Below are 288,358 nucleotides of genomic sequence, written 5' to 3'. Positions count from 1 at the left end.
GGCATGCACCCAGCCCTGTCTCCCGAGGCTCCAATGAATAGGCTGGCCCATCTCCTTAACATCCCTCTTGAATTCAAAACACACAAGACTCAGGGACTTCCCTGGTGGTCCAGCCATGAAGACTCTGTGCTTCCAAGGCAGGGGATACAAGTTCAATCCCTGGTTGGGGAACTAAGATCTCACAAGCTACTTGGTGTGAATGAATATATAGAAACACACACACATGACAGTCTAGGTGTCAGGAAGAGGCAGATATACTTTCACAACATGACTGGGGAGAGAAGTTAGAATAGCAGTATGCGACGGAAGAGCCTGGTTGGCTGCAGTCCATGGGGTCGCTAGGAGTCGGACACGACTGAGCAACTTCACTTTCACTTTTCACTTTCATGCATTGGAGAAGGAAATGGCAACCCACTCCAGTGTTCTCACCTGGAGAATCCCAGGGACGGGGGAGCCTGATGGGCTGCCGTCTCTTGGATTGCACAGAGTCAGACATAACTGAAGTGACTTAGCATCAGTAGCAGCAAAGTGCCAGATAAACTACATCATCATGGTTACCCAAGGACACAGGGCCAACTTGATCTGTTCTTCCCTAGGCTTCTCTGGTGACTAAATGGTAAAGAGTCTGTCCGCAATGTGGGAGACATAGGTTCGATCCCCGGGTCAGGAAGAACCCCTGGAGAAGGGAATGGTTACCCACTTCAGTATTCTTGCCTGGAAATTTTCATGAACAGAGGAGCCTGGTGGGCTACAGTCTATAGGGTGGCAAAGAGTCAGACAGCCCTGAATGACTAACACTTCACTTCAAGCAGAATGCGAGACAAGGAATTCAAGCGCAGGTACTTTATTCGGGGGTGGGGGACAAGGGAAGAGAAGGCAGGCTCTTAAGTTTGTGTGCTCAAGCAAGTTACCCCTACAAGCAATCAGAGTGTCACACCACCCAGGAGGAGAACTTACAAGCCTGTGAGGACAATCCTCAGAAGCATGCCTCCCAGGGGAGGGGGCCAAGGAATTTATACTGCCAGCAACCATTGGTTGAGAGAAGCAGGAGGGTATCAACAGGGCCTGATGGGCATGTGGGCTCCAGAAGCCAGAAAAGCCCACAGCAAGCATGATGTGTCCTGGCGTTGAACACAGCCAACCTACAAAGACATGGCAAGGCCTGAAAGGAGAGGGCTGGCTCCAGGAGTGTCTGGAAGGTGGGGAAAGGGTGGGTGAGGAAAAGCATTCCATGTGACCCAGGGATGCCCACGCTTGAGGCAAGTTCAGTTAACAGCCTTTCCTGGGGTGGCCGAGAGAGGCAAATGCAAACAGATACACGCTTTACAGAACAAAGCGTAATATGCATGCCAACTACAGTTATTAACTGCTGGCTTTCAGAACTGAAGTACTGGACCCAGTACTGGAAAAGTACAGAGTCCTTCCAATCACAGTCTTGGGTTCGAGTCCCAGCTCTACCACTTACTGACCAAAGGGCCTTGGTTCAGTAACTTAACCTCTGCTTCTCTATCAAATAGGACCAATGACTAATACCTGACCCATCATGCTGACGTGGCGATTAAAAGCATTTCTGCACATAAGCCATCAGAGACTATGCCTAGCAATTGGCTGGTCTTCCCTAGTGGCTCAGATGGTAAAGAATCTGCCTCCAATGTAGGAGACCAGGCTTCAATCCCTGGGTCAGTTAGACCCCCTGGAGGAGGGAACGGCTACCCACTCCAGTAATCTGACCTGGAGAATCCCATGGACAGAGGAGCCTGGCAGAGGCAGACATGACTGAGTCACTTTCACAGCAAATGGCTAGAATCCACATGTTAGCTACCATCAGCATCAGCATCTTTATTAGATAGAAATCTGTATTAACTTGGGCTGCCATAACTAAGGATCGTAAATTGGGCAACTTAATGACAGAAATATAAATGCTCACAGTGCTGTTATCATTTAGTCGCTGAGTCCTGTCTGACTCTTTTGTGCCCCCATGGACTGTAGCCCTCCAGGCTCTTCTGTCCATGGGATTTCCCCAGGCAAAAATATTGGAATAGGTTGCCATTTCCTTCTCCAGGGGATCTTCCCAACTCAGGGATTAAACCTGGGTCTCCTGCATTGGCAGGTGGAATCTTTACCACTGAAGCTGCCTGGGAAGCCCTCTCACAGTTCTAGAGGCTGGAAAATCCAAGACGGAGATGCCAGCCAATTCAGTTTCTGGTGAGAAATGTCTGCCTTTCTTGCCAATGGCTGCTTTCTCACTGTATTTTCACACGGCAAGGAAAGAAAGATTTCTCCTTTTGTTACAAGGCCACAGATCTATCCTGAGGCCCCACCAGCTTGAATGATTCCAACCCTAATTACCTCCTAAAGGCTTCCCACCTCCAAATACTATTACTTTGGTGATTAGGACCTCAATACGCAAATTTTGAAAGGACCCAAGCATTCAGTTCATAACAAAACGTTTGAACGGCAAATTAAAATGAGCAGTAACAAAGTAAATTCTATGAACATTTATCTCCACTGACCCACATTAAAAGGAAGTGTACCCAACAATAAAAGGATAGATGAATAGAGGATTGGAATGCTATGACTGGAGACTGTGGAGTGGTTAAATTTTTTATGTTTTTCTGTTTCTAGGTCATCCCAAAGCAAATGTACAACATTTTCTACTTGTTCGTGGCATTGTCTGGATTGCTTTCTGGTGGGACTCTAAATTACACTAGCAAACAAATGCAACCAGGAGAGTACACTGTCTGTGAAACTAAAACCAATTCTTATTACGGAAATCCTTTTTTTAATGTCTGCTTCTCCACTTTAGTAAATAGAACATAGAGAACATAATTGAATATTTGATGACTGAGAATCTTGCAGTGTCTGTGGGCTCTCATGCTGAACATCAGTTCTCATCACACAAGCCTGTGGGTATGCTTGTGGGACAGCAAACACATTAGACAGAATCTTTAATGGCCCTGAGAAACTCCCATAAGGTTGTTTGTCTATGTCCTTTAAAAATAAATAAATAAATATGTGATATTGGTTTGGTAAGGTTTATGTTTGTGAATTTTCTCCATGTGATTGAGTCTAAGGGAAATTCGTTTGCTGCCCTCTGAATGAGATGAGTATTCTCTCTCTCTTTACACAGAGGGGAGGAGGGTGAGAGGCTCACTCAGCGCCTCCGGGGCCACTTGGGAACTAGACACTTTCCTCTCTCTGATCTAAACCCAGAGAGAACATTAGTACACCCAGTCTCTTGCCCTCCAGCATTCATCAAGGGAACTCTTCTCCTACACGTTTTCTGAGTCTTTCAGTGAAGAGCTCACCATGAGGAGCCAGACCACCCCACCCCAGCATGGTCCGCTCTGGCCTCTCTCCCTTTTTCCTTGGTTCTGCCTTTATAAGGGCCTTTCTCAAGTGATGGAATCTTCAATGACACAGGTCCTCATAGTCCATCCTGCAAGATATCCTATCAGCTATATCGAATCCTGGAAGCTGTCTTCCTTGAATCAACCCCGTAATGAAAGTCAGAAGGGAAGAATCATGGTAGGGAGAAGATTCAAGGAACACAGAACAGATGTGGATGGTTCAGAAGATGATTCCTAGGCCAGTGATAGCCAATTCCCTGATGCATCAATTGTGGAGGACTTGAGTCTCAAAATTAAGGAAGAACATTTGTCTTCATCCAAGCCTTCCCCTCTCTCCACTGTTCTGGCTCCGAGGATGGAGTATGTGAAGTCATGCAATGTTCTTCAAAACCGAAACCCAACCATGTCGTAGCAAAAGTACTACCTTCTTGGCCTCAACTACGTTTGTTTTTCCCTAAGTTTACGCCTTTGGTACCAATTTTTTGGTGGTTATCTGTGGGTGTTTCAAGAGGAGATCTTATCAGGCATTGCTTATCAACTACCACAGAAACACAGAAATAGCAGAATAAGCATCCTGACATTCCAGTTATATGGAAAGTTGTAGATAGAAGTCGTCTATCCATCAACCCCAAATACTGTGAATACAGTGCCAGTTTCCACACATTAAAACTCATACACTTGGCTCATGAAAAGATCTGAAATCTACCAACTGTCTAATCCAACAGCCATTCTGCTCATTCTCCAAAAGCCCAAATTTTAGCTGGGTATATTACAATCAAAAACAAAGGATTTCTTTTTCAGCCTTCCCTGCTGCTAAAGGGCTTCCCTAGTGGCTCACATGGTAAAGAACCCACCTGCAATGCAGGACACCAAGGTTCAATCTCTGGGGTGGGAAGATCCCCTGGAGGAGGGCATGGCAACCCACTCCAGTACTCTCGCCTGGAGAATCCCACGGACAGAGGAGCCGGGCGGGCTACAGTCCATGGGGTGGCAAAGAGGTGGACGTGACTGAGCCACTGACATACTTTTTTTCTGCTGCTCAGAGTGACCATGTGACTAAATTTCTGGCCACAAATGGGATTATGTTGAATTCCAAGCAGTCACCCTGAAACGGTAACTTCTATGCCTCCATCCTGTTGCTGGGAATGCAGATGTGATGACTGGAATTCCAGCAGCATCTTGATGTATGAGGATGATGGTGCTGTGCTAGAGATGATGGAGCAGAGAGCTGGAAGGAGTCCATGCCATTAATGCCTGTCTTGATTCCCTCTTCCAATCTTATACTTCTGAGTAACAAACCAGCCAAAATTTAGTCACAGAAAACAGCAATTATATACTATCATTATGTCTTACGGTTCCAGGGGTTGACTCGGCTCAGCGAGGCAGCTCTTGCTCAGGGTTGCTCACGTGGGGCGGGAGTCATCCTGGTGGCTTCCTCACTCTCGTATGTGAAGTTCATGTTTACTCTTGGCCCAGTGTCCTACTCATGGCTTCCCAGTGTGGCCTGGGCGTCCTCACAGCATGGCAGCAGAAACGAGCAGTCACTGTAGAGCCTTTTGTGCCCAAGCCTCAAGAGATACATGGTGTCACACAGCTGCACTCACTCTACTGGCTGAGGTAATCCCAGACACAAGGAGAGGGGTCTCAGATTTACCTCTGAAGGAGAAGGACAGGGAATGGAAAGATCATAATTTAAGAAAAGCAGAAGGTATCGTTATGGCCATCTTCAGAAAATAAAATCTGCCATAGCACCATACTAGCCCTGAATTACCTACTTCCTGATTTATGTTATGTGAGAAACAAATATATCTTGTTTAATAATGTCATTATGGATTTTTCTATTATGTGCAGCCCAACCTGATCCTAACTGATCTGGCTCCCTAAGCCATCACTCCTATCTGATCTACATTTACTTTATACATACCTCCAACCAGCTTGCTTCATCTGGACTCTCCTTTCAAAGAAGATTAATGACCACAGCATAGAAAGGGGGAAATGCTGTTAGAATCAAACTAGGTATACCCACAGCAACAGAAACTGAGGTAAGAAACTGGAGAGCCATAAAAAGCCAACCCTATTACTTTCAAGAGGCATAGCTATCTATGGCCATTTACTAAAAAAGACAAGCAGCTTTATATGAATCAAAAACCCTAGAGATTTTTACCAAGTTCAAAAGAACAAGAATTAATGAGGGCCCTAAAATATTAAAAAGGATAGAGGCTTATTCATGACAGTCCCATTAAAGATAATTTTTTTGTACATAGAATTGCTGAAGATGATTTCTGAGAAAAGATTTTCTTGTAGGTTTTTGAGAAATGATTTTATATTCTTATACTTTTTCCTTAGGAGACTGCCAGAGAGCTCACTTAATTCCCAATTCTATTTTTGAATTAAGTTAAGTAACAAATAAAGAAAACACAAAAGCATTTTTAACTGTCAGGAATGTTCAAATTAAGCTCAATCTATACTTTAATTTGGTACCTGGAGGAGTTACTTCAAAGCTGCCTCATCACTTCTCAAGGAACACACCGACATCCCTTCTCAAGCCATGGAACTGGGGCTGTGACTACAGATATCAACAGTCTACAGCATCACCCCAGCCCCTACCTTCTCATTTACAAACTAGAGTTACTGTCATCTTCCAGAGTTAGTTATTTTGCTTTCTGTCCCAATATTTTTCTTATTTCTCCTAGTCCTAAAATGCCTTGGGATTAACCATCACTAAATTCAAGAATTAAAGCATACTTCAGCTAACATCCTCCTCCCATCAACCACATAGAAAAAGAAAAAAAAAAAGTAAGATATAAATCATTTCCCTCACTTGCAATGTTAAGAAAAACACACACAAAAAAGACCCCAAATCCTTAGGCACCTTTAAATCCTTCCCTTCCTGATTCTATTTAGCCTTCTGAAATGAAATCCCTATAAACACATCCATCTCTCATTTCCACTAGCCTTTGGAATTTTCTATGCTTTATTACATTCAGAAACAGAGTGACATGTGCCAAGAAAACTACTTCCTTGTCAGTATTACCCCCTAAACACACTGGTCCATACCCAAGCCACAAGGAACTGGTCCCACAGCCCACAATGCTCCATCCAACACTGACTCCTCTGTTCCCAACTGTCTATTTCCTGCCACCTTCACGTGTCTCCTCCATGAAGCCTGTCCTCCTCTTCTAAGTTAGAATTAAGCTCTTTCCACATTTAACAAATAAAGCTGGCACTGGGCACTGTTTTAGGGGCAAGATATTCAACAGGGGGGAAAATACAACATACTGCCCTCCTACTTGGAGAGAGAAACATTTCTCAAATCAACAGCGGATGAATTGGCTGCGACACACACCGTGAATGAGTGGCACAGGATGCTGGGACAGGCGGAGTCTGACCAGCGGTGTGCTAGATCGGAAACCATGAAGGGCCGCAAATTTTATCCAGCTTGCGAGCTAACAAGATAGTCTGCCGGGTTTGCATACTATAATGGCAGAAAATGCAAGCTAAGACTCCTGGATAAGAAACAGTGATCATCTGTTACTCATAACAAAACAGCATCCAGGGCAGTATTTTGTTTCGCTTCCCTATTCCCCAACTGCCACAGAGAAACAGGATTTGCTGGATGTTACCGACTTCTGCAGTAAGGTAGACCATAGGAGACAAGCCTCAGATTCTAGGAGACTGGCTCTTCGAAGGCTGTCGCCCACCTATCTATGCCTCAGGAAAGAAAGTGAAATTAATATAAATCTATCTCCTCCACAGGAGAAGGGGACAAATCATTACTACTCTGGAATGGAGAGGGAAGGGGAGAGATTTACTCTCAGGCGTCTCCGGCAGGTATGTTTCCAAACTCCATTGAGGCAAACACTAGCTCTAGCTTCCAAACTGTTAGTGTCAATCGCTCAGTCATGTCTGACTCTTTGCAACCCCATGGACTGTAGCCCACCAGGCTCCTCTGTCCATGGAACTCTCCAGGCAAGAATGCTGGAGTGGGTTGCCATTCCCTTCTCCAGGGGATCATCCTGATCCAGAGATTGAACCCAGGTCTCCTCTACAGCAGGCAGATTCTTAACCATCTGAGCCACCAGGGAAGTCCAATAATATTGGAATGGGTTGTCATTTCCTTCTCTAGGGGATCTTCCTAATCCAGGGATCGAACCCAGGCCTCCTACATCGGCAGGCAGTTTCTTTATCGCTGAGCCGCCTGGGAAGCCTCCAAGGCTGTTTGCTATTCCAGCACGACTTTTGCTCAGAAAACTGGGATCAATGAGGAAGGAAAGAAATTTATGGAGAACAGTCTCCGCCCATTGCAAAGATCTGAGTTCTTCCTAAAGATAAGAAGTTTGTGTTGAGATCTGAAAAATGGGTAAGAGGCAGTGGATTAGGGCAGGTAGAGAGAAGGGGTATCTAGGCGGATGAAGTTGCATGTGCAGGGCCCAGTGCCAGAAAAAGTACAGGGTTTGCAAGGAAGTGGCTGTATGGCTATAGCACCCAGAGCAGGATAAATCTGGACAGGCAGACAAGGACCCGGCCACGTAGGGCCTTGTCAGTTCATAGTAAAGATTTGGTCCCTTAGACCAAGAGCAGCAGAAAGCCAAAGATTTGTCTTAAGTCAAGGAATGCTATGATGAGATTTGCATTCCAACAAAGCCACTCTCATGTGAGAGAGGATAGACTAGAATGGGGTTAAGACCTTGTGTTCCAGCTTCCCATAGAAGCTGAAAGTATGGTAAACTCTTGAGCTTGTCTCTTCCACTTCTAACTCCTCTTGTAGCCGCCACATAAGGCAGCCCAGTCTCTTGAAATCTGTCATGTGTCATTTATTATCAATAATACGCAAAGCACGAATTTGAACCAAAAGTGATTCTCACTGTTCAGTCAATAATGAGGTGTCCTTACCTTCCTGTAGCTTCTATTTTAACATGCTGTAAATCTGTTCATTTCAATTAGCATCTTTGAAGTCTTCGACTTCTCTGCTTAGGCTACTTCAATGCGTCTACCCCAGGAAAGATCTAGATAAAGATGACTTAGATTTATGAAAAATTCAGTTGCTCTGGAAAATATCACCTGAGTTGAGTCAGAGTGGCTTTGAATGAGGGCTGTGAGCTGACTTTGGTGGCTCTGTATATAAGGAAAAAATACATATGATGCCCTGCTGAAACTGGAGCTGGGGTAAAAATAAAGATCTGAAATCTTGACTGCCTTGATGAGGGAAGGCCAAAAATTAAGACAGAGCTGGAAGCATGTGATGAGAGAAGAAGGGCAGAGGACATGATGGCTGCAAGCAACAGCTTCTTCAGAAGCAGCGGATGGGTTTTATACATGAGATACCATTAGAATGGTACCTTTTGCATTTTCCGCTTTACCACAAATTTAATAACTTTATTTCCACTGCAGCTCCATCAATTTTAGTTTGGTTGTGCTATGATTCACTTCCCCAGAATGTTTGCATAATATGTATCCCGCAGGTTTCATTTCTATAAATCACTGCTTTGTGGGGGAGAAGGGGGGGGCTAGATTTCAGGCATGCTCCAGCCTTTGAGTAAGTTTTGAGACCAAAAGGAGATTGCATTTTCTGATTGCTAAGTGATCTCCGTTGTTCACTGAGAAATTATTTTCCCTATAACATTTCCGTTTGTATATTCGATAAAGTTAATATCTGTGAAATCAGTTGATTCTCACTGCGCTAAATTATACCAAAATAGACAGAAGATTGACTTCCTGGTATTGACAAGAGAAAACTCTCAATGTCTTTTGACTTATTATCTCTGGCAGTTGGAAGGAATTACAATAAAATACAAAATTACTTTACAGGGTATGTTTAGAAAGCAAAGAAAATTAATGGAGGGATGGATTCTTAGGGTATTTTGCCTTTTGACAAAGATTTCTATTTCCTGTCAAACATTTCCTCTGAAATGAACCGCACAAACACAATGTAAATTGATTTATCTATGCCTTAAGAAATACCTGAGGTTTAATTGCCTATGCAAAATTTATGTTTACGTAAATAATTCAATGGCAAATTAATCCAGCTTTTATAATTACCTCCCACAGAGGCACATGGCTCAGTCCCAAGGACTTAATTGCAGCTTGATGAAGGTACTTTGGTCACTAGAACCAATAAACCATATAGAAAATTCTAAAGACATAAAGGAAAGAAAGCCATAGCTTTCAAACCTAAGCTCTCAGAAAGAAATATAGTATCTGCAGCTGATCTTAAACACTGTGGGCTTTGGGAAACAGCACTACTAATGACGAACTTTCTGAAAATACACTGTTTCAACCTCATCCAAGAGCTCATAGCACACCAGATTCTTGAACACAAGGTGAGTGACACCCTTCCTGAGATCTGTGTCCCTTCCCCCCACCATATAACCTGGCAGGAACTGCCATTTCTTCCATAGTGTTTCATTCACCGTCTCTGGCTATTCATTTTATGTTGAGCTATTCTCCTTTCACTCTGCTCACTCCCCTTTAATTCTGCCCAGAGCCAAGGCTGTCACCCCAGACCTAGATCTCAGGTAGAGGAAGGACAGGTAAGCTCAGTGCCAGCATCTTACTGGATCCTTCTCCAGCCAGAGGACAACTTTCTCTTCTTCCAAGAGTTCATATTTTAAAATCCAGGATTCAAAAAACAATACATCCTATCACGTGCTAGTTGGAATAGTAACTAAAATTGGCATTGAATTTTAGAGCTTATTAAGTGATTCCATTACATTATTCTACTCCAAACCAAACTCAAGGAATTAGTATAATTCAGGTTATAAACAAGGAGACTGAGACTCAAAGAGGTTGAGAAATTACCTCCATGCGAACAAGATAATTTGTAGAGTCTGGTTTAAACATAAGTCTTATCCTAGCTCATGAATCCTCTACAGAGTAGGGACTTGAGTTCACTACCTATGGGCCTAGACCCAGCACAGTGCCTGCACATAACAGGCTCTCACTAAATATGCGCATGAAGAAAGGATGTAGCTTCCTGCTCTCTGCTCTACACCACATTGCCTTCCTAGGAAACATATGACTCCTGCATCCTCCTTCCACATCCAGCCTGTCGAAATTTACATGATCATCACCTAGACTTCAATACCACACTCACGTCTCCCTGCATTGCAAAGCCTTCTCACATGATTCTGCTCACATTCTGTTATCACATAATCAAGCACTGGGCCATGCACTGTCTTATACTGGCTTCTCTTGTATGTTGGTCTTGTCTTCAGTTCCTTTCACTCTTCCTCGCGTCAACAAAGCCAAAAGTGTCTGCTAATCTGCAGGTGGGCTACAGCTGTACTGAAGATTAAACAGCTCAACAGCACCATTTTGGCAAGGCAACAAGCCGAATCCATTTAACACTTGCTACTACCAGTAGAAAAAGTAGATAGCAAAAGAGAGGAAGGAGACACAAAGCCACAGAAAAGGGTTCTTCTAAGTCAAGTCAATCCTTTCCTGCTAGAAGCCAGAAGCCTGTGAGATTAGCAACAGTAGGAGGGAGAATTCATTTTATTGCATTTTGCACAGTGAATTTATAGTAAGGAGAGCTGCACTTTCCAGAATTTGTGCAGAAATAAGTCATGCTGCCTGGCTGATGGCTTTGGCAATATCCTAAAGAGAAGGAATTCATGAGGAACACTAGCATCAGCCAGGAGAACTATACACATAAATTATTTTTAAATCCTGTATGTATGTATACAGGTATGGGTGTGATGTTTAACTGAACAACTTGGGCTTTTTTTGATCACATATATTCATTCACTTTGGGTTTTGACTTTCACTACAAAGTCAAGAGCTTTCGCAGGTATGTTTACTGAGAGAGAAGCCTATGATGGTTGCCATCACCATACAGATGCCTCGACTGAGCAGGCTGCTCACTTTTTGTATCCTGTTCTGGATAGAGGCTTTAGCTGGGCCCCTACCACTGCCTTGCCTCACTGTAGGCTAGATCCTAATATTAATACCTTCTGTAGATGACATCTTTGGGGTAACTCCTTGCCTAGATAGATTGACAGTGTCTTCCTGCTTCACAATACCCTGTCCGTACCTTCTGGGCGTTCTCTTGGTCTAGCGGAAACTCAGGAGCTATGTCCAATACTTCTCCTTTATCTCCCACAGACACAGGCAAAGAGCAAATGTTTATTAACATGTATATCAAATTAAAGCCCATGCAATGAAGTAGGACACTCGAAGCTGGTGCTCTGGAACAAACCAGAGGGATGGGGTGGGGAGGGAGGTGCGAGAGCGGTTTAGGACTGGACGCATATACACCTGTGGCTGATTCATGTCGATGTAAGGCAAAAACCATCACAATATTGTAAAGTAATTATTCTCCAATCAAAAGTAATTCATTTAAAAAAAAAGCTCACGCAAGTCTGAAAATTTAAGAAAGCAAATTCTTTCAGATATTGAAATATAACAATATGTGGTTTCTTAACCTGTAATTTGTAAATGGATTTCATTGGGCCTCCCTTCAAACTGTATGAAAATTTTCACAGTGGGTACAAATGTTCATTTTTGTGAAAGTGAAGAAAGTGAATGTCACTCAGTCGTGTCTGACTCTGCGACCCCATGGACTGCAGCCCTCCCAGGCTCCTCTGTCCATGGAATTCTCCAGGCAAGAATACCAGAATGGATTGTCATTGCCTTCTCCAAAGGATCTTACTGAGCCAGGGATCGAACTGGGTCTCCTGAATTGCAGGTGGATTCTTTGCCATCTTAGCCACCAGGGAACTGATGACAATTATACTCATTTTTCTGGGCTAAGCATAGTTATCATCAGTTTCTCAATGGGCTCTACTACTAAAAACATAGAGCTCTGCTACCGAAAACTCTACAGATTGCCCTCAAAAAGCAAAGAGATTTGATCTTTTTAAAAAATAGGTTATGTTTCCGCACAGTCACAATCCTTTTTGTCATGTAAGGTCCCTGTCTGGGAAAAGGTGAGGACAAAAAGGTATCACTGTAGACCTCAATTTCTTCAAAATCAGTATTTACAGAGCTTATGTTGGAGCGTCCGCTCCAAGTCACACTTTGATGGCCCCAGGCAGTGGAGAAACAGAGTCCATCTAGAAAAACTATCTAGCAAAATTAGTTCCTGTCTAAAAAGCAAGATTAAAGAGTCTATTTTATAGAAATATTTCAGGGCTTCAATTCTCCTAAGGGTTTCTCTGAGTCCTTTGATATTCAAATCATTCCCTTTCAAAGGGCCTCTCAGGCCACTATCAAGGTTTATTTTCCACTCTTCAATTGTTAACTGGTCTAACTCTGCCAGACCCTCATTTCTCAATATTAAGTCCCCCAACATCACTTACTTGAAACCCCCTATCCCCTGTAAAATTTGAAATTTCAATTTGCCTTGGTTTTGCACTGAAACATCAGGCGTGAGTAGTCTGGGTAGCTGGACACAAGGATTAAGCAGGAAATGTCTAAGAGCAGACATTTTCTAATTGGTCAGTTTATTAGTGAATATTTTTATGTAACTGTGTTTGAAAAATTTTATAACTGCTGAAACTCAGAAAATAAATATTCAGATAATCAGGATCCCCTAAACATCAAAATGTTTGCAGCAGCGATCCCTAAGTGGTGTGATTATGAGTAATAAAAATGATAACTGACAGCACTCACAGTGCTTGCAAAGCACTCTGCAGGCACAACTTCATCGAGTATTCACAGAAACCCCCTGAGAGAGAGACTATTACTTGCTTCTTTTCAAAAGAAGAACCTGAGGTTTAGAAAGGGTAAAATGCTTACCCAAGGTCACCCTGGTAAGTGGCAGGGCTGGGATTTAACTTGACTGACTGTCTTCAGAGCCCAGGCTCTTAACTTAGCATTTATTTGTATTTGCTTCGTTTCATACAAAGAAAATTTATTACAAGTGATATAAAGGAGAAAACAGGATTATTTTGAAAAACCAGTGAGTATGACTATCAGCTTGTACAGCTTTTCAAGGTCATATTCCCCAATAAGTTTAGGGTCCATTTGATAAATATCACCTATCAAAGCTTATTTCTCTGGGGTTTTATTAGAACTGACATTTAAATTTCTTTTAGAAAGTGAACATTTTGGTCAAAGATTTTTAACCACTGGCCAATCTCTGATTCTGGGGAAATTGAAGGCAAGAGGAGAAGGGAGCGACAGGGAAGGAGATGGTTGGATGGCATTACTGGACATGAGTTTGAGCAAACTCAGGGAGATAGTGATGGCAGAGAAGCCTGGCGTGCTGCAGTTCATGGGGTCACAGAGTCGGACACGACTTAGCGATTGAATAACAACAAATCTCTGGCTAGAAGCCTGTGGCATTTGTTTTCAAAGTTCCTTTTTTGACAAAAATACCAACTCACCTCTCTCCCCTAAGTGCCTCAACATTGGAGGGCCACAAAAAAAAAAAAAAATTGAGCTAAAAAGGAAAGGCAAGAAACTGCATTCTATCACACAGGGGACAGGAAAGATTCAGAATTTGTATTTAATCATTTGTTTTTAAGTATTGTCTGTATAGGTTTCTATTCACTTTATGTTATTAATACTTTATTCATAATATTTATGTAGTAATTAAAGTTCTCTATTAGAGTTCTCCAAAGAAATAGAACCAGTAGGATATATAGAGAGAGATATGTTTTTTGTTTGTTTGTTTGTTTTTTGAGAGATATGTTTAAGAGGAAATTCTTTATAAGAATTGGCTCATCCAGTTACAGAAGCCAAGAATCCCACAACCTGCGCAATCTGCAGAACTAAGAAAGTGTTAATTGTTCAGTCATGTCTGACTCATTACCTCAAGGACTGTAGCCCTCTGGGTTCCTCTGTCTGTGAAATTCTCCAGGCCAGAATACTGGAGTGGGTAGCCATTCCCTTTTCCAGAGGATCTTCCTAACCCGAGATCGAATCTGGTTCCTAACATTGTGGGCAGATTCTTTACCAACTGAGGTGCCAGGGAAGTCAGTCCAAGTCAATAGATCTGAGAAGCAAGGGGAGCCAATGGTGTAACTCCCAGTCTAGGGGAGGAGTGGGGGGTAAACCCCAGAGTCTGAAGGCCCAAGAGCCAGCAGCACCAATGTCCAAGGGCAGAAGATGGGTGACCCAGCTCACAGTGAAAGAGACGTCACCCTCCTCCACCCTTTTTGCTCTGACTGGGCCCTCAACAGGTTCCCATCACCCATGTGGCTGGGCATCAACCAGCTGTCTTTACTCAGTCTACAGAATCAAACCCATCTCTTCCAGAACCATCCTCCCAGACACACCCAGAAACAGTGTTGGTTCCAGCCATCTGGGCACCCTTTAGCCAAGGTGACATGTAAAATTAACCATCACAGTGACCTGGGGTAACTCTGATCAGCCCAGAGCTTGGGGAAACCACCTATGCCAGACTGTTCAGAAATGTCTGTAAGGAGCCTTGAGTAGCAAACTACAGCACCAGAAAGATGTCAAGAGAAGCAATGAAGGTGGAGCGTACTTCAGACAGACTTTGGGAATGATAAGACAATGGAAACAATATGGCCTTAGGAGGAAGATGGAAGAGGGCAGGGCTCCCAGATATCCCACACTACCCTACCCTGCGTGCCCCTCCCCATAACAGTGTTGGCAGCAGCTCTGCGGCAGCATAGGTCTTAGCCAGTATAAAGGGAGCTCATCTAAGCTCTAGAGCCATCAACCCTAGAATAGCTCAACATATCAGACACCATTATAAAGCCAACAGCAGGATTCCCAGAGCTTCACAAGACTCCCTACAGGAGCATCAGGCTTACTGGAGACTAGTTAGATTTTTCAGTTCTCTTTCAAAGAAGTCAACATACCGTAGACTAATATCTCAGGCTGAGTAAACCTATGGATGAAGGGACTCCATGGGATGAAAAAACAATTTCCTGATAGTGAGATATGGCCTCATTAGTACCTCAGGCTGATGAAGCAGTACTATGCTACACTTACAGAGCTTATATATGTTTTTATATGATTTTCCCTTTTATCTTAACTGATTTTTACTGAGCAGATATAAAGGATTTTATATTTATATAATTAAACTTATCAGCTTATTTATACTATTTTTATATTGCTCTTATATTAATATAATTCCCAGTCCTAGAACATGCCCTGAGTATGTGTGCTGAGTATTAGGCTGAAGATTTAAATTAGATGATCTTATTCAACTCAACAATAGCTCTTAATTTGTTGTCCTTTACAGCCAGAATAATAATCCTTTCTCATGTCTTATAATTTTGTATTCTTTCTGTAAGTTCACACTTTTCTGTTTACAGTATGTGTACTGAGGCATGGATCTAAGCATATTTATTTCAGTACTAATGGTTAGTATGCATAAGTCCCACCACCTACCTCTGTGGGCTCATTTGGGTTTTCCAGGTGGCTCAGTGGTAAAGAAATCCACCTGCCAACGCAGGAGCAATGGTTGCTAGGAGACACGGGTGAGATCCCTGGTTTGAGAAGATCCTCTGGAGGAGGAAATGGCAATTCACTCCAGTACTTTTGTCTGGGAAAATCCCACGGACAGAAAAGCTTGGTGGACTACAGTCCATGGAGTTGCAAAGAGTTGGACATGATTTAGGGACTAAACATCAGCAACAAAGCAGAGTTACACTCATCTGCTTACATATTGTCTGTGGCTACTTTCACACCACAAAGGCAGAGCTGAGAAGTTGCAAACTTGAAAATATTTACAATCTAGCACTTAACCTAAAAACCCTGGTCACACAGTCTCCCAAGCCAAATGAAATAAAAGTGAAAATAAATGGGACCTAATCAAACTTAAAAGCACAACAGAAAAGAAACTATTAACAAAAAGACAGCTTATAGACTGGAAGAAAATATTTGCAAATGATGTAACTGACAAAGGGTTGATATCCAAAATATACAAACAGCTCATACAATCAATATAAAAAAATAAACAAACAACCTTATCAAAAAAATGGGCAGAAGGCCTAAAAAGACATTTCTCCAAAGAAGATATACAGAAGGCCAACAGGCACATGAAAAAATGCTCAATATTGCTGATTATTAGGGAAATGTAAATCAAAGCCACAATGAGGCATCGCCTTACAGCAGTGAGAATGGCTATTATCAAAAAGTCTACAAATAATAAATGCTGGGTATGGAGAAAAGGGAACTCTCTTACACTTTTGAAAATATAAACTGGTGCAGCCCCTATGTAAAACAGTATGGAAGTTCCTTAAAAAACTAAAAACAGAACTATCGTATGATCCAGCAATTTCACTCCTCAATATGTATCTGGGAGAAAAGGAAAACTCAAACTTGAAAAGACACACCTTCAATGTTCATAATAGCACTATTTATAATAGCGGAAACAAGGAAACAATCCAACTGCCCATCCACAGATGACTGACTTAAGATATGATATATATATACAATGGAGTATCACTCAGTCACAAAAGAGAATGAAATAATGCCATTTACAGCAACACGGATGGACCTAAAGAATATTAGGCTTAGTGAAACATGTCACTAAGAGAGAGAAGACTATTTTATGATATCACTTATATGTGGAATCTAAAAAATGATACCAGTGCGTCTACATGCAAAACAGGAACAGACTCACAGACAGAAAACAAATTTACGTACCAGAGAGGGAAGGAGCTGGGGAGGGGCAAATTAGGAGTATGGGATTAACAGATACAGATACAAACTACTACGTATCTAACAGACAGGCAACAAGGTTTCACTGTGTAGCACATGGAATTATAACCACTACCTTTTAACAACACATGAGGGAAAATTATCTAGGAAAAAATTCTCCCAGTGCTGTATACCTGAAGCACAATATTCTAATTCAACCAGAGTTCAATTTTAAAAAATTAAGGGGGAAAATTATTAATTAAAAATTAATAATTATTCCTCTCTTGTTTTATCTTGTCTCATTTGTTATCACTATTTACTATTTGAGTCACCATATGAAAAGTACCAGACAATGTAAGAAGAAATATTTTAAAAATATTTTTAAAACTCAAGCCAAACTTTGCCTTTACTGCTGTTTAGTATTTTAGATTCTATTAATTGTCAAAAGTTGTTCAAGTGAATAGACATAGATGAATAAACTAGTTGTAGCTGTTTACTTTCATTAAAACAACAATCAGCAAGCAACAATACCTCTCTACTATACAATAATAGACATTTACTTAGATCATGCCTCTGCTCAAGGTAGAGGTGGTCTAAGCTGCCGGTTCAACTAGTACCATTTTTTCATGTAGCCACCAACCTCTTCCTGGGATCAACAAGCTACCCTAAGCAGATTTCTCATGATGGCAGAAACCCACAAGGTTTCTTATAACCTAGGCTCAGGACTGGCACAGTGACATCCTCACCTCATCCCACTGGCCAGAACAAGTCACGGGGTCACTCCAGAGTCAAGGGGCAGGAAATGAGACCGCAAAGTCACACAGCAAAAAGCAAGGCTGCAGGGACCGGTGAAGAGCTGTGATCCGTGAGACAATGTCACATGTGTGCACACATTTGAACTTCAAAGCACATTTGCACTTCTATAGGATATACATTTTAATACTTAATCGTGGCAAATGTCCTAGGAATTAGGTATCATCACTGTTGCCTTTTAAGAATGACAAAGCTGAGTCCGTACATCCTACTTGTTCAATGTCAGTTTGGAAGTGGCAGAAGAAGGACTTGAATCCAAGCCTGACTCCAGAGGCTTTTCCTCTGACCATGTCTGCATTATTAAACTTGCTTAGTGGTAATGGTTATGGCCCCATAAAATTCAGTCCATGGTATAGGACTGTAGCTATTCAGGTGCTGCAGCCCCAAAATCAGGCTAGTGTCCCCTCCCCCAGAATTCATATGTTGAAACCTACACCCTAATGTGATGGTATCTGGAGATGGGGCCTTTGGGAGGTGATTAGGTCATGGGGAAGTCTCATGAGCTGCATTAATGTCCTTATAAAAGCAACCCCAGAGAGCTCTCTCACTCCCTCCACCACATGAGGACGCAGTGAGAAGACAGCACCTCTGAATCCAGAAGCACGTCCTCACCAGACATGCAGCCTGTTGGCCCCTTCATCTTGAAGTTCTCAGACCCCAGAACCGTGCAAAACGAACATCTGTCATATAAACCACCCAGTCCCTGGTATTTTTGTTACAGCAGCCCAAATGGACTAGGACACCAGGCCCCATCACACAGAAGCTCAAAAGACATATTTCTACCAACAAAAGTGAGCAGAAGTGATGTGTGCCATGTCCAGGCCGAGACAGTTTTCTTTTTGTCTTTTTCTGGCTGTAGCTTGTGGAATCCTAGTTCCCTGACCAGGGCCTCCTGTATTGGAAACATGGAGTCTTAACCTGGATCACCAGGGGAGTCTCCCAGGCCAAGACTTTTTAAAAGAAAGCCTTCCTCCTGCACATTTGCTTATGCCTTTGGACAGGATGAAGACAAGGCTGTCCAATGAACTTTCTGAAATAATGGATGTATCTCACATCTGCATTGTTTCATAGGGTATCCACCAGCCCTAAATAAATATGCAATATATGTTTAGTACAACTGCAGGCTTAAATTTTTAACAGGGTCTAATGCCTCTAATAAAGCAATTCTAATTAAGTGTGTTGTGGAATTCAGCACACTGAGATTGAAAACAGATGGAAAGGAACTGAAAAACATAAATGTTCCCTAAATTGGTACAACTGTCTGGCAGAGGTCAAATACTGGCCAATATTTTGGTGAGCAAAATAAGGTATCTAAAAGAAACAAACTCCTGATAGAGTTACAGTTTGATATTTCCAGTTTCCTTCAGCCTGGGTAACAAATTAAAGTCTCTTTTACTACAGAATTAATTTGCCTCTCTCACTGGTAAATAATTTATCATTTTGAGGCAACCTGACATACAGTGTGCAGCCATTAAAGCCACCTTTTCTAAAATCCACTGGTTCCTTGAAGCCATTGTATTTTTTATTGATATTTATTGTAACAACCCAATACTCCTAATGGTTGTGAAACTCAGCTGGTCCGTGCACTTTCAAAACAAATAACGCCAGAGTAGCTCCCAAACACCACTACCATCCATCACTTGAAAGACAGTTACTGTGACCGGCGCCCCGCTTTATGGATGGCTGTATGCTACGGTTCTAGAAAACAAGCTTTTATCTTTCCAGTGGTGTGGCAGAAAAACTTGGAACAGACGCCCTCGGCTGGCTAACCTTTTAATTGTGAAAGCTGGAGAGGATTTTGATCCACTGCTTACTTTCTTACTAGCGCGTGTAGAAAGTGAAAGTCGCTCAGTTGTGTCCAGCTCTTTGTGACCCCATGAACTATACAGTCCATGGCATTCTCCAGGCCAGAATACTGGAGTGGGTAGCCTTTCCCTTCTCCAGGGGGGTCTTCCCAACCCAGGGATCGAACCCAGGTCCCCTGTGTTGCAGGCGGATTCTTTACCAGCTGAGCAACCAGGGAAGCCCAAGACTACTGGAGTGCATAGCCTATCCCTTCTCCGGGGGATCTTCCTGACCCAGCGAGCAAACCCTCATTTCTTGCATCTCCTACACTGGCAGGCAGACTCTTGACCACTAGTGCCACCTGGGAAGCTCCTGTGACTGGGAGGCAGAATCAACTCATATTGTGACTCCTCCTATTAGTTGAGTGGTCACAAGCAGTCACCTCCCTGAATCTCATTTTCCTTCTTCACATGAGGATTAAAGGGAATACTGCAGATAAAGTGTGTAGCTCATAGTAACTGCACACTGCATAGTATTCCATATATGTAGCTGTTGTTTCTAGAAACTTCTCCACCCTCCCCCACCATTCCCCCCAAACCACCTCTTATGCATACAGATTTCAGCACCACATGGCAACTTACTCATTTTTAAAACCTCAAAATTCATTCAACCAAAAACATCCTCATAACATAACAGACATTTCAGGAAGCAGATGAAAAGGAAGCGAGCCTATTAACGTACACAGGTGGCTCCGGTTATGATTCAGAGAAACGGGAGATAAGTAGGTCTTAGCCAGATAGCTCTGTCTGTTACCTGGGACAGAAACTGCTACTTTCCCTTCCTATGCTAATACTTTCAGTCATAAACCTCATACCCTTTTATCTTGTAGAACAAAATCATCATGACCTCAGAATAGATGATGGATGCTGGGCCCTCCACCTTTCTCCCATTTGCTACCTCAGATGCATGTGATCTGTACTTTTGTCTTATGCTTAAGACATAGGTGTTGGATATGACCAAGTCCGGCCTGACCTGAAGCTTTCTCCAGGTCCAAATCCAAGACCTTCCTTTGATCAGGACTCTCAAATATTGAATGCCTGTTGCTTACTGAGGATCTATCAGCACACTGGATGAGATCACAGAAAACGAATGTGCCATTCTGCAGCCTCACTTGGTGGTGATTTCAAATCAATTTGCAGTGATTTCCCTGCAAATCATTCTCCACCTCCTCCTTACTGAGTTCTGGTTCAGAGTTATGAGAAAGCTGTCAAACAGTGAGAGGAGTATTTAAGATGTTACCATGCAGACAGAGGCTCACAGCCTACAAGCATTTATAAAGTATTTCTTCTATGATCTGGGTCTCAGTGGGTTATGTTTTTCCATGACAAATCCTTCCATCACGTTTTCTAAGATTCTTCAATTGATCTGTCATCACTGCTTTCAGCCAGGGCTCCTGAGGACAGTTTCTGAGAGAGGGAAATACAAGAACACCAAGCCACGCATGGCAAACACAGCTGCACAGCAGGTATTTGTGCCCCTTTGTCTAAGCGTAGAATTATTAATAGAATCAGCTGCCTAGCCCAGAACTTTTCCTCTCCTGCTTGCCCCCTCCCCAAGAGGGAGGAGATGCAAAGATGTAGCATGTGACTTTTTCCTACTAAGGGTATGTGAACAGAAAAAAATGTGTCACTTTGTGGCTGAGATAGTTAAAAGACAGTGTGCCTTCTCCATACTCCTCTGGATGTCTAAACTCAGGCTCACATTGGAAGACACATGTCAAATATGGTGGAGCCACTAAATGCAATAATTCTGAATCCCTGAATCACTGCTCAGAGGAGAGGAGATTGCCTTGCCGGGTATTCTCCCACACTGAACTGTTTAGTGAGTGAGAAATAAACTGAAGCTACTGCAGAAGCCGGTGTTTGCATAACTAATAGCATGAGTTTTAAAAGGGAAGATAAACAGTACAATCCTATATCTGGCAGCTGGCCACTGTTGTAGTGTACATAGCTAGAAGAAACAATTTAATTGTATTAAGAGGTACCTAGCTCACATATGTCTGGTGAGAATGCAAATTAGTACAACTACTGTGAAAAACTGTTCGGCGAAATCTACTAAAGCTGAATCTTTGAATATCCTGTGACCACAGCTACATATAATTTCATCAAGTGGTGCAGGAAGGCTGGTTTCGTATTATTATTACATTTTAATTTTTTAATTTTTAATGATATTAGTCGATTGCTGAAATACATTTCTAAAATTTTCTGTCCTCTCAAAAAAAAAGAAAAAGAAACTGTAGACTCAGAGGAAAAAGAAGTCCAAAAGGGCATCCTTCTTGCCTGAAGTCAGGAGAACCTCTGAAGCAGCTGGGGGAAATGAATTTAGAATCTGTATGTGAATGATCAACACAAATCAAGAGAGCCTAGAATTCCTTATTATTCCATAAATGGCCCACTGTATGCAGATTACCTACTTTGTCAAATTATCATTCATCTAGGAGTACCAACAAGAAATATATTTAACAATAAAAATTCTATGGTAATTTCACACTCAGCAATGCCTTGTGTTCATAATTTCAATATTAGATATGATTGAATATGATTAAATATGGTCTGTGCTTTCCAAAACGAGTTGCATGATGGATCTAAATGAACTCATTAGTAGCTAATGCTGTAGAGATCTTTCTAAATGCTAATGTTTAGCTGCCTTTGGCTCATTAATTAATTTAAAGATTGTATAATTATCAAAGCTTTCCATTCAAGTATGTCTACCACTTTTTATTATTGGATGATGCTTATTTGCATGTGAGCATAAAAAATTAAATTATGTCACCCAAAGCCATGGAACACAATACCAAATCATACAGGCCATGCATTTATTCGCAAAGGAAAAAAAGCGAAGTCAAAGGGGGATGTTCACTTGAATACATTAGTTGAGACCTCTACAAATTCTCGCCTCCAGAACAGGAGTGATGAAAAAAAAGCAGGGGTGGACAAGCTGTCAAATGTTGCAAGAACACGAGTAAACCCAACGCATGGAAAAGAAAGGGAGTCTGGGCTAATTTGAAACTAGACAGCCTCATCCTAACAGCGTACTGTGGACAGGGGGTGGGGGGTGGAGTCCAAGGTGATAGGAACATTCTAAATTTCAATTCTTTCAGAATCTGATCACTGGAGTCTACTTGAGAAGGCTTTAAGATCACAAGAGGCTGTTATAAACTAGAACAACTGAAGAACAATGAGACACTTTCAGGCACTGATTTCCTTTCACACTCAGGGCAAGATTCAGTGCTAGTTGCCAACAAAAGGGCAACTGGGTCTAGCGTTCATTCTGTGTCACCATCACCACACATCTGAGGACAGTCGATGGAGACTAACTAAGGTCACCATCCCACACTTAGGAGTAAAGGCAAGAAAGTGTTAGAGGCACTGTTGGGGGGAAGAAGTGAACTTGGAGGGGTTCTGATAGATCCCACACAGGAAGCCCACCTATTCCCCAAGACTTCCATCATCAGGAAACCTCCTTGTAAAATAAGGGTAATACAGTGAGGACAGAATTATAAGTATTTTTAAAATATTTATTTTTATCTCTTTGGCTGCACTGGGTGTTAGTTGCACCATGTGTCATCGTTAGCTGTGGCAGGTGGACTCTTGTTTATGGCATGTGGGATCTAGTTATCTGTATTAGCCACTGGGTCACATAGGAGTCCCTAAATAAATATTTGTAGACTGTAATCTCAGTGAAGGCAATGGCACCCCACTCCAGTATTGTTGCCTAGAAAATCCCATGGATGGAGGAGCCTGGTAGGCCGCAGTCCATGGGTCGCTAAGAGCCGGACACGACTGAGTGACTTCACTTTCACTTTCACTTTCATGCGTTGGAAAAGGAAATAGCAACCCACTCCAGTGTTCTTCCCTGGAGACTCCCAGGGTCAGAGAAGCCTAGTGGGCTGCCTTCTATGGGGTCACACAGGGTCGGACACGACTGAAGCAACTTAGCAGCAGACTGTAATCTACCTCTGTCTCTGTCAGTAATTGGGTTCATGGATATCACCATACTACAACGTGTGCAGCTCCTGTGGGAAGACATTGGTGTGAGATTTCAACCAGAGGGAGCCAGTCTAAGCATGACTTTAAGAGATGTCTTCTTACTAACGTCTGGTACATTTTGGAGGGTTTGGGACCTACAGGGGATCTCACATTGATTTGTTCCATTATGCTTGGAAATTACTTAGATGTGCTAGAAGAAGTCCTGCAGACTAAATTAAGATCTCTGAAAGGAAACAGTCAAGACTGTGAATGCTGCAGGTGTGACAGTGCATGAGAACAGTGACCAGAGGAACTACAGACAGTTTTACCTACTCAGCATTCTATTTTAGCTTAACATTCCCCCCAGAGATGAGGTTTCGGGGCTTCCCAAGTGGCACTAGTGGTAAAGAACTTGTCTGCCAATGCAGGAGACATAAGAAACTCAGATTCAATCCCTGGGTTGGGAAGATCCCCTGGAGAAGGAAAAGGCAACCCACTCCGGTATTCTTGCCTGGAGAATCCCATGGACAGAGGAGTCTTGTGGGCTACAGTCCATGGGGTCGCACAGAGTCAGACATAACTTAAGTGACTTAGCTTGCACATGGCCTTTCAGAATCATATCTAAGACCTATTGCTGTGGGCTTAATACTTGTGTCCCCCTAAATTCATGTCAAAAACCCATCTTTCAAGGTGACGGCAATAGGAGGTGATGCCTCTGCCCTCATGAATGGGACTCAGGCAATCATAAAAAAGGAGCACGCAGCCCCCTGGGCCATTCTGCCATGTGAGGACACCATGCCATCTGCAAGCTGGCAGAGGGCTCTCACCTCCACTTGCTGGCTGGCAGCCTTCATCTTGGACTTTCAGCTTCCAGAACTATGAGGAATAAATATCTATTCATTCAGTTCAGTTCAGTCGCTCAGTCGTATCTGACTCTTTGCCACCCCATAGACTGCAAGGTTAGGCCTCCCTGTCCATCACCAACTCCCGGAGTTTACTCAAACTCATGTCCATTGAGTCAGTGATGCCATCCAGCCAACTCATCCTCTGTTGTCTCCTTCTCCTCCTGCCCTCAATCTTTCCCAGCATCAGGGTCTTTTCAAGTGAGTCAGCTCTTTGCATCAGGTGGCAAGATTATTGGAGTTTCAGCTTCAACAATAGTCCTTCCAATGAACATTCAGGATTGATTTCCTTTAGGATGGACAGGTTGGATCTCCTTGCAGTCCAAGGGACTCTCAAGAGTCTTCTCCAACACCACAGTTTAAAAGCATTAATTCAGTGCTCAGCTCTCTTTGTAGCCCACCTCTCACATCCATACACAACTACTGGAAAAACCGTAGCCTTGACTAGACAGACTTTTGTTGTCAAAGTAATGTCTCTGCTTTTGAATATGCTGTCTAGGTTGGTCATAGTTTTTCTTCCAAGGAGTAAGTGTCTTTTCATTTCATGGCTGTAATCACCATCTGCAGTGATTTTGGAGCCCAGAAAAATAGTGTGCCACTGTTTCCACTGTTTCTCCATCTGTTTCCCATGAAGTGATGGGACCAGATGCCATGATCTTTGTTTTCTGAATGTTGAGCTTTAGGCCAACTTTTTCACTCTCCTCTTTCACTTCATCAATAGGCTCTTTAGTTCCTCTTCACTTTCTGCCATAAGGGTGGTGTCCGCTGCATATCTTAGGTTATTGATATTTCTCTCAGCAATCTTGATTCCAGTTTGTGCTTCCTCCAGCCCAGCATTTCTCATGATGTACTCTGCATAGAAGTTAAATAAGCAGGGTGACAATATACAGCCTTGACATACTCCTTTTCCTATTTGGAACCAGTCTGTTGTTCCATGTCCAGTTCTAACTGTTGCTTCCTGACCTGCGTACAGGTTTCTCAAGAGGCAGGTCAGGTAGTCTGGTATTCCCATCTCTTTCAGAATTTTCCACAGTTTATTGTGATCGACACAGTCAAAGGATTTGGCATAATCAATGAAGCAGAAATGGATGTTTTTCTGGAACTGTCTTGCTTTTTCTACAATCCAGTGGATGTTGGCAATTTAATCTCTGGGTCCTCTGCCTTTTCTAAATCCATCTTGAACATCTGGAAGTTCATGGTTCACATATTGTTGAAGTCTGGCTTGGAAAATTTTGAGCATTACTTTGCTAGAGTGTGAGATGAGTACAATTGTGTGGTAGTTTGAACATTCTTTGGCATTGCCTTCTTAGGGATTGGAATGAAAACTGACCTTTTCCAGTCCTATGGCCACTGCTGAGTTTTCCAAATTTGCTAGCTTATTGAGTGCAGCACTTTCACAGCATTATCTTTTAGGATTTGAAATAGCTCAACTGGAATTTCATCACCTCCACTAGCTTTGTTCGTAGAGATGCTTCCTAAGGCCCACCTGACTTCACGTTCCAGCATGTCTGGCTTGATGTGAGTGATCACATCATGACTATCTGGGTCATGAAGATCTTTTTGTATAGTTCTTCTGTGTATTCTTGCCACCTCTTTTTAATATCTTCTGCCTCTGTTAGGTCCATACTCTTTCTGTCCTTTATTGAGCCCATCTTTGCATGAAATGTTCTCTTGGTATCTCTAATTTTCTTGAAGAGATCTCTAGTCTTTCCCATTCTATTGTTTTCCTCTATTTCTTTGCATTGATCGCTGAGGAAGGCTTTCATATCTCTCCTTGCTATTCTTTGGAACTCTGCATTCAAATGGGTATATCTTTCCTTTTCTCCTTTGCTTTTTGCTTCTTTTCTTTTCACAGCTATTTGTAAGGCCTCCTCAGACAACCATTTTGCCTTTTTGCATTTCTTTTTCTTGGAGATGGTCTTGATCTCTGTCTCCTGTACACTGTCACAAACCTCCATCCATAGTTCATCAGGCACTCTGTCTATCAGATCTAGCCCCTTAAATCTATTTCTCACTTCCATTGTATAATCTTTAGAGATTCGATTTAGGTCATATCTGAATAGTTTAGTGGTTTTCCCCACTTTCTTCAATTTAAGTCTGAATTTGGCAATAAGGAGTTCATGATCTGAGCCACAGTCAGCTCCCGGTCTTGTTTTTGCTGACTGTATAGAGCTTCTCCATCTTTGGCTGCAAAGAATATAATCAGTCTGATTTCAGTATTCACCATCTGGTGATGTCCATGCATAGAGTCTTCTCTTGGGTTGTTGGAAGAGGGTATTTGCTATGACTAATGCATTCTCTTGGCAAAACTCTATTAGCCTTTGCCCTGCTTCATTTTGTACTCCAAGGCCAAATTTGCCTGTTACTCCAGGTGTTTCTTGACTTCCTACTTTTGCATTCCAGTCCCCTATAATGAAAAGGACATCTTTTGGGGGGTGTTAATTCTAGAAAGTCTTATAGGTCTTCATAGAACTGTTCAACTTCAGCTTCTTCAGCATTCAGTTGGGGCATAGACTTGCATTACCATGATATTGAATGGTTTGCCTTGGTGATGAACAGAGATCATTCTGTCATTTTTGAGACTACCTCCAAGTACTGCATTTCGGACTCTCTTGTTGACCATGATGGCTACTCCATTTCTTCTAAGGAATTCCTGCCCACAGTAGTAGATATAATGGTCATCTGAGTTAAATTCACCCATTCCAGTCCATCTTAGTTCTCTGATTCTTAGAATGTTGATGTTCACTTTTGCCATCCCCTGTTTGACCACTTCCAATTTGCCTTGATTCATGGACCTAACATTCCAGGTTCCTATGCAACATTGCTCTTTTACAGCATCAAATCTTGCTTCTACCACCAGTCACATCCACAACTGGGTGTTGTTTTTGCTTTGGCTCCATCCTTTCATTTCTCCACTGATCTCCAGTAGCATATTGGGCACCTACTGACCTCGGGAGTTCCTCTTTCAGTGTCGTATCTTTTTGCCTTTTCACACTGTTCATGGGGTTCTTGAGGCAGGAATACCGAAATGGTTTGGCAGTCCCTTCTCCAGGGAGCTACTTATTCTGTGGTTATTCGGTTCCAGCAGCCTGAACAGACTGACACCTAGTTTCTCTCATCTGGGGCAACGGTCACTCAGGTAACACTATGAGAAAAGTTCCAGGTCTTAAGCAACATACACATCTCACTTTAGAAACCAGCCACGTGGACTTCCCCAGTGGATAAGACTCGATGTTCCCAAAGTATGGGACACAGGTTCAATCCCTGGTCTAGGAAGATCCCACATGCCATAGAGCAACTAAGCCTGCACTCCACAACTACTGATTCCGCGGCTGCAACTACGGAAGCCAACACCTAGAGCCTGCGCTCCACAACTAGCGACGCCACCACAGTGAGAAGCCTTTACGCCATGATGAGAGCAGTGTTAGAGGTCCCCACTCACCGCAGCTAGAGGAAGCGCTCACAGCAATGAAGACCCGGTGCAGGTGAAAAGTAATAATAATAAATAAACTAAATTTAAGGGAAAGAAACCAGTCACGCATAATCCAGAATAGTTTTCATGTGTTCATTCAATAGACATTTACCGATGAAACTCAGAGGAGCAAAATTTGCCACCCCAAAATATCTCTTTGGCATGGGGATTAATTTAGGCTAATTTTAAAAAATCATTCTTTATTGAAATATAGTTGACTTTCAATGTTGTATTAATTTCTCCCGTACAGCAAAGTGATTCAATTACACATATATATTTTATATTTTACTGTAAGCGCAGGGAATTATATTCAATATTCGTTGATAAGCCACAGTAGAAAAGAATAGGCTCATAATTTTTAACAAACTGAATACTCAGTTTTCCTTGTTACCCTTAACTGCCTTAAAGAAAATAGTAAAAGGCCTGTTTATAAGGGAGGCCTGTACCAAAGGGAAGTGTTTTGGATGTAGCAAACACAGTGGAGTATTTTCATGGTTAGACCTTGGTTTTGTTTTCTGGGAGGCATCCCCTTGCCCATTCTGCTCTGAACTGGTGTCTTTGCCTCAGTGTTTCTTCCTTGTCCCTTGCCCCTCACAGCCACAGTGAGGATTGGAGGCGTTTCTTTTGTGAGCCCTCCTCAGGAATGCTCACTTTCTTTTAGACTGCTTCCTATTGCAGTTTTAGGTGCCTGAGGATTACATTAGGATTGAACAATCACAAGTCCATGGTTTGTTTGGCAATAAAGTTTGCTTGAATAAAAGACAGAGTTCTGATCTTTTTATTCTGGTTTGATTAATGTATCCGTAACACCCAGAGTTCTGTACTGGCCATGAATTCTTAAGCCCACCATATTTCCTGGCTTCTGAGCTTAGCCATCACTCTTCCTCACTTGAAAGGCAACTCCTGGGACTTCCCCGGTGGTCCAGGGGCTGGGATTCCATGCTTTCAATGCAGGGGGCCCAGGCTGGATTCCTGTTCAGGGAACTAGCTCCCATCTGCTGCAACTAAGAGTCTGCCTGTTGCAACAAAAATCACAGATCCAACATTCCACAAATAAGACCTGGCACAACCAAATAAAGTAAAAATCAAAGAAAAAAAAAGGCCACTCCCTTGTGGCCATCTGACACACTAGACTTAATCTGATCTTTATTGCTAGGACTAATTTCCCTTGTTTGGTTGAGAATCTTTTAACAGGAGGACTTTGAAGAGCACACCCGGTAACCATTTTTTGCCTTTGTGGGATCAATAACAGTTGACTTTTCCAACACATGGGTTCCATTATCTTTCTGCTTTTAATTAGCCAATTCTTGCCTGGGCTAATTTCTAATAATCACCTGTGGCAAGCAGCAAAGAACAGCCAACATATAAATAACCTGGCTCCTTCCAACTGCTTTCTGTAGAGCTAATGATTATATAGACATGGGGTCTGTCTTCTAAATATTGAAGACAATCTTACCAAATGTTACCTTGACAGTACAAAGTTCATCAGCTTCCCAATATCTGAAATTTCTGTTTTTCCCACTGCCTACTCTCTAACATCCAATACTTTGGCCACCTCATGCCAAGACTTGACTCATTGGAAAATACTGTGATGCTGGGACGGATTGGGGGCAGGAGGAGAAGGGGGCGACAAAGGATGAGATGGCTGGATGGCATCACCGACTCGATGGACATGAGTTTGGGTGAACTCTGGGAGTTGGTGATGGACAGGGAGGCCTGGCGTGCTGCAATTCATGGAGTCGCAAAGAGTCGGACATGACTGAGCGACTAAACTGAACTGACTCTCTAATATCTAGGGCCATACCACATATTTAATGTTTTATAATGGTAAGTACTGATATCTGTATTAACTAGAATGACACTGCAAAAACAAGATGCCAAAAATAAGTAACTTCACCAAGACTGACTTCTATTTCTCTCTCATGAAACAGCTGGGGAGATCTAAGCGAGACTTCTCCAGGAGCTCAGGTTCTTTCTACTGTGTTGTTCAGCATCATTGGAGGGCATTACCCTCCCTGTTGAAGCTGGGTCAACATTACATCAATGAAACAGCTCATGGAGAGGAAAAAAAAACACCAAAGTCCAAGCTTAGTTGCTTCTTTTTTACAAACAGTACTTGGAAGATACACATATTAGTCCTACTTAGGGGTCCACTGGCTCAAATTTCACCATGTGACCAGGAAATAAATGTTGGGAGAGGAGGAGAAAATACCAGAGAGTATCATCTGGCAGTTTCTGGTACCATGGGAAGAAATTTGCAAATCTGATGAAACCCCCTTGGAAAGCTGAACAATCCGATCAATTTTATTTGTCCAAAGATCCACCTTTGCTAGCTTAGGATTAACAAATCTGTTCACAAAGTGTGCCAAATAGAAGACCTCATACACCCAGATTAGCAGAATGTTTCGTCATTCCCAAACTCCCTGCTCCCATGTTCAAATATCCCCAGGGCTGTTCATTTACATCCCAAGTTACTCTTACCGTCACCGATGAAGCCAAAAACTGCACATCTTCAGGCAACCGGAAGACTTCACCAGCATCTGCCAGGCCCTGGCTATGTTCGAAGAGATAACAAACCAGTTTTGGTGGCCAATGCGCAGCAATCCAAACCCTGAGATGCCGAAGTTCGCAGCCTAGCGTGGAGCTCTGCCTGCCGCATACACAGGGCTCCTGGAAGAAAGCCCAGGTGCCGCAAGCACCGGGAGAGGTAATTGGAGAGAGGGAAAAGGTGTGGTCATCCCATCTTGTGCAGATGCAACCAAGCTCCTGGCTCCTCCATGAGACATAAGCTCTAAAAAAATAGCAGTTAACTTGAGCAGAAGGTGGAGCTTCAGCCTCTAACGTCAAAAGATCACCCAGCAGTCATTGCCCATGCCTATTCAGAGGGACGGTGGTCTTAATCAGTCTTAATCGGCTGGAGATCCAACTGGACACAGCTGACGCCAAGCTCCTACAACACAGCTAGGGCAAATATCTTATTAACTAGGCTACTTGAGGCTTGTGGAAAACGCACATTTTTATAAAGGCAGTGAAAGGGAGCTTGATCAATGCGGGGCAGGTAGGTTTCAGGTATAAGTGGATCTGACTGATGACTAACCTTGCTCTCAGAAGCTAACAGGCATTTGTCAGGTCCATAATGTCAGTGCCGCCAGAAAGCAGAGACTGGCTCTGCCTATATTCCTCGGCTCACCTCCAGACGGCCAGCAGCAGCTCAGTCCCCCTCCTAAAACCATCTAGGCTTCTTCCGGCCTGGCAGGGTGGATCCAGTTTACTGCCAGTCCTGGTAGGTAAGAAGTCCTCCCCTCACTGGTGCCAATCTCTCACTGTCTCAGGATTTACCTCTTCCCACAATGACCAAGAGTGACAACATCCAGCCAGTTGTCACCAATGTGTACAGTCTTGACCCCAGAGCCATGACACGATAAAGGTGAAACCACAGCCTGACCCTTGGTACATTTCCAAACTCTGAGCTATTTTATTGTGTATTTGACCATTTTGTTAAGTCAGTCCAATGCCAGACTCAAGCAAGGAGAGGGGGAAATCGTTAAGAGGTTTCATTGACTAGGATGTGAATGCTGCATCCTATGAGATCAACTGCTCGATGTTTCACTCACGCTGGGATATTCCCTGGAGCTCCAGTGGTTAGGACTCCATGTCTTTTCTTCCGTGGGCACAGATTCAATCCCTGGTCGGAGAACAAGGATCCCACAAGCCCTGTGGCATGTTCCCACCCACACAACGATCCTACTGCACAGCATGCTTGCTTGGCCGTTGAGCTCTCAGTAAATGATTAGAGTTTATTCAGTCATCGCTGGGTGTTATTTGCTTATTGCATCGTATTTGTTGAATGCCTTTCTTAACAGAACACTTTCTGCTTCCATTTCAAGGCCAGATGAAAAGACACAGAATCCACACAGGAAAAGAGTCATGCCATTGACTGAAATAAAAATACAAGGGAAAGCTAAACACAATCAGATTTCTGATAAGTTATTCAACACAGCGGTGGGATGCTTGAGAGAAGTGACATTTGATCAGATTCTAGAAGGATAAGGGGTTTGGGGAAGCGGAGATGAGAGAAAACAGCTTCAAATGCAGAGAAAGTAACTTGTAAAGAGGATCAGGAGCAGCGGAACAAAACCAAACAAGACACCATGCCATGCCCCTGGGACAGGCATGATTTTGGTTCACAGTGAAGTTACGTGTCAGTGAGCAGGAGGAGATGAGGCTGGGAAAGCAGGCCCGGCCAGGCTCTGGAATGATCATAGCTCTGTCAAGTCTGAACTCTACCCCTGTAGAGACAGGACAGGACAGGCAGCATGAGACAGAGACCCCTCCACTTCCCGTTCCATAGTCACGCAGCTCTCCCCTCTTCCGTGTCGTCTGCCTCCCTCTTTTAAAGGTACATATGATGGCATTTTGCACCCACTTGGATGATCCAGGATCATCTTCCCACCTCAGTCTCCTTGGTTATATCTTCAAAGTTCTAGGTTCTTGTCATACAAGGTAATACTCACAGGTACCAAGGGTTAGGACATGGAAGTCTTTTGAGAAGTCATTATTTGGCCTACCACATAAGTCACTTTTCCGGTAGGGCTTCAGAGATAATTAGAAGTTAGCCTATGATAAAGATAATTAGAAGCTGGCCTATAATTAGAAGTTAGCCTCTCTCGCTCTCTCCCTCTCTCATTGTAGTCCTGGAGGCTTGGTTTTAGACACCTGCATTTGCAGAACATTTAACTGAGCTTAGGTACATCAGTTCAGAGAAGGCAATGGCAACCTACTCCAGTACACTTGCCTGGAAAATCCCATGGGCGGAGGAGACTGGTAGGCTGCAGTCCATGGGGTTGCTAGGAGTCGGACACGATTGAGCGACTTTGCTTTCACTTTTCACTTTCATGCATTGGAGAAGGAAATGGAAACCCACTCCAGTGTTCTTGCCTGGAGAATCTCAGGGACGAGGGAGCCTGGTGGGCTGCTGTCTATGGGGTCACACAGAGTCAGACACAACTGAAGCGACTTAGCAGCAGCAGCAGCAGTAGCAGGTGCATCAGTTCAGTTCAGTGGCTCAGTCATGTCTAACTCTTTGCAACCCCATGGATTGCAGCATGCCAGGCCTCCCTGTCCAACTCCCAGAGCCTACTCAAATTCATGTCCATTACCTCAGTGATGCCATCCAACCATCTCATCCTCTGTCATCCCCTTCTCCTCCCACCTTCAATCCTTCCCAGCATCAGGGTCTTTTCCAATGAGTCAGTTCTTTGCATGAGGTGGCCAAAGTACTGGAGCTTCAGCTTCAGCATCAGTCCTTCCAATGAATATTCAAAACAGATTTCCTTTAGGATTCATAGTATGTGAAAAATGAACTACTTTTTAAAAAACTGTAAATCCACTGCTTTAAACTGAATGTGTCTCCGTAAAAATGAATATGTTGAAACTTAATCCCCAAAGTGATGGTATATGAGAACTTTGGGAACTGATTAGATCATGAAAATAGAATCCTCATGAATGGGATTAGTACCCTTACAAAAGAAACCCCAGAGAGCTCCCTTGCAGCTTCCACCATAGGTGGACACAGCAAGAAGATGGCCATCTATGAGTCAGGAAACAGGCCCTCACAAGACACTGGGTCTGCCTATATCGTGACCTTGGATATCTCAGCCTCCAAAACTGTGAAAACTAAATGTTTACTGTTTAAGTCACCCTGTCTAGGGAGAGTTGTAGCTTTGTCACAGCGGCTGGAGCAGACTAAGACAGTCGCCTAGCCAGTATAAAAGGAAACCCATGGCCTTAAAGTATTGGTTCTGTTTAGGCAGGAGTGCAAAGCAAACAGAGCAAGGAATGACAATCATGATCACAGTGATTCCAGCCCATTAGCTGCTCCACCGCAGTCACTGGGCACCTACACTGACACCTCCCAGAGGACTCAACAATTTAATATTCACCTTCACACAAGCAGGCCCTGAAAATTCTACGCTCAAGCCAGGTTTCACAATAACAAGGCCTGATGCTGCCTCTTCCCTCAGATTTGAAGCTGTCCTCATTATTTTCCTCAGGCTTTGTAAATTTGCATCTTGCCTCTCTAATGAGTTTACATATTTGTTTTTACCGCACAATCTGAATTCAGATCCATCTTTCTGGCTTTGGATAGGAAACATGTTTGTCATCAATATATTTTGTTTCTACTAAATACAAGATTCACTGTGGCAATTATCCAAAGCCATAATCAGCTGAAGTGGCAGCAAAGCGTTTAAGTTAAAAGAGGAGAGTTGTAGAGTTTCATTAATATGCACATAAACACACTGCAAGCGCCTCCCAGGAAGCGCGGTGCCACCGACAGCTGCCAGAGAGACTGCATGTGTGAACAGACAAATGAGTGACATTAAGTGATCATTACACGTTCTAAAAAAAAAGAACTTTGTACGCTGTAATATTGAATTTGATTTTTAAAAACAACAAAACCCATAATTTAAGAAGAAATAAAAACTTTTAAATTCATGTATTTATTGCTGTTTATTTTCTCCTTTCTGGAAGATAGTAAAATAATGATACCAAAAAAAAAAAAAAAAAAGAATGTGTGGAAAAAATTTCCTTTTCCCCTAATACAAATTGAAATTATTCCATATCTTGATCTGCAATGGGGACTTTTTTTTCTTTTACAGAAAAGATAAGTCAATATATGCACAGTCTTTAGCAACAGAGTTTTGATTTGGTTTCCTTCTTTCCATTATTTGTGTTATTTTTAATTTGTTACCATACTACTCCTGTTGTTTATGTTCTGGATTTTTGGACATGAGGCAGGTGGGATCTTAGCTCCCCAGCTAGGGGTCGAACCCATGCCCCCTGCATTGGAAGGTGAACTATTAATCACTGGCCCACAAAGGAAGTCCCTCCATTATTTTTAATACTCAAAATTGGACATAATGTTTTGTTGAAACAGATTAGGCTGGTGCGGAGACATTTAAAGGATATTAGTGGAGGTAACAAGAGACATGAGCAGCCCCAAAATAAATGCTGGAGTAAATGTAGTGAAAGAATTCTGAGGGTGTGTGATAAATTCTAGAATCTGGGTGAGAACAGGTTATGTTTTCATTGTATACCGGCTTAGCCTATGCCTCTATGCTCAGCAGTGAATGGCAGACACCTGCGGCTGGGTAATGTTTTGGGATATTAGAGGGCTTTTTCTCCCCTCTGCTTCTCTCCTCTGCATTCAACCTTCAAATAGAAAGTCAGGTATGTACTCATGGCCTCAGAGGAGGATCCTTTGTTTTCCCAAAGACTTAAACCGGTTGGAGAATTCCCAGAATTTGCTAGGGAGTAAAAAGCAGAACAGAAAGTCCAAGCTTAAGTAGTTTGTGTTGGAAGAAAGAGAGAGGAGGGAGGGTCAGGACAGCTCCCTCCAGATAGGCTGGAGAGCACCTTGTGCTGGAGGTGAAGCCTCCAGGAATTAAGTTCCTTGGTGGTGGGAGCAGAAATCCTTGCCCTGTTCCTCAGTGATGTAAGCAGACTCGATGGTATGGAATTTCAAGGCCAGGAAGACCCCATCAGCCTGGCAAGGTTCCTATGTTCCTGGGGAGCATGTGAGGAGCAAGGAGAAGCTGGACTGGGAGAGACCAGAGAGGCAGGTGCAGTGAGCTCCTCACGGACAGCCTATAAGCACCAAGAATCAAGGACTGCAGGGTCCTCCTCTTGCTTGGGATCCTGGAACCATAGCTCAACCATGGGTAGGGGAGAGGACAAGGTCTGGAGGCAAGTTCTGAGGTTAAATGTTTTCTCTAGCTTGGTGGATATGGAGCTTGAAGCCAGAAATGAAGCTGAGTATTGGAAAATAAAGTCTTTGTGTATCTTAGTTGGGGTACAATATTCATACTCTTCACTCACACTTCATAATGTGACCTAAACAGTTATAAGATTAGTTATATAATTAAGAGATCAAACCAGTCAATCCTAAAGGAAATCAACCCTGAATATTTATTGGAAGGACTGATGCTAAAGCTCCAATACTTTGACCACCTGATGTGAAGAGTCAACTCTTTGGAGAAGACCCTGATGCTGAGAAAGATTGAGGGCAGGCAGAGAAGGGGATGATAGAGGAAGAGATGGTTGGATAGCATCACTGACTCAATGTACATGAGTTTGAGCAAGCTCCAAAAGACAGTGAAACACAAGGAAGCCTGGTGCACTGCAGTCCATGGGGTCACAAAGAGTTGAATGTGACCGAGTGACCAAATAACAACAATTTAATTAGGACAGTGAAAACACATAGGAGAGACATCCAGAGAGGAGTGTGGCTTCCCTAGAAATCAGTGTCAAGGGGTGTTCTGAAAGGCTGTTGAAGGCAGAAGGGCAGGGTGAAGACAGCATCCAAAGGGGACAAAACGAAGGACTGAAGAACAAGCCCTGAGATAAAAGGACGGAAATTCTTTCACTGTGCCTGAAGCATAGTCTATAAGGGGGTGACACAAGAGGTGAACTCTGGCCAGATCCCCGTAAGGCAATTAAAAGCCACTTGAAAGAATATAGATATTATTCTGAGACCAGCAGTGAGCTCTGCTCCTGTGCTAAACCTCTGTTAACCCAGGTTTCAGGGGCCTTTCAGAACATGGGCCCCATCCTCACCTGGGCTGGGACGAGGGGTAACCTATAGCTTGACTCTGACCTCATGGCTCCCAGCTTAGCCTGAGATCACAGCCCTGGCACTCCCTCCCCTCCCACTGCCCACCCCTGCCCCTCTCTCCCAACCCCATACCAGCTGAGGGCACCTTCTACTTGCTCTGCTCGCTAACCTCTCTACCCTTGGGTAGACACTGGCACCCCAAAAGAGGAAAGCCCAGGAACTGCACATACAACACTTGTGGCCCACGTGTTGTACACACCAAGGGGAACCACCTCACTTTAGGAAGGCTCCATCCTGCCCTTCTTTCCTAAAAAGAGCCAGTGGGATTTCAGCCAGTCTGCTGTGGAAGGGGCAGGCAGGAACTGTAATAGTGTCTCTGCAGTCTTGAAGAAACACGATTCATTTCTCCATCTTTTTCTAAAGTGGGCATCCCATTCATGGAAAGAAGGAGAAAACCATTTATTGAGCTGCTCCTATGGGCATTGCTGCTGCTAAGTCACTTCAGTCGTGTCCGACTCTGTGCGACCCCATAGAGGACAGCCCCCCAGGCTCCTCTGTCCACAGGATTCTCCAGGCAAGAATACTGGAGTGGGTTGCCATTTCCTTCCCCACCTATGAGCATTAGGCACTTCATATATATGCTATGCCGCTGAATCCTCACCACAGCCCTGAAAGGTCAATTATTACTACCCTCACACTATAAATGGGACCAAAGGGAGCACTGGATGAATGACTTGCTGAAGTCGGCCAGCAGATCTAACGTGAAAGCAAAATGCAGACATGCTCTTAAAGAGAAGTGTATTGTCGCCAGACAGCAGAACTGAGAAGGGCCCTGGGCTTTCGGTTCAGGACCGTGATGACGGCTCTTCTTCAGGAAAGGTGCAGCTGTCCCCTCACTGTGGGAGGGGCCGTTCCCCCCTCTGTAAGACTGTCCAGCACGTTACAGGATGTCAGTACCAAGTACCACACAAACAGCGTCACTCCGCCTCTGTGACAACACCCTACCTTTCCCCAATGCTCCAGAGGACAGTACAAGAGCTCCTCCTCTTGAAAACCACTCCAGGAAAAACGAAAAGGACACAGAGAAAGGGATTCTGAGTTGACTGCTGCTCAGGTATCCAAATCTGTGTTTTTAAGGAGATCTTCCTTACAATCGTTTGGCTGACACGGACGACCTCCATCTCCGTGGACACTGTCCCATCGTTATGCAGGCTTTTGGGGGTGAGTCCACTGAGGGAAAATGCTAATAGTGGGAGCTCCAACAATGGGAGCTATAGGGTATGAGGGGAAGGACCCCAGACAGCTGTCCCCTGCCACTGCCACAACCACACCACATTAGCTTAACAGAAGCCCAAATGTAAGATGCCTCCAAACGTGTGTCAGTTCATTAAGGTCGTGGTCCCCAGGCCCAACACCTGAGTACCCTTATAAGCAGGGTGTTGTCAGCAGAAAAATTACATTTGGACCTAACTCAATTCTTTTCCAAGTGATTCTGAACATACCTTGTGATAACCAGTTAGGTGATGCAGATTACTTCCACCACATAGATTAAAAGAAAAAAAAATTTTTAAAGACCATAAGAGTTTCCTGAGGTTATTCAAATGATTACTTTCAGAGCCAAATTTATATACCACCACCAGTCTCAGAGAATAATCAATTGGAGAAAATATTAACTAGGACCAAATATTACCTTGTGGCTTTTTTTCACTGACTCAACTTATGAAACAACAAAACATTTGTATATATACTACAGGTCTAACCTCTGCTTTCTAGAACTCATTTCCTGTCTTGTATCATTGCCTTGATGTTTACTAATTTAATACTCTCCCCTATTCAACTTTGGATAGGTCACTTGTGCTCTCCTGGCCTCATCTCCCCATCTGTTGAAACATGCACGCACACACACACCACAGCAGCCAAGTTCAAAGTTTATCTCTGAGACTCCTCTGGTGGTCCAGTGGTTAGGGCAGCAGGGGACACGGATTCAATTCCCAGCTGAGGAACTAAGATCCCACAGGACACAGAGGCACAGACCAAAAAAAAAAAGATTATATTCTGAATTCTAAAATTCCTGTCTCAAGATCAAATATAACCTGTCATCTTAATGTTCTCAACAAACACTTATCATTTTTTAACATTAACTCTTTCTAGGTCTTTAAACTCAATCTTGACATTCCATGTAGGTTCAAATATTTATGCAAAATGTAATGTTAATTTCATCCTTAATGTATTGTCATTATTTTGTAATTTACTGTTCTCATTGTCTTAGTAAATGCACAGAGAAGCTCCTCATGGAGACTGGTTTGAAGTCCCAGAAGTAATTAGGTTAACCTATCTTGATGATAATCATGATTCATTTTTCCCATTATCAGAGTTTTTAAGAAGTTGGCTAAATGACTTTGAATAAGTGATAGTTAAGGGTAATAAAGGAAGACTGACAATAGGAAAGTTTGATAGAATCACAAAATTCTACTGAACTGGCAAAGAGTAAAGAATCTGACTGCAATGAAGGAGACCTAGGTTCGATCCCTAGATCAGGAAGATCGCTTGGAGAAGGAAATGGCTACCCACTCCAGTATTCTTGCCCAGAGAATTCCATGGTCAGAAGAGACTGGTGGGCTACAGTCCATGAGGCCACAAAAGAGTCATAAACGAATGAGCAATTGCCACTTTCACGTTTCAACCCCTAGAAAATAAAACCTAGTATATGAAGTCAACTGATCTACATTAATTAAACATGTTTCACAAACAAAACCATTAGGTACCTGCCTCAGTTCAGTTCAGTCACTCAGTTGTGTCCAACTCTTTGTGACCCCCATGGACTGCAGCACGCCAGGCCTCCCTGTCCATCACCAACTCCCGGAGTTTTCTCAAACTCATGTCCATTGAGTCAGTGATGCCATCCAACCATTTCATCCTCTGTCATCCCCTTCTCCTCCTGCCTTCAATCTTTCCCAGCATCAGGGTCTTGTCCAGTGAGTCAGTTCTTTGCATCAGGTGGCCAAAGTACTGGAGTTTCAGCTTCAACATCAGCCCTTCCACATTTTTTTTTCTAAAAAGGTAAAGCACTGCCGTAACCCCAGGACCTTGGTCTTCCCCTGACAACTATTTAACATCTGGAGAGTGTGTCACAACTTTGTGTAACTATTTGATTAATCCTCAGAGCAACCCTGTTAAATCTGCACTGCGGCTTTCAAGTTGCAAATGAATGAGCAGTTTCTGAGAGGTGAAATGTAGAATGCTCCACTCACTCAAATCCAGACTCTTCTTTCTTTCTGTTCCATTCAAAGACCATGGCCCTGTAACTGGTCCAGCCTAGGCCCCCCATTAGTGCAGGTATGAACAACTGATTGACCAGACATTAAGTCTTGACCCATGTGAGAACAGCAAACATTAGATCTTACCAGTGACTAATCATGAGTTGCCATGTTTACTTCATTTGTTCTTTCTGGCATTCAACTAGAAAAAGTTTAGCATATCAGCCATGTGCCAGGTTCCTTCCTATATGTAAGTGATACAAGTTAGTTCAACTGATTTATTCATTCAGTCATTCACTCATTTAAAACAAGTGGTAGGCTCCGGAAATATAAAATGAAAAAAACAAAAATTGTCTTTGGTAGGAGTTTGCAGTTTTTATAACAGCTGCTTCCACAGTCATCAGTTTACTGTGTGTAATGAGTTGGCATTCAAATGTTTTATTGAGAAGTACGTGGCTCCAGGGAGCACTCCTTCACGAACTTACTTCCTAAGGAGTCATGATGATGCAAGGATGCTCAGATCATTCTGTTCAGACTTACTGAGATGTTTTCTATTTTCCCTCGGTTAAATCTGAGCATTCAAGAAGCAATCTTCACACTAAAGAACTCTAATTTCATTTGGGAACACAGTGTTGAAAGTGAAGCAACATCATTTCAGGCTACTTGTCTAAAGTGCTGTCATTAACTGTCAAGAAGCAATTTTAAAGAACTGTCCTAAAGGGAAAGAAAGGAATCTGTAAAAATGTTATCAAGTTTCAATAGACTTTAGAGCAGAAATTTTTAAGCTGGTTGAGATTAAAACCTCGCTGGATCTTTCTGACTACAACTATTTACCTAAAATGTGTCAAAACTGACTGATTGCCACAGTATAATTTACACTTGGACTTTTATTATATTCTGCAGTTGAAGATTTTAAAGTAAGTTTCATTTGTCATAGAACTGCTAAGTGAGATACACATAAAAAATTTTTTACCCTTTCTCAACACAGCTGAACACAGAGACAGTTTACTTTGTAAATTCAGGCACAAAAATGACTTTCAGGTAAATTAACCACAGGCAGGAATGCCATTTGACAAAGCAATAAAAAAAAAAAAAGTAGACTTTTTAAAAATAAAACTTAATTTCTGACTCTAAGCCACCCTCCAGTCTACCCCATTTCACAGAATCAAAGAAAAAGGTACCCTGGTATTAATACTTTCCCCTTCATGGATCATAGCCTTGTTGTGGAGAAGGGGCCTGCATAACTCAATGAAGCCATGAGCCCTGCTGTGCAGGGCCACTCAAGATGGACAGGTCATAGTGGAGAGTTCTGACAAAACGTGGTCCACTGGAGGAAGGAATGGCAAACTATTCCAGTATTCTTGTCATGAGAACCCCAAGAACAGTATGAAAAGGCAAAAAGATATGACACTGGAAGATGAGCCCCCCAGGTCAGAAGGTCTCCAATATGCTACTGGGGAAGTGTGGAGCACAATTACTCTTGAAAGAATGAAGAGGCTGGGCCAAAGTGGAAATGATGCTCAGCTGTGAACAGTATTGCATAGGATCCCAGCATGTTAGGTCCATGAATCAACCTAAGTTGGATGTGGTCAAACAAGCAATAGCAAGAATGAACATCAAAATCTTAGGAATCAATGAACTAAAATGGAAGGTAATGGGGGAATTTAACTCAGATGAACATTATATCTACTACTGGGGGCAACAATCCCTTAGAAGAAACAGAGTAGCCCTCATAGTCAACAAGAGTCTGAAATGCTGTACTTCGGTGCAATCTCAGAAATGACAGAATGATCTCAGTTCATTTCCAAGGCAAATCATTCAATATCACAGTAATCCAAGTCTATGCCCCAACCACTAATGCCAAAGAGGCTGCAGTTGACGGGTTCTATGAAGACCTACAGGAGTTTCTAGAACTATCACCAAAAAAAGACATCCTTTTCATCATAGGGGACTGGAATGAAAAGTAGGAAGTCAGGAGTTACCTGGAATAACAGGTGAGTTTGGCCTTGGAGTACAAAATAAAGCAGGGCAAAGGCTAACACAGTTTGTCAAGAGAACACATTGGTCATACCAAACACTCTTTTCCAACAACACAAAAGGAGATTCTACACTTGGATATCACTAAGTGGTAAATACCAAAGTCAGATTGATTATATTCTATGAAGTCAAAGATGGAGATGCTCTACACAATCAGGAAACACATGACCTACAGCTGACTGTAGCCCAGATCATCAGCTCCTTTTTGCAAAATTCAGGCTTAAATTGAAGAAAGTAGGGAAAACCATTAGGCCATTCAGTTCAGTTCAGTCGCTCAGTCATGTCTGACTCTTTGCGACCCCATGAATCGCAGCACGCCAGGCCTCCCTGTCCATCACCAACTCCCAGAGTTCACTCAGACTCATGTCCATTGAGTCGGTGATGCCATCCAGCATCTCATCCTCTGTCATCCCCTTCTCCTCTTGCCCCCAATCCCTCCCAACATTAGGGTCTTTTCCAATGAGTCAACACTTCACATGAGGTGGCCAAAGTATTGGAGTTTCAGCATCAACATCAGTCCTTCCAACGAACACCTAGGACTGATCTCCTTTAGGATGGACTGGTTGGATCTCCTTGCAGCCCCAGGGACTCTCAAGAGTCTTCTCCAACACCACAGTTCAAAAGCATCAATTCTTTGGTGCTCAGCCTTCTTCACAATCCAACTCTCACATCCATACATGACTACTGGAAAAACTATAGCCTTGACTAGACGGACCTTTGTTGGCAAAGTAACGTCTCTGCTTTTGAATGTGCTATCTAGGTCAGTCATAACTTTCCTTCCAAGGAGTAAGTGTCTTTTAATTTCATGGCTGCAATCACCATCTGCAGTGATTTTGGAGCCCCCAAAAATAAAGTCTGACACTGTTTCCCCATCTATTTCCCATGAAGTGATGGGACCTGATGCCATGATCTTTGTTTTCTGAATGTTGAGCTTTAAGCCAACTTTTTCACTCTCCTCTTTCACTTTCATCAAGAGGCTCTTTAGTTCCTCTTCACTTTCTGCCATAAGGGTGGTGTCATCTGCATATCTGAGGTTACTGATATTTCTCCCGGCAATCTCGATTCCAGCTTGTGCTTCTTCCAGTCCAGTGTTTCTCATGATGTACTCTGTGTATAAGTTAAATAAGCAGGGTGACAATATACAGCCTTGACATACTCCTTTTCCTATTTGGAACCAGTCTGCTGTTCCATGTCCAGTTCTAACAGTTGCTTCCTGACCTGCATACAGGTTTCTCAAGAGGCAGGTCAGGTGGTCTGGTATTCCCATCTCTTTCAGAATTTTCCACAGTTTATTGTGATCTACACAGTCAAAGGCTTTGGCATAGTCAATAAAGCAGAAATAGATGTTTTTCTGGAACTCTCTTGCTTTTTCCATGATCCAGCGAATTTTGGTGATTTGATCTCTGGTTCCTCTGTCTTTTCTAAACCCATCTTGAACATCTGGAAGTTCGTGGTTCACGTATTGCTGAAGCCTGCCTTGGAGAATTTTGAGCATTACTTTACTAGTGTATGAGTGCAATTGTGAGGTAGTTTGAGCATTCTTTGGCATTGCCTTTCTTTGGGATTGGGATGAAAACTGACCTTTTCCAGTCCTGTGGCCACTGCTGAGTTTTCCAAATTTGCTGGCATATCGAGTGCAGCACTTTCACAGCATCATCTTTCAGGATTTGAAATAGCTCAAGTGGAATTTCATCACCTGCACTAGCTTTGTTTGTAGTGATGCTTTCTAAGGCCCACTTGATATCACATTCCAGGATGTCTGGCTTGATATGAGTGATCAGACCATCGTGATTATCTGGGTAGTGAAGTGCTTTTTTGTATACTTCTTCCATGTATTCTTGCTACCTCTTCTTAATATCTTTGCTTGTTAGGTTCATACCATTTCTGTCCTTTATTGAGCCCATGTTTGCATGAAATGTTCCCTTGCTATCTCTAATTTTCTTGAAGAGATCTCTAGTCTTTCCCATTCTATTGTTTTCCTCTATTTCTTTGCATTGATCACTGAGGAAGGCTTTCTTATCTCTCCTTGCTATTCTTTGGAACTCTGCATTCAAATGGGTATATCTTTCCTTTTCTCCTTTGCTTTTCGCTTCTCTTCTTTTCACAGCTATTTGTAAGGCCTCTTCAGACAGCCATTTCACTTTTTTGCATTTCTTTTTCTTGGGGATGGTCTTGATACCTGCCTCCTGTACAATGTCATGAACAATGTCCATAGTTCATCAGGCATGCTGTCTATCAGATATAGCCCCTTAAACCTATTTCTCACTTCCACTGTATAATCATAAGGGATTTGATTTAGGTCATACCCGAATGGTCTAGTGGTTTTCCCTACTTTCTTTAACTTAAGTCTGAATTTGGCAATAAGGAGTTCATGATCTGAGCCACAGTCACCTCCCAGTCTTGATTTTGATGACTGTATAGAGCTTCTCTATCTTTGGCTGCAAAGAATATAATCAATCTGATTTTGGTGTTGACCATCTGGTGATGTCCATGTGTAGAGTCTTCTCTTGTGTTGTTGGAAGAGGGTGTTGCTATGACCAGTGCATTTTCTTGGCAAAACTCTATTAGCCTTTGCCCTGCTTCATTCTGTGCTCCAAGGCCAAATTTGCCTGTTACTCCAGGTGTTTCTTGACTTCCTACTTTTGCATTCCAGTCCCCTATAATGAAAAGGACATCTTTTTGGGGTGTTAGTTCTAAAAGGTCTTGTAGGTCTTCATAGAACCGTTCAACTTCAGCTTCTTAAGCGTTACTGGTTGGGGTATAGACTTGGATAACTGTGATATTGAATGGTTTGCCTTGGAAATGAACAGAGATCATTCTGTCATTTTTGAGATTGCATCCAAGTAGTGCATTTTGGACTCTTTTGTTGACCATGATGGCTATTCCATTTCTTCTAAGGGATTCCTGCCCGCAGTAGTGGATATAATGGTCATCTGAGTTAAATTCACCCATTCCAGTCCATCTTAGTTCTCTGATTCCTAGAATGTCAACATTCACTCTTGCCATCTTCTTTTGACCACTTCCAATTTGCCTTGATTCATGGACCTAACATTCCAGGTTCCTATGCAATATTGCTCTTTACAGCATTGGACCTTGCTTCTATCACCAGTCACATCCACAACTGGGTATTGTTTTTGTTTTCGCTCCATCCCTTCATTCTTTCTGGAGTTATTTCTCCACTGATCTCCAGTAGCATATTGGGCACTTATGGACCTGGGGAGTTGCTTTTTCTGTATCCTATCATTTTGCCTTTTCATACTGTTCATGAGGTTTTCAAGGCAAGAATACTGAAGTGGTTTGCCATTCCCTTCAGTGGACCAAATACTGTCAGACCTCTCCACCAGGACCCGTCTCTCTTGGGTGGCCCCACACGGCATGGCTTAGTTTCACTGAGTTAGACAAGGCTGTGGTCCATGTGATCAGATTGGCTAGTTTTCTGTGATTATGGTTTGAGTGTGTCTGTCCTCTGATGCCCTCTCGCAACAACTACCAGACCGCGCAGAAGCACGCCAGCTGCTACGGACTGCACAGAAGCGTGGCCATTCAGGTATGACTTAAATCAAATCCCTTAGGATTATACAGTGGAGGTGACAAATAGATTCAAGGGACTATTTCTGATAGACAGGGTGCCTGAAGAACGATGGACATAGATTCGTAACACTGTACACGACACAGTGATCCGAGCTGTCCCAAAGAAAAAGAAACACAAGGTGGCAAACTGGTTATCTGAGGAGGCTTTGAACTGTGGCGCTGGAGAAGGCTCTTCTTGACAGTCTCTTGGACAGCAAGGAGATCAAACCAGTCAATCCTAAAGGAAATCAACCCTGAATATTCACTGGAAGGACTGATGCTGAAGCTGAAGCTCCAATACTTTGGCCACCTGATGCGAAGAGCCAATTCATTGGAAAGGACCCTGATGCTGGGAAAGATCGAAGGCAAAAGGAGAAGTGGGTGACAGAGGATAAGATGGTTACATAGCATCACTGACTCAATGCACATAAATTTGAGCAGACTCAGATAGATAGTGAAGGACAGAAAAGCCCAGCATGCTGCAGTCCACAGGGTCACAAAGAATAGGACACAACTGAGCGACTGAACAACTATTTTATGAAGTTTCACCACCCTCCTCCCTTGGGTGGTATGATAGTTCTAGACCCCCTAGGACATGACAAAGCATGGGGAGAGAGGTGTTTTTTCAATTATCCTTTATTAGGGCAAAAGATGAGCACTTTTCCCTAAGCTTACAGTCTCTCTAGAACTGGAGATTCTCTGCTCCTCCTAAAGTTCTTCTTGGACAGAAGATGGAAGTCTGCTTGGTCACATAGGTCCCATCTGCCTGGACACAGCTTAGTGTCATTCCTCTGAGCATAATGTGGACCACAAAGTGGTCTTGTCTAGGAGCAGGGAATGGCCTTCTCTGCCCACGGACCTTTCATTCTTTCTCTCTCCACATCCTCCCCAAGGCCCAGCCATTAGCCATGAAGTCTGAAGAAAATCTTTCTTCATGTTTCCTCGTCATACTTTCTGTGCATAGTTGCTCAGTCTTGCGACCCCATAGACTGTAGCCCGACAGGCTCCCCTGTCCATGGAATTCTCCAGGCAAGAATATTGGAGTCGATTGCCATTTCCTCCTCCAGGGGATCTTCCTGACCCAAGGATGGAACCTGTGCCTCTTGCATATCCTGTATTAGCAGGCGGATTCTTTACCACTAATACCATCTGGGAAGCCCTGTAATATTCTTACTATGGCCCAAATCCAATCAGTTCTCTTAAGAACTTGAGCTTCTGAGTAAAATAACTCAGAAAGACTTGGAGACTATTTCTGTTTTCTACCCTGCTATATGCCTTCTATCTTTGAATAATTTTTGCCTGCAGTTGGTTGAATCCTTGAATGTGCAAACCTTGGATAAGGAAAATTGACTGTATAACTGATATGCTAATTAAAACCACAAAAGGCAAAATAGGAGTGGAAGACAAAAGTAGGAACATAGAACAGGGACAAACAATAAAAAGTGATAATGAATATGGTAGATAGCAGTCCAACTATCTCAGTAATCAGGTTTCCCAAGTGGTTCAGTGGTGAAGAAACCACCTGTCAAGCAGGAGACACGGGTTCGATTCCCTGCAAGGGGAAGACCCCCTGTAGATGGAAATGGCAACCTACTTCAAGTTTCTTACCTGGGAAATCCCATGGACAGAGGAGCCTGGATACTGTCCATGGGGTCTCAGAGTCAGGTGCAACTTAGTAAATGCAGCATATTGTACTGTGCTATGTGCTAAGTCGCTCAGTCGTGTCCAACTCTTTGTGACCCCATGGACTGTAGCCCGCCAGGCTCCTTCCTCTGTCCCTGGAACTCTCCAGGCAAGAATACTGGAATGGGTTGCCATTCCCTACTCCAGGGGATCTTCCTGACCCAGAGACTGAACCCAGGTCTCCTGCATTGCAGGCAGATTCTTCACTGACTGAGCCACCAGGGATGTCCTGATTAGCAGCATATTAGTAATCGCTTTGAATGCTAACTGTCTAAATGTATCAATGAAAAGATTTTACGTAAGCAACAAAAGTAAAAATAAACAAGTGGTGCTACATCAAACTAAAAATTTTTGCACAGTAAATGAAACAATCACAAAATGAAAAGGCAGTTTTGGAATGGGAGAACATATTTGCAAACCATATATTCAATAACGGATTAAATCCCAAATATATAAGGAATTCATACATCACTAGTAAAAAGGCAAATAATTTTAAAATGGGCAAAGGAGTTGAATAGACGTTTCACCAAAGAAGATGTACCAATGGCCAATGCTGTATGAAAAAATATTCAACATCACAAACTATCAAGGAATTGCATATCAAAATCATGAGGTAACATTTTACACCCGTTAGGATGGCTATTATCACAAAGCCAAAAAATTAAAAATTGGGCTACCATATGATCCAGCAATTCCACTTCTAGATATATATCCAAAGGAAACAAAATCACTACTCAAAGAGATATTTGCACTCCCATATTCATGGCTGCATTATTCAAAGTAGCTAAGATACAGAAAAAAGTGTGTTAATGGATGAACAAAAAATATGTGACATATATTTATGTGATCTCGTTTATACATGGAATTTACAAAATAATAAAGCTAAACTCATAGTAAGAGAGAGTAGAATGATATTTACCAGGGACTGGGGGATGGGGAAAAGGGGAAACGTTGGTCAAAGGGTACAAAACTCCAGTTATAAAATGAATACATTCTGGAGATTTAATGTGAAGTATGATGATTATAGTTAATAATAATGTATTATATTTGAAATTTGTTAAGAGAGTCAATTTTAAAGTATTTTCATTACACATTAAAAAAAGGTCACTGTCAGGTAATGGATATATTAATTTAGCTTGATTATGGTAAACATTTCACAAGGTATACACATATCAAAACATCTTGCATACCTTAAATATACATAATTTTTGTCAGTAACACCTCCATAAAACTGGAGGAGAAAAGATATTGTCAGAATAGACAAAGAAACAAGACCCAACTCTATGTATTCTACAAGAAATCCATTTTAATGATGAAGACATATAGATTAAAAGTAAATGGATTGAGAAAAATATACCATGGAGGTGGGGTGTGCATGGGCCAGTTATCAGCTCAACCTTCAAAGACATGACCCAGCCCCAGTAAAATCTGGACACTGAACCTGATTTGGGCCCTGTGGGTTTCCTGGGCATGAACACATTTCCGTCCTGTTTTCTTGTTTATAGGGAAAAGGCTTCAGCCTCCATGAGTTCCAAATGCAGGTTCAAGCAGTTGCTTATCAGGGAAGGAAGGGTACTCAGCGACTAGCGAAGAGCAATCAAGGAGTAACAGGGACAGGGTCCTTGGGACAGGATCCAGTTTCCGTCTCAAGGTAAACACGTACTAGGCTGGTGCAAAAGTAATTGCGGTTTTACACTGTTGAACTTTGCCATTTGACACTGGAATAGATTCCTCAACAGATGTGGTTATGTTACATATCACTTTAATGCCCATTTCTCACTTGTGTTTTTATGCTAATGACATTGCTTGCTGTGTATTTTATATTTAGATTATAGAAATGATGTTAAAAGCAAATTTGAATGATTTTAAAATTTGAGTTCAAAATGGGTCCAAAAGCAGCAGAGACAACTTGAAACATCAACAACGCATTTGGCCCAGGATCCGCTAACAGGATACAGTGCAGGGGTGGTTCAAGAAATTTTGCGAAGGAGGCGAGAGCCTTGAGAATGAGAAGTGTAGTGGCAGGCCATCGGAAGTTGACAACGACCGAGAGCCAGCATTGAAGCTGATCCTCTTCCAACTACACTAGACGTTGCCAAAGAACTCAACGCTGACCATTCTACGATCATTCAGAAACAAATGGGAAAGGTGAAAAAGCTTGATAAGTGGGTGCCTCATGAAAGTGAAAGTCACTCAGTTGTGTCTGACTCTTTACGACCCCACGGACTGTACAGTCCATGGAATTCTCCAGGCCAAAATACTGGAGTGGGTACCCTTTCCCTTCTCCAGGGGATCTTCCCAACCCAGCAATCAAAACGGGAAATTGAACCCAGGAATTGGGGAAATCGAACCCAGGAATCGGATCGTCTCCTGCATTGCAGGTGAATTCTTCACCAACTGAGCTATGGTGCCACATGAGCTGACTGCAAATCAAAAAAATCATCATTTTGAAGTTTCTTCTCTTATTCTACACAACAAGAAACCATTTCTCAATCAGATTGTGACGTGTGACAAAAAGTGGATTTTATACAACCACCAGCAACAACCAGCTCAGTGGCTGGACCAAGAAGCAACTCCAGAGCACTTCCCAAAACCAAACTTTCATCAAAAAAAAAAAAAAACGGTCATGGTCACTGTTTGGTGGTCTGCTGTCCGTTTGAACCACTACAGCTTTCTGAATCCTGGCGAAACCGTTACATCTGAGAAGCGTGCTTAGCAAATCCAAGATGCACCGAAACCTGCAGCACGTGTAACCAGCACCGGTCCAGAGGATGGGCCCAATTCCTGTCCACAACAACGCCCAGCACAACGCATGTACACGACAATGCCCAGCACACCGCATGTCACACAACGCTCAGCACACCGCGTCACACAACAATGCCCAGCACACCGCATGTCCACAACGCCCAGCACACCGCATGTCACACAACGCCCAGTACACGTGTCCACAACGCCCAGCACACCGCGTGTCACACAACACCCAGCACACCGCGTGTCCACAACACCCAGCACACCGCGTGTTCACAACGCCCAGCACACCGCGTGTCCACAACAACGCCCAGCACACCGCATGTCACACAACGCCCAGTACACCACGTGTCCACAACGCCCAGCACACCGCATGTCCATGACAACGCCCAGTACACCACGTGTCCACGACAATGCCCAGCACACGGCATGTCCACAGCAACACCCAACACAACACGTGTCACACAACGCCTAGCACACTGCTTGTCCACAACGCCCAGCACACCACGTGTCCACAACGCCCAGCACACCGCGTGTCCACAACAATGCCCAGCACACCGCATGTCCACGACAACGCCCAGTACACCACGTGTCCACAACAATGCCCAGCACACGGCATGTCCACAGCAACGCCCAGCACAACACGCGTCACACAACGCCTAGCACACTTCTTGTCCACAACGCCCAGCACACAGTGTGTCACACAACGCCCAGCACACCATGTGTCACACAATGCCCAGCACACCACGTGTCCACAACGCCCAGCACACCGCGTGTTCACAACAATGCCCAGCACACCGCGTGTCCACAACAATACCCAGCACACCGCATGTCACACAACGCCCAGCACACCGCGTGTCCACAACGCCCAGCACACCGCATGTCCACAACGCCAAGCACACCGCGTGTCACACAATGCCCGGCACACTGCGTGTCCACAACGCCCAACATACCGCGTGTCCACAACAACGCCCAGCACACCGCATGTCCACAACAATGCCCAGCACACCGCGTGTCACACAACGCCCAGCACACCACGTGTCCACAACGCTCAGCACACCGCGTGTCACACAACAACGCCCAGCATACCACGTGTCCACAACAATGCCCAGCACACCGCGTGTCACACAACGCCTAGCACACTGCGTGTCCACAACGCCCAGCACACCGTGTGTCCACAACGCCCAGCACAACGCGTGTCCACAACAACGCCCAGCACACCGCGTGTCCACAACAACGCCCAGAACACCGCGTGTCACACAACGCCCAGCACACCACGTGTCACACAACGCCCAGCACACCACGTGTCCACAACGCCCAGCACACCGCGTGTCCACAACAACGTCCAGCACACCGCGTGTCACACAACAACGCCCAGCACACCACGTGTCCACAACGCCCAGCACACCGCGTGTCCACAACGTCCAGCACACCACGCGTCACACAACGCCTAGCACACCGCATGTCCACAACAATGCCCAGCACACCGTGTGTCACACAACGCCTAGCACACTGCGTGTCACACAATGCCCAGCACACCGTATGTCCACACGCCCAGCACACCATGTGTCACACAACGCCCAGCACACCGCGTGTCACACAATGCCCAGCACACCATATGTCCACACGCCCAGCACACCGTGTGTCACACAACGCCCAGCACACCGCGCGTGTCCACAACAATGCCCAGCACATCGCGTGTCCACAACAATGCCCAGCATACTGCGTGTCACACAACAACGCCCAGCACATCGCGTGTCCACAATGCCCAGCACACCGCGTGTCACAGAACAACGCCCAGCACACCGCGTGTCATACAACGCCCAGCACACCGCATGTCACACAACAACGCGCAGCACACCGCGTGTCACACAACGCGCAGCACACCGCGTGTCCACAACAACGCGCAGCACACCGCGTGTCCACAACAATGCCCAGCACACCGCGTGTCCACAACGCCCAGCATACCGCGTGTCACACAACAATGCCCAGCAAACCACGTGTCCACAACGCCCAGCACACCGCGTGTCACAGAACAATGCCCAGCACACTGCGTGTCACACAACGCCCAGCACACCGCGTGTCCACAACGCCCAGCACACCGCGTGTCACAGAACAACGCCCAGCACACCGCGTGTCATACAACGCCCAGCACACCGCATGTCACACAACGCCCAGCACACCGCGTGTCACACAACGCCCAGCACACCGCGTGTCACACACCACCACCCAGCACACCGCGTGTCACACAACACCACCCAGCACACCACGTGTCACACAACAACGCCCAGCACACCACGTGTCACACAACAACGCCCAGCACACCGCATGTCCACAACACCGCCCAGCACACCATGTGTCACACAACGCCCAGCACACCGCGTGTCCACAACCAACACCGCAAAAGCTGAACGAATTGGGCTATTAAGTTTTACCTCATTCACCATATTCACCTGAATTCTTGCCAACAGACTAACACTTCTTCAAGCATGTCAACAACTCTTTGCAGGGAAAATGCTTCCACAGCCAGGAGGAGATAGAAAATGCTTTCCAGGAGTTCATCAAATCCAAAGCACAGATTTTTACACTAAAAAGGAGCATAATGGGAATAAACAAGCTTATTTTTCATTGGCAAAAATGTGTTGCTTCTAATGGTTCCTATTTTGACGAATAAAGATGTGTTTGAGCCTAGATATAATGATTTAAAATTCAATCTGAAACTGCAATTACTTTTGTACCAACCTATTATCTTTGAGCTCTTCTGTAGAAATAAAACGTCCCAAAATAGAAATGCTAGCATTCTTCATTCTAGAGAAGCTCATTAGGAGACTGCCTGCCCTGCACACACACCCTGACACATACCAGCACCTCTGGCCTTGAACCACTTGTATAAAACTCCCCACCAAATTCTCCTGGGTTGGGAACACACAGTTGAGGGCATGAGTCCCCTGTGTCCCCCTTTCCCTGGCAAAGCAATAAAGCAATTCTTTTCTCCTTCACCCCAAATTCTGTCTCTGAGATTCAATTCAGCACTGGTTCACAGAGGCTGAGTTTACAGCATCATCATCAAGGCTTGGACAAGCCTTCTTGGTTGGCAATACTCCACGCTTGTTGCCATACATCTTTGCTGAGAATGGTAGGGGCAGGACAAGGATGGCTAAAAGAGAAGGATTTTCAAGGGGCCAGAGCAAACTTTGAAGGGGATAGATAAGTTCATTTGGTAAGTGTGATTATTTCACAGGTTATTTACATAGGTAAAAACACATAAACTTGTACAATTTACATTATGTACTTTATGTCAATCAGAGCTCAATAAAGCTGTTTTGAAAAAGAGTGACATGGAAAGATGTCTTAATATACTAAATGAAATAAAATCAAGCCAGACAAACAAGTATACCATAATCCCCTTTATGTTAAAGCAAAACATTGATTTATGTTTACAAACACATAAAAGTGTCTAGAATATTAGGTAGCTAACAGAGACTATTATAGGAGAGAATGCCCAAGTGAGTCAGAGGTAGGGGTGAAGAGTGAGTATATTATCATAACAAGATCTCAGTGACCTGAAATAACCTTTTTTTTTTTTTTTTTACTCATGTTACACATCCCAAGGTGGTCACCAGGATGCTATTTTCATAGAAATGGCTGAAAAGCCTATATTTAGCAGTACCAAAGCATCCTGCTCAAAGCTAGATAAAACTTATTCCTGTGACTTTTTTACTAACACATACACCTCAACATTTTTTCTTAAAATTTTTCTAAAATGAGCATGTATTACTACCATAAGGAAAAAAAAATTATATAGAACAAAAGGTCTAAGCCTAAAAAACAAAGGTGACCCAACACACAAAAGCAGAGTGCGATTTTGACATCGATTAATGTTTCAAAATTGAAGTCTAAGTGAGATAAATGAAATTAAGACAAAAGAAAGTGAAATGTGAAATGCTACTCCTTTAGAAACTTGGTTCTTAATATTGATGCAGTTTCTGATGTTCTCCTATAAATAATAGATTACAAAATGGATGTCTGGCAGAGTTGCTTTTAAAAGTTCATTCTCCGATTCTTGACAATGCCAAAAAAAATTAGTGGAGACTAAGACAGAAAAAATTACAAAGAAAGAAACACAAAGGAAGTGATCACCCAGAGATACACCCATCACCACCATCCAAATAAGTTCCATACCACACACACACACAAAAAATCATATTTTAAGATGCTCCACCATAGCAAAATCCAACTATAAATAACAGCTTGTTCAATAAGTCCTGCCACATTCACACTTATAATAGCAGTGCTTTGTAAACTAATTACAACCGATCATTTTCAACAAATTATTCTGTCAAATGAAATGTTTTCTCTGGCATGTTCATAACAGGAAAAATAGCAACAGTAATAATCATGCCACATATGAAAGCCTAATTTACGCCAGCCAGTGTACTAAACAAGTTATTTGAACACTAATCCTTTAAACTACCTTGAAATCAAGATATCTTATATAGATATTTCTTAAATGCTAGAAATTGATGCTCAAATATAAAGCAATTTGTTCCAGCTCACATCCAGAAGAAAAACATGGTGCTTTTTTTCACAACAGTATGTGACCTTCTTATCTTCACTATTTACTCCCTATGCGTGCCTTCCATCCCTTATTAATCAGTTATTTCCTCCAGGCACTGTCCTAGGTTCTTAGAATCTAGAGAGAATAGTATATGATAGACTTTGCACTGCAGGAACTCAGGAACTTGAGCAGTAGCAGCCCAAGAAGCCAAGTTATCACCAGAGCTATTGACAGGGTGCTGAGAGCGGCCGAGGCACCCCCTCCAGAGAGGCAGAGGCTGGAGGCAGGCAGTGGGCAGTGAGTAGGGAGTGGCCAGTTTTCTGAGAAGCACTTTGCTTGGCTGAACCTGACAATATAAGAATTAGGCAAACAAAGGAAGGGAGAAGGCATTCTGGGTGCAATTACATGAATATGGGGAAGAAAGCTTACAGGAGGTGCATCTCTTTCAGTGTGGCTAGTTAAGAATGTGACTGAATATAAGAAAGATTCCTCAGCCACGTACATTCACATGACTAACCTGACCCTGCTCCCCTGCCTGCTCCCACTCTTAGCCTCTATTCCAGGGGCCCCTTCCCTTCCAGTTGTTGCCATATATTTTCATCAAAAACTTGAAGCAACCATAACCTCCTGAGCCATTTGACAGGTCCTCTCACTGTGGCAGAGCTTCCACCATCTTCCCGGGAAATTTGAAGACCAGGTATACTTAAGTCAGTTACTGCCGTGTCTTTAACCTGGGTCATGATGGTTTCTTCTAGATGCATGGAAACCTTTCCAGACTCCAGAGACCTGAACTTTCCCACAGAGGTTACCCACACGATCCCAGGTATATCCTGACTAGAGGGGCCCGTGTCCTGCAAGTACTTGGGAGTGCCAATCCTCTGGCAGTGTGGATGGTTCAGTGCTCCTGGACCTTGCCAGTCTCCATCACCACCTAAGACATTGCCCTCTCCACCCCAGGCCTGTTGAGCACGTGGGAGCACTACCGCTGGGCCTGAGCCAAGCTCAAGCTATCACGGAAAGGGAAAACATACTCAAAGTTTTAATAAGGTTTTTTTGAAAGAAGGCAACTGTGTGCTTACTGTATGATGTGCAGTGTTCAAAGACTGATTCAGAAGAGCATAACACCTAGCCATATCCTGAGAAATCAGAATTTCAGGGACAAGGAATCCTTAGGAGTCCAGGAGTAAAAAAAATCTGAGCACAGCAGCAGTGATGGCCAGAATACAATGGAGTAGTTCTCTAGGTTTCCTGCGCATTAGAAACTCTGGAAGCCTGGCATAAAATATGGGTTGAAGATCCTTGCTCCACATACATACAACATGATTTAGCAGGTCCTGGGTGGAATACCACCTGTTCCCATGTTGCTCTATTCCACTACCACTGTAGTGCAAAAGGCACTTCCCGGGACATTCTAGATTTTTAAAAAATAAGTATGTGCTGAAAAAGTAACAAAAGACGACCTCAGGGATCAAGAAAGTAAAATGTCCAAAACTGGAAAAAATTTTGAAGTCCTGGAAAAAAAGAACCACAGGATACCATTCTAGCACATGGACCAGGAATTTGGCTCCCATCATCAGTGTAAATATTCTGGTAGTTCCATATGTTTATAACTGCATTTAACCTAAATATCGTGCTCTGTGGCAGAAATATTCTTCCACGTTTAAAAAAATCTTCCTCATATCTTTAACATTTAAACACTAATAACATAAGCTCGACGTATTTGGGGTTTTCTGCCGACTCCTGCCACATTAGGGTCATTTATTGGTCTATTTTCTCTCTTGCTCCTCTATGTACATTAAAAAAATATTCAAGGCATTTTTTCCCCCAAGAAATCTCCCTTCCACAAATTACTAAGTGACTCCTTTTGAAATAACCGTTAGTGTCAGAAAATGGGTGGGTGGCAAATTTTATAGATTCTCTAAAAAATGCCTATTAACCAAAGGTGCACATCAGAATGAACTGTTGAGTCTGTCCTACTGATATACAAATATTTATTTCCTTGTTCCAGCACGACTGTTTATAATAGGAAACAGTGAAAGAGTAAATATACATTATAGGGGCCTAATTATAGTATATAATGCAACCATTAAAAGTCAAAATAACAATAATTTATAGTATGCTCTATACAAGCAGGCATGATTTTCCAAGGGCTTCATATATGTTAACAATTTTATATGTTTACATAACTAATGTATGAGGCAGGTACTATTGCTAGCTTCATTTTACACATGGGAAAGCCAGGACAGTAACTCCTTAGGTCAAACAGGAGTGGAACTGGGATTTAATCCAGACAGTCAGGCAGAATCCATGCTCTAATCTCTATGGTAGACTCCACATCTACAGTATAAAGTACCTACAGTGATGGCACAGAAGGTCCTGACAATATTAGTGAAAAAGCTAGTCTCTCAAATCAGTGAATATTACAATCCCTTTTTCCTTTAAAACAAGTATTCAAAATGTTTGGAAGGACACATACCAAAGCGTTAACTGTGTAACTCACCTAGAACCAGACATCCTGGAATGTTAAGTCAAGAGGGCCTTAGGAAGCATCACTACGAAAGCTAGTGGAGGTGATGGAATTCCAGTTGAACTATTTCAAATCCTAAAAGATGATGCTGTGAAAGTGCTGCACTCAATATGCCAGCAAATTTGGAAAACTCAGCAGTGGCCACAGGACTGGAAAAGGTCAGTTTTCATTCCGATCCCAAAGAAAGGCAATGCAAAAGAATGCTCAAACTACCGCACAATTGCACTCATCTCACACGCTAGCAAAATAATGCTCAAACTTCTCCAAGCCAGGCTTCAGCAGTACCTGAACCGTGAACTTCCAGATGTTCAAGATGGATTTAGAAAAGGCAGAGGAACCAGAGATCAAATTGCCAAAATCCACTGGATCATCAAAAAAACAAGAGAGTTCCAGAAAAACATCTACTTCTGCCTAATTTACTATGCCAAAGCCTTTGACTGTGTGATCACCACAAACTGTGGAAAATTCTGAAAGAGATGGGAATACCAGATCACCTGACCTGTCTCCTGAGAAACCTGTATGCAGGTCAGGAAGCAACAGTTAGAACTAGACATGGAACAAGAGACTGGTTCCAAATCGGGAAAGGAGTACATCAAGGCTGTATATCGTCACCGCGCTTAGTTAACATACACGCAGAGTACATCAAGAGAAATGCTGGGCTGGATGAAGCACAAGCTGGAATTAAGACTGATGGGAGAAATATCAATAACCTCAGATATACAGATGACACCATCCTTATGGCAGAAAGTGAAGAACTAACGAGCCTCTTGATGAAAGTGAAAGTGGAGAGTGAAAAAGTTGGCTTAAAACTCAACATTCAGAAAACTAAGATCATGGCATCTGACCCCATCACTTTATGGCAAATAGATGGGGAAACAATGGAAACAGTGACAGAATTTATTTTCTTGGGCTCCAAAATCACTGCAGATGGTGACTGTAGCCTTGAAATTAAAAGACACTTGCTCCTTGGAAGAAAAGTTATGACCAATCTAGACAGCATGTTAAAAAGCAGAGACATTTACTTTGCCAACAAAGATCTGTCTAGTCAAAGCTATGGCTTTTCCAGTAGTCATGTAAGGATGTGAGAGTTGGACTATAAAGAAAGCTGAGTGACAAAGAATTGATACTTTTAAACTGTGGTGCTGGAAAAGACTCAAGAGTCCCTTGAGAGACTCTTGAGCTGCAAGGAGATCCAACCAGTCCATCCTAAGGAAATCAGTCCTGAATATTCACTGGAAGGACTGATGCTGAAGCTGAAACTCCAATACTTTGATCACCTAATGTGAAGGACTGATTTATTTGAAAAGACCCTCATGCTGGGAAAGATTGAAGGTGGGAGAAGCGGACGACAGAGAATGAGATGGTTGGATGGCATCATCGACTCAATGGACATGAGTTTGAGCAAGCTTCGGGAATTCGTGGACAGGGAAGCCTGGCGTGCTGCAGTCCATGATGTTGCACAGTCGGACACAACTGACTGAACTGAACTGTGTAACCACAGAGGAACTGGTTGGGAATTTAGAAATGGGAATCTTTTAATATCTTTATAAGCATGTACTTACTAATATCATCTATAGCACACAAACTTTAAAAAAAGCACACGTATCTAGTGATATCATATTAGTGAAAGGTTATGGTAGGGCCAGGCATCTTACCTTAAAAAGAGTTTCAATGGAATTAAGTCAATCAACATTGTTTAAGAAGTGAAATGTACTTACCTCTAGTCTTGATTATGGTAAAGTCAAGTCACTCTAGTCTTCCTTGATTTCAACACACTGGTCCAACTTCAAACTGAAGTTTATCTCAACCACTTCACAGGGTATATTTAAAAACATACTGCATAGCTAGTCGTATTAAAAACAACCTCAGTTATCTGATGACTGTGGGCCTTCATTAAGATACCACCCACACCAGATGTGCAGCTTGCCATTCCTCTTAGGAATTTCACTATTCCTTGCCCTGAGGTATTCTGCTCAAGTGCCAGAGTAGGAAAACCAGATAATTACCTTGGTCAAGTAATGTACGTAAATTAAGTCAGTAAAAGCTTATGTGGAGGAGGAGGACCTGTCAACATGAAGACTTCTCAAAATCCCCTAAGAAATGTGTGAGATTCTGGGAGCCGATGTTTTCAGATAAATGATCTCAGACTGAGTTCAGTGTGACTGGATTTTCTTAAGAGTTGACTGCTTGAGGTATCCATTCACTGCTTAAATTCCTGCTCAGCAGTCCTACCAGGGAGCCCTGTGACCAATGATTTTGATATTTCTGGTGGTGCAGTATCTCTTAAAGCAGCCTGTTCTGACATTGGATTGTATCACTTTCTAAGATGGCTTGCTTTCTTAATAGAATCATGGTGTATTTTTCTGTGTAGATTACACTCCACTGGTTATCGTTCTTAAAATGTGAGTCGTTTGCACAATCGATCATACAAACCCAACAACCAAGAAACAGTGATAATTGTCTTTCTGTACTTTACTAAACACTTTGTGTTTAATATATTTTAAATTATAAAGAAATTACAAGGAACTCCTAAAAAAATTTAATACAAAAATATTACAAGTTAGGACAAGTAAGCATTGAGATATGACATTTGAAGAGAAGAAACATGCAGAAAAAGTAGCAGAGGGTTAACATTTCATTGTTGACAGAGAGCTCTGGTACAGCAGAGAAAAGCACCATAAAACTACTGTCCATAGTGTCTTTTCCTCCACTGCATTTTCAAATGAATATGCTAGGGAAACAGTCAACTTTTTTATCTGCTATGTATTATAATAGGTAAGAAATCTGATCTATAGTAAAGTGTAAGAACTAGGAAGTTTCAAATAACCCCTTCTGTAACTATTCAAATTGATTTGTTTTACCACAAGCTGATACAGATTATAATCCTTAGTTGTCCAACACTTTTGGAAAAAGTGTAAAATGCAGAACATTAACAATCTATGCCATGCAATAAAAGTTAACCCTTTGAAAATGAAAGGCTGTCAGAAAGTTCTAGTAACTGTAGTAGGTTATCGTTTAATAAAACATGACAAGGCTATGTCTGTAAGTACGCTTCAGGCACGCTTTATATGCCTGTAAGTGTATGCTTCAGGAAATCGAAGGGAAAGGTAGAATACGTGGAGGATACAAGGTTTAAAAAAAAAAAAAGACAAAAAATATGCTCAATGATTCTTTAAAAATCATCACCTTTCAGTAATTCTAAAGGAGTTGGGATTAATTAAAATTGGAAGATGCCTAGTATCTTTCCTCACAGATTATAAGATTTGTTAGCAACATATACCACTAGCTAAGGAAGAAAATTATTAAATTATAGTAGGTATCTATGAAGAAAAAAAGAGCATTAAGGAAGTTGAGCACCCTGTCCTAAAAATCTTCAACAACTTATACACATTGTTTTGTGCTCAAATAAATGCACACTAATCAAATGAATCTGTTTGATTATGTGAAACAATGTCTTTTAAAGTACAATATCTATTTTTTAAAATAATTCAAAATTGCTATTCCTTAGCTGATTAAATGCTCTATTATTCTTTAATAAAAATAGTAAATTACCCTTCATTTAAAAAATCTTATCTCCTACGAGAAGTAATAAAATAGTAAAATTTGCACTTTTATCTATGGGCTTACTTTATGTGTATCTTGTAAAACAGTAAATTTATGAAATACAGTGGTTTGGGTTCTGATGGCAGTTGTTATGATTGGTAACACCAGCATGGGAGAAGCAACATGATGTTCTATGTTATGAAGGCTAACTCAGAGCAAAAAAACTTTATTCTACAAAAGAACATCAGAGGAGTAATTGCAATAAAATGTAAACAAGAAATTGTAAACAAGAGCATCCCTTTCCCTTTACTTGACTAGGAAATAGTCCATACAAACTACATAGGTATCAAAGGTTTTATATATGTACACAGCCAACATAATATCAAAATATATTTTATTCTGGACCTCTTTCAGATCTGATTCAAATTACAGTTGTCAAAGCAATACAATGCAAAGGGAAACTGCAACAACAACAACAAAAAATGTGCCTAGAAAGGATAAAAGGGTCATTGGGGACAAATCATTGTGATGTGGAACCAAAATACATCGCAAGTGTAATTAACATGGTCCAGGACAGCATAGAGTATCTGTATCAGTCTTCCTTACACAACAGTCATGAAAACTGAACAACAAAGTTCTTCAACATGTACAAAAGACTGTCATGGGCTGGTTTACACTTTTACAACAGTTTTAAAGTTAACTGGATAACTAAAGAAATGATGCAGACATTTTAATCCAGTGCTATAAGTAGGCTCACAGAATTAGACCCAAAGGATTTGTAGAAATCAAAAATTAGAACATTATAGCTACAATGTCGAAGTCAGGAAAGAAGAAAATTACTTCTGTATTTAGGGATTACAGAGCTACGAAATGCAGTCTGCGTGTTTTTGTTTTTGATGAGATGGATAAGTACATTAGACTAGATACAACATGCAGAATGTTTTCTTGAACTTATCCATAAACTCCAAAGAAAACATCATGAAACAGATTACGAGAAAATTTAAAAAAAAAAAAAAAAAACAAAACCATATGCCCGAGTTATTCACCCTGCTTCAACACTGTCAACATAAAGGCAGAAATAAAGAATGCTATTAATACTTCAGAACTACTGATATAAGACATCAAATTCTAACTCAGTGTATTAAAAAAGTGAACACTTCCTCTTTTTTCGCTCTCTCTTCTACACTTAACTAGATTCATGTGTTTTTTTTTTTTTAATTGATATTGAATGTGACACGTCAGAGCTATTACCGGAAGGAGTAACTCATAACTTCCCTACTCCCCTTCCATCCCTGCTGATTCAGAAGAAAACAAAACAAAACAAAAAAAAACAACCAGGGTCTCTTGTAGATTTGCTGCTATTCCCCAAAATGCTGGCATTTGCTGCCATGCCACAATGTTGGTCCACTGAAACAGGATTTCTGTGGAAACTGTCAACAGTAATTCACCAAATGCAAGTACCGTTTTTAGCATGCGAGAAAAAAATGCAGGTTCTACAGAAATGTACAATGTGCTTAAGAAAATGAAAACTGTTTTGAAAAGAGTAAATAGCACTGCATTTGAGATTTATTTTTTCTGCTTATCTAGTAAAACTTAACATCTTTGCTGACATAAGAATAGTCATTTCTGATTCCTTTAAACAGCAAAAATGCATACTCCTCTTCAGGCCTCTATTCAGTAATAGTTTACATAACTCTTAACAAAATCATTCTACATAAACAGATAGCTCCTTAAAAATAGTACTCTCTCATTAAATCTAATTTGACAGAAGTAAGTTTAAGGAAAAAAGGAGTGCTTTATAAGTTAAGTGAAAAAGTACAAATCTTTGGCCTTTCTCTTGACATTTCTATATGTCAAAAAGCAAAAAACCTTCATGTAATTCAATCTAATGATTACTTTTTGCACCATAATTTGTTTTTTACACCACAAAAGGAGGCACTTTCAGTATCTGTAAAAGGTGTTTAATCCTAAAACATACTTACCTAGAGAATAATTAATTAAAACAGAATTCAGTACACCCTAAGACCTATCAGGAAATTAAAAGTTATCACTTCTAAAAGTCACGTCCAAGTTAATGATGGTACCCGATCAATGACAGTAAACCGGGAATGGAACAAAGATAAGAATTTACGGGATATCCTACATGAAGAAGAAAAAAGATATTCCTTTATGATGTTCAAGAATGACAGCTGCTCTTTCTTTACTCTATTTTAATCAGTAAGTATTCTATTCATTTAAGTTTTCCTTTCTATTTTTCCTTGTAAGTGTCTTACAGTAGCCTATACAACAATGACATATAATGAACACCACAGAAAATCTACTGGAATCAATAGATCTTCAGATAAGTTCTTAGAGGGGGCAAAAAGAAAAAAAAAAAAAAAAGGAAGGAAAAAATAAGCAAGAACCTCAAATATAGAACTTTACAGGCTGTGAAACTTGGTCTCTTATAATCATGTTACTGCTCAAATTAGAGGCAATCTTACTTTTGTCTACTGGAGCAGCATCGTGGCACATCAGCAGGCAATGATGATGTTGAGAACAGCAGCAAAAAAGAAATAACTGTATGCTCACAAAGAACCCAAGCCTACAAAATGGATACCTTTCTGACAGTTTATACTTAAAAGACCCAAGACTTCAGGATAATAAAGCTCTGTATTTATAATCTTTTATATGCCCTACTGTGGCTATTATGCTTAAGTAAAATACCTAAAGATCAAACAAACAAACAAACAAAAAACACAGAGACGATGACAACACCATAAACATGTAGCTGTCGATTTTGGCAGCTATACTGCAGAACTTCGTGACTATCTTTAATCAGCTGGGGAAAAAAGGTCAATAACTGTATGCAAATGAATAAATTGTCCATATCAAAATACAAAAAGTACTATCAATAACCACCTCTGACTTTCAGATTTAAATTCAGTGCAATTGACAAATGCATCACTAAAGGAAAATGCAGCTTAAACATACTCAAAACATTTGTGTCTATTCCTGGGAGCACATTTAAAAATTATTGCACAGATTTTTAAATTTTTATTTATTTTTTTTAAAACAACAGAGGTCAACCACAGATGTGGACCTCCAGCGATAAAAGCAGGATTTCAAGTGCCAGATACTCAGCATATTAGGTTTCCTACGTAAGTCACAGGGTAATAGTTCTAAATAACTATAATGTGATCCAAAACCCTAAAAACAGCTGGCACAAAACCATCATGAATGACTGCCTCTCTGGATGTAAATTTTAAAAAATATTATTACAGTATCTTAGACCCCACTAGCAATAACTGGGGTACATGTAACAATGTATTGTGAAATTAAGTGTATTTATTCTCTTTACCAATAGCAAATGCTATCCTACCTTAGTAAAACCAAGACTTGCTTCAATCAATGCTGTTTTGTAAAATAGCAAAACAACAAATGCTGAAAATCAAAGCTGCATTACTAGGGTTAAATCAGTTTCTACTTAAAACATAGGTTAAAATTTTAGCAGTAAAAGCTTCAAATAATTAGTGACAGAAATAGTGTTATAAATTTGCTAAGCTTGATAATAAATGATATTCCTTAATTAAAATTTTTGTGATATTAAATTTGACAACTATTCTCTTCAAAACTGACACTTCTGAATTATTACATTAATCATGACAAACCCTGTTAATCACACATATAAACATAGCCCCATGCTATCATTTGTAAATTCTGTATATTTTAGCTTTTAGTTGCATGAGCACAAGAGGAGGTTTGATCTGATACCTATACCTTTAAGAAAATACATGATATTATAAACAGAGTAAAAGACATGATATAGTAGTGATTACTAAAAAAAACAAAACATAGCAGCTTAAATCTATCTATATTTGAGAAAATGTAGTCACAAGTACCACAAACGCAGAATCAGAGCAGCCGGGAGGTTAGTGCAATTATACCTTTTTTTAAAAATTTTGAATCACTGCTATTTAAGAACACCTTGAAGCAAGTCTTTTGTTTTAAAGATTGTTTTTAAACTAAGGTAGCAAACATTTTGCCATGTAATGGCAGTGTTATATGCCGTTATCTTGCTTTGTATAAAGAAAAATAACATGAGAGATTTTTAATACTGGAGTTTGGTTACATTACATATTTAAGCTTCTACAACAGAATGATGGACACTTTGGAGAAGCTACTCCTTATCCAGAAACATTTTAATCTCTTAAAAAACAAAGTAAAAGAAACAAACAAACAACAAAAACACCCAAACCTACTTTGCTCCTTTTCACAATAGTGCACATTTTTAACCATAATTTAGTTATGGCTACAAAACATCAGAAGATATTTTTATGCATCTTCTCTATGGTATTAAAAAATTTTTGTGCCCTTCTAGTCTTTAATTGGCAGAAATATGTCCCAAAAAAAGAAACTATTGCATTTAAGCCACATCACCAAAAAAACAAACAAAACAGAAAAACCCCACAACAGAAAAACAAAGCAAAAGCAAAAACAAAAAACAGAGCATAATACCCTTTTACTGATGTGTCTTACAGATTGACATGACCAAAGTCATATAGTTCCATTTAATTTCCAATTTCCCCGTCTACAACATGCACCAATTGAATATATGCTCTGGGAGCCATAAATGTACCAAACATCTATCTCTTCAAAAGAATGCATTAAAATATTTTTAAGAATTTTTTTTGTTTAAAAGGTGAAAAAAAATATAAACAAGAAACTGATTCACTCCCTTACTTCATGCATCCATAAACTAAACCAAAAAAAGTTTAAAAGCAAGAACAAACTACTGCTGCAAGTTTTTGTAAGTCCGTTTTCTCTGTACATACAAACTGCTAAACTACTGAAGGGAAAAAAGAATATAATCCATGGTGTCTGCTGATTCAAAGGGGATAAACAAGGCTGTCATTAGTATCCAAAAACTGGTACATGTATGGGCTGCTTTTATAACGCATATTTTTTCTCTCTTCTGTTTTTCATATCCAAAACTTCTAAATGCTATTTTAGGGGCACAGCAGATTTGATTCCAGCACTTGGTGAACAGAATTCACAAGCTGTGACAAAATTCTGTCATCTTCAGGGTGCAATTTTGTTTATATACACTGTTTGTATATATTTCTCTTAGATTTGGCTGTAGTGGACTGGCCATGGTTCAAGTGGGACTATAGCAGTACTTGGGTCGGGGACAGTCATTTTGGCTATATACACATTCATAGTCGGTCCATGGCTTCCAACTAGTAGCGCTATTTCCGAAGGTCTAATACACAAACCTGTAAGAAATTAAAATAATCAACCAGTGTGTAAAGAATTTCATTGTACATTTTTAACTTTTTTATAGTACAGTTTGGAATCTATTTCTTAGTTCCAAGTTCATGAAACTGATAAAACAAAAGTAATCATAGCAATGGATATAAACAACCAGATAAACTACGTGAAAGAAGATGGAGGAAATAATCACGGGCTCGCACTACAGAAGAACCATGGCTAAAATTTTTAAGATTTGGTTTCTGTTAATTAAAAAGTAGAAATAAATGCATTCAAAATAGACTGTTTTTTATGATATGCCTTCAATTTTAATGAAAGACACTACAGATTATATTAAGGTATCGCTTCAGTAAACAGCTAATGGCTATACTCTTTCCACCTTCCCTTTGCTTTCAGAACTTTGGAAGCCACAACGAGCATTTCTGTAAAGACATTGCCAGCCTCGCCCTGAAAGCCTCTTGGTATCACGCATTCCTCAATGTAGACCCCTCAGTGCCTCTATTCCCCCCTTCCATGGGCTACCAGCAAGCTTCTACAAGAAAAGAAGCTTAAAAATAGGCATTAAAAATTCGAATCTCTCTCATAGAGATATTGTGCTATACTTAATTTCACTGATGAAGTTCTACAGTCCATTTCTTGATCTTGAAGGCACTCTGGCCAAGATACCCTAAATTATATTTACACTATTTGAATGAAACGAGTATGAAAAGCATAGAGTCTTCAGTAAAAAAGATCAATACCCATATCATAAAATTTATTTTATAAAGAACACTTTGGCAGTCACCACCAGCACAAGCCGCGTTTATCCACTGTGCCTTCTCTCACACACACACATCTACCCCTCTGGAAGGCTTCATTGTACTCCACTGTGCCCTCTCACACACACGCATCTACCCCTCTGGAAGGCTTCATTGTACTTACTGAACCATCTGATGCACTGGCTCCAACCTTGTCTCCTGCCGCATTCCAACAAACTTCAAAAATCCCACCTGTTCCCCTATAGCTGTGAACTAGAGCACCTGTCTAAAATAATGAGAAGCAGAATCGTAAAAATGATAAAGTATTATGTATGTTCAAATGCTGAGGTCAAAATATCATACGGCTTTATTTCCAGCAATCCAATGCAAGATTTAGCTTCAACTTCAAACACAAGTTCTGAAATACCAGAAATGTAATATGATAATCCTTTCACAAAATGGTAGCACTAGCCTGCTCTCAACAGATCATTCACTCACACACACACATACACACATGCCTGCTCTCAACAGATCATTTACACACACACACACACACACACACCTGCTCTCTGTTAACAGATCATTCACACACACACACAGTTTACGGCTCAATTACTTTATTCCTTTGGTAATGGTAATCAAAATCATTCAGCTGCCATTCAATAATTAAAACTCAGTACAAAAATATATTCTCTTAGGAAACAAGTCATTAAACAGGTCAAAGGTAAGAGGTTCTGTATGAGAAACTGGAAAACATGCTTTTGGTGTTCTGTCCTGACAAACAAGGAAAGTATGTCTCAGCTTCATGGTGACCTACAAAATTCAAACTACAAGTATCAGAACTACCTAAAAACAACATGGCAGCAAGACACATATCTTGTAAACACTGTCTGACAGAGCCAGCCCTAAGTTAATCACTAAGCTGGGAGACCATTTTTCCTTGTTTTCCTGTTCAAAGTCAGTCTGGAAATACTGCAGAAACCACAGATGCATGGATACAGTTGACCATATTGGGAGAGCTCTACTGTTTTTTCCCTCTTATCTAAAATTTCTCACAATTTAAGAGATTAATGAAAAAGTATGAGTACAGCAGGCCTTAAATATATCTACAATTAATTAGGAGGGAAAGGAGTGGCATCAACAAAATCTAAAATAAGCTCACGTACAGAGTAAATCTATAGAGAGTCAACTGTGGGCTTTAAAAAAGAACCAGCACTTTCCTTCAACAGTACTTACCAATTTCTAAGCTTAACTTAGGCTATAATTGAACCCAAACAGCATGGTCAATAAGCAAGAGCTATCTACATTAAAACTGCCAAAGAATTCTTAGCATTTACTCAAATCTGTGATCAGACCAGACTATAAGAATTTATCTGTCAAATGATTAGGTAACATATCAACCAAGTAATGGGAAGGAAAAAAAAAAAAAAACCCACAAACTACACACATACATATATATCACATATGTATAAGACAAAAAAATAACAACTTTTTCCTGCACTGAAATCTCACAAGATGCATTTTATTATTTTCAAACTTGAAAAAAAAATGACATTTTGATACACAATAGTGAAACAACAAAACAGTATGGATAGCTGTTCAAATGTCTTTAAAAGTCTAACAGCATCTTCCCTTAGAATTCTACTGTTCTCTACCCAAATTTTATTTTAAATTAATTTACTCAAAATGGAGTAAATGAGTGACAGAAAATAATACAATAGGCAGATTATTATTAAGTCGTCTCTGCTATTCAGTCAAAACAAAGACTGGGACTTTTCTGGTAGTTCAATGGTTAGGACTCAGTACTTCCTTCCATTTCAGGGGGCAACAGGTTTGATCCCTGGTCAGGGAACTAAGATCCCGCCAAGCTGGGAAATAATTAAAATTAGAGAGCTCAGCAGGGTTGATGAAGTCAACAAAGTCAACATCAACATGCCAAAATCTGTAATGCTCCAAACATGAGTAACCATCAGTAAGTAAAATGAACACATGTTTTAAAAGATGCTACGCTGCTGCTAAGTCTCTTTAGTTGCGTCCAACTCTGTGCGACCCCATACACGGCAGCCCACCAGGCTCCCCCGTCCCTGGGATTCTCCAGGCAAGAACACTGGAGTGGGCTGCCATTTCCTTCTCCAATGCATGAAGGTGAAAAGTAAAAGAGAAGTCGCTCAGTCATGTCTGACTCTCAGTGACCCCATGGACTGCAGCCTACCAGGCTCCTCCGTCCATGGGATTTTCCAGGCAAGAATACCAGAGTGGGGTGCCATTGCCTTCTCCAAAAAGATGCTATACATAGTAACAATAAAATATGTAAGGCACCTCAGAATAAATTTTTAATAAAAGAAGATCTTTATGAAGAAATTACAAAGCTCTACTAAGGGGAGAAAGAGAGCCTTAATAGGGAGACTTCCAAAGTAACACTCATTAAAATTAAACCGATACTGCAGGGACAGGTAGAGTCACGTAACTGTTACTGAAGAGAACAGTATATGGCACGTAAAAACTAAAACACTGAAAAGACGAAAAAGAATGAAAGCAACAGAACTGTTTTCTCCATTTTTAAGAAAAGATCTCTGTAGCATTGTCTCTAGAAATGTAGTATATAGTTTTAAGTTTCTCTCTGATAAATTTTGTATTGAATCATAAAATCCTGTCCTTTAGTACATTTTTTTAACTGCTCATATATACCCTCTTCAAAGATAATTCTTTTAGAAAATAAAGAAATTACATCATTTATCTAAATAAATGCATCTTAAATTCTCATACTTTATGTCTGTAAAACTGTTGAAAAAATAAAGAATTTAAATTTATTTCTAAATTTTGGTCAATATTATGAAAATCTCACTTCAGATGGTTTTGATCTTTACTAAGCTATAAAAAATGCCACCAAAAAATACTCACTTAAAAACTAAGAACTGAATGAATAACACAAAAGGAATGACAATCAAAATTGGGGAAAAAAAATTTGTTTAGGCAAGCACTTCTTACTCATATAAAGATATGTGACTCTTCAAATAGCCCAGACATACCTGTGTGTTCCAGATGTGCACACACTTGTCAAAAGAACCACTCGCCAGATACCTGCCATCAGGACTGAAAGCTACACTGTACACAGGCTCTTGGTGTTTTGTCAAAGTATGGATGCAAATTCCTCGGTCTACATCCCATAATCTAACAGTAGAATCAAAGGATGCACTGACAAAGGAGGAAAAAAAAAAAAGATTTTATAAGTAATGAAATTCCCAGCCCCACCCCCAAACTACAATGACCGTCTTTCCTTATAGCTAGCCACAAATTCCTTATGAGAAGTAGACTGTGCTGTTAGGAAGAAAGTGCTCTGGAAACAAAGCTAAAAGGAGAAGAGGCAGCTTCCATTAAGGGCATCTCCACATCTGTAAATTGGAAAACATAAATAAGCTAATTTACTGTATTTCTTTATTCTTTAAATAACTCCTTTATATTGATTCGCGAAACACTACTTTGAATATACACTTATTATTTATTTTGATGCTGAAAAAACTTTATTGCGTCATGCCTCAGTTACATAGGTTTTAATCAATATTTGATATTATCAGTAAATATTTGACATCTCCATAAACAAAATCCATTATGAGCTGAAATAATAAAATGTCTAAATGTTCCCATTTAAAAAATACTCCTTGCAGGACACATTCCCAATTTACTGAATTTTCCTAATTTTCTGCCATAATGTAAGAATTTTCTTTTTGTAAAAGACTCATAAAGGAAAAGCAAAACAGAAATGTTACCTTGCTAACATAAGGTTGGCATTTGGATTGCTTGTCCCTGGCCCTGTTGGACTCCATTTGATAGTATAAATTTCTTTATTATGTGCTTGCAAATCATGGACACAGTTGTCTTGTTTCATACTCCATATCTAAACAAAAAGGAAAAGTGTGTGTAAATTAGCTTTCCATACAAAGGATATGTTTATAATATGAGCTAGCCAGTCCAAAATATGTGGCATAACCATAACAATAATTACAGAGATCAAGAGAATATATGCAAAGAAATTAAAATGTAGTAGAATATATTTAATATTTGTTTTTTTAAAATGACAAATTAGCTTCAAGTCCATTCTAATAATCAGTATTGTGAGGCTTAATAAATTGTAGTTCTAAGATTATTTTTGAAAGCTTCAGATGGTACAAATATAAACATTCAGTAATTTCCTTGGTAATGATACTATAATATTTAAGGCATTCGTTTTTATGCTATCCTTTAAAAATAAAGATATACATTATAAGTTCCTCTTAGAATTCAGAATTAGGAACTATATGGCAATGGGGAAGGGAAAGTAGGTAAGGAATATACAGATAATACAGTATGATTCATGCTGACACCAAAGGATAGGCAATAAAAGCATGAAAAAAAAAGGCAAGAGGGACTACATACAATTAAAACGTTTCTGCACAGCAAAGAAAACAATCAATAAAGTAAGAAGGCAACAACCTATGGAATGAGAGAAAATACTGCAACCCATATATCCAATAACTTTCAAAATATGTAAGGAAATCCTACAACTCAAAAGCAAAATACTAATTTTAAAATGGACAAAGGACTTGACATTCCTTCCAAATCGACATACAAATGGCCAACAGGTTATATGAAGAGATGCTCAATGGCACGGATAATCAGGGAAAAGCAAATCAAAACTACAATGAGATATCACTTCACAACTGTTAGATGGCTACCATAAATTTAAAAAATTTTGTCAAGAATATAGAGAACTTGGAACCCTTATAAACTGCTGATAAATGAATACAAAATGGTGCAGCCATGATGAAAACCAGTATGGAGGTTCTCCCTCAAATTTTAGCAACTATCCCCATTTGAACCAGCAATTCCACATCTGGCTATATATATAAAACATATAAAATGAAACCAGGCTCTTGAGGTGGTATCTGTACTCCCATGTTCACTGCAGCATTCTTCAGAAAAGCCAAAATATGGAAACAGCCTAAGAGTCCAACAATGGGTGAATGGGAAAAGAAGAAGATGCGCGTGCACACAGTGGAGCACATTCAGACTGAACATATAAGGAAATCCTGCAGTATTCAACAAGACAACATGGATATATTTTAAAAACAAACATTGCATGATTCCATTTACATGAAGTATCTAAGAATCAAACTCATAAAAGCAAAAAAAAAAGAAAAAAGAATGGCGGGGATAAACAGTAAGGTCCTATAGTATATAGCACAGAAATCATACTCAATATCCTATAATAAACAATAATGGAAAAGAAGAAAAAAAGAATGGTGGTTGTAAGGAGTTGTGGTGGAGGTGGGCTGCTATTCAAAAAGTATAAAATTTCAACCCTAGAGGCGATCTGCCATACAACACTGTGTTTAGATAACAATACTGTATAGTACAATTTAAAATTTGTTAAAAAGTAGATCTCATCTGTTCTCACCATAATAAGATTTAGAAATTTTAAATGATCCATATAGAAAAAAACCATTAAAAAAGCAATAATTAAAGTTAAAATGGTAAGCAGAAAACACACTTTTCTCAAGTTGAAAACATGTTTATTATGCAATACAGATTAAAAACTCGTACTGTTTTTGAGCAAAAGTTAAGAGAAACCTGTATCAACAGTATTTCTGACAAAATCACTCAATAAAGACAAGACGGAAAATCTTGCCCAAAACAAACATACACCAAACACAAGTGCCAACAAAGAAACAAAAATCAGCTGGGATTTCACACTTCTGCAATGAAACTGAGATAACAAAACAGTATCATAATGTTTTGTATTCTGCTAAGTCGCTTCAGTTGTGTCTGACTCTGTGCAACCCCACAGATGGCAGCCCACCAGGTTCCCCCATCCCTGGGATTCTCCAGGCAAAACACTGGAGTGGGTTGCCATTTCCTTCTCCAATGCATGGAAGTGAAAGATGAAAGTGAAGTCGCTCAGTCGTGTCCGACTCTTAGCGACCCCATGGACTGAAGCCTACCAGGCTCCTCTGCCCATGGGATTTTCCAGGCAAGAGTACTGGAGTGGGGTGCCATTGCCTTCTCCGGTTTTGTATCCTAGGTATACATAACTCCATGTAAATACGTGCAAAAGATAAGTTTCCAAAACGTATTTCATGCCAGCTTTCAATAGCACTGATACTACTGACCATTCTCTTCAATACCTCCCTTGAAATATTCTTCTCTACACATACATACTATTTCCACTGAAGTCATTCCTGCTAGGTTTTCTCTTGGAACCTGATTCTTCTTAAAGCAGGTAAATGTTACAGAGTTTAAGACTTTTAAAGCTTTCTTCTTCTTTTACTTAATATCTTTTACCTACACAATTTTGTCCACGCCCATGGCTTTGAATGACCATCCATCTATTGAGGATTCCCGAATGATTACGTCAAACTTTGAGTTCTTCTCTGAGCCTCAGACCAGCCTGGCACTTCCACTTGCATGACTCAAAGGCACTATCCAAGCTAAGCATAATCTTCTCATTCATCTGCTATTCCTTCTTCTCAAAGTATGGCTTCACTAGACATTATCCATCCTTATAGCTTCTGCTTTAAAATTCTATGACCTTTTATTATTCTTAGAATAACAACAACAAAACTCTCTAACACTTTCTAATTCAAACATATCTCTTGAACTGCAAATCAGTAGCTGAGAGTAGCCACTGGCCTTCTTTCACTTCCTTGTATGTACCACACTCTGCTCCCAAAGAAGTTTTCTGCTCTTTATTCATTTTATAAGCATAATGTATGTGCATGCAAGGGTGCCAGGTGGCACAGTGGTAAATAATCTGCCTGCCCATGCAGGAGATGCAGAGATGCGGGTTCAATCCCTGGAGTAGGCAATGGTAACTCACTCCAGTATTCTTGCCTGGAAAATTCCACAGAGGAGGCTGGTGGGCTATGGTCCTCACACATGACTGAGTGAGCAGGTGTGTGCACATGCATGCACGCACACACTTACAAAGTAATCTCACAAATACAAGTGTGAAGAAAAGCATTTTTATCAGCAATGCTTACAAAGGAGTCCAGACTTGAGAAAACCTAACTAAAAACATAGCTGGTATTTAAGGAAAAAAACCCCACCAGGTTACCAAGGTTACATTTAATCTGTTCATGGGAACAGGTAAAGCAGTTTTCCTTCATGATTATCCTATCTATAAAGGTTATCACGTTTGTAGGCAGTGGCATTGTAAAGTCAAAGGTAAATTATTTTTAGTAGAGCTAATTTGATGAAGTATACAGCTCAAGCTTCATTAATTTTGAAGATTATTATATTTTTCTTTATCTCAAAAAGCTTTTCTCACCCCTTAATTCTGGTATGTGATATACACAGGGGCTAGGTGTTAGCTTTTGCTTTTAGTTATAAAACAAGAAAAATGTAAAGTCATATTGAGATGTGAATTCTGACATGTCAACTATGCTCATTCACCGATTAAGCTATATATCCACTACACATCAGTTTCCGAGCAAAGGTGATATATATCCACGCCACAGCAAAAATCCAATTAATACACTGCTCAGAATATCAGTCAAATCCATGAATCCTACAAAGATCTTCATTAATTACCTGTGAGTCAGATCTTTACATGAGCAAATAACCTTTCATTGTACCAATATATGACTCATTACTAGCAAAGGCAATTTATAATAGCACAAATCTTAGTATCATAATTCCCAACTACAAGAGACACATTCTGAGAATGGCCAGAGCAGCCACACTGTATAACTCCTCAGCCCCCTTCCTCCCTCCTATCTGAATTACCTTCAAGGTCATGTCATCAGAACAGGATGCCAGGAGATTGCCAGTTGGGTCCCATTTGATAGCATTTACTTCATTCTAAAAATAACAGTAAACATTCACATTTTCGTTTCATAGACTTGGTTGTTCTTTGGGTATTAAACACATACTTCAAAACCACTGAAACATTACTTAGTCATCATAATTGCTTTAAAGGAGGGAGAAAAAAGTTTCTCACCGTGTGTCCCTGGAATGTTTTAATAGGTCTGTCTTGTCCTAATTTACAGACATGAATGCACATATCTGTACTACAAGAAGCAAAAGTGTTGTTGCTCTGCCAGTCAACATCCAAAGCTGGTGCTGCAAAGGAAAAAAGGCCAGGTTTGTATTCATTCCACACGTACTGAAATCTAGGTGCTTTAGTTTTAAAACATTGCTGGACATTAAGAACTTAAACAATTTGCTTTATTCTTTTTATATTAATAGAATTTTCAAGATTATGGTACTTAAATATCGCAAATATTAATACATTTCAGTTTGGTTGTCTCTATGTGAGACACAGCCTAATAGAAAGTATACTGGCCTGGTAACCAGGAGATGAGGGTTCCTGAGAGTTTGCTCTGTAAATTACTAGCACTGGACTCTTGGTACCTCATTTCTAAAAGAATAAAATTAAATGTGATGCTACATTTCCTTTTGTTTCTAAAATTCTGTGAGTGTTCAATGGATAAGAAGCCTTGTTTTGCTATTCCCTAACTAATGGGCCCTTATAAGCAAGTCAGCTCTCACGCTATTTCTCTCTGCTAAAAAATGGGGATAAAAACCTTTACACTTAGTACTCAAGGATATTGTGAACATCAAGTTAGATAATGTGTATGAACGTACTTTGTAAATTACAAGTGAGACAAATGTTACACTAAGTAAGTACCATTTCCACTATCTACTTAACCGATAAATGGGAGTATTACATGATTGGCAAATACATTTTGCTTCTAACTGATTCTTGTCAAATATATCTTAAATTCTACATCACTGAATTTAAAACCTCAGAAGTTCAAAAGCTGGCTGGCATTTAATACTTTAGCTCGGATATGATTAAAGATTCTTTCCTTTCTCATTTTCCCCTGTTGCAAAGTGCAAAGCTTCTCTATAATTAGCAATGCAGATTAAGGTAATGATAGCAAGTAACTGGGTTAAGCAACAGAAGCATACCAAACACTGCATTTAGAGCAGGCAGTAGGTGGTTGGGGGAAAAGGTGAGAATCAAAAATGAAGCTTGCTTGGCAAGACAAGGAAAATCCCGATATATAACAAACACTTCAGAGCCCTGCATGAATTAGGTTGACCCTAGACCTTTGTCACCAGAACTGTTCCCTTCCTTGGCTCCTTTCCTCTTTCCCATCCTGCTTCTGGGAGAATCCAACTAAGTCAGTGAATAAAAACACTGGCCCACTTTGATCAGCACCATGTCTGGTATGCTGTTGTTCATGTGCACCACAACCTCTTAGAGCAATGTAGACAACCGTTCCTCTGTGAGCTTATCTTCAGCCCACTCCTCACCTCGCTCTGCCCTGCCCTTCTTTGCCACCAAGACATGACATATTGCAGGTCCCCATGCCTGCAGTACCCTAGATGGGCTCATTAAGTGAAAGAAACTGTCAGAAGTCCAAGGTCAGGAAAAAGAGGGCAGACAGGCAACTCTGTGGTCCTCTCTCTTTAAGACTGGGTCTTTGGCAGTGACTCTGATTGCTCCACGGTGCCTGCTCTCGCCAGGCAGCCTATTCTCTAAAGACACCATTTCCACTGGGTAGTTGGATCCTATCATTTTCTCTACAGTCTTAGGTTTACTGTAGTTGTTAAACTCTGAGTTACCTCCTACTTCTCTATTCTTCACTCTTGTAAGACTTCTGCTAGAGTTTCCTTATATTATGTTCCCTTTTTTGAATTACCTGCTTTAGATTTTGTCTTTGTGATTTGGAATTGGAATCAGTAACTACACCTTCATTTTGACATTAAATATTATTAAGATACAATTTTGAAAAATAATTTTAACAAAATGCTTATATGATAATTTATTATAGTGTTAAGAAGTGGGGGAAAGCACTTCCCTGGTGGCACAGTAGATAAGGGTTTGCCTGCCAATGCAGGGGACACGAGTTCGATCCCTGGTTTGGGCAAATTTCACAGGCTGCGGTGCAACCAGGCCCTTGTACCACAACTACTGAGCCTGTGCTCTGCAAAGAAGAGAAGCCACTGCAATGAGAAGTGCACACACCACAACGAGGAGTGGCTCCTATTCGCTGTGACCAGAGAACGCCTGTGTGTAGCAACGAAGACCCAGTGCAACCCCCCCACAAAAAATAATTGTGTGTGTGTGTGTGTGTATGGGGGTGTGTGTGTGCCAAAAATATAAATAATTTAAAGAACAATTAAAAGTTATATAATAAAACGCTATGAAGAAGGCCAAGTATCTGTTGTGCTCCACCAGGGTATCAATCTGATAGTGCATCATCTGAAAATGTTAGATAGGTGGCTGAGAAAATCAGAAACAGTAGTTAAACAAATACACTATTAGGTCCAAACCAAAACAAAAACTAAGTGTATAACCAGGTAAAGATAACTGAAGGAAGCTGGAGAATGCTAAGACATGAGTTGTATGATTAATGTTCTGTGATATGCTTGGCTCATAAGATACAATGATTATAGACTGGTGTGATCTAAGAACCCATACCTCCTTACTCTATATTTTATTCCTAAAATTTAAAAATAACTCTAGGTAATATAAGTCCTTCAGGATAGAGACACATCTTTAACATAAAATATATTTTTATGTAGGTAATATGTGAGAGGTATATTTACTATTATTGGTTTCATTTTTCATATGATGAAAAAGGCTAAGAAAAGTTATTGGCCGAGGGTACACAATCTTCTAAATTCCTGGAGCTGGAATTCCCTGGTGGTCCAGTGGTTAGCACTCTGCTCTTTCACTGCAGGGGGCATGAGTCTGATCCTTGGTTGAGGAACAAGGATCCTGCAAGTTGCAAGGTGCAGCAAAAAAAGAAAAAAGCCCTGGAACTAAGATTCAATCTCTGTGTCCTCCAATTCTGATTTATTTTTTGTTAACCCATGTATCTTTCATAATCCAGAAAGGTAATAAATAAACCTATGAGGGAAGGGGAAAAGGCATTTAATATTCATTTGCCTTTTTAAAAAAACAGCTTCACTGAGATATAATTCATGTATCATACATTTCATCCATTTAAAGTGTGCAATTCAATGGCTTTTAGCATATTACATTAGTTTTAAAATATTGTGGTCATACATAACAAGAAATTTGTCATTTAATTAAGTGTACAATTCAGCTGTATCAATTACATTCACAATATTGTACAATCATCACCACTATTTTCAAAAGTTCTGCATCACCCCAAACAGAAATTCTGTAACCATTAAGCAACAACTCTCCATTTCGCCCTCCTCCCAGCCTCTGTAATCTTGAATCTTTACTTTTAAAGTTATGTCTGATTTACTTCACTTAGCATAAGGTATTCAAGTTCTCTGGTGTTGCAGCATGTATCAGAAATCCATTTTTTTTAATGGCTGAATAGTAATCCATGTATATAGAGACCTCATTCTGTTCATCCACTCATCTGCTCATGGACAGTGTGTTGTTCTCACCCTTTGGCTACTGTGAACAATGCTATAAATACTGCTATGAATTCATTCAAGTTCCTGCCTTCAATTCAATTACCTAGGAGGAGAACTGCTGGGTCATATGGTAATTCTATGTTTAGCTTTTTGAGGAACTGTCATTTCTTTTCCACAAATGTACCATTTTACATACCTACTAACAAAGTATAAGGATTCTAATTTCTCCACATCATTATGAACACTGTTATTTTTTACAGCTATCCTAATGAATATGAAATGGTTAATTCATCTATAATCATGATTTATGCTTTATGTAAGAGTATATGGATGAAAATACAGTATAGGAATTAGAATATGGTAATTTTAAAAGCATGGTAGACTTCTATTTCTGGTCAAGATGGGGTAACAGGAAACAAATTAACCTCCTGCCCAAAATAGCCAAACACTTACAAAATGTATGAAGTAACAGTACAAGATTCTGGGTTAGTGCTAGCGTTAGGTGCTCAGTTGTGTCCGACTATTTGAGATTCCACAGACCACAGCCTGCCAGGCTCCTCTATCCATGGAATTCTCCAGACAAGAAGACTAGAGTGGGTGACCATTGCCTTTTCCAGAGCATCTTCCTAACCCAGGGATCAAACCTGGGTCTCCTGCATTGCAAAAGGATTTTTTTACCATCTGAGCCACCAGGGAAGACTCTGGGTACGAGACAACAAAGGACAGTGGTTCTTCAGAGAAGGAAATCAACCAACAATGTGACTTTAACTGCTCATATATGATTTGGAAAAATGTCCAGATCTTGGCCCATGGAAGAGGAATTTCCCTAAGGAAGAGTTAATGAAATTCCTGAGGGGAAGAGATAAAGCTCAGAATCTAGAGAGCCACAGGCAGCTAGAATTCATAGCACAAGAAAGGAGAGAGCTAGGCAGACAGAATTCTAAAGACCTGCAGTGGGCCCAACTCACAGTTAGCTATACTAATCAGCATAAGTACTAGCTGAGCCTTGGGAAAGAAGAACTGAAAAGGATTAGAAGAAAGAAGACTGGAAACATGCAGCAGGCTAGAAAACCTTTTGATTCAGGGAACATTGGTTTGAGTACATCTAGGTTCTTGCCTCAGTATCAGGAAATAATTAGCTCTACACTGAGCACTGTTTCCCAGACATTTAACAAGTTTCATAAGCGTGACTCAAAGGATCAGACCATTTCCAGGTAATTTAACAATGTGCCAGAACAAAGTTCACAAATAACTAGAAGAAAAGGAGTGTAAACCTGAAAAACAGCATAGAAATTACCCCACTTCTCAGGTGGCGCTAGTGGTAAAGAATCCACCTGCTACTGCAGGAGACATAAAAGAGATGTGGGTTCAAAACGGCAACCCATTCCAGTACCCTTGCCCTTTCGAAGCCTGGTGAGCTTTACAGTCCATGGGGTCAGAGAGTTGGACATGACTGAGCACACCCGAAAAAAATACTGGATAAAAAATGAAGAGTATTTAGGGAAATCAAGCAGACTAATAAACACACTCAAAACTTCAAGTTAAAAATAATGTGGGGAGGAAGTAGAATATTCTTTAAAAATAATGGTGAAAAATTTTTTTCACTTGAAGGAAACTATGTATGAAGACATCCAAGAAGCTTCAAGGTCAAGAAACAAGGAAAACTGAACTAAGGCACAACATATTCAAATTGTACAAAATCATTTATAAGCAGAAAAATCTTAAAAGCAGCCAGATAAAACAAGACAAATTACTACAGAGCAATACGGATGAAAACTGGAATAAGTTCAAGTGTAAATAAGACAACACAGCAATATTTTTTTGAAGTACTACAAGAGAAATATCCTGTCAACCCCAGAACTCTATACTCAACAACAACAAAATCTTTCAATGATGAAAGTGAAATACAGACTTGTTCATATATATAGAAAGAATTCATCAGCATTAGATTTGCACTATAAGGAATGTTAAAGCCATCTGGGCAGAAAATAAATGAAACTAGATGAATTAGATGTGTATGCATCTACACAAAGAAACGAACAGCTGGAAATGAACTATGAGTAAAAATTATTATTATTTAATCTCTTTAAAATATCACTTGAAAGTATATAGTGCTAAATTAAAGATGTGTACTATAAATCCTGATGCAACCACCATAATAAAAGATTTATAGTTAATAACCCACCAAAGGAAGAAAACTGTAATCATAAAAATATTCATATAATCCAAATGAAAGTGGAAAAACAGGAAAAGAAGAGATAAATAGACATTTGATTAATTTAAATGCAATCATATCAATAATCACATTAAATGTAAAGAGCCTAAAAATTACCATTAAAAGGCAGCGGTTGATATTCAGTAAACAAGCAATAAACAATGCCTATATAAATTACACTTCAAATGTAAAAGTATGGAGGTATATATACCATGCCAACACTAACCAAAAGAAACTTGAAGGGCTACATTAACATCAGATTATGTAGATTGCAGAACATGGAAAAAAAAAAAGAAAAAGAGGATCATTAACAAAATGATTAATGGATCAATTCAACATGAGGATGCAACATTCCTAAATGTTAATGTCCTTATTAGCACTGTTTCAAAATATATAAAGCAAAAATTGACGGAAGAAATTAGAAACTGTGTTTTCCAATTATTACTGATGATTTCAATACCCTTCTCTCAGTAACAGGTGGTATAAGTAGACAGAACAACTAGTTAGGGCTATAAAAGATTTGAACAGCCTTATGAAACAACTTGACCCTCATGACATTTGTAGGAACAATGGAATTATATTAGAAAGCGGGCTTCGCTGGCAGCCCAGTGGTTAAGAATCCACCTTACAATGTAGGGGTCACTGGGTTTGTTCGATTCCTGGCCCGTGAAGATCCCACATACTGCAGGGTAAAAAGCTCATGTGCCACAACTAGGAAAAGCCTGTGCTCTGGAGCCTGCAAGCCTCAAATACTGAAGCCTGTACGCCACAGAGCTCGCATTCTGCGACAAGAAGCCCAGACCCCGTAACTAGAATACCCCCCAATCTCCACAACTAGAAAAAGCCTGCACACAGCAACGAAGACCTAGTGCAGTCAAAAATAAAATGAGTATTTTTATTAAAAATTAGAAAGCAATGCTACAAAGACCTCAAAAAACTTTCCAATTATTCACAAATTAATATGCCGAATCAAAATTACTTCAGAAAGTATTCTGAACTGAATGAAATCACAATATCTGAAAAATTCTGAGATGTCACTAAGTAGTAGTTAGAGGTAAATTTATAGCACTGAATGTCAGATCCCCATTAGAAAAGTAGAAAGGTTTCAAATCAGTGACCTCAACTTCTATATCAAGCAAAAGAAAAAGATACGTCACCAAAGAAGACATACAGATGATAAATTAACACGTGACAAGATACTCAACATCATTAATCATTAGGAACTACAAATAAAACCACAGTGAGACACCACTACACACTCATTACAGGGGATACAATTAAAAAGACTGATCATATACCAAGTGCTGGCAAGGATATGGAGGGCCTGGACACACCACCCCCCTCAATAAAGCCATTTAAAAAATAAAAAAAAATGGCAGGAAAGAATATCACAGGTAAAATGGCTTTTTATCTGTAAAATGACTTCTACATCATCTATCCCTGGGTTGCAGCCAAGACTAAATGGGATTGTGTATAAAGAGCATTACCTCCAACACAAAGGTGGCACACATTATAAAGCAACTCATAACAATGCCACACCCACTTATTTCAATTTTCCATCACTCCTAGGATGTAGGAAAAATCTTTAGGCAGAATGGTCAGAGGACTAAGAGAATTCTATCTGGTTGAAGACTCGAAGCAAAGGCGGAAAGGGATTAAAACAGGTAAACAGATACTGATGTGTAAATAAATATTTATTAATGTGGTAGGCTTTAATCAGGTTGAATTGTTTAACACAAACTTGCAAAATTATACCACTCAGATACTACTGAAAAATCATTTTGTGCCTTATTTGACTTATTGAATCACACTAAAGAAATACAAAAAAGCAAAATGCCAAAAGCTTTGCATTTCAATTTTAAAGGTAACACTGTGCCACTGACTATAAAAAGGATACTACCAAAGCCTTGAAAACAACCAGAATTACTTAACTCAGCCTCCAATTTAAAACTCTTTCCAACCACAACACAATCTTGCATGATGCAATTAAATCAGGCAGTACTAAAACTACTGTTCTAAACATTATTAGGGATCTTGTTCCAGTTTAACATTAGTTTCTGTTCTCAGAATCCCCCCTGAAAGCAGAAACAAAGTTCTAGGATGCACAAGAGTGTTGGTACTAAAATCAAGGTGTCTCTACACATCAGGATATAAGCCCTGGTAGACAGCTATATATCATGGAGAAAGCAGCACACTATTTTGGAGATCAGATTTATCTGATTTAAGTATCAAATTATTTCCTAAAAGAAAATATATGAAGCGCCAAAGTTCCAGCAGTATCGGGAAAGCCTTATAATTTTTATTTTAGGTAAGCAAGAGGACTGTTTTAGATACATAAATTAAAATAAAACATGACAATACCTAAATCTGTAGGAGTTTATGCAGTATTTTAATATATATGTATTAGTCTTACGCACTTACTCAAACGGTATTATTTTTATCCCTCGTTTACAGATAGAGAAAATACGGCTCAGAAAGGTTCAATGACTCTCAGTCTTGAAGCTTGTTAAGTGGAGTGGGATTCACAAGCACACCTAGACATCCTGGATCAAAAAAATCTATGTTCTTCTCATTAAATATTACCAACTCTAATGGCACCAGGTTGAAAATGCTTTTTTATGGTACATTTCACAGAAAACATTTGATGATCCTCTGATGATTAATTATCTGAAAGCCACTGAACATCAACTCCTCAGAGGACTAGGAACAAAGCTTACATTTGATAGTTCAAGATTTTAGATGAATTATATGCTATTAAAATTTTAATTAGGAAAACAGAAGAAAGTTCTAACAGTTCTCATGTAAACTGTGAAGATTTACCTGAATGAAAAGGAAATTGTTGCTTGGCTTCACCAGTATGTGCATCCCAAATAATTGTAGTCTAAGATAGAAAAGAAAAATATATTGCTAAGAAAAGTTTATCATATATACATAAATTAAATGCCTCATCATATTAAAGCAATATGAAATGTCAGAGTGCATTTAACATTTTAGTACAATGAGGCTATATTCCACTGGGAGCAGGGAAAGGATGTTTAAATTAAACTGTTAAGCAGTTTAATTCTACCCTGGTGACTTTTCATCAGTCAGCTTACTTCAAATAACAATTACTGGTTGTCTACAAAGTACCAAACACTATATTAGATTAAGAAACTCCATTGTAGTAGTGTATTTAATGTCAGATTTTTATTGCTATGTAGTAGCTTGAGGAGGCAAACTTTTGGTTAATATCATAATCAGCTAATTCTCAATATTAAGATTTTTAAAGCTCACATTTATAAAGGCAGCTTTAATTCTGACAATAATTAAAACAATGTTTTTTATATTACATCAAAGTATAACATACACATCTGAATGGATATATTCACAATTTGACTAATACCCTCCCAACACTAATTTTATAACTTTGGAGTCATTAAGTATTGTAGATTGGCAGTAACTACTAAGAAGGCTTTCCCCTCCCATTCCTGGCCACCTTCACATTCTTCCTTTTTGCCTACTTCCCTTTTTGACAATACACTGGTAACTATGGGCATGTACTTTCCTGTATTAGAAAATAATCTTTTCTGTGATGTGTGGTAAAGGAACTAACTTTAAGAAAATGAAGGAGAAATAACAAACGATTTCAACCTACCCAAGTTTACCAGCCATGTTAGGTGAAAGCTGGAAAGACCCTGCATTTCTTGCATTTTCAATTAAACATTAGGAGTTCAGCTAACAGACTGACTCTAAGATTTCCCATGAAATCACTCCAGAGCCATACTCACTGATGCGATTAACTAAAAGCTACAGAAAAGAGATGCAGAGTATTGGATATATGACTTCACTACGGCTCAAATTCCAAAACAATGAAGAGCAGCCACACAGATAAGAATAAAGGGCACCTGCACAGATTTAAGAATGAGCTGACAGAAAATCTAAGAAAGCGTTTCTATTCTTAACATAAATTCACATGTGAATTTCCCAAATATGAATGTTTTATTATTTATGTGATTAGCAGAGGAGAATATTACTCTCAAGTATACTCTTTAACAAATTAACTTTTATAGAAGCTAATTACCTTGTCTACTCCAGCACTTAGGATGAAATTTCCTTTCTTATTCCATTTTAATGCAAATATGGGGCCTTTATGCTGCCCCAAAGTGCTAGCAAGGTTACCTAAAATTCAAAAGGAAAAACATTAAAATTACTTTAAGCTTTATAAATTGGATCAACAGTAAAAACAAGTGGGAAAAAAAATGCTTTATTTACCATCTTTAGTCCATATTCTGGCAAACCCATCATAAGAACCAGTTGCTAGAAGTGTACCTTCACTCTGTTGGAGAAACACATTTCTTTCAATTATATAACCCAAAAAGGGTATTTAAATTTTATTAGAATATATTATGTTTAATCCCAAGTACAGCAGGTCTGTGACATTCTCTGCTTCAAGACCTTCAGCTTTGCCTATTTGTAAGTGTGAGAAAAGGCCTCCAGAACACCCTTCATGCTGTGAAGCTAGTATTTCGGCAGCATTCAGTCAGGGTGCAGGCCTCACACCCCAGTCCTGGAAGGGCAGTAACTGCTTGGGAGCAAGATTATCACCGCTCTTACAGGGGCTGAGGTCTACTTACTGTACTCTCACAAAGGCCTAGGACTAAAGGCGGGGGTCAGGTGGGGGATTAGAAAGGACATCAAAATCTTAATCTTATGATTTAATAAAGGTATTCAATAAAAATCAAAATCTTCCAAAATGTTTCATTAAGGTTAGAAGTTCTCATATTGTCCTCCCTCTAAATCTTTTACTGTCTAAACTGTGTGTTCCAAATAATATTGTTTCAGATGATCAGATTCTTAAATATCACTACATTAAACATTTCTTTCGTTAATTTTTTCCTGTACCAATAAAAATAGCAACGCACACATAAAAACAAGAGTTAGAAAAGAGTGTAGGCTGACTTTATAGCTAACGAAGTGAGTACAACTGTCCAGAACTACTCTACTCTGAGGAGGAATCCTTAAGGTCCAACGGCAGGACTTGCTAAGATCCAACTTATTCTGTGGAAATCCAAGTTTCAGAGTACATTACACAGACTATTGCTGAGATGAGTAAACATTACAGGAAAGACAGAATGAAATCCTGCCTTGCTGATGCTTTTTTTGGCAAGAGAAATGAAAATAAGATCACCTTTTCAGACCTCTCCAGTCATCTAGCTGTACAGTTAAGTGACAAATGCTGGTTACAGGCGATGCAGATTCAGTTCTGCTAGGATTTGGAAATCCCCTATAGTTCTAAGGAAGAAGGAGCAATGTTGAAGCTAACAGCACAAGTTTATTTCCAAACTGCACAATGCAAAGTTTCCTTTAAACTAATGGTTTTAGACCATGGACCATTAGTAAAGTAGGAGAATAATAAGGAGCAGCTATCTCACAGGCTTCTGCTTTAGCCATGGAAATGAGCCATTAAACAACAATAACATTTTCTCTTTCTAGGGGAAGACTTAAGTTCATAGCAAATAATAAATCTTCCAAAAGTCTATACTTTTAAAAGCTTTAACTTGCAGTTCAGAAACACCGAATTCAACAAATCATTTGTTAACCATCCTTTTCAGTGTAAACGTTAATTAACATGGTCTCTGAGCCAAACAGCCTAAGAAGGGTATAAGGCCTTTGGCCTATCATATAGTAAGGTCCCATTTTAAGAACGGAATTCTTAGTTCTGACCCTACAATCAAATAACACTGTTGAGAATTCTCAACTTTATAGGTGGGAAAGGGTAAATACATTGTTGGAAATTTAGAAAAGAACACTAATAAGCCTTACTATGAGTTCTGGAAGAATTTCATGGAAACTAAGAACTTCAGATAGTGTAATCACTTTGAAAGACAGATCTTATTTCTTGGAAAGAGATTTAGAAGATACTTTGAAAAGCCCCACAAAATGTTGTTAAAACAGAGGCCAGAGAAGGAAAGGATGTCCACTTGCTAAGGAAAGGACAGCTGACCTCTAAAATTCTTTATAACACTGACACAGTCTAAGAAGTTACTAGAACCAGAGTTGGGGGAGTGGGAGGGTATTAAAAAAATGAACGTAAAGTTACAAGGAAGAAAAAAGACAACATGGAATAAAGGAAAAGATACAGAAACTTTTAAAATGCTAATTTTCTGCAAATTACTTGTGGGAATGGTAGCAAAGAAAGCTGTTAATTATATATTTGAAACTGAAAGGATGAAGCTTTATCAATAGTGAAATCAAATTTTCTAGTAAGTAAAAGTAATCAAAGATATTGAATCATATATAGAATAAGAGAATTCTCAAGAGTCCTACAGCTAGAGTAAAGCTTGTAATCTAGACTAATGGTTCCTAAAAAGAGCTGGCAATGAAGTTTTCATCAATTAACAGCAAAATGAGAGAAACAAGACTATGTTTCTATTACATAGATTTCTCTTGTACCCCTAACAAAGGACTTAGTAGTTAAGAACTTAATTAATACTGGAATTAGGTAGCCTTTCCCTTCTCCAGGGCATCTTCCTGACCCAGGAATCGAACTGGGGTCTCCTGCATTTCAGGCTTTACCAACTGAGCTATCAGGGAAGCCCACTGAGAACTTAGTACGTGTCTATTATTGGTTTTCATTTACTATTTGATTTATGTAAAACCATTAATACACTCCTACTTTATATGTGATGAGAATGAAGTACAGAGTGATGGACCACCAGTTATGCAAAGATTCTATATCTAGATAAACTGAGAGGCTGGAAGATGAACCTTGCCCTGACTGTCTTTGCTTTTAACACATTTTGGGTTAGGGACTCCTAGTCTGCTGTTCTTACTAGTGAAATTCAAAAATACCTGAACAAACAGACATGCCCTGCCACTAGTCTGAGGCTCAGGGAAGTTAAGCGTGTTACTAACTACATCCACCATGAACAGCACTGCGACACTCACATTCCAATCTAGTGATGTCACATCCTTGTTGCTTGGGACGTCTTGCCCTCCTTCTCGTATACAATGTCTAAGAACTAACTGCGTGGAGCCGCTCGTGCTGTTTTCACTAAGGTTCCATATTCTTGCTGTTGAGTCTCCAGACCTATAAGGTATACAACATATTTTAAATTTTCATGATATTCTCAAGCATTACAGAAATCAAGGCAACAGATTTACATCCTACTATTAATGAGGCAAACACAAATCAGACTATCAGGCATTTCCATTTCCAGTATTTTTCTCAGTCTCCATTTTGGGGATGCCGAAATCACTCCTGAGGGAGTAATTTAAAAACTCTAACATTACTTCATGAAGAAATAAAGATTTACAGGGCAAAATGACCACAAACAAGCAACAACAAAAACCGGAAGCAATGTATTTGTAGAACACCCAATATTTCAGTAAGATACTTTTAGAAAACCATTTTAATTTCACTTTGAGAAACATACCCTGATGCCAAGAGATCACTAACGGGGTTCCAGGCACAGATGAAAACTTCAGATTCGTGGCCCCGTAACACAACTGCTTTATTAGGAGGGATTTCAACATCCCCATCCACTTCCATCATATCAGTATGATTATCTGCATCATGAGAAATAGATGGAAAATTCCAGTTAGGTAATAATATCACAGCATATTGGAGGAAAAAAGGAATTCTTAACCAGCAGACAGAGTGTAACTTTCTTATTCCACTATGTCAGGTAATGTTGAAAATGACTATACAGAATTTATCACATGAAAAATAAATTCCAACCTTTAGTTAAACATGAATATAATTTTTTAAAAAGAGATGTGCACCTAAGTTTGTGTTCAGAGATGGGGGAGCAAGACTAGAGGAAAACTGTGAAAGGTTAGGCCCAAACACAGTTGAAAATGATAAAATAGTTTGAATTAAATATAATCCATGCCAACACTATTCTGAATTTCTGCCAGTAGGGGTTGCTGATATCATTCATATAACATCGAGTTGCCTTTATATCTCCATGCCAAAGCTTTATTGTATCTGTTAATGACTACTGTTATAAATTATATTTAGAAATCAAATGCAGATACAAAGTTCACCTAACAGCAAAAAAAAATGGTTTCTGAATATTTTTTTAAAAAGAATGAAAATAAGGTCCATGAAAGTAAATCTAGCTTTATGGAGCTTTAGGCATAAAAATCTGAATTGTGTGATACAAGTTAGGGGAACAAGTTGGCAAAAATTAAATAGACAGTGTTAGTTCAGCTAAAATGAGGCATCCCCATAAAGCAAGTTTCTTTTTTAATGGAACTTAAAAAAAATTCTTCTTTCAGCTCACTTGCTATAGTATGTGCTCCATTCTCCTCCCCATTTGCTGTGTTTTCTCCATTTTTTGCAGATCCTTGTTGGTTTGTCGCAGCTGCAGCAGCTGCAGCAGCTGCTGCTTGTTGCTGTGCAAGTTTATCTCTATAAGCTTGTTGTCTTGTTTGCACTACATCAGGCATTACGGCATCTATCAGTGACAGAGACTCTATTGGTCGACCATCAAACAAGGTACCATCCTGGATTTGAAAAATTGTGAGAAGAAAAATCAAAGGTAACACATTTGGAGTAATTTGTATTCAGACAAGTCAACAGCAGAAAATAATCATTCCAAGAAAAAACACTTTTCGGTAATTTCCTGAGTGCATGTAAGAAAGGAAGGAAGGAATCGGGAGGGAAGAAGGAAACTAAAGGGAGTACTGTAAACAGCTGTTCCAATCGTCTTCCTCACCCAATTCTTACTGTTAAGTGTTGCACAGATCAAAGCTGAAATGCTGAAAGGAATTAAAAAAAAAAAAAGTAGGCCTGGAGGGTAAAAAGGCTTTCAATTATATTCCCAAGTTCTGTTAGTCAAAAGTAATGTGGGATAGTTAATAAAATGATGAGATTTGGTGCCACATTTTGGTAAATACTTCTTTAAAACTAAAAACTTTTTAAATAGTTTTGCTGAATGCAAAAGTTTCTTGTGATTTAATTAAAACATTAAGGCAGAAATAGACATCAACATCAATAGACATTAATACATACAATCACCTCATTTCACTACTGTTATTGTTTTTTGAAGTCCTTGTTGCATTTGTTACGATACTGTTTTATGTGTTGTTTTTTTGGCCCGAAAGCAGGTAGGTCTTAGCTCCCTGACCAGGGATTGAACCCATGCCGCTCCACTGGAAGGCAGTCTTACTCACTGGAATGCCAGGGAAGTCCCTCATTTTACTACTGTTGAAATATGAGCACAATAAGATTTAAAGACTTCCACAGGTAGTCTATGGCAGCTGGAATCTGTTAACTGGTGCTATTCAAAGTGCAATCCAAAGACCAACAGTTCCCTCAACACCTGGAAACTTGTTAGAAATGAAGACTCAAAGCTATAGAATCAAAATCTCTAAAGGGCTCACGAATCTCTGTTTTAACAAGCTTTTGGGGAAAGTCTTATATGCACAGCAACATTTGAGAAGTACAGCTACAACTCACAGGCTAGTGTTCTTTAATTTTATCAAGTTGCTATATTTTCCAAAGCTCCTCTCACTGGTATTAGGAAGTTCACAATAAATAAGTTCTAAAGCAAGCAGGAGAAGAGACACAGGCACAGAGCAAGTCAGAAATAGAAACAGTGCATATTAGCTAGAAACATGCATAAATGAAGCCTGGCTCACTTAGGCTAGTGAACACGCACGAAGTGTTATGATAGGATGCTCCCAGTTACAAAACACTGAACATCTCTCTCTGAACTGTCGATTATAATAGAGTATTTGAGGAGCTGGAGCAAGTATTTAAACTTAAAAAAAGATTAAAACCAATACAGATATATTGTGGAGTACTATATTAAACCTAGAAAAATTTTTTTCAGAAAAAATGAGACTTCAACTCTGGCCACTGGGAGAAATTGTTTTATCATTCTCTCCAATAAGTATACTTTGGGAGGCAAAGTGCTAAAAGACAATGAGGACACATTTAATTTAGAATCAGTAGATTTTTCAGTATAGACATGAGGAAATTAAAAAAATAATCACTTTAGTACATTATAATTATAGTAATAAATACTGGTGTAGAAACCATGGAGCTTTAGTTTTTAAATACCTGTAAAAGGAAAGGGGAATATGTTAATCTCTGAAATGAAAATAAGGTGAAAAGCTCCATATATCACAAATCCTGACCATGTATAAAAATTTTCAGCTATGCCAGGGTGTGCAGAGTCTTTCTGTATATTTTGGGCTTTGCAGACCTAAGGTCTCTGTCACAACCACTCAATGCTGCCACTGTAGCACAAAAGCTAGATAATATGTAAATTAAGGAGTGTGACTATGCCCCAAGCAAACTTTACAGAAACAAGCAATAGGCAGACTCTGGCTCACAGGCCATAATTGATTGACACGAGTTAAACTACCTATATCATACAGACTGTAGACAGGTGCCTTCCAAAATCACTTACAATCAAATAACCTAAGATCTTCTAATTTCACAATCAATTATGGTCTCAGTATTCCACAGCACAATTTTCTTATTTTAAAGAAAATTATTTCTTCAGTTCAGTTCAGTTCAGTTACTCAGTCATGTCCAATTCTTTGCAACCCCATGAATCGCAGCACACCAGGCCTCCCTGTCCATCACCATCACCATCTCCCACAGTTCTTACTGTTTACTTATTAAACCATGTAAAAAGCAATAAAATAGTAGTCCTTATAGTTGAGAGCCATCAGCCTTGCCTGTGCGCCCTGACACCACATTAGGAATAATGTCCTTCAGTTTTGTTTACCTGGTGAAGCTGAAGTCAGATAATGAATGAGCAAGCAAGATACCAGATATTTAAGGAAGCATTTAAGAGTTAGACTTAGTACTTGAACTAAATCTTCCTTACCTCATTAATACTAACTTCTGCCTCTACATACTGTAGACCTTTCTGGATGATAGAAATCAATGCAGCAGGCGGGACGAGGGCACCATTTATGTTAGACTGACTGATATGGCTTTCTATACCGAAGGTGAACGCTGAATGAGAAAATCCTGAAAGCAAAAAAAAAAGGTGTAACAATTTATTCTCCAAATGGCAATATGCAATGTAACCCAAAGGAAAGACTTCTGTAATCTTTCAAATCCACATTACACCCATCTGAAATCCCAGACTGTTAGCTAAGGTCAAATATGTTTTTAAACAAAAGAAGTATCAAAATCCAAACACATTAACCTTCATGTATTTTCCTCTTCACTTTAATTATATAACCGTAGCACATAATTTTCCTCAACAAACAGTATTAAACTTTAGAGTTGGGGAAAAGCCTTTTTAAGTCATGTGACTCAACTGCTTCACTCAAGATAAATTAAATGACATTTAATATTTCTGTAATATATTAAAATTTCTGTATATAAATCATCATACATCTTGAAATTCTATATTTTGTAGGCTATTTTAAAAATCTACTTAGGAAATAAAAAGCAAACTAAAACGTAAGGAATGAAAACTGTAATTTAATAATGAAAAATAATTTTCATGCTTAACTTTGATTGTATATATGATTAAGTACTAAGAAAAAGTTACTAATTTTTTGCTACTTAGTAATAATCCATCTAAATGGAAGCTTTAGAAAAAGAACAGCTGACAAGCGAAAATCCAATTTGTATGTCCATCAACAACTCTTTGATTTTAATTTGAAATACTCAAACCAAAATATTCACATTACAAAAGTCTAATTTTAAATCAATTTAAGTCACTCTTGCTTTTTATGAAAGTCAAGTCCAAATCCAAAAGTAAAATTCTAGTAAACTGACAGACCGAGGGTGGTTATTCTCTTTACCAACATATCCGTCAGAGCTTAACTAGTGTTAACTATCATTAATGTTAAATAATTCAATTAAATTATACATCTGTACAGAACATTAAGTAAGGTAAATGAACACGATTTGGGTCTTGGTTAAACTGATCTAATCCATGCAACACGCTGTCGAGCCCGTCTATCCTTACATGTTTCGTGCTTAGCCCATGCTTTCTTGTTTTGTGCTTGCACTCTCAGACTCCTTGTGGCACTTATGAACAGTCTATCATAAAATACTGTGCGCTCTCAAAGAGCATGTGGCTAGAGCCTATTTTAAATGGTTAACAGAGAGTCACAGTACACCTAAGCTGACTTCCCTTAGGGCTGTCCCTTCCTTACCTCTTTGGAATACCTAACCATTTCTGTAACTACCCATAGTGAGAAGTAAGAAGATGCTTGAATTTTGACTTCTTGACTTCACCCATAGACAAACAAGATCATTATTAAAAACGTATTTATAATCTGCAACTTAATCTGAGCTCACAAGAAGGCACAAAAAACACAAATGAAAAAAGCACTGTTTTGCTCCGTCCCTATCAGGAAACCCAGAATTACTTGAGTATGAGCAGATCCCAGATCACCAGGATAGGAAACTGAGAAAAAAGACTAGGAAGAATTGGGGAGAAAGGTTATGAGATCATGGCAGTGAAATCCAGAAGCACTGAGGCTGGAGACTTCTGTTCTCAATTTCATATCCCTCTCGAAATAAATTCTGCAGTAAATCATAAACAGAAAGGGGGAAAAAAAGCTAAATAACCAAGTGGCTTGGAGTAGAAGACTTCAAGATAGACGATATCACTTACAGAGGGCCTGTATCATGCACACATATATAATCTTATTAACTTCTCATCTTTCTCAGCAGATGAGAAAACACAAAGAAAATAAAGATTTATTCAGGGACCATGGCCATAACCACTGCATTCCCCCCATCCTACTGAGCAGTTAGAACAGGGTCGAGGATAAAGCTAAGGCAGAGTGAGCTCCCGCATATCAACAAAAAATGAAAGACTGCATCATTATTCTTATTTCATTCCAAGGTATTAGAAAGTGTCATCAGTACCACATGAGACATTAAGACACTTTATTAATAAGCAAGATACTTTGATTTTTCAAAGCCTTCTAAACTGTAGCAAAGTCTATGACTTCTGTACTCCAATTTCTGAGTACAATTTAAATAATTATTAATTACATTTAGACTCTGTTTAATTAGATGACAAAGTTCAAGATTATGTCCAAGAATATCCTGAGCTGCACAAGAACAATGTCAATTTTTAACTGGAATGTTGTCTATGTTCTGAATTTTTTTTGTGAGACCAGGTGCTCTGTGCCATCCTAAGGTATTACATATGCACTTACAATCTTCTCAAACAGCAAGAAAACAACCCTAAAGTCATCTTTAATAGTGTTTCGGCACTTATCGTTAATATATATTTGCCCTAAAGGAGGTCCACACTTAAAATGCTCTTCTTAAACACATGCTGAATTGAACAATAACTTTTTAAAAATTTCTAGTTATAGCATTACAAAGCAGCTTAAAATTATGTTTGAAACTACTCTTCCTCCCGTCCCTAAAACAACTTCTTCCTTAGAAATTTTTCACCTTGCCACGCTACAGCGGAAGGTCCTCCTAACTTCCCTCAGCCCCTGGCATTCCACCATTCCAGACCCTATCGATTCTCCCGCTCCGGTCTCTGTCATCAGCTTTCCTTTTGTGCCCAAACCTGGACTGTAGTCCCCCAGCGTCCTTTACCTGGACCACTGCTGTCATAAGTTCCTCTCCTCTCTTCCCCAGTCAAGTACACTTGCAACACTATAGCTAGAAGACTACTTGCAAAACAAAAAATGATCATGCCACTCCTTACTTGAGTACCTTCAACAATCCTTCTGGCCTTCATAATCAAGGCCAAACTCTCTAAGTGTGACACACAGGGACTTGCAATCTTCACCCTACTCATCTCTCCAGGCTTATCTCCCCATTTCTTCTCAATGCACGTTAAATACAACCAAGACCTAGAACATACGGTGCTATCTCATGCCTTTGGGCTTCACATGTTCCCACGCACTTTTCACCTGTGTGAATGGAGGTGAAGCCCTTCCTTCTGCTGCTCCAGGGTTGATACTTCTCTTCTATAATATCCTCTATTTGTGGGTGTGTAGCATTCTATGGGTTGTGTTTATGTGTATGATTAATACAACTGGGATGTCTGAAGATGGGGTTAATATCTAGTCGTCTTTCAATTTTAGGAAACTAGATGTCACCTAACTTTACTAGTGTTCAATAACCATTTGTTAAATCAGAATGCAATTCTACTATAATTTATCCTGGCACATCAGGAAATCTATAAATCCAGAGAAAACATATGGCTTAAATCTCCCTTGAAAAACTAAAACTTGAACCAGGGTTATGCCAAAATATATTTGCATTTATCTGTAAATATATATGCAGGCAATACTTTTTCAGGGACAGCTTTTGATCTACATAGTAAAAGGCAAAAGGCATCAACTTACAGTCTGTGAAATGCTTAAGTCTAGCCTGCTTGCCTAATATAGCATCCCTTCTTTCCAGGAGTAAAAGCAAAGCTGATATAAATAATACTTTGTATAAATACTCTACAATCAAGTATTCTACACATTCACTAGAGTGATTAAAATCTGGGAGATAGAAAAGGAAATCCAGAGAGGAGTTAAGGCTGAACACCACAAAGTTCAGTATACAGTAATTCAAGTATATTCAGTGATCAGGACCGGCAGGGGTATGGGGGAGGGGGGGTCCTATGTGCAGTTACTTTTGAGGCCATGCACTGTTCCTATGTAAGAAATGAGGTCACAAGACAACAATTTTCTACATATGGCTTGTTTCAGGAGTGACCTCTCTTGGGATGACAGGGATGGTTTCCTCAAAGGAAAGTCAAGTCTTTCAGATCCTGTCAACTCTACTTTGCAAATGGAGGGTATACGAACATGAAAAGGGGCTCTGAACATGGTTATGGTGTAGGGTATCTGAACAGGGCTGGGGGGCAGTGGGAAGGGGGGAGGCAAAGCTTAACTACTAACACAACACAGTGCCCTATATGGAAGTAAAATCTGATTTACACAAGGTCCTTTTCTTAGCCTCAGGTCAGAAAAGCCCAGAAAATCATACCCCTGCTTCCATCACCACATACTCTCTTGACCCCAAATCTGTTTCCAATTCTATCCTATAGACCCAGAATTTTGTTTAGTACAAAAAGTTCCATACTTAAATGTGTGAAGGTTTTAGAAAAGGTAAAAAGAAGTAGAGAAAAAAATGCTACATGGGACCTTGTATGTTGAAAAGTTAGATAGACCTAACACTTATTTAAAAAATTTTACAAAGGAAAGGAAGAAAGGAGTGAAGAAAAAAAATTACAACACCAAAACCCAAATACAACTGTTAACATATTTTATTTCCTTTTGTCCAGCACAATACACTGGCGATGCAGTTTTGTGCCCTAATCTTGTCCTTTATATATATATATATATCTGAATATTTTATATGAATTGTATTTTCTGAAATAATTTTATTATAATATTCATCCAATAAATGTACCAGCTAGTAAATTATTCACCCCATGGCTGGACATTTGGATTTTCCAATGTTCACTATTTAAAAAGACTCTTACTTCAAATATCTATGTGTATAGGCTTTTGCCATGTATATATATGTTTTTTCTTTAGGATGGAGTCCCTCAAAAGTTGAAGGGGACATCAGCACTTCAAAGGAAGTTCATGACTGCCAAATTGCCTTTCAAAAGAACTGTACAAGTTTATGAAGCCATCAGCAATTTATACATTTCCTTATATGCTTACAATGCTGGTTATTCCTAAAAAAAAAACAAAAAGATTACTATTAAGATTGAACAAGTTCTCTGTTTGGCAACCATTAAAGGACCTTTGTTTTTTAACAAGTATGTCAGTCAGAATGTGTAACAGGAATTTCCTTTATCGGCAAAAAAAAAAAAGTCATTCAGTTTACAAAAAGAGGAGAAAAAGTGATTTGGATAAAAGTATAATTATCAGAATTTATGACAACTGCTTGCTATTTATTGTTCCTTAGTCATGTGTACAACAACTGTATGTATCAAATTAATGCCACTGCATATTTTATTATTTGAACTGACCATGTACTCACAAAAACTGAATTAAGACTCATGGTGGAAATATCAGATGCTAACCTCTCCTCTCCATTTCTTCATGGTGAAAGGCACATTACTGATAGCCATTTAATCTAAACTCCTTCCAGCCTGCTGTTAAAATCTGTTTATAAATGATACCAGCGGAGGATATGTAAGAAGCAATGTTTATCTAGCCCAGTTACCTTTATCTGAGTCAAGAGAAACTACACTATCACTTAACTGTTGATACTCTACTGGCCATTGGAGAGGTTAATACAAAAACCAATAAATGAAAAAGACAAATGAATGGGCTGTTGGGTATTACAGGTCAGAACCATAAAGTTATACACAAACATTCTGGCTACTTTGTGCCCACTATGATCATTATGATCATGTTTAGATTTCCAAATTAAGTGTATGTTTGATGTGTGACCTTATAAACAAATATAACATTTTAAGTAAGCATCATGTAAGAAGTGTGGTGCAAGGCCTATTTCCTGGGAGAAGCAATATCCTTTTGAAAAGAGTAGAAAAGTGAAGTGAGGTGCAGGAGAGACAAGAAGATCTTTCATGAAGTGAATGCTTTAAGCCTATATATATCATCACCTCATAAATGGAGACTACGTGGCAAGATGAATCTCAGTTCTAAAAACATGAGGATTTTTAAAAATAACAGTATTCAAAATCATGATCTAGAAAATTATTCAGTAACAAGGACATGTTGTTTCTGTATTTTCCAGTTAGTTTTCAATCATAAAATGCAACTGTTTCCCAGTGTTCAACACAGGTTCATCCATGAGCTCCTACACATGTAATAGATGACAAAAAAATCTAGAAGCAAGAATTCTCCCCTAAACCAAATTCACAATTTAAGCAAAATTTCATCTTACACAAAGCAACAAGAAAAACGGGTGCCACAAAGTTCACAAATAATTGCCTGGAACAATTTCCTTAGAAAAAAATAAACAACTACAGGAGAGTCACGTGACACAAAGGGGGAAGGAGTGAGGGGAGGGGGAGAAAATTTAAAAGATCCAAACCAGTTTAGCTCCTCTAAAATTAACCCTGCATCAGTTTCTCTTGTATACAACCAACTATAATATTAGTATTTATTCTACCTATCATTGCTAAATATAAGTTATTAGGGTGATCAAGTTATTAATGCCCTTGGGTAAATGCTAATTAAAGGGAACACAATGAATCAAATCCATTAATTGTAGCACTACATGTCAAATCCCAAAAGAAAAAAAAAAAAACAAATTTTATTCCCTAGGAAATATTTGTTAAATATGAACAGTCTAGTTCATAACAGTGCAAAATGATAATGATCAAAGTAATATGCTCAGAGTGAATTTTCCAGAGATATAAATGAGAAAGATAAAAGGTTCCAGGACAATAAAACCATACTACAATAAATTTTTCTCTTAATTAGTTTTAACAAATAGGGAAGGATGGCTTATTTCAGACAGAAGTTTATAAAACATTTGAGGCTGAACACCATGCAGTAGTTCCTTTTCAGCAAGTATTACTAACAAATTTTATAAATGAGAAAATGGGAGCTCTGAGAAGGTATGTAACTGGGGGTAGGGGGGGACTTTTACAGGTAACATTTTCTAGTATTCATAATAGTCGTAATAAATTTACCACATAGTATATGGAGTATTTAAGATTAAAACAAGTTAAGTGATTTTATTCCCTCAGGAGATGGATCCCAAGATACTGTGAATATACAACACCTTCTTGTCAAGTTCTAATTATCCCACGACTAGTACAGATCCATCATTAATTGCGCCTAAGAACCACTTGGAACATCTGTAAAATGCAAATTCTGGGGCCCACTCCTAGCTCTCTAAGTGATTGTGATGCAGGTGGCCAAAGGATCAAACTTCAGAATGCTGGTTATAGGTGGTTCTTAAATTTATTGCAAGCTGCCTTCCTAGAAAAACTGCTGTTAAGTCAAAATGTCATCAGTGTAGTCTGATTTTCCCCTATAAATTCATAATGTAAATAGGAAGTTGCCAATTTTATAAAGGGACCGGTGTTCACATTTTAGACATGTGGCTTAACATCAGACTTCATCACCAGTACACCGTATATAGTTTTGTAAAGAATATACAAAGCACAACTAAGAACATAGTTAACAATTACATAGGATTTAATATGATAAATATTAGTCTACCATACAAGGTATTTAAAAAAATATCATTCTTGCTTTATGTTTACTGCAACATAAAATACCTTAAAACATAAAATTTGGAAGCATTTTTTTCTGAGAACATAAGCAATTTTAAGACTTTTGATAAAATCACTGGACACTTTCATAAATTAACCCAGATTATTATTTTATCGTCCCTTTTACTTGCTATATTTTCCTGCAGTGATATAAAACATCATCTGTATTTCTCATCCACCAATCCTTTGCACTATTTTTCACTTTAGTGTCTAATGCCTCAAAGCTCTGACTTAACTGGTGGTTGAATTCAAAGGCAGAAAAAACAGAGTTTGTTCTGCCCCAATAATTTCTTTCTGCTATTGTCTAAAGTACTATATAACAATATCCAAATGTGAGTGTATGTGCTACAGTCCATGGGTCACTACCTTTTCTACTTTATTAATAATCATTATATCTTATGCAAAATATTCTACAGATTTTCTCTTTGGATCTGCCAGTTTATTAACTGAAAACAAAACAAAACAAGATCTATCAGTTTCAAAGCTTCATAACAAGTTATCCTGCATTCTTGGTTACTTTATTTTCTTCTTTTTTCCTCCCGGCCCTTGTTGGATATAATTTTCTCAGCTGTTCCAAGCCAGAGAGGAGTAGTGATGTTGCCTGGGAATAGAATATTCCCACCCAAGAGAAAAGCTCAGAACTGGAGTGCAGCTGGGAGTATCTCAATAAGAAGATGATCTAAAATCTAAGGCCTTGTCTAAATTATCTGCCTAAGAAAGGACAACTAACAAAGCCCTGGAAGAAGAATAACTGGAGTTTCAAGTCAAAATTGAAGGCTCAATATCCTATCTATTCCTTTCACCCCTCCCCGAAAAGTGGCTACCAAAATTATCTTTTTATACCAAACTTTATCTTAACTAACATCCCAATAACTTTAAGTTATAATTCCTAAAATTCACATGCAGACATTTTCAATCACCAAATGATTCAAACTCATGTTAACAATCTAACTTTCCATTGCAGTCAATCTTTTCCACCATCTTATGTTCCATCCAACCTGTTTTCCCCTCTTCTAGTTTTTACTTTTTCCCCTTAATCCAGCCTACATTTTCCCTTGTAATATTCCTTCTTTTTTAGGATAACACCTCTTAATCTGTCTAGAAAACTTGGGAGATCACTGAATAACTTAATATTTATAACAAATATCTTTCAGTGATTTATATTTACTAATCAGCTCCCGATGAAATACATTATTAAGATTCAGGTCAAAGATACACTTAATCAACTGGGATGAGACAAAAGCATTATGAAAAAGCAAATTTAGCTTTTGAAATGCTTATTGCAACTAGGACCAGTAACATTAAGCTGAGAACTATGAATATACATTATCAAACTGATGACATCTGAGAATTTATATGTTCCTACCAACCATTTGCAGTAATCTCACTTCATTACGAACTATAAAAATGATCTTTGAACAGTGAAAGCCAAACCACTTGTTAGAAATATTTGCCTGAGATGATTCTAACATATTTGAAAGAGTCAGAGAGTTAAACCATGCAGTAACACATAGCTTTAAAATGGCAGTCCAGACATTAAGGAAACATACAAAGTTCGACAGTTTGGACTGGTACAAATTTCAAATGCATAAAAGGTTATTTTGAAGATATTAAAATAATTTGAGGCCTATTTACTTTATGAATGTACTCACCTGACTCTTGCAAGTATCTATATACCAAGAAGTTGACCTCATCACTGCTTATACTCATCTTTATTCCCACTTAAACCATGAGGTCACAACACAGGATATAACCCTAAAAATAAAACAAAGTTAATTAAGTATTTTCTCAATAAAATATTTTTAAACAAAATGTAAACAATGCTGTAAAAACCATTTGATTTTATTAAATAATGTAAAATGAAGATTTGATATTGCCTAATAATAAATCCTAACAAATAAAGATACTTCCAATAGTTAGTAGTAGATTATACAACCAAAACACAGCTGGGTCTCTTGTTCTGCAACATACTGGCAAAAGGGATTAAAAATTTACAAAAGGGCCTCCAGTATCATATTTTAATAATTATATTAAATAGCATAAAAAGTTGTTCCTCTTTTCTCCTTAAATGTAAAAGAGAGTTTATTTTAAGGATCAGAAAATTATTTATATAGGAAAAGACTGACTTCAGACTACAGGAACAGGGACCAGCCATCCATGCTGGTTTTGTTTACAAAATTTACTAGGATTTGAAGTCTCTATTTTCTCAACATCTAATCTGCAATGTTCAAGTTTCAAAAAGCTCTAGGTATGCATAAGGCAGAGAGGTTGGAGTACAGTTCTGAAAACTCAAATGATATTCTCAGAAGGAGGGAAAGAAGGAAACTGACATATAGCTTAAATATACCCTGATTATACATAGCTGTTCTCATGTCACAGAAAGGATTTAAAGAAAACTCTCCTGCTCGGTGCCCAACAGTCAATGCGTTAGGCTTTGCCAGTCATACAGTCACAACTACTCATCGTCACTACTCGTGACGGCACACGAGTGACTGATGGTGGCCAGGTTCCAATAGACAACTTATCAACACTGACATTTGAACTGCATATAATACTCTTGTGTCATAAAATATTTTTCTTTTGATTTCTTCTTCAGCACTCAAAAAATTAAAACCTTGTCTTAGTTTGTGGTCCTTATAAAAAGTCAATGGGCTGGACATGGCCCACAGACTAGCTTCTCCATTCCTTGTTTAAAAAAGGATACGCTGACATCTATCCAATATAAAAAAGAAAGAAAGTGAAGTCACTCAGTTGTGTCCGACTCTTTGCGACCCCATGGACTGTAGCCTACCAGGCTCCTCCCTCAGTCCATGGAATTTTCCAGGCAAGAGTACTGGAGTGGGGTGCCATTTCCTTCTCCAGGGGATCTTCCCAACCCAGGGATTGGACCCAGGTCTCTGGCATTGCAGGCAGACGCTTTACTGTCTGAGCCACCAGGGAAGCCCATTCTGTATAAAGGGGTATCTATCCCTGGGCCTGTGCTGAGTGTCCTGCCACATCATGGATCTCTTATAATGCAGGGCAACAATATATTTACACCTCTCAAGATTAACAAGGACTGAGCAGGCTTCTATACAATAGGAACTGCTACTGCTGTAGATCTGGAAAGCCTGGTGACTGAACACTCACCAAGCTTATCTCAGAAACAAAGGAAGACAAACAAGGGGGCGGTAACAATTCCCCCAGTGAACGCACACACACAGGAAGCCCTGACCAAATTCAGTGGTCTGGGAATACATCTCAGAGGAAGTGCCTTCAGTGCTCAGACCTCAAGGACAGACAGGAGAGTGAGAACACGAATATCTGGGGAGGAAGGAAAAGAACTGAAGCAATTCAGTGAGCAGTTAACAGTCACTGGAAGGTCTGCATGAAGAAAAAGAAGCAAAATGAAGTGAGGCTTGAGAGGAGCCTTGAAGGAATCACAAGAAAACAGGGAAGAAAAAGCAGGAAACGCAGGGAAGTGGTATGATTTACATTTTAAAAGACCATCCTGAATTCTAATATGAAAACTAGAAGGAAACTGGGCTGAGGAGAGGGGCCAAGTTAGGAAGGTGCTGCAGTCACCTAAGAGAAGAAGCCTGAAACCGGACTGAGGCCCTGCAGCTGAGAAGCGTCCCTAGGACACCAGGATTCCAGAGACACTCAGGAAGTAGCAGACTCAGGGTGGGTGACTTGACACAGAGCTCAGGAAAGGAGAAGAATCAAAGGTGTCTTTTAGGACATTTACTGAAAGGAGAAGCCATGGGAGAAAAGCAAATACCATCCTCGTGTGAAGAAGAAGGCACCTCCTCCCATTTAATTTCAAATAGTGCAATTGAATGTGATAATCTATACACGCCACACTGAACAGAATGATACAGGTGAACTCCTCTGATGACTGGCTCAGGACACCTCATCCAGAGGCCCCTGTGGCACACAGGAGGATCTGAGCTCTGGAGGAGATCCTGCTCAACTCTACCCTGACCCACAGGAATGGTAACAATGTGCTTGGCACACACAGTACGTATAACACAGGAGTCAATTCTGAAAGCCTGGTGATTGAATGATTTAAAAAATAAAACCACCACACCCATTATATGATTACATATAACACCCATTATATGGCAGGCATTAAGTCACAACTTGGCCAACCATGGATATCTGTCAGGGAAACACTGAGTCACTATTGATGAAGAGGATCTCCCAAAATGAGTTCATTCAGGTGGAATCCTAGTGAAACAACTAATGAAGAAAATAAGAGTATTCTTTTCCTCTAAAATATCATTCAGTCTAATATTCAAATAATGAGTAATGGAACTGAAGTACCTAAGATGTACACATTTCTTAAAATGCCTGACTCTGATACGCAAAGGTCACCAAAATGTCTCAAATTGAAGCAGTTATCAGTAGTGCTTCTGTATCATTTAATGTATCTTGGGGCAAAGAAAAACACAAGTCAAAGTGATACAAATTATTGTCTGTAAAAACTCTCGTAATAAATACATGTTGGTGGCATACTTTTTGTAAAGTCAACAAGAAATACCAAACATGAAGAGCAAGAGAGCTCTTGTCTGTTGAAATTGCTGTGAATAGGTTTATTATACTGATCACAGTACTATACTAGTTTCTGTAACCAAAAGTAAATTTTTTAAGAGAAAGGGGTAAACTTTTCAAATTTTAAAAGGGTTCCTCTAGCTTTAGTTCTACTTCAGCTAGCTCATACTTTCAGAGAGAAAGATCACTGTTTTCACTTATACCAAACATACCCCTAGGGCAGACAAGTGAAGTGAAGTGAAGTCGCTCAGTCGTGTCCGACTCTGCAACCCCGTGGACGGAGTACCCTATACTAGGCTACTCCATGCATGGGATTTTCTGGGCAAGAGTACAGCAGAAGGGGACAACAGAGGATGAGATGGCTGGATGGCATCACTGACTCAATGGACAGGTTTGAGCAAGATCCGGGAGTTGGTGAAGGGTGGGGAAGCCTGGAGTGCCGCAGTCCAGGGGGTCTCAGAGTCAAACATGGCTGAGCGACTGAACAACAAAGAGCTAGGAACTGACACATGAAATGAAGCTGTCCCAAGCCATGCAGAATTGACAGTTTTTCAGTTAAGAGAAACATACAAACAAATGTGGCCTTAAAAAAAAAATAGTGAAGTTAATAAAACTCTGTATTAAGTTTCAGTCATAGTGGCAATAAAACTACATAGGCTCTTTATTTAAAGACCTGAGTTTATCCTCTTATAAAGACACTCAATTTTAGAATAAGGTTCAGTATGAAATTAGTCTGTTTAAATTCTAACATCAAAAGGACACCTGAAAAGAACAGGAAATACTAGACGTTAAAAACAAACAAGACAACGTTAAGACGTTTCCTGATTGAAAGCTTCAGTTTTCACTTTCAAAATACCTAAAAAACCTGGATGCCAGAGAACAAAGCTTGGAGAAAATGCCACTACTTCAGCAGTGGACTCACTGCAGTTTACAGAACAGGTCCATTTTGATTTGTTTGTTTACACTTCTATGATGTAGTCTTCACCTGCCCCAAGTGAAGACCAGATACACAGAGACTAGCCACAACTGATCTTCAGAAGGCACACAAAAAACCTTCCTGCCATACCTCTTCCACTGTGGTATCTTTCAGAACATCTATCTTTAAGCAAGGTCACAAGATAACAGTAAGACGCTCATCCAATCTACCCTGTACCAAACAGGCATGGGCCCTGATATCACGTCTGGCAGAGGTTACCACGTATAAAAGAAGTTCTGCCTCAAGGAGCTGAGAGACTATTAAACGAGACATCCAAAATAAGCACTTGCTAAAATCACAAAACACCTATTTGTATATTCTGCCTGATCATACTTATTCAGCCCTCAAAAGTAAATGACCTAGTTCTAAAAACATATATTTTAAATATCTCTGTACTTTTTAACTCTCAGAAACAGCCTATAAGATCATAAAAGCTTTTATTCAAACCCCCATCAGTTATGGGCAATGAAATTACTTAATTCAAACCCACAGCTATATTAAGGCAGCAAGAGTAAAAACAAAAACTACAATCTTAACCAACATTTAGCTGAGTATTTATATGTAAAAACTACACTAAATACTCTAATGTTTAGTATGAACTATTTTACTTTAAGGCTTCACAGACAAAAATCTAGCAAGTATTACAGAAACAGGACTGTTGATCTAAGTCAGGTATAATTGCTTCAACCGAATATACATGGTATTTTCAGCATCACAAAACTGAGTTCAGCATTCACACACTGGATAGCAACTGCTCCAAATATTTAACTGTCTCATTTGTTCTTCCACCTATCTGGTACCACATTTCTGCCTTTGGCCTCAAACAGAACAGACATGATACTCTTTTCTGATACCATATCTAGAGCATATTAGAGTCCAACTATGATCCTAAATCACACTATTTTAAATCTACAAGACTGAAAAAATAATGAAAGATATGGACAAAGAAAAAAAAATTAAAAGCTTTTCTGGAATCTCATACTTACAGCACATTATTTAGAGGTCTGAAAACTTCTTGCAGGCTCTAAATTCAAATGCACAATCAAAATGTCCTAATCTTAGAAAAATAATTTAGTTCAAAATGTAGTGGTAGAACTTTCTTGGAGGTCCAGTGGCTAAGACTCTGCACTCCTGATGCAAGGGATCAGTTTAATTCCGGGTTGGGGAACTAGATCACATATGCCACAACTAAAGATCCCGCAACAAAGATCGAGTGCCACAGCCAAACAAACAAATAAGAATAGATATTAGGAGAAAAAAATCAAAAACCAAAACGTACAGGGGTGGCATATTATCCCATGGCAGACACATTAGTTTCATTTTTGCTTTGCTCAACATTTAGATGATTTTAAATTATTCTAAGACTCCTATAACAATATTTATGCTTCAAGTTGTTTCTTCGTCCATTTCTTTTGGTAGCTGTGCATTTAAGAATAGTCCTCAAGATCAGGAAAAGTCCCTAAAAGTAAATTACTGGACCAAAGGGAAAAGATAAATAGCTATTTTGATTCTTAATGAATACCAACAAATTAGATCCACTCAGAAGACTGAACCAATTCAAGATACCTCCAGCTGAAACATTAGTAAAATATTCAAGGTAACCAATTATAAACAACAGCAACAAAAACATGCCGGCCAGCCATAACATTAGAAACATTTTAAAATAATCCTCAACATTATGGAGACTGTGACAAAACAGAAACTATACACAATATCTACAACTACTGCTCATAGCTGTTTAATAGAGAAAAAAGAGCAACAATATTAAAAGCTGCTACAAGAACTCTGATGTTAAAATAACAAATAACTGTCAAACAGTGTGACCTTGGACACCTTCAGGATACCCCTCCAAATAAATGTTAGTAACACAGAGAGGCCCAAGTGACTGATATGCTGGGAGTCCATCTAGCAGAAAGTAAGATTCAGGATTCTCTGGAACTCAGCAGCTGAGACATGGTGCGATTGTAATTAGCAAGATGAAAACTGTAGCTTGCCTCTTGTAGAATCCACAGCCACTGTCTAAGAAAAGACAACACAGCAACTGCTTTCCATTTGGAGAATTATTCCATTCTCAGCCCTGTGGTTTAAATGGACAGACATCCTGATCCAAAGGAAGGTACTTAATTTGCTTAAGCCAACCAGCAAATCATACCTTTGGTTTAGGGTTGACACCTCTCCTCCACAGACACACGCCATATCCCATGTGTCTCAACTCAATCACTCCCAGTAAGTGAAACACTAGTAGAAGACGTGCTGATTTCTATAAAGTCAACCTCCTTTCAGAGAGGAGTGGGCAGGCAACAAGGGCACAATGTGAAGCTTGGGATGAATGTGTATCACTGAGGTCAGAATAGAGATATCAGAGGCAGAGAAGGGGGGCAACGCAGAAACAAGAGAAACTGTGTCCTTGATGACATTAAATGTCTATCTTTCAATTAGATCAAGTACTATCTAAGTCAATTTACCACTGTATTTTGGTTAAAGAAGTAAAAAATGTATTTTATTGTCTAATCTAGAAGATTTGTCAGTTGCAACCAAAAGAGGGCAGACAACCAAGAAATGTTTTACAACAAGAAAGCGCCTGAAGTTAGTGATGGATTATATTTAGAGAAATAAGCGGAGGGTAGAGGAGTCGGTGTGGAGGGAAGGTGGGTGTTTGAAATCCCTATTGTTTCCACATTGGAAAGAGGACAGACTTACCTCACAGAAATGGGCTGCCTAGAGAGCACAGCCCTCTGGGGAGTCCCACTTCGTATGTGTTAAACTAGAGGTAAAACAGAAGACGTCCCAGCAGAAATGCTCCAGAATATAGTATTACAATTCGCTGTTCATGGAAAGTGGTACCTCTGGTTCTGCTCTCTTCATACAGGAAGGTCACATTCTCAGCTACTTATATTACTTTGGGGTGATAAACCAATCCAAACAAATGCTGACTACATGCATTTGTGGAGGTGAGGTAACGACAAGTGAAAGGTAAACGCAACAATGGCCATGCTAAAGCCTGTAGGGGTAAAACGCACTAAAGCACTATTTTTCTGACATTTATTTTACTCACTCAGTTAAAGGAAAATGAGCACTTTCAGTGTGTAAGGCACTATGACAGATGCTGGAGACATGGCTAAACAATGTAAACCATGGCCAGATCGTGTGACTTTACAAGTTGCTGGGAAGAAAAAGAACAATTCCAACTATAAATTTTAATATACAGATCTATGTATTTAGAAATGCCATTCAAATACTACACCTTCTTCAGAGAAGGAAAAAAAAAGTATAGAATCAATAATGTAAAAGAATGTAATAACTATAAAAAGAAACCAAATTCTTAGCACCAGGAGGTTCTACGAAATTGCTAACTCCAAGGCATGACATATGTTGCCAAGGACCCATGGACACCACAGGGTATCACTACACAGCTTACACAGACCTTGATATCAGTGGCAGTCCTAAATAGTCAGCCACTGCAGTCACAAGCAAACGAATTGTAATATTTTGCTATATAAATAACAGCTTCTAAACTCATAAAGAATCATGCATCAAAACTTGTTGGGTATAAGTTCTCAATCTGTCTGTGGAGTAAAGTAACAGTTCATCCACTGCCACGCTGCCTCAATGGGTTATCACAGGAAACTGGCAAACTGTCTTATTAAAACCACGTGCATGCATGCATGCAAGGTCGCTGTAGTCGTATCTAACTCTGCAACCCTATGGACTGCAGCCCACCAGGCTCCTCTGTCCACGGGGATTCTCCAGGCAAAAATACTGGAGTGGGTTGCCATGGCCTCCTCCAGGGGATCTTCCCAACCCAGGGATCCAACCTGCATCTCTTTGGTCTCCTGCTTTCGCAGGTGGTTCTTTACCACTAGCACCACCTGGGAAGCCCATAGGAAACTGTCAAACTGTCTTGTTAAAACCATGACAAGCTGCAAAAAATACCAAACTATGACAACTAACAACACAAAGTGTGTGGAGGGGAAATGAAATAGAGTGAGGAGAGAAATTAATTAGTTTACTGATTAGTGAAGTCATTGGTGCCTCTAGAATTTATGCTGAGGCCCAACTTGCAGGATTTTAGAAAGTGACTTTATTTGAAGAGGGGGTCTTTAAAGAGGTGATTACATTAAAGTGAAGTCATTAGAGTGAATCTTTCATAATATGAATATAACCCAACACGACGAGTGTCCTTTTACGAGGAGGAAGAGACACCAGAAATGCATGTGCACAGAGGAAAGACCATGTGAAGAGGCAAGAAGGCAACCACCTGCAAGTCAAGGAGAGGCCTCGGGAGAAACCAAACCTGCCAGCACTTTCATCCTGGACTTTCATTCCAGAACGGTGAGGAAATAAACTTCTGTTGTTTTTATAAGCCACTCAGTCTGCAGCATTTTGTTATGGCGGCCCTAGCACACTGATACACACCCAACATCACAAATTCTGTAAAACTCTGATCATTCACTAGTGAAGTGAAGTCGCTCAGTCATGCTCAACTCTTTGCAACCCCATGGACTGTAGCCTATCAGGCTCCTCCATCCATGGGATTTTCCAGGCAAGAGTCCTGGAGTGGATTGCCATTTCCTTCTCCAGATCATTCACTGGAGACTTTTAAATTACTGATGTTCACGACTGCCAGGGTCTATCCTTTCAAAAATTTGCCTCTATTTTTAGGAATCTATCCTGTCCTGTAATTGCCAAAAACAGTTACATGTCCTGTAATTTGTCAAAGTTGATGACATTAACAGGATACATTAGCACTTCATAATCTTCTGCCCCGCAATGCCCCTTTGTTCTCCCTACTCCCTAAGAAACACTCTCACAAACAGCACACACACATACACACACACAAAATGCATTACTCTTCATTTCCCACTTCTTTAAAAATAATTAAAATCCTACTAAGGTAATAACACATTTGTGTACATAAAATATGGTACAATGAAGAGGTGTACTTTAAGACTTAGCTCTGAAGTCTTTGACAAACAGCTTAAAATGTGTATAAATGTTTACGATGCTAAAGCTTAAAATATTTCACAAAATTTTATTAGACTAAATGAAATCATATTTACAAAACTTACTCTTGAAAAACTGCAAAATGCAACAAATCAGGATTCAGAGAGAGATAATCTCAAGAAAAAACAGTAAGCTCTAATTGCAATGTGTATCTAAGCTTACTTCAGCACTAACCAAACTTAAAAAATAAAACCCTACACAAGAAAACCAAATTATTTGGCTGATTTCTTAAATATTAATGACAAACAGCAGCACATGTTCTTTTTATAGAGCCTTAGCCCTGGACTACAACCATGGTTTATTTGCCCAACATTTTGAAGACGTCTTTTCATGTATGCCTATAATACTAAGTCCAAAGAGAAGCAAAGAATTTTCTTAAAACAAACATTCTACCACTCTTGACAGTAAGATAAATGCTAAATTTAAACTATATTTTTAAAGATACAATCTCATGAGATAATTTTTATTCACACTATTAAAAAAGAGAAAATATCCTTTTAAGCTAATTAGTTCTGTATCTCATTTTCATGTAAGCATTTTAAGGGTATCTTTAATAATTTGAATATAATGTTCTAGTGAAAAGTTTATAGTATCTACTCCCAGCCCCCTCCCCAAGAGAAACAAATACAATTTTTAAAAAATAGGCAGACAAGATAGTTTTTGAAGGGAAATTAGCAGGTACTGGCATTGACTTTTACCTTCCAATTGCAGCACATGAGCATCTTTCAGATAATTTTCCTAAGGATGTGCCTAGCAATATGTATATTTTACAGAAACGCTAACTTTTTTTTCCCTAAACAAATCAAAGGTTCGTGGCAACCCTGCACTGTCAAATGATGGTTAATATTTATTATCACTGAAAGTATTTTTTAAATTAAGGTTATGTTATTTTTAAGACATAATGCTCTTATTACAGACACTATTTTTACACTACTGTGTAAACATAACTTTTATATGCACTAGGAAACCAAAAAAATTTGTATGACTCCTTTTATTGTGATGGTCTGGAACCAAAACTGCAATATCTCTGAAGAATGTGTGTAACTATAGGCAATTTTTATGTTTTTTTTCTTTTCGGCTGTTCTTGCTTTGTTTTGTTATATTTATGGTCAACAAAGTAGTGAATCTTAAGAATTTAAAGTATAACTTAGAAGGGATAAACTTGTAAACTACTTTTCTTGTCCTTGCCTTTTCCACTGGAATCCAGAGCTCTCATGAAAATTAAAAATAACATGAGAGAAGTCAAATCGCAGGTATCCTGTGTGATTTTAGACAATGTGACTCTTCTGGGCCTCTGTTCCTTTATCGAGAAAATGAGGGAAGTGAAGTGCATAGTCTCTTCCTGCTAACCCTCAATGATTTGAGTATTACAGTACAGAATATCACATAGAAATCCTGCAGGCTCACAGGACCCGAAGACATAGTGGTTTTTAATAAATCATTTTATAACAGGCTTATGAGTGCATTATGAGGTTTTAAAAACTGTCAGACCTCAGGTGGACATCTCCAGGAATCAGGAAAAGGGGAAGTAATGAGTCCACCTCATCACGAATGTTTGAGTACTTAACCACACATAGTGCTTATTAGGCAAATGGTAACCATCTTTTCATCAGAAACTGAGCCTTCTAATGTCTGTCAATTGTTTCAACTTGATCTATACCAGGAGTGTTTACAAACTCTGGCCTGTATGTAAATCCCAACCCATTACCCATTTTTGTTCAGCTCACAATACCTTGTGGTTTTCACAAAACAAGGAACTGTTTGTACAGAATATTTGTAGTTGACTTGATGATAGGGAACACTAACTTTGAATCCCAATTAAGCAATTTTAAGAATCTCAGCACAGCTCTCCAGGCTGAGTAAACTAGCAACTAGCATGTATCATGTGATGAATCAACTTTCATTTACTTGTGGACTTCAACTTCCCAAACATAAAAAAGTGGCTGTTCAATATGAATCAAGGATGGGCTCAATAAATATGTGTTAAATGACTGACTAAACATAGTCAAGGTACACTGACAGGGGGGTGAGGAAAGATAAGAAATTTAAACACTAAGTTAACAGAAAGTGAAAGTGAAATCGCTCAGTCGTGTCTGACTCTTTGCAACCCCATGGACTGTAGCCTACCAGGCTCCTCTGTCCATGGGACTTTCGAGGCAAGAGTACTGGAGTGGGGTGCCACTGCCTTCTCCAGGAGATCTTCCCAACCCAGGAATCGAACCCAGGTCTCCCGCATTGTAGACAGATGCTTTACCATCTGAGCCACCAGGGAAGCACACAGTTAACAAAAGACAGACCACAGTTGTGTTTTGTGTTTTTCACCTACTGAGCAATAACTGGTCATTCCAGTCAGTCTGTGAAGGAAGTCTGGAAATTAAAGTAAGGTAACCCAGATAGCATATTCAAAAACGGAGACATTACTTTGCCGACTAAGGTCCGTCTAGTCTATGGTTTTTCCTGTGGTCATGTATGGATGTGAGAGTTGGACTGTGAAGAAGGCTGAGCAATGAAGAATTGATGCTTTTGAACTGTGGTGTTGGAGAAGACTCTTGAGAGTCCCTTGGACTGCAAGGAGATCCAACCAGTCCATTCTGAAGGAGATCAGCCCTGGGATTTCTTTGGAAGGAATGATGTTAAAGCTGAAACTCCAGTACTTTGGCCCCTCATGCGAAGAGTTGACTCATTAGAAAAGACTCTGATGCTGGGAGGGATTGGGGGCAGGAGGAGAAGGGGACGACTCTGATGCTGGGAGGGATTGGGGGCAGGAGGAGAAGGGGACGACAGAGGATGAGACGGCTGGATGGCATCACTGACTCGATGAACGTGAGTCTTGGTGATGGACAGGGAGGTCTGGCATGCTACAATTCATGGGGTCGCAAAGAGTCAGACACGATTGAGCAACTGAACTAAACTGAACTGAAGAAAATAAAAATTAAGAACCTAGTTCCCTCCCACTAGCAAGAAAAGCTCTGAGTTTATTAGAACAGGAACCAACATCAGAAAGATAAAAGCAGTTTCTTCAAAACCTTACTATTCTGATCTTGGAACAGAAATGGTATAAGGACCCATAAGACTGGAACACAACTAAAACTAAAACTACAGTTACCTAAATGAATGAAAACTTGGCTTAAACCTGAGATATCACAGGCAAAATAAAGAGAATAAGGTACCAGGTGTAACAAACTCATTGAGTTATTTAAACAAACACTACATATAACATTATTTATGAAACAATTTATTGGATAAGAAATATCCTTTAGTTTCTGGAAAAAAAAAAAAAAAAAAGACTAAGTCAGTAAAACCAAGACAGCTAAGCCCTAAGTGAATCAAAACAAGTGTCCACAGATTGGTTATACTCATTAAATTCTTTGGAAGAACAGTAGTAAAAATGTGAGGAAGACTGTTCTGGTAGCAGAGATGTATGACTGATACAGATTAAGAGCCCAAGTAGAGGGAAAAATTGTAAACATGTTAACATTAATCCCAGTGGGCAATATGTGCTTGTTCAACTCGAGTGAAGACGGCTTTAAAACCAGGTTTAAAACTCAGCAAACTGATAACACACGTACACCCTCAACACACACAAATACAACATAGGTATTAGTAAATCTTGAAGACAAAAGTCAAAAGAAAATGGAGTAGATATTGCTGATATGTAAGAATTGAGGCAGGCGTTCCAGTTTTATTGAAAAAGGAGTAAGAACAGATTTCATCATGAAAATCTCATAGGTCAATTTCACAGGTTAAGAGAAAATGGACAGCAGTACAAGCCTGTAAGAGTTTCTGTTTAAAAAACAGACAAAAACACCATGTAGAAACAAATAAGAACATCACTCCATAACCAAACTTTGTCCATCCTTTAGAAGTACTCTTAGCTGGTCAGGCTGTATAGACTCTCTAATGGCAAACATGGACTTTTAATAGTCTCTTATTAGAAGAAACTTCTGTTTTACAGTACATGTACTTCCTTGCTAACACCATTCAAAGTGCTCAAAACCAAAAACAAGATTCGTTATATTTGTCATATCCATGACAAAGCTCAATTATTTAATTTAATTTAAAATTACGTGTCAAAGTGAGGTGTACAGACCTGTAAGTTGATCTTTAAGGGATCCTAGAGATCAAAAGTATTCCTTTTAGTATTATAAGATACTGCGATAAAATAATATGTCTTTTCCACTGAATTGATATTTATACTGCTATTACAAACCAATAGTTGGTAAAATGGCTCACATCTTAGTAAAAATCAAGGTACTAATACTTCATTGCATTAGTAGTTATCATACTATTCACTGTTGTTGTTTAGGTGATGCTGCTGCTGCTGCTGCTAAGTCGCCTCAGTTTTGTCCGACTCTGTGCGACCCCGTGGGCTGCAGCCTACCAGGCTCCTCCGCCCATGGGATTTTCCAGGTAAGAATACTGGAGTGGGGTGCCACTGACTTCTCCAGTTTAGGTGCTAAGTCCTGTCTGACTCTTTTGCAACCCCATGGACTATAGCCCACCAGGATCCTCTGTCCATGGGATTTCCCAAGCAAGAATACTGAAGTGGGTTGCCATTTCCTTTTCCAGGGGACCTTCCCAACCAAGGGATCAAAACCACATCTCCTGCTTCTAAGGAGGCGTGCTCAGTAGCTCAGTCGTGTCTGACTCTCTGCAACCCATGAACTGCAGCCTGCCAAGCTCCTGGATTGAACATGCATTTCTTGCATCTCTTGCATTTCCTGCACTAGCAGGCAGATTCTTTACCACTGAGCCACCTGGGAAGCCCCCATACTATTCACTGCTGCTGCTAAGTCGCTTCAGTCGTGTCTGACTCTGTGCGACCCCAGAGACGGCAGCCCACCGGGCTCCCCCATCCCTGGGATTCTCCAGGGAAGAACACTGGAGTGGGTTGCCATTTCCTTCTCCAATGGATGAAAGTGAAAACTGAAAGTGAAGTTGCTCTGTCCTGTCCCACTGTTTGCGACCCCATGGACTGCAGCCTACCAGGCTCCTCTGTCCATGGGATTCTCCAGGCAAGAGTACTGGAGTGGGGTGCCACTGCCTTCTCCGATACTACTCACTACTCTACACTTAAACACACACACACACACACACAAAAAAAATTCTTCACTGAAGAGGCTCCTTGATGAAGCAAGAAAAACAATTTTATTAAAATTTTAACCTCAAAATACATCTTTGCAATATCCTCTGTAACAAAAAAATACACACATAGTACTTCTGCTGCATACTAAAACGATGGTTGTTTCAAAAAGCACTATGAAAATGTCTGAATTACAAACTGAACTAGTTACTTTTTTCACGGAATACCATTTTTACTTAAAACAACTGACAAAGTATGGTTTTTCAGACTGAGAATCTGGCAGACATTTTCTTGCAAACAAACAAAGTGAAACTGTCACTTTTAAGAAAACAACTAACAATATTTGTTGGCAAGAATAAAACTTAAGCTTTTAAGAGATAATTAGGATTTGGAAAATCTATCAGCCACCATGAGCTTCCCAATACTACTCCAGAACTTCTGTAATGAGATCAGTGGAGGTGTTAATGACTAGTTTTTTATATTGTATAATGAACATTTGGAAGATCTGTATAACTCAGTGAACAAATATTTTCCCAATGACTAGCATAAAATTATGCATGAGAAAACAATCCAAAGTTCAAGAGAAACTAATGGATTTTAATATGAGAGAATACAAAAAGTTCATTGACACAACTTCAGATCTTGCAGTGCAACTAACCCTTAAACTACCCAGTTGCTGAGATGTGGAATAGTATCACAGGAGAATATCCAAATTTATTTGAAAAATGAGTCTTATTTTGATTTTAAAAATTTACAACTCTATCTTTAAAAAACCATTTTTTCCTAAATTCCAACTGTAACAATGTATCTCAACTCGTGAATGCAGAAGCAGATGTGAGAATCCAGCTGTCTTCTACTAAGCCAGAGATTAACAGAAAGATTTTCAAACATTTAAAACAATGCATGGAAAATGTTTGTCTTGGAAAATTATTTTTATAAGGCATACTACGTGTGTTAACATGTTATAGATGGGTTTGTTATTGTTACATTTAGGTGCATTAGTACTATAAAACTTCACAGTTTTCATTTCTGATGCAGCATATATTGATAGCTATAGCCCAATTAAAGAAAAATTTTCTGGAGTCATTAATAAATTAAGAATGTAATGAGATACTATGTCTAAAATGCTTGAGACCTCCTAGCATAAAAATTTATCCCCTCATGGCAATATTGGTGCTAACCTTCTCTGGAAAAATTCAAGAGTTTCCCTGGGGATATAGACCTCTTAAGCCACAATATTGTTCATATTGAAACATGACATAAATCATGATCAGTTTGATCTGTTATGTTTATATTACAATTACATTAGGTAGCCAGTAAATTTATATCTAATCAACAAAAAAGAGTACTCAACAGTAGTACCCTTCATGCAAAAGTTCTAGTTTTGATAACACATGAAATCTACGAGCAAAAGTATGAGGGGGTGAAAATTACACATTTCCTGAGACTGTACCTCTAAATGAATTTCTTTCCAGACACAGACACTTGATTCAGTAATTTTACTGAAATTCAGTTTGTCCCTCATTCAACATTTACTGAGTGCTAATGTAAGTCTGGCACTGTTCTAGGTATTGAATGCAGTAACAGTACAGAAATCTATTAATACGAAGAATTATATTGGACAGAACAGTCTTCACAGACAAACTCTAGGTCGCGTCCCATTTTTTACCAAATTCTTTCATGAAAAGCTGTTCAAAAGGTGTGGAGGCTGTGGTAAGGGAGCAATGCCACCATGACACGCTTCCTCCTCTAATGGTGTGGACTCCCACCATCCTCCACGTCTGCCCAACCTCATCATTTATGTTAAGAGAAATCTCTTCCCCACCAACTGAAACATGAAGCTAGCCTCTGTCTTTCAGTGTTTATATAACAAAATGCTAATAAATAACAATGGCTTGATGTCCTGCTTTCCAAGAACTTATAACAAATGCATAAATACACTGTCTAACTCAGAATTTCTCAAATTTGAGTAGTTATCAAGTACCTTCTACAAGAAAACAAAGTAACACACTAGTCCCAAGAGTTGGCTTTTATTGTATTGCCAAAATATAAATTAAAACACTATTCATAGTCCTTAACTGATAGAACTTCCAACTAAAACTTGAAAAAAAAAATTACCTATCAATACCAAGGTACTACATGTACAATGTCTATGGCAGGATTAAAGTAAAGTCTTAAAAGTGGCCACCCAGATAATCTAAAGACTATCACATGGACAAAAATTCTTCAAATTTCTTATGGAAAAATTACTAACCCAGAATATATTTACAGATGGTGGACCTTACACACTTTGTCATCTAACAACGTGAAAAAGTGACATAAAGTGGGAGACCTGAAGACCAGAAGAAATGTTTGAGAAGGTGGCTGCTCTCAGGCCTTCAATTTATCATTCCTAATATAATCTTTTAAGAAATGGTCAATAATGATATGAGTAATTATACTACTTATATGATTTATAAAATGCAAGTCTATTTCAACACAAATGTAAATTTGTTTTTCATTTACTGGCAACTTATGTAACATATAATTCAACCTTCAAAAACATATATGCACATATGTCTCAGAAACTTTTAAATCTAATTGGTGTTTTAATAAAAACAGACATCTTACACTTTATAAATAATGGACTTTGTAAATAACTATAAAGAATATAGATCTTAGACTTTATAAATAATTCATATATAAAGATAAATATAATCACATGAATGAGCTGGCAAGAACAGAACGGAACACTACATTAAAAAACTAAAACATAGGCCAAGACACAAAGGAACTTGGGGGAGGTGTAGTGTGTCAACTAGAAGTTAATAAAGGAGTAGTGTATTCGGTTCACTTAGGTGGCTCAGTCGTGTGACTCTTTGCAACCCCATGAATCGCAGCACGCCAGGCCTTCCTGTCCATCACCAACTCCCGGAGTTCACTCAAACTCATGTCCATCGAGTCCGTGATGCCATCCAGCCATCTCATCCTCGGTTGTCCCCTTCTCCTCCTGCCCCCAATCCCCCCCAGCATCAGAGTCTTTTCCGATGAGTCAACTCTTCACATGAGGTGGCCAAAGTATTGGAGTTTCAGCTTTAGCATCATTCCTTCCAAAGAACACCCAGGGCTGATCTCCTTCAGAATGGACTGGTTGGATCTCCTTGCAGTCCAAGGGACTCTCAAGAGTCTTCTCCAACACCACAGTTCAAAAGCATCAATTCTTCGCCACTCAGCCTTCTTCACAGTCCAACTCTCACATCCATACATGACCACTGGAAAAACCATAGCCTTGACTAGACGGACCTTTGCTGGCAAAGTAATGTCTCTGCTTTTCAATATGCTATCTAGGTTGGTCATAACTTTCCTTCCAAGGAGTAAACGTCTTTTAATTTCATGGCTGCAATCACCATCTGCTGTGATTTTGGAGCCCAAAAATATAAAGTCTGACAGTGTTTCTACTTTTTCCCCTTCTATTTCCCATGACGTGATGGGACCTGATGCCATGATCTTTTCTGAATGTTTTCTCAATGTTGAACTTTAGGCCAACTTTTTCACTCTCCTCTTTCACTTTCATCAAGAGGCTTTTTAGTTCCTCTTCACTTTCTGCCAGAAGGGTGGTGTCATCTGCATATCTGAGGTTATTGATATTTCTCCTGGCAATCTTGATTCCAGCTTGTGCTTCTTCCAGCCCAGCGTTTCTCATGATGTACTCTGCATATAAGTTAAATAAGCAGGGTGACAATATACAGCCTTGACATACTCCTTTTCCTATTTGGAACCAGTCTGTTGTTCCATGTCCAGTTCTAACTGTTGCTTCCTGACCTGCATATAGGTTTCTCAAGAGGCAGGTCAGGTGGTCTGGTATTCCCATCTCTTAAAGAATTTTCCACAGTTTATTGTGATCCACACAGTCAAAGGCTTTGGCATAGTCAATAAAGCAGAAATAGATGTTTTTCTGGAACTCTCTTGCTTTTTTCCATGATCCAGCGGATGTTGGCAATTTGATCTCTGGTTCCTCTGCCTCTTCTAAAACCAGCTTGAACATCTGGAAGTTCACGGTTCACGTATTGCTAAAGCCTGGCTTGGAGAATTACTTTACTAGCGTGAGATGAGTGCAATTGTGCGGTAGTTTGAGCATTCTTTGGCATTGCCTTTCTTTGGGATTGGAATTACTTAGAGGCTAATAAAAACTAAATGAACACAAAACTATATGTTCAGGGCGAGCTGGGAGAATGTCTGACTAAGGTAGAAGGTTTAGCCCCACAGTTTTTCAAAATCTGCTGTACATTATGTCTTCTGGGGAACCCTGAAAAAGCCTGCTGACTATGTAGCTTCCTATACTAATTAAACCAGTATCTCTGGAGGTGGGAGCCAGACAGCAGTATTTATGAAAGATTTCCAGGTGAATACAATACACAGCAAAGTTTGGGAAGCCCTTGTTCACCCTACTGAAAGCAATCTGACAGTCTGTGCAAAATGTGATGACTGAAAAGCAGCTCTTCAGATCACAGAGACAACACTTGCACAATCCATGTGTCCTTCTGTATCAGTTTCCTAGGGCGGCTATAACAAGGTGCCACAAACTGAGTAGCTGAAAACAACACAAATGTATTGTCTCAGTTATGGAGGCTGAAAGTCTGAAATCACGTTTTTCAGGGTCACGTACTCTCCTTGGTTCTCCAGGAAGATGTTCCCTTGCCTCTTCCAGTTTTGGGTAGTGGCCCCAGGCATTTCTTGACTTGTGTCTCCATCTTCATTCACATGGCTATCTTCCCACTGGGTCCATGTCTTCATAGACCACATGCCGTTCTCCTATGTCCATGAATCTGTGTTTAAATTTCCCACTTTTTCAAGGACATCTGTCACAGTGGGAGAATGACTCGCCCTAAAGACCTCATCTTAATTACATCTGCAAGGACGTTATTTCCAAGTAAGATCACATCCACCAGTATCAGGCGTTACAACTTCCACACATCTTTGAAGGAACATAATTCAACCCACAACACCTAACTTTCAAAACTCCCCTGACAAATCAACCATAAAATTTAGCGGTGAGTGGTTTAATGCAGAACTCCAGCTTAGACAGAACTCAACTATGTGGCAGCTTCTCAGAGCTTGAAAGAACAACAAATCTGAAGGTACTTTAAACAGAGCATCCATCCATCTCCATCTCCTCAGCAATAAGACTACTCTATTATTAAACAATACAGGTTAAAAGAATAAAGTGCCCTCAAGCTAGTTTCTTCTAGCCCTGACTGTTGAACTTCTATTTTAAGACACACCTTTAGCAAAGTCCAAAATTCTCTACCCCAACAATCAAGTCCCATCTGATATGCCAACCTAAAGGCAGAGCTTATATTCCTTCCTATGCCCTTACAATGAAGAGGAACTGGACAGCACTGTCGGTCCATGGCAGTGGACTAGTTTCCTGGGCCTGCCATAACAGGTGCCACACGCAAGGTGGATTGCAGCAGAAACTGACTGCCTTACAGTTTTGGAAGTCAGAAGTCCAAGCATCAAGGTGTTGGCAGGGCAATGCTCCTTCTAAAGGTGCTAAGGAAGCCTCTCTCCTAGCTTCCTGGGCTCCTGGAGGCATTACTCAAGCCACCTTGCCATAGCTCCATGTGGCTCTTCACACTGTTCCTCCTCTATGTCTGTGTCCAAACTTCCTATTTTCATAAGGACATTCCCAGGTGGTGTGGTGGTAAAAAAAAAATCTGCCTGCCAATGCAGGAGACACAGGTTCGATCCCTGGTCTAGGAAGGTCCCACATGCCAGGAGCAACTAAGCCCATATGCCACAACTATCGAGCCTGGGCTCCCAAGCCCAGGAGCCGCGACTAGTGAAGCCCACGCGCCCTAGAGTCTATGTTCCGCAACAAGAGAAGCCACCACAATGAGAAGCCTGCATACCGCAGCAAACAGGAGGCCCTGCTCATCCCAACTAGAGAAGAGACCTAGCTGAAGAAGTCAGAAGAAGACCCAGCACAGCCGAAAATAAATAAAAAATAAATTTAAAGAATTAATCACTCTTCTCCTTTCCTGCAATAGCTAATTCATCCCCACTCCAACAACTTGGACCTTGGTTGTATGACATAAGTTGAGTGGATGAGCTGATCAATCACGGCTTTAAGCGGTATTAGAAGTATCTGCCAGTGCTCTTACTCTTTCCTTCTGGCGCAAGAATGAACATGTCCTACATGGGGTCTGTTCCAAAAGCTTGGATCCCCAAATAAGAAGACACAAAACAGAGCCACAGTCAACCCATATTATCTACACACAAGAGATTGGGAAATAAATCTTTATTTTTGTAAACTGGTGAAATTATTTATAATCTTAAAAGAAAACTAATACACTTTGAAGTAGTATTTTGATTGCACATATCCCTAAGGGATGTAACCTAGAGACCAAAAAAAAAAAAAAAAATCACAAAAAAAAGTTTAAATTGCTCTCTGTAGTCTTATTATAGTCATTCTATTAGTATTATTAATTTGAATATTTTTATAAATATGTAACAAATAAGACATTATGTTAAACCCATTACAAACCAAAATTCTCCAAAAGAAAAAATATACACAAGTAGGGCAGCAGTAAAAATCTTCTTATCTTCTCTTCATGCTATTCTACTCTCTGTACCTCAAGCTGGCTACCCCTGAAGGATACACTGCAGTATGCTACGGAGTATGAGAAGACAGAGGATAAACGTCACATTATCCCAGGGAACACTTTTTTTTAAATAATAAATAAGTGTGGTCATTTTAGTTTTATTAAAAAAATCTCTTATTTGATGGAATTTAGTAAAAAAAATTATTTTAATGTTTATAATACAGATATATTTTTAATAAAATCATACAATACAAATCAAGCTTTAAAACCTTAGAGTAACCTTAAATCTGAACTGAAATATAAGCAAGAATTTGTGATTTATTTCTCCTACTAAACATACACATTTATTTCCTTATTCTAAAAAGGCCTACAGCAACTAATGATAACCTAGTAGTAAACAGCACTCCATGCTTTGATTGCAGGCTCTAAATAGAAATAAAACCACTTCGGAGGAATGACCAATTCCAGCACTGAAGCAGAAAACCTGGAACATCTTGCCATGCAAGAAAGCAAGGACACAACCCAAGGCCACGTGCGTCATGTCAAAAGGAGACAGGAACCACAATGAATTAAAACACCTCAAAAATAGTTCTTAATCCATGAGATTATAAAAATTAAAAATAAATTTCACATCACTGGTCACCGTGAGAGGGCATCACCAACTCATCAGTCTAAAAACTGGTAACTAGAACAACTCAAGCACATACCCTGCTTTTGTTGTGCAAGTTCTATTTCAGAATATCCTAGTACTTGACTAGGAAGAGCCCTTCTTTACAGAATTCCATCTAATCAATGCAAAAACAATGATAGGATTTTAAAAACAACTATTTTCTATCCCTAAGAAAATTAAAATCTAGGCAACAATCAGTAATGGGCACTATGACCACCAGGGGGAACGCCAATGTGGAATTTTATAACGGATATGTTAGACTAACAACAACTAAATTCACTTATCAACATCAACGCCACAAAAAGTGACACAACCAGATGGTCTATGCCTCAAGGTGAGGCAGAAGGAAGAAAAAAGGAGACTTCATGATCAAAGACAAGTGAATTTAATCACACCTCTTAACCATCACTTTACAGAAGTTACAGGGGGACAGCAGAATGTATCAGTAATTTCACAAGGATGTGCTGGGCTTAGCTGTTCAGTCGTGTCCAACTCTTTGTGACCCCACGGACCGTAGCCCTCCAGGCTCCTCTGTTCACAGGGATTCTCCGGGCAAGAGTACTGGAGTGGGTTGCCATGCCCTCCTCCAGGAGATCTTCCCAACCCAGGGATCAAACCCAGGTCTCCTGCAAGGCAGGCAGATTCTTTACCATCTGAGCCACCAGCAAAGCCATACGACTAGCCAAATCGAGAATGTGGGGAATTTGACAAGACAAATTTATTTCTACCAACAGGTGGAAGAGATTGGAATTTAGCAACCAAAAGCAGTGTGCAGATCTTGTTTGGATTGTTTAAAAGCAACCATCTGAAAATGTCACTGGGGAGAAAAAAATAACAGTTTTAACTCTCTTTAGCTCTTCCAGTTTCTCATCAGGCTTTCATCTTTTCCAGACCACTGTAACGGTTAAAGCCTAGTGTTTTTTCCATATTAATGAATGTGAAGGACAGGGAAATCTATAAGAACAAGGGCAGTGAGTGCAGAGACAAAACAATGACTATTTCACACTCAACATGCATCCTAGCTTTCTGACCCTGATTTGAATATGAAGTCCTGGGCCTGACTCTCCTTTCTCTGAAAAGTAAACAACTACAGAGAAGATAAGTTGGTATAAATTTATCTAGACACACTCCATTTCAGCAGACCAACTATCAAATTGCTGATCAATTTCCTGCTTCTCAAGTACAGGTATTAGAACAGCCTGCTTCCCTCAATATGATGCAAAGGCATGCTAGCTACTCAATAAATAGCTAAAACACACACACACACAAAGCCTCAATAAACAGCTAACACCCCCCACCCTCATAATAAATAGCTCACACACACACACACCCCTAAGGCACAAATTAGAAGGTAAGATTGCTCTTCTTCTCATTGCTCCCAACTTTATCTCTTTCTTGGAGAAGAAGGAATTACATTTAGGGAAAATAAAATACTATCTTTACCCAGAGACATCAACTTCAGAATCACTTTGATCTCCTCTGAAAATATTAAGGAGTTGGCAGTAAGCTTTATTGAAAGTGAAAGTGAAGTCGCTCAGTCGTGTCCAACTCTGCGACCCCGTGGACTGTAGCCTACCAGGCTTCTCTGTCCATGGGATTCTGCAGGCAAGAATAGTGGAGTGGGTTACCATTTCCTTCTCCAGGGGATCTTCCTGACCCAGGGATCGAACTCAGGTCTCCCGCATTGCAGGCAGACACTTTAACCTCTGAGCCACAGGGAATCCCCAATTATTAGTATAGTTTAAAAAAAAAAAAAAAACCTTGATTACCATACGGTAAACAGATATTTAATCTTTGTTTTTAACTACAATTATACAACTAATACTCTTCAGAGCAGAATTTTCTTATACAATTCTCTGAACTAAAGGAAAAAGAAACATTCTTGAAAAAAAAAAAGTTTTTCAGGGCACACATCAAAACCACTCAACTTCAATTAAAATACCTGTAAGTTATAAGAGTAATCATTATGAAAAAAATGTTACAAATAAAAGTTATATGAAAATGAATACATATGTTAGAAACAATGAGCATTTGAACCAAGTCATGTAAGTTTTTAAGACTAAAACTGTTCCCACAAATCATACCTATTTTCATTCTACTGCAAGGTTTTTAGCATTTTATAGGTACCCTACTGACATAAAGGGATTCCCTGGTGACTCAGTGGTAAAGAATCCACCAGACAATGCAGGAGACTTGAGTCTGATCCCTGGGTTGGGAAGATCCCCTGGAGAAAGAAACAGCAACCCACTCCAGTATGCTTGCCTGGCAAATTCCATGGGCAGAGGAGCCTGTCAAGCTACAGTCTATGGGGTCACAAGAGAGTCAAACAAAACTTAGTGGCTACAGAACAAATGACCTAGAAGCTCAAAATATAAATTATAATAAATAAAACACAAATCAGGGAAAAAAATTTTGTTTTTAACCTCAAATATATAACTAAACTTACTTTTTAGAGCAGAATTTTCTTTGGGCCTGCTGATACAAAATAACTGTTAATTGATACAATCTATAATATATAAAATATTACGAATCATAGGCTTTAGAGCTGAAGGGAACAGGAGAGTTTTCCCCTCCTGGTTAGTAAAGTAATGCTCAAAATTCTCCAAGCCAGGCTTCAGCAATACGTGAACCGTGAACTTTCAGATGTTCAAGTTGGTTTTAGAAAAGGCAGAGCAACCAGAGATCAAATTGCCAACATCTGCTGGATCATCGAAAAAGCAAGAGAGTTCCAGAAAAACATCTATTTCTGCTTTTTTGACTATGCCAAAGCCTTTGACTGTGTGGATCACAATAAACTGTGGAAAATTCTGTAAGAGATGGGAATATCAGACCACCTAAACTGGCTCTTGAGAAATCTGTATGCAGGTCAGGAAGCAATAGTTAGAACTGGACATGGAACAACAGACTGGTTCCAAATAGGAAAAGGAGTATGTCAAGGCTGTATATTGTCACCCTAATTATTTAACTTATATGCAGAGTACATCATGAGAAACGCTGGGCTGGAAGAAGCACAAGCTGGAATCAAGATTGCCAGGAGAAATATCAATAACCTCAGATATGCAGATGACACCACCCTTATGGCAGAAAGTGAAGAGGAACTAAAAAGCCTCTTGATGAAAGTAAAAGAAGAGAGTGAAAACGGTGGCTTAAAGCTCAACATTAGAAAACGAAGATCATGGCATCCGATCCTATCACTCCATGGGAAACAGATGGAAAAACAGCGGAAACAGTGTCAGACTATTTTTTTGGGGCTTCAAAATCACTGCAGATGGTGATTGCAGCCATGAAATTAAAAGACGCTTACTCCTTGGAAGAAAAGTTATGACCAACCTAGATAGCATATTCAAAAGCAGAGACATTACTCTGCCGACTAAGGTCCATCTAGTCAAGGCTATGGTTTTTCCTGTGGTCATGTATGGATGTGAGAGTTGGACTGTGAAGAAGGCTGAGCGCCAAAGAATTGATGCTTTTGAACTGTGGTGTTGGAGAAGACTCTTGAGAGTCCCTTGCACTGCAAGGAGATCCAACCAGTCCATTCTGAAGGAGATCAACCCTGGGATTTCTTTGGAAGGAATGATGCTAAAGCTGAAACTCCAGTACTTTGGCCACCTCATGAGAAGAGTTGACTCATTGGAAAAGACTCTGATGCTGGGAGGGACTGGGGGCAGGAGGAGAAGGGGACAACCGAGGATGAGATGGCTGGATGGTATCACTGACCCGATGGATGCGAGTCTGAGTGAACCCCGGGGGTTGGTGATGGACAGGGAGGCCTGGCATGCTGCGATTCATGGGGTCGCAAAGAGTCGGACACGACTGAGCGACTGAACTAAATTGAATATTAATTAAAACCTCAAAACTTATTTACGTGTAAATATACAATCATTTTCTCTTTAAAAAACTGGTTAAGAAAAAAAAAACTAAGAGGGATGGATCTAGTACTAGGTGTGAGTAGTATGCAAAACTGAACCCATGAAAACAGTGACTGCAAAATGGAGATGAAAACAAAGCATCTGCTATTTCCAAAACTTATACAGAGATATGAGCACACGTCACATGGGAGAGGAAGAACAAGATCAAACAAAGAATTTCATCCCTTTTCTGAGTTTCTGGGTACTCAATCAGTTATCACAGGGTTATCTAACTTTGGAAAGATTTTTAATCTATTCACATCCAGTAGGTAGGAGTCTGGAATTATTTCCCTTTGGACTGTTCTATATTGAAGAAGCATACTGTGTTGAAACTCAAGCCTGCCAGAACTGAAAGAATGTTCCTCATTTCCATTATGTGATGGAAATGGGTTTACCTCTTTTTGTCTTCCCTTACATTAGTGGAAAAGGAAGCTTTCAGAGCGATACTTAAGAATAGTGGGAAAAAAAAAAAAAGGCAGCAAGAGGTAACAGCAGCAAATGAAAACATTCATTTTAAAATTAATTTTTTATTTACATAGACCACTACTCTACAGAAATAATACTGGATCATATAATAGGATGATCCATAGGGTACGTTAGTTTTTTCAAACACTATGAGGATTCAGTTAACAAATACTGTACTCTAGGAATGACAGTTTATTTGTGTTCATTAAAAAAATGCAAGCTATGTGAGAGCAGACACTTAATCCTTATCATTCACTACTATTGTGCCTGAAATAACAGTTCGATTCATAAAAGGCACTCAATGATTGTTGACCAAATGAATAAATGTTTCCCACTAGGACAGTGATGTTTTAAAGAGACCAAAAAATAATCTCCAATGATGATTAAAATTCAGCGTTCCCTCTCATCCACTCCAATGTTGATCTCTACTACTCTCTCAATTCCAGTAACTTGTATCTCCATTTCTTCGGGGTGGGGTGAGGTGGAGGGGGACCATGACACTATGTATGAAGGGGAAAAAGGCCACGTTCCAATTTCTAGCCTAATAGTCTTACTTAGTGTGATGTATCAAAATCACCTGTGCAGCTTCTTCAAAGTAATGTTATAAATTTTGTGCCAACCAGGAAAAGTCTTAATTAAGTTTCAGCAAGTCAGACGTACAGCCCAGGCATGTCTATCTTAACAAGTTCCCCACAGCATACAAACCATGCTTGCATCACACTACATACTTCAAAAATGTCTCTATCTTTAAATCCTGTAACTGTAAACAAAACAAAATACACACACCCTCTTTTTCACTGTGTGTATGTACTAAGTCACTTCAGTGTGTCCAACTCTATGCAACCCCATGGACTGTAGCCGCCAGGCTCCTCTGTCCGTGGGATTCTCCAGGTAAGAATACTGGAGTGGGTTGCCATTTCCTTCTCCAGATGTTCCCAACCCAGGAATTGAACCTGTTTCTTTCATCTACCTGCACTCGCAGGTGGGTTCTCTAACACTAAGCCACCAGTGGTGGCAGTTTTTCACTGTAAACTCCTTATATCTTTGATCTACTCCGTTTCTATAACTGAACAGGTTTTCAAGATCATCTCACATTACTCCAGTTTCTCAGTATCCCCCAATCTCGCATCATTCACCTGAACTGTATCTCCATTCCCTCCATTTTCATGCAGATCAGACATTTCAACACAAATGCTATCATCATGACATTTAACTATTTTGGTGTCTAAAACAACTTTGTTCCTCTGAGTTATCTGGCAATCGTTTTACTACATTTTAACTTCCTTCTCAAATTTGCCGTTACGGATTTTCAAAAGCTTTATAAAGATTCTATCTCACTCAAAGCCCCTTAATTTCAGATGGCTTTACTTCTTTGGTAAAAGTTATTAGGACTTTCTGATTTTTTGCTCACTTCAAAAACCTTTAGTTTTATTCACCCTATTGTTCTGTGCTGACTGAAGAAGTAGTAGAAAAAGATACAAAAGAGAAAAAGTAGTCTCCATCACAGAAGCTGTTGGGTCTTCTAGATATATTATTAGCAAATATCACCAGCCCTTCATAAAGGAATTTAATATAGTAGTGGCCAATAAAAAAACAACAGCTTTTCTCTGCTCCAGTAATACGCACCTATAAATAGAGATGAGAAAACACTATAGTTAAAAGACCAAAAGTTTATAAATATTTACAAAAGAAATGAACAAAAGAGGCACAGAATCAAATGACCAAACATTATATTCAACTGAAAAATACAACGTTATCCCCACGTAGTGCAAATGGAAATGTAAAAAAGAAAAAAATCCTTGGAAAACAATCTGGCAATTCTTATTAAAAGTAAAAATATTAGACTGGAAAAATAAGAATTTGCCTTTTTTGTTTTTTGTTAAAATGTGGTCACACAGTTGTAATGTCACTGAGTTCAACTAAGATGTATACTCTGCAATACAGAGAGAGAAAAACACAAATTCCTAAGGATGTTTATATAAGAAGACTGGGTTTTAATGGCAAAAAGGTTAGTATAGTGAATGCCCATTAAGGGGAAGAATCAAAACAAGATTGTGGTATATTCATGATATTCATGGATTGTAAAGTTATTAAAGACAATAAACTCATGGAGCTGAAGCTCCAATACTTTGGCCACTTGATATGAAGCGCTGACTTGTTAGAAAAGACTCTGATGCTGGGAAAGACTGAGGCAGGAAGAGAAGGTGACGAGAAAGGATGAAATGGCTGGATGGCATCACCAACTGGATGGACATGCGTCTGAGCAGGTTCTGGGAGTTGGTGATAGACAGGGAAACCTGGCATGCTGCAGTCCATGGGGTCGCAAAGAGCTGGACACAACTGAGCAACTGAACTGAACTGATGGGGGAAGAAGCAAAAGAAAGAGTACGTGACAAAATGTGTATCTAATGCATTTAAGTAAAAGAATATGTTTAAGCATATAAAGAAGAAAATGTTTTTGTTATTGTTAAAATTTTATGGACTCTAAAGAACTTTGTTACTAATCCACCCCAAATTCAACAGGTCATCATATGCCTTCATTATTTCATACTACTTGCCATTTCCAGAACTTAAGATTAAAAAAAAAAACAAAACTTTAAACTTCCAACATGTGACTTTCTGATTCTGTCCACTTCACTGATTTTTCTTCCTGCTCTACAGTATATAGCGGACTTCTTTTTAGCCCTTTCATCTTCACTCCACTCCTCCAACTAAGGATCTCATCCACTCTGAAGAATTATAAAACCACCATCTGTCCCGCTACATGCCAAACACACACACCCATCTTTCCCATTCCAAACATTCCAATTCTAGCTGCATATGAGCCTGCTCAGTCACTTAGTCGTGTCCAGCTGACTCTTTGGGACCCAATGGACTATACTCCTCCATAGTCCATGGGACTCTGGGATTTTCCCAGCAAGAATACCTGGAGTGGGTTGCCATTTCCTCCTCCAGGGGATCTTTCCAACCAGGGATCAAACCCACATCTCCTACATTGGCAGGCAGATTCTTTACCTTGAGCCACCTAGGAATCCCAATTCCAGCTGACTAAAGCACAGATATCTATGTCCTTTCAGTTATCATCACTCAGCATTACTGGAGGCAACTTATGCCGTATACTTCCCAAAATGTTTCTCCTCTTGCCCATAACTATTACTAATTCTGTAATTCACTACAATTTAAATTTTAGGGGGTTTTTTTGGCATTCAATTTTCTATCCCGGCTTCTACCTGCTATCGCTTACCTTTAAAACACCCCTTTCAGTCACGCCTTCTTTTTTGCAGTACCTATCACCTCTACTACTGCAATACCCTCAACGACTTCTAGGTCTCTTCATACTATCTTCTGACATCTACACATAAAATATAATGCTGATTATGTCATATGTATTCATGACTACCTATTAGCTTCCACATTCTCTCTAAATTGTTTACAGAAGCATTTAAGTTCTCCTTCTCTAATGTATGGTCTTGAAGTATCTATCTGACTGTACAGCATCTTCTTTGAATGTACTCTACATTCAAGTGAGTAAAAAATATTCTAACAAACCCCTAATTCCCACATTTATGCATTTTAAGCTCTTTGTTCCAACTACAAGTGTTAAAATTTTTTCTATTCTTCAAATGTCATCTCCTTATGAAGACTATTCAAATGTCAACATTAAAGGTGTTTCCTCCTTTCCTCCTGTACCCCTGGAAGCATAGTTTTAGAAAAACTCTTTTCAAAGTTGGGCACTAGTAAAAAAAAAAAAAAATTTAGGTTAGAAATCAGAGTATTTGTATTTTCTTTCAAATGTTATTGTTTTTGACAGTAAAGCATTAAATCATTTAACTACCCTAAGCCCCAGTTTCCTATTCTGTAAAATAGAAATAAAACCTACTCTAAAAATCTCACAGGTAGTAGAAGTGCATGAAAACCAATTTATAATTTATGTGTTAACACTGTTATTCTATCATTTTATATTGTGCATATTTTTCAGTCACTATCAAATTACAAGCATTTAAAAGGCAGTCTGTAGTTTACATTCTAGCACATAATAGCTATAAACAACAAGACCAAACCAGTCAATCCTAAAGAAAACCAACTCTGAATATTCACTGGAAGGATTGAAAATGAAGCTCCAATACTCTGACCAACTAACTCACTGGAAAAGATCCTGATGCTTAGAAAGATTGAAGGCAAAAGGAGAGGGGGCAGCAGAGGATAAAATAGTTAGATTAGCATTACTGACTCAATGGACAAGAATTTGAGCAAATTCCAGCAGATAGTGGAAGAGAGAGGAACCTGGTGTGCTGCAGTCCACGGGGTCACAAAGAGTTAGATAAGACTGAGCAACTGAACAACAACAATACACACACACACTCCAGAAGTCATAAAAGCCAGCCCTCATGCATAAGAAACATAATCAAAGCGCAATTTATGTACTACGCCCTTGTCAAAATAAAACATCCACAATCCTCCCCACAGATGTAATCTTTTCAGGAAAACTACCGTCACATAGCATTTCTGGACCTCTGACTTAGTTCACCTGAAACACAGTTGGTTAACTGGACAGGGGCCCTTTAAGATTGCTGAGAAACAGTTAAATAGGCAAAGAATTCTAGTAACATATATATATGTGTGTGTGTGTGTATGTTCACTAGTAACGTACATGTATATGTTCCAATGATATATACATATTATACATATGTAAGTGATGTAAAGTGTCCAATCCAAATTTATCCAACATTCATAGCTGAGCATTAGTGCTTTCGTTTACCCAAAATTCTAGAGGCTGACACATGGTTATTTCAGTAATATGAAACAAGAGATTTTAAAATACAAGAGAAGCACGCTAATTTTGTTTAAGCTGAAAGATCTTGTTTTCTCCTACTTTTACAAAAAGCAAAATTAATGATGGACCGTGTTTATTAATGAACGAGTTAGTGGAAACGATATTTTGGTCCTACAGAAACTTATAAATCTTGAACTTACTACAAGAACTTAAAAGTCCTTGAGTTACCTTAGAAAACCACACAAATCTATTAACACCGTGTCAAACCAAAAAGCAAGACAGCTACTTAAAACTTCTAAGGTCTTATCCAAAGGACACAGGAACCAACCTGAAGAGGCTCTCACTAGCCAAAATTAGGACATCATGAGCAGATGCTATGATAATCTAATGATATCTAAAATGCAAATGATACTCTAAAACACAAATGAGTTTAAATCCGTGAGTTCACAGGATAAGGCTTTTTACAGCAACCATGTCACACTGTTGACTAATATTTCTTGGGATTTTGTTATTTCACAAAAAGATTGCTCTCATATTTGGTATCACATCTGCTCTTAGATCTCATATACACACTCTTGTACTTATCTACTTATAACTCACTTTAAATCTAAATTTAAGATTCCCTAAGTTATCCTTGTAAGAATTTTAATCTACTGTTGCTATAATGCCTGGTAAGGCTACCATGGTTATGGATAAGAAAACGTATTACTAAGAGCTTAACTCTGAAAAACAATGGTCAACCGCCAAGAAGTAGTAGCAGCAAAATAAATCCATGGGTAATTGGGCTACATTGTGGATCAAAATAGATATGGGTAAGAAAAAGAAAGATGAAACTTAAGAACGATGACACCACCTGATGAGAGCAGCAAGCCACTTTGTGCGTTTGTTTAAAAAAAAAAAAAAAGCTCACCCTGTATATGATGTTGCTGAGTTCCATAAACAAACATCAGGCAGCATGACGCAACACAAAGAGTCCTGGACTCAGTCAGGAGACTTCTGTTCTAGTCCAAGGCCTCAGTTTCCTCATCTGTAAAATGAGGGTGCTGAATTAGATAATCTGAAAGGGCTCTTCTGGCTTTAACACTGAGAGTCTATAGATGAGTTCAGGAAGAAGCAGTAAAATGTAGGACTTCTGTTAACAGGGAAGTTAACACTGCAAACAGCAGGTGGAACAGGGATGAAAACAATTTTCAAAAATTTTGAACTGCTCTAAGCAATCTTTTCATAACTTTTAAGTAGATTTTTAGGATATAAAATCGTAACTTTTAAGATTTTGTAACTCTTAAAATGTTTACAATATACCTGCCTTAGTAAGTAACCTTAACATCTAAACCAGATTAGGTGTGAGTGACCAAATTATGACCTCAAAAAAGCAATTCACCTTTAGCCAATGAGACTGCCCAAGTGAATCTTAAAAACAGTACAGGAATACCTTTGGGCTAGTAATTACTTTAGGTAATAAAATGCCTCATAACTGATCTCAATTCTCAATTAAGTAACTGAACAAAGTGTAAAATGACACAAAAAATGATTAGAGTAAATTAGACAATTACTTTTACTTGTAACAAAACAATAATTATATTTATGATACCCTTCTTTGTTAATGAGTGTACCTTCCCTATGCATAACATTTTTCTTGTTAGCTCTCAAAACAGAACCTGACTGCTTCTGACAACAAGGTTAACTGAAATAAATGACATTTTTTTACCACTAGTGACAACAGAAATATAAAGAGAACAGTATTTTTTGTTTAAATTTTCTACCCTGAAAGAAATCAAGCTTCTATATATCGGTAACAAATAATGGAAAGGCTCTGGTGCCTCAAAAACTTGTGGTTTCCTAATGGCAATTTCCTAAATTACAGGTAATTAACTGATTGGTCTACAGTCTGATAAATTTTTTAAGCTCATAGATCCTCTGACACTACAGTTTGCATTTACTTTTCATTTATGTTAATACTGTGAATCTCACCTGGCAGACTTTTAAAACTCTAGCTATATGAGGACCAATAAACGTTATCTCTACAATCAGGAATCAATTAATATCAAAAATCTATCCTTTTAAAGGATGTAATATATATCTTTTAAAATATATAAAGATATAATGAAACAGTCTATGAAAATTTTGTTTTTAAAACTTACTTTATGCAAATCACTTAGTGATTATAAAATAACTTGGCACAGACATAATTCCATTAATCATTCACTTGAACATTTCACACTGGCAATACAGTACCTAATATGTTATTCAGAATCACTAATAAAATTTTTCTCTGGCTGGTAGAAACAAAGGCAAAAATAAAGCAGCCTTGATGGTGATGAAATCTGTTCTTGTCTAGTCTTAAAATGGTTGTGATATCCATGTGCCCCTAAGACAAGTAACCTGTGAAACAAACTTTCCTTCACATTAAAAATATTTTCTATTTTAATGTGGGTGTTTTGACTTATAATCCTAATTAGCTGATTAAAATAAACTTACACTTAAGGCTTCCCTGGTGGCTCAGAGATTAAAGCATCTGCCCGCAATGCAGCAGGCCTGGGTTCGATCCCTGGGTCGGGAAGATCCCCTGGAAAAGGAAATGGCAACCCACTCCAGTGTTCTTGCCTGGAGAATCCCATGGATAGAGGAGCCTGGTGGGCTACAGTCCACGGGGTCGCAAAGAGCCGTACATGACTGAGCGACTTCACTTTAACTGCATACAGCAGATATCAGGATGGATATGGAAAGCATACTGTAGTGCACTGTTCTGCACATAAGCTGTTTTCAGCAATTTACTCAAACTACCTTATTTCCCCCCTCCTCCGTGACTTTTTTCAGAGACCTTAAACATTAAGCTTATTTACTACTAATAAAACTAGTTTTATTATAATTACTAGCGATAGGATACTATAAACAGCATTATTTTTAGCCACTATCATACAGATATAAACCAGCTCCTCAAAAATTCAGAACTGATTGTACTGCAGAAAACACTATTCTCTTGGTACCAAGATCAGGAGCTAAATGAAAATTTGATGTTTAAATAACTAGTTGGTATGTGGCAAGAAGTCCACTGGATTGTTCCTCACTAAATTTCTATCTGTAGAACAGAAACACATTTGTAATTCTTCCTAACACTTGTGTAAGTCGGTATACAGTACAATTTTCTCAAAGACCAAAATGCTTCATTTAGATATCAATAATACAAAATTCTAGGAACAATTATAAATTGCTAAAGCTACATACAAAACAGCAGCACGTTTGCTTTTCGTCTGTTTGTATTTTTGCAGCATATTTGCTTTGAGAAAGTTATAATGGAAATGGTCCCTTTTTTACTGCAATACAATTGGAAAGGTTAAAAAGTCGAAAGACCAAAAATGAGTCCAAATCTATTTCTGCTCTCTAGAAATTAACAAGCCATATATATATCTATAAAAAAAAACAATTAATTATATATAACTTTTTATTTTCTAAAAAGTAAATGTATTTAATAAGTGCTTAATCTTATTCAAACTTCTCATTTCAGGTTAAGGGAAGAAAAACTGTCATTAGAAAGAAACTGAGATGATCAAACTAATGGCGAAAAAATCTCACGATTCTATTTCAGTATTTCATTTTTCTCTCATTTTTATCCACTTATAATTTATTCCAATATATACCTTAAAAAAATTCAGTCTATCAGAATACATTTCCTAAGAGCAAGATGAGGATAAAGAATGAACGAGTAGTTTGGAATTCTTATACTTAATACTGGATAGTATATTAATATTTTTAATATCACCATACTCATCTCTCAAAACTTTATAGAAGAATTATAAAATTCAGCAACTATGATCATCTGTTTTTTAATAGAACTTATTAACATACAATTACCATTTTCCTAAAATACAGATTTTTTCAAATAAATTCTCATCATAATTTAAATCATCATCATAAATTCTCATCTGGCTAACAATTCTAGCATTAAAATCACACAGCATTCCTCTGCTAAAGAATGAATACAACACACTAAAAAATGTGCATACTTTGCAATCAACAGTTGGCCAATTAAAAGAACAGAAAGAGAATCCAAAAGTTTCTTCTATGAGCACTTTCAAAACTTGTTCAAAATACGCAACTCCAGGGACTCCGTTTCCCACCATTCACATTTGACTCTGATCATACTATTATAAATGATCTTTGTGAGATTTTGCCCTATCACTCTGAAGTCTTCAAATTATTGTGTGTATATGTTTTGTCTTTCCACTTACATTGTTTATTTCTACTTCTATCTTTCTACATCCTAAACAGTTCAGAGCTCAATGCATAGGCAGAAAAATGTACCTGATAAATTCTTTAAAATATTTCCAAATTTAAAGAACTACCAGTTTTTATGAAAGCCACCAAAAACAAACAGCAGAGATATACTTCCTACTAGTATCTTTCATAGCATTTCATGAAAATTTCAATCCTTCAGAAAAACTCAAAGAAGTGTACAAAGAACATCCACATAACCATTACTAAGACTTTAAAATTAATGCTTTCTTCTGTTTGTTTTACTCACATCTATTAACTAATCTTAATTTCTGAAGCACTTCAAAAAAAAGTTACCGAAAAAAAAAAAAGTTACAGCTATCTGTGAACTTCCCTCACATATACCCATATTTACTTCAAACTGCCTATCATTAACTATAACAAAGAATTTAGTACAATTTTTGTTGTAAAGAAAAAATTCACGCAAACTACAATAGATATGTACGGGTGCACTACTCAATGAATTCTGACGAATGCACAAACTCAAGTAACTCAAATCCCTAACAGGACACTATCCTCACCCTAGAAAGTTCCCACATGCCTTTTCTTACTTAATTCTTGTCCCCAGCAGCCATGCTTCCATTTCTAAGCCTTGTCAATCATTTATTCCCCAACAATAATTATCTTCGTCCCACCCCAGCCCCAATACACAACAGATATTTGCCTGTTTTTAGTACACTGTATAAGGAATCATACATTATGTCCTGTTTCACACAAGACTACGTTCACTCAGCATGTTTCAGAGTTTAGTACAAATTGCTTCAGGTACCAATAGTTTTCTCCTTCAACTGTTAGTAAGACTCTGTGATACAAATAAACCACAGTTTACCTATTCTCTTGCTGATACCTGAACTGTTTCCAAGTTTCGGGGTTGGCCCCAGTATTTGACAGAGTTTATACCCAGAATTTGGTACTCGACCTCTGAGGTTCTTTCCTTTCTTGGACTTCCTCCCTCTTCCTCCTGCTCGGCTCCACTACTCTGAGCTGCTGTGGTAATTCTCAACTATCTGATTCCTCAAGCCAGTTTAAAACTGCAAACCACCCAAGAGGAGCCTGCTCTCAGGCAGAACACCATCAACTTGGGAAGCTCGCCTCAGGCCACTCCAAACCAGCTTCTATTTCCATTTGTTTGCTCTACAATGTCCTCATACTTTTTGTCATATGTTGTCCAGAGATGGCTGTCACTACTCATGGGACGATTTGTCTGACAGGAGCCACTACTCCATTTTTGGTGATTCTAACCCCCTACTATTCTTAAAAGCACACATATTCAAAACTGCAATCGACATAACCCCCTTTCCCACGTTTATCCCTCTCAAGACCCCGACTGAGCCAGTCCCTTTGAACCAAAGGAGCTCAACTAAATCAGAAAGAGAGGCCTCTGGGAGCTGGATCCTGTATTTCTGTATATGAACCAACACAAGTCCCAAGTTCATCCCAAGACATATATGCAAAACATACTCAAATAGGCAAAAGTTTTGAGAACTGAAGATAGGAGCTATTGTCAGGGTCCCACACTAAGCCTGAGGTGTGCACATGAGGAGATACAAAGCAGCAGAATAAAGGCTTTGAATACTGAACTCACAGTGGAACCATTGTCCATGACACAGAAAGTTCAGTCTGGACCTGTCTGGTTTCAAACAGAATAATAATAATCTCCTGAAAGAAAGTGAAATCGCTCAGTTGTGTCCGACTCTGGGACTCCACGGACTGTAGCCTACCAGGCTCCTCTGTCTGTGGGATTTTCCAGGCAATAGTACTGGAGTGGATTGCCATTTCCTTCTCCAGGGGATCTTCCTAACCCAGGGATCGAACCTGGGTCTCCCGCATTGTAGACAGGTGCCTTACTGTCTGAGCACATACAAAGAATCAAGAAAATCTAATTCTCAAAGAAAAAGGCAGTAACAGATGTCAATCTCAAGATGATCTAGATGTGAGAATTATCAAAAATAAGGTAGCTATTTTAACAGTCCATTCTCCATAAAGTAAGGGTAGGCACTTGAAATGATGGTAAAAACTCATAAGTAGAAAACATAAAAAGAACCAAATGAAAAATTTATAACTGAAAAATCAAGGGAAAAGTGATTTGACAAGGAAGTAAGTGTACACAGAAGAGAGCAAATACTGAATAAGAGAATAACATAAATAGATGAGAATAAAAATCTAATTTTAATAAAAGAAAATTCTCCTGACAGTCTGTATCTTTAGCTCTTAACTGTAGTGGAGGGGGAAAAAACCTAGAAATCTGTAGTAAAGATGCTTTCAAAGCGTCAGTCGCTCATTTGTGCCCAACTCCTTGTGACCCCATGGCCTGTAGCCCACCATGCTCCTCCTGTCTATGGGATTCTCCAGGCAAGAATACTGGAGTGGGTTGCCATTTCCTTCTCCAGGTGATCTTCCTGACCCAGGGATCCAACTCGAGTCTCCTGCATTGGCAGGTGGATTCGGAGCCACCAGGGAAACTGATAAAGACAATTTTTCTATCTCCTCTTGAGGTCCTGTGAAAGCACTCATGATTCACCTCTGAAGAATATTCAAATTCTATAAAATTTGTATGACACATCAAAAGAAAACTCAACTACAAATGAGGGGATTTGGTTCAAGTTATAGGCTCTACCAAAACTAAGTGATTAGCATCCCTTCTCTAACATTTAGGTTCTCATTTTACAAGTGAATAACGACAACTTAAGCTTTGTAATGCAGACCCATGATCTAATTTTAGGAACTTTCTGAGGGTCATTCCAGTTTTCCCAGATCTAAAATTTTTTTTAAGTTGTTTCAAACTAGTTTACTTAGGCGTTCCATTTTCACTCCTCAATAGACTGTATGTATTTCTCATATGCTTCTTCACTCACTCATCTAGTTCTGAAGGGTTACTGATTAGCTAACCACCTTCATAATAAGATTTGTTGACAAGTCCTGGATTTTCTGCTGGAGCTTTATTAACTTCAGTTACTTTTCCTGACAGAGGAGAATAGAGTTCACTAGCAGCTTTCACACTGTCCAAAGCACCAGACTTCTTGTCTGTTCAAGTTTGCCCCAACTTCAGGTAGATTACAGGAAACAATATCTCCCAAAAGCTTCCCATGCAAAATTGCTCTTTCCTACTGTTCCAACACCGCTTTCTGTTATCCATTCATTTCTGAGAATTTCTGCAGCGACAGCAGAGCTGGGCGGGTGTGCAGCGCCCAGATGCGGCCCCAGGAGAAGGCGCTTTGGGTGCTGTGACGGCACACGGCTGCAGATAGCAGCCCGCATACTCTGCACCTCTTCCGGCGCCAGGCTCGCAGAGGCCCTCAAGTTTCTCTAATTACTTGTTTCTGGCAGACAAGGAGAACCTTTAAATCAGGTAGCTGTGATCAGCAAGGTATAAAACACTGTCAACAGACACACAATGCTAACTAAAGGTGTGTCAGTTTCTAGTAGACTCAAAAAAAAAAAAAGTCTTTAAGGTGGCAATTGACTCTAATAGTCTATTTTTATTTAATCCAATATATCCAAACAATATCATCTCTTGAAATTCAAGCAAAACTAAGATTTCACTTAAAAAAAAAAAAAAACAAAAAACAAAAAAAACAACTCTTCAAAACCCAGCGCACATTTTATATTTACAGCATATGTGAACTACAACTAGTCATTTTCTCAAGTGCTCAACAGTTACACATCACTAGCGGCCCCCACACCACCCGGCGCAGGTGGGGGCGGGAGGGCGGGAAGAGGTGAGATGGCAGCAGACACACACACACACGTGAGATGACAGCAGACAAGGCCAAGGTGCTGCGATGGGTCATCTGTCTGCCAGACACACACACACACACACACACACACACACACACGCACACACACAAACGCGCACGTGCACACACACACACACACGTGAGATGACAGCAAACAAGGCCAAGGTGCCGTGATGGGTCATCTGTCTGCCAGACAGACACAGACACACACACACACACACACTATCCCACTGGCGGGGAGAGGTGAGATACACACACACACACACACACACACACACACACACACACAATCCTACTGGCGGGGAGAGGTGACACACACACACACACACACACACACACACACACACACACACACACTCACTCTATCCCACTGGTGGGGAGAGCTGAGATGACAGCAGACAAGGCCAAGGTGCTGCGATGGGTCATCTGCCTGCCAGACACACACACACACACACACACACACACACACGTGAGATGATAGCAGACAAAGCCGAGGTGCCGTGATGGGTCATCTGCCTGCCAGACAGACACACACACACACACACACACACACGTGAGATGACAGCAGACAAAGCCGAGGTGCTGCGATGGGTCATCTGTCTGCCAGACAGACAGACAGACACACACACACACACACACACACACACACACACACACAGAGTATCTCACTGGCGGGGAGAGGTGAGATGACAGCAGACAAAGCCGAGGTGCTGCGATGGGTCATCTGTCTGCCAGACAGACAGACAGACAGACAGACAGACACACACACACACACACACAGAGTATCTCACTGGCGGGGAGAGGTGAGATGACAGCAGACAAGGCCAAGGTGCTGCGATGGGTCATCTGTCTCACACACACACACACACACAGAATATCCCATACACAGAGTATCACACACACACAGAGACACACATACACACAGAGTATCCCACTGATGGTTACGGGACCTGTTCTGTTACAGGCAGAAGGACAAATCAGAGAAAGCCTGGTTTTGAAATAAATTTCCATCCCTAGGAGACAAATGACTTATGGATCATTTCAACATAAATGAATTAACTATTCATTTCTATGAAAAAACCACTGCTGATTCTATCCTACTTGCAACTGAGGGGAGAAAGTGTACAAGGAATACATTAAAAGACTTTATGAAACAAAAACATTCCTCCATCAAATGAATTAAAAGACTGGTGAAGGAAACACAAAATGTGTTTAAGAAGTACACAATATTCAATTCAGATGTTTCACTGTGATACCTGGCTTCTGAAATTTCAGGCAAAATATCAAATCCCCCCTTCCAATGAAAACAACAATTTGCCCTGTCTGCCAGAAACAAGCGAAAGTCGCTCATCCTGTCTGACTCTTCGCGACGCCAAGGACTGTACAGTCCTAGGAATTCTCCAGGCCAGAATACTGGGGTGGGTAGCCTTTCCCTTCTCCAGGGGATCTTCCTAACCCAAGGACTGAACCCAGGTCTCCAGCATTGCAGGCAGATTCTTTACCAGCTGAGCCACAAGTGAAGCCAGAAAATAACAGAAAGCTTAAGAAAATTTGCGAATGCAAATATAATTTTTTTAAAAGGCCTCTACAACAATTTCATTCCTTAATTGTCCCTCATGTAATATAAAAGGCAACACACAATCTCTGTGAGAACCCAGAGTTCCACTCCAATTCCATCCCTTATCATTTCCATCTCAGAAAAGAAATAGAGACATGTTCTCTAAAGAGAGGAAAAAACTGTGGGAAAAGACTTGGTTCAGACTTCAGACTTTAAATTTATTATCTAAGCCATTATGAACAGGAAAAATGGTTTCCTCACCTATAAAACAGAGATGGTAACAGACTCACAGTTACACAGATATTTAAATATCTATCTACTCTCTTTCAGAACACTCACTCATCGTTCCATCGTTGGTCTGATTTTAATTTACATTTTCTTGTGTGTCAAAAAACTGTAAGCTAATCAAAATGTCTTGGTGTCTCTTACATATTTAAAATATATCTCTGTGATTTGTTGTAAACTCATAAACCCCTACACTGAGCCATTTTTTAAAAATATCAGATTACAATGAACTCACATGATTCCACTAAAATTTAACTGGAAATGAATGTCAAGTGAGATGGTCTTTTATATAGAGAAAGTAGGTAGAAAAATAAGAACACTAGCATCTTTTTAAAAAAACAGATCCTCCTGACAGGAGGAAATAGTAATCATAGCATAGGACAAAAAATAGACATTGTGAAGAAATTCCGTTTAAAAGAATTGGGAGAAAAATCAAAAGATATGACTGAAATTAACTAGCTTGCAGAAAAGGACAGAACGTGAGAAGAAAACAAACAGTATCTGTTAAATTCGGCAGTTTCTGTCTTTTACCTCTCAAACTTCAGTATGTTAGTTTTTCTTTGGAACAAAAAACTAAAACGCAAATGTTTTTAAAAAGCAGTATTATCTCCTAGAAAGGTGGATGGATTGATGAAAGAAAGCAAGGAAAAGAAGATTCCAAATGGCTTTAATACATCTATAAAATATGGTTTGTAGTTTCAAATTTGGCTATATTGCTAGTATTAGACCAGGAGCCTAATTCTAATCAGGAGATGCAGGTTTGATCTCTGGATAGCGAAGATCTCTGGGAGAAGAAATTGGCAGTCCACTCCCATATTCTTGCCTGGAGAATCCATAGACAGAGGAGCCTAGTGGGCTACTGTCCAAAGGGTCACAAAAAGTCAGACAAGACTGAGTAAGCAAAGCACAGCACGGCGCAATCCTAAATGTGTCCGATCCTGTTAGGATTGAATCTAACATAGTACAGTCAGTGTGAGAAGTTGGAAAAACTTTATTTGGGGCTCCCTGAGACATAAAGAGCCATATTTTATTTTTGGTTGCATGGTGCCTCGTACTAAGAAATTGTAGAACAGAGGCCAAGATTATATGACATATGAAAATCAACTTTTAAACTGCTACTCACCATAACAAGTTAATTATTACACCATACCGCTATTCACCATAACAAGTTTAACTATTCCACCATAACAAGTCAACTATTACATTTAATACAAGGATTAAATCCATGTAAGAATCTACACTTTCTTTGCCTTCGGAGTGATACCACAATCACTCAGGTTTCATTTTGGTCAGTCATATCAGCCTCACGTCACACAACAAACATCTAATGGTAAAGATGAGGTTAAACCCAACTCCAGGGACTTCCCTGGTGGTCCAGTGGTTAAGATTTTGCCTTCCAATGCAGGGGATGCATCCCTGGTCAGGGAGATAAGACCCCACATACCTTCTGGTCAAAAACCCCAAATATAAAACAGAATAGCGTAACAAAAGTATAACAAATTCAATAAAGAGTTTTAAGATGGTCCATATCAAAAAGAATCTTATTAAAAAAACACAACTCCAATGTGCATGTGCTCTGCTTTTCTGAGTTTACCATTTATTTTGCTTTTACAGAAAATGAACCATACATTTTTCAAAGGGATACCTGCTCAGAGATATGCAAAAGCACAGACACTTCTGAAAGAAATTCAGCCTGTAGCTATTATTTTCAGTTCCATCCATTCAAAGGGGGAGGGAAAAAAAAAATCCACAAAACTAAGAGAGTTTTTCACTGTAACTCTCTTAGTATTAATTTGAAAATTAGTTCTTCAGGGACATAAATTCTCCACCAAAATAAAATGAATACTACACACAATCCTGTCTATATGGCAGTACCATTTATTCTTCACATTTAGTAATACCACTTCAAAATCATGATAGTAGATGAAAATAATAATGAACTTTTCTACAGTGAACAGAACAAATTATTTCATAGATGATATTCTGGGAAAGTAGAGAATAAAAAGGAACAGATCGTTAGCTCCTCAATACGTACCACACTGCTCTTGGGGAGTTACCTCTCAAAAGGGTTACAACTCTGGGGTCTTCTCAGTTGAGCAAGTCATGGTTTACTTTTATCAATTCTCTTAAGATAATCAAGTTCTAGGAGAAGAGATGTTAACAAAATACAGTAGGGCAATTTACGAATGAGAATAATAACTCACCCTGAGAAACGTAGTTGCAGGCAGACTAGAATACCCACTGACACAACAGTGAGTGGGCACGGGCAGTGCCCAGGCCACAAGCCCCGATCACTGTTTTCCTGAGCAAGTAGGCACCTTCTTACTGCAAACACCTGAAAGTCATCTGGCCACAGTGAGGTCAGGGGAGAGTACTAAGCAGCTGATGTCTTGACCTTTCCAAAGCATAACTCCACCAATAAGGAATGGAGTTGCTGGACAAATTGCCCCTTTCCTGACTATTGAGTGGAAGAACTAAGGGGCACGTTCTACACTGGCTTCCAAAGGTCCCCAAAAGAAATGGTCCCAATTGCCTAAAACATTAACCTGTATCCTATTCTGGTCTCCTTATCTTCCTTATTTCCTCACAAGAACTTTCCGGGTTCAGCTTTCACATAAAATGGTTATAATCAAGGGTCTGATTCTACAGAAATCAAACCTGACAACTGGTCAGTGAGGTTCTATTCTTAGTAGGAAAATCTTGTTAAATCAAATTAAGTTTTAGAACCTGTGGGATGACTGGAGAATTAGAAAAAAGGAGAAAAGAGAAGGCCCAAAGGGACTGGTCGACAAAATGGATAGTCTTTTATTGAAAATGAGAATTTATCTTTGGAAGAGTTCAAAGGAAAAAACATACAAACTGCTCTAAAGCATGTGAGATGCAAATGAGAACTAAATTGAGACACCATTTTTCAACTATGAGATAAAATATGTATATATCCAAAAGGTTCTGACTATATACTGTTTACAAGTGGGAAAACAGGCACCCTCACACATTACTGGAAAAAAAAGAGAATGGCATAAAGCCTAAGGAAGAGAATTTGGCAAGCTGCCTCAAAATTACATGAACATGTATGCTCATACCTAAAACTCTCATTCATGAGACAGCTAAGCTACATCTAGGTAATGAACTTCTACTCAGCTATTATAAAAACAGAGAACTAACTCTATACACTACTATAAGGTGGTCTCCAAAACGTTCTGCTGACTTCTATACAAAACTATACAAAACATTTAAGTTGACTTCTGAGCGTTTTTGATAGGACTCTGCTCTCTGATAGTTTCCGTTTTGTGACATGACAGGGTGTTACTGAGCTCGTCTTCTGCTTGTACATACAAAACAAAACATGTACATATATGTGTGCGTGTATGTCTACAGACCCACATACACTCTCACATACACAGACTCACACGTTTATTTATATTTTTAAAAACAGCAACCTAAGCTAAACTTGGTTACCTATAAGGAGAAGAGACTAAGTACATACTTCATTTTGAAGTAATATCAGTGTTTTACATAAAATTATAAGCAAGATTAAATCAGTATTTTCAAACCCTAAGAATTAAAAATAAAATGAAACAAACAGACCTGATTCTGACCAAGTTAGTAGAAAAATCATATAAGTGGATTTACTTTGAATGTAAACCCCAGTGGGGCAGGGGCAAAAGAAAAAAAAATTAAAACTGCAGTTTTCAGTAATCATATTGGTGGTAATGGTTTAAATATATAAACATATATTTATAAATATAAAAATTATACTATGTTCAATATTTTTTGTATTTACATATTTATATCTTACACACTTTATTTTATAGTTTAATGTTTTATCCATGTTAAATACATATATAGCATTATACTAAAATGTAATATAAATATACAAAAGAAACAAGTTTATGTAAATACCACTAGAAAAAGACATTATTCAGCGTGAGAAAGGATGGAAACATTGAAATCAAAGAATTTAAGCTTGAAAAATTAAAATCCAAAATTTTTATCAGATGCATCACAGACACACCCGATAGATATCCAGAATACAACAAATGCCCTCAGCACAAAACTGTGGCTCTACATACTGCTTCTCACTAAAAGGAACTGGACTTTCTGGAGACACAGCTGAGTTAAGGACTGAAGGCGGACACGGAGAAGATGAGCTCAGGAACACCCTGTCATGTAACAAAGCAGGGAAGCTATCAGAGACCAGAGTCCCATCAAAAACGCTCAGAAGTCAACTTAAAAAGGCTCCCTAGGCTAAGACAATCTGAGTATCCTAAAGGATAAAAACTACAATGCAGTAAAAAATCAAATTATTTAAATTCACAAGCTCAGAGAGACACTCTTTTAAAAGTTCTTTCTGGTCTACTTTCCCCAGCATTCTAGGAAACAACTTAGCACTTTAAATACAGGCAGATAAACTTATGTACAAAACAAGAACAGAGCTAGATATACAAAACTGGTAAATAAAGGGAAGAATCAAGAATTTGGTATGTCGTTTCTGTGCAAACTGTGCCACAGAGTAACCAAATACCTAATGAGGGAAGTTTCTTTTTATAGAAATATTACTGATAATAAATAATGAGAGATGATCTAGGTAATGACCATCAATGGTCACAAACAGAGACAAATCCATATTATATGCCTCTCCTTAAATTCCTTAGTACCCCCTACAATATGTTCTGTCACCCTCAGTTCAGTCGCTCAGTCATGTCCAACACTTTGCGATTCCATGGATTGCAGCACGCCAGGATTCCCTGTCCATCACCAGCTCCCAGAACTTGCTCCAACTCATGTCCCTCAAGTCAGTGATGCCATCCAGCCATCTCATCCTCTGTCATCCCCTTCTGCTCCTGCCCCCAATCCCTCCCAGCATCAGGGTCTTTTCTAATGAGTCAGCTCTTCGCGTCAGGTGGCCAAAATATTAAGAGCTTCAGCTTCAGCATCAGTCCTTCTAATGAATATTCAGGACTGATTTCCTTTAGGATTGACTGGTTTGATCTCCTTGCATTCTTGCTGTACTAGTTACTTTCTTTCCTGTGACAGTTTTTGGCTGTTGTGAGGGTTAGGAGGTTGGTTTATTTGGTTTTGGGGTAGTGTAAGGTGATGACTCTTGAGAGTCCCTTGGACTGCAAGGAGATCCAACCAGTCCATTCTGAAGGAGATCAGCCCTGGGATTTCTTTGGAAGGAATGATGCTAAAGCTGAAACTCCAGTACTTTGGCCACCTCAAGCGAGGAGTTGACTCATTGGAAAAGACTCTGATGCTGGGAGGGATTGGGGGCAGGAGGAGAAGGGGACGACAGAGGATGAGATGGCTGGATGGCATCACTGACTCGATGGACGTGAGTCTGAGTGAACTCTGGGAGTTGGTGATGGACAGGGAGGCCTGACGTGCTGCAATTCATGGGGTCACAAAGAGTCGGACACGACTGAGCGACTGAACTGAACTGAACTGAAGGTGATGACAGTAATTTCTTAATATCACCATATATCCTTTTAATCTGAACTTTTACAGATTGACAACAAAATCATATATTACATTTGGTTGCTGCTGCTGCTGCTAAGTTGCTTCAGTCGTGTCCGACTCTGTGTGACCCCAGAGACGGCAGCCCACTAGGCTCCCCCGTCCCTGGGATTCTCCAGGCAAGAACACTGGAATGGGTTGCCATTTCCTTCTCCAATGCATGAAAGTGAATGTGAAGTCACTCAGTCGTGTCCAACCCTCAGCGACCCTATGGACTGCAGCCTTCCAGGCTCCTCTGTCCGTGGGATTTTCTAGGCAAGAGTACCAGAGTGAGTGCCATTGCCTTCTCCTACTTACAGCTTATGCTTCACTATGTACGGCTTCTGTCACCTCACCCCCATTTCCAAATAATGCAGAAAAACCTGAATTAGATTAATCTTTTACATCTAACTACTGATTTTTTTTAATCAAGCGAAAGAATGCAATCAAGACAAACGTATTAGAAGGATAAAAAGAGGTAAAGCATAAGCCATACATAAAAATGACTTAAAAATGACTTCAAGGATTTTTCAAAAAATTGGCAAATGTGCTTGAGGTAACTGAATTTAAAATACAGTCTACAAGCTGTTTCCCAAACAAAACAACACACAGGCTATGTGAGAGGTACATTACAAAGTCACTTGAAGGTAGGCACTTAGAAGAGAGAACCAGGAGCATCACAATTGGCTCTCAGACATCCAACAGGTCTGTGTACCTTATTTCTTGGGGGAGACACGCCACAAGTAGCTAAGACTCCAACAACCAAGAAAAACCCACAGGTTTCAAAAGTGAACTTCAAACAAAACAGTTAGTTACTCAAAATGCTTGATGAGCTGCTTATGTGAGAAACTGTAGTGCTCCAGAGGAAACAGCAGATTTAATGATGGTTTATGAATCACCCAAGTACCATAAAGAACCCTTAAATATTTCATATATGAATGAAGGACCATGTCATCCTTCATGCTAGGTAGAGACAGAACAAAAATCCTTTTTTCCCCCAACATTCCCCATTACCTACTGAGGGGAAGGAGAATGGGAGATTGGAGATAGGGAGAGGTATTTTCTCATCAGCAGTAAGAATATAGAAGATGGTTTAGGCAGAGGAAATCTAACACACTGACAAGTCCATCTTGAAAATGAATCATTTCCTAGAAATATTTTCATAGATAACTTTCATATCGCTCTCGCTCATTCTGGTTCTAGTTAATTTTTAGTACTTTTTATTTCAGACAGATGCATCTATAATTTCCCACCAAGTTCCATAAAACTTAATCAGTTTCTATAGCTCCCCAATTTAATATTTAAAATCAAAATTTGATTAAAAATAATTCAAAGTTTTGATAATGCACCATAGAAAACACTGTTGTAAGACATTAATTCTTAAGAAAATAAAAATTCATAATTCATCTATTTCCTGATCCCCCAAATACAGAGCCATACCACTTATGTTAGGAATTACTTTTTGTAAGGTAAAAATCACTCTGATTTCTAGGTAACAGTGATGAGACCACTTAGCCTAGCTAGGATGAACGTTAGAAATTTAGTCCAGTGCTATCGCCTAATTTTTTAAGAGTGCTTCTGCCGAAAAGTCACACAAGATATATGCAGCAGAGAGCAAATCCCAAGTCCCACAGTCTAGTAGTCTTTTGCTGTATCACACAGTGGACAGATCTTCATTCCACAGAGAAGAGATTCTAAACAATCTTGTTAAATAAATAAAGAATGGTTCTTCTAATAATTGTCCACTTACTAAAGACAGGTAGAATTTTAGCCATTTAACTGCCCATTAACTATAAATATCATGAGAAATGCGATATGACTATTTCAGGAAGATGATGGACAGAAACACAAGAGCTATTACTGCCACTGTAGCCTGAGTTTAGTACTCTCCATTCTGATAGCCACAGCAAAGACAATGGAAATCTTCAGATCAAGTGTTCTGCCTTAAAACGTAAATGAATAATCAACCATTATTTTCTAAGTACCTTGAATTACATATTTTTAAAAACAGTTCTTCAGTTTGGGAACATATGAATTTTGTCAAATTGTGGAAAACTTAAAATTTTTTAACAGGTTCTTAAAAATAAGAGAATAGTAAAAAGAGCAATTAAGACAATCTCTGACAAAAGAAAAAGGAGAAATTCTTACCATTGGCAGTGCATTGATGTGGGGATGTACAACTGAGTATCTGGTACCGCCAATCACAAGTTGCTGTTGCTGATGCTGAGGAAAAACGAAAGTAAAATATTCAGTGCATGCTAAAACACATTCTGCTGAAAAGATTTCTCATTCCAAATTTTACAGGAAGGAAATACTATCTCTATGTCTTTAAGGCCCCCACCAGAGAGTATCTGTCTCTCCCTAAGCAACTGTTGTCATAAACAGCAGCAACTTTTGAGCATGTAGTACACAGAGGCACTGAATCATTACAACATTTCTAAAAAGTTGACACAATGAACAAAATGAGGCTCAAGAGATGAATTTGCGTAAAGGAGGCACTCACCGCCATTCAACTCAACTCACGCAAATATTACCACTATTGGGCCCAGTATGGCAGGTTCATAATCTACCATCATGAGCCATGAAAAACAGTATAACTTGTATGTTACATATTCTGTTTAATGACTGAGAGAAAATATGACTGGTTTTGAAGCAATTTCAATCAACATGTACTAAACTGGAACTCTCTTCAGACTTTCTATTCTACAGAGTTTACCCAGTCTTCTCAATTGCTGGGGCACAGCACATTACTTTTCAAGACCATTTTCTGCAAATACACAGTGGTTTTTCACACACCCTTTCAGAGTGGCGGCTTTCGTGTGGGACGCCGACCAGTGCAGCTCCCACCATGGCCAAGCAGAGTGCACCTTTCAGAGTACAACCTGATGCCACATGAAGGCATGCAAGAGATTTTCTTCATACACCAAAAAGTGTGAAGTCAGTAACACTAAAAAGATAACCTGGCAAATACACCAAATATGTGCAGAAAAAAATGCAATCCCTTGAAATGTGCTCCTCTCTGATTTTAACTTCAATTGACTGAAACCCCCACTCTGCTGATTACCAAGGCCACACTAAATAACTTCAGTGCTATTACACAACTTTCAAGTAGCTGAGCTGTAAGAAGATCTAGGAATTAAAATAATATTAAACACACCACACATTTACAAGTGAAATTATAGACGTTATATCAACATATGAGATTTCACCGGCTTCCTGTGCTTCAAGACAGGTAAGTGAGCCCCAAGGCTTTCTGGCACAAAACACTGAGCTACTCAATAAATCTTTACTAACACCTATTGGGAAAATGTTCTATAGACATCGTGACTGAATCCAAACAAAAACTAGATTATTGCTAGGTTCTGTCTACCTCAGGGTTATTTATTATGGACATCAATTATTTTACTATACAAGTTTTCATGAATTTTCGAGCTCTAAGCTATGTAGACTGGCATACATTTATTCTGCTAAGTCACTTCAGTCAAGTTTGACTCTGTGCGACCCCACAGACGCCAGCCCACCAGGCTCCCCCGACCCTTGGATCCTCCAGGCAAGAACACTGGAGTGGGTTGCCATTTCCTTCTCCAGTGCATGAAAGTGAAAAGTGAAAGTGAAGTCACTCAGTCGTGTCTGACTCCTAACGACCCCATGGACTGCAGCCTACCAGGCTCCTCCACCCATGGGATTTTCCAGGGAAGAGTACTGGGTTGGGTTGCCATTGCCTTCTCCACATTTATTCTAGTTATTTATAAATAACTAATATATGCTACTGACCTTCATACAACATTCTAGATCCTTAACAGTAAGCTTCATCAGTACTAACAGTGAAAGCAGTACTATATGTCAAATGTGTTTCTTGAGAATCTCTAATTTTTTCATCCACCTTCTAAAATGATTACATCAGGGAAGGTGGAAAGCTTATTCTAACTGTTAAAGTGCCTGCCCTACCATTTTCTTGTTTCCTATTCTTGTCCATGTTTCTGATATTCTGTTTCTTTGCAGGAATCTTCACATTATTAGTCTATTTTATGGGGTTTGGTTAAAACTGAATAATATAATCCACAAACCTATATAATCAAACACAAGTAAACTTATAGTGAGTGAAGTTGCTCAGTCGTGTCCAACTCTTGGCGACCCCATGGACTGTAGCCTACCAGGCTCCTCCATCCATGGGATTTTCCAGGCAAGAGTACTGGAGTGGGTTGCCACTGCCTTCTCCAGGAAATCTTCCCGACCCAGGGATTGAACCCGGGTCTCCCGCATCGTAGGCAGACGAAACTTACAGTACTAAGCCCAAATTACATGGCAATTTTCAGAAATGTAACGAGTGAATGGGCATGCCACTGCTGCTCTGCAGAACTCCCAACCTCTGAACACCGTCATGGACCATATGTTACACGTGATTCTCTGACACCACAGCCAAGCGAACCGCAGTATCAAATATTAAAGACATTCGATTTTTAAAATCTAAAATGAGCATATATGGAGTAACTGAGCACTGTACTTCAATGGAGAGCTTTTACTACGAGGATGTGTACACACCCAACACACACAAGCTTACAAACATGTACCTTTGGGAAATACTAAATCAGGTTATTCCTGTTGCTAGTCTTGACTCCCCCCTCCCTGGTCTCTCCTCTTTAATTTTCTTGTGGTGAGTCCTCTCATCACTCTCACAGAGGTCTCTAATCTCAGTTTCCTTTGAATATATTTTCTCTTCCCTTCTTTTCATTCGTTCATTCATTTAGCTTTTATCAAGTGACAGCTCCTCATGGGAAAAGCCCACAAGAGTGATTTAATATTGAAGGGGTTAAATATCTGATTCTAGGAGTTGAACGGTAAATAAATCTATGGAAAATGGTATATTAAAACAGGTATCTTAGGTCTTCTACCAGGGGTCCAACCTATGCCCCTTGCAGTGGAAGCCACAGAGTCCTAACCACTGGACCACCAGGGAATTCCCAGAAACTTTAAAAAATTATACATAGGGCTATATTTTGGTTTCTGCATTAATATTTTCCTGGTTGATTCATTTTGAAAGCATCAGTTCTCCAGTGTTCAGTCTTCTTTATGGTCCAACTCTCACATTTGTACATGACTACATAGCTTGGCTATATGGGCCTTTGTTGGCAAAGTGATGTCTCTGCTTTTTAATAAATTGTCTAGGTTTGTCATAGCTTTCCTTCTGAGCACCAAGCATCTTTTCATTGATGCTTTCAAACTGTGGTGTTGACCAAGATTCTTCGGAGTCTCTTGGAGATAAACCCAGTCAATCCTGAGAGAAATCAACACTGAATATTCATTGGAAGGACTGATGCTTGAAGCTCCAATACTTTGGCCATCTGATGTGAAGAGCCAACTCACTGGAAAAGAACCCAATGCTGGGAAAGATTGAAGGCAGGAGGAGAAGGGAGTGACAGAGGATGAGATGGTTGGATGGCATCATCGACTCAATAGACATGAGTTTGAGCAAGCTCCAGGAAACAGTGACAGATAGGGAAGCCTGGTGTGCTGCAGTCCATGGGTTGAAGAGTTGGACACGACTGAGGAACTGAACAACAACAAAGGTGACTTAAGATAATCCAATAGGATCAAATATATATTAAAACCACCTGTACTAAAGCAATTCAATTAGCAAAAGAAACCGAAACCATTATTACGTATCCTGAACACCTGCCTTTATAATCTCACGTGCTCAACCTCCTCTGCTCTCACCGCAGCAGCCCACCCTCGCTGCTCGGTACTCTGGCTGCCTCGGCACTGCCCAGTACTTTGTCAGAAACATCCCTCTACTGTGGTTTTGCCCACAAACCTAGCCCATCTCTTCTTTCAAGTTTCAGCCCAAATCAGCTTCCTCCCTGGATTACTCACTTACTACTTGAGAGAAATGCGTGTCTCCCTTACCACAACTCTGAATTGCCTCATGCTCTCCTCATGCCTCTCCTATCAGGCTTCCCCAGGCCAGGGCCTGCTCTGCTCATGTTGCTATCCCACCACAGAACTAAGAACAATGCCTTGAACATTCAGTTTGTGGGATACACATGATGATAAAGTTACATAGTATCTATACATGCAGGAATAGGTACATACATATTTGAAAATAAAACACAGTCGAACTGAATTACAACACAAATCACAATGGCAAGGAAGAATTCAACAGTGAGTTTTGCTTTGTTTTTAATACTTAGGAGAGCCTGGCTATACCAATAATTTTAGTATCACTTCTAAGAAAGCCAATAAAGGTTGATCTTTTGCCATTAAAATAAAAAAAACTATGATAAGCCACATCATAAAATCTGTAAAACTATCAACTACTTAGTGCACTGCATAAACTAAACCCATGTGCTTCACTTCTTGTGATGAAATAAATGTTTGCAGGCTTTAATTTCGTCTATAAACAAGAAGCTGTGCTTTTAGAATCTAAATTTCAGAACATTTTACCTAAAATAAATGAAGTATTAATCTTAGAATAAGCTTTCAGTATAGAAACAGACACTAATTCAGCAGACATCACTATACATAATCAGTATTTTTTAAGATGAAAAATTCTATAAAAAACAGCATAACAGTATATTTTGACTGATCTTCAAACATACTACCCTGCAATCTCTCCAGAGGCAAATTTCTTTGATCTAAAAATCTCTTTTAAAAGCTAATGGATTATGAACCTTCTCCCTAAAAAAAGTTAAAAAAAATTTTTTTTTTGCTTATAATTCATAGCAGTGACATAATCTAATCTAGAAACCAGTAACTAGTAACAAAGGCAAGAATGAGTCGCTGGTATCTTTAAGAAATAAAAGTTACAAATGAATTTTTTAAATTTGGAGGACTGCAGGGAAATTATCTCAAGAATTAAGAGGAAAATATATCAATCCTACCATAATCAATCTTCTTAGAAAGATTTTTGTTACATGAACTTCTGGACAAGAGAAAAGTCACAGATAAAGTTCAAATTAAACTGCTTAGCACAAGACTGAAAGCACAATAAATAATGGTGATTACCTCCAACTAGAAATTTAAGAAAGGAATATATTTGTAAATCAAAGAGTTTCAACTTAATCTTCTCAATTACACTGATCCACTTCACACAAAATGACTTTGTTAGCTGCTTTCTTCAACATGGCAATCTCAACTAACACACTATACATTCATCAAAGCTCTAAAGCATTATGTCCCTCAGTCTCCTCACCCTATTCTCATTTCTCAGGGAATGACACACAGATATAAGCTGGGCAGCCAAAAGAGGAAGTTAGTGAAAAGGGGGAAGGAGCTGTGATAGAGGATTATCTTAAGAAAACTGATCCTGAGATCAGGCCCAAAGGCAGAGCAGTTAGGCCAAACGCAATGCACCCATCACTGCCTCTGATTTCCACTTCGCTTTGTTATTTAAGGATTTAAGGGAAATGAATTTCATTATGATTCCAAGTTTTCTAAAAACAAGAAATATGCAGGACCACAAATGCAAAGAAAAAATAAACATGCACTGGTGTCTAGCCATTCAACTATTACTTCAGTTAGGTTAGTTTCACTGGCAGTTATCACATGTGGTTCAATTTTATATTAAATTTATATTTTTTAAAAACCCACTATTGGGCGTAAAACAAAAAACTCAAGGGCCCCAAAATTTGCCTGTCAGGAAGTAAGCAATCCATTTAAAGACAATAAAAACAACAGATCCATATTAAGCCACAGAGATTTTTAAATTAAAGTTTGGTTTGGGCAGTTCCAAGTGTTACTAAAAGTAAAGTTTATTTTTAGGCACTAACATCCACTCATCGAAAGCTTTCAGTCCACTAACTTTCAACGTAGAGAATCTGAATATGAGAAAAGGCTCAGAACCAAATTTAAGCTCCGATGCTAGAGGGGTGATGCAAAAATGTATTACTGCCCAATACTTTTTTAAAAGCTGAGTACATCAACATTATGTAACTGTAACTAATTGCTTTTCCTTAAAAAAAAAAAGGTCACTAAATTAATGGTGCAACTGTAACTTAAGATGCCTTAGAAACATGACAGATTTGACATTGTTTTCTTTAAAAGAGCTGATAGCAGCTAAATCATTTTTTAAAAAATAGTTAAAGGGGAAGAAACAAGTAAAAGGTAAATAGAGACAATAAAATAGTATAAGGATCTAAGAAATAATAAGACTGAAAAAAAAATTAAGCTTTCCCTATTTGCCTAAGACCACACAAGTAGGTATGTGACACAGAATGAGTTAGAAGTAAAAAACTGACGTAATTCCTAGATCTTATTAGATTTCTTACTCTTCCCACGGGGTGAATATTTGATTCAAGATGCCAAAGAATCTGAATAGGTAATTAAGCTAGACAACACAAAAATCATTCTGCTGAACGATTCATTCCCAGCAGAAATGAAACAGCTTTGCCAGGAATGTTGGGTCTTGGATTAACTCTGTCCACAGAAATACCTTTCCAGACTCTAACTTATGACACAGAGGGTCTTTCATTTGGATTTAATTGGTCTAGGATAGAATCTGCACATCTGTTGAATTTAAAAGGTCCTACAGGTGATTCCAATGGGCGCTGAGGACCACTGGACTAGGCGGCAGGAAAGGGCAGGATAGGGAACTTTACTAGCCAAATTATTCCTCTATGCAGGGAGGGGGAGGGGCAGGCACAGAGGGATCACATCTTTCAATAATATCAGCACTGCAAAATGAGTCCTTCTCTCATTCTAAGAACAAGAGTGGGAAACATACCATATTGAGTAAAAGTTTTATTAATTTTATTTTAAGATTAACAAAATAAACAAAAGATGAATGATAAACTCAATTCTCCCCAAAAATGAATTAGAAAAGCAAGGACAATAATAATGAGGACATCTCAGAGGGAAAAAAGACATAGATCACAAAACAGGAGTTACTGTTTTAAGGAGGTACATTCATACCTTTTAAACAAAATGTGGATTATCACTCGACATGGAAATTACTACAATGGAATATGATAAGGTGTTTCAAGCGTGTCCTGCCGAATTCCTTCCAACTCAGCCTTCAAGTATCCTATCAGGACCACCAATAACCTCTGTGGCATCTTTGCACAAATTAGACTCCAGCACGACAAATTAGATAAAAAGAGAAGCCATTTGACAGTACCAAGGGTTACAAGCCTGAACTATGGAACCACACAACTCTGAAACTACAGCCAGACGGCCCAAGACGAGGTACTTAACCTCTCAGTGCCTCAGTTTCCTCATCACCTGTAATATAAACTGTAATGAGAGTTGAGTACCTTAATATTTACAAACTGTTAGAGAGTGCCTGGCACAGAATTCAAATCATTTAAAAGAATACATGTAAGTAAAAAGGAGGCCTTTCCTCTGAGAAGAAGACAGTCCCGACACCAGGGAAATGGCTTGGCTGAGCGTGGCCTGATTGTCAGCACCCGCTTGTCCCCTTGGCTGTGAACTTCTGTGCAGGACAGCACCTCTCCATTCATACTCTGCCGTGCTGTGTGCTATAGGCTGTAGAGTCCAGCTTTGTCTTCTGTGAGCTGATACAAGAGCTTTATATATATGCACACACAAAAGAGAGCAATCGTGGATAAAAGTTCACATGAACATGACATTTATCTTGACCAATGTGACCACACACAGTGAAAATGGATACACAGTGAAGCAGAGCCTCTCAATCACACTCCAAAACTAAGTCTTTAACTTTCAGTTTGTAATAGAAAGGAAAATGCTTAACTTTTTTAAAAATTAAGAACATGCCAGCAGATAATTACTAAAATGAAAATTGTCATTCTGAAGTACTCTAGACACAAAAAGAAAAAATATATTTACATTTAATTAGATGTTAGGTTCAGAAATTTAAAATATTACATTTCTGTCACAAAGATTCAGAAGCGTCACTCTTGTGTCTTAAGAGTATTTATTTCCTCACATACGGAAAAGCTTAAGAACTCATTGCTTGACTTTTTATACCGATTTTTTAAATTGGTATAATCTAGACAGACCGACAAATGTTTTGTTTTCAGTAAGCTAAAACAAACTGCTCATTCAACTACCATGTTTCTATTAGAATGGCAGTCACAAATACACCTCTTTAAGAATTCAAGGTTGTCCTGTCTTTTTAACATAATTCATTCTGAGTACATTATAAATTGGTGGTGGTTTAGTCAGTTGCTAAGTCGTGTCCGACTCTTGAATATTATAAATTACATATTCATAATTCCAAAGAATGCCTAATTCTCATCTGATGTTGGTTTGCCAAGCTGCTTTCAACTTCACCAAACTTAAAACATTTAAACCAGCAAACACTGTATTATCTGCCTATTCCACTCTGGACACACAGACATAGGAAGAGGGACACAAAGACACACTCTTCCACACTCACTCTCAATGGAAGGATCATGAAAAGAAAGAAGAGCACCTAACTTTTGTAATTCAATATATTTAGTTCAATACAAAACAGTACTCCTCTCCCTACCCACCATCCAAATTATAATTCAGCATCAGTGGAGACTATATGAATACAGCAGCCCCATCTGACTTTTCAGTTGCTGTCATGCAATGGTACAGAGGCTGACACTATGGCCAGAAAGTATTTTTGGTTTTGCAGGCCACATAGTCTCTATCACAACCACTCAACTCTGCTATTATAGTGCAAAGCTGCCACAGACAATACAGAAATGAATGACTATATTTCTGTTTACACTAAAACTTTACTCAAAAAAAAAAGGCTACAGGCAACACTTTTGGGCCCTGAAGTAATGCCCAAGACCAGCCAAACCTCTACCAACTGAGGACAGAACATAACACTTGTAGGTTAAACAAAGTTTTTAAAACACTTTGTAATAAAAAAGTAACAGATCAAGCAAAAATAAATTATTCAAGTATTCTCCACTAAAATTATGTAACCATTCTAAAGGAAGGAAATTTTCCAAGGCAGTCAAACCTATCTTGTATGGAACTATACATAGTAATGAAATTCAATTAGAAAGGAAGAGTACTAAAACGCCAGTATTTCTCTGACATCTTCAGACCTAAAAGGCAGTGGAGGCAGAAAGGAAAGGACACAAGATATCTATCCTTGCTTCTTAAAAACACAAGTCTTTCACATCATACCCAAAACAACTGTGAGCAAATCTTCAGTGTCCTCATCTGCAGAATGGGGTTATTCTACAAGGCTACACTGCAGAGATGGATAGCTTTACACCAAGTATGAACACAGAGCTTGGGTTACTATAAGGAAAAAAAAATTACACTATGATTTAAAAACAATCAATCCTATTAAACCCTTAAAGATGTTTATGATTTCATAAAGAAATAATACTAATAAATATCAGCTACTTGTAACTGCTTATAGAGTTCAAAAGAATAGTTAATATTTAAAGTTAAGAACAGTCTAGAGGGGCGGTCCTAAGATGGCAGAGGAATAGGACGGGGAGACCACTTTCTCCCCCACAAATTCATCAAAAGATCATTTGAATGCTGAGCAAGAACAGTCTAGTATTGAAAGATTAAAAACTTAGGTTCTAACTTTAAAAAAAAAAAAAAACCTGTTGATGACTATTATGACTTACCATGAGATTACAAAAACAGCAATGGGAAGTATTTAAAAAAAAAAAAAAAGTCAAACAAGAAGGAACAATGAAGGCATAGAAATAGCAAAGTGGTCCCGGAAATGAACTCTCTTGGCCAGAGCCAATGGAGCAAGAAAACATCTTGACCATAAGTTTCGCCAATACTAGCTCATGTTCACCAAGTAGTGGGTGAGGAGAAATGAGAGTTATTTTGCATATTTTTAATTAAGAGAAAATGATACTGTATTTTAGTTTTCTGACATGGTTAGTGATACCTGAACACCAAAAATCACTTCTATAATGTGAATTACACAGTTACTGCAAAGGATGTTTTTACATTTTCTAACAATCTTAAATTATAATTCACATATAAATCTGAGGGGGGGAGTAAACTGCAATTATCTTTTGAAAAACAAGTTCATAAAACTATCCACAAACAGAATAATATTTAAAACAAATATCAATTTTCTTATCTTCTCCCACTTCTCTAATATCAAAGCAACTAAAAACTCCATCAACAGCAAAGGATCTGAATGTAATAAATGGACTCTCTCCATCAGTGAAACATTAATCATCCAAGAAAATGCAAATTAAGATGAAAGCCTGATGCTCCTTCAGGAGACCAGGATGCAATGTGATTTAAAGTCCATGTTCATCCCTGAACCCAAGTTAAATGGCAGTTTGCTTTCTGGGATTTTTGTTTGTTTGCTTGCTTTCAACTGGTTGTTAAGATGAGATGTATCCTGCAACACACAACAGAACTGTGAAAAGATGAAGGGGGGACGGCGGGAGAAAGAAGGGGAAGACAAGTTATATTAACCTCTCTACTACGTATTGTTTATGTTACAAGTTAGCCTTTGACCAACAGTGGAACAAAACTCACTAACGTACATTAGTAAATAAAAATCCTTGCCCTCACAAAGTTCAAATTCCAGCAGAATTTAAAATCAAGTGTTATGTAAAAAGTGATAAATGCTACAAAAAATGAAAAAGGGAATTCCTTGGTGGTCCAGGGGTTAGAAATCTGCCCTCCCACTTCAGGGGGGCACATGTTCAATCCTCAGTTGGGAAACTAAGATCTTGCATGCCATGGTGCAGCAAATAAAATGCAAATAAAATAAATTAAAAAGCAAGCAAACCACAACAAAAAAAATTTTTTTTAAGAAAATTGAAAAAAAAAATGCAAGTAGGCTAAGAAAAATCAGGACTTTTCACAGGGAAGGGAGGTGCTGACGCCCACAATGCAGCAGAAGTAGGACGGTCAGAACTGGTTTGTATTTCAACTGAGAGCCAGTGAGATACTCAGGAAACTGCTCTTACGTTTGCTCTGTATTCGGAAAATCATGTACGAAGATGTGTCTTGTCTTGATGTTGTCAGCTTAGTGTTAGAAAGAGAACCTCATATCCACAAACTATAAATGACCTTCATGTTTCAATGAGTCTAATTTTTTCCTCTGTCTGAATTATCTGTTCTTACCTACATATACTATGTATTATGAAGCTCTAATTCCTAGGATAGATACTAGGTGTCACAAATGACAGGTTTACGTAAACATTTAGCATTATATATAATATTATGAAAGCCGTCACAGAAGTCATCAAATGCAAAAGAGAAACTTCTTAATTGTTGCCCAGGGTCTGTTCATTTAAATTATTTTTCATACAAGCCTTCTTACAAAGTTAATATCAAGGAACTTCAAACTTTCTCAAGACACCGGATACTAAAACAATGGAAAAAGGCCACTGAAATGGAATGCCTGATCACTTAAATCCTACTACAGTCTAGATAGACTCAATTTTTTAATATCCACCAAATGCTTATATTGTGCCTAGCACTACACATACTTAACTACCCATCATCACCTTAAAATATTTTAGTTAAAAAGAACTAAACACAACTATGGATATAGACCAACATGTACTCAAATGACTAAGGGTCTCTGGTCTTGTTAGCCTTCCTCCCACTGTGTTCCATATTCTTTATTAGTGCAACAAGAAACTCAGCTATAAAATCCTGGAAAAAATCAGAGTTATCTCTATAACTTGTACCTACTGTCATTTCTAAAACATAATTCTAGATCTCAAGGATGGGGGTGGCAGTGGTGGCAAGATTTGTGGAGGTCAGACTATGGCAACAAAATCTCACCTCTTCCTCAGAAGACGGGAAATAAGCCAGAAATTGTTTAAAGAATATTTTGAGGAAAACCAAAGAGGATGAAAATCTTTTGTGTGTGATTGTTCTACGGCCTTTTGATCTCAAGTCAAGGCTAACCAATCAGATGAAAAGAACTACCCTGATGATTCAGACTAGAGGAAATCCTAGACCTAAGCAGACCACAGCTGTAACCTGTTCACGCAAAGGCTGCAGGGCCGGAAAGCCCAGCAGGGTAGCAGCAGGCCAGATGTGTCAGCAGAACGCGCACTCCAGGAGCCGCTGTCTTTGCACTTCCTCCTAACCACCACCACATGACTGCTCAGGTGCAAGGGTACAAGACTCACAGGAGGCTGTGGAGGCCACCCTGGCTTGGAAACCTTAAGCTGGAACCAACATCCTCTTTTAAGGGTCTCATGGGTATAGCTTCCACGGGACCCAACCTGCCAAGGGGCACACTCAGAAGAATGTACCGCTTCCTCCTACCAGGTAGTCACTCCCACTCCAGATGCAACTCACAAATCAGGGACCATTTTGCCAGACCCCACACTGGTAATACCGCCTTTATGTGCCCCATGAAACACAGCTGAAAATTAAACCAAGGTCATTTATCCACAGAAAGAGAAAGGTTTGGTGAACCTTTTCGTCACAACACACTTGGGTCCTTATCCCTACTCTGCCTCTAGGATGCCAATGGTCTTGGGCCTGTAACTTAAACTTCTATGGGACAAATTCACCTTCTATACAAGCAATGACTGGGTTGAACTGTGAAACTGTCTGGAGTCTTTAAAAATAAATAAATAAACTAGGCTCACTGAAATACAGACTCTCAAAGGAAAGAAGGAAATACCTTTTGAGTTCTAAGAAATAAAGGCAACACAGATATAAAAACTAACCAGCTAAAAAAAAGTCTTATAGGGAATTCCCTGGCAGTCCAGTGGTTAGGACTCAGCACTTTCACTGCCATGGGCCCAGACAGGGAACTAAGATTCCATATGCTGCCCACGAGATGCAGCCTCCCAATTTCTTTTTTAATTTAAAATTTTAAATTAAAAAATATCTTATTAATAGCACAGAATGCTTGTTTTGATGATATGAAGGTTAAAGCAAAGCAATGTAGTTATATAGTTCACAAACTTGAGGTCCAGAAGTTCAGTATTTCTTACTAGAAGTAACAAAATAAATATTAAATTTTGCATTGTTTGCATACTCAGTATCATTTAAATCTCAAAACAAGCTTGTACAGTAGGTATTACTATCTCTATTTAAGAAACAAGCTAACTGGGGCTCAAAGGAATTATCAGACCAAGAACACCACCAATAAGAGGAAGAATAAGGTACATTAGGTGCTGGGTCTCTTATCAACTTCCTCTCTAGGTCTCTCAAGTCCTTTTTCAAAGCCTTTGCTTCCAAAGAGTTCTCTTATTCCAACATAACAAAGAATTTGTAATGAGAGTATCACTTTACTTAAGGGGAAGAAATCTATATCCATACTCTTACTGCTGTAGGCAGGATGGAATCAATACAATACGGATCTTGGGTACCCCCACCAGGGGATAGTATAAGTACACTCACGAATAAATACAACTTTTTTGCCAGCCACACCTACCCAATTTTCCAAATACTTCTGACCTAGAGTATTTTGTACAACTAACTAGTTCTTCAAATGCCATGTAAAAAAAAACAGGGGTTGGGGAGGGCAGCCATCAAGGCAAGGGAGGCGGCTAGGGAAGCGCCGCTTTCCTGAAAACAAACAGATGCAGCATCTCCTTCTGCCGTATTATTTAACAGGGTGCCTCCTGAAGCAGTAGCCATTCTTCACTGAGCCAGTGAGTCTGATGGAATTCCTTTCACTGGGGACAATGGGATTAAAAAAAAAAGAAAGAAAGCAACTTCTTTCCTTTTTTTTTTGAATTTGTTTAAAATAGTACTTTCAGTTACTTAAAGCCAGCTGGACATCATTCTCTCCTAGATGTCCCCAAAGCATTGCAAACTTAACTACGAAAAAGAAGTGAAAGTGTTAGCCGTTCAGTCGTGTCCAACTCTATGTAACCCAATGGACTGTAGCCCGCCAGGCTCCTCTGTCCATGGAATTCTCCAGGTAAGAATACTGCAGTGGATAGCTGTTCCCTTATCCGGGGGGGCCTTCCTGACTCAGGGATCAAACCTGGGTTTCCTGCATTACAACAGGTAGACTCCTTGCAGTCTGAGCCACTATATAAACTTCATTCATCTCCCAGCCCAAACTTGTTCCTCTTATATTCTCTAGTATGGCTCTATCCTCCAGTCACTCAAGCAAGAAATATGGCTCCTTCTCCTCCCTCGTCTCCTATAGCTCATCCAATCAGCAAACACCATTACTTTCTATCCCTAGGGTGTTATTTCACAAACGTGTTTTCAGTTCCCCAAACCTCCCACATCCTCATGACTTTGGACGAGGTATATCCTCCAACTAAACTTTAGATCACCCACCTAAGTTCTACCACCTTTGTGGAGACTTGTTTCATATGTCTATATCCTTTCAATAGACAATACATAGCTTGAAAAATGCCCTAGAACAAAGCATAACAAATATGATCAAACATACCCTTCTCACAAAGGAGTGCTAGTGATTGAAGACTTCACCTACACAGGTACCAAAAAACTATGACAATAACATCACTGACATGTTATTTACTCATCCACAAAATCAACTTCATGAAGAACGAAGACAAATGTTAGTCTAATGCAAACCATATGTGAAATTAAGAATCCTGGAAGTATAATTTTTGTTTCAAGGGTAAAAACAAGAACTATGACCACTTATTAAACAACCCCACTTTGCTCTGAAATACTGTATCACCCAAACACACTAGTGAACTATAACACTGTAGTAAGCCATTGAAAACTATTTCAATACAATACCACTCTGTTACAAATAAAGACGCAAATTTTAAAATATAAAGGCTGCTCTTAAAAGGCATTTCCTAGTTTTGCCCTTTTAGGGTCTATAGTTTGATTGATCCTGTTGATCGCTGCAGACCAGATTAGAGGAACTGGTAATACAAAGGAGAACTACATAAAAAGAATTATCAACAGCTGCAAGTGAATCACTGAGAAAGGTCTAAGATTTGCTATTTTTTTCCCTTCCTTGTGCTACAGACAAAAACTGGACAGACTAATGAAAGAAACTGGAAGGCTTACAACAGGCAGGGACTCCTTTCATCAACAGTTTCTAACCCCAAAATCCTGGAAAGATAGACAAGGAAGGTAGATTAACTCGCTCTACTGGCATTCTAACACTGGAGGAAATAAAATCCAAAAGAATACAGATGTGCCTTATGTGTTTACTATAATGAAGCTGTCTGTGCATTTTCAAATCTAGGTTTATCTGTGCCACTATGAAACCATATCACTATCTCATACACATTTTTATTTCTTGCTTTCCCCTCTCAAAATAATTTGAATATTTTATGTCCTTGTTCTCTTCTAGCCACACCAAATTCCCTACTCCTTCTGACATGCATCTAATAATCCTATGCCAAGCCATTTCTTTACAATACACAACTGTTTAAATGGGGGGGGGGGGGGGTGCTAGTTCTTTACCATTATTCAATTGTATTAGTGCATTCGTTCAATAAATATTCACATTGCCTTCTATTTCAGTTTTGCCCATCCTTCACCAAATTCAAGCATTTAAGGCAGAAGAAACTACACACAGAACTAGAACTGCAACAATACTGTGACTCCACCACTTACTGAGATGATACATCAGGCTGGTTATTTTATTTCTCTAAATCTGTTTTCTCATCTGTAAAACTATATAGAAGTGCTGCTATGAGAACTAAAAGAGAGAATGCATAACAAGCATTTAATAGCAACTGAGATATAAAAAGTAATTAGTAGCAGTAGTGTTCACTGGCATTCTGAAAATGGGGTATCATTTTCGGATAAATATTAGATATAAATAAAAGAAAAAAGTTATCCAACAGGAAAGCAGAAGTGGGTCAAGACTTTGGCTGCTGCAAAATAATATCCATTTCTAATAAGCATCACAATCAATCATCTGTATTCAGTATTGGATTAATCAAATGTCCGTATTTTAAAGAAATATAAGTTTAACATTTTTATTCCTGTTCCCTGGCTTCCAACCAGTAGCTGAGAAGCAACGAGACTACCATGTAACACAGCAACACTTAATTTCTGGGAATCACAACTTTCAGTGATAGCAAATGATGGGTAAGTTTAATAAGGCTTCAATTAAGCCGCCTTCACAATGAGACAGTATCTTTAAATATTACCTTCATTTTATTTTTGAACGTCATATAGATTACTATCTGTGTAGTTTTAAGTCGTTTTTTTCTAGATAAAACATCAAAAATATTTTAGAAACATCAAAAATAAATTACAAACATGTAAATTGTAATCTCCTATTCCAGAAAGTTCCTTATAGGCAGCATAAGCTCTCAGTTCTCCCTGACGTCTGCTACGCTGGACAATTTAATGTCTCTGTAAATTCCATTAATATGCATCTTCTCTAGTATAGTAATAAAGATGTTAACAGTATGATTCAGTCTAACAGTGTCACTAGTAAAAGACTAATTTTACTAATTTGAAAGAAGTCAGCAAATCCCACCTGGAGTTTTAGTCAATTCTGCTTGACTTCTGTGTCAGTGACTGGAAGAAACAAAATAAAACGGGCTATTTCGTTCAAAGGGCAGAAAAGCAGTACTGGAGAGCAGAATAGGATCAGCAGCATAAGGCGAATGTCAGCCAAGAACCACTGAACATTCATTCTGACCCCGTCAGTTTGCTTTTTCCTACCATGCAGGGTAAGCAGTAAACAGACAAAAACAAAGTCTACTTTGCTATACAACAGAAATTAACACAACCTCGTAAATCAACTATATATCAATAAAATAAATTTTTGTAAAAAGTCTAAGGTCAATGGCCTTTTATACATTTCCTAACGATATATAAAGTGACTTTTTTTTTTCTTTTCCTCACTTTTTAAATCCATTGTTCCTAGACAGAAATTCAGGACACACCAAATGCTCAAGCTATGACTGTCATGAGCCACATACTAAGAAACTTTTTTCATTCTAAGTCAATGTACAACATCTATTCTTTCAAAATCACTTCTCTCTTCAAACTCTCAAATATCCTTGAACATTCATTCATTTATTCAGAGCCTATTTTAAGGACCACAGATTTTACATTGTAAAGGGTGAAAGAACATCTAGTTAAAACCATACTACACATGCAAAAATAAACTTTTAGAACTGCTTCAAACTTTTAAGTCCCCACAGAAGTCTCTGAATGGAGGATGACTTGGCAGATTATGGATCTCCTTGAAGCTCAATTCTACCCAGATATGTATTCCTACACTGACATTAAGTATACAAAGAGAACACAGAGAAATACCAGACTTTTTTTCAAAGTATACCTAGAATAACCTTACTGCTAATTTGATCCATCTGATACTGAGAAGTAATATACACACACACACACACATACACATATCAGTCCCCAGTTCCTGGCACAGAGCTCTTAAAATCCTTGTAACTTCCTAATGATACTAACACTGGGAATGTTTTTTGTTCTAATATTTGATGTTAGATCTTGGTTTTTCACAGAGGTCTTAAATTCCTTGGAATTTGCTGGATGATAGAAATGACTTTAGTTGTAATGAGGAAACTCTCGGTGAGCTACTAGACAACTTCAGGATGGAGCTGGTCACAAAAAAGAACACCACCACTGTCATCCTCCAGGAAAGAGAGAGAGTGCTGACTGGGTTAAGGTCTGACCATGCTGCATGATGAAGCCTCCATATAAGCCTCAAAAGGATGGGATTCACAGAGCTTCACTGAATCCATAAATGCACTAGCAAGCATGGCTCTGCACCTCTTCCCCCACACTCTTGCCTCACACATCTCTTCCATTTGTCTGTTCATCTGCATCCTCTGCTAAACCCTTCCTTTTACAATAAACTGGTAAACATAAATAAGTGACTCCCTAAGTTCTATGAGCCATTCTAGCAAATTATCAAGCCCAAATTATCAAGTCACAGGAACTCCAATTTATAGACAGTTGGTCAGAAGCGACAACCTAGAACCTGTGTCTGGCATCTGAAATGGGGGTAGTCTTGTGGGACTGATCCCTTTACTTGTGAGATGATGCTAACTCCAGGCAGACAGTGTCAGAATTGAAATGAACTGTAGGACACATGTTCATTACCTTCTCATGTTTCATGTCATGTTTTCTTATTACCTTTTCATGTTTTCTTTATGTCAATCTACAATGATTTTCTCTCCCCAAGCATTATTCAAAGAACATATATTTCACAAAGACATTATCATGGACATTTCACTCAAAAGTTGAAGACAATAAATGTGGTATACAAAGCTCACAGACAAAGAAAGACAAAAATAAATATATAATGGGAACCATCAAACGGAGAAGGCAATGGCACCCTACTCCAGTACTCTTGTCTGGAAAATCCCATGGACGGAGGAGCCTGGTAGGCTGCAGTCCATGGGGTCGCTAGGAGTCAGACATGACTGAGCAACTTCACTTTCACTTTTCACTTTCATGCATTGGAGAAGGAAATGGCAACCCACTCCAGTGTTCTTGCCTGGAGAATCCCAGGGACGGGGGAGCCTGGTGGGCTGCCGTCTCTGGGGTCGCACAGAGTCGGACATGACTGAAGTGACTTAGGAGCAGTAGCAGCAACCATCAAAAGAACCAAAACACAAGTTCTCAACATTACTGCCTCCCGAGGATACTAAAGCAGCCCCCCCGCCTTTTCCTCACTTTATTATGTGCACTCATCGCAGTCGTTGCTGCGTCGCCAAGCTGTGTCCAACTCTCTGTGACCCCATGGACTTGCAGCCTGCCAGGCTCCTCTGCCCATGTGACTTCCCAGGCAAGAATAATGGAGTGGGTCATCACTTCCTTCTCCAGAGGATCTTCCCAACCCAGGAATTAAACCCCCATCTCCTACTTGGCAAGCAGATTCCACCACTGAGCCACCTGGGAAGCCCCATGAATTCACTACTTCAAAGATATTTTTTTTTAAAGCACTGAAATTTCTGATTTTCTAAGTCATCCAAAGCCAGAAAATTAAACTTCTGTCATGCAAATAACAAATATTAACTATTCACATGCCTTTTGTACACCCCCATCACTGGTAATTTGATAATTTAATAAGATTTAATATAAATTTTATGTAGAAAATTTTTAAGTATTTACCAATGTTTTAAAATTTAACCACTAGTACAAAGTAACTTATAAATTTGATGGTTTTTATTAAAGGCTGTTAAAGGTCCTTTCCAATTAAAACTAAAAACCTGGTCATGGCATTTTTTTCCAAAGTCATGAATAGATTCCTAGACAAAATCAAAATATGATTTGTCATATTCCCCTTTCACAGATCAAAGCAAAGCCCATAATCAAAAGGGGAAGGAGAAAGACAGTAAGTAGAAAGACTTTAGGGAAATTTTAGAAGAATCCATTTGTGATTTCTCTTTTTATTGGGCTTAATTCATAATTAATTATTACTGGGATTAATTATGCATTACACTGTAAAATACCGAATCTCTTCACTCATTTGATTACTATGAGTTGAGTGCCTACTATAAGTCAGGATCATTTCCAATGGTAAAGACAGAGCAGTAAAGAAAATTCCCTTAAGTTTTTATTTTAGTAAAAGAAAAAGAGAACAAATAATTATGAGTACATTATAATATATGGGGACTGTCTTGTCTCAGTTTCTAAAAACAAGAGTAAATACTTAGTTTTAGCACTGTAACCATTCAGGTTCACTGACTGCAAATACAAGAAAGAAACTCCAGCAAACAGGATTTACTGAAATCATTAGCTCAGAAAAACCTGGATAGTCAGATTTTGAAATAAAGAAACCACAGCAGTTTTATGGATCAAGAATATTCCCACTCAGCCCAATTAAGTTTGTTCCTGGAATCTGTTTCAACAACCTGTGGTCAAATATGGTCCCATGGCTCTTCTATTCCCAATGAATGACTGGATTCACACATAATTAAGACTCCCATTGATTTTATTTATAGGTAGGTAAATAAACAGAAATGAGTGGAAGGTGAAAGGTTATCAATCCTGAGGCAGAGAGATCTACAAAGAACAATTATTTGTATACCATTTCTCCTGCCACAGGACCGGACTGTTGAAATCTGCTCCAAACAGACAATCTCACGCACTGCGTCGTGATGTGCTGCTGGTTTACCTCCCAGTTCCAGCGACAGCACTGGCTACCAACTTTGAGGATTATTTTAGTTTACTTCCAGAACCTTTTATTGTTCCTGCAACATCAACAGAAGCTCCAAAATCAACTGACATGCACAAACATTCCAAAAATCTCCTTGGGCCTGTATTTCAACTTCCCGCATTTTCTTCCAGGTCATTTTATTTGCAGTGTTTTGTCCTTGCCATTTCCTTCCATTAAGTCTTGGTATTTCTAACACCAAATTTCTGGAAGGAGAGGATTGAGGACCCTCCTCTCCAACAAAAAGCGCCTAGGCTCCCTAAGCAAACAATCCACAAACCAAAATGCGGCATAAAGTGAATCTAGTTATATTCCAATACATATCTCACCAAACTTTATTCAAATAACTGAGGGCCATTTTCCTACTCCACAACTCTTAAATGCCACACATAATTATAAAGATCTTACTTACAGAGCCTAGAACAGACCACCTTAGTTTCTCATTACTTTCCAACATGCATCCCTTCTTAATCTGTGATAGAACAGGTTTATTCTCAATGGTGCCCTCTTTAATTTAGTATGCTTATTCTAACAGCTTCCCCTTTCCTTCTTGTCCCATCCAGAGCCTATCCATTTTTCAAGATCCAGCTCTATTATTTCCTGCTCAAAGTCTTTCCTTAATATTCCTACCTATCAGTGATATTACTCCTCTCGGAAGAACTCTGACATACAAGTCATTTCACAGTGCTGGAAAATACAGCCCAGACAGGTGAAGTGATCTGCCCCAATTTAAACAACTAGTCAAAGACAGAAGCTGGAATATAAGCCAGGTCTTTAAACTCAAAAGACTAAGGTTTATCACTAGTTCTTGCAATCTTCTCACTCTAATCTTACTTCCCACACTAATCTTACCATATTGCTTCACCCTTAAAAATTTCTCATGGATTCTCTACAGATCACAGGTCAAGTGTAATCTTCTTTAATGTTTCCGTTTGACAGCTCTAATTCATATTAATTTCCCTCTTTTCCAAATCTACTACATTTAAATCAGTATCTCACAATATAGCAACTTTTTATGCCACATATGTTATCTCATTTAATCCCCAGAACAATTTGAAAAGGCAGGAATATATTTGTCACCTTTACAAACGGCCCTAAGATGTTAAGATGCTTACATTCAAACAATTACAGTAGCTCCTCCACCAAGAGTTGCTATTTAGAACTATGTCACCACCTCCAAAGTATATGCTCTTTAAATACAATGTACTTCAATTCTTTTTTGTTTTCCTTCTCACCACACACACATACAGAGTAGAAATTATGCTGAGGTGACAGATAAGCAATTCTATCTTTGTAACTAGAACTCAGACTCTTAATTTTTGATCCAGAATTCTTTCAATTATAACCGATAGCTTTTGCTTGTTAAAGGATTTCATCCTTTTCTTTAAAACCACAGTTAACATAATCTGAACCCGTTTCTGAGGAAGCAAACCCAAACTGAGGAATATTCTTCAAAACTGTCAATGTCAATGTAGTAAGACACAAAGGAAGTCTGAGGCCAGACTAAAGATTAGTCAGTGTGTGATCCTGGACTGGATCCTTTATCAGAGTAAAACAATTGTTAGAAAGATCATTTTGACAATTAGCAAAATTTGAACATGAAACACATTAAGTAACAGTACTGTATCAATATCAATACCCCTAAATTAGACCATCGCACTATGGTTACTGTAACAGGAGAATGCACTTGTTCTTTAGAAATACACACAAGCCCTGAGAGATAAAAAATCATGATGTGCAACTCTTATTCTCAAATGGTTCAGCTAAAGTAAGAATAATGAGATTAATAAAAAATAATGATAAAAGAGACAATGAATAATAATATAAAACAAATGTACAAAAATGTCCAAAACTGGTAAATCTATTTGAAAGGTATACAAGAGTTCAAATTTACAGAAAAGTTGAAAAAAGATATTGTTGAGAGAGGAATGTATGGGCATAATCCAACATTTTCTGGGAAGGGCCAGATGTTTGGGGGGCCTTCTAGTCTCTGTCACAATTACTCAGTGCTGTCACTGTAGCACAAAGACAGCCTACAGACAACAACATAAACAAATGGGCTTAGTGTGTTCCAACAAAACTTTGTTTACAAAAAAGTAGGCCTCAGTTTTGCTGACCCTTGATACAAATGCAAAAGACTGGCCATGTGGTGGTAAATGTCGGGAGCTGTGCAACAGGAACACGAAATTCACTGTGTTTTCTCTTACGTGTCTTGACATTTTTCATAATGAAGATTTAAAAACAAAGCCCTTCACCAAGAAATCTTCCTGTATGTCAATCTCTTCCTTCCCTTCCACAGCCTACCTCTTGCAGAGGAAAAGTCACAATTGATGTATTAATTTTCTCTTTAAACTCTCAACTCCCTGATGAAAGGGTCTAATCTGATGATTAACATAAATTTGGTGGTCTAACAGTATGATGGAGCACCGTTCATCTCTGGCCCTGAACACAAGTCTCTGCTTGGCGCATGGGGAAGGAGACTGTTTCTGCGAGGTGTAAGGAAGGCAAGCCAGGCTGCGGTACAGGGCACACTGGCAGCTGTAGGTGCCTAGACAGAGGCCACCACTGCGCACAGTGGACACACTTCTAGATTTTACAAGGTTTTTGTTGCTAGAGAAATAAAATTGGTGGAAGCTGCAACTAATTAAGAACCTCAGATTACTAGAAACCTAGAAAAACACAGGGTTTGAAGCAATTAAAAGAACCATCCTTGTTCCCCATCCCACAGATGGAAGAAATGGGGGTAATTCCAGCATTCTAATTAATAAATGTGAAGTCAAAACCATGAAGCATGTTGAAAAACTACAGCAATATTAATAAGCAAACTTTTATTCTATTAAGAGAAGACATACTTAAAATATATCTGTACAATGTTGACAAATTATCCCAAATTCTGCTTCTAAGCACTACTGTCAAATGTACTTATTCCAAAATACTGTCTCTTAAGTAGAGTACATTCTATTAGGTGATATAGGGTATACAACAATTCAAATGTTTCCCCTTGTCTAAAATAAGATACATGAAGACATGAACTGCTATACAAGGTACATGTGGTGAACACTATGAGCCTGTGTGTCAAGGCTTCTAAAACTGTTAAGAACACCACTCCAAGCAGGGGTAAAGGAAGAAGTGAGATGACAGAATGGAGAGAACCAAAAAGTTCAACATATTCCCTGGAAACTGCTAAGTACTAATCCAAAGTCCTTAATACTGTCATGAGATCAGCCTCTAACACAGACATCAAATTTGGCTCTATATACTATAATTTGAACTCTTGTGCACTTGAAGAGGTCAAGACCTCTGACCTGAAATGTTAGAACTATAAAATACTGCAAGTCCACCAACAGTAAAGACACACTGTTGGAAATTCAATTTTGCAGGGCTAGCTTTCATATTGCTATTACAGTCAAGTTTGAGGAAAAGCAGAGCTTTAGGATCAATGGCTCCAGTCTAACAGAGCTAAATAGGTTGTTGCAAAGAGCAACAGGTTCTTTAAATAAGTGGTGGTAGCCTGAATCAAAGCACAGATCATCGTATATGTGCAGGAAAAACTCGTGGTCGGGTATTTATCTTTTCGAGCTCTTTTGCAAATAACAAATAATTAGCATCCATATCCTCACCTTCCAATTCCAATAGCATTTCTTAAATTGCAATACAGCTAGCTCTTCCCTGGTGGCTCAGATGGTAAAGAAGTGCCTGCAATGCAGGAGACCCAGGTTCAATCCCTGGGTTGGGTAGATCCCCTCAAGAAGGGAATGGCAACCCACTCCAATATTCTTGCCTAGAGAATCCCCCAGACTGAGGAGCCTGATGGGCTACAGTCCGTGGGGTTGCCAAGAGTGGAACAGGGCTGAGAGACTAACACTTTCACTTTCACTACTTGAGTGTAAGGTACTATTTAATACAGTGAATTCCTCTCTAATAAATAAAGCTAAGTGAAAGTGAAGTCGCTCAGTCGTGTCCAACTCTTTGCAACCCTGTGGACTGCAGCCCACCAGGGTCCTCCATCCATGGGATTCTCCAGGCAAGAGTACTGGAGTGGGTTGCCATTTCCTTATCCAGGGGATCTTCCCAACCCAGGGGCTAAACCCAGGTCTGCCACATTGCAGGCAGACACTTTACCCTCTGAGCCACCAGGGAAGATAAATGAAGCTAAGAGTGCTGTTAAACATTACAAGAAGTCAACCATAGGAAAACATCAGATTGTACGATTATTTCCTACACATACTATCCCATACTTCACATTTATGTCTTTTGCCTATAAAGTGAGAAAAAGTGAAGTCTTTTTTATTAACTTGTAGAGTCACAGAAACCTGTGAACAGTGGGCCATTCAAAAGCAGGCAACGGAAATGAAAATCTTGACAGTATACTTTAATTCAGTTCAGTTCAGTCGCTCAGTCATGTCTGACTCTGCAACCCCATGGACTGCAGCACATCAGGCTTCCCTGTCCATCACCAATTCCCAGAGCTTGCTCAAACTCATATTTTAAAAGTCTTTTATTAATGTATAAGTAGTTTCAGGAAAAAAAATTCATGTACATGAAAAACAGTATTTTTACTTCAATTTTTTAACATCCAAATAATTTTGTATTGGGATATAGCCAATTAACAACATTGTGATAGTTTTAGGTGAACAGTGAAGGTACTCAGCCATACATATACATGTTTCCATTCTCCCCCAAGCTCCCCTCCCATCCTGGCTGGCACATAACACTGAGCAGAGTTCCATGTGCCATAAAGTAGGTTTTTGTTGGTTATCCATTTTAAATATAGCAGTGTGTACATGACCTTCCCAAAGTCCTCAACTATCCCTTCCTGCTGGCAACCCTAAGTTCACTTTCCAAGTCTGTGAGTCTCTTTCTCAAAACAGTATTTTCACTTTCTTAAGCATAAAAGAATACACACATTAATAAAAACTTCTAAATTTAAGTCTTGAAAAGTTACAGTTACATAAAATCTTCACTTTAATTGATTTGTACCAATTACACATTGAAGCAAACCTATACCAACATCACAGAAAGAAAGCTTTTATTTTAAGCCAATGTTTCCCAACCAAAATCCAGGCTATTCTCAAAGTGAGAATTTTGGCACAGTCTTTAAAATAAAAGCCTGTAAAATGAGCAAACAAGATAAATGTTTAAAACATGAAACAGGCTAAGCTCAGTTTTTTCTATTTTAAAAGCCACTCCAAAATCTCACTTCAAAGAAATAAAGACACCTACTTTTTTCATGTTCTTAATTCTTATTTTCAATTTGAGTCTTATCACTAAAAGGTCCTTAAATCATTCTGCCTAAAAGCCAGGTATTTAAATATATTTGCATCAATCAGCTTATATAACTAAGAGGTTTCTTTCAAACCTTACAACAAATGATTTAAATACACCTATCACAAAAGTACAAATAGGTACTAGTACATGTTCTCCTCTAAGAATACTCTCTTCTAATGGATCCTTTACAAAGTAACAGCATAAATTCCTGAATCAGGAAACGTACCTTTTAGATTTTCCTAGAAGGATAACAATGAAATTCCATTTACACTATCACAGTTTACAGGTTTCTGAAATCTTGCAAACTTCAATCCGCAGTCAACGAATCCCAACTATGACAAATGTGATGGACTAACGCTTTAATTTTCAGTTCTCACCAACTTTTCCCTCTTGCTATATATAGTATCTCATTCCCACTGTTCATTGTGTTTTACAACAAGCTTAGTTAAGCCAAAAAAGAAAAGAATTAGCTCAAGAAGGTGATCAGTTTTCAGGATAATGCATAATAATGTCGGCTAACCAAATCCTTCAGGGCAATAATCTATTTTCACTCTCTCATTTTGCTATTTGACAGAAATGTGGAAACGGATGGACCCTGAAAAGAACAACCCTTCATAAATATGAAAGCAAAGTAGAAGAGAAAAATGGAAATCCTTCAACAACCTTTGTTCCATGCAGAAATCCATTCTGTCAATTTAAGGACAAAATAACTCAATCTCTGCTTGAGTTCCTTCAATGATGAGTGCTTTCATGTGAGGGTGCCCATTTTATTCAAGTATTAGCTCAAACTGTTACAAAGTTCTTTCCTCTCTAGCATTCAAAGGTATCTACCTGTAACTTCTACTTAGGGCCCCTGCTGCTGCTACTGCTAAGTCCCATCAGCGCAGCTAAGTCGCGTCAGTCGGGTCCGACTCTGTGCAACCCCATAGACAGCAGCCCAGCAGGCTCCTCTGTCCCTGGGATTCTCCAGGCAAGAACACTGGAGTGGGTTGCCATTTCCTTCTCCAATGCATGAAAAGTGAAAAGCCTCTAGAGCTACATAAAACAAGCTTTTAACCTGCTCTAAATGAAAACCTTAGGTAATGGAAGGACTTTCTCTCAGTCTCATTCCCAAGTGTTCTATTTCCCATTTTAAAAGATTGTGATGTAACAATTACAAAAGCTGCTCCAGTTTGTGTCCTTCTAAAAATATGACTCCTACAATGAAACACAGTACTTTTATTTACAGCAGTTTTTCTTCAATACTTAGTGAATTTGTTCTTATTTTAGACAACAGGATGACAGCAGTCAGTAGAACTCAATCTCTTCAACCACTAATAAGATCTAGGAAGTACAGATAAAAATTCACAAAATATTAATAATCAATAGTCTGTAATAACCTAAGTGGGAAAAAAAATTTGGAAAAGGATACATGTATAATTGAAACGAACACAACACTGTTAATCAAATATACTCCAATAAAAAATAATTTTTTTAAAAAATTCACAAAAATCTGTCATTGTAACAAATGGATGCTGAGACAACTGAATATACACATGCAAAAGAGTGAGGCTAAAACCCTACTTCCTATCACATAAAAATCAGTTTAAAATCAATCAGAAACCTAAGTGACATTAGATTTAAGCAATGGTTTCTTAGAGATGATACTTAAAGCAAAAGAAACAAAAGAAAAGAACATTAACTGCCATCAAAAAAATTTGAAACGTTTTTGCTTCAAAGAAACACAATTTTAAAAAAATAAAGTTATCAACAACAACAAAAGCCCCAGTAATAATGGTTATCGAGGATATGTATAAACAGTAAACCTCACACACTGCTGGTGTGAATATAAAATGCAGTCACTTTGAAAAATGCTGGCATTTCCTCAATTATTAGCATTTTGTCTGAAATAATGAATTATTAGAAAATTTTTTAAAAAATGAAAATTTCAAAAAGATACTTAGTGTAAAATTGACATGTCATTAAAAGATTTCATAAAAATAAAAAACTTTATCAGGATATGTTTCCTTTCTATATGGTACTTACCAATGACTACAACGACCCATTTGCAACTGTCTTTATACTTATTCCTGACAATTTAAAAAATTCACTAAATTCTTCAGTTACTAGATTTTCAAATTTTTAAGATTAAAAAAAAATTATCCCTCACACTGACAAGAGATATTATCAAATAGTTAAGTTGGAAAGCAATGACTTGTAATCAAAGTTATAGTACGGGTGATTAAAAATAATAGCTTCTAGAGGAAGATCATGTATTTACAAAAAAGTATATGCAGAGTACATCATGCAAAACGCTGGGCTGGATGAAGCACAAGCTGGAATCAAGACTGCCATGGGAAATATCAATAACCTCAGAGATGCAACACCACCCTAATGGCAGAAAGCAAAGAAGAACTAAAGAGGCTCTTGATGAAAGTGAAAGAGGAGAGTGAAAAAGTTGGCTTAAAATTCAACATTCAGAAAACTAAGATCATGGCATCTGGTCCCATCACTTCATGGAAAATAGACGGGGAACAATGGAAACAGTGAGAGACTATTTCTTTGGGCTCCAAAATCACTACAGATGGTGAGTGTAGCCATGAAATTTAAAAACGCTTGCTCCTTGGATGAGAAGCTATGACCAACCTAGACAGCATATTAAAAAGCAGAGACATTACTTCACCAAAAAAGTCTGTCTAGTCAAAGTTATGGTTTTTCCAGTAGCCATGTATGGACATGAGAGGTGGGACTATAAAGTTGAGCGCCAAAGAACTGATGCTTTTGAACTGTGGTGTTGGAGAAGACTCTTCAGAGTCCCTTGGACTGCAAGGAGATCAAACCAGTCAACCCTAAAGGAAATCAGTCCGGAATATTCACTGGAAGGACTGATGCTGAAGCTGAAACTCCAATATTTTGGCCACCTGATGCGAAGAACTGACTCATTGGAAAAGACCTTGATGCTGAAAAAGACTGAAGGTGGAAGGAGAAGGGGACAACAGAGGATGAGATGGTTGGACAGCATCACCAACACGATGGACATTGAGTTTGAGTGGGCTCTGGGAGTTGGTGATGGACAGGGAAGCCTGGCGTGCTGCAGTCCATGGGGTTGCAAAGAGTCAGACACGACTGAACAAGTGAACTTAAGCTCTATCCAATAAAGTTGATACAGATACTGCATTTTCCCCCACAAATTATGAATAGTAAATGCTTGGTTCTCTCGAAACAAGAAAATACTCATAAAGCAAAGATTGCTGGGTACCCCTTCCTCATCCCGAACTTCGTGATTCAACTGCTAGGCTTGGGACAAGACCAGGGATTTGCATTTATTACAAGTTATCAAAAGATGCTGATACTGTCAGAGGCCTACTACATGATCCTGAATCATATTAACAATATTCTGCTGAGAACAAAGACTGGTAATGTTTATGATCCAATTATCATTTGTCAAACATATTTTACCAAACAATCAGTACATGCTTCCATTAACATGCCCATGAAGTATCTTTCAAGCCTTTGCTCTGCTATTCTGCATCCATGAAGTCTTTGATTCTCCCGATGGAAAATAACTGCTTACTCCTTTGAATCCAAGTCCTTTCTTGCACCATCCATAAAATAATGATTATCAGGTTTATTTAGTTTTAGCTTTATTTAGACAAATAATTAGTATCATTTGTCTAGCTATTTATATTCAAGACTTATATCATCTATTAAACTAAGTTTCATGGTAGCCAACAGCTCTTCAAGAGTTCTCAGCACAGGCTCTCCAAAAATACTGAATAAAAACATGTTCAGTAAATAATCAGAATCAATATCTTTCATTTAATCTCTGGAAGAGAGGAAGGCGTAGTACATAAGCTTTTAGAGAGACATGAATTGAAAACCAAATCCTTTTCAAATGACTGTACATAATGCTAAATTATAATACTTAACAATTTAGGCACAAGATTAGGAGTAAGAACACTGGACCAGAGGCTCAAAACCTAGCTTCAACAGAAACTTAACAATATAACCCTTGAGTTGGTCAGTTAACCCACCCTGCTCATAAAATGTATTCATAAAATGTACTTACAATCTAAAATCAGACTATATGCTTTCAACATGAAATCTGCCAAGGACAGATTAAAATCAGTATATACATGCTGTCCAAGTTCAATTATATTATTTATATTTAAAATATCTTTTATGGCATTTATTAGATATGCTGTCACCTGACCTATATAAACAAACTCTGCTTGTACACATGGTGGTTTAGTCGCTAAGTCATGCCCAACTCTTGAGGCCCCATGGACTGTAGCCTGCCGGGCTCCTCTGTCCATGGGGTTCTCCAGGCAAGAACACTGGAATGGGCTGCCATTTCCTTCTCCAGGGGATCTTCCCGACCCAGGATTGAAGCTGGGTCTCCTGTATTGCAGGCATATTCTTTACTGACTGAGCTACAAGGGAAGTTCCCACCAATTTCCTTGAAAACAAGAATCATTCCTATGGTATCTCCAACATCAGGGAACATCACAGAACATAACAAAGAATTTAGCAACACTTTTAAAATGTTCTCAGTTATCTGAATTTTCAGCATGAGTTCTAATTCTATATTTTCACATAACTCCAATGTATTATCTTTCATCTGTTTACCCAACTTTAGCAGACTATGAGCTCCTTCAAGAGAAAAAGGGGACCCAAGTGTTATTCATACCCCAATGCCTAACACAGAACCTAGTGAACAGCAGGTGCTTAAGAAATACACAAAAGTACTGCGTCTTTCATGATCTCAAATATTCTTTTTCAAATAAGTGTGTAAGACTATTTTTTAGTATCTACACTAGCAATTTAGAGAAGAAATGAGATCCAAAGCAGCTCCAGCAACTCGAAGTCCTAAATATAAGAAAAGCATAGCATATTTGGAATCCTATCTAATCTATGATGAACTTCAAGATCAGAACAATAAAGAGATCACTTTCTAAAACATATCAGGTCAATTTAAGGAATTTTAGAGGGACAGGAAGGCTTTCCCAGATGGTGCAGTGGTAAAGAGGCCTGCAATGCAGGAAGACTCCGGTTCAATACCTGGGTTGGAAAGATCTCCTGGAGTAGGAAATGGCAACCTGCTCCAGTATTCTTGCCTGGAGAATCCCATGTACAGAGGAGCCTGGTGGGCTACAGTCCACAGGGTCGCAAAGAGTTGGACACAAGTGAGCAGACACACATAAAGAGGGAGAGGAAGGGCTGTTTAAACACACGCAGACAGTCCTCGTTTTGTACAGTCGTGTGGGACCATAAAAATGACTTTGTTAGACGAAATCAAGCCAAGTAACCTTAATCAGCGGGAACTGTTGGATGACCTTTTAAAACTGTCAGTTATATATGTATAAGAGGATAAAATACAGGAGAACTAATACTCACTTAGTACACCCTAATTTAAAAAACGCGAACAACTGTGAACCAAAGTGCTTTATTTGCTTATAAATAAACTTATCCAGCAGTCTGAATAGCACCTGCCTCCTCTAATGGTATAACTTACAATACAGAGGGAGAGCATCTTTTACATTTACACATCTTGGGAAACTGCCATAGCATTGTCTAAATTGGGACCAGCTTCTAACATTTTATCCCCTGCACTTTCAATGTTAGAAGAGTCCCATTAGTGTGAAGATTTCTGCCAGCATCACTTCCTCTGGACATCGCCCTTTTCAGCACAACCACTTCCCCTCATTTATTCATAAGTCTGCCTTCATTAAGCTTCTCTGACTGCAAATTCAGAGTCTCTAGAACAGTGGCAACATTCTTTTCTTCTATAACTCCATTTACATCTGATTCAAATATCACTTTCAGAATTATCACTTTTCTTTTCCTTATTGTACTTTCATTTTTATTGACATTAAGGTGTGGCTTAATAAAAGTTCTGTGATGTTCAGAAGACAGTAAGTAGATTTACTGAGGAAAACAAGGAATATTATGGAGGCAAATGTTTAATGGCCATAAAAATTAATTAGGTTATGTAATTTTTTAAAAATCTACATGCCAAAATCATATGCAAAATTAAAAGGTATGATTAACTGAAAAAAAGTTACAATTCATTTCCCACATAAAAAATTAACTTCCTTCATATATAACAAGATCTTTAAGGAAATGACCCTCCATTCAGAATGTAGGAAACAAACAGCTTACAGAAAACAAAAATTTTAAAGCCTGAAACATGAAAGGATGCTTATAAAAATTTAAAGTTTGAAACATGAAAAGACAGTCTTCCTGTAAGAGAAATGTAATTAGGAGTTCACCAAGAACTTCTGATAAAACCTGGATAAAACTCAGATATAATGCTGAGCAAGTTATAAATAAGGACACTTACTGTATGATTTATACGAAGTATGAAAAAAATGAATTGATACTGTAAGTCAAGATGACATTCACCTTTCCATAGGCTGGGGCCAAAAAGAGGAAGGAGGGAAAAAAGGTAAAACAGTGTACTAATATGCAATATTTTAGAGGGAAAAAGTTGAGAGAACATATATTATTATTTGTATATAACATCATCTCTGGAAGGACATATAAGAAAATGAGAACACTGGTTCCTCCAAGGAGGGGAACCAAGTAGTTGCAGGAAGATTTTTCCATGTATATACTTTGGCAAAATTTAAACTTTGAGCCATGTAAAATGTTTAAATCTTCAAAATGATGACACTAAAAAATGATTACTTGAAAGAGAAGCAAAAATAGGAATCCATAAAGATTATCAGAGCCTAGATTAAAATAATTGCTCATCACTTCTCTGAGAAAGACTATCTAGAAATGTTTTAAAAGGAAAAGGCCACAATATTTGGGATTTAGATATACTGTGAAATTAGTTAAGATTACTGCAGCTTATTGCGAGGTCCCAATACAAGAGCAATAGGAAACTATGTTTCTGAGAACAAAGGGAATTTATTTAGCAAAATAGGGATGTTCAATCTCAACATATCTTTTTGACATGAATCCAAATAAGAGAGAAGAGACAGTTCTAAATACTTAAGTAGAAAGGAAACAGAAAGAAGGAGACTAAACAGAGCCCCAGAAGCTATGTTTAATAAGGAATCAGCGAACTGTAAAGGGCAGAGCATTGAATTTTTTTTATATTCACACCACATAAAATGTTATGGTCGTGAGCATTCACGGTAAGGTGCTTGCTGTCTTCTACTTCTACTACCTTGTACAATGAGAACTCTGGTTTGGGAGCCCCGAAGACCTAGATCCAAATCTACCCCTGCCCGGTCATTACTAAGAACAAGTCTGGGCATGGCACTTCTGAGCCTCAGGCTCCTACTTGTTTAAAATCAGGATATTACCACCCACACCTTGTAATATTCTCATAAGGGTTAGAGATAATGCATTTAAAAGTAAAAATCAAGTAACAACAAACCTTAGCACAATGCCTGGTGAATAAAAGGCACAAAAAGGGGGAAGGGGGTATTTATTATTGCCTCCCCTGCATGTAAAAATACTATAATTCTTTTTACAGTGTGCTAAGTCACTTCAGTCATGTCTGACACATTGTGACACTGTGGACAGTAGCCTGCCAGGCTCCTCTGTCCATGGGATTGATTCTGTAGGCAAGAAAAGAACACTGAAATGGGTCGCCATGCCCTACTCCAGGGGATCTTCTCTACCCAGGGATCGAACCCACATCTCGTGTCTCCTGCATTGGCAGGTGCGTTCTTCACCACGAGCGCCACCTGGGAACCTTTTTATAGGAGATGGTTTGATTTTTTTGTGTCTAGGACACATGGCAACAAACAAAAAAAGAAAACTATTTTATTTGCCTAGACACAAAGACCCTTCGTGATGAAGGAATAAGAAGGCGAAGAGAATCACACTCACGTTTATACCCATTCCTTCTCATTAATCACTGCTTCCAGCCCTCAGTACTGCATGAAGTGCCTGGTCCTTCCCAAAACACGAAGGTCCCAAACTTAGAAGGCGGAAAAAAGAAAAAACCTAAATATGAAAAGGTACCTTTGGTCATTCCGAATACCCACTGTCAAATCTTAAACACTTTAGGAAATCATTGACAACTTTCAATACAAATTCCTGCTGTAGAGGCCTTTAGATTCCAGTGGAAGAGAAAGAAGTAAACATAAAAGCAAAAAGCATTCTGAGGGTTAATTCCAGCCACTGTATATTCCTAAAACAAGTTTCTTATATGGCAGCCATGGTCGGAGCACAAAACACAGAGACGCAGACATAGAGAACCAACTTACAGGCACAGAGGGGTCAGGAGAGGGTGGGACAAATTGAGAAAGTGGCACTGGAACATATTCATTACCATATGCAAACCAGATAGCTAGTGGTGGGAAGCTGCCATACGATGCAGGGAGCTCAACCCCATGGCACTGGGCGGGCAGGAGGGAGGTTTAAGAGGGAGGGAACATATAAATATGTATATTTGTGGCTGATTCACATTGTTGTACGGAAGGAGTCAACACAACACAACATTGTAAAGCAATTATCCTCCAATTAAAAAAAAATACACAAAAAAACCAAACATACTGGTTAGTAAGGTTGATTTGAAACTATGGGTGCAATAAGCTTTGAACTGTTTGTACCAGCAATGTTTATTGTTCATTGTTAACAGTGTGATTGATGGTTTGCACCTGGTTTTGGTAAGACCTCCAGAGAGCTCTGCCACTGGGGCTGGTTACATAGCACAAATATGCCTTTGTTGCCAGCAGGATATGAGAAGTCCCAGCTGAGACTCCACTGTCGGTTCCCTGGTTCCAGGGTGCTTCGTGCACACTCACTGATCCTGACCTGAGAGAAAGCATAGCTGGTATGATCTACAGAGGCAGGTCCACTGCAGCTCACGCTCAGCCTCTTCAGGCCCACTGCTTGAGGCAAGCTGCGGTTGTGAAGCACAACCTTACCCCAGTGCAGTTGCTGTGCTATACCCTTTTACAGCAGTAAACCACAGACTAATCACAATCAGCACCATCATTTCAGGTCCCTTGAGTCTTCTTTAGCAATCAAACCCTGCCTAACCACCACTATTAGGGGAACAGATTAAATAAAAGGAAAAAGAAAAAATAACAAACTGTAATAACTGTGATGAAAAAAATAAAACAGAATGATCTGATAGTGAAATGCCGTAAGAGGCATTGAGATTAGAGACTACAGCCAGGAGGTGGGGGCGGGGGAGGGGGGTTGTGGAGGGAAATATGAGTTAAATTCAAGCAAATGCTAACCAAGGGTGGGAGAATTCCAATAAAGTACATAGACTCTGGGATGAGAACAAGCTGGATATGAGCAAAAGTGTGGTCAGACAGTGGTTAAGTAAGGGGAAAATGGTAGGAAATTAAATCAGATCAGTGGACCTAATAAATGTGCATTTCGACTTTCTCACTGGTTCTGCTGCCTCTATCTTTTTAAACAGTCCTTCACCCTCACTCCAACCTTTACAATGCCTCCAGAGTAAACTTTATAAAAGGTAAATATGATCATATAATGTAACATATTAAAATAAATGAATGTGAAATCCTGGGAATGACTATATTTGCTTATTATCTCTCCTCTCATATCACATAGTTTCAAAATACCCTAAGGTTGAGTCACATATTTCCCCAGAATTCTGTTCACTTTTTTAAACCACACAGCATGCCCAGTATATATACTTTATGCAGGATAATGATTAAGAACCAGACACATCTTCTCTCTAGAGTTTGAAATATATATACATATATACCCCTCCACAAACACACACAGTATTGGACATCTGTTGTTTTTGGCTGTAAGCATCCAGTCTCCTTCTGGAACAACATCTAATTTTGCTTTTAAAACACAATACAGCTCCTACTGTGCCGAGTCCTGGTTGGATTTTCATTCAGCATTATCTTCTCCTCCCCTGGCCAAAGAATGAAAACAACTGAAGCTAGGCAAATCAGATTCTCTTCTAGGTATCTGAATGTGAAGAGAGAAAAACTATATAGGAAAATAATTGCAGATTAGCAACTTCTGCCAAACCAGCTCATTGATTCCTATGACCCAGATCTCTTGCTCTTCAGGGTTTCTTGTTTTGTTTTCGCTTCATTCAGCCACCACATATCATTCCTCTTTCTTTGCTTCAATTTCTGTTGCTTACAACTAAAATAGCCAGAAGTCAAAAAATCAAGTGTGACACAGGTCAGCAGAAATCACACTGCAGCACAAATCATAAAGGACAGTAGAGGAAAAGCTGGGATCTAGTGGGAGACAAAACCCTGTGTTGCTGCTATTGAAGGGAAACATGAGAATTCAGTCCCCGTGACTGTCATATTCTTCAAGATGTCCAATTATTCATGAAGTTAGAAAATGGAAACAATTCGTTATGGTCAAAGCACAATTGCAATTTTCTGAAATGCTTGGCTTTGCAGCTTTAAAATGATTCTTGTTTTTCCTTTCCTCTTTTATGCATCAAATTCAACTGGAGCTAATTTGAGAGACCCTGTTCCTTGGGGAAAGAGAGGGCACACCTGTAATTTCCCAATGCGGACTTTAAGTTACTATACCTCTAATATGCTCTAGTAACATCCTTTTCATCCTGTAGGACAGTTACACCTCTGTATTAATAAAATGTTATCTACTTCCCTAAAAGCAAGAACGTTTGAATCTCAGTGCCTACTTAATAGGACAGATGGCATATAATAAAAATAACCAAGATAATAATAAACCTTCCAATTATTAAATATCTACATCATTCCTAGCACTGCTAGGCACTTTTCATTTATTTCCAATTCTCACAATCAAGGTAACAAAATATTATTATTTCCAGTTACAGCTGCAAAAACAGGCTCAAAGGAAATTACCCAAAACTATTAAGCTAGAATTCCCTCATTCTCTCAGAATCCAAACCCCTCAATCTTCCCACTTTTCCCAGAGACCAGGATTTAAACCAGAAAGTTTTTCAAACTGTAGGTTATAACCAATTAGTAGATCATAAAATAAAGTTAATGGGTCATACTCTTTTTGTTAATGAAATAGATGACATGAGTGTATCACATCAAAGGCAAACACTGTTTCACAAAACTCTCAATTCCAGTGTTACATACTATACAAGGCAGCAATGTTAAATGTATGTCTTACTGTGGACCACAGACCAAAAGATTCTGAAAGCCGTGGATATACTCATGGTCATTATTGCAGTTGTATGCACTGACACGTCTCAATTTTTCATCAAAAGTCTGATGTTAAAAACATTTGGGCAATAAAATCCTTCACCCAATATCAAAGACACTACCAAAGAGGAGGAGGGGGATGGGATGGGGTTTACAAAGTTTTAAGTGAAAAGGCAGTATTTGGGAAATAAGTACCATATTCTTCCCCCTCCAGCAGAGTGTATGCTAAAACTACACTGAACACCCATACAGGACTCAAAGAACAAAAATGTTCTAGCTATTCTCTTATTCCTTCCCCCCAAGTTTTTACTAAATCATTTTCAAAAATACTTCCTTACTTTTTGCTGTGCTTCACTAGAGATATCAACACAATTTTATCAGTTTTCTGACCATCTTCATGAGTGACTGGATATTCTCCAAGATATACTGTCTCTTTGAAAAATATGTGTATTCCCTAGTAGTCCAATGTTAAGACTGCCTTCCAATGCAGAGAATGCAGATTCAGTGCCTGGTTGGGGAGCTAAGACCCACATGCCTGACCACCAGAAAACCAACACCATATCCTAACAAATTCAATAAAGACTTTACAATTAAAAATGACTTCACTCACATGTATAACCCTACATACCAAAAAAGGGTGGGAGGGGCATTCAGAAGGTGATGGCCGGCAGGGTCATGATGGTTATGCGTGTTTTCTTCTACAACAGAACAGCAATGAGCATTACAACTCAGATCGAAAATTAAAATATTCTTTACTACAGGGGGACAGGGCCGGATGATTTAGTAAATCTTCTAAGGAACACTGAGAGAGAGATGTTGTTTAAGAATGTGTTTAAGAACCTCAGGAAGATACCCTGGAGAAGGAAATGGCAACCCACTCCAGTATTCTTGCCTGGGGAATCCCATGGACAGAGGAGCTTGATGGGCTACAGTCCATGGGGTCACACAAGAGTCAGACAGGACTGGGCAACTAACACTTTCTTTTTAAAGAGGGATCTACCTTTTAAAAATTAGTCACAAATTGGTCAATTACAGTAGGAGGCAGTGGACTGAAACAGATGTATCTCTCTCTCCTCCAGCCCAAGGTCCCACTGAAATGACAGGGAAAAAAAATTAAATTTAAATGATAGCACTGTTGCAGATCAAGAAAAGACGTCACTGGACAATCATAAATTTTAAAGAATTCTGGGTATATAGAAATTATAATGGTGAGACTGCAATAAAAGAGGGAAAAAGGATGAAATCACATGTAAGACACTAAAGTCTTTTCCAGGACAAGAGAGAGAAATTCTACATTATAATCAAATTAATCACAACTCCCAGAAGGAGGAAACAATTAGGGGACTTCATCAGGGTACTGCATTAGCCTACTCTAGACGGATGATCCCCTCCCCCCTCTCTTTGTGAACTGAGATGCAAGGAGTGGCAGCTTCTGCCTGTAAGATAGAGCCAGGGGGCTGATCTCCACAAAGCAGGCAATTCTGCCTGGGTCAGGGTTCTTATGAAAAGCAGAACAGAAAGATGGAAGGACCATCAAGCTTCCAACACTAAGAGGGAAATAAAAGGGGAAAGAGGGAAAAGGCAAAGAAAAGTGGGGCAATGCAGCAATCTCAATACTATCTGAGTGAAATCTAAAAAGTACTACCCCACTGCACTACTTAAAGACTCCACAGGTATCCAGGCGAGAGGCACACTGCCCTACCCACTCCTCAGCCACTCTCTCTTGGAGGTCTGGTCTGCTGGTCCACATCTAAGAATCTATCACCATAACTACCACTCAACACAAAGGCCTGGTGGAGAAAGAACTACTTACTGAGGCAGACACACTTCAACTGCCAGCATCAACCATGATTCCCCAAACATCTGAGGAACACTTAACAGAATAAAAGGGGAGCAAGATGAACAGAGAGGAGAAAAACACATGTGTGTTGGGGGCGGGGGTGGGGGGGGAGATGTAGTAATACACAGACAGGCAAAACTAAACACCAAGTTAGTTATCTATACCATAAGGCTGAAGAGATTTTTCCCTTAAAGGGAAGGGAAATTTACCTTACTTCCAAAGTAAAGGAAAACACACACATAGATGGTTAACTGTAAGAAAATAGAAAATGTGAATTAAAATCTAAAGGGCCCAACATCCACTTACATAAGATATCCAAAAGTGGAGGGAAATTAATCCAAACAAGGGGACACATTTAACTTTCCAAGAGCTAAGCAAAGATTCAGTTATCAAACTGAAAGACATGCAATGCAACAAAAATCAAGTAAAAAAAAAAAAAAATACCCAGGATGATGCTGAGAAAATTTCAGAACACTGAGAAAGGTTCCAGATACCAGAATCACTCTAACATTCATTTTCTCATCAAAAATACAGGATACTAAAAGATAACAGAGCAGTTTCCTCCAAATTCAAAGGGAAAAATATTTTGAAACCAGATTTCTACTGACCTTCACTAACATGTGTTACAAATTATTGGTTTACCAGATAACCTGAAGAGCCAGATGCCTGTGTTGCAAACAACTTCACTCACCACGTGCACATTATCACTTTCTATACAGATATTACGGCATGAAAAAGGTTGGAAAGCACTGCTCTCACAAGTCAGATTTCCCATCGAGAGTCAAAATAAAGACGTTTTCAAACTTTGAAAAACTAAAATTTTACTTACCGAAAAAAAAAAAAGAAAAGAAAAGGTACACCACCAAAACAGAAAGGAATCCAATAAAACACAACATGATATGGAAGAAACAGTGGCAGCTGAATTATATCAAAATAATGTATGAATAAGAAAATAAAAGAGGATCCACTTATCCCTAGCTATAGATAATTCTCCTCTTACAGTAAACATTTAATAAGACAGTATTGTATCTTCCTCTTCAAAAATACTACATAATAAAAAAAGTTAAACAATTAGTAACTCTTCATTTCTAAAATCATTCTATAGGAAACTAAGGCACAGAACTAAGCAGTTTTAAACTCCTATCTTTACTCTGTAAAAAAGTTAGGCTATCAAGTCGACAGAACAGTATGCATATAATCCCAACTGCTACTAAACTGTATGTAAATGAGGCATTAAATATTTTCACATTGATACGTATCAATAATATATGTACATATAGATGACACACAGATCAATGTATATACTTATATATCTGTGTGTATGTATATATATCATACTCCTTAGCTGTACAAAAACACATTTGAAAGGCTATACACCAAACTCTTCAGCTGTCTCTAGTGAATAGAATGAGGTCAAACTGAGAACTTTTACCTGTCACTTTATAATATGCATCTGTTTAGTTGGGTCACTCATTTTCTTATGTATACATGATATATCAAAGATAAACTTACTTCTAAAAGCAGGGTCTTGAAGAGATATATGCACACCCACGTTCACAACAGCCAAAAGATGAAAGCAACCCAAGTGTCTGGTGACAAATTAAAGGGTAATCGAAACGTGGTCTATATACATACAATGGAATATTACTCAGCCTGAAAAAGGAAGAAAATTCTGAGACATGCTACTACACGGATGAACCTTGAGGACATTATGCTGAGTTACAGAAGCCAATCGCAGTAACACAAAACACCATATAGTGGCCACGGTGTAATCAAATTCACCGAAACAGAAAGGAGAAGGGCGGTTGCCAGAGGCTGAAGAGCAGAGGAAATAGGGAGCTGTTCTTTAATGGGTATAAATATGAAAAGAGTGCTGGAGACTGACTGCACTTGAAGGTGCTTAACTATTTCATTATGTGTGCTAGGTCGCTTTAATCGTGTACAGCTCTTAGCAACCCAATGGACTGCAGCCCGCCAGGCTCCCTGTACATGGGATTCTCCAGGTGAGAATATTCGAGTGGGCTGCCATGCCCTCCTCCAGACATTATTTTACCACAATTACTGGGGTGACCAAAAAGTTCACTTGGTTTTTTTCTGTAAGATTGCTCTAGTAGCACTTGGTTGTCTTTTACTTCATTTGAAACAATTTTGTTAGATTATATTGTGACAGTTGTCATATCAGCATGCATTTAAAACAATATTTATCAAAACTGGTCAATTTTTATGTAGCCATTTTAATATTGACAATGTAAGAAATACCACATTTTCAACATATTATGCTTTATTATTTCCAGAAAGGTAAAAACACAACTGAAATGCAAAAAAAAAAAAGGCTTGTGCAGTATATAGAGAAGGTGCTGTGACTGATAGAATGTGTCAAAGCAATTTGCAAAGTCTCCTGCTGGAGATTTCTCACTGGATGATGTTCCAGTTAGGTGGATCAGCTGAAGTAGATAGCAATCAAACTGAGACATTAACTGAGACATCAAACTAAGACATAAACTGAGATCAATCAATGTTGGCTGTGAAAGACAGCCAACATACTCAAAATATCCAGATCAAGTGTTGAAAATCATTACCCCAACTCAGTTATGTTAATTGCTTTGATGTTTGTGTTCCACAAAAATTAAGCAGAAGAAAAACCTTCTTGATCGAATGTATTTCCACAGGTGATTCTCTACTGAAACTAACAAAAACGTTCCACTTTTAAAACAAATTTTGACAGTTGCTAGAAAGTGGATATTGTACAGTTACAGTGTAACAGAAGAGATCATGGGGCAAGCAACCTGAATTACCAACAACCAAAGGCCAGTCTCCATCCAAAGAAGGTGATGTTGTGTATACAGCAGGACTGGAAGGGCATCCTCTACTATAAGTTCCTTCTGGAAAATCAAACGATTAATTCCAACAAGTATTGCTCCCAAATAGAACAACTGAAAGCAGTACTAGATGAAAAGTATCCAGAATTAGTCAACAGAACATGCATAAGACCATCAAGCTAATCCAAGAACATGTTTCACTGATAACCAGGCAAAAACTGTTACAGCTTGGCTAGAAGTTCTGATTCATCAGCTGTATTCACCAGACATTGCACCTTCAGATATCCATTTATTAACACTTCATAAAATTCTCTTAATGGAAAAAAATTCAGTTCCCTGGAAGACTGCAAAATCACCTGGAATAGTTTTTTTGCTCAAAGAGATAAAAAGTTTTACGGAGATGAAATTATGAAGTTGCCTAAAAATGGCAGAAGGCAGTAGAACAAAAACAGTGACTACACTGTTCAATACAGTCCTTGGTGAAAATGAATAATACATCTTCTATTTTTATTTACAAACCAAAGCAACTTTTTGCCTAACCCAATTAAAAATAAGGCTCAAAGCAAATGAGAAAAAAAAATTAAAACATAAATGATAAATTGTGGCATCTGGGAAGACACAGTCAATCCTTACTGTTCATTGATTTCATATTTGTGCAATCTGCCTACTTGCTAAAAGGTATAAGTAATCCCTAAAGTAATACTTATGGCATTTCTCCAATCTTTAGACAGGTGTAGAAGATCAAAGAGTGAGTTACCCAGAGAGGGTGTGTTTAGCTCTCTTCCTTACTGTTTCTGCCCTTGTTCTGTAAAAAAATGTCCCCTGTGAGGTCAATTTATTGCCACATTTTTGTATTTGGGTGCTTTTCATTGGTGATTTTGCTACTCAGCATAGGGCTGAAAAGCTGTCTATTGTTCCTAAGCACAAGAAGGTGGATGTGTCTTATGGAGAAAAAGTGGCAGATGGGCTTATTTCATGCAGGATTTATAATGCTGTTGAGCCATGAGTGCCATGTCAATGAATCAACTATCTATTCAATAAAGTGTCTTTAAACAGAAGCACACAAAACAAGGTTATTATTGATCCATTGACAAATCTGTTGTGACCAGAGGCTCACAGGAATGAAACTCTGTATTCCCTAGCCAGCAACAGTTCAATATTTTCTAATTCAGTGTTCACAGCAACTTTATAAACTAACTACCGTGAATAATGAGAACTGACTGTATTTATCTACAAGTTTTTTTTTTTTAAGGAGCATTATAGGCCAAAAAATTAAGTTACGTCAATCACTCCAATTTAAACTTAATGAGATTTTTAATACTTTAATGGCTAATGAAGTTTTTTATAGTACATGGTGTATGAAGGGGTAATTTATTTCTAATTAAAAATAAATATCAGCTAATCTTTATTGAACACTTATGTAACAGGCACTTAAATAAGTACTTTACAACTCATGGACAAGAAAGTGCTTAGCTCAGTACCTTGCACACAGTAAAAATTCAATAAAATCTTAACAGAGTTTTCTCAAACACGACAGTTCAAAAGCATCAATTCTTCATTGCTCAGCCTTCTTCGCAGTCCAACTCTCACATCCATACATGACCACAGGAAAAAACATACCCTTGACTAGACGGGCCTTTGTTGGCAAAGTAATGTCTCTGCTTTTGAATATACTATCTAGGTTGGTCATAACTTTTCTTCCAAGGAGTAAGCGTCTTTTAATTTCATGGCTGCAGTCACCATCTGCAGTGATTTTGGAGCCCAAAAAAATAAACTCTGACACTATTTCCACTGTTTCCCCATCTATTTCCCATGAAGTGATGGGACCAGATGCCATGATCTTCATTTTCTGAATGCTGATTTTTAAGCCAACTTTTTCGCTCTCCTCTTTCACTTTCATCAAGAGGCTTTTTAGCTCCTCTTCACTTTCTGCCATACGGGTGGTGTCATCTGCATATCTGAGGTTATTGATATTTCTCCTGGCAATTTTGATTCCAGCTTGTGTTTCTTCCAGTCCAGCGTTTCTCATGATGTACTCTGCATAGAAGTTAAATAAGCAGGGTGACAATATACAGCCTTGACGGACTCCTTTTCCGATTTGGAACCAGTCTGTTGTTCCATGTCCAGTTCTAACTGTTGCTTCCTGACCTGCATACAGATTTCTCAAGAGGCAGTTTAGGTGGTCTGATATTCCCATCTCTTAAAGAATTTTCCACAGTTTATTGTGATCCACACAGTCAAAGGCTTTGGCATAGTCAAGAAAGCAGAAGTAGATGTTTTTCTGGAACTGTCTTGCTTTTTCCATGATCCAGCGGATGTTGGCAATTTGATCTCTGGTTCCTCTGCCTTTTCTAAAACCAGCTTGAACATCAGGAAGTTCACGGTTCACGTATTGCTGAAGTCTGGTTTGGAGAATTTTGAGCATTACTTTACTAGTGTATGAGATGAGTGCAATTGTGCAGTAGTTTGAGCATTCTTTGGCATTGCCTTTCTTTGGGATTGGAAGGAAAACTGACCTTTTTCAGTCCTGTGGCCACTGCTGAGTTTTCCAAACTTGCTGGCATATTGAGTGCAGCACTTTCACAGCATCATCTTTCAGGATTTGAAACAGCTCAACTGGAATTCCATCACCTCCACTAGCTTTGTCCGTAGTGATGCTTTCTAAGGCCCACTTGACTTCACATTCCAAAATGTCTGGCTCCAGATTAGTGACCACATCATCATGATTATCTGAGTCGTGAAGATCTTCTTTGTACCGTTCTTCTGTGTATTCTTGCCACCTCTTTTTAATATCTCCTGCTTCTGTTAGGTCTATACCATTTCTGTCCTTTATCGAGCCCATCTTTGCATGAAATGTTCCCTTGCTATCTCTAATTTTCTTGAAGAGATCGCTAGTCTTTCCCATTCTGTTCTTTTCCTCTATCTCTTTGCATTGATTGCTGAAGAAGGCTTTCTTATCTCTTCTTGCTATTCTTTGGGACTCTGCATTCAGATGCTTATATCTTTCCTTTTCTCCTTTGCTTTTCCCCTCTCTTCTTTTCACAGCTATTTGTAAGGCCTCCCCAGACAGCCATTTTGCTTTTCTGCATTTCATTTATAGCATTAAATTCCTACAATCATTCTGTGAGGTAGGTACATGAGCAAACCTTCAAGGTAATGGGAATCTGAGAATGTATCTAAACTGGCTGGTTTGAATGCAGTGTAAACACAGCTATTGAAGATGATCTCTGACAATTCATTCAGCTATGACAAAATTAAATTATCAAATGTGGTCGTCTGTGATGAATAAGTCTTTGGGGATTGAGTGGCAGCAGTAGTACAAAACTATGAAAGGAATGAGGTAGCCAAACAAGGACAGCCAAGTAGGACTACTGCTTGTAACAGTGTGTAAGAGTTCAAAAAAAGATAGTGACATATTCACAGTGTAAATTCTTGACTCAAAGCACTGACAAAAAATAAGGCAGCTTCTAAGTATGACTTAAAAGAATTTTTCTCCAAATTCTAGAGCAGCAATCAGCAAACATTTTCAATAATGTGCCAAATAGTGATTTTTCTAAAGGCCATGGAAGGTCTCTGTCACAACTACCAAACTGAGAGCAGCCAAAATTATACATAAATTAATGTGGCTTGTGCTCCAATAAACCCTTATATATGATATTCTGAATTTCATATAATTTTCACTTGCCATGAAACAGTATCATTCTTTTGACTTTTTTCCCAATTACTTTAAAATGTGAAACATATTTTTAGCTATGGATCATCTAAAACCAAGTGCAGGCCACATCTGACCTGTACAGTGTAGCTTGCCAACCCCTACTCTAGATCTCAAAACCAAAATGCATAAAATGATTTTGTTAACTGCCTACTTATAACATCAAGTAGTACTAAGCAAGGTTAAAGAAACAGGAACATACTAGTTATCAAACTGATTTACCTGCAAGAATCCTTTCTTAAAAGTCCCCAAGATCATACTGGGAAATCCCACTATAATCCTGTGTCATTTTTAACAGAGATCCAGAAACAACAAGCTATGGTCCAAATCTGATCCATTATGCTTTTATAAGTAAAGTTTTCTGGGACCACAGACACACCCATTCACTTATGTATTATCCATAGATTCTTCAGCACCACAATAGCTCTGCTGGGTAATTTTTTCCACGGAAAAGCCTTAGATATTTAATATGTAGCCCTCTACAGGAAAAGTTCGCTTACCCCTAATCTACTCAAACAACTCCAGGTATGGCATATAGTTAAGCCTGACTAAGGGAACACAAGCCACAGACTCTCAAAGTTCCCAGACCCAGAGCCCCTCAAATAAGGGAAAAGCAAAACTACCGCACAATTGCACTCATCTCACATGCTAGTGAAATAATGCTCAAAATTCTCCAAGCCAGGCTTCAGCAATACGTGAACCGTGAACTTCCTGATGTTCAAGCTGGTTTTAGAAAAGGCAGAGGAACCAGAGATCAAATTGCCAACATCTGCTGGATCATCGAAAAAGCAAGAGAATTCCAGAAAAACATCTATTTCTGCTTTATTGACTATGCCAAAGCCTTTGACTGTGTGGATCACAATAAACTGTGGAAAATTCTGAAAGAGATGGGAATACCAGACCACCTGACCTGCCTCTTGAGAAATCTGTATGCAGGTCAGGAAGCAACAGTTAGAACTGGACATGGAACAGACTGGTTCCAAATAGGAAAAGGAGTCCATCAAGGCTGTATATTGTCACCCTGCTTATTTAACTTCTATGCAGAGTACATCATGAGAAACGCTGGACTGGAAGAAACACAAGCTGGAATCAAGATTGCCAGGAGAAATATCAATAACCTCAGATATGCAGATGACACCACCCGTATGGCAGAAAGTGAAGAGGAGCTAAAAAGCCTCTTGATGAAAGGAGAGTGAAAAAGTTGGCCTAAAGCTCAACATTCAGAAAACGAAGATCATGGCATCCGGCCCCATCACTTCATGGCAAATAGATGGGGAAACAGTGGAAATAGTGTCAGATTGTATTTTTTGGGGCTCCAAAATCACTGCAGATGGTGACTGCAGCCATGAAATTAAAAGACGCTTACTCCTTGGAAGAAAAGTTATGACCAACCTAGATAGCATATTCAAAAGCAGAGACATTACTTTGCCAACAAAGGTCCGTCTAGTCAAGGCTATGGTTTTTCCTGTGGTCATGTATGGATGTGAGAGTTGGACTGTGAAGAAGGCTGAGCAATGAAGAATTGATGCTTTTGAACTGTGGTGTTGGAGAAGACTCTTGAGAGTCCCTTGGACTGCAAGGAGATCCAACCAGTCCATTCTGAAGGAGATCAGCCCTGGGATTTCTTTGGAGGGAATGATGCTGAAGCTGAAACTCCAGTACCTTGGCCACCTCATGCGAAGAGTTGACTCACTGGAAAAGACTCTGATGCTGGGAGGGATTGTGGGCAGGAGGAGAAAGGGACGACAGAGGATGAGATGGCTGGATGGCATCACGAACTCGATGGACGTGAGTCTGAGTGAACTTTAGGAGTTGGTGATGGACAGGGATGCCTGGCGTGCTGCGATTCATGGGGTTGCAAAGAGTCGGACACGACTGAGCGGCTGAACTGAACCGAACCTTCAAAAATGGCTCTATGATTGCATCACCAGCACTGTGATTTTTGTCGTGGCTTTCCAGAAAGGATCAACAGCCACTTATCAAAATAACCACGCACTTGGCAAAGGAAAATACTCCAACCTCTTCAGGACTATGAAATCTAACACTTAAAATAATCCTGAGGACCCAAATAGCACCACTGTGACATCTGTGTTAGAATGAAGGCAAATAATATATGAAGTTTAGACCCAAGGCCATTTATCAGAGTGGAATAATCTTCCCATCTTATAGTTATTTCTTCAGGAATTGAACATACAGCTGAAAAGGGTAGTCTCAGGCTGACTACCCACTGAAAAAAGCCCACACTGATGCCAGGACAGGTGGAGTAGTGGGGTAGTATTATACCAGGAAAGGCCAGAGAGAGACCCCTGGAGCTCTCCCACCAATCAAAAATGCCATTTCTGGGGGATTATCCAAGAATCAAAAGCAATAAGGACTGCAACCCCTAGCAGATATTCACTTTGTACAATGTCTGGCTAATGCAGAACATACAGAAGTTCTTAGAGAAGAAGTGTTTTAACCTTAATGACTACAAGCAAAGTTGGTAATTCAAATTAAATCTCTTCCGTGCAGCAGCACCTGGTATAAAGCTACACTTCTGGCAAATGGTGTCTCTGTCTCTACAATCTGCTTTAATTTCACTTGGATAGCAGTACATATTCACTATATTGCCTCGCTAAGTTTCTACTTTCTTAGACTGTAGTTATCTCATCACACCATTCGACATCACACTGGCTCACTATAGTGATAAACTCAAGCCAAAAGAACCTTTTGAAAAAGAAACAGCAGTGCTCTAGATGCCTTAAAAAGACAAGTATGCCAGAAGACAGAAAATAAGTCACAAGAAAATACAGGGTCCTGACACCAGTATGAAGTTCTAGAAGCAGGTGGAGTGTGGCAATTCAGGATATTCCCTTCAAAATAAAGAGCAAGTCAATACCCACTGTAACAAAAAAAGAAGCGGAAAGCTTGCTGGGCCTCTGGATATTGAGAACAAGATATACTAGTTTGTGTGTGCCGCTCTATTTACTGAATAACCTGAAATCCAGCAGCTTTAAGTTTATCCCAGAGCAAGAGAAAATGCCTGAGTCAATCCAGGTTGCAGTACAAGTAGCTCTGCCATCTGACCATAATGACCTTCTGATGGCAATGGCGCTCCAAGGGTCAACAGATGAACGCCATAAGGAGATACTGGCAAATCCTTTAGGAGAATCACAGCAACCACCCTAAGAGTTTTTGGGCCAAGTCATACTTTATTAAACTAAGACTCTCTTGAAAATAATTCTTGTACCTTTTGTACTTTGGAGAATGAACACCTAGCCACAGGTAACTATAAAACCTGAGCCGCCTGTCAGGAATTGTCATCACGGGGTCCACCAAGCAAAGCTGATGCGACAGAAGTGCTCCATCGAGTGGCATGATACACACCGCGCAGGATTCAGGCTGGCTGGGAGGCATGAGCAATGGCTCGCGTTTTCAGTGTGCCTATTCCTGGCGCACGGCGGTCATTCTCCTCACACGAGGCCTACCGCTACACAGGGCATCCTCCATTCTGGCCAAGAAAGAAAACATCTGGCCCTGGATTACAAGTGACTCTGCACAACATGCTGGTATCACCCAAAAACTCTTTCCACCCTACCGTCCCATCGGGAACAGCTGCTAAGGAAGGTCAGAAAGGGAAGTTCTCCCACTGGGCAGTACATCTCACAATCCACATTGTCAATAATGGGAAACACAGTGAGGAAGCAATAATTTGGCTAGATTTCCAGGTCAGGTTCTCAAAAGAGACAGGTATGGACAGTGATTTTAAGGATGAGATATATGGATGGAACTGTCAGAAATGACCAAGTGTTAAAATATTTCTGTTCCATGCAAAGGCTCACCAAAAAGTCCCAACCGTAGGGGAAGATTCCATAATCATATGGAATCGTGCGGCAAGATAATCCATTCCTTGGAAGTCGGTCAATATCTTTCACCAGCAACTTCAATGCCTAATCAATGACCTCACAAAAATCAGCCACAGTCATAACACAGAGCCTCAAGAAATTGTATGAACTTGTACTTCACAACAAAGTTGACTCAGCTACCCTGCCAATGTACCATGTCTCACTAGGTTATGATTTAACAGCAAACAATTCTGAAAATCTTAATAGTTACAACAGTAATTCTTAAAATATTTTGGGCTGATAATTCCTTTATACCCTTAAAAATCGAGACTCTCAAAGAATTTCTGCTTACATGGGCTCTAACAATATTAATTACATTTGAAATTAAATTATCCTTTTTTTTTACAAATAAATAATAGACATTTATTAGAGAATTATCTAGTTTACTTTCAATATACTAACATTAAAAGAAAAGAAAAAGAAAGAGCAGAGAGTATTATCACCAAGCTGGGCTTTGACCAACATCCAGACAAAGTGGTCCCGTGTCACAGCACATCCCAACTGAGAAAGGGTCCCAGGCAGTTCCTGATGCTCCGTGGGTGAGACTTCAAAGATTTGTTCATCCATTTTTAAAATAATAAACCAACTACATGTTAGCACAAATAAAACTTTTTATTTTAAAATAAACTACATCTTCCAAAAAACAAAACAGTAAAATTTTAAGAAGAGTTATATTTTTAAAATCTCTTTGGGCTTTCCTGGTGGTCCAGTGGTTAAGATTCCAAGCATCCAACACAGGGGACATGGGTTTGATCCCTAGTTGAGGAATCTGGTACCACATGCCACATGGCACAGCCAAAGAAAATAAAAAATAAAAATTTAAATAAAAAATAAAATCTTTAAGATCTGACTTAATAAAATATCAGATTAACATATCTGTTGCAATACCATTTTGGTTGAAATATATGAGAAAAATAACTCACAGATATGTATTTAGAAAAGGGGGGAATATTTAATGGCTTTTTTGAATAGCTTTGAGTATCATTCTTTGATTCTATCTCAAAGCTCAACAATAGTGTCTTAAAGGTTCACTGAAGAACCTAAAACATTATAAATCAAGTATACTTCAAGAAAACTTTTTTTAAAAAGCAGTTCATTTAAGTATAGAATCGTTAATCTTATCAGTTAACTTTCATACTGCTACATTAATCCATCAGTCTGGCAACATGAGTCAGTCTTTTGCTTATGTATAATTTTGTAACATCATTCATCAGTCAGTTATAAATATTGGTCCACTGAGTTTGGTATAGCTCCCAAATGTTGGCATTTCATAATACAGTATTAATTATTTTAAAAAACTGCCTTCACTACTATTACTAGCAAGCTCATCAGAAAAAACCTAAGTACTGGGAAGCTATCAAGCTCACACTGCCTGATAATTTTCTAAAACATTAATTTACACTTGAAATCAAATTTTATCACTGGCAACAAATATTGCCAGTTGCTTTCCTTGAAGTAAAGGGTCACTTCAATTGACAAAACGTCTGTCAAACATTCACGTCAAAATAACCCTCATAAATAACTGTTTCAAATGAAAATTATATTCCATAGAGGCTAGTTTGCCTCATAATTCAAATAATCACACAAGTGCTTTTCCCTGTGACAAACACATACTTCAGCATCAGAAGTGCTTCATCAATACTTTCTGCTTCATTCAAAAAGGCTTATAGAAAGATGCATATTTAAGATCAAGATTTTTTTTAATTAGTAAGTTTAATCCTCAAGTATAATTTTTTGTTTACTATAAATATATGGTGACATAGATAGAGCACAGCTTGAAGCCAGCCAGTGCACTGGTTTTTGCTAAGTCACCATCAGTTTTCTCCCCACCATTGCTTATGAACCACAGTGCAACTGTCAACATAATAAAAAAGGAACTTGGTATTATTATTAAAATAGCTTTGATCCTTAAAGGGTCTTAGGCTCAACAGACAACACTCTAAGAACTACTGTTTTATGAGGTAGTACAGTTGGTAAAGAATCCACCTGCCAATTCAATCTATGGGTCAGGACGATCCCTTGGAGAAGGGCATGGCAACCCACTCCAGCATTCTTGCCTGGATAATTTCATGGACAGAGGAGCCTGGTGGGCTACAGTCTATGGGGTCACAACTGAGCACATGGGCACACACAGTTTATTAGCACAAAAACATATTTCTCATTTTCTCTGGATTGATTACAGGTATCATCTTCATTCTGGAATCCTGGAAAAAGAAAAAGCCTGTATCTGGCACCTGCTTTCCTCGTGACAGAGAAAAATGAGCCAAGGTCAATTCATGCAATGGCTTCCAAAGTTTCTTAGACATGACATATATCACTTCCCATCTTCCACTGACTTTGGTCAAATCCCAAGGCCAAGCTTGATGTCAATGATAAAAAGAAGTACTCCTCGCATAGGTAGGGACCCTGTAGAGAGAAACGCCATAAAGAAGGAAGCCAACTGCTTAGAATAATATAATCTGCCATAAGCAGCAACTGAGTCCCTCTCGTTTCCACACCAAACTGTACCATATTTCACTGTGGACAAACAGCCACCTGGTAGCAAGCTGATAACACTCAGGATCTTTCCACCATGAAGGAACTTATCTCTGTGAAATAGACACTTGGCTGGTGTAAACAATCTTATGCTTACTACCCTGGAAACAAGTCCGTTATTTATAACCTTTTAATTTTGAACACAGAATATATTCTAGGTTCTAACAAACCAATTCACATACTAACTTAGAACAGAAACCTTTCATACGTTATAGTTTTCAGGTGAGAGCTTATTATAGTTGTTTGAAGCCTAAGTACAAAAAGAGGTATATATACTAATAGTTAAGTATCTACTATTGTGGCTATCCATCATACTCATCACCACTAAAAGTTTCAATAGACTTTAATTTGTGGATATTTCTACAAATTTTATGATCCAGTGCCTAATGTATTAATGTAATTTCTAATTAGCTCATGTCATCTCTAATGCAGAAAGTAGAATTCAAAATTTCCAGTCTCCTTTCTAATTATGGACATAGCATAGTATTCTGTATTATGTAAATCTCCAAAAGACTTTGATTTGGAATTAAGTAACAAGGAGAATTTCCATTTTTGCTTAAACCCCACATATGGCTTTTGATGGTGGTGGCAGCAATGTTAGTCACTTTCCAGTGGTTACAATATAGAGTTCCTGCCACTGACAAAGCACAACAGCAGTAGCATCTGCAATCAACTTGAGTATCTGGCATTTAGAGCTCAGCAACATTACCTTTCTCAAACTGAGTCCTGCAGTATGGTTTTGGGAAATGTTCCCTGAGGCTTGGACTAAAGTCCAATCTCTAGCACTCCCCAATGACTAAGAGCTACCAAATATTCTTTAATAATTCCCTACTCTGCTTACAATAGCCAGGGTGAGTTATTGTTTAGTATAAAGAACTATGATTTACAACATGTGTAGCATTCCAATTTTACACAGAAGAAAACTAAAGGTTTAGACTGGATTTCTCAGATTTGAAAGCTTAGACTTTGTTCTGTTATATTACACAAATTCTACAATTGATTACTTAAATAGGACAGGGCAGAGATTTAAACAAATTTATCAACATTCTTCTAAAGCATGAGTTGGCAATATACGGTGAATGGGCCAAATCCAACGTGCTTTTTCACAATCCATAAATTAAGAATAGTTTTCACATTTTTAAATGGAGGAGGGGGATTATATTAAAAACATGAACTTCAAATTTCAATGTCTATCATAAATAAAATTTTATTGGAATACAGCCATGCCCATTCATTTACATACTGTCTGTGGCTGCCTTTCCACTACAACAAACAGACTTGAGTAGCTGCCTAAAATATTTACTACCTGGCTCTTTACAGAAACAGTATGCTGACCTCTGCTCTAAAATTCTTCTAAAATAACTGAGGAAATGCCAATGTAAACTAATATTAAAATAGGTATATGTGTATTTCTATCATCCTTGCTTACCTACTTTGAGAACAGAAGACATGAAACACTGCACAATTTAGCCCACAGTTAAAAGTGAACCACAAAGTCCAATTTTCTTCAGTCACCCTCCTGCTTCTACAGCAAGGGCAAACACATCAAATTAAAATATTGTGTCAAAAGTTATTTTCAGGATAACACCAAGTCACCAAGAGCCAAATGTAACTGACTATTCATTTTCTCTAGAAACTGAAAGAGCCAGCAGTAAGGAAGCCTTTTTTAAAAAATAACCGGTATTAAGGTTTTTGTTGAGGAGGAGAGGGAACAGGATTCAAAGATTATAGGAAAGGAGCAAATAAGTATGGTGTCAAAAGGGTTGACATTTTTCAGAAGACAAAGAGTACTCAATTCCTTAAACAAAATGAGCCCAAACAGGAAACTCACAGGTAGATGACTGGAACATACAATCGCTAAGAAATGCTCACAATAAGATGCTTTCTCTGCATCCAAAATCCAGAGCCCAGAAGTCACCAGATCAGTAAAAAGCGAAAATCGACCCATTCCTGATCCTTTCTTCTGCGTTCAGCATCTACGAACTGAGCTACCTAGCAAAAGAATATTATTTGTCTCTCTGAAGTACTCTGATTCAAAAAACTTTTCCCCTTTCATATAATAACCTTTTAGAAAAAAGAAGGGCTTTCCAGTGACTCACCAGTAAAGAATTCACCTGCTAATGAAAGACACAGGTTTGATTCCTAGGTGGGGAAGATCCCCTGGAGAAGGAAACGGCAATCCACTCCAGTATTCTTGCCTGGAGAAGCCATGGACAGAGGAGCCTGGCGAGCTACAGTCTATGGGGTCGAAAAGAGTTAGACACAACTGAGCACGCATGCAGGAAAAAGAAAAAAATGTCCTATGCACTGGTAGTAGTCCTTGCTCTATCACCAGTCCCCAAAATGAAGTGACCGTGAGGAGTAAGTAATGTCTAAGCTTTTACTCAAGTGCCATGCAGAAAGCGACTAAGTTATCTAAAGATCCTGCAAAAAAATCCAAACAGGCTCAGAATGAAGTAGAGGAAATTACTCATAAATGAGAAACAGTCAAAGTTTTATACTTTACCTTCATTTAAAAATCAGGCCCAAAAAAAAAACCCAATATTTTTTTAACGATGGGAAAAAAAGGACGCAAATTGGAACAACTTGTGAGAATCTGAGATTTCACCTCACCATGTAATATAGAATACAAATCTACCACTGATAAAAAGGTCTGGAACATGAGTGTGTTGTTCAGAACTTCAAAGGTATTCTCTCTAGTGAATAAGGTTATATATAATGTACTTGTTTCGAAGACAGCTCAGAAAAACTAATAATAAACTAAAATTAAAAAAAGAAACGATCACAGAATCAGATATGCTGATTAAAGCTGACATTCAACTCCTTTATTTTACAAATAATGTGGCTCTGGTGAAGAGAAAGTTGGGTCACTTGCCCAGTGTCACCATGGTATATAAAATCAAGGGTTAGTTGCTCAACTGTGTACCTACAGACTGCAGCCCACCAGGCTCCTCTGACCTTGGGATTCTCCAGACAAGAATACTGGAGTGGGTTGCCATTTCCTCCTCCTAGGGATCTTCCCAACCCTGGTGGGAAACCAGGCAGATTCTTTTTTCACTGTCTGCCCCACCAGGGAAGCCCATATAAAATTTAAAGCTGGTCAAAAAAACCAGATCCATGACTCAGTACAGACATACATTTTCAGATTTCACCATCTCTACATAACAGGTATATTTTATGTATAAACATCTTAATATGGCATAACTATTGGTATGTATCAAAAGAAATATTTTAAAAACACTTACCTTAGATTGTGTTAGGTGGTGATGTTTTACATAATAAAAGTAAACAGGCTGAGTGAGAAAACCAGCTGCACTCTAGAACACCTGTGGTGTTTTCAATTCCCTCACCTATGGCAAAATCTCAGGATAATTTTTCGCAAGAGTAAAGGGAGTTTTCCCTCTGGATACAGTCCTAAATACTGTTTTGTCCTATATATCGCTAAACACAATTGGTTTCAAGTTGACTCAAATGGATAACTGTGAGGGACTTACACGAATAAGTTAAATACAATTACAGCAAATTAAAAAATTTGTTAAGATTACTCAATTGGCCTGTGTTACAAAACTTCTTCCAAAGATGCTCCCAGCAGTCACACTTTTCTCTTCAATTGCTGTGTGAAAGTGAAAGTCGCTCAGTGGTGTCCGACTCTTTGAGACCCCACGGACTATACAGCCCATGGAATTCTCCAGGCCAGAATACTAGAGTGGGTAGCCTTACCCTTCTCCAGGGGACCTTCCCAACCCAGGGATCGAACACATGTCTCCCGCACTGCAGACCAATTCTTTACCAGCTGAGCCATAAGGGAAGCCCAAAAATACTGGTGTGGGTAGCCTATCCCTTCTCCAGCAGATCTTCCTGACCCAGGGACTGAACAGGGGTCTCCTGCATTGCAGGCTGATTCTTTACCAACTGAGCTATCAGGGAATCAGTTGCTATACTGACTGTGAATTATGAACCTTACTTTTCACTCTACTTTTCAGACCACTATCCTTGCTCTTGTTTCTCCAGAGCCAAAGGATTAACTAATTTGAGACCCATTCTACTCCATATTTATTTCTCTCACCTACTCAGGCAATGCTGGCCCCAAGTTCTATGTATTTCTATCTTTTTCTACGTAGATCTCTCTATTCCTGATTCATAAAGCCTCCTCCGAGTCTAATATTCAATTTACTTTGCTTCCTAAATGAACTAATATTGCTTCCATCTCCCCCTGTTCTTTTTCTGGTTTCCATACAGCTTTCCTCCAAGTCTGTTTATCTCCTGTTCTTCACAATTCCTGTTCTCACATTCTTATTCCTGTTCTCACATGCTACCGTGCCTGAAGACTGGTTTGCAACCAGCATATGTAACTTATTACCATCTATGAACCCAGAGAAGGTAAACTGATCTGCCGAGTAGTGCATATTGGAATAATGGTAAGGTCTAGTCAAGGCTATGGTTTTTCCAGTAGTCATGTATGGATGTGAGAGTTGGACTGTGAAGAAGGCCCAGCGCCGAAGAATTGATGCTTTTGAACTGTGGTGTTGGAGAAGACTCTTGAGGGTTCCTTGGACTGCAAGGAGATCTAACCAGTCCATTCTGAAGGAGATCAGCCCTGGGATTTCTTTGGAAGGAATGATGCTAAAGCTGAAACTCCAGTACTTTGGCCTCCTCATGCAAAGAGTTGACTCATTGGAAAAGACTTTGATGTTGGGAGGGATTGGGGGCAGGAGGAGAAGGGGACGACTGAGGATGAGATGGCTGGATGGCATCACGGACTCGATGGACGTGAATCGGAGTGAACTCCGGGAGTTGGTGATGGACAGGGAGGCCTAGCGTGCTGCGATTCATGGGGTCGCAAAGAGTCGGACACGACTGAGCGACTGAACTGAACTGAAGGTCAAGATTTAATAGAGAAATTCTTCACCAACCAAGCACACACCTTACTAAGAATATTATAAAACACTGCTTGAAAAATAATCAGAGGGGCACAGGAGAATGAAAAGAACAATCTTAAAAAATTTTTATTCAAAACTAATATGTAATACAAATAACAGAAAAGGAAATGGAAGTAGAAATGAAGCTACCGAACAAAAACACTTACTTGTTAAAAGCTTAAGCTTTGTCAAAGAGGATATACAAATGGCCAATAAGCACAGGAAAAGATGCTCAGTATCATTAGGTATTTGGCTATTCCGAGTGAAACAGTGAAATACCACCTCAGGCCCATTAGGATGGCTACTACCAAGTAAACAGAAAACAAGTCTGTGCATCAGAGTATACAGCCAACAGTTCAAAGGCAACCTAAGGAACGTAAAAAAATCCTGCAAGTTATATATCTGATATGACGTTAGTATCTGTAATATATAAGGAACTCCTACCATTCAACAATAATTTTTAAAATCTCATTTTAAAGTAAGCAAAGGATTTAACAGACATTATGGCAAATAAGATACACAAATAAACAAACTTATGAAAAGATGTTCAACATCACTGATCACTAGGGAATTGTACATCAGAATAATAATATACTTTAGTATGATTATTAATTTTTAAAAAGCCACACCCACAGAAAATGTGTGTTGGCAAGGAGATGGAAAAATTGAAAACCTGGTACACTGCTGGGGAGTATGTAAAACGGTGCAGCTTCTATGGAAAACAGTATGGCAGTTTCTCAAAAAATTAAAATTTAATTACTATATGACCCTATATTTCCACTTCTAGGCATATACCCACATCTGAAAGCAAGGTCTCTATGACATATTTGCACATCCATGTTCCTAACAGCACAATTCACAATAATCAAAAGAGGGAAACAACACAAGTGTCCGTCAAGGGACAAATGGATAAACAAATTGTGGTCTACATACAATGGAGTACTATTCATCTCAAAAAGGAAGGAAATTCTGACACATACTATTATGCATATTAACCTTGGGGAACTTTCTGCTAAATGAAAGAAGCCAGTCTCAAAAAGACAAATGCCACATGATGCCACTCATGAGGTATCTAGACTCCTCAAATCCACAAAAACAGGTGGATGTTGGGGACTGGAAGTGGGACAAGGAGAGGTTAGTGAGTTGTTTAATGGCTAGAGAATTAAAGTTTCAAAAGATGAGAAGAGTTCTTGAGACTGAACAGTGTACTTAACACAACTGAAAGGTATACATAAAATGGTTAAGATGGTAAAAAATCTTGGTTGTATTGATCATGCCACAATTAAAAATAATGTTTTTTGTTGTTTTTTTTAAGCCAGAAAATACCAAATGTTGGAAAGGGTTTGAATAAGGTGAATCTCTTGAACACTAAGAATACAAAATGGTACAGTCAGGAGTTTCTGATGGTCTAGTGGTTAAGACCCAGCATTTCCCGTGCAGGGGCATGGGTTCATCCCTGGCCGGGGAACCAGGCTCCTAAACGCTGCATGGTGTAGCCGGAAAAAAAAAAGGTACAACCAATGAGGAAACAAGATGGAGTTCCTCAAAAGACAGAATTGCCCCTCGATCCAGTAATTGGATATCTACTCAAAAAGAACTGAAATCAGTGGCTCAGATATTTATATACCAATATTCAGAGAATTATATATATATCCACATTAACCAACAGGAGGAAACCACCCCAAGTGTTCATCAATAAATGAATGGATAAACAAAATGTAGTATAAACATACACAAAAGAATATTATTCAGTCATAAAGAAATAAATTCCTTTTTCACTGGTAGTCAAAGGTACAGGCTTCCAGTTATAAGATAAACTAAGTTCTGGGGATAGAACATGATGATTATAGTCAATAACACTACAGTATATATTTGAAAGCTGCTAAGAAGATAAAAGTTTTCATCACAAGAAAGAAAATAAACTGTGTGAGGAGACAAATGTTAACTAAACTTATTGCAGTAATCATTTCACAATATATACATTACCAGTTCAGTCTCTGTCGTGTCCAACTCTCTGTGACCCCATGGACTGCTGCACACCAGGCTGCCCTGTCCGTCACCAACTCCTGGAGCTTGCTCAAACTCATGTCCATCGAGTTGGTGATGCCATCCAACATACACCAAATCATTATGTTATACACCTTAAATTTACAATGTTCAATTATAGTGTTATTTGTTCAGTAGTGTCTGACTTTTTGTGACCCCATGAACTATACAGCCCACCAGGCTCCTCTGTCCATGGAATTCTGCAGGCAAGAATACTGGAGTAGGTTGCCATTCCCTTCTCCAGAGGTGTTAAAGAACCTGCCTGCCAATACAGGAGACATAAAGAGATGTGGGTTTGATCCCTGGGTGAGCAAGATGCCTGAAAGAGGGCATGACAACCCACTCTGGTATTCTTCCCTAGAGAAGCCCATGGACAAAGGGGCCTGGCAGACCACAATCCATAGGATTGCAAAGAGTTGGAACACAACTGGAGCAACTCAGCATACACGCCATCACTGTCAAATGTATTTCAATAAAACCGGGGAGAATTTTTTAAGAAGTGAAATTCTGATATATGCTATGAAATAAGCCATACACAAAAGGATCAAAATTACATGAGATACCTAGAATAGGCAAATTCTTAGAAATAAATAGTAGAACAAAGGTTACCAGGTGCTGAGAGAAGAGAGGAATGAGGAGGTATTATTTAATGAGTACAGCGTCTGTTTGGGATAATGAGAAAGCTCTAAAAATGGATAATGGCCCAGGTGACTTTTCCGGTGAAATGTATGAAATGTTCAGAGACAATACCAAACCTACACAGTCTTCAAAAAAACAGAGAAGGCAAACTTTTCTCAATTTATTTTCTGGAATTAGCTGTACACCAACATTACCAAAACCAGACAAAGAGAGAAAGAAGCAAATAAACAAAAACTATAAATCAATGCCCCTTGTGAACACAGATGAAAAAAAGTCTTCACAAAGTATCAGGAAATAAAATCAACAATATAAAAAAAAGAACAGTACATCATGACTCTGGATGCAAGCAAAGATGACTTATCACTTAAAGTGCTAAATAACAAAGGAGAAAACATATACGATTGTCTCAGTAGATGCAGCAAAAGCCTGTGACAAAATTCAACACCCACTCACAATAAATAGTAAGCTGTGAACAGAAGAAAACATACTCAGTCTGATAGAGTTTCGATGAAAAACTTGTAGCTAACATCATACTCAATAAAGAAGGACAGAATGCTTTGCCCTCACATTTGAGAACAAGGCAAGAATGTCCTATATCACCAACTGTAATATGTACTAGAGGTCCTAGCCAGTTGAAATAAAGTAAGAAATGAAAAAAATTACAATCAGAAAGAATAAATTATCTGTATTCACAGACAGTATGATCAGGTACACAGAAAATTCTAAGAACTCAACCCTCCCCAAAGATGGTTTTTGGCAAAGGATAGTCTTTTTCAACAAACGGTACTGAAAAAACTGGGTATTCACATGGGGGCGGGGGGAGAGGGATGAGTTTACCTCATACTACACACAAAACTTAAATCAAAGTAATGTAATGCTTGATCCCAGACCTACATGTAAAACTCTAAAACTTTTAAAAGACACCATAGGGTAAACTTTCTTAGGATATAAAAAGTACAATCATAAAACAAAAAATTTATCATCTAAAGATTGAAGGTGGGAGGAGAAGGGGACAACAGAGGATGAGATGGCTGGATGGCGTCACCGACTCAATGGACATGAGTTTAAGTCAACTCCGGGAGCTGGTGATGGACAGGGAAGCCTGGCGTGCTGCGATTCAAGGGGTCGCAAAGAGTCGGACACGACTGAGCAACTGAACTGAAACAACCAAATAGAGAAGGCAATGGCAACCCACTCCAGTGTTCTTGCCTGGGAAATCCCATGGGCAGAGGAGCCTGGCAGGCTGCAGTCCACACGGTCACAAAAAGTCAGACACGACTAGTGACCATGCAAACAAACAAAATGTAAAACTTCGATTCTTAAAAAGAACGTGAAATGAATGATACAGCAAGCCATATTACCGGGAAAAGTATTCTACGTACTCCTGACAAAGGATTTACATCCACAGTATATAAAGAAAACCATAACAATTATATGAAAACATACACCCCAACAAACAATCAGTAAAATATTTAAAGAGTTCACAAAAGACACATGAATGTCATCACTGAAATAAAAACACAAGGAGATACTATGAAATATTTACTAGAATGGCTAAGATTAAAAAGGCTAAAACTTCCTGTTGGCAAGAATGTGGACTGAAATAACTACTTTAGAAAACAGTTTAATAATTCTTGTAAAATTAAACATACACATATCACTTGACCTAGCAATCCCACTCTTGTGTGGAAAAGAGTAAAAACATTACATCCATACAAAGACAAATATTCATTCACAGTAGCTTTACTTCTAATAATTCCAAACTGAAAACAATATAAACATTTCATCAACAGGTGAATGGATGAAAAATTGTGATACATCCATATAATGGAATGGGACTAAGAGTGAAAAGGAGCTAACTATTGACAGAGATAACAGCATAATGAATCTTAAAATGGCAGGAAGGAGGGCACAGAAGAGAAGTGTATCACTTTCTACTGCTATTATAACAAACTACCCTGATCTAGCAGTTGCTGCTGCTGAGTCACTTCAGGCGCGTCCGACTCTGTGCAACCCCACAGACGGCAGCCCACCAGGCTCCCCCGTTCCTGGGATTCTCCAGGTAAGAACACTGGAGTGGAATCCAGCAGCTTAAAACAATACAAATGCCTTACCTTACAGTTCTGCAGGTGAGAAGTCTGAAACAGGCCTCTGCACTCAAATGAAGACCTAAGAGCAGAGCCACATTCCTCTATAATGGCTTATGGGGAGATCCATCTCTTTGACCTTTACAGCTTCCAGAGGCAGCCCACATCCGTTGGCTCAAGCCCCTCCACTTCTCCATCTCTGACTGTCCTTCAGTAGTCCCCTCTCAGACTACAACTTTAAAGGACTCGAGCAATTAGATTATGCTCACCTGTATAATCTAGGATAGTCTCCCCTTCTCAAGGCCCAAAATTTAATTACATCTGCAAAATCCCTTCTGCTACATAAGGGATTCAAGGTATTAGATCTGATAGACAGAGTGCCTGAGGAACTATGGACAGAGGTTTATGACACTGTACAGGAGGCAGTGATCAAGACCATCCCCAAGAAAAAGAAATGCAAAATGGATGTCTGAGGAGGCCTTACAGATAGCTGAGAAGAGAAGAGAAGTGAAAGGCAAAGGAGAAAAGGAAAGATATACCCATCTGAATGCAGAGTTCCAAAGAATAGCAAGGAGATAAGAAAGTCTTCCTCAGTGATCAATGCAAAGAAATAGAGGAAAACAATAGAACAGGAAAGACCAGAGATCTCTTCAAGAAAATTAGATACACCAAGAGAATATTTCATGCAAAGACGGGCTCAATAAAGGACAGAAATGTTATGAACCTAAGCTGAAGATATTAAGAAGAGGTGGCAAGAATACATGGAAGAACTGTACAAAAAAATCTTCATTACCCAGATAATCATGATGGTGTGATCATTCATCTAGAGCCAGACATCCTGGAATGAGAAGTCAAGTGGGCCTTAGGAAGCATCACTATGAACAAAGCTAGTGGAGGTGATAGAATTCCAGTTGAGCTATTTCAAATTCTAAAAGATGATGCTGTGAAAGTGCTGCATTCAATATGCCACCAAATTTGGAAAACTCAGCAGTGGCCACAGGACTGGAAAAGGTCAGTTTTCATTCCAATCCCAAAGAAAGGCAATGCTAAAGAATGTTCAAACTACTGCACAATTGCACTCATCTCACACGCTAGCAAAGTAATGCTCAAAATTCTGCAAGCCAGGCTTCAACAATATGTGAACCGTGAACTTCCAGATGTTCAAACTGGATTTAGAAAAGACACAGGAACCAGAGATCAAATTGCCAACATCTTTTGGATCATAGAAAAAACAAGAGTTCCAGAAAAACATCTATTTCTGCCTTATTTACTACGCCAAAGCCTTTGACTGTGTGGATCACAACAAACTGTGGAATATTCTTAAAGAGGTGGAAATACCAGACTACCTTACCTGCCTCCTGAAAAATCTGTATGCAGGTCAAGAAGCAATGGTTAGAACTGGACATAAAACAACAGACAGGTTCCAAATCAGGAAAGGAGTACATCAAGGCTGTATATTGTCACCCTGCTTATTTAACTTATATGCAGAGTACATCATGAGAAACGCTGGGCTGGAAGAAACACAAGCTGGAATCAAGACTGCCAGGAGAAACATCAATAACCTCAGATAGGCAGATGACACCATCCTATGGCAGAAAGCAAAGAACTAAACAGCCTCTTGACGAAAGTGAAAGAGGAGAGTGAAAAAGTTGGCTTAAAACTAAACATTCGGAAAACTAAGATCATGGTATCTGGTCCCATCATTTCATGGCAAATAGATGGAGAAAGAGTGGAAACAGTGAGAGACTTTATTTTCTTGGGCTGTAAAATCACTGCAGATGGTGACTGCAGCCATGAAATTAAAAGACGCTTGCTCCCTGGAAGAAAAGCTACAACCAACCTAGACAGCATATTAAAACGCAGAGACATTACTTTGCCAACAAAGTTCATATAGTCAAAGCTATGGTTTTTCCTGTGGTCATGTATGGATGTGAGAGTTGGACTCTAAAGAAAGCTGAGTGCCAAAGAACTGATGCTTTTGAACTGTGATGTTGGAGAAGACTCTTGAGAGTCCCTTGGACTGCAAGGAGATCCAACCAGTCAATCCTAAAGGAAACCGGTCCTGAATATTCACTGGAAGGACTGAGGCCAAAGGCGAAACTCTAATACTTTGGCCACCTGATGGCAAGAACTGACTCATTGGAAAAGACTCTGATTCTGGGAAAGACTGAAGGCAGGAGGAGGGGATGACAGAGGATGAGATGGCTGGATGGCATCACCGACTCTATGGACATGAGTTTGAGCAAGCTCTGGGAGTTGGTGATGGACAGGGAAGCCTGGCGTGCTGTAGTCCATGGGGTCACAAAGAGTCGGACATGACTGAGCAACTGAACTGAACATAGGGTAAAAAATACACAGGTTCTGCAGATTAGGGTATGGACATCTTGGAGGAGGGGCCTTTATTATGCCTACCATAGAAAAGAATGGAATTTATATGAAACTTAAAAAGAAACAAAAGTAATCTGCAGGGTTAGATAGTAGATCAGGTGAAGAGCAGGACTGACCACAGTTGGGAACAAGACAACTTTTTCTATAATGAACATGAGCCTTGGCCTGAACTGGGTGGTTATACATGTATATTTATTTGTCAAAATTCATTGAATTAAACACTTCGAATGGGTACCTTTTATTATATCTAAAGTACGCCTCGTTTATTTTAAGTCATAAATACTATCTTTAGTAAGTATCGTTTTAGTTGGTTCTTAACCTCCGTACTCCAACCTATCTTTCTCATATACTGTAAGCTCCTGCTGTGGCGTTTTCAGTAAAACGATCTATATGGCTAAGGAGAAAGTAATATTTACCACTGAAGAAGTAATAAACACTCTTGTAATACTGTTTTTAAAGAAAACACTGCTGCAAATTCCAGTTCAAACACAGGAATTTAGGACAAGGCTACAAAAAATGGCAGTGGTAACAACCCAAAATTTGATATTGTATAGTAAGAAATGAAAATGCTGCATGTTAGTACGGTACTGCTTCTAGACAGAAGAGAGTTCAGAAGCAGTAATTCAGAGGAGCTCAGAAGCCAATCTACCAGGGTGTGGCTGTGACTGGGCAATCACCTGCGGCACCACTGGACAACCACTAACAACCTTAAGGTTATATAAACCCAGAAAATTAGTCACCTGCCTGCAGTAATACAAAACAAGTATTCTTCTACACACACACAATATAACTCAAAAAACAGGTATACCCATCCTATAGGCCACATTTAAACTACTGAGGCTAGCACTAAGACGACATCTCTCCTCACCTCCAAAACTAAAGCTATAAAGAAAATTAAAAAACCATCAGCATTCAAAAAGCCTCAATGTAAAAATACCCTTTTAGAGTTTTAGAGCTCCAGTTCTAAAATGTAAAAATAACAGGAAGAATTCCTTTTAAATTCCTGGAGTGACAAGAGTTTTTTTTGTTTTGTTTGTTTTTTACTTATGTGGCACCAGATAAATTTCCTCAATGGGAGAAGAGAAGAAATCCTTTTCCATCATGGGTTTAAAATGCTGGGCCTGATTCTTGCTGCTAAGGAAAGTAAATAGCTCACTTCCAAAACTGAATGAACAAGCTTCTTGAAATTATATCAATTCTCTAATGCTAAAAAGATTCTCTCCAAAATGGTAAGTAAATTACCACTTACAGCACAATTTAAAGCATCACGTTGAATAAGGACCCTCTATTTTAAAACAGAGCACTTTCAACACTGTTATGAGAACTGCGTGATTTATTAAAGAGAAAAACCAAATAAAAGTCAATATATATTTACACACATATAAATAACAAGTCTGATCAAAATTACTTGAAAACACAAAGACGTAAAATTCTCATCACATTTTTTAGTAGCATGAGTTTATATCCAGTCTCTCTTCTTTCTTAAAATAAACATTTATAATAACCCTTCCAGGTATTAAAGGTATATAAGCCCTTAATATTCTAGCAGAAAAAGAATAGAGGGGAAAAAGTCACCCAAAGAAATGTATAATTATAATCAGTAGTAAAGCCTAAAAAAAAAGTACTACTTCCTATGACACCAAGAAAGGCCTCTCTAAGCAAATAACCCTACTGCAGCCACCTAGTGCATGGGGCTTTGACAAAGATTGATCATGACCCTTCACATTTTCAAGACAAGCTAGACACTACATCTTTATAAGGACTCAAAGTTTCAGTAAAATGTCACATACTTTAACATGCTAAATTTAGCAAGTTAAAATTTTTCAACTAAGTCACTCTGCTATAAAGCAAAAATTAGCACAACACTGTAAATCAACCATGTGTGCGTGTGCTCACTCAGTCATATCCGACTCTGCAACCCCAGGGACTGTAACCCATCAGGCTCCTCTGTCTATGGAATTTTCCAGGCAAGAACACTGGAGTGGGTTGCCATTTCCTACTCCAGGGGATCTTCCCAGCTTAGGGCTCGAACCTGTGTCTCTTGCATCTCCTGCAGTGACAGGCAGATTCTTTACCACTTCAATTTAAATAAATTTTTTCAAAAGCATAATAAATGCATCAAGGTCACTGATATCACCATGTTCATGTACCTAATCTCATAGTTTAGATCTATTTCATTTACTAACATTAAGCAGTGGTTAAGAGCATAGCTAGAGAATCAGATTAAGTGAAATCATGTGCAAATCTAAGAGAAGAGAGAAAAGAGGAATGCGAAGATACGTAAGTAAGAGTGCTTTTCTCTCGGAGCTTGGTCAAATAACATAAATTAAAGAGCTGCTGGAGGCTTTGTTCTGCTGATTTGTGGACCAAGTTTGCAGAAAGAAAGAGGAATCATATAATGTCCAGAACAGTCTCCACTGAGTCCTCACTATGCTCCCAATTTCACAACATATCCTCACACCAAATTTCACAAGATACTTTCCAATCAAGCTTTTTCATCAAGCTCTCAGTTACTGGGTTTTGTAATTTTAAACTCAAGAGTCCCAAATCATAAGACACACCTAAAGTCTATGACACTGTAGAAATGCAAAAAATTAGAAAGTACTTATCAGTCAAAACCAGTTAAATAACAATTTTATATACAAACAAATCTACACAACACAAACACAAATGTACACAAACACATTGGTTTTAAAAATCTGATAAATGTTTAACACTGTAATTTTCCATTTCTGTTATTATATAATAATTGTTTTTCTAATAGTTCTGCCCACCTACTATCTCAGACACCCAAGCCAATTCCTGCCTTTCTCACTTTTCATGAGGTTATTTTAGCTGGTCTATGTGCCCTTTAAGTTTTCTTTTACCCAAAACCCTTATTAAAGAGAGATTTCTGCAAACAGTAGGCAAACAGATTATTCCCTGCATCTACCTCACATTTTTATGTACCTTATGAACCTCTTAAGTTAATTCCATTTTCAATTAGTAAAATGCAAGTCGGAGACTCTGACCTCAGCACTACATGTACATAAAAGATAATCACTGTAAAACGGCCACTAGCACCAGACTTGATTCTCCCAAGCAGCACTGGCCAAGGCTGTGAATATTCAGAAGGCAGTAAATAGCTCAGCAACATATACAGGACAGTGGTTTTGTTATTGCTATTGTTGCTTGTTGTTTCGTTTTTCTGTTTGTTTTTTAGCCTTTTCTGAATTACATGTTTATATATTCATGTATACACACAAAAAATTACTGAACCAGGACATTATAATTTCTTTAACTGAAGGAAATAATTCAAACTCATCAATGTAGAGAAAAATGCACTTCTCTGATTTCATACTGTGTATCAAATGTAAGATACAGAGTCTTAAAATAAAGATTTTTTTTTTTTTTTACAATTAGTGTTGGCCAGCTAACATCACACCATACCTGTCCTTGTTTGTGATTACACAACCAGCATCAACATTTGCAGAATGGAGGTTAGCAACTTGGGAAGCTGAAACATTAGCTGGCCACTCTTTTACACCCTACAAATCAGAATTAAGATAAAGAGGTACAGAAGCTGGTGAATACGAAAAGTTTACCAAGGTTCATAAAGCTAGAATAAAAAAAAATAAACTAGATCTGCATGACGTGCTCATTCACATCCAGCTCTGCAATCCCATGGACAGCAGCCATACACCCCCCACCCCCATCCCCCCACCCGACTCCTCGGTCCATGGAAATTTCCAGGCAAATATACTGGAGGAGCCATTTCCTCCTCCGGGGGATCTTCCTGACCCAGGGATCCAACTCAAGTCTCTTGTGTCTCCCACACTGGCAGGTGGGTTCTTTATCACTGGGACACCTGGAAGTTGCTGCTGCTGCTGCTGCTGCTGCTGCTAAGTCGCTTCAGTCATGTCCAACTCTGTGCGACCCCATAGATGGCAGCCCACCAGGCTCCCCGGTCCCTGGGATTCTCCAGGCAAGACTACTAGAGCGGGTTGCCATTTCCTTCTCCAATGCATGCATGCATGCTAAGTCGCTTCAGTCGTGTCCGACTCTGTGCGATACCAAAGACGGCAGCCCACCAGGCTCCCCCGTCCCTGGGGTTCTCCAGGCAAGAACACTGGAGTGGGTTGCCATTTCCTTCTTCAATGCATGAAAGTGAAAAGTGAAAGTGAAGTCAGGTCTACTTAATTGCAAAGTCAGCTTAAGAGCAAAGCCTCAATGGCTTTTAGGTGTTCGTTTTGTTATGTTTTCTAAATTCTTTAAAGAAATGCTCCTCCCATCTCCCCACCAACACTCTCTCTGGTACAAAAGACAATAGAGAAACACAACAGTAAGTCAAAAGGCACCTCGGAAGTCCTACTCTAAAAGTGAAAAATTAGGGGAAATACTTTAACCAATATATTCCATGACTATTTTCCTCTCATTTATCTGGAAGAGTAGTACATACAAAACTAAAAGTATAAGGTAAAGATTCTAAGAGGTAAAAAAAATCATGTCAGTTTAATAACATTTTCCCTATTGTACAGGAAAACGTGTGTGCACTCACTCACTCAGTCGTGTCCAACTCTTTGTGACCCCATACACAAAATAAAATATCATACATTTGGGAACACATTAAGTTTGTTAGAATATGGTGACTTCAGAATGAAGCAAGACTTTCTAAAGTATACCACAAAACTAGGAGGCAATTTTGAAACAATTAAAATTTTAATCAAAATAAAGTCTACTTTACTTATTTAAAGTTTACTCACTGTGATTTCTGCCAGGCAATCAAAAGTAAAAGATACACTACAAACCAGTAAAAAACATATTTGTAAACTCATATCACAATGCGCTTATAAACATACACTATTAAAAATAACTCCTACAAATCATTCCAAGATCCATCACCCAGTTAAAAAACAAGTCAACAATGAACACATGAAGATACTCAACATCATTTTCGCACAGAAATTCAGATTATAATCATGAGATTCCACTGGAAAGGCTGAAACTCAAAGGACCAAGATACGGGCAACCAAACTCTCAAACACTGTGGAAATATTGGGTAGCTGTTTGGCAGCATCTACTAAAGTTAAATAGACATATACCTATAACTAACGTATAGCCCTTAGTCCATTTCTAACATACTATAAAGATGTAAGTTCTTAGATCTGCCAAAATACAGATATATGAATATTCGCTGCAGTTTTATTCAGAGAAACCAAAGCTGAAAAAACCCAAGTACCTGTCAATCCACAATAAAATTAATAATGGTTATATTCCCATATACAGCAGTGAGAAAAAACAAAACACTAACACAACAGGGTGATGACTTACAAGCTTACTAAATGTATCTACAGTTGACCCGGGACATTGTAGTGGTTACCTTTGGTGGCAAGACTGCAGGGGGAGAACAGGAGAACCCACTGCAAGGCAAGAAATGTTCTCTGTCTTGACTGTGGTAGTTACATGAGTTTATGATATGTTAAAAATTAACACACACAACTAATTGATGGTAAGAAATCAGAAAGTGACTGCCTGAGGTAAGGAGAAAGGAAAAGGGGATGGAAAGGAAGCCTGAAGGAACTTACTTCTGGGCAGTGGAAACGCTCTAAATCTTGGAGGGCTTGGTTATATCGTCACATAAAAATGTCAGAACTCATCAAAACCGTACACTTAAGATCTGTTCATTTTACAGGAAATTACACCTCAATAAAAGAAAGTTCACCGAGTTTAAAATGTGTATACTGTACGTTATACAAGTTAAACCACAACGAACAACAAAAAAATGGTGAAAGAGTCCAAAATACAATGATAGTTCACTGAAAGAAATGACCAAAATATATAAAAAGATGCTCAAACTCACTTAAAAACATTAAATATCATCTTTACTATCATGTAAGCAAAAAGCAAAACGGTTTTATTTGGTTAACACGACGTTGGCAAGAGTGTGAGCAGTTACTCACATTGGGATCAGTGGTGTGAACTGTGGCAGCCTCTGGAGTCAGTCCAGCAGTGACTACACCACTTGCTTCCCGTGGCTCAGTGGTAAAGAATCCGCTTGCCAAGTAGGAGATGGGGGTTCAATCCCTGGGTTGGGAAGATCCCCTGGGAGGAGGAAATGGCAACCCACTCCAGTATTCCTGCCGGGAAAATCCCACGGACGGAGGAGCCCGGCAGGCCACAGTCCATGGGGTCGCAAAGAGTCAGACATGACAGAGTGTGTACTCGCATTCACACAACCTGTGAGTCAGCAGTTCCAATTCAAGTAGTTCATCACACGAATGCCCCTGCACATACAGGCGACACACAACAAGGTTATTCACTGCAACACTGTCTGTAACAGCAGGAGACTGAAGCAACCTAAACATCCATCAACTGGGCAAACAAGTTGAACGTGCTACGGTATATTCATACAATAAAACACCTTACCACCACTAAAAAGGGGAAGGCGAGCTCTTCAGGTGTTGATATGAGATCTAAAATACATCAGTGAAAGAAGTGAAATACAGCAGAGGGACTAGCATGCTATCATTTGTGTCCAAAACAATACTGAGGAAATTATACATGCACTGGATTTTTTATACATGGTATTTCTCTGGAAGGATAGGGAGGAAACTGATATCCCTGTTTGGTTCCAGGAAAGTAATTGGTAGCTAGGGGGGTTAGGAAAACAGGAAGAGAAAGAACACTTCTGAATTTCAAACATTTTGAATAAATTACCCAATAAAACCATTTTCAAAGTAGTCATCAGCTTTACTTACTATACAGACATATTTCTATAAACATGTAAAATATATAATGATCATAGACTCCCCCAAAAAAGTATGAGTCTGTATTAAAATTTTGTTGTTTTTAATCTTTAAGAAGTATCAATAGTTTGAACTGAAGTTGTTACAACTGAACAGAAAATATTCAGCACTACTTTGTCCAAGGAAATGCAGATTCTGAGCCCCACCCCAGACAGACAGTAGAAACTCTGGGGGTGGGGCTGAGTGATGTTAGAACATGTTTTAACAACTTCTCCAGGTGATCCATACTGAAGTCTGAGAACTACTGACACAGTTCTTGGTTAAGACTTGCACTTCACACCTCTGTCATGGCAAGAGCCTCAAGAAAGCCAACACATCCGCCAAGGTGCCAACAGGATGATCTGATCACATTACCCTCCAACTCCTTTGAAATGTCCTTCAACTCTTCAGAGCTTGGCTTGCCCCCAGGAATTTCACGATCTGTATCCTGCCACCACTGCCCCCATCTCCCCCAACACCACCACCCACATATGGGTCTCTAGACCTACCTCACTCTTCATCATCCCCAGTGGCCTTGACAATGCTTTTCCTCCTCCTGGAATAGCTTCTCTCCCTTACCCCTCCTCTCCACTCAATTTCACACTCAAGATCTAGTCATTTTCAAGACTTGTTCCACATTCCATCTGGCCCAATTCAGGCTTAAGTACCCCTCCCATGTGTTCCTAAAAACAACCGACGCTATCCTTCTCCGGCTCTTATTACTTCCTGTTCACTTGTAGTACAGTACCTGGCACATAACAGGCCCTCAGTGTATGTTGGAGGCGGAAAAAAAATCTGCTTTTTCACATCTAGACCCCTTGGCATCAATGACCACGTCTTATTTGACCCTGGATCCCTACTAAAAATGTTGGCATACGAATATTTTTTAAAAGTTTGCTGAGTGAATAAATGTGGTTCAGAAACCATAAGAAAAATGTGACACAAGCCAATAATGACACTTTGTAAAATCCACATAAAGACATTACTTTCTGAATTAGAATAAAATTTTGCTGTGATTCCAATAAAAGGGAGCCAGAGTTTCTTGGAGACATGGCTGATTTCTAGGGCTAGGAAAGGAAAAATATAAGATGAACCTGGCACAACTTGCTGGTTAGAAAGAGATTAAAAAAACAAAGGATGGGTCATGTTGAAAGGGTACCGAAAGCAGCCTAAGTGAGTTCCCAGTGGCCAAAGCTTGAATCTGAGCAACAAAACAAGGAGTTATTAATATTAATGATATTAATTTATAACCCAAAGACCAAAATAAAAATCCATGAATCCACATGCACATAAACAACTGAAAAAATAAATGAGTGAAAAAGAACACATTTGTACAGAAAAATCCAATTAATACATGTAGAAGGTATGAGAGAACTAAAGTCACCATTAGAACCCCCCAGCAATCACTGGTGCAAACAATGCCCCACTGACAAATGCTCAAATTACTGGGCAAAACTTTAAAGAAAAAGGCTACCTACACATTCTTAGAGCACCTTCCCGAAATATTTCTTGATTACTATAGTAACTTCAACAATTATCTACAAGTTCTTTGATACTTTTCTTTCTAGCAGGTGGAACTTAACATCCTTCACATTCAAATAAGGGCTGAAGTTAATGACTTACTTCTAATGAATGGAGTATGGAAAGCAGAAAAACAGTAACTTCATAATGAAGAAACTTGCTGAAATGATAATACTGTGGTTACATTAGGATTAATAAAACATGTTGTTTAACAATTAATTTCACTTATCACTTCTTTCAGTGTGATTACTAGAAAACGTCAAGTTACATGTGTGGTACTCAGTACATGACTGGATAGTTCCAATCTAAACAATTCTGCTTGTGTGCCAAGTCGTTTCAGTCGTGTACAACTCTTTGTGATCCTATGGACCATAGACCGTCAGGTTCCTCTGTCCATGGGGTTACCTAGGCAGGAACACTGAAGTGGGTTGCCACACCTCCCTCCAGAGGATCTTTCCGACCCAGGGACTGAACTCACGTCTCTTATGTCTCCTGCACTGGCAAGCAGGTTCTTTACCACTAGTGCCTCCTGGGAAGCCCCTAAACAATGCTACCAACAGATAAAAGCATAATAGCAGTCCTTATCAAGTGATCAGGGTTAATAACACCTGTAACAATTGATACCATGTAAATGCAGACATGTGCACTCGATACAAGACAGGCACATCACCTCTGTGGTAGTCATCCCTGAGTATCCATAACCTCAGCCCTGTACTCTTCTGTACTGTCTAAAATTATTTAAAAATAACAAGCTTTTTAAAAAGCAAAATTTATGCAATTTTAATTACATAATGTTAAATAGTACTCAATTTAGATTAATTTCCTAGTTATCAAACTGAGATTCTAATGACTTTTATGCTAATAAAAACTTTTCAAAAGCTTTGACGATATATGAAAATGTGACTAACCTAGAAAAAATTATACCCACTAGAATCTTCATAAACTAGTAAAACTGTATCAATTCACTTTTTTGGTGACTATTCTCCAGTAAATACCTAATTCAGTTACCCCTCAGTTAAGATTCATGATGACACGGGCAATCTCCCGCTCCCTTCCTTGGTCCCCGATTTTATCCATTAGCCATTTGGACAACAAATTAGTTCCCCATCCTCACAGATCCACAGTTTTCATATCCCCGTTCTCCACAAAAAGAAAAGCAGTAGCACGCCACAGAGAAGAAAATCTGGTTGCTCCATTCGCTCCTGAATTTCCAACTGCCTTTTTTTTTACCTCCAGAATTCAGAAATGTGGATGAGTTTGCAAGACTCTCAGAAATACGTGGTCTCGTTCTCACCAATAACACTATCAGATCAAGTTTCTCCCTTCAGTCCAGAGTTAGGCCTTTCCCCCTGAAACCATCATGTCATTCTTCATGCACTATATCCAGGGATAAAATACAATCCTGCAGTTAGGCTAAACGTTCCTCACTAGTTTATTGCCACAGAAGAATGTCCAAATTCTTTATCACAACAGAGCAGTCATTACGTGGCATGATCCCTACTTACCTATCCTGCCTGTTCTCATCACTCTCCAGCTTTCGAAGCTTATGCTACACATAAACCAAACTGTTTGCCAGAAAAGACCAACTTGTTTGGCGTCTCTATGCCCTAACATATATCCTCTCTCCTTTTGTTGTATCACTCACATAGCTACTTTTATTGTAAATTATTTTAATATACACAGATTCGCAGTAGTTAATATGAGCAACACTTGAAATTTATTTTAGTATTTAAAAAATTACAAATGTGAACAGCATTTTCTCATAGTACTTAAGAGATACACTTTCAGTACAACTTCTAATAAAACCTGCTGAAAAATTATTGCCGTTGACAGTCAGCAATCATACAATTAAGGGCATTAAAGAAAAATCATTCTCAAAAGTGTGTCTGATGCTATCTCTTTCAGTTTTCTCTACAGTGAAATCAGATGTAACAAATGTTTCCGAACTCAAAGATTATTGGATTAAATAAAAGAAGTGTCTTTTCAGACATCTAAAAAATATTTTCTTTATGGCTTTTTCAAAATTAAGACAGTGTCAAAGAAATGCAAGCATTTTCTTTAGGAAAAAACAGCCCAGGTATTGATTAACCTGAAGAGACCAGTATAGTATATTTTCCATTTAATTTGGCTGAACACAGACTTAATTTTTAAATTATATGTGCAATCTCAGGGTCAAAGAGCATTAACTCCAAAAGCAACCTCAGGGACCTGGTTCAGTGTTTTGAAGATGAAGCAACTGCTGTCCAGAAAGACTATCTCTTGGGTGGCAGAAGGCTTTTTGTACACAGCTAACCATTTTATTTTAGTGAATGCTGAAACACTGCTCAAAACAGTAATCGTTTGGAATATAAAACCTGTTAATATTACATGCTAAAATTATTTAACTACCTAGTTAGGATGAAGGTCGTTATCTTCCTCAGGGATTAAAATATTCCCTAAATATGTATAATTAACTTCCTGATAACTTTCTAATAGCTGATCTCAAATACTGCCTTCTATTAGCTGTTTACCAGAAGCAATGCGAAAAACAAAACAAACATAAATAGCATCAAATTATTTGCTGTGTAACTCATTTTGAGAAGACATTCATTTGAATACTCATATTAGCCAGAGACTGAGTTCATAAAATTACAATTGCTACCACACACACGTGTGTTAGTTGCGCAGTCGTGTCCGACTCTTTGCAACCCCATGAACTGTAGCCTGCCAGTCTCCTCTGTCCATGGACTTCTCCAGGCAAGAATACAGGAGTGGGTTGCTACTTCCTTCTCCAGGGGATGGATCTTCCCAACCCAGGTCTCCTGCACTGCAGGCATATTCTGTACTGTCTCAGAGACGAAGAGAACCCACATGAAAGATCTCAATTGTTCATTTAAAAAACGCATCTGAGTTTGAAAAGACTGGGAACCCCAGAACAAAAAAAGAAAAAAAGAAATGTCACTTCAGGTCAACTTTCTCCCTTCAATTCAGAGCTAGGCCCTTTACCCCGTGAAACCCATCTCATCATCTTTCACACACTATATCGAGGAATAAATTATAATTTCCCGAATTGTTAAAGGAATTTTATCTGACAATCTATGGTGGATTAAAGGCACCATCCCCCAACCATAAGCGGAGTCCCATTTTGTGAGGCGGTGACGCAGCGAGAGAAGGAGGGGAGAGGCTGTCTGCCCAGCCGCCCCCGATCTCACTCAGTCCCCATTCCCATGGCTCCCCCGCCCGCCCCGCCACTCCCACCAGGGACCGGAAGCAGCCGTAGTTTTGATAGGCCTGTGGCCACGGTGGACACCGTCCCAGATTACACTTGCCAGGGGGCACTAGCGGTAAAGAGCCTGCCAGTGCGGGAGACGCAGGTTCGATCCCTGGGTCGGGAAGATGCCCTGGAGAAGGGAATGGCAGCCCCCTCCAGTACTCTTGCCTGGAGAGTTCTGTGGACAGAGGAGACTCGGGGGCTTCAGTCCATGGGGTCCCAAAGAGTTGGCCACGGCTGAGCACTCACGCAGGCAAGAGGTTTTCAAATGAAACCCAGAAAGAGGTAGCCCCTCCTCCACAGCAGGAGAAAACAGAGAATGAAAACCGGCACTGGCCAGTGTTCTCCTCCCTGCGAAGGAAGCAACCCTACTGTGAGAAAGGGAAGCTCATCCACAAACAAGAGACAAGAGTATCAGCAAAGATGACCAGTAGCTTTCAAATCGGTGTGCTTCTAGCTGTCTCCTAAAGCCCAGCTGGCTCAATGCTCTTTCTTACAAATGAGTTGCCTGATCCATTTTGATTCTACTCCCTTTTTGGCTTAAGCTAGTCTGAACTGAGGAGAAGGCAATGGCACCCCACTCCAGTACTCTTGCCTGGAAAATCCCATGGACAGAGAAGCCTGGTGGGCTGCAGTCCATGGGGACGCTGGACATGACTGAGCGACTTCACTTTCACTTTTCACTTTCATGCATTGGAGAAGGAAATGGCAACCCACTCCAGCGTCCCTGCCTGGAGAATCCCAGGGACGGGGAGCCTGGTAGGCTGCCATCTATGGGGTCGCATAGAGTTGGACACGACTGAAGCGACTTAGCAGCAGCAGTAGCAGCAATCTGAACCGAGAAAGGTCTGAGTCATATACCAACTTTGGGAAGCTGACCATGACTCTCAAGACAGAATATCACAGGTAAATATAACTAACGGTAAATTTCAAAATCTCCTGAACCTGTACAAAGCCTAAATAGGGGTAACCAGCCCTTGTCATTTTTCATGTATGAAATACACATCTTAAAATGAAGTATTAACCTACTAAAATCTAACATTTATGATTAACACAAGCACATATTCAAACTGGTTTATCAATTACCCATCTGTGTTTTTCTTTTCCTGTTTCAAACACTGTAAGTATGTTTCTCCAAGAAAAGCAGACAGCACTCACATATGTCCTTGGACTTCCCCAAATGGAGATTCCAAGGCAGTAAACTCTCTTCCAACCCTCCCCTAAATGCTGACCTTTTAATGAATTATTTCCACTATTCTATTGTAAGGACAAACCAGTTTAAGTCTATCAGCTGGTCACAAAAACATTCCTGAGAGAACAATTCACTCAAATATTTACTGAACTATCAGGTCCTGTTTTAGGTCCTGGTATGACAAGACAGAGCCCATCCCTGTTCTCAGGGAGTTTAAATTATAGCGATGCATTTAAAAAGATAAATCAACAATTAAGGCTATCAGAGAGAGAGATAAGTGCTAGGTGACTGAAAATGGCTAGGGAGTGGGCAGCTACTTCATTGTGACCTTTCTAAGGTCTCTAAGAGGTGAGGGCATTGGAACTGAAATCTGAATGACATAAAAAAAAAAAATTTGCCATTACAATCTCAGGGCAAAGCCTGAGGCCGAGAGTAAAGCAATTAAGGTGTTGAGACAGGAACAAGCTTGTTCTGTGGGCGTGGAGCTGGTGTGGCTGGACACAGTGAACAAGGGGAAGGGTGCCATGAAACAGGATACAACTGCGAGGTGGCCAAAGGGCAAATCATGTGCTGCTGGAACCTGCACAGGCTAAGGAAAAATATTTCAATTTTATGTTAAGTATGATGGAAAACCCACAGAGAAAAAAGAAGGAAACTGACACTTTTTGAGCATTTTATATATTATCTACACAGCAGTATGTACAAATGTCTCTGCCATGCATTCTATAAAACTATATATGCATTCATGTAAGTTACACCATATGTAACTACCTTAGTATTTATCAAAAGATATGCTGTTATACACAATTTCAAAAAAACAAAAGCAGCCACTCTTCCTGTTACTACCAGTTCTCAGTTATATCAAGTCACTTCTACATCAATTTGTCAAACCAAATGAACCAACCAATACTATCTATTACCAAAACATACATGAAGAAAATGCAAAACAAGTGAGACTAGATAAAAATAAGGCAGCCAGCTATTCACAAGAATATATGACCCCAAAAAGGGAACAAAGCAAGTAGAGAAGAAATGAGAAAACATACCTAATACAAGAAGCAAAGAGCCTACAGATACGAAAGATTAAGTTATCTACTTAAACAAAAGTACTCTCAGGCAGACAAGTAAACAAAGTGTAAAAAAACGCAAAAGCTTATTCTAGGATGAATCCTGTGTTCATTCCATTTAATAGTACTCTGCCAGTTTTAACAACATTACAAGTGAAAATGTTCATCTTTTAAATGTATAACCTTAGGAATTTTTTAAATCTGCAGATGAATTTTAAACTTTAATTTATTAAGTATAAGTGTTTCTTAAAACATCACTGAAATGTTGTTGCAAAACTGAAAATCTTACCTTCCCTGGTTTCCAGAGAGCAACTATCTCCCTCTGACAAAAGAATCATCTTTTATACCTCAGTAAAGCTGGAGGTGTGCAGGGGGGCAACCTCCACTGTGGAAGGCTTCAAATGGTAACAGACACATCTACCAAGATTGCTTATCTCTAAACTCCACTCCAACACCCAGTGTCTCAGATTATCCTGGACATTTTCAACAGTAGCTAAAGGCAGAGGATCTTGCCCCACTTCACCCTAACAACTGAATATTACCATACCCATTCCTATTTCTTCCCTCTCTGATCCTCCTCAATCTTCCATCTCTGTCTCATCATCAAATGAGAATGTAATGCCACTGCCAGCCTACATTCAGTAACAGAAATTCAGGAAAAAAGTTTAGGGTAACCTCATGTTAGAATGTGGATAGCCGTAGGTCAGAAGAAGAGGTCAGAATTAAGACCCAATTTGGGCCACAGAGTCACCTGCACTGCAATGCCTGGTTTAAAGAGACAAGGGGCATGGAGTGTGTTAAGCCCTAAGGGAAGGCCACGGTCAAAGGGGAGACATCAGTAGATGTTTCGACTGAACACACATACCAGGGGGTCAAGCAAGAAAGGCATTATCAGTATCAGGTAAAAGTTCCAATGAGGGGTGGAGGGGAGACCAAGGAAAAGTACACGAGTACCACGAACATGTGGACAAGTCCACAAAACATCCCAAAATCAAGTGTAACTGCTAATGTCAGGTCAGGGTCTTTGTTTCTTTTAATCCAGGTTTTTATCATATTCACTGTCTCTATAAGACACCAAAAACAGGATGTTAGATCATCAAGCAGACCCTCACAAGTCTTAGAGAAAGAACACAAATCCAAGTCAATGAATTTGTGAAAATGGATAGATCCCTTTTCTACTTCTGCATATCTGAATCACTGTCTCAGAAGTCAGGGTTTATACTAGAAAACCTGTACCTCACTCAGAGAGCTTCATGGATTCAGATCAACATGAATGCAACGTCTACCCTGTGCAAGGCATTGGACAGATGCTGAGGAAAAGGTGAGTGAAATGCAACTGTCTTCAAGGAAGGCCATGCGCATTGAGAGAGTGTTAATCAACAATTAACACTCAGTCAAATAGAGATGTGTGCCAGAAACATGATCAGTGGGCACAGGCCAGGATGTTAATTGAAGGATGTCATAGAAGGAAGCTTAATCTTCCATCAAACCGTGTAACTTTAGCTGGTCAATATGTTAAGATATGTTAGTTTTAAATAGTACAAAACAATTACCCATATTTCCTTCCTGATGAGATATAAGAAATTTGGTATGATGGTTACTCCCTTGTTAATAATTAACGCTCTTATGAGACGCACCCAGGGTTCTTAATCCAGAGCTGTTCAGAGATTACCCCTAAAAAAGCCTTTTATATTCACATTTATTAGCAACCAAAATTCCTTACGATTTGCATGTATACGTTACAAAAATTGGGGCATCAGAACTTCAGAATCCTAACAGAGCCTCAGAATACTACCTAAAGACGTGAGCACCAATAACTGTAATTATCTATGCCCTACCATTCAGAGCAATACTTTGCTTCTGATTTTTGAGTACTGACTCTAAATCCAGTGAATAATGAAATTATTACTTGTAAAATAAAATCAGCTTACCAGTTTATAAAAGCATGTTTAAAATCAGTGTAGAAAACGAATGCGTACCACATATTAAAGCAAGCACAATTTCCTGAAAACTTACTTATTTTTACACCCATACACACCCGGTGTTATAGGTAACACAGGGTGTGTATGGGTGTAAAATACTCATGTATTTCTGAGTGAAAGTCCAATTCCAAGTTTGCAGACTGTGTAACACTAGTATTGGAAATGACTGATCATCCAAGCAGTGTCCACTGAGAGCCAGAGCACGCTGGATCTCCCAGACTGGAGAAAAAGAAGAGTGATTCCACCCCAAAAAAGCAGGAAGATTTTACTGTTTTTAAAAGGCAGTAACTTTGTTTTCTCTTGATGCATCTTATCAAGAAGTGACCAAATTCAATGCAAAACATCACTGTAAAACAACATATGTATTAGAGACACAACAAAGCTCCACAACACACATCCTCATTTTAGAGGGAGCAACAAAAGCTCAGTCGCCAAATCCAGTCACAGCTCTCTGAACTGGAAATGGTAACCATCCCCTTCCCTGCAGCTGCCACAGAAAGCCACGATAGTTTACAGGAGAGTGTCACTTTCCTGTCTCTTTCCTCAGCTGTTGCTGTTGCAGCTAACAAAAGCACCAAGCAGTAGCTAGCATTTGAGAACATCCTATATGCTGGCCCCATGACAACTGCCTTCACATTTCAATCCTCACAACTGCTCTACAGAGAAAAATTCCCATTTGTCAGAGTGGAAACCAACTGGAGTGGTTACATAACTTTCCAAAGCCATACAACTGATAAGCTGGGGTGCTGTTTGCTGTGCTGAGTCGCTTCGGTCCTGTCTGACTCTCTGCGACCCTACAGACTATGGCCAGCCAGGGTCGATAAGCTGGAGTGACAGGATTCAAATCAGGGACGCTGAGCTCCAGAGCCTGAGCTTTTTGCCACAGTAACACCCTGCAGAAAGAGTTTACTGCCAAAGATCAGACACAGAGCCTACCTAGGCCTCTCACTGCTGAAGACAGAGGCCCGGCCCTCAGGAAAGGGAGGCATCAGGTCACAGAGCAGAACGTGATGCCCATGAACAGATGCTATCTTCTCAGAGGTTGTTCTAGCTTAAGTTGAAAACTATGAGCACAAAATAAGGCAAGACCCTCTACTGGTAAACAACCAATGAACAACTACAACTGACACAATTACAAGTGACACCAACTGCAACCCAAATAGCATCAAGATCTAATGTATCTATCTCCCTAGAGTCAATAACACATTTATCCAAACTCACAAGTAATGTTAGAATCCATGCAATATCACAATCCACAATTCCCCTTATACCACAGACTATCATAATTACTGAAATTAACTACTAAACTATGAGAACTTTCACCCAATTTCCTAAGCCCTGACAAAACAACACTTTTGAAATCAGGCAACACTGCTGTAGCCAACATCTCTTTGCATTGAGTTAATTTCAAATTATCAACCATGGACATGACTCGAAAATCATCAGTTTGCTATCACTAAACAATTTCACTATGACCCAGTCATGACACAGAAATAACACGTTTTAATCATATTCAGTGACTAATTCTGCCAACAAATCTGAAAAATAAAAATAAGTTTTTGCAAAAATATATATAGTTCCAGCTCTTTAAGAACTGACTGGAATGCATGGAATAAATGAACAGTTTTCTGTCTTCTTTTGACAGCTCAAACTGAAAGAGCTAGGAAGATTAAGAATTCTTAACTGGCTGTCTTGCTCTTTCCCAACTGCTCCTTTTTTTGAAATGGTAATACTAACATAGCAAAATTCAAGCAGTTCTACAGATGAACATAAACCTTTCCCACATCTGGCCACATGATCTCCCCACCTCAACCCCACTCCCCAAACCCTGTCACTGGTCTCCTGTGTATCCTGCTGGAGTCACGTGGAACACACAAGCACACACGCAACACACACAAGCACACACGCACACTCCATCCTGGGGGTCCTTCCCATTCCTCTCCCTGTTACGCTAAAATGGCACAGAGCTGTACAAGACCTTTTCTGCCTCCACGTTTTTTCATTTAAATGTATCTCTGAGAAGATCTTAAAAGTACTAGAATTTAAACATCAAATCTGACCAAAATCTGTATAGAAACAGTACACACAAAACATCTCTCACCAGGTGCTAAAACTGGTGACCTCTGCTGGCAGGACATATAGAAGCCCAAGGTCAAAGAAGTAAAAAGGGTCTGTTAGTTTTTGCACAAGAATAGGGAAGTTATTGGTATTTCCCTGATACAGCAACAAGCTTCACTCCAAACCCCAGTTTAAGATCTCCAAATATATATTTGCTTACTAAGGAAAACAGACAAAGGTGATTTAGGGAAAATCCATCACTTAAGTGGGTGAAAAATTTTCAAGTATACTGCATTATGGAGAAGGCAATGGCACCCCACTCCAGTACTCTTGCCTGGAAAATCCCATGGGCGGAGGAACCTGGTGGGCTGCAGTCCATGGGGTCGCTAAGAGTCAGACACGACTGAGCGACTTCACTTTCACTTTTCACTTTCATGCACTGGAGAAGGAAATGGCAACCCACTCCAGTGTTCTTGCCTGGAGAATCCCAGGGACGGGGGAGCCTGGTGGGCTTCTGTCTATGGGGTCACACAGAGTCAGACACAACTGAAGCGACTTAGCAGCAGCAGCAGAATACTGCATTATACATTTTAAAATAAAAGATGATAAAAAAAACATTGATACAGCTACAAACAGCATCTAAAAATTCACACACATATGATAAATTTTATCCTATAAAACAATAATCATACAGAAAATGAAAAAAATATTAAGGAAATTCATTCATTATCTACTCCCATTACCTTATTTCACAAACCCAAAGTAGATGACCCAATTGCCTTACACTGTCAGTTAATGACATCTGACAATCGCAAAATAGAAATGGAACAAAATTAGTACACACTCTACCCAATTAGCCTGCTCAAATTAAGGGGAAAGCATAAAACACCTCTCCCTAACCCTTAAGTTGTGCTCCATTAGCAGTTGAAGGTAACCACCGAAATATGCTATTAACTGTGAAACTCTGGCAAGGTGTTTGCTTACACTAATGTCAAGTACTTCCTATTTATTATTCTTTGTAAGATGCAGATTTTTCAGTCCTCCAATATACTAAGAAAATTTAGTTCTCTCTCAAAAAAAAAAAAGAGTCACAAAATTAAATCACAAAAATCTCAGAATTTTAATATAGGAATTGATTGTATAAGTATCGGTAGGATGAAAGAGCGAACTTTAGGAAGCATTTCATCTTATCCTCTTATACCTTTCTGGAAGCTAAATGACCTACCCACATGACTATGGTTTTGCAAAAAAAAAAAAAAAGGCCAAAAATTCACTTAATAGTGAATCCACCATTCAGGTACATAAGCAGTTAAGAACAAAAACACAAACATCCACTACCAACCAAGGCACTGGTCACCTTGTTATGATGCCTATCACTCAGGATACAATGCAGAAGGAAGGAAGGGGGAAGGGAAGGAAGGAAGGGAGGGAGGGAAAAAGAGGAAAGCAACGGTACCAACTTTGATCTCAGACAAAATAAAGACGCAGATTGGTATCTAGTCCTTAACAAATAAAAATTCTTTGTTTTAAACTACTTAAAAACAGAAAACCTCACCTTTGTTTAAAAAAAAAAAATGTTTGAGAGTCCTGAGTACAATTTCACATAAAAATAACATAAAGAAGTCACTGGAATGACCATCTCTGACCCCTGACTGCCGTGTTTTCTTCTGTATTTTAAATTCTACCTCCTGAAAGAAATGTTCAATAAAGAGGGAAACAGGTGGCAAACTCCCCAGTTTAAACATTCAATACCTAGTCTTCCTCATTTATTCCTCAAGTTGATCATTTCACATAAATATCTTCCTTAACCCTCTGGAACTCTCCATTTACTGAAATGGAACTTCTGATCTTCCAGCATGACCCTTATGGTCTGACTGTACTATTTCTGAGCTGTGACTCTAAGCTCTCACAAAGCAGGGTAACATTTAACTTATTTTGACACTGAAACCTTCTATCTTAAAACTCTAAATGTTAAAAATTTCAAAAGGACATAATACCAAGATAGTTGCCTTTAGAGTAAATTACCCAGGTGGACTGGTACCTCTTTACCACAAAAAACTACTGAAGAGGGAACTCGCTGGTGGTCCAGTGGTTAGTTAAGACTGTACTTTCACCGAGGTGGCACAGGTTCAATCGCTAGCTGGGACACTAAGGTCCCACATGTCGCCTGGCCAAAAAAAGGAGGAAAACTATTGAAGAGAGATGGTTACAATGACGTTCCTCTGGGAGACCCATCGACGCTGTATGATGGAGAGTTAACACATTCATAGTAACAGCTCAACTGGGATTCCAGTGTGGTCAGAAGGCTGTCACATATAGTGAGAGCTAAAAACATAACCTTATTTAGACATACTACTGAGAAAACAATAAGCAAAAAAAAACTGACAATTAAACAAAATCCAAAAATCTTTAAGTTTCATAACAACTAACACAAATATAATCAGATAAAGACAATTTAGCGTGACATGATTCCCAACTAGACTAGGTTTTTCACCAGGACTGTGGCTACTATCCCAGGATTAAGAGAATAAAATTATCCATTTTCATTTCACTCTAAATAATGACTAGGTTCTTTTTCTCCCCTTCCTTGTCAACACTGGCAACATCAAAATTCAAATTAATGGTTATGTGACTATAGTATAACTAAACTTTGAAGGCTTAATTCAAAAAGAAGCTTGACACAGTACCAAGAGTGAAACAGGACTGTCACTGTTCTTATTTAAACATGGGCCCTCATAGAAACAATCCATTGTATCATGAAGATAGTATAATACAAAAGTCAAGAATTTTGCTACATACTCTAAGGAAAATTGGAGAAGGAAATGGCAACCCATTCCAGTATTCTTGCCTGGAGAAACCCATGGACAGAGGAGTCTGGTGGGCTACAGTCCATGGGGTCACAAAGAGTAGGAGATGATTGAGCAGCTAAGGAAAATGGTCTTTTCCTTCAAGAAATCTAATGGTAGTTGAGGCAATGTGACACATTCTCACAAAACAATAAATAATTACGGAGTATGCGACATTCATTAAATCCAATCCAATCTGAGAGAAAAAATAGCCTGAGTCAGGATGGCCAGAAAAAGCCTCATGAAAGTGGGACTGAAATTAGGCTATAAACAGGACGAAGGGAAGAAGAGCACACGCAAAGGCAGAGTAGTGAGTACGACAAAACTGCAGTGTTTATTTGATAGGCAAGCAAGAAGCCCAGTTGGCGAAGAGTGGGAAATAAAGCTGCACAGGTTAGAATGGAGCCTTAAAGGCCAGACTTGAAGCATATGAACTATATCCAGTTGGCAAAGGGAAGCCATTACAGGTTCTTCAGCAGGGGAACTGACATGATGAACCAATATTTAAATGAACTACACTGTCGGCAGTTAGAGAAGATAGAAGAAAGGCTGCCCAAAGCACCCGGCCAGAAAAAGAAAGCAATAACCCAGAAACCTAAACCCATTCATTCATTCCTTCCATCACCAAGAAAAGAGACTGCTGGTTAAGACTGTGGCCTAGAAAGTCAGACACACTGGGCGGAAGTCCCTCTCAGCACCCCTTCCTTGCTACCTGAGCCTTTGTTTCCAAGCAGTTGGTAATTAAAAGAGCAGTCACTCCCTCACAAGTACCTGCCAAAGCACCTTTGTGCTCCTGACACATGGAATTCTAGTAGTAGTTGACACTACTGCTGAATTAAGAGTGACAAAAAATGCAAAGGGAAAATAAGGCTCAAGGATACTTCAAAGGAACAGAACCTCCAAGCGGAACTGTCTTGATAGCAGCTGAAAATGCAGAACACTAACACAGATAAAAGGTTGAGACTGAAGAAAACATTTATAACCTACTTAAGGTAATCACTCCAATTTAAAAAGCAGATCCTAGACACTGCGGATCCATCCTCGAAAAATAAAATCTCTCTTTATTTAAAGAGTTAGAAAAGGTTTCAAATGGTTCAAGCAGAATTTAAAAGTCCAAGTCCAAGCAACAGAAGGACAGCAACAAAGACACACAGAAGACCCACCACTGCCTACACCAACCATGAACTTGGTATCGCTTCCACTTAGCGTTATAACCCAGCCTAATGCTTCCAGTAAGCCTTACTTAAGTCACAACTTCAGGAGTAGATAAATTACGCTAAGCATATGTCAACTATTTTGCCCAAGAATTCAGGAAATAAAACTGCTAAATACTTTCTATGACATTATGCCCCTACTTAAATAACAAGTAAATAAAATGTAATGCAAAGAAGCAAACTTCAAATCCAAAGCCATCATCATCCGGAACACCTTACATTTCCATAATGCTTATCTGTCAGCTACTGCTCTCAGCAACTTACACATACTTTTTTTTTTTTTTAATCAAAGTGTCCTGATGGCTCGGAGGTAAGGAATCTGCCTCCCAACGAAGGAGAAACAGGGAAGATCCCCTGGAGGAGGAAATGGCAACTCATTTCCTTCCATGTATTCTTGCCTGGGGAATCCCACAGACAGAGGGGCCTGGCGGGTTATAGTCCATGGGGTCGCAAAAGAGTCAGACACGACTTAGCAACTAAATTCAGCAATAGCTGATTTACATTGTTGTGCTAATTTCTACTGTACAGCAAGCGTCTCAATTATACATACATACACATTTTTATACATACATTCTTTTCCACTATGATTTATTCCATGAGACTGGCTATAGTTCCCTGTGCTATACAGTAATTCGTTGTGTATCCATTCTAAACGTAGTAGTTTGCATCTACCAACCCCAAACTCCCAGCCCATCCGTTTCCTTCCCCCTCCCTCTTGGCAGCCGCTAGTCTGTTCTCCGTGTCTCTAAGTCTGTTTCTGTTTTGTAGATAATTCATTTGTACCGTATTTTAGATTTCACTCATATCATACAGTATTTTTCTTTCTCTTTGACTTACTCCACTTAGAATGATAATCTCTAGTTCTATCACATATATAATTCTCTTAATCTGCTCAACTCTATGAAGTCGACTGTCCCACTACACAGAGGAGCAAACTAAGACACAGTGGAATTGTTCCCACAAGGTGATAAAATTCATAAGGGATGAAGCCTTAGTCTGACGCTGGGGAGTTCACCTTGAGAACGCCTGACAGAATCTGTAAGCTGCACAAAATGACTTTTATCACTTTTCTTACAAGTTTTCAGAAATATGTGCTCTGAGGATCTGCTTTTCCTTCTTAAGTATGGAATCACATTTCCTTATTTCTGCTGGCAGTGTATGGAGAGGCTACATCACTGCAGTGAGTCTTAAAGTCGGAAACACAGCAGTGGACAAGAAGATTACATCTTACTAATAAACAGTTCTAGAGTTAAGCCAATGATACGTGAGCCTTATGAATTTCATTTATCCACACAATGACTTGACCCAGTTGGTAGCAACCCCAACTATAGAATTATAAACTTCATTAAAAACAGTAGTTTTTCAAAGGATATCTGCAGATAAGACTGACAAAACTTAGGCCCAACTAAAGTCATCTAGAAAGAAAATGGACTAGGGCTCAAACAGAGGTCTGAATACTAGTGCATCATTTGATCCTTTTGTGGCCTTGAACAAGTGAATTAACTTATCTTCACCTCACTGGTTTACCATCCACAAATACTACCCAGCTCAGGATTAGACTGGGGTATGAATGACATAGCAAAGCACCTCACACCTTTCCTAGAGCACAGCCCAAGCAGAGTTCCTTTCCTTGGACTCTTGATAATAGGGCTATTAACTGTACTCTTAAGGAGTCCAAACCAGGAGGTGGTAAACAGTAAACCTCTCCAGCATAGCCTCTCTCACATAGGTTTCTTAATTCAAGTATCTCTTGGCAATAGAACAGGATATACCAACATGTGGTCTCCAAACCAGACCACACTCTTACCAGTTGTCTGCTACACAGCCCTGGGGTCCTAGCCTTTCTGTACTATGGGGGTGTATAAATAACTCGATGTTGGCTGCTTTTTTTTTTTTTTTTTTGGCATGTTAGCGACTTACACTATGTCATTTGAAATGAGTCAAATTCCATGTACTACAAAAATATAAAGTCCCAGACAAATGCCAATATTTCTGCCATCTCTCTCCCCTGACTTACAACTATTCACATTCTTCTCAATTCATTTTCTACAAATAACACAGAAAATGAATAAATCCAACAAATTATGTCTTCCTCAAAATGTGTCAAGTCAGAAATTCTATGTAGTAATAACTGCTGTAGTAAATTGGAGATGAATCCTTTATCAGCTACTCATTTGACAAGGTTGTACTTATATTTCATTGCCATATATGAACAGATATATTTGTTCAACAGGTTGTCATTCAAAAGGTCCATTAGTCTCATCTCTTATCAGTAACCCCTATGTTTATAGTAATTCTGCCCTTTCTGCATATTAGCCTGAAAGGCTCCCAGTACACAGGAAGTAGTTACTTATTCTTACTCTCCTCCTGGGCATGTTCTCATGGTAATCATGATAAATCTTATGTTGAGAACAGACCTAACAAAGATCTCTGAACATGCGCCAAAAAGTTATTAAAATATTCAATACTTCTTTGAAACAACCAATGAAAAACTATAACCTTCACAAGGGGTCATTCCATTTACCAGGGGTGTTCCCCATATTAACAACCAAAGCTGGTACACGTTGGAATAAAAAAAACCTCTTATAAAACTAATGGTGAACCTTGCAACAATTTTTATGCCATTAACAAATAATTAAGTTCCTTAACAGTAAGAAAAACTTTTTCCTTGTACATGTTGTTTTCATACTCCATTCGGTTTAGTGCCTTGCCCTCTAGGTCTGATTCTAACAACTCAAATGGCAAAAAAAAAAAAAAAATAGTCGTTTATGGATTTAATGGTTGTGATTACATATATTACATGGTGCAAGACAGCAGAACTGGGGTGAAAACATATATATTCCAAAGCAGCAGGAAAACCTCGATTTAAGAGCAAAAAGTATAAACACAAATCACAAGCCTAACCACTCTCAGGCATATTTTCTGCTGCCCCTCCTCCACAGGTAAACGCTAACTATTTCTAGAACGGCGCTCAATGATAATTTCCGAAGCTTGCTTGCCATGAACTCCCATGATACAACCCAACATACACACTGTTTTCATGGAGACAAAGCTGCCCTATTTCGCCAGACTATAAACTTATTAAAAGAGTGAGAACGTACAGTCCCAGGAAGTCAAGATTACTAAAATACACCAATGCAGCATGAGTCTGATTTAACAAAAATGAAAATAAACCACACTGGGAAAACCAAAAAGTCACTCACTGTATCTTCAGCGTGTAATCAGGATATTTATCACTTTTTTTTTTTTAAGTAAATGAAAACACCACCAGGGCCTCATATTATCCGACCAGATAAAGGAGTCTTTAGGAAAAAAGGGGGGAGGAAAATGATTACCTAATTATATGGGGGAGGGGGAATTAAACCATTCAGACTAAAAATAACCTACATTTCACCCACCATATTTTATGAGCAAGCTTGTTTAGATCAACAGAAGGGTCTTCCTTGGAAAACCAGAAAGCCAACAGTCAACTTCCCTCAGTCAACTATAAATCATATAGGCACTAAAACTCTTCACCTTGATGCCCGCACAGTCCACCGTTTTAAGCAAACTCCAGACACAGAAAAATCTAGTTTTTAACTTGGTTCCAACACTTTAGTCATTCGTAATCACCACATTATTTTCGAGAATATCATTAGACAAGCTAAGAACGGGAGCGTTTTTTAAAAGCCATTACAACTCAAATTTTACATGAAACACACCATTTTCACAACCCAAATTTATTCTCGGTTGCCCCTGCAAAGTGATGCCTATTTCAGCAAATTAGGAACTTCCAAAAATACTGAACACGCTCACACACGCATGGCTTCCCTCGAGCTGCCATTTCAGATTAATATTTCACTGAAATAAAAGTCTGCTGCTGTTCAAAAAATGACATCGGTTGCAAAGAGGAAGTTACCGAGAAACCACCCTCACAACGTGGCCTTTACACTGTCAGAAAATAATGTGACTCTGAGCCACCCAAAACTTACCAGGAAGCTAGCAATAACTTTGCCAATTCTACACTTCTGAACCCAACTTCAAAAAGGCTCTATCAAATGCCTCCTCAAGACGCTAAAAAGCTCTAAGTTACAAATAAACACGTCCCGGAGTGCGGCCCTGCGGCCGCGCGCCCCTCCCCCCCTGCACCCCCGCCCGGGACGCGCGCCCCAACAGCCGCCCCCCGCACGCCGGCCGGGGTCGCCGCGCCGGGGCCTGGGCCGCGCCGGGGGAGGGGCGCGGACTTCCATCGCTGCCCGAGGTTTCGCCAAAAAACGTGCACCGAAGCCCTCTCCCCTGCTAAAAATAGGCTATCAAGGAGTCGGCCTCATGATGGCTCCTTGATTCAATTTGCTGCAAATTCTTTCCTGAAAGCCTCCCCCACAGACACACACACACACACACCACACACAAAAAGGGGGTGTAGATGCACGAAGGGTGGAAGAGGGGGAGCAGGCCGACGTGCACATTTTCGGGGACAACAACATAATAAGGGTGAGGATCCCCCGGGACCAGGAAAGGGTAGGGGGTGGGCAGGCACGTGAGCATTTCAAAGAAGCCTGGGAGAGCAAAAAGGGGGGATGGGGCACCCTAAATGCCGTCCCTCCCTCCCCTCCCCCATCAAACCCCTAGCTCCCCGAAGGGCCAAGTTGAAAAATGCATGTTCCACTTGCGCCCATCCCCCCCACCACCACCGCGGCCTGGCGCCCCCCAGACCACCGCGGCCCGCGCCCCCCGCCCCGGCCCGCGGCCGCCCCAGCCCCGGGGTCCGGCCCCTGGCGCTTACCTGGAAACGGTGGCCTCCGACGCCGCTCCCCCCCTCCCGGGAATGGAGGCACAAGGAAATTCCCCTCCTCGCCGCCGCCGCCACCTCCAACCACCCCCAAAATAACCCCTCCGGGGGGTGAGAGGCAATTATAACCCCGGCGAGCGGAGGGCGCGGGGGATGGGCGCCGGGCGGGCGGGGGCGGGGAGCGCGGCGCGGGTCCCCAGGTGGCGAGCGGAGGTGCTCCCGCCGCGGGGGGAGGGGCGGGGGCGCACGCGGCCGGCGGCGGGGGGAGGCGGCGCGCGGGGGAAGGGCGCGAGCGGGGAGAGGAATTGAGGCAGAAGGTAAAAGCTGTTACTAAGGGAAAGAGCCAAACGGTTCGGAGCAGCCAACGGCTCAGACACTCAACACTGGGGAGAGAGGAATGGGGACCAGCCAGGCACAAATGAGCTCGCGAGGCCCGCGGCGGCGGCGGCGGCGGCCGCGCAGCAAAACAAACCCGAGCGGCCTGCGCCGGGCGGGCGCGCGGGGGAGGGGCCGGCGGGGGAGGGGCGCGGCGGACGCGGGGAGGAGGCGGCGGCGGCGGCGCGGCGGGGGGGGCCTCCGCCGGCCCCGCTCCTCTGCCTCCCGCCCGCCGCGGCGGCGCTGGGGGCTGGGCGGGTGCGGCGCAGGCGTTTAAAAAGAAAGCAAGACCCGCGGGCGCTCCCAGGCGCCGCCGGGCCCCCGGCCGCCCCGCCCCCACCGCCGCGCGCCGCCGGGTGCGGGGCGCCTCCGGGCCGGGTGGGGGCGGGGAGGCGCCGGTTAACTTTCCCGGGGAGGCCAGCCGGGCTCCGGCGCGGTCGGGGGCGGCCTGGCCCCGCGCGCACCCGGGCAGCGCGGCGCGGCCGGCGGGCCACACGCACGCGGTGAGCATGTGCGGAGAGCGCGGCGCAGGCATCATATGGACATTTGTTTGGGAAAAGAGCTGCTCGCACCTTTGTGTGCATAAATACATATGTTTCTCGGAAGCCTACCTGGAAAGGGGCTTTATCTGTAATAAGCGATTTTCAAAATGTGATCCAGAGCACCGGCTCTGTGGAGAAAACACGCGCACACAAGAAAAGGGTTTTGATACTAAACACAAAGCTGTAATTGAAGTGTTTATGCCCAAATGTACTGTGAATTAAACATATGGTGGTATTTATCGTCTGGTGGGTCTGTTTGAAAGGTTTTGTCGATCAGTTCTCGTTTTACAAAAATAAAATAATGAACTAAATGTTTGCTAAACATACATACCTCTACGGCAGCATCGACAGTAGAAGTTTATTCACTTTGTCTACTTTTTGCATGTGTGTAGCTCATCAAGGCGGTTTATAGATTATAACTTAGATGAGTGATCATGTAACAATATTGGTGAGGGCAGCGGGTTGTTTTTAAAAAGGGTGGCACTTCACAGGTTTGAAATAAATGTGTTTGGTGTAAGGTCCTCAAAAAGCAGAGCTTGGGGTTTTCTAGGACCTTTGTATAAGCCTAAGGTATTAAAAAAGCAGCTTACTCCTTTAAGATTTGGCCTGGAAGAAACCTTTTTTGTTAATATTTTCAGTTACTGCTGTCTTCAAAGTAAAATAACAATTTGCAGCCTTTTTAAAAGGTTAAGGGGTTCTGTTTTCCTACTTTTGTGCTTTCATATTTGGAAATTGGGGTAGTCAATATTGTAAAGCAATGGTAGTTTCCTCTCAGTATCAGAGACCTAAATTCTCACACCAAAAAAAATTCATTAAGACAAACTTTTACACATCTGGACTCTGGGTGGCCTAATAAGCTCAGTGATGAGACAGGTGCCCTTTTTTGGCCAAAGTCAAAGGCTCTTGCCCCTGTTGAGTTCTTGAAGGAAGTGCTGGAGGCCTTTACAGACCTTTGAATGTTGGCTGGGGGAGGTTGGGGAGCGGGTAGGAAAACCATCAGAAGAGAGGGAGTGAGATTGGAAACTCCCTCCCAACCACCAGAAAGTGTTCAAAGCCTCTCTGTGGTTTGTCCTTAGAGCTATTTTCATATATGAAAGAGGGAATGTTAGATTAAACAATGTCATCCGATGGGAATTTAGATAACTGCAGGTTTCCAAAACACTGTGTTGAGTGTACAGGGAAACAGCACAAAGAGAGCTGGTTTTGCATCAGAAGAATTCTGAAGCTCAGACTGACTGACTGCAGAACTAACACCTTTTGCAAAGGCTCTTTTCAGAAGTAATGAAAATATAATATTTTACTTTTTTGTCAATATTTGTAGTGAAATACATATAAATGTAACTAAGCATCACCTTCTGTTCAATTAGTAAGCTATCTCAGTACAACTAGGGTTCATTATCTGAGCCACCCAGTGAAACACATCTATGGGCCCAGCTTGTTTTGAAGTTACACATTGTGCCACTGTGCGTGGGTCCTGTTCAGGCAGTAGCTACTGGAAAATCAAACCGCCCATCTAGTGAATGAGGACTCCTCACACTGTTTCTTGACAGGGTTATCTCCAAACCAGGGATCCCAGACTTACCTTCCCTTGAAATGACATCACTCCCTCCCTTCACAAGGCAGGGCCCACCCTGCCTCAGCTCCCTAGGGTCCAGGGCTTCCAGCCTGAAATTCTTAGACCCTACACCAAGCTGCTATCTTTCCTAACAGAAATTCCTAAACTGTTACTATCACATTGGTAATAATAATAATTTGTTTGCATCCTTGAAGTTTATAAAGCATTTCTGTGCATAAATGACTTCATTTGAATATCATGAGAATAGTCACCAAAGGTGGGGACCTGTGCCATAAACTTGTTCCAGTAAAGTGAACTTCCTCCCCTGTGCTTGCTGAAGACAGACTTGAAGTGACCTTTGGACAAATAAAAGCACCCAATGTGGAAAAGCCTTGGTTCTCCCTGTGAAGGGGTTTTAAGGGAGGCTTAGGGGCTTCCCTGGTGGCTCAGTGATAAAGGAGTCTGCCTGCAATGCAGGAGACACTGGTTCAATCCCTGGGTCGGGAAGATCCCCTGGAGGAGGAAATGGCAACCCACTCCAGTATTGTTGCCTGGAGAATCCCATAGACAGAGGAGCCTGGCAGGCTACAGTCCATCAGTAGACCCGATTTAGCAACTAAACAACAACAATCCCTTTGACTTCTATATTCCAGAACCTATCTGATATGATAAACATTGTGGCTTCAACATGAAATACTCAGATAAATGAGGCACCATACAAAGGTCACATGTATTGTTACCTCCACCCACTAATCATTCCAACACTTAGAGTATACCAGATCAGAGGCCTCACCGAAATGCAATAGTTAGGCAAGAGAGCAGCAGCAACAAAGAAGTAACTATTGTTACCAATTTCCAATACTTTGTCCTAATCTAAAAGCTGTCCTTATGCTTTGAATATAAATGTTAATATGTTTCTAAAAAAGAGAAATTATTGTTACTAAGAAATTTTAAAGCAAAGTGAGTGAAGTTGCTGAGTCCGCTGAGTCCTGTCAACTCTTCCCGACCCCATGGACTGCAGCCTACCAGGCTCCTCCATTAACAAAGAGGCACATTATTAAGAAGTTCTCTTGAACTTTCTAGCTAACTCTCAACAAAGAAAAACCTGGGGCCAGTAACTGTTACCAGAAGTTACATGTTTGTTGTAAAATGACTAAACAAATCTTGACTTGTTTTATTTCAGTAATATTACACCCAGGGGGTGTACAATGGCAAGATAGCCTACACCTTTGCAACTTTCGTCACAAAGGAAATAGAACATTTTAAAATTAAGGTGGTTTAATCCCAGAACTATAGGATATCATTACTATATTTTTAAAGCCATCGTGATGTTTTAAGTTGTTTACGTGAGCTGATCTATGTAATTAAAATATTCAAAACAAACTTAATAACATGAAAAAGACATCTGATACCAAAAATGTGATCCTGGCACTGTAACTCTTTTTCGTATTTTTACTCACCCGGGAACGCAGTGGCTTTGTGTCTGCAGCATTTACCCTCAAGCGTCTCTCTGGCACCCTGTGATATATTTCTGTTTCATTCTGACTCAGTTTGTGCAATTCTCTGTGGCTCTTCCAGTGTTCAGGGTTTGCCATCCACAGCAATGCACATCTCAGACACGCATCTCAGGATCTCACCATACAAGCTCCTTTTCTCCATCTGTGCTTAGCACACGACGTGTGACCTTTCCTCATCAGTGTGAACCTTGTCAGTTTTCTGTGACTCTGTGACCCGATTTCATTACAACAATGAACTTTACTTGGGAGTCTTCATTTAAATTACAAAAGCGACACACAACCATCTTACAAGTATTTAGGCCTCTCAGATAATGGAAATAGCAGGTCGCATCCTGCCTTTGTGATTAGTCAGAATAGAAAACCAGCCACACACAGAGCATACTGCTGTACCCATCACTTACTTATACTGACCAGCCATGTGCTTCCTTGGGCAGTGATCAAGGCCTCACATTATGTTGATGGTTTTGCTATTCATTTGACAAACTTTATTGACTGTTTAGTGTATCATGCATTGTTCAAGAAGTTGTTTACAGTAAACCAAACACACCCCCTATACCCACGTGGAATTTATGGTCCAGTCCAGTCAGGAGGAGGTTGGAAGGACAGATTTCAAAACATACATGCCCTTCCCAGGTGGCGCTAGTGGTGAAGAACCCTTCTGCCAATGCAGGAGACATAGGAGTCGCAGGTTCGACCCCTAAGTCAGGAAGATCCCTGAAGAAGGAATGGCAACCCACTCCAGTATTCTTGCCTGGAGAATCCCATGGACCAAGGAACCTGACAGGTTACAGTCCATGGGGTCACAAAGACTCAGACACCACTGAAGTAACAGCATGGCACACATATTAGCCTATAGTTTGACTTCCATAACAAAGACAATATAAAAAGTTGTTTAAACAAGATAAACATTTATTCTCTAACGTGGCCATTCCAATGTAAGCATTACAGAACTGGTAATGTAAAAAGGACCCAGTTTGTTCTACTAGCTCAACACATATCTTCTTACTGGTTGCCTAACTTAGCCTTTCTGGCTCCTGCCATCACATTCAAATGCCAGTTATTGGGCTCTTTCAAGACTTGTCCTGGCAGTTGTGCTTATCACTTCCACTCAGACTCACTTGGCCAGAACTTGGTCATATGACCATACCTAAGTGCTAGTAAGTCACGTAAATGACAGGTACCAAACTTAAAGAAGATGGGAAGATGGTTGGGAGCATATATTAGTTTAGATAGGGCTTTTAGAGGAGGCTGCTCAGTTAAGATGACCTGTAAGCAGGAAACAAAATTGGGGGGTGAGTGAGCAAAAGCAGAAGGAGGAGGAGGGGATATCAAATACAAGAGGGTGAGAAGGTAAAAGTCTCTCAGTCATGAGAATCTTTGTGACCCCATGGACTATAGCCTGCCAGGCTCATCTGTACATGGAATTCTCCAGGCCAGAATACTGGAGTGTGTAGCTGTTCCCTTGTCCAGGGGATCTTCCCAACCCTGGGAATAAACTCAGGTCTCCTGCACTGCAAGCAGATTCTTTACCTTCTGAGTCACCAGGGAAGCAAATACAGAAGAACAGAGGCAAAAGCTGTATTTTAGGGGTAAAAGTGATGCCAGTGAGCCAAGCAGTGGCCAAAGAGGGAGTCAGGAACCAGATGTGAAGGTCTTTTTCTTTTCATGAGATGGAAAGCCATCAGAAGGTTTTGAGTGGAGAAATGACTTGCTCCAACTTCTCTTTTCTTATGGGCAGTGTCAAGTGCAGCTGTACAACAGTGGAAAGGGGACGGCTGGTTAGGGACTAATGTAGAAATCCCAACGAGAGGGTGGCACGTGGGGGATGCTGGCAAGACCTGGTTAAAAGATGCTAAACTCTGTGTACATTTTATTTATTTTTAATTGGAGGATAATTGCTTTACAATGGTGTGTTGGTTTCTACTGTACAACAACGTGAATCAATTATAAGTATGTGAGTGAAGTCGCTCAGTCGTGTCCAACTCTTTGTGACCCCATGGACTGTAGCCCACCAGGCTCCTCTGTCCATGAATTATAAGTATACATATACATATACATATATCCCTCCCTTTTAAGCCTCTCTCCCACCCCTCTAGGTCATCACTCTGTGTATATTCTATTTAATTTTAAAAATAATTTTATTTATATTTAATTTGTTTTATTTTTTGGCTGTGCTGGGTCTTCTGTGCTGGATGGGCTTTCTCTAGTTGTGGCAAGCAGGGGCTACTCTTCATTGCGGTGTGCAGGCTTCTCATTGCAGTGCTTTCTCTTGTGGCAAAGCACAGACTCTAGGGCTCACAGACTTCAGCAGTTGCAGCACATGGGCTCAGTAATTGCAGCCCCAGGGTCTAGAATACAGGCTCAGTAGTTGTGGTACACAGACTTAGTTGCTCTAGAGCATGTGGGATCTTCCCAAGTCAGAGATCTAACTCACATCTCCTGTATTGACAGACGGATTCTTTACCACTGAGCCACCAGGGAAGCCCTCTGTGTACATTTTAAACAAGCATCAGGAAATATACTTGTGGCATGAGAGAGAAACACAAGAGTCAAAGATGATTCTGAGATTATAGACCAAATAAGTAGAAGAATGGAATGGCCATTTATCAAGATGGAAGAGGCTGGGAGAGGAGAAAGTTTATGAGGGAAAAATCAAGAGTTTTGTATTACAGTTTGATGTGCTGATCAGACATCCCCATGAAAACATCAAATAGACAGCCAGAGACCCAAGTCCAGTGTTCAGAGGAGGGATCAGAGCTGAAAAACATCATGTTGGGACTCATCAGTTAGGTAAGGATATTAGAAATCATAGATCTGGATACAACTGGCTAGAGAGTAAGGGTAGGCAATAAAGAGCTCTCTATTATCTTATACTCTCTCTGGCCCCAAATATCTCCCCTGCTCTTGATGGGCTCAGAAGCCTAAACGTATTTTATCACTGGGTGGATGTAAGGTGACACTCTATTTGGACAAGGACATTGTTGAAAAGAAACCACAGATCATATTAATGGCTACCAGTTATTGAAGCTTGTTGCTTGTTACCAAGCACTTTTATCTTTGCTGCCCCTAATTTTCTCAAAAAACCTGGAGAGGTAAATAATATTGTTATCTCAGTTTGACTCTGACTCATGAGGAAACTAAAGTAACAAGACCAAATAGCTTATGGAAGTTCGTGTGCCAAATGGCAAAACAAGAATTTGCACTTGAGGCTGTCTGACAGCCCTGTCTGCTCTTCCACAGAGTGAAACTAAGCAGGTCACGGCAAGAAAGTGCAAGCCCTTCCATGAATGGAGAAGAGAGAAATGTAAAGTGGAAAAAAGGAGAAACTGCTTGAGGGAGGAACCACATCTTAATCTCGGTTATGTGACCCGCAGTTTCTAGATTAGAGTCTCCAAAAATTATTTACTGAATGCAGTGGTTATAATCAATCAACTGCATTCACTCATTTGTACTCTGAGCTGTTAATATTAGTCCATCTGCCCAAGGAAGGAAGGATTACATAAGAAGACCTTTGTGCCACTTACTCCCTGCCTCTCACCACCACCTCCCCTGCTCCCACGTGGCAATTTAGCTGTGGACTGTTCTTAAAGACAGATTTTGCGGGCAAAGAAGGCAATATACAGTAATTCAGTTTCCTTTATTACAAATTTGAAAACTTAGTTTTCCTTTAAGCTTTCAATTTCAAGTTCCATATCTAAGTCTCTCTTTTAAGTGAATGTTTACAACTTAGTTAATTAAATTCCTTTGAATTATTAAACTGCATTTATACATTTAATATATTCAATCTTTTTAAAATACTTTATTCAACAAACAAAAGAATCACAAGTCATGCTCATAAATATGATAAATTAATTATAAAATAGGACGAATCTTGTTCTTTTGAATATTACAAAAATACAGATTTAATAAAATTATCATATCTTTTCACTAGAAATCACAAATCTAAAACAATGACAGAGCTTATGGAGATAGTTTAAATTGGCATCTCAAGGATAACCTGTTAACCATTCTAAAATGTCAAATTATCTTAAACAATATAAATGTTTACAAGACCAAATACAAATATGCACAAATTATTTCTAAGCATAGAATAAAAAATTTACTTTAGTAGACTTGAAAAGTTTAAGTAAGTAAAGAGATACTTCTCTCTTTGTTTGACTTGATGCTTTCCTAGGACTAAAACAAACATGCTTCAGATAAAAAAATTCTACTGGCCCAGGTGAGTTAGGATGAGTGGCTAATCGTCCTAAGAGGTTCTGGCTAGATATGTAGACATCAGGGTAGCATTTCTCATAGCTGATAAAACATACTGAATCCTCCTTAATGCCAGTCAATGGAAATAACAAATTATTGCCTGCAAATGGCTAGTGGTCTTGCCGCCATTCCTGTTCACAGATTCTGCCTGCATCTATTTCTTCCAAGTTATTTGTATTTGTGCCCCTCCTGCTAGACTGGGGCTAGTGGTAAAGAACCCGCCTGCCAATGCAGAAGACGTAAGAGACACAAGGTCAATCCCTGGGTCAGGAAGATCCCCTGGAAGAGGAAATGGCAAGCCACTCCTGTATTCTTGCCTGGGAAATCCCAAGGACAGAAGAGCCTGGCAGGCTACAGTCCGTGGGATCACAAAGAGCTGGACACGACTGAGCAACTGAACACAAAGCACTGCTAGACTGCTGACAAACCTAGCTGAATTCAGGCAATTTATAAACTATTTCATGCTGGATTTTATTGTTTTTCATCTCTGATGAGACTACAATTCTTATAGAAGTTTACTGTGCACTCTCTCTGCAGTTCTGAACACACACACACACACACACACACACATCTTCAGTATAGCTAGTGGAAAGTGAGCAGCCTTCACTTTATAAGAACATGCCAAATGCCCCCATGTAAAGATTTCTCAAGCTGTGTTCCATTCATCGTGGACACATCGCGGGTCGTATAGTGAATAAAAGGGTCAACATTTTAAAAGTCTGGCAAATCTCACATGTTAAAATATCTTCTAGATGTTTGCAATGTTCGTTAGCATATTAAAGACTGAGAAAGTTTGCAGTATGAAAATCTTATAAACCCACCGAACCCCCTTTTTGAAGACATATCTTTCAAAGTCTTGCCAGGCTAGCATTCTGTGAAACATGTCTGGTAAACTGTGTTCAATTTGGTAAAAATATCTTTAATTCTTGATCTTTTAATTTTTTACTTTTTGGAGATTCTAGCTTAGATATACAACTGAATGGACTTCCTAATACTTCCTTAGGGCTTCCCAGGTGGCTCAGTGGTAAAGTATCCACCTGCAGATGCAGTTGATGCAGGAGACATAGGTTCGATCCCTGGGTCAGGAAGATCCCCTGGAGGAGGAAATGGCAACCCCCTCCAGTATTCTTGCTTGTAGAATCCCAAGGACAGAGGAGCTTGGGCTACAGTCTGTGGGGTCACAAAGATTTGGACATGACTGAGCTACTAGGCACACACAATACTTCTTTTCCCCTAAACTTATCCCACCCTCCATAGACAAAATTCAACAGCTGAAGCTCTTGCCCAAAGGGGAAACTGCTCTCCCAGGGGAAAAAGGCAAGAGAAACTGTGTGTCCTGTGGCAAGTCCCCTCCAAAGAGAGGGGGGAAGTCCCTGAGTACCTTGTGCTCACTCACTTCCTTCCCACAGGCTTGAAAGTCACTGTCCTTTGCAGAGACTCAAAGAATGCCTCCTGAGCCACAGGCGCCCCCATCCTTCTTCAGCTTTTGACGCTGTGATCTTCCTTGAGCAACATAAAGGGAAGACTGAATGCCAGAACCAGCTTATTGTTGAGTCAAATAAAATGCACGTGATTTTAGACACATTTAGTGATAGGAATAACCACCACAGGGCTAGGTGAAGGGTCAGAGGAACTGAGTTCTAGATTGCAGCTCCACTTAAGTTGTGTGTAATCTTAGACAAAGCATCAACCAGCTCAGCTTCCTCATTAATAAAAAGGGAGGACGTGAACAGCATTGTTCCAGAGTCAGGATTCAAAACATTTCTCAGCCAGTTCTGGCCACACGACATCATCCTGCCAACTGGCAGCCTCACAGCCTATCTCCATCACTCAGTCAACATCTATCAGTGCTACCACGTGCCAGCTATTTCACAGGGCTGACGCATGCATCTAATTAAATAATGTTTGTGAAAGCGGATCACAGCCTCCTTTCGAAAGCAAAGTATTTTTAGCCATTATTATTCTGTGTAATAAAAGGTATAAAGAATAAGAGAGATGGGAAGCTTCTTAGACACGTCTCACGTGTTTCTCCATCTTGCCTATCCCCCTAGGGGCAGCAAGATTAACTTTGAGAACAGAAGTCACTTCAAGCAATAGCCAGAGGAAGTGGAGACCTGGGCCAAGACCAGCCTGAGACACAGCTTAACCTCAAAACATCAAGCAGTAGTGAGAGCGAGCATATTATTGAGTACTTACCACGTGTTAGGTTTCTTGTTCAAAACCATTTTATGCAGATTAACATTTAATCCTGGCCATACCTGGATGAATGTGTGTGTGTGTGTGTGTGTGTGTGTGTGCGCGCGCGCGCGCGCGCATGATCAGCCCTGTCCTTACTCTTTGTGACCCCGTAGACAATAGCTCACCAGGCTCCTCTGTCTATGGAATTTCCCAGGCAAGAATATTGAAGCGGTTTGCCATTTCCTCCTCCAGGGCACCCTCCTGATCCAGGGATCGAACCTGCATCTCTTGTGTCTCCTGCATTGAAAGGAAGCTTCTCTACCACTGCTCGCCCTGGGAAGCCCAGCTGGATGAATGAGGAGCTATTATTATCCCCTGTCCAAAGATGAGGAAACCGAATCACTGGCTGATTCAGGGACTTGCCTGAGGTTCCCAGCTAGTAAATGTCAGCACTGGATTTTCTTTTAGGCAGATGAGTTCATGTCCTTAATCACGACTCCACACAGGGGTGGGGGTGGGAGAGAACTGCAGCTGCCAGAGAGCATTCTGGGTCACAAGCCACACCTGGAGGTCCTGGGAGGCCTGAGAGAGGAAGTGTCAGGAGCAGACATCTCCACAGCTCTTACAGGGAAGACACAAGACCCTCGGTCTCCAGAAGCTCCTGGCTGGCAGGAACCCTTGCCCACAGGCGTTGAGAACTGGGGCACCCACAGCCTGAGGAGGGGCAGCTCCAGGGCATAGCACGAGGTGGAAGTCTGGGAAGGGAGCAGGAAGAAAGGAGGGGAGGATGCAGACTGCAGCCCTCCGTCCAGCTGGGGAAAGGCAGCCAGGTCAATGGGTTTGCCTTTGGGTGGGAGGATTAGCTCTACTGAGTAAATACACCTGGAGCTGAGGGCTGGGCCGGGACTTCCTCCTCCTGAGGAGTCAGAGATAAGTTACAGGGGAGTGAGGGTAGAGAAAGGGCCCTGGCAGGCTGGGAAGCTGGGGACCAAACTTACTGTAAAGGGCAAGATAGTAACTATCTAGCCCTTAGGCTTTGTGGGTCCTGTTCTTTGTCTCTCCCCCTTCTCCCCTGCACCACCACCCACCCCCACCCGGCCCCTGCCCCTGCAACCTTTTAAAAAGGTGTACACAGTATCTAGCCCCAGGCTGTGGCTGAATTTGATCTGCAGGTTAGTTTTGCCAACCCTTACTCTGGGCTGCCCTCATGGCTCAGATGGTAGAGAATCCATCTGCGATGGAGGGGACCTGGGTTCCACCCTTGGCTGGAGAACATCCCCTGGAGAAGGGCATGGCCACCCAGTCCAGTATCCTTACCTGGAGAATTCCATGGACAAAAGAGCCTGGCGGGCTATAGTCCACGGGATCACAAAGAGTTGAACACAACAGGGCGACCAACACATTCACTTTCTTCTTTCAACGCTCACTCTAAATAAGGTAAACCTCACATTTTACCTAAATCTGACCCTGCCCTCCTCTCCAAAATTGGCCATTGACCTTGAACTAGGAACCTCCAAAAAATTGGAGGGACCCTGGTTGGACATTATTCAAGGAGTTGAATGAGGAAAAGGGCATAGGATTCTAACTCTGGCGATGCTTCGTGAAATCTGAGTGAGGTGTGTTCCTCTGAGGTGCCTCAGGACTAACTCTTTTTGGCCACCCGAAGGTTTGCTCTGGAGATGTTTATGCCATGCACAGCTGCACACATGAGCAACTCTGCAAGAGTTATGTCCCATGCCACATTCCATTTGAGAAGTGATGCCTGAGACAATATTGCAGAGCAATGATACTTGGTATTATTCTATTTCAGGGAAAATGAAGTAGCCACCTTTCCCTCTTTACCCCAAAATGGAATGTCCCGATGTTTTTGAGAAGAACCTGACCTTAACAGGAAGAGACTGTACCTTTAAGTAAACTTGGCTCTCGGTCACAATGTCTCCTTTGAAGAGCCCAGCTATGCAATAAGGAAGTTCAGGTGTAAAAACAAGCTGCTTTACATATTTTGCTCTTAGAGGGGCAGCTCATTGTCCTACCATCTGCCCTGAACTGTCTCATATCTAGACACAAAACAGTCTTCTTTTCCCACCTTGAGGTTGAGCTAAAGCTATTTTTAACTAACACAAAGGCAGAGGTTTTTTTGGCTGTGCTGGCTCTTCACTGCTGTGTGCAGGCCTTATCTAGTTTTGCTGAATAGGGACTGCTCTCTGGTTGGGGGGCACAAGCTTAGTTGTGGCCCCACAGCATGTGGGATCTTTCTGGACCAGTTAGAAGACCATTTGAGCTGTAGACAGCAAAGGTAGGGTCCCTCCTCAGACTCCCCCACTGCCCACCCCTCACCCTAGTCAGCCTACAGGAGCATACGTTCTACCAATAAGGGTAGCAGGGTGAGAACTTTAAGAAGTATTTTTAAAAGAATTATAAAACATATCCAAAATATAGAAAAAGGATTCCTTTTTCTTTAATCCTTTAAAAATATGAGATCAGGATGATAGTAATAAGTAAGATTCATGCCCACACCCTTACAATTTCTGAAGACTAATCAGTATGTGGTAAAAATTGTTTTCTAAAGCATATACTCTTAGATATTTCTCTGTATGTAGACATATGCATATAGCTAAATCCCTGACTAATAGAGGAAATAGTTGAGGTAATATAATGTTATAGAAATTCCAATGTTGTCTTACATCATGTTTGTGTTTAGTAAATATGTTAAATACTCCAGCTTGATTTAATGTAAAACAGGTGCATAATAACACACAAGCAAAAGTATATAAAAGGCCCACTATAACCAAAGTGTTTAATAAATGTTATTTCGTTATTTTTCTCAGATATGTGCCAATGAAATTGTAAAGTGCCAAGAAAAGCAGGAATGGTGTTTAGGGTTCTGGCCAGCTTTGGACTTGAATTTAAGTTTTTGACCTGAAAGTTTCTGAAAATGTGTGCTTTAAAGTTGATGCTGGTATCTAGAACAGATATTCCAATCAACACACATACACACACATACATCCCCCTACACACACACACACACACAAACACACACACGAGGGAGGCAAGAAAACAAGTATTTCGGGAGAGAGCAGGGATTCTTATATGTGAAGATTATTTCCTTGAACCACAGTCCTGTGATTCAGCATTCATAAAATAAATCGTTTACAATTTGAGCAAACTAATGTCAGGTTCCTGCAGGGCTAAAGAAAATGACTTGTGGGAGCTAATAAGAAATAGGGGCTGGACAAGTGTGTGGAGCCTTTGTTCTGTTCGAAGGGGTTGACTGTCCTTAGAAGGCTTACAAACCACTATTTATGACTCACCTCTCCGCCCACACTTCTCCAAGCTCTTAATACCACTTAGGTCTTCTTGTGTTATCCTAGGATTTTAATTCCACAGTTCAGTTCAGTCGCTCAGTAGAGTCTGACTCTTTGCGACCTCATGAATTGCAGTACACCAGGCCTCCCCATCCGTCACCAACTCCCGGAGTACACCCAAACCAACGTCCATCGAGTCGGTGATGCCATCCAACAATTTCATCCTCTGTCGTCCCCTTCTCCCCCTGCCCTCAATCTTTCCCAGCATCAGAACATTTTCAAATGAATCAGCTCTTTGCATCATGTGGCCAAAGTATTGGAGTTTCAGCTTCCACATCAGTCCTTCCAAAGAACACCCAGGACTGATCTCCTTTAGGATGGACTGCTTGGATCTCCTTGCAGTCCAAGGGACTCTCAAGAGTCTTCTCCAATACCACAGTTCAAAAGCATCAATTCTTCGGCACTCAGCCTTCTTCACAGTCTAACTCTCGCATCCATACACGACTACTGGAAAAACCGTAGCATTGACTAGACGGACCTTTGTTGGCAAAGTCATGTCTCTGCTTTCTAATATGCTGCTAGATTGGTCATAACTTTCCTTCCAAGGAGTAAGTGTCTTTTAATTGCATAGCTGCAATCACCATCTGCAGTGATTTTGGAGCCCCAAAAATAAAGTCAGCCACTGTTTCCAGTGTTTCCCCATCTATTTCCCGTGAAGTGATGGGACTGGATGCCATGATCTTTGTTTTCTGAATGTTGAGCTTTAAGCCAACTTTTTCTCTCTCCTCTTTCACTTTCATCAAGAGGCTTTTTAGTTCTTCTTCACTTTCTGCCATAAGGATGGTGTCATCTACATATCTGAGGTTATTGATATTTCTCCCAGCAATCTTGATTCCAGCTTGTGCTTCCTCCAGTCCAGCGTTTCTCATGATGTACTCTGCATATAAGTTAAATAAGCAGGGTGACAATATACAGTCTTGACGTACTCCTTTCCCGATTTGGAACCAGTCAGTTGTTCCATGTCCAGTTCTAACTTTTGCTTCCTGATCTGTATACAGGTTTCTCAAGAGGCAGGTCAGGTGGTCTGGTATTCCCATCTCTTAAAGAATTTTCCACAGTTTATTGTGATCCACACAGTCAAAGGCTTTGGTATAGTCAAGAAAGCAGAAATAGATGTTTTTCTGGAACTCTCTTGCTTTTTCGATGATCCAGCAGATGTTGGCAATTTGATCTCTGGTTCCTCTGCCTTTTCTAAAACCAGCTTGAACATCAGGAAGTTCACCATTCACACATTGCTGAAGCCTGGCTTGGAGAATTTTGAGCATTACTTTTCTAGCGTGTGAGATGAGTGCAATTGTGCGGTAGTTTGAGCATTCTTTGGCATTGCCTTTCTTAGGAACTGGAATGAAAACTGACCTTTTCCAGTCCTGTGGCCACTGCTGAGCTTTCCAAATTTGCTTGCATATTGAGTGCAGCACTTTCATAGCATCGTCTGGCAGGATTTGAAATAGCTCCACTGGAATTCCATCACCTCCACTAGCTTTGTTCGTAGTGATGCTTCATAAGGCCACTTGACTTCACATTCCAGGATGTCTGGCTCTAGGTGAGTGATCACACCATCGTGAAGATCTTTTTTGTACAGTTCTTCTGTGTATTCTTACCACCTCTTCTTAATATCTTCTGCTTCTGTTAGGTCCATATCATTTCTGTCCTTTATTGAGCCCATCTTTGCATGAAATGTTCCCTTGGTATCTCTAATTTTCTTGAAGAGATCTCTAGTCTTTCCCATTCTGTTGTTTTCCTCTGTTTCTTTTCATTGATTGCTGAGGAAGGCTTTCTTATCTCTCCTTGCTATTCTTTGAAACTTTGCATTCTTTCCTTTTCTCCTTTGCTTTTCACTTCCCTTCTTTTCACAGCTATTTGTAAGGACTCCTCAGACAGCCATTTTGCTCTTTTACATTTCTTTTTCTTGGGGATGGTCTTGATTCCTGTCTCCTGTATAATGTCACGAAACTCCATCCACAGTTCATCAGGCACTCTATCACATCTCGTCCTGTAAATCTATTTCTCACTTCCACTGTATAGTCATAAGGGATTTGATTTAGGTCATACCTGAATGGCTTCCCTGGTGGCTCAGACGGTAAAGCGTCTGCCTGCAATGTAGCAGATCCCGGTTCGATTCCTGGGTCCGGAAGATCCCCTGGAGAAGGAAATGGCAATCCAATCCAGCACTCTTGCCTGGAAAATCCCATGGACGGAGGATCCTGATAGGCTACAGTCCATGGGGTCGCAAAGAGTCAGACACAACTGAGCGATTTCACTTCACTGAATGGTCTAGTGGTTTTCTCCACTTTCTTCAATTTAAGTCTGAATTTGGCAATAAGGAGTTCATGATCGTAGGATTTTAATTCCACGGCTTCCTACTGTTCTCCAGTCAGCTGCCTTCTCCGTTTGTGGGGACCCTGAGAAGGACTGACTAAGGCATGGTAGTTGAGGTTGCCTTTCACCCACACTGACCTAGATTCTTCTAAGTGGCTGATGACTTGGTTGTCACTGAGGGGGCCTTATGTGCCCCCAGCCTCTCCTGGTCTCAGAACAAGCTTCTAGCTAGGTTCAGGCCTTGCTCTCTTTTCCTTCAGTTCAGGACACAAAAGAACTGAAACTTGGCTTGGTTGCTCCAGGTCCAGATGCTTTCTCAGATCTAACCAGTGACAGCTCCTTCATCCAGTTGTGTTTCATCTCAGACCCCTGGCAGGGAGGCCAGGCCACCAACCTGCCTTCCTTCAGCCTAGATCCTGTGCTCACGGCACTCCTCAGCCCTTCCACCAGCCCAAAATTGGGCGTAGGATGGATGCAAGCCCTGCCCTGATCTGGATCTCAACCATTAGGCTGAAATTTAACTTTTCAACCTCTTGACACTCATTTTCCTGGAGGCTCAGCTCTGTTTCATCCCTTCTAGTGCCTGCTATCAACAGGTCTGCTTTCTCTGACCTACATTTCCTCGCTTCAGTCCTTATTCTGCCTCTAACTCTGCCCTTCCACTTCCCCGCCTAGGTTTTCACCGAATTCGCAGTTCCTCTGGGCATCTGTTTTGGTTTTCAGCCCTGATTTTGATTTTGATCCCCTGCCTGAGTCTGCTTTTCCCTGAGAGGTTGCTAGGGTCTGATCAATCCTTTCTTTATTCACCTCCTGTCACTCCAGGTCTGCACCTCCCTCCACAAAACTCATTTGCACATGTGCACATGCACAGGGGCCCACGTGCACAGACACACACGTACACACTGCAAAGGAAGGATTCATCCATCTCATTTGTAGCATGGCTAGGGTGTGCATATTCCTTTTCCATTAACAGGCACTAACACTGATGATCAGGGAATATTAATGGAGAATAGAAATGGCCATTTTCTCATCATAGACGGCTCTGGGGAGGGATGTAAGCAGCTGGGTAGCCTGTGACAGACTTGCCTTCCACCATCGTAGAGCTCTCCCCAACCCCACAGTTTCCTGACTTCTAGGCATCCCAAATTCTTAACACTAGACAGCTCTACTAACAGACGAGAGCAATGCCACTCCCTCCAAGCTGGAAACAGACATAATCTCTGCCCTTTTTCTTCCTATACAACTACCTTCCCCAGCAGCAACCACTCTCTAGGATAGTTCTAGTCCTTCAAGTGACTGGTTCCAATGTCTTAGAGGGCGTTTAGTGTTTACTGGGCAACGTTCTTAAATGCCACGTTCTTGGAAAGAATCTCCAGCAGACACTAAGCCTTATTAGACACTGAAATGAGTTATGGAAGAAGGTTTAGCTTCTCACTCCCTGGAGGTTTTTCAAAGCAGGACGGATTCTTATCTGTCTAGGATGATTATGTGGGATACTGCTAGGAGGCCAGGGGACAGATCGGCTCATCATCAACAAATAACGCTTATTAAATTCCTGGACATTCAGGCTCCTGTGCTACAGTCCATACATATTAAAAGATAATTTAAAAGACACAGCCCTGGGGCTTCTCTGGTAGCTCAGTGGTAAAGAATCCACCTGGCAATGCAGGAGACATGGGTTCAATCCCTGATCCCAGAAGATCCCACATGACCTGGAGCAACTAAGCTTGTGTGCCACAACTACTCATCCTGTGCTCTGGGTCCTGGGAGCTGCAGCTACTGAAGCCCACACTCCACAGAGCCTTTGCTCCACAATAAGAGAAGCTACCACCATGAGACGCCTACACACCGCGTCTGGAGAGTAGCCCCCACTCTCCACAACCAGAGGAAAGCCCACACAGTAACGAAGACACAGTACAGCCAATAAATAAATAAATTTTTTTTTAAAAAAGATACAGCCCCAACTCTCAAAGAAGTTTGTAACAAATGAAATAAAAAGTGTGTATGGCATACAAATAATATAATGAATGTCACCAGTGCTTTACATTTTCAAAGCATGTTGATGTCTCAATTTCTTTCTCTTCTCATACTCCTCAGTTTTGGGTTGAGACTAGGCAGAACAATATTTGCAGTGAGCAAAGTTTTCTAGCTCATATTTTGCAATAGCTGTGAATGATGTAAAATGTGAGCAGATATCGGAAGAATTAAGTGGGCAGAAAGCACAGAGTGGCCTCCATTCTATCATGCAGAAAGCATGAGGCTGTTGGATTTGGTCTTGAAGGATTATCAATTTCTAACACCCTGGGATTCTGGGTCAAGGATCACTTTGGGTCAAAGGGGGAAAGAAAGAACTATAAGGAGGTAGGAAGAGACCAAATTATTGAGTAGTTTTCCCATTAGAGTCAAAATAGTACTGGCCAGGGGTGTATGGTTTTCAGTAGACAAATAAAATGATATTCTTTGAGACCCAACCCAGTCATATAGACATCTTCTTAAGAAGTGCATGCTTTGCCCAGGAACAGGTCCACCCCACTTCCTCTAGCAAAGCACCAATGATGTGGCCCTAGGTTCATGCTGTCCAGAATGCACAGAACACAGGAGGGGCTGTTTTTACAGTCATACCTACACCCTCATGAGAAAGTCTCTTTCTGGGTTACCCCCTTTGTCCTTCTCACTGATGAGACAGGGCCTCAGCCAGCAACCCCATGTCTTTGTATTTCTTCTGGGTGGACCAGTTAGAACTAGATATACCTTTTTCTACTGGGACCTACCACTGGTCAGAGGGAGTGGCCAGAGGGAGCAGGGTTGATGCTAGCTCTCAATTTTGCCACTTTATACCAGGCCATCAGGCTTCCCTGGTGGCTTATATGGTAAAGAATCTGCCTGCAATGCAGGAGACCTGGGTTTGATCCCTGGATCAGCAAGATTCCCTGAAGGAGGGCATGGCAACCCACTCCAGCATTCTTGCCTGGAGAATCCCATGGACAGAGGAGCCTGGAAGGCTGCAGTCCATGGTGTTTCCAAAGAGAGGGACAGGACTCAGCAACTAACACTTTCACTTTTCACTTAATGAAGGGATTTTGAAAGTTCTATACATAGTATGTTTCTGTACAAAGCAAATAACTGATAAAATTTGCTTAATGAGTTTCTCTAATTTCTCTGCATATCGATGTGAATGAATCAAGTTTCATCATTATTTACTTCTAAACATAGTCCTTTTTGGCCATGAAAAGAAAAACATGGACAATTTTCCTCAGCTTTCAGGAAAGCTGGTGTTGTGTACATTAAAAGCATTGTAATGTAATTTCCATGTTCAGTTTACGGGTTACTTTCCCCTTCCAGGAATATACAGGAAATAGGGTGTGGTTAGTTTTGTGGCTCTTTCACTTCAGTGAGTTTCTTCAGCTGAGCTTACCTCATGTTGCCATCCTCTTAGGCAGAGTCAGTGAACCTCTGAAAACATAATTTCTAGACTCCTCACATCCAGTGGCCTCATTGATTTTATTATTTTTTTAAATTAAAACATGTAAGTTGAATTTCCGTAGGTAAATAATAGGAGTGTAAATTTAATTTTCCAATAATTTAGTCAAGGATTAATTGCTCAGTTAATAAAGAGTGAATAGAGTGAGTGTTAGCTTGTTTCATTCACATTAAAAAAAAGAGAGAGGGGTACTTTCCTGGTAGTCCAGTGGCTAAGGCTCCATGCTCTCAATGCAGGGGGTTTGGGTTTGATCCCTGATCAGGGGACTTAATCCCACATGCTGCAAATGAAGATCCCAAATCCTGCAACTAAAACTTGGCACAGCCAAAGAAATAAATTTTAAAAAGAGATAGATTTATATGCCAACTTTGATCAATACACAATTGGTTAAGTCTTCAGTTTTATTTAGTCAACCATTTAATACATTATAAGGGCTTCCCTGGTGGCTCAGAGGTTAAAGTGTCTGCCAGCAATGCAGGAGACCTAGGTTCAATCCCTGGGTCAGGAAGATCCCCTGGAGAAGGAAACGGCAACCCACTCCAGTATTCTTGCCTGGAGAATCTCATGGAGGGAGGAGCCTGGTAGGCTACAGTCCCTGGGGTTGCAAAGAGTCAGACACGACTGAGCTACTTCACTTCACAAATACATTATATAATTCATTAAATGTGTAGAGTAAAACTCTAATCAATTTATCCATATACAAACATCTTAGGCTTCTAAACATATTGCACAACTATGCAATTTTCAACATTAAAGAATCAATCTAGGGAATCTCTGGTGGTCCAGTGGTTAAAACTTGGTACTTTCATTGCTGTGGACCCGGGTTCGATCCCTGGTCTGGGAACTAAGATCCCAAAAGCCGAGCTGTGTAGTCACACAATAATAATAATAAATATATATAACTTCTCATAAGATAAATCTTTTTCTACACATGCTGTCATTAAACGGTTGTTTTTTTTAAGTGCTGATTTACCTATGTGCCTGATAGTTCAGGAGAAAGATTTTCAGTATAGAAGGGTGGATAAAGGTTAAGTCTTCACTCAAGGAATGAATTCTCCCACCAGGAGTTTAGCAGATATTCCAGTTTCAAAGATGGGACTAATTTTATTCCTTTGTAGTCAACTGTTAAAAGCTGCTAGTTTCAGGGGCCAAATCTGTGCCAGTGAACTCCGGGTGCTCTTGAACACTCATGGGAAGAAGAAGAAAGTGTCCTTTTGCCTTATGATCAAGGATCAAGCTGATCCCATAAATGCAAGAGAAGGGAGGCTCGGGCTCATTTCCTCTGGAGCAATGAGGCTTCGAGCAATTTACTCCACCAGTCTAAACATTTAGTCTCTTTATTTGTTAACTGAGGATAATATCTATCTTGCAGAGCATTTTTAAATATTTTAAATATTATATATAAATTATTAATCTTACTGTTTTTCACAGTAGATGTTCAATAATTGGTAGCTGTGCATTTGAGCGTTTATCTCCTTGTCCTCCCTCCATGGGCAATAAATCCTTCAAGAGTAAGAATTTTATAGCTCCTGGTACAGATTGTTCCATGTTGCCAGTGATCAATAAATATTTGTCGGGTTGAAAATTTCATTTTTGAAAGACTTTTAAAATAATCTTGCCTTTAGAGTCTTAGGCCATTGAGTCTGACTCATCTTTCCCTTCAGTTTCCTAAAATCTAATTTCCTGATGTCTAGCAGCACTTCTGACATCTTTGGGTATCACACCGTCTAACCTGACCTGTACACTTTCTCCCTGAGACTTCGCATCCATTTCACAAACAGTTCTCTCTCTCTTTCTGTTAGAATTAAATACAAAGTAGCAGTTCTTCTGGTTGTATCCTTTACCCTGTAAGAGATGAAATCATCAGAAAAACAAGGTACTAGTTTGTCAGATGCTTTGCTTATAGCACGCTGAGACTTCCAACACATGCCCTGATAGCTGAATCCCCCTTCACTACTCACTGTACCGTGCTTGCATCAATTTTGCGTTTTGTTGAGGGAATGTGAAGTTACAACATATCCTTTTGCCTTATCCTGGGCAAATATCCTATTATTAGGATAGCCCTGGCATGAAGTATCAACTTTCTCTACTCTGTTCCCCTTCTAGAACTCTCCCTCTGACTCAGATTCTGGGGTTCAGGATCTCTGTACCCTTTTCCTCATCTATCCCCTAGTGAGAAGGTAAGCCCACCCTTTTACACATGCGTATTTGTAAAGACAAAGGAGTCTTTGTTTTAATTAATTTTATTGGATTGCAGTTGCTTTGCAGTGTTGTAGTAGTTTCTACTGTAAGCAAAATTAATCAGTCATTTTGTTGTTGATGTTCAGGGGCTGACTCTTTGTGACCCCACAGACTGCAGCACTTCAGGCTCACCTGTCCTCCACTGTCTCCTAGAGTTTGCTCAAATTCACGTCCATTGAGTCGGTGATGCTATCTAACCATCTCATCCTCTGCCGCCCTCTTCGTCTTTTGTTTCAGTCTTTCCGAGAATCAGGGTCTTTTCCAATGAGCTTTTCACATCAGGTAGCCAAAGTATTAGAGTTTCAGCTTCGGCTTCAGACCTTCCAATGAATAGCCAGGGTTGACTTCCCTTAGGATTGCCTGGTTTGATCTCCTTGCAGTTCAAGGGATTTTCAAGAGGCTTCTCTAACACCACAGTTTGAAAACATCAGTTCTTTGGTGCTCAGCTTTCTTTATGGTCCAACACTCACATCCATACAGGACTACTGAAAAAATAATAGCTTTGACTATATGAACCTTTGTTGGCAAAGTGATGTCTCTGCTTTTTAATATACTGTCTAGGTTTGTCTTAGCTCTTCTTCCAAGGAGCAAATGTCTTTTAATTTCAAGGCTGCAGTCACCGTCCACAATGATTTTGGAGCCCAAGAAAATAAAATCTGCCACTGCTTCTACTTTTTCCCCTTCTATTTGCCATGAAGTGATGGAACTGGATGCCATGATTTTAGTTTTTTAATGTTGAGTTTTAAGCCAGCTTTTTCACTCACCTCTTTCATCCTCATCAAGAGGCTCTTGCATATACATTCATATATTCCCTCCCCTTTGGATTTCCTTCCCGTTCAGGTCACTGCAGTGCATTAATTAGAGTTCCCTGCATTGTACAGTATGTTCTCACCAGTTATTTTATACATAGTATCAATAGTGTATATATGTAAGGAAACCATAAGCAAGGTGAAAAGACAACCCTCAGAATGACAGAAAATATTTGCAAATGAAGCAAATGACAAAGCATTAATCTCCAAAATACACAAACAGCTCATGCAGCTCAATATCAAAAAACAACCAACCCAATCAAAAGATGGGCAGAAGACCTAAATAGACATTTCTCCAAAGATGACGTACAGATGGCCGACAAATGCATGAAAAGATGCTCAGCATCAGTAATTATTAGAGATGAAGTTTTGTCTCAGGCCTGGGCTCAGTCCACTTCTACTTTGACAGTTTGGAATGTTTTCAGTTGCAAGGAACAGAAAACCAGCTTTAAAAATGACTTAGAGGAACAGAAATCCCCTCTCCTGTTTCTCCTCTTCCTCCTCCTCCTCCTGTAGCACAACAAGCAATCGAGATCCACAAGGTTAGGGTCATTGTCCCTCGTGTCCTCCTGCTTGGTCCCTTCAATCCTTAAACAGCTGCCATGACTAGACAGGTGTCAGACCTGGATCCAACCAGGAGAAAATTGTGGGATGGTGCTAGTTATGTCTGCCTTTTATACCAAGAGAATGAAAGCATTTTCAGAAGCCCCCAGGAAACGTCTAAATGGCCAATATGTATCACATGGACCCATCTAGCAACAAGGATATGTGGGAAAGTGAATTGCTTTTCCAAACTATTGCATTTTTTTCTTTTTCTTTGGTCTCTCCACCTGGCATGGGGATCTTAGCTCTTCAATCAGAAATCGAACTAGTGCTGCCTGCACTGGAAGCACAGAATAATTTTTTTTTTAAGATTTATTTATTCATTTAATTTTTGGCTATGCTCTGTCTTCATTGCTGTGTGTGGACTTTCTCTAGTTGTGGCGAGTGGGAGCTTATGTTTGTGTGGTGTGTGGGCTTCTCATTGTGGTGGTATACACTTGTGGAGCACGGGCTCTAGGCATGTGGGTTTCGCTAGCTACAGCTCACAGACTCAGCAGCTGCAGCTTATGTGCTCTGCGGTGTGCATGCTTAGTAGTTGTGGCTTGCAGGCTTAGTTGCTCTGCAGCATGTTTGATCTTCCCGGACCAGGGATTAAACCCATGTCCCCTACACTGGCAGGTGGATTCTTAACCACTAGACCACCAGGAAAGCCCAGCACAGAATCTTAATCACTGGACCACCAGGGAAGTCCTACCTTAGTTAAAACAGCAAAGCAGTTGGAATAACTCTTGGTCAGCCAATCAGCAGTATATACCATAGCTTTATAGTATAAACTTGCAGAGAGCTGACACACCACATTTGCAGCATTATCCTAGACCAAGGCCATTGTTATTCATGGCTTTTCTCAAAGCTAATGGCAACCAGAAAGTATTGCGGATAATAAAACCTGACACTCACCATTAAAGCCTTTGCCAAGTTGTGTTTTCCAAACTTACCAGATTAAACGAATCAGAATAAATAATCAACAGAAGTACACATTCCTAGTGATTTCCCCCAAAGAGTCTATTTCAGTTGGTCTAGGGATACAGTTGGGATTCCCAGGTTGTGCAGTGGTAAAGAATTCTGCCAGTGCAAAAGATACAAGAGACATGGGTTTGATCCCTGAGTTGGGAAAATCCTTTGGTGTGGAAAATGGCAACCCACTCTAGTATTCTTGCCTAGAAAATTCCCTGGACAGAGGAAACTGGCGGGCTACAGTCCCAAAGAGTCAAAAATGACTAAGCACACGTGCAAGGATATTTAGGAATTTATAGTTTTAACATTTTTCTTATCAAATTTGAAGATGATTGGTCCAAAGGATACCTCTGATTAGCTTTGCCCTGGTTATAAATATTTGGCTTCTTAGAATATTATCATGAACAGAATGATATTAACACTTTTTCCCTTCAGATGCTGCTCCACCTATTCTTTTTCTATGTGCTCATAGTCTTTCTCTTGAATATTTCTCAGATACCATTCCTCTTAAAAATGTTCTCCAGATACATTCCCTCTACTCCCCTTTTTCTCCTGTCCCTTGGCTTCACTACAAAGACCTCTTCATTTCTTGTAAATCGGTCCCAATTCAGCCCTGACCTCACCCTTTCGTTTTTTTGCCTAACACCTAATATCCAACACAGGTCAGTGTGTCTTCTTTCAGTTTTACTTCTCTATTTTGTTACATCAATTGGTCTCTTACACATCTTCCTATAAAAGTCATGTGACCTCACTGAACATTTAAAAGAAAAATTCTCAAGTTTCTAGGTTTACATGTAACCACATCTCTTCTAGAACATGTTTTTCAGAAGTGAAGAGTGTTGTGTGCATGATCAGTACACGAAGATGTGAGCAGACTATAAGAGGCGTCAAACAAGATGAGGCTGCTGAGGGCTGAAAGGGTTGGGCAAGGCACAGAGTAGAAAAAAAGTGGCTTTGAATCTTGAAAAGTAGTTTATGTTTAGAAAGGCAGCAGCAGCAAAAAAAAAAAAAAAAAAAAAAGAATTCTCTAAAGGAGGGCATCGCACTATTTTTCTTCTTCACACTTAGCTTCTAACGTATTCTATATGTAACTTCTCCCTACTAGGATGGATGCTCCGTAATGCAGGAATTTTAGTGTTGTTAGTTTAACTTTTAAATCCTCAATGGAGCGTGACACGGAGTAGCTACTCAATGAATGTTTGCTGAATGTGAGTGACTGAATGAAAGAATGGTCAGATCACCTGATCGAAGCCGTGTGCCTGTGGGGTTGGAGTAGAAACTGCAGTTTGTGAGTTGTAAGAATGTTGGATTTGAGGCAAGAGAGGAGTTCTCCTTTAGGCAATGGGAGAGGGAGGGAACACGATGGAACCCCTCAGCTCATCTCGCCTCATTTCTATATTTAGTGGAACTGTTGCAAAGGCACTGGAAAAGGAGATAAAAATGCAGAAGCAAAGCTGCAGTCTTTCTTGGAAAAGGATAATTGCTGACATGCTGGCTCCTGAGCTGTGGGCTGGCTGTTCCTCCAAGAGACAGGGGATGAAGGCATAGATCCTAGTCTAGTGTGATGGACACTAGGCTATTCTTGGGGGCTAGTTTCTCTTTCTGGACCCAGGGAGCACATCTCTCACATGTGCCCCTTTGCTTCCACTTTTGCCACTTTTATCCTAATTCACAGTCTCTGTAACCTCATTTGTGGATTGTTAAAAGTGCACCTTAGGACAGCAAGCTTTCTTTATTTCAAGTGTCTCCGTCCCTCCTTTCTTTATACACACACACACACACACACACACACACACACACACACACAAAGTCCTCTTCAGTGCAACAGCAATATCTGCCATCCTAAAGGATGCTTTCATGGTGTAGTTTTCCTGGTTAAGGACCACCGCAGACCTCTAGCAAACATCCCTTTAACCCATTCCATCTTTAAGTCTAGCTTTCTCTCTCTTTCCTTCCTCCTCTCCAGCCAGTAATTGGTCTTCTCTATACACTTTCAAAGCTTCTTGTATTCTAGTCAAATAATGCTTACCCATATCAATTTGGTAAAACACAAATGGGTCAGATATTGTCCATGCGTATCTGGCCCCTTTGAACTCACTTATCCCCTGTTTTGCAGGGTCTAGAAACCTGAGAACAACAATTCTCATATTTCATTGCCAGCAGGGTTTCAGATACTATCTGGGCTCTGCCAATCAGATGCATTGATGAGAGACTGCAGGCAGAAGGGAGAAGGCAGTCAGCATTGGCTTTTTCCTCTCATGGTGGTGATGGGCAGCCTTTGTCACCTCACCTCCTGGGTCTCAAGACTGTGAAGTCAGCAGAGACCCAGCGCCCTCCAGACTCTAGGAGGCAGACGCTCTTTGATGCTTTGTGTAAGGATATGGCAGGCACCATCCTGCTCATTAGGGAAGATACAGCGGGAACAAATAATATGTTTGAGTAGAAATAGCTCTTATTAACACATTTTTATGCCTCAACCTCCCCCATCATTTTAACGTGTGATTGAAAGCTACATAGCTCAGGAACTTGTATGACAACAGAGTGTTTTTAAACAGTAAATAGATGTTGACTATTAGACCGGGAGTGAATTTTTTTTTAAATTTCACCACTTTTATCTGTGACCCAAGACAGTTGGCATTTCAGTAATGTCATAATATATTATAATTGGGGCTTAAGAGATAATTATTTTGGATAATTAAATGGTTTTAAAATCATTTTAGGATGATGTTTTTGTTCTATTTTTCTCATTTGGTATTATATTGCTATGATTTTTAATAAAAATTTCAAGTGTGTTACTTAATACATGTTGATTTGAAAGGGAAAATTAAAGAAGAACACTTTAAATTCCTTATACGAATATACTAGAAAACACCTTTAAAATGTAGTGAATTTCAAGAATGATTCTATTCTGCACACTGAAATGAAAAATAGAATATTTTCCCACATAATTGGATAAAAATACATTCACAGATATATCTAGATATTTAAATTAGATCTTTGAGGGCTTTCAAAAATTATTCTCACGTTTTTTTCTTTTTCTTAAAAATTGAACTTAGCAATTTCAGTTTTTTAAGTGCACAAAGAGTATACGAATACATTCACATTACAAAAATTTGAAACAATGCAGACCAAGCAAAACTGCCCCCTGACAATGTTTCTCCCTCCTCAGAGAATAAGGATGTCAACACAATTAATGGACTTCCCTGGTGTTTCAGACAGTAAAGCATCTGTCTACAATGCGGGAGACCTGGGTTCGATCCCTGGGTCGGGAAGATACTCTGGAGAAGGAAATGGCAATCCACTCCAGTACTATTGCCTGGAAAATCCCATGGACAGAGGAGCTTGGTAAGCTGCAGTCCATGGGGTTGCTAAGAGTCGGACTTTCAACACAATTAATAGGGCAGGAATAGAGATTCAGAAGTAGAGAACATCTATCTGTGAGCACAGTAGGGTGGGAGGGGAGGGTGATGGGGTGAACTGGGAGATTACGACTGACATATATACCCTACCACGTGTAAAATAGATAGTGGGAACCTGCTGTATAACACAAGGAGCTCAGCTTGTTGCTCTGTGATGGCCTAGGTGGGTGGGATGGAGGGGAAGGGTGGGAGGGAGATCCAAGAGGGAGAGGACATATGAATGCATATAACCGATTTACTTCTTTGTACAGTAGAAACTAACAGAACATTGTAAGGCATCTATACTCCAATTAAAAAAAATTACCTATATGGGAAAAGAATCTAAAAAAGGATATATATGTGACTAATTCACTTTGCAATACACCTGAAGGTAACACAACATTATAAATAAACTATATTCAAAAAAACGACGTTAGCACACTGGTCCTTGCCATCGTGCTTCCCAGCCCCTTCCACCATTCTACTGTAAGATTGTTATGGTTGGTAACAATTTTTGGTAACTTTTTGAATCTTTTGTAATCTTAATCAAGTCTTTTGCTCTGTAGGTTGATTTTGAGAGAGGGAAAGTAATGAAGAGCACTTGCATTATCATATTATCATGACTATAAATACTGTTCACTGCAGAGATAAACAATGTGACGTGCTTCCTTCTCTGTTGTTCCAAGGTCACAGTGCTGTTGATAGCTAATACTACAGTGAATTCTCCTTATCCCAGTCTACTAATTGCTCAAAACCATGCCATATTAAAAAATGTTAACAGCATACCTTATATTATGGAGTTTTGCTTTTACTTTTCCTGCTGTTTCTAATTACCTTCCTCTCACTCCTTTTTACTGCTGTGTGTAATAGTCTATCGGAGAAGGCAATGGCACCCCACTCCAGTACTCTTCCCTGGAAAATCCCATGGACGGACATAGGTGCACTATAATTTACCTTGTGCTCCAATATTGTTGAGTACTTGAGTTGTTTTCTCTTTTCCTACTTTGCATAATGCTTTAACAAATGTCCTTGTTCACGCATTTTTGCATACATACAAATTTCTGTAGGCTAGAATTCTAGAGGTAGAATTTCTGGGTTGAACGGAATGTATATTGTAATAACTACTGCCAAATATCCTTCAGAAAGATCACCATTCAAATTCCCACCAACATGACACAGGAAGGTATAACTCTATCAGTGTTTCTGAGACTCATTCACCTTTGTATTTTTGCCAATCTCATGAGTTAAAAGTATCTCATTGCTGTTTTAATTTGCTTTTTCTTCATTACTAGTGAGGTAAAGTATCTTTTCAAAATATTATTGGCACTTGGTATTTCCTTTTCAATGCTTTGTTTTTTGGTCTTTTTTATGTTTAGGATTCCTTATACATTTTGCTAATCCTTTTTCCTGTTGGACGGGTTGTAAATATATTCTACCTATATGTCAATTTTCTTTCAATTTTGTTTGCAGTGAGTGTCTTCTGTCAAAGAGCAGTTTAAGTTTGCCTGTAGTTAAAAATCAATCTTTTTCCTCCATAGATTTGTACTATCTTGTTTAAGATGGACTTCTCTAGTCTAAGGAAATAAATTTACTTTCCTATATGGTTGAAGATATCTGTGTATATTTTCTTTTTATATTGAACTCTTTTACCCATTGAAATGTTTTGTTTTTATGTGTGCATGAGTGCTCAGGCACGTCCAGCTCGTTGAGACCCCAAGGGATTATAGCCCACCAGGCTCCTCTGTCCATGGAATTTTTCAGGCAAGAATACTGGAGTGGGTTGCCATTTCCTTCTCCAGGGGATCTTCCTGACCCTGGGATCAAACTCACATCTCTTGTGTCTCCTTCATTAGCAGGCAGGTTCTTTACCAGTTGAGCCACCTGGAATCCCTTTGTTTTGTTTGTATATGATGAGGTGATTTTCCTCATTCTGTAGGTGTGTATGACAAATTGTACAAATTCTCCAGCTCCTAAGTAGAAAGGAGACAGGATAACATCTTCTTACGCTTTTTAAATTATGTCTTCCCACTTCTTATTTCTCCCCTGCTCCTAAGGAAAAAATAGTCAGCATAGCGCATTTCAATAGATCTTTCTAATGTTATGAGAAATTCCAGCACCTCCTAAGTGCGCACTCCTTTTTTTCTATGGAAGACATTAGTAGGGCTCGCCTGTATCCAGTTCTCTTCTCAGAACACAGAAGATGCCCTGATCAGATCCCATGTGATTAGTGGGGGCTGTGTAACTGTTTTGGCTAATAACTTCTGAGGGGAAGAGGTGTGTCATTTAAATGGCACTTCAGATTGAGGTGTAAACGGCTTGGCCTTGCAGCTTCTTTTCTGAGCCCTGTGTTGGGATGGTAGGGTGTGTGGGAGCAGCCTGTGTACTGAGGCATTGTGTGAGAACAGCTGCCCTGCCAACATGCTCAAACTACAGGGGACATGTTATCACGTGTTAAGTCACTGGGATATTTGGGCTTGTTTTTACAAATCAAATGGCAGATGAGTAAAGAATGATACCGTTTCCCAGTCAACCTTGATTCTGCTCTTTTTTTTTTTTTAAGTTGACACTTTGAAGTTTTGGTACTTTATTATTCAAAACAAATCATTTGCAAAATACCTTGCAACGGCTTTGAAGAACACAGATATCATTTATTCATTATTTAGATATATTTATTGAATACATACCCAGAGCCAGACTCCAGACTCTGTGAATAAAATAAGAATACAAGAGTCTCAGTCTCTCCCATCATGGAACTTGGCAGTCATCCCATTGAGAAGGCTGCACAGTGAATCGTTAAGGGTAGGGTTCCAGAAACAGTGCTCCAAGTTTGAGTCCCAGCTCTGCCTCTCACTAGTAACCTAGTAAACTTAGGCAAATTAATTAACCTTTCAGTGCCTCATTTCCTCATCGATAAAATTAAGAGTAAATAAATTATTGCATGTAAAATATTTTTGAAAAACAATAGCACACAACAAATAATGGTTATTACCATTATTGGGACCATAAGCCTGGAATACACCAGGTGACTTGAGGGTATACAGAGATGTATTCTCAAAACATGAAACCAGATCATATTTCCAGCCTAGCAATTTGCCTTGTGTCTCAGCATGGCATACTCACCACCAGAAAACTGGCAGAAAATCCAAACGCAGTAAGAAGCAGAGATTATGAAAAGTAACTTGTGTGCTCATCTCTCTATTTTTAATGTTTAATTTTTAATGTTCCAGGGCAACTGACTAAACAAAAGGTATAATCTATTTTTAGATGGCTTATAAAAGAGTGATAAGTCTAGTTTATGGACTCTGAAATTCTCAGCTTAAGACTATAACAACTTTGTATATTTAGCTTATGGATTCATATCTCATCCATAAACAGATACTTATAACTATGTAGATAGACACACATTAAATGGGGCCCTTTCTATAGAGGGTGTCAGATTTGTTTTGAACCCTGAACTTAACATTTATCTGTTACCCAAGATCACACTAGTCAGTAGCAGAGACAAGATTAGAATCATGAAATCAGCAAATGCTCTTTCCATAACAACCCGGTCTTGTGGAGGAAATAACCAGCTTTGACTCACTAGAGCTGCAGTCAACACGGAAAAGATAGTAATATATTACGCATGCACACATTTTTATTACCAGACCGTATAACCTTATCTTCAGCTGAGGTTTCAATATTTTCTCTGTAAATACACACCACTTCCTTTGCACACCACTATAGCTAAATTATTAATAAACACAGAAGAAGGTAAGGTCTTTGGTGTAACTGTAGATCTAATATTAGGTCAATTAGAGAATCTAACTTCTTTCCTGCTATTAAAAAAATATTCTATACATTTGTATTATTATAGCCCCTTCTAAACCACCCATCAAATCCCCAAGGGAAAGGGAAACTAACATTTATTGTGATACTTACATTTATATGCTAGGAACTGTAGAAGAGTCTTAACACAAACACAGACTTTCCACAAATACACACTTAATGTAAATATACAGATTGTGCATAATCTTATTTCAGGTTTACAGGACACACACACACAAAGGGCCCACAGAAATGTTTCTCAAGGAGAAAACCTGTAGCCTTTTCATCATTTTTACTCTTGCTGGTCTGAACTTGCGGTTCAACAGAATTGCTAAACTATAACATGTTACCTCTAAAGCCATAAATGTCTAGATTGTATGCGAGTGTTTTGTGTATATATATGTTATATAAATATGTTATGTGTGTGTATGTTATGTGTATATGTTGATTATAAGCAATATGTGATTGTTGTCAAGATATGTGACATGTGATTAGCAAACTTTTGAAAAAATTTCTATGATCTCACTACTATCAAGTGAGAAAACCACAATCAATACTTTGCTATGTATCCTTCAGAATTTTTTTCTGTGACTATGTATATATATTGTGAATATATTTCCACATCCAAAGTATATGGCTACACCATCTTTGTTAAAGTTCACATATTTTCCCTTGTACCGTAACTGTAATTGGTAAGTCAAATATCCTATTTTTGGTCAATTAAGTTGTTTCCAATTTTCTACCATCATAATGAATCTTACTGAAACTGCTGAAACAAATTAATCAGGACAGATACCTCAGCTGTCTAAGGTAAAAATCAAGTAGACAAGCCTTTGGTTCTCAGTGTTCAGTCCCTGCATTCTTCTCTTCCTCAACCACAGAAATATTAATATCAAAGGAACATGGGGACTTCCCCAGTGGACCAGTGGTTAAAACTCTGCCTCCACGGCAGGAGGCACCAGTTCAATCTCTGGTCAGGGAACTAAGATCCTCCATGCTGAGTGGTGTGGGGGCCCTCCAAAAAACAAAATAAAACAGAAACAACAATGAAACAAATAACATAAAAATAAAATCAAAGGAATATGGATTTAGGAATGTATGGGATAAGAATTACCACCTCAATTCTGGTTGCTAAATAGAATAATTACTTATTATCCATGGGATATGGACAGTTGGATTTACATCTCAATTCTGATTACTAGTTAATTTTGTGAAAGTCACATTCAGATACTCAAAAGTGGGAAACAAGTATTTTGAGAACTAAAAGTGTATTATCTTAAGTGAACAAAGCATTATTGTTTCAATTTATCAATTAAGACACATTAATCTATGAGACTAATAATAATAATATGAGCCTTTTATTCAGGGATCATACTACTGTGATAGTATCTGTATCATACTATCAAATGATAGCATTTTCAGTGGATTCTTAGCAATGAAAATACATTAACACTTTCTATCAAATATCAGCCCTGTAATGGATGATTATAATCGCTCTGTATTCTCTTCTGCACTCTAATTTATACCATCTGATACAATAAACCATTTGGCTCAGAATCAGTAATATGATGAAATCAAACTATTCCAGAAGACTTTTAAGGTGCTGAGTTGTTTTCTGCCTTGTACTTTATTTAAAATGTAATATCCCAGAATTGAGGCATCAAAGGTTACTATTACTGAGAGTCATTTATCTATAGCTTCAATAACAAGGCTAGTATCAAATATGAAGCCATTCATAATACTCTTCAGCAAAAAAGTATCATTAAAGTAACCCTAGGGTTCCAATTTAAGCTCACAGGACAAAAAGAAACGTTGAATTGCAATTGCCTCTGTAGCCTCAATTTACTGTTTGAGCGGTTGGCATGGACAGTTAGGATTTAATTCTCTCTCCACAGGGAGAGGGAAGACCACCATGAAGTTAAGAAACTGTCCACCAAAGGTCTTTCCACTTTTGGGAGGGGAACCCATTTTTAATTCCCCGAGAGCTGAGAGATGTTTGTTAGTGACAGCGAGGAGAGGAACCATGCCAGATTTGCTCTGTTCCCCCAGAGTTCTGAAAGGACCAGCTTGTTAGGTGAGATGTAATATTATACTTTGATTTACAGTAATTTGTGTATTTGTCTTATCTTTTCCATGAGACAACATATCTCCCATGGGAGTAATTGTGTGTTTTTTGTGTCTTTGTGAAAGGATCCTGAAATATGGAGCACCCTTTTGCACTGAAGATGACATTATTGGGTTTGGCATGACAAAGATGGGCCTAGACAGAGTAAGTTAGGGTTTAGAAGTGAATTTCATTAAATTAAAACTACTGAAATACCTATGAAGGGGAGAAAAATGTGATGTTCTCAAATTAGGGGCAGACTAAGGCGGAGAGTTGAGAAGAAAAAGGGATTGCAGTGAGGCGGAGGATTTTTTATCAGCAGGTAAAAGTTGATAAAGTGGAGTAGGGGTAAAAGACTGCGGGGAAAAGGCCCGCTTTCTCTCTGAGATTCCGTGGAGGGTGCGTGGTGAATGCCTGCCCTGTCTCACTGGACTCCCACCTTCAGTAAAACCAGTCATATAACAGAAGGGCTGCAAGAGTGGACTTTGCAGGGGGAGGGCCGTGGAAATTGAGCAGGGATTCCCTTTCACAGTTAGCTGGTGCTGCCGTGGTTAAGAAAAGCGCTTGAGAAATGGCGTGTGTGTGTGTGTGTGTGTGTGTGTGTGTGTGTGTGTTAGTTGCTCAGTCATGTCCGACTCTGCAACCCCATGGACTGTAGCCCGCCAGGCTCCTCTGTCCTTGGAATTCTCCAGGCCAGAATACTGGACTAGGTAGCCATTCCATTCTCCAGGGGATCTTCCTGACCCAGGGATTGAACCCTGATCTCCTGGATTACAGGCAGATTCTTTACCATCTGAGCCACTGGGGAAAGGGATAATGGCCTGAATAAGTTCTTCTAATTCTGAAGAACAAAGAGGTCATGCCAGAGCTGAGTAGAATAATGTAGCTTCACAGAGATCACGGTAATCTTGGGGAAGGCCATGGCACTCAAACAGCATATCTCAATTATAATGGACATGGAAACTTCAGTGGAAACTGACTTACATAAACTGCTCAGGGTGCCTGGCCCAGTCCTTGGGTGTTGGTCAGAATGGGCCAACTGCTATAACAGATGGCTCCCAAGTCTCAGTGGTTTAGAGATAAAATAATGAGTTTATTCTTTGCTCACAGAACAGTCTAATAGGAATCTATAGTTTCAACAGCAAGGCTGGTTTTAAATACAAAGCTCTTCAAGCTTCTCAGTAATGAAGTCCCATTGAAATAACTTGGGCTTCAATTTAAACCCCCATCACAAAGAAACCTTAGATTGGAATTAGGGGAGGTGCTCTGCCCCACTCAGGAAGTCGGAATCCTCTGGCAGACCTTCTGCAGATGCGGGTAAAGGAGCACCTGCTTTACTGGCATAGTCAGAGGTGCCACCCCTCACTCTGCTCACAATCCACCAAGGAGCTCTTCATGGAGGCTTTCTAGGTGCAAAAGGCCTGGCCACGCAGACCAGCCATGCACCAAGGAGGCTGAGAGCATGAGGAATGGGGAACAGCTGGCTAGGTCTCCACCATTCTTAGTAAATATTCACTAGTTTCAATTACTTCTCTCCCACCCTTGTTTATTGAAATGAGTCATCTCAGGCCTTGCACTTGGACCTTGCTAGGACTGGCTATGGTGAAATAGCTCCCTGTTTAGAGAGCACTACTGTATGTAACAGGAAACACCTGAGGGGCACAATTCCTTAAGCCAAAGCAGTGTGTCGAGGATGGTGAGAAGGGGGTCTACCTGACCTAAAACCTCTGAAGTTGCATTTATATATACTTGACTGTTGAGACTAGCAATGTGTTTTTAGCTCTCTGGCATGTCCCATGTAATATGTTATACCTACTGACACATAGAAATACTTGTCCTCTGTCAGGCTTCTAAGTGCTTCTCTGGTGGCTCAGAGGTAAAAGAATCTGTCTGCAATGCAGAAGACTGGGGTTCAATCTCTGGGTTAGGAAGATCCCCTGGAGAAGGAAATGGCAACCCACTCCAGTATTCTTGCTGGAAAATCCCATGGACAGAGGAGCCTAGTGGGTTACAGTCCACTGGGTCACAGAGTCAGACATGACTGAATGACTTTCACTTCACTTTCAGGCTTCTAAGTGCTTTAGTACTAACTCCTTAATCCTATGAGATACACAGTAGTTAGCTCCATTTTATAGCTGAGAAAACTGAGGCACAGAGAAGATAGAAAACTGCCTCTGAGTAATAGCTCATGAGTGATGGGACGGAGATTCAAAACCAGAGGTCGGGCTGGAAAGTCTGAGCTCATAACCTCCACACACCAGGCCACCTCCCCTCCAGGAAGCCTCCCCCACCCTTTCCACACTTGAGTTTACAACCCCAGAACACTATGTACACAGCAGGGGTTTCCACAGGGGCATTTTTCTTTCACATTGCTTCTGGTTGGTAGTCACAGATGGAAATAGAGCCTGATAAGCATATATTTCAGGCTCAACAATCAAATTCCAGAAACCCTTAATCCCTGTTAGATTAGATTAAAGCAATAAAGAGAATTCCAGGCTCTGTTAGAAAAGATAGGCAGGCGTGCCTTCTACCCTTACCTACAAATCATATCCTATTCATTCATTCATTTTATTCAACCAGTGTTTATTAAGTCCCCTCAAAGGACATGAGATATAATAGTGCACAAAATAGACATGGTACCTGCTCTCATGAGCCTTGTAGCCAATATAGGAGAGATACTTGAATCAAATAGTCTTATCTAAAGACCTGAAAGTAATACAACACTGTAAATCAACTATATTTTAATAAAAATTAAGGGAATTCCCTGGCAGTCCAGTGGTTAGGACTCTGTACTTCCACTGCAGGGGGTCACAGGTTTGATTCTTAGTCAGGGAACTAGGATCCTGCAAGCCACATGGTGTGACCAGACGAATAAAAAACCAAATATGCTTACAGTCCACAGCCATACCACCCTGAACCCGTCTGGTCTTGTCTGATCTTGGAAGCTAAGGACAGTAGGGCCTGGTTAGTACTTGGATGGGAAAACCAAATATGCTTACAAATAGGTAAATTAACTACAACTGTGTAAGTTCATGAGAAAATACGAGTATACATGTACAGGGGCTTCCCAGGAGGCGCTAGTGGTAAGAAACCTGCCTGCCAGTGCAAGAGACATGAGACTCTGGGTGGGGAAGGTCCCCTGGAGGAGGGCGTGGCCACCCACTCCAGTGTTCTTTCCTGGAGAATCCCATGCACAGAGGAGCCTGGCGGGCTACAGTCCATGGGGTTGCAGAGTCAGACACGACTGAAGTGACTGAGCACACACACGCATACGTGTTTAGAACGGGGAATGTGAGTAAGTCTGAAGATTCAGCTGAGGGGTGCTTCCCCAATATGTGACGTTTGAGGAGTTGAGTAAGTCAAGGGAGGCCCAGCGGGGGAAAGAATATGTCAAGCAAAAGGAAGGAACATCCTGAGTAGAGGTTCTTTAGGGTGAAGGAGATAGGACTTCGGAGCCAGCTGAAGAAAGGTAAATGGGGCTGTCACTCAGTGAGCAAGAGAGAGGAGACGTCAGAATACTACCACAGACGATGCTGCAGAGGCTCGCGAGCCACAGCAAGGATCTCGGTGTTTATCCCAAGAGTGACAGAAATCCAATGAAGAATTTGAGCAGGGAAAGTGATGTGATCAGATTTTCGTTTTAGAAACATTTGAGGGGTTCATAGTGGAAGTAGGTAGATCCATGAAGAGGCTACTGCAATCGGCCGCAGATTCTTAGACTTATACAAACAACTGCCAAATCTGTGTGTGAGTTGTCCTTGCCAGTGGCCCTTGAAACTCAAGGGACAATAAGACCTTTTCATACTGACTTGTATTTTGCTTATTTTGACATGGATATCCTTTATCTCCTTGAGGTAAGGACACATTTAGGACTCCAAATATAACTCGTAAGAAGGTATTTTGCGGTTACATCTTCTTTCCCCATTATAATTTAAGATTGGTAATGTGGAAGCAGTGGGTCTTATAGAGGGCATCTAGATAACTGGATAATAGAAAATCGAAAGATTATATAAGTAGATCATTGAATATAATAAATATTTATGGTACCTGTGAATGAAAGGAAAAAGCATGTAAGAAATCATAAATGAGACTAGAGGCAATTTTAGAGTTGCCTCTTTGGGGGAAAGGAGCAAGTATTTCTCAGGAATGAGGCTGGGGTCTGACAGCCAAATCTGGAGTATTTTTCTTTTTTCATTCGTGTGACCATTTAAGAATATTATTCCAGGACTGGTATGAAGTTGGACCCATTGGAGTCATGGATATTTGTCTCTGCCTTATTGATCTTCTCTGTTCCTAAGGTTTGGACCATAGTAAGCTTATGATGGCTTATGAGCAAGCAGAAAGGTAAAATGGGGAAGTGAGGATCAAACCTGTTTCCTTTAAAAACACGATCCAGAAGTTGTGCTCACACCCCAGTAACCAGAACTTAGCCACAGGAGCCAAGGGAGACTGGAAAATCTAGTCTGTTATTAGAGAAGTGAAGAACAAATATTAGAGACAGACAGCATTCTCACCCACAGAGCTGTGGGTGGAATGAGACTTGCTGCCTATTGGGGAAAAGGACATTGAATAATTGTACAAACGATACCAAATAATTACGCAAAGTTACGGGTGTATAATACACTTACTATAAGTAAAAGTACAGCTGCTATTAAGGTCAATAGCAAGGGAGTCAAATCTACTATGATGGCAGAACAGAGAACAGATGGGAGTCATGGAACATTTTTCAGTTTTAAGAAGTAATTAACATCAGTACTAAGGAAGACCTGAAGGAAGATAAGGAATGACCGAGGGAAGAGTATTTTCAGTAGAGGCAATCAGAAGGAGCAGGTAACATTCTAAAGCAGGTAACTTTTAGACTAAGCCCAGGGAGAAATGGGAGAGAAGGAAGGACTCTTAGGAGACCCAAAGTAGATGGAAGGAAAGAAAAGTGGTTGGTGATGAGCATGGAGAAAAAAATTCAGTGAAGGGTTTGATTAGAAGAGCACATGATGAGATACGCCTTTTAAACTTCATTCCAGCTGCAAAAAGAAAAAGGTATGGGATGTGGCAAGACCAGAGGCAGAGAGACAAGGCAGCAGTCAGCCAAGTAGGGACGGAAATAAATGAAAAAATCTGAGGTATTTCAGAGAAATCTCAGGAGGATACGTTTTCTGAGTTCTTGTCTGTCTGAAAATATCTTTATTCTACTTTCAGAACTAAATGCTAGTTTGCCTTGGCTCAAATTTTTAGGCTATAAATCATTTTTTTCCCCTGGAATACTAAAGTCATCACTTTTTTATCTTCTAACAATCAGTTTTGCCAATGAAAAATTTGATTCCATTCAATCCTTTTCCTTTGTGGACTATTCTATATCTGAAAGCTTTTAGAAGTTTCTTGTTTTCCTGAGAATCCTAAAATTTTACCAGTATTTGTGTTGGTATTAAAACAGTTTTTTTCATTTGCTCTGATTTTTTTTGCAGCCAATGGTACTCAGATTGTGAGGTCCTTTGACTTTCTTCAGTTCTAAGAAGTTGTATTTTTCTTGTAGAAAATCCCTCATTCCTCCTCTCTAGTTCATCTGTATATAATTCCTATTAATGACTGCTGGAACTTTTTAATTATCTGAAATATCCAACTATTCTATAATGTGTGATATTGACTATCCTTTTGGGTTAAAAAACATTGCTTTTGACCTTTTAGCTCACTGATTTGGTCTTCAACTGAGTCCAATTCATATTTATCCCACCTTTTGAACTTAATTTCAGAGATACTTGTTCTTCATTTATAAGATACAGATTTTATTTTTAATAAATGAACTTTTTTTAGAGGCATAATGTACCTACCATAAAATAGCCATATTTTAAGTGAGTTATTTGTTGTTGTTTTAGTCATTGTCATGTCTGACCCTTTTGTGACCCCAGGTACTGTAGCCCACCAGGCTCCTCTGTCCATGGGATTTCCTAGGCAAGAATGTTGGAGTGGGTTGCCATTTTCTTCTCCAAGGGGATCTTCCTGACCCAGGGATGGAACCCATGTTTCCTGCATTGTCAGGTGGATTCTTTACTACTGAGCCACCCTTTACCACTGATGCCCTGAGTTAGGTGGATTTTGATAAATGCATACACTCATGTGTATAGAAAAGAAAGTCAAGTCACTCAGTCGTGTCCAACTCTGTGACCCCATGGACTGTATCCTGCCAGGATTCTCCGTCCATGGGATTTTCCAGGCAAGAGCACTGGAGTGGGTTGCCATTTCCTTGTATAGAATAGGGTAATTACTATTCCAGTCAAGATACAGCTCATTTTCATCACTTCCAAATTTTCTTGTGCCTTGGTGCCATCAATAACCCCACATTTTCTACATTGTTTCCACCTTTCTTTTGTACTCTGCTCTGCAACTTTCTGTCACCTTGGCCTTCCCTCAATTCAGCCTCTGTCTACTCAGCTCATCAACATCATTTGCTCTACTTAGTTTTCCCTCCTCAAACTGATGTCTGGGAAGTGCCTCTAGGCAGCAAACCAGTGACTGCTGGGGCTACTTCATTTATTTCTCTTTTCTCAGAGATCATACTCTTTTATGCTTTTTATCCCGTGTCTGAAGACGGCTGTTTCATACATTTTCCCAGTTTACTGCAGGAGGGTTTTTCCAGTAACAGTTATTCCAATGTGGTCATTGGTGAAAACTGTCCATCTTTGGTAGATTCAAGGTGGTCAGAATTTTTTTGCTATTCCTCCCATTGAGAAAAGAGAAAGTGTTAGTCACTCAGTTGTGTCTGATTCTTTGTGATCCCATGGAATGTGACCCCAGGCTGCCTCTGTTCATGGAATTCTCCAGGCAGAATTCTGGAGTGAGTTGCCATTTTCTTCTCTAGGGGATCTTCCCAATCCAGGGATCAAACATTAATCTTCTGCACTGGAGGCAGATTCTTTACCAGCTGAGCCACCAGGGAGCCCATTCCTCCCATTGAGAGATAGAATCTAATTCTCTACCTTTGAGTTTGGTTTTGCCTTGGTTTTTCTTGATCATTAGAATGTGGGCAGAAATGATACTGTCGACTTTTCAAGATTAGGTCCTGAAACTCCTTGCAGCTTCCACATGAGTTTCTTGGAATCTTTGCTCTGGGGAAGACAGCCACGATGTAGGAAGTTTGACTATCCTGAGACTGTCGTGTTTACAGGCGACTTACAGGTTCTCTGGCAGTTCCAACTATATCCGTTCTTCTGGCTTCCCCACTGAGGCAGTGAGCATGTGGATAAACCTGTCTTGCAAACTGTAGATGAGTTGATCTGTCAGCTGTGTATAACCAAGTGACATCAGTCAATGGCATAAGGAATAAAAAGTCACCCAACTGAGACCTACCTGATCCCCTGACCCCCAAATGGTGATATATGGTAAAAATAGTTCTGTTTAGCTACAAGGTAGGTAGTTCATTGTACACCAATAGGTATCTGGAATGTTGGTGACATATATATGGAGACATATATAAACTACAAGATTGCTTATTTGAACAGTAATTTTCTTTAGATTGATTTTTGCTAGTCATCTTCACAAATGTTTAGTGATTCTCAATATTCTTTCAGGATTGAATAGGATATGTATCTAGGGGAGTCTGTGAACAGCTTGATTTTGGATGTAGGGGCAGGGTTCCCTATCATTCATTTGGATCTTAAATGATCCAGTATTCTTCACTGCTTTTCTGGTCTCAGTTAGATTTTCTTGTGTCAGAAAACTCACCTTAGAGAACAACTATCTTAACAATTTGTCCTGGAGACAAGTGCTTGATTTATCTTTTTTTTTTCCCCCCTCTCCTATCAATATGGAGGTTTGCAGTTACCTCACTGCTCTTCTTTCTCCAGTTCCAACACTCATCACACTCCTACTCCAGGTGAATTGTTTGCTCTCGGGGGAAAACAGCATTAGCACCCTTTACTACTTTCAAAGGAAGAGGAAAAGTTCTGACTTACGTTGCTTATCTAAAGGCTGCTTCTTAATGAATTGCTCTGACAATTGTGCCTAGGCTACTCATCATTTTTATTGCCTCTAAACTTAAAGTGGGCTTCCTAGGTGGTGCAGTGGTAAAGAGTCTGCCTGCCAGTGAAGGAAACGAAGGAGAATTGGGTTTGATCCCTGGGTGGGGAACATGCCTTAGAGAAAGAAATGGCAACCCACTCTTGCCTGGAGAATCCCCATGGACAGAGGAGCCCAGGCTGCAGTCCAGAGGCTCGCAGAGAGTCGGACATGACTGAGCAGGTAGCTCACACACAAACCTAAAGCATATCTGACATGGTTCTTACTTTTATGGTAGAGTTATAGTCATATATAACTTTCCATAATTAAATTACACTATAGGGAAAACATAACGAAAAACAAGAATTTAAATATGGTGGATGATATTTGCCTGTCATTCTATTCAGTCACTTTTGTCCCAGAAGGAGCAAATCTCAGATGGGGGATGTAAAACTCTTGTTCTTTCCATCACATTTAGCATCCAGGTGCCTCTTGTAGTAAAAGCATTCACCACATTTAGTATGACCATATGATTAAAGCTATAGATTTGTACCTTCATAGCATGGTTTTTAAATGTAAGTCAAGCCTTTTTTCAGTGTTTAACTGAAGAAATATGTCTGTTCCAATGTTGAGGAAAATCACTTGTGCTGGATGCTTAAGAGATACTTTGGTTGCAATGTGACCTTTTCCCAAGGACTTCTCAAAGATAATTTTTATTTATTCATTTTTTAAAGAAATAGATACTAATACAGTTTTTATAAAGATGCTTGTGTTGACTGGAAGAGAGTAAAGCTTCAGGTATATAATACAACTTCCTTAAATAGAAATAGAAAAGATATAAGTTGCTACCACCGAGCCGCTCTGCAGGGCACAGTCACAGTCTCCCTGTGGGAGGGAAGACTTACCTGGCTGTCATCTCCCACTGGGGTGTCTTACCTGGTAGAGAGAACACTTAAGGGTTTTTAAGAAATCTTTCTTGCCGTCGCTCAGAGGTTTTTACTCCCTCTTGATCACTCTTCGCTGTTATGGAGACTTTGGTTATCTTTCTAATGTTCACCAGATGCAAACTAACTCGTGACCAGCCTGGCACATTCCTGAGTGCTTACTGTAAGAATGGATGAATCGGAGATCAATTGCTCAGGACTGTTTTTCCAGGTGTCCACCTCTCCTGACAGAGCCTGGCCTGAAACTATTCAACTAATGCTTACATAAGGTACCGTGTTATAGGTACACTAAAAAACTGCAGTGAAAATAAACCCCCATTAATGGGACTTTTCACTATAAACAATTATTATAAAATACAAATTCACTCAAGTACTTTTCTCTTATTTGTGTTTTAGGCTGGGTGGGGTTTTTGTTTGTTTGTTCTTGTTTTATTGGTTCTTATTTCCCTTCAGTTTCCCATCTACTTTGTGTCTTCCTCAAACTTCTGGTCAGGTGATGGTATATATATATTTTTTCCAGCACAATTATCCTTTATGAGTAAAAACTAGGGGAAAAGATGTAAGCTATGAAATTTGGGAGAGAAAGGATAGGTGAATGTCTGTGTTGCATCTGACGTCTTTCTTTACATGTCCTCTTTGTCCTTGATGTTGATGAACCGGTGTCTGGACTCCTAATTATTGGCGTTTCCATAGAATTTTGGTTTGGGTTCCTCTTTTCACACCTCCATGCTTTTTTTTTTTTTTTTTTTTTTTTTACAGTTACAGGTAGACTTGCTGCCCTCGCTATCCTCTCAGACCCTAATTTTTGTCCTTGGTGTTTTGTTGCAAGTTGGCACTGACCTGCCCATTTCCTGAGAGCTGGGGAGAGGACTGGGTAAAGCCCTCTTCCTGCATGCATCCTCAGGGCCCTGGGGTGATAGCAGCTGCCTCTAGAGTTGACTGTCGTCTCACTCTTTTTGCTGACAGCTCCAGCTGCGCAGGTCTACTTCCTGAGCTTTGAAGTGAAATTCATGCCCAGTTTTGCTTCACAGATTTTCACATGCTTTTCTTTAACTCTAGGGCAGCCTCTTCTCCTACACTAACTCCCACACTTAGTTATCATTTTGTCATTTTCAGGTGTCCATTCAAATAACCACTTCCTCCAGTAGATCTCCCCTGCATAACCTCTCTGCATAGCCCATGTCCCAGAACACTTTATGCATTTTCTGCATAGCACTCACTATGGTTTGTAACCATATATTCGTTTGTATTATTGTTTGATGACTGCACTTCCTTTTTGAGACTAGTAGGCTCTTGTCCCCAAGATCATGTCTTTTATGGTTTTTTTGCTCATCACTGTGTTCTCAGCTACCAGCCTAGTGCCTATGTGAATTGCTGAGTGAATAAACACAGTATAGATATCAATAACTGTTCACTTAATGACCAAGCTGTTTGAATGAAGACATTGGGATGATGAATGAGACTGATATTTGTTTATTTTTAGGTTTCTGGCATTAATAGTATTATAATACAAACATTTATAGCATAGATCAATATGAATACAGCTATTTATCTATAGCAGATAACAACTTACAGATAAATTACATGATAATTTTAACATGGACACTAACTTAAAGATTTCTTAAAGTATATGTTCTGCCATAGTAATGCTGCATTTAGCCACCTTGACTTGCCTGTGTCAATGAATCAGTTTATAAAAGACTCATGACAAGATATAGTTGCCCTTTGTATTTCTTCATATCCTTGGATTCTGCATCTGGAGATTCAACCAACTGTGGATTGAAAATATTTGGGAAAAAATATCTGGAAATTTCCAAAACGCAAAAGTTGAATTAGCCATGTGCTATTAACTATTTCCATAGTACTTACATTGTATTAAGTATTAAAAGAAGAAATCCAGCCATGATTTAAAGTAGTACTATATGGGACTGTTGAGTATATGCAAACACTATGCCATTTTATATGAGGGTTGTAAGCATCTGTGGATTTGGTATTCATCTGGGTTCCTGGAACCAGTGCCTTGCAGACACCAAGGGATGACTGTACTTTGTTTCCATTCCCTAGGCTTCATTAACTACATATAACATCAGTATAAGTCATGTTTCTTTAGGCAACAAGCATATGGCTACATTGTCAACTAGTATTGATATAATAGATTCTATGAATTTGAATTAGTCAGAATTTGCTTTATAATAGAATTGTAGAAAAGACTATTCTCCCCTGTATTATAGGCACAATATAGTACACAGGGTCTACTTATAGTGTTGACTAATTCTATAAAAAGCCTCTTGATGAAAGTGAAAGAGGAGAGCAAAAGAGCTGGCTTAAAGCTCAACATTCAGAAAACGAAGATCATGGCATCCGGGCCCATCACTTCCTGGGAAATAGATGGGGAAACAGTAGAAACAGTGTCAGACTTTATTTTGGGGGGCTCCAAAATCACTGCAGATGGTGACTGCAGCCATGAAATTAAAAGACGCTTACTCCTTGGAAGAAAAGTTATGACCAACCTAGATAGCATATTCAAAAGCAGAGATATTACTTTGCCGACTAAGGTCCATCTAGTCAAGGCTATGGTTTTTCCTATGGTCATGTATGGATGTGAGAGTTGGACTGTGAAGAAGGCTGAGCGCCAAAGAATTGATGCTTTTGAACTGTGGTGTTGAAGACTCTTGAGATCCCTTGGACTGCAAGGAGATCCAACCAGTCCATTCTGAAGGAGATCACTTCTGGGATTTCTTTGGAAGGAATGATGCTAAAGCTGAAACTCCAGTACTTTGGCCACCTCATGCGAAGAGTTGACTCATTGGAAAAGACTCTGATGCTGGGAGGGATTGGGGGCAGGAGGAGAAGGGGATGACCGAGGAGGAGATGGCTGGATGACATGACCAACTCGATGGATGTGAGTCTGAGTGAACTCTGGGAGATGGTGATGAACAGGGAGGCCTGGCGTGCTGTGATTCATGGGGTCGCAAAGAGTCAGACACAACTGAGCGACTGAACTGAACTGAACTGAACTGAATTCTATAATCCTAAAAACTTAATGGTATTTTGGCTAGGATTCTTAGTAAAGAACAAGCAAGTCTATTGCAATTTCAGCAGCAAAATGTATTAACTAAATTACAGTATTAGTGTTACTATGTGTTAGAGTTCCTAACTCTTCCATACAGTTCTAGTTTATCTTTGACATTATCAATAGCATCCCCTTCTGTTCCCAGATGTGTCCTAGTTCAAATGGCAAACTGCATGATCCCCTATACAGGGCAGTTGGGAGAGTTGGAGAAATGGATAAAGCTTTCAGGAACAAGACCTCTAGGTACACACAAAATTGGATTAACAAGAGAGCTGTCATTTGTCACCACCACTGACTCTAGAACCACTCCACAGATCTGCCACTCCAAAATCATATCTCATGGATGAGAGAGGAATCCTCCCTCACTCCCTGTACCTCTGGGGCTACTCACACCATCAAAATATGAACTCCTCATTCAGACCCTAGTTTCCCATATGACAGAAATCAGAAAACTGCTTGCACCATTTGTACAAGAGTCTGCGAAGATGTAGTTTGGGGGATTCCACCTGGGGAAAACAAGGTTGACAAAATAGAAAACAATTAAAAACAAGAAGTATATTTAAAATATTTTGAGCAGCTGCAAAAGACAGATGTTACCCTTTATCTGGACATACATCCATTCTCCAAACTTAAAACACTAGCAATAAAAACTGTATTTCCACTTAAAGAGGTAACAATCTCTCACACAAATAAACAAACTCATTCTCTCCCTAGATGAGGAAACTATTTAGCATAATCATTTTTATTTAGTACAGTGTTTTAATTTAATACAGTCTTTTCTAGGTCTAATATATGTAGTCATCACTATATATGTTTCCTTAATCCTGTCTTGGTGTTTGTAATTTTGTTGTTGTTCAGTCTCTCAGCCCTGTCCAACTCTTTGCCACCCTATGGACTGTAAACCTCTAGGCTCCTTTGTCCATGGGATTCTCCACGTAAGAATACTGGAGTGGGTTGCCATGCCCTCTTCCAGGAGGTCTTTCCAACCAAGGGATCGAACCCACATCTCTTAGTCTCTTGCACTGGCAGGTGGGTTCTTTACCACTAGTGCTACCTGGGAAGCTTCCAATATTATAAAGCAAATGGTCTTTATTTGATGTGAATAACTTTCCTCATCAACAACTAACTAGTCCATATTACTTTTATCTTTATGTTAGTGGGGACTCAGTTAGCTGGCTTTCTTACCTACTGAGTAGACCCAAATTCCATTCATTGGGAATTGAGCCCCTGATGGCTCTTGTATGAGGTTACTCTAATTTTCCATTGATTTCTACTAATAGACATGGAAATGTTAAGGAATATCCTATTGAAATGCTTGAGTTAAAGGAACTCTTTTGTGTTTCCATTGCATAACGGTAATTATTCTTTTCTAATCTTGCTTAACCCCACAGCCAACATGGTAATCCCCTTGTCTGCTCTGTCAAATGACTTGAGACACTGTTGCACTCTTGGTGGAAGTATTCCTCCCTTGAGTATCAAGATCCTTAAAGCAAAGCAATTGAAAGTGGCAAGGATGTGAACTTAAATTCATGTTAGTGAGCCATTAAAGAAAAAGTGAGAAGTACCACTCCCATTTCATTTCCTGGTTCCTAAGCTCATATTTCTGGCCATGGCTGAAGAAACACTATGTATTGGATGCTATTTTATGGCATATATTGTATTCTACAAGATGTCATCCTAATTTTGTGCCAAATCTTCTAATACAGGAACCAAAACTAAATCTCTAATAAGTCATTTCACTTTTGTATAAAGCCATCTGCTTTTAGTTGGGAATAGTAATGTCTCCTAAATGCATCAATCTGAGGTCCTAATCATTCTGCTGTAAAATAAGGTCTATGGTCAGAACCAATGTTACATGAATTATAATGACAGAGACTGAAGCATTTGGTCAGTTCACAGTTGATATTACTGGTAGAAACTTGATAGACAAGATGGACAAATCCCTGTCTAGAATGTATCAATTTCAGACAGCAGAGATTCCACACTCATCATGTTGGAAGAAGCCTTATGTGATGAATCTGCCTTCAGGTGGCTGGTTATTCCTTTTGGGATATGGTATCATATGGCAGGACTCATGTTTGTTCACCATTGCTTTCAAATGGGGCATTTAGCAGAAATAATATCCAGATATCTGGGGGAAAAGAAGTCTAAGTTGTTAAGCCCATGTATCAACTCTGTCTGAAACCATGACCACATTTTTTCATGAGACCACTTTTTCATGACCACTGGGTCACTGTAGAAAGAGGTCAACAAATTCACACGGCAGGACACCTTGTTCAGTCATCCATTGAAAGCTCCATATAGAGTCAGTCTTTTTGCATATTCACATAAATGTTCTCAAACTCTAGAAGAGTTTAAAAGTCTAGATTGGTCTTTGTGCTACTCTTCCTTATCACCACCTCTCCAATCTTATTCCCCCAAGTCCCTGACTATCCAGTTAAATTATTAGGTATTGCCTAAAAATTAATATAGATCTGTAGCTTATCCTGCTTTCCAGATAAATGGATCATGAGATGCCCTGTTTGAAGTTCTGCCATTGGGAATATTTATTTTTCTATATGAACAATCAGGTCACCCCAGAGTGAGGTTGACATGATGAAGTGTTCCACTTCTATAGGTGGGGTGACTGAGCTGCATTAAAGGAGACAAATAAACACTGCTGTGTGATGTGGACAAAATGAATACTTCTATACAACAGAGGTTCCTATAGGGCGCTTTTTAGTATTCTCATTTCCAGTGGCTACTGCTGCTAAGTCACTTCAGTTGTGTCCGACTCTGGGCTACCCCATAGACGGCAGCCCACCAGGCTCCCCCGTCCCTGGGGTTCTCCAGGCAAGAACACTGGAGTGGGTTGCCATTTCCTTCTCCAATGCAGGAGAGTGAAAAGTGAAAGTGAAGTCGCTCAGTCGTGTCCGACCCTCAGCGACCCCATGGACTGCAGCCTTCCAGGTTCCTCCATTCATGGGGTTTTCCAGGCAAGAGTACTGGAGTGGGGTGCCATTGCCTTCTCCCATTTCCAGTGGAGACAACAGTAAATTGGAATTTTTTTTTTCTCAGCCACCTGCTTAGAGTTCTCTTAATGAGGATAGTGGTGTGGTTTGAGAAAACAAAGGCAGCATGGCAAGAGTAAATATACTCAGAGAATGAGTCATCTGCCTTTGAAACTTCTGTTTTTAGGACCTACTTGAACCAATACACAAGGTGGCTTCCCTGGTGGCTCAGAGGGTAAAACGTCTGCCTGCAGTATGGGAGACCCTGGTTCAATCCCTGGGTTGGGAAGATCCCCTGGAGAAGGAAATGGCGACCCACTCCAGTACTCTTGCCTGGAAAATTCCAAGGACAGAGGAGCCTGGTAGGATATAGTCCATGGGGTCTCGAAGAGTTGGACACGACTGAGTGACTTCACTTTGAACCAATTCAAATAGAAATGATTTCCTGGGGATGATGTATGCTGCAAGGAATATCTGATTTTATAGCTCAGTAGTTGAGATAAAGTATAGTTCACGGTGGGATGCTCAATTTCCATAACCACATGTGTACTGCCCTCAAACATTCAGTCTTTACCAGGATCCAACAGCGAAGTGAGACTTACCTAGAAGGAGAATGCCATAGTTACTCACTTAAGAAGATACTGCACTTTGAAATGTGAGGGTATGCACCATAGTCTGGATCTTCCAGGGAGTCTTCTATTGCTTTGTGCCACATTGAAGGCTAGAAGACTTTCTGTGACCTGTTAATTATTTGCAGAAGCAGAGCTAAACATCATATGTAATTTCTACAAAATACAAAAATTGAGCAAGCATCATTCCCCTTTCTTATGACAGTGGATGTATATTGGAATACTTTTCTTTCCTGTTGGAGGAGACATTGTGAGGCACTGGTCTCCAAAAATTTCAGTCAACTGACAGGCCTCTGTATTTTTCATATCTTTTATCTTTCGATGGGGCTTGCCAAGTGGCATTAGTGGCAAAGAATCCACCTGCCAATGCAGGAGATGCAAGAGACACGAGTTCAATTCCTGTGTTGGGAAGATCCCTAGAAAAGGAAATGGCAACCCACTCCAGTATTCTTGCCTGGGAAATTCCATGGACAGAGGAGCCGGGCGGGCTTCAGTCTGTTGGGGTACAGAGAGCCAGACACGATTGAGCGACTAAACACACATCTTTTGATATGTATATGTTTTATGAATGTATATAGGTACAGATGTGAGAGTTGGACCATAAAGAAGGCTGAGTGTCAAAGAATTGTTGCCTTCAAATTGTGGTGCTGGAGAAGACTCTTTAGAGTTCCTTGCACTGCAAGGAGATCAAACCAGTCAATCCTAAAGGAAATTAACTCTGAATATTCATTGGAAGGACTAATGCTGAAGCTGAAGCTCCAATGCTTTGGTCATCTGATGCAAAGAGCCAACTCATTGGAAAAGACCCTGATGCTGGGAAAGATTGAAGGCAAAAGGAGAAGAGGGCAGCAGAAGATGAGATGGTTAGATAGCATCATTGACTCAATGTACATGAACCTGAGCAAACTCCAGGAGTTAGTGAAGGACAGGGAAGCCTGGCATGCTGCAGTCCATGGTGTCACGAAGAGTCAAACACAACTTAGCAAATGAACAGCAATGGTACATACTTTTTCTGTGCACTGCATTGCATTAGCATAGAATAGTTGGTTTACAGACCACTCTGATGTTCTGCGGGCTGAATTATGGCAGTCAGTGAGTTCCTGTTGTTCTTCGACAGCAAAGCCTGTCACGGTGTGTGTCTGTCCCTGCCAGGTGGAAACCATCTGCATCCAGCATTCTCTGTTTACTGGGACAGAGGAAGAGGCATTGGTCAGACTGAAAGGTCCGTTCTAGCTACAATGCAGGGTCTGGACTGATTTTCTCTCCTGAGTGATAGCATCCTTCCGACATGACAATCCAATTAAATGGGAAATAATCTATTGTTGTTCTGTGAGACCTCTCTTCTGCAATGGTCAGATAGGTAAATTAGGTGTGAAGTGACAGTAATCACCAGTTGTGCATCTTGTGTGTGTGTGTGTGTGCGTGCATGCATCTTTTAAGTCTCCATTACTATAGGAATATGGTTCTGCTTTTCTTTTCTTTTTTTTTGTCCATACCACATGGCATGGCCCCTTGCACTGGAAGCTCGGAGTCTTAACCACTGGGCCACCAGGGAAATCCCAGGACATACGTAGTTCTGTCACCATAACTTTATCCACGTTATAGTAAACTTAAACCCTATCTGTATTAGAGTTCTCCAGAGAGACAGAGAACAATAGGATGTGTTTGTGCATGTTTGTGTTGTATATATACATATTATGTGTATATATATATAAACATATATGTATTCACATTGACCAAATATCTGGGTATCATGGCCTAGCCTAGTGAAGTTGCTCAGTTGTGTCCGACTCTTTGCTACCCCGTGGACTGTAGCCCATCAGGCTCCTCTGTCCATG

At 39.7% G+C, this 288,358-nt stretch overlaps 1 protein-coding gene across 2 annotated transcripts; it reads right to left on the bottom strand.

The window, feature by feature from the left end:
* Positions 60,828–237,622, bottom strand: TBL1XR1 (transducin beta like 1 X-linked receptor 1). Of its 2 annotated transcripts, XM_018047615.1 has the most exons (17): positions 237,388–237,622; positions 147,677–147,751; positions 131,091–131,207; positions 99,836–99,938; positions 90,867–91,012; positions 88,305–88,527; positions 87,453–87,585; positions 86,965–87,106; positions 84,289–84,352; positions 84,098–84,195; positions 82,858–82,918; positions 74,413–74,534; positions 74,199–74,273; positions 70,205–70,332; positions 69,467–69,632; positions 66,622–66,723; positions 60,828–65,705 (listed from the first exon to the last, which is right to left on the bottom strand). In XM_018047615.1, exons 4-17 carry the CDS (start codon positions 99,891–99,893, stop codon positions 65,679–65,681), a joined length of 1,545 nt encoding a protein of 514 aa, XP_017903104.1. In that variant the 5' UTR covers positions 99,894–99,938; positions 131,091–131,207; positions 147,677–147,751; positions 237,388–237,622; the 3' UTR covers positions 60,828–65,678. The 2 variants fall into 2 exon arrangements, with proteins under 2 accessions (XP_017903104.1, XP_017903098.1); XM_018047609.1 differs by lacking the exon at positions 131,091–131,207.

The sequence above is a fragment of the Capra hircus genome, chromosome 1 (genome assembly GCF_001704415.2).
Source record: "Capra hircus breed San Clemente chromosome 1, ASM170441v1, whole genome shotgun sequence".
Taxonomy (NCBI): domain Eukaryota; kingdom Metazoa; phylum Chordata; class Mammalia; order Artiodactyla; family Bovidae; genus Capra; species Capra hircus.
Note: the sequence above shows the minus strand (reverse complement) of the source record. Positions and strands in the feature narration are given on the sequence as shown.

Bases quoted from the DNA above. Each gene is read 5' to 3' on its own strand.
- TBL1XR1 (XM_018047615.1), bottom strand. From the start codon at position 99,893: ATGAGTATAAGCAGTGATGAGGTCAACTTCTTGGTATATAGATACTTG. The intron at 84,196-84,288 runs GTAAATAAAGCA...TTTGAATTTTAG, and splicing joins CAGAATATGGACTAAAGATG to GTAACCTTGCTAGCACTTTG. The intron at 74,535-82,857 runs GTAAATCTTCAC...TTTCCTTTGCAG, and splicing joins ACAATTTCCTTTTCATTCAG to CACCAGCTTTGGATGTTGAC.